The sequence below is a fragment of the Talpa occidentalis genome, unplaced genomic scaffold (assembly GCF_014898055.3).
Source record: "Talpa occidentalis isolate TD23 unplaced genomic scaffold, MPIMG_talOcc4v2.1 talOcc4.7, whole genome shotgun sequence".
NCBI classification, from domain to species: Eukaryota; Metazoa; Chordata; class Mammalia; order Eulipotyphla; family Talpidae; genus Talpa; species Talpa occidentalis.
In genome coordinates, this window is record NW_023605083.1 from 105,890,435 (window position 1) to 106,134,227 (window position 243,793).

Genomic DNA, 243,793 nt, shown 5'->3' on the forward strand with positions numbered 1-243,793 from the left:
CACCTCTCTGGCTAGTCAAGGCAGAGTTCAGGAACACTCCAGCAAACGCCCTTGCATTCTTTGGCAATGGCTTCATGTGGCCTTTACTCTGCGCTCCTAACTCTTAGAGGAAGTTGGACCCTCACTTCTGTGGTCAGTTTCAATGTTCAATTTGACAGAGAACAGCACAGGTAGTGATTTTGTAAAGAAAGTAAATTTTATATGTCGAACACCATCTGGTGGCATTCAGGTAAAGCTGGTGCAAGATCACCTGCCCATAGCTGGCATCCTTGGCCAGCCTCACATCTAATACCTCATGGAGATGAAAACTTGACCTGCATTCTGAGCCAATCTTCCTGCTGGAGCATATGTGCTCTAAAGGAGGGGACCCTCTTTACAGCATCCTGCTCAGAGAAAAGTGGAAGGGCAACCTTGGATTAAGGTACTGCGCCCCAAATCAGCAATGCATTTGATGTACTTTCTAGACAGATTGGTGGTTCCACTTTTCTGATCCTGGTTTACCTGTATGACACCGTGTCCTTGAGCAGAAGAAAAAGGAAGGAAAGAAAGTGGAGAAGCTCTGAATTTGCAGAAGTTAACCTGACAGACTCAATACTACGTGAGAGCCATGAAGAGGAAGGCCTGCCAGTCTCTAACCCACTGACTTGGCTTCTTCCTCCTGAAAAGTGATTGCTTGCAGGAGTCAATACCTGGGGGAGGACATGGGTGGCCCAGTCCACTCTTGACTCTGCTCTGGATCTTGTGATCATACCAAGGGTCAACTTTCTCTCTTGAAACCCATTGAAAGCAGAGCAACCTCCTGGGGGTGCTGCCTCCCACAGATGAACAGAAAGAGAACCTTCATCTACCAGGGACAGAGGGGTCACTTGGGGACTAGGGACCTCTTTTGGGAGACTCCTGACAATTCCTGAGTTCTTGGGCTCTAAGGAGTTCACGGAAGATGACGAGATTTTCCATCTGCAGGATGGATGCACACCCCTTCGTTCCTCTTAGCCATCCCCAGTACACACAGCCATTTTCTGGAAGAGTTAGATCCCAAAGTAAGACCATGTCTAGGCAATCTCAGAACAGTCAGTGGCACGATCTGGGCATCTCTGCTCCGGACATACTGAATTCCTTAGTTCAACACATGGCTAAACATGAAAGGAAAAGAGTCTGCATTTTTCAGATTTTCCTCACAACCCTCAAGGCATAACGGTCCTGGAAAGAAGTCGGGCACTTGCCCTGGGGACGAGAGGAGGGGAGGGGAGGGGAGAGAGGAGAGGAGTCCAGACTGACTGGGGTGAGTCATCCTTACTCCCCCGACTGACAGGTTCCCAGCCCAGGAACTGCACGCTGGCCAGGATTCATTCCGCACACAGTACTGAGCACCGTCTATGTGCCAGGTGCTGCCCATAAAAATTCCACATAGCTTGCCAGTGAGGAAAGCGAGACTCGCGTTTCCAAGATAACACGGCAAGTGAGGCGGCTGAGCCGTTCACGTCAGCAGTCTGATTTCAGGGAGGTCATTGTAGAGACCTCGACGGTGATGCAAATGCCATCTCTACTCTCAAGGAGATGATACCTGGTGAGGAGGACCAAGAAAGAAATCAGTCATCACCTAGAGACACCGGCGCGAGAGGGGAGCGGCGGAGATCATGAGGGGACCCCGAGAGGACTTGGATGGGTGAGGGGCAAGCGGACAGCGCAGCTGGTCAAAGTCCCCCCCACCTCAGCTCATGAGGTTTGAAAGACCAGGAAGACTCCATCAGGGAAAGGAGGGGCGAGTTTCCCAGCGGAGGGAGAACAGGAGCTACAAAGACTCCGGTGAGGCACACAGCCTGGAGGAGTCTGTAAAACCATCAGTGGTTGCAACAGAGGGCCAGCCTGTTCCCCCTTTTTCCCCAAGGCAATGACTGACATGCATTTCTTTTTGTCCGTCTGTGTATTCTCCCTACCAACCTACCCATCTGTCTACCATCTATCTGTCCTATTTCCCCCAGCGCCATCCCTTGCAGCCCCCTGCCTTTTCTCCCTCCATCTTGACTTCAGAAAGCTCCGTTTGGTTATCACTGTCCACTAGTTTATAATTATTTTCTTCATCTGCTTTGTTTCCTTATGTTACCCCTCTATGTGAAATCATCCCATATTTGTCTTTATCTTTCTGACTTTCTTTGCTTTGGCTAATCCCCTTGTGGGGGGCAGGGAGGGCACGGAGCAGGTTCTCTATGACCCGAGCACACGGGGTAAGGAGGAGGGAGTCCTCGGTGGCTTTTGCAGGCTTTTATTGGGATTCACCAGATACACGGGGTGCTGGGAGGCTGGCAGACCACCCAGCCCCCAGCAAGTCTTCACTCTTTCTGGGCCCTCCAGCTTCTCTGGTGGTTCTGCTCTCTCCGTAGTTCTTTCTCGTGGTTCTCTCTGCTTCTGCTGGTGTCTTCCTGACGCCACCCTTATAAGCCCAGTCTTAGCCCAGGTGAATCCCATCTACCTATGCCCACACCCCATTCCAGGTGCCCACCATCAGGCATGCATTCAGGACCGCAGGGTTCCGTCATCTATCCTGATGGCGGGAGGGCAGAAAAGCCTGATGCTTTTTCACTTACCCTACACCCCTCAAGTTCCTTCCATTTGACTATAAATGGCAGCACTTCCTCTTTCCGTATAGCCAAATAGTATTTCATGGGATGGATACGCCATGTCTTCTCCATCCAGTCCTCTGTCCGTGGGCATGTAGTTTGTATCCTTATTATAGAAAATGCTGCACTAAGGGCCTTTTGGATCACAATGAAAGTTGGGTTTTATTCTGAAACCTACAGATTTCAGGGAAGCCCTGTGGGACTCGTTTTTAAAGAATTTACATCTAATAAGAAAAAAAGACAACCTTATAGAAAAATGGACAAAAACTTGAACTGACACAGCACAAAGTAGATATGCGAGTGGCTCATGAAATATGAAAACAGCCTCAACTTCACAGTCATCAAGGAAATCCAATTAAAAGCAGAGGCACTAGACCTTCACTGCCGTAGTCCCTTCAGGCTGCGATAGCAAAAATAGCACAGTCCAGGTGGCCTATGAGCAACAGAAATTTATGTCTCACAGTCTGGAGGCTGGGAAGTCCCACAATCTAGACACCAATTTGGCTTTCCGGTTCACAGACTTTGCCTTCTTGCTGTAATCTCACATGGCCTCTGTCTAATCCCGGTTGGGATGGCTCGGCCAGATTTATCGCCCTCAAGCCCATCAGATTGGGCCTTAGGTTTCAGAATAGGAGTTTGCAGGGGACACAAACATGCAGACCACAGGATCCACCAAAATGGCTAAAATGAGAAAGAAAATCATGCTAAACGTGGACAAGTACTTGGACCGTCATGTTCTGTGATGGGCATGCGTATTTATCAACCCTTTAGGAAGTGGCCATTAAAGCTAAATGCAAGCATATCCTCTGACTTAGCAGCTCACTCCTGGGAAAATGCCAGTAGGATTGTGCACTCATGTTCATCAAACAGCGTTTACCAAAAGAATGTTACAGTAGACTATTAGTAATAACCTATGCTGGAAAATGACCAAAATATTCTTCACTAGTATAATGGAGAAGTAAATTGTGGTATAATCTGAATGGAATGGAGTGGAATGGAATACTACTTAGCAGTGAAAAGAAATAAGCCAATGCTAATAGCAAAAACCGGAGTGAACCTCAAAAATATATACTTAAATTAAACTTCATAAAATATGTACTTACTACAAAATATTTACTTAGTAAAAAAAAGCATTACACAGGGGTTTAATAGTCTATGATTCCATTTATATGAAATTCAAAAATAGGCAAATCTAATCTGGGTTTAAAGTATTTAAAGTACATTTGCTTTTATTGGGTGTGGGTAGGTGGGTGGGTACTGGTGGGCTGGGTAGAAACAGGAGAGGGCACTAAAGGGATTTTTGGGGTGCCAGTAATGTTTTAGGTCCTGGATACACAGGTGGGGTGACTTTGGGAAAATTCATCAATCTGTACACTTATAATTTGTGCATTTTACTGTGTGCATGTTATATTTCAGTGAAAAGGTTGCCAAAAAGTATTGTTGTGGGGATTAAATAAGAGAATGAATTAAGGAACTCAGCAGTGCCTAGCATATGACAAACACCCATTAAATATTAATTGTACAAATAGTGACCAGTGACCACATTGAGCCATAGTAAGATAATCATTTAACAGAGCTAAAAGTAAGTTTGAAAAAAAAATGGGTCACATTTAATAAGATGGCTATTGTCAAAAACAGATAAACAAAAACAGATAACAAATGTTGGCAAGAATATGGAGAAATTGGCAATTTTGTATATTGCTGATGAGAATGTAAAATGGTGCAGCCACTGTGGAAAAATGACTGGCAATTCCTCAAAAACTTAGATATGGAACTACCAGGATCCAGCAGTTCCACTCCTAATATATACTCTAAAGAACTGAACGCAGGTTCTTGAGCAGATGTTTGTACACAAAAGTTCAAAGCAACATAATACACAACAGCCGAAAGGTGGAAACAACCCTAATGTCCATCCGCAGATAAATGGACAACGTGTGGCAGATACAGACAATGGATTGTATTCAGTCTCAAGAAGGAGTGAAATACTGACGTACGCTGCCACGTGGAGGAACAACAATGTTATACTAAGTACAATGACACAAATAAAACAAATATTGTTACCAAAAATATTCTTTCTCCACTTCTCTGCAATATTATTTTTGTCATAAATTAAGTGACCTATACATGCCTGTCTGTTTCTAGACTCTTTATTGTATTGTATTGGAGTCTATCCTACCTACCTTCTCTACTCTATCCTACCCTACCCTACCTACCCTACTCTACCCTACCTAACCCTACCTTATCTTATCCTACTCCACCCTACCCTACCCTATCCTACTCACCTATCCTTGGGCCCAGCTACCACACTGCCTTAGTTACTGTAGCTTTATAATAAGGCAATTTATAGAGTGATCCTTTCAGCTCTCTTTTGCTTCAAGATTACCTCTGCTCTTCTTGGCCCTTTGCATTTCCATATGTATGTTAGATTCACACCACTTACCAATGTTCATTTAAAAATGCTGGGACTTGGACGGTGATTAGATTGACTCTATTAAAGGAAAATAGCAACCCTTCAAATTAGAAAGTATTTTATCCCTATTATAAAGATGAGAAAACTGAGGTTTAGAGAGCTTAAGTAACTTTCTCAAGGTCACTGGGTTAGGATTCAAAGTCAGTGCTGTGCCCTTCTGTATCTGACTTCAACTTATTTCATTTCTTGCAAGTATACTGGAGGATTTCTACTTCTTTTACCACATGGATATTACACTTCCGCATCCTAAGTTAGAACAGAGGTTGTGTCATCCATGTTTGTATCTGCAGAGCTCCTAAACTGTAAAGTTCTTGATAAATAAATCTTTATTATTAAAAAATAAAAGCATCTACCAGGACTCGGAGAGATGATGGGAGACTGGAGATGTTGGGTGGGAAATCTCAACAGTGATGCCCTTGGAAGAGCTGCAGGTCAGAGTGGGATGAGGCTGCAGCCCATCCCTGCTTACACGCTCTCTGCTCAAGATTCCACTCCTAGGGGGAAATATCACACCCGTCAAGCTTCGTCACCTGCCTACCTGTTGGTGAGAGGTAGGTAGGACCCACCAGGAGACACTTGGCGAAGAGTATGCTGAGGACTAAGAAATTGCTCAATAAATGTTTGCTAAGTGTTTTGTTTAAATGAATAAGTGAGTAAAGGGAGTGAGTCACTAGCTTCTGAGAACATAATCATATGCTGACAGTGAAATGCTCTTACATTTGCCCCTTCGATACAAACACCTCAATAAACAAACAAAAATAACAGCAATTAAGACAAGTTTTTGTTTTGTTACTTTTTTTTTTAAGGTTTCTTCTCTCTCTCTCTTTTTTTTTAAGATTTATTTATTTATTTATACAAGCACTGGGTACAGTCAGAAGTGCGGGAGGGAGAGAGAAAGAATTCACCAGAGCCACAGTGGGGAGCAGAGCAGGCAGAAGGACCGAAGCACACTGCTGAGGGGAGCAGCGGGCGGCAGGAGAGGTCTGCACGCCATGTGGGACCCTCCTCAGGTGGCCGGGGGAAGGTGCTGCAGAGGCTGCAGGCAGCTTCGCAACCCAGCGCTCAACCGCTGCGCCACCGGGGAGGCCCTGTTTTGTTACATTTTAAGCCCCAAGAGCCTTAGTTTTACCATAGTAAAGCAGACTGAGTATGGAATTTTGTCCCTGAAGAGGAAGGTTGCTTAGGAATTGCTGCTTGAGGTCCTCTGGGCTTCTATCCCACTTGTTCCCATTTTGATCTAACTGTCGTGACTGCATTGGGATCACAATTCCAGTGCCATATGATCAAAATTACTAGGTAAAAGGAAAGTGTGTTAAATTTGCAACACCTGCAACACTTCCCTAACAGCATCCTTGTTTCCTTTGTTGGAATTACCTCCACTATGCCAAGTATCTCTTGTGGGTCCTACCTACCTCTCACCAACAGGTAGGCAGGTGACCAAGCTTGACGGGTGTGATATTCCCCCCTTGGAGTGGAATCTTGAGCAGAGAGCGTGTAAGCAGGGATGGGCTGCAGCCCCATCCCACCCTGACCTGCAGCTCTTCCAAGGGCATCACTGTTGAGATTTCCCACCCAACATCTCCAGTCTCCCATCATCTCTCCGAGTCCTGGTAGATGCTTTTATCTTTTAATAATAAAGCCTGTTATTTATCAAGAACTTAATGGCTTACACAGATTGCTCCATCTTGTCCTCTCCCTTAAACGGCAGACTTGTCCTTGTTACCTTTCTTTTACTAGATGATAAAACTGGAGTGGAGAGATTCTGCTTTGCCCAAAGACACACAGTCAGTAATCAGAACTAGAATGTGAACCCAGAGCTCACTCCAGAAAAAGTTCCCTGTTGTAGCAGGGCTGGACACAAAATTCTTCACAAAACGTAGCAAGAAAAATGAGATACACACATAACCAACCCACTTGATTTCTTGGCTTCAGTTTCTCAACAGCGGTGCCAGGATTTCACATCCAGAGTTCCAGCAAGTTCTCCCAGCACAGTCGCTTCTGCCTAAGGGGAAATGACTGGCTCTGAGATATCTCTGGTGCAGTCAAGCAGGAGGTCATTTTCCCTTGTGGTTTCATTGATTTTATGATGAGGGAGTCTGTGATCTTACTTGGAAATATATACACTTTAAGGAGAGAAACTCAGGGGACTCAGTCGTGTCTGTAGGCCTGGGAGTAGTCCCAAGGACCTTCTTAATTTAGCGATCACTCCCCCTCCTGCGCCCACCCTCCTTCCTCTGTCAGTCTTCCTTTGCTGGGACGGGGCTGATGGGAGATGAATTTATGATACTGCAGGGCCAGCGCCCACGTGGAGGAGTAAATTAAAGTGAATGCACCTCCAGGATCAGGCAGCCTCCCTTGTCTTGGCGGCACTTCAAAGCTTCCAGAAAATTCCCCAAGGAGAACAGCCAGTCTGTGGGGCTCCCTTCAACCCTCTGATGCATTTGTGAGACACCCTATCCATGTAGTCTTGGAGTTCCGTCGGCTGTCACTCACCTGTGTCTGCATCCCTCTCCCAGTTAGCCACACCCTTAGCGGAAGGAGACACTGAGGCATGGGGGGACCATGCTTGTCAGCCCTGGAGGGACCAACCTTAACAGCCCTGGGAGCTGAACCCGCCCTCCAGATGAGGTTCTGGAGTTCCAGCTACCCACCCCACACACCTGAATGACCAGGATTGTGAATGACCAGGATTTACCAGCCCCCATTTCTAGCGCAAAGGGGGGCACTAGCTCAATACCTTTTTGGGGAGGGGAAGAAAAGGATAATTTTGTTGTCCTGGTCTTTGTGCCAATTTAAAATCCAATTTGAATTTCCAGTTTCTTTAGACCACAGAAAGGCTCACTTGGATAGTGTCCAAACTGATTCCTCAGTATCTTCCAGATATCAAAATTAAAATATGTTAGAAAAGTCACTTTACAATTTACAAAGCCCTTTTACTTAAATCCTGTCATTAATCTCTATAACAGCCTGTGAGCTGTGCTAGTTCTGTCTATCTCAGAGATGTGGAATGTGAGAAACAAAGAGGTTGGGTAATTTGCTCAGTCACACAGATCATAAGTGACAGAGCCCGGACTCTAACACAGATCCTTTCATGCTGAGACCAGTTCTTCCCATTGCAGAACATGGGGTGCATTTTGTGCCTACCTTCTCAGGAGCTATGGAGGGTCTCCTTATTATGCTTGATGCAATGGAGCAGGAAAATGAGGGTTGTCTCCATGGTACTGCCATTTCCCAAGCACCTACTACGTGCCAGATTCCATGCTGTACACTTCCCTACTTCTGGGGAAAGGTGTGCAGAGGAGCTGCAGCTTCCAGCCCAACCCTTAGGGAGTCTTCTCCACTGGCCCTAGGTAATGAATATCATCAGTTCACTATATAAGAACATTTGAAATATCCTATGTTCACGTATAAATCTGATAGAGGTTTTCCAAATTTGATAATTTAAAGTGTATGATATTATTAATAATGAGTTGTGAAGCTGCATAATAGGCTCACAATAATAACAACCTAATTTTAATCAACCATGCCAAAGGAAGACTGAACTGGAAAGTATTACAAAATCTTTGTCATTTCCTGGGACTGGCTGTGATCTATGGCCACACTGATCACTTGGGAAGCTCACTCTCAAGCCAAAAAAACACTCAACAGTATGGAGAGACCCTCCTGGTGAGAAACTGAAGCTCCTACTGTGTGAGTAGCCATGTGAGTGTGCCATCTTGAAAGTAGACCCTCCAGCCCCAGTCAAGCCTTCAGATGAATACAGCCCAACCAGCACCTTGTCTGCAATCTTGTGAGAGACTCTGAGCTGAAAGCACCCAGTGCTAAACTGCTTCTGGGTTCCTGACCTCAAATAGTGTGAGATAATACATGTTTGTTGTTTTAAGCTGCTGAGTTTTAGGGTAATTTGCTGTTATGTAGCAATAAGTAACCAATACGGGAACTGCTTGGTGTTGCTGTGATGGCGACTCAGGCCAGTTGTGTCTATAATGTTTACACAGGAGATTGGGGGGAGGGAGGTGATTGGCTCCAGGAAAGGCCATTGCCACTGGAAAAAAAATTTCAAACACATGCTTTGCCAATGGTGGATCAATAGTGTATTTCATTCTGTTTTCAATCATCCTGTCACTTACACAGAGGAACTGTGGTAGTGTAAATATTCCAATAACACGGCCTTCCCCAAAATGATCTCTTTAAATTGAGGAGCAATGTCAGAGTTAAGGGAAAAAAGATTCCCTTTTTAAATTTATCACCTATCTCATTTGACAAAGGGTATTTATAATGTTGTACCCTAACGGGACACAAACAAAAATCGGAAACAAAAGTCAAAACTGGCAGAATATGAAGAGATCTGAAGATCAAGACTAGAGCCAAGTTGGAATCTGCTATACAAGCCCCAGATTCCCCGATGATTAAAAACAAGCCCTTAGCTCTAGCTCTGAGTGCCCCAGTGGCAATACAGAACACAGACACGTGGTTAGCTGCAGATTCCCGTCGTCAAGGCCAGCTTCACTGGTCCCAGAGGACCCTCCATTCAGAAGGGCCGGAATGCTCGTGCTTGCCATTTTGAAATCCTTAGTACTTTTCTCTTTGAACTTGTATTTTGTGAGCAAAGTCTGAAGGATCAGCAGAGTGCAATGGGGGCCTCAGAGTCTCAGTCTCCTACTCCCCTGCTAAGCTCCCAAAGCATCCTGCTCTTGCCTAGTTCCCCATCCCCACTCCACTCTGAACTGCTGCCACCCTCCACTGAAGGGATGACTGGATTGCATAGGCAGAGGTTGGCCTGCAATCACTTGCGCCCGGCAGGGACCCGGGCAGAGGTCTGGCCAGGGCCGAGGTCTGGCCAGGGCCGAGGTCAGACATCCCCAGGGTGGCCTGGAGCAGGGGAGAGTGTGGTGGCCACACTGGCTGGCAACTCCAGGGCAGCTTTGGAGAGTTGGGAGGGGCCTGGCATTCATCCTTCATCCAATGCAGATCCCAGCACAGACCTTGCAATGCTTGGGGGTCACTTGCCCACCATGATTTGGGGTAGCAGTCCCTGAAAAGGGGAGGTTAACATCCTCTACCTGATCAGGGCCCCACATTTTCATATTTCCCTCAACCCACATATTATTTTGCCAGCCTTGTCCATAGTGCTTATAGGAAAACAAAAACAATCAATTCTTTGAGTTAAAGAAGTTTCTCTCTCCTCCCATTTCCTCCTTGTCAAAGGTGGGTCTGGCAGGTGCCCATCCCTTTGCAGGTCTTTCGAGCCAAGTTTGCCAGTTTTGCCAATATCAAGCAGAGTAGAAATACCCCAAGAGGAATCAGTTTCCATTTTCCTCCCTAGGAAATGATCTCTTCTGACTCTAAGCTAACACATGTGCTTACCCATCCAAAAAAAAAAAAAAAAAATCTCCAGACACTCTCTTAGGCTGACAAGTCTACTTGATTTGTCATTGGCAGTGAGGTTTGTCCAGGGTATTTTGGGTGTTTTGGTTGTCTGAGACTCAGGTGTTGCTCAGGATGTGGGCTTTCAGCTAAATGGAGATGACCCTGGGCAAATAGCACAATTGGTCACCAATCTGGATAAGTGGAAAGCTGGGAAATCCAGGTGGTATTTTATTTTTTTAAAGATTTATTTATTTATGCATACAAGAACTGGGGTATAGGCCAGAGGTGCAGGGGGTGAGAGGATTCATCAGAGACAGAGTGGGGAGCAGAACAGGCAAATTGACTGAAATACACTGCTGAGGGGAGCAGTGGGCGAGACAGGAGAGGTCTGCTGTGCCATGTGGGTCACCTCCCTGGCCGGGGATAGAACTTACACTGCAATGGCTGGCAATAGCTTAATAACGCTGAGACTTAACCCCTGTGACACCAGGGAGGCCCCTCCAGGTGGTATTTTAAATAAAAAATGAATGCTAAAATTCATCACTCACCTTCAGGATAGAATATCTTAACAAGAAAAAATCCTGTGTATTGAATCTTCAGAAAAGCCAGAGTTGGGGGTGGTGGGGAGGGGGTAGTGTAGAGGAAAGAGAAGGCAAAATTCTGTCTCTGTTTGTCCTTTTTGCTTCTGAGTTGAGTTCTATTAACAACATTTGCAAATAATAACTTACTTGGAGGACTATGCTTTTCTAGAAAGACAAAGTGAGAGCTAAGTGGTTCTGTGAGTAAACAGACCTCGCAGGGAGAAAGCTGTTCAACTTTAAACACTAGCAAGGGTCTCCCAGGGATACCTAATTCCCAGGCTTGTGCTCTCCTTGAATATGACTATCAGTCTACAAGAAACACTGGGCAAGAGAAGCCACTTTTTAATATACTTAATTCCCACTGCAGCATGGAGATGGGAACTTGACCTCAACCTACTCCAGAGTCATCTTTTCTTCCAGATCGTATCTAAATTCAGGGCCAGGAACTTAATGTAGCCCCAAGGGGCAGGGCAAGACTGGGCCAGTGGCATCTAATCATACAAAGAGCGAGCACTTACTGAGCACTTGTGCTGTGCCAGGCACCTAGCACTTTATATGTGTTCTCTCTTTTATCTTAGATCAGCACTATTTTTATCTCCATTTTACTGATGAGGCACAAAGATTACAGAGCTAGTAAGAGGCAGAGGTTTGATACCCAACAGCCTGCTCTAGAAGAGGCACACCTAACGTCATTCATTTGTTGACAAATATTGATTGATGGCCTGTGGCCACACCAACGGTGAGCAATGAACAGAGCAGACAGGAGCCCGGGCCCTCGAGGAGCCCCCTGCCTCCCTGCACCCCTCTCTCGACAATAGCCCTGAGACATGAACTCTTCACCCCTCCCATGTAGTCCTGTTAAGTGCATTTGTCTTCCAAGCTGCGTTTGTCCTTGTTCCCACTGCAGAACCCTCTTCAGACACAGCGACCCTCTCATTGCTTCCAGGAAGATGTTGGAAGATGGACATTCATTCTGTTCGGTGCACCATGCTGGCTGGCCAGGGGGAAACTGCGCGATTGCTTTTGCTTTTTTGTGCTCTTGCCATGGCAGTGCTGGGGACCCTTGGCTGGGTCTTCCCTGGCACATCCAGCAGGCACGGGAGCCATTCCCACGCTGAGTGCTGATCCCTAGAACTTGCCAGCTGGCTGGCTCAAGTGGGGCACAGGGTCTAGTGGGCCGGCGTCTACACAGACATTCTCTGAGCTTGTCCCCCCTTGTCCTCATCACTCACTGTGGACACCACAGACACTCGCTCCAGGCTCCAGGGTGGGAAGATACAGGCTACGGTGCTAAACAGAGCAGGGTTCAAGACCCACACAGCACTTGTTTATTAAGTGGGGACAGAAATACAGCGTCTGCAGGCAGTTGTGGGCATTAGAAGAACTAAAGCGTTCATGTTTCTAGCACAGAGTACAGGTGCTTATTTGCTCCCACCTTTCCAGCCCCTGCTCTGGTAGCAAACCAAAGAAATAGAAAACAGGACCCAAGGATATATAATATATATCTCCCCCCAGAATAAAGAAATCTGAGCAGAGACAAGGCAAGGGAAAGTTCATGGAGAGAGAAAGTTAGTTGGGGATATTTTACGGGCGAGGCAAGCCCAGTTTTAAAGGAGAGCCAGAAGATAGTCACACCTGGCATATTGCTCAGGGTGGAGCAGAAAGGTTCCCAATGTGCTTTTCAGAGATGCCCTCCTGCGCCACCCTCCTCACCCGCTCTGCAGAGCCACGGCACTGACACCACTGACTCTCTCTTGTGACTGTCTGGCGCCCCAACTAGAACATCTGTTCCACGAGAGCAGATGCTTCCTCTGCTTTATGTTCGGGGCTACAGCCGAGCATACGCCTGGCACGTCACCATTGCTGAGGAAGTGTGCAGTGAGTGAATCAGGAGTGACGAGTTACAAAGGTGGGAATGGAGCTGTCTTGGGAAGGAAGGCGTGATCTGGCTGGGAAGAGAGCCTGTGTACCGTGGCTGGTGCTTAGATACTTGGGGCTGAGGTTTCATCATTTCTAATGGCAGAAAGAAGCCTCTGCTGTGGAGCTGGTGCGGTCGCTTCCCCGCCCAGATGGCCCACATTCCTGACCTTTGGCCAGCTCCTTTCACGTCATATCACTGGTGAGCCTAGAGAGATAACCCCCGCCCAGCTAAGGCTTTGGGTGCTTTTAGGTGAGCCCTGTACACAAGGATCATCTGTAATCACAAGTAATTCTCAGCTGCATCCACATTGTTGACTATTGGACCAGTGAAAGCAAAGTGTGAGACCAGACCAGAACGTGGTTGAATCACCAAGCACCTTGTTTGTGTTTCAGGATGAGGTAAACGCTAGGAGCCTTCACCCATAAAAGTGTCTGCAGTATTGAAAACATACTTCATAAAAACTCCCTGGTGACCAGGAATGTACTCTTCTCATGTGGGATGTGGCTGAAAACATTTTGAACACCCAAATTACTGCGGGTTGCGTAGTTCTGCTGGTGTACAGTAGGGGGTGCCATTGGTGCAAATTCTCTCAGGTATACATTGACTCCATTGTCCTGACGCCCGTCTCACTGGGTTTTACACAGACGCTTGGCCCTGGTTGACACATGTGCGGAGAGGAACATAGCTTACTCGGAGGTTCGAAGGGTAACATTTTCCTGGTTGGCATCCCATTGTCTGTAACTAGTTCTCGTCCTCCAAGGACCTTCTCATCTTTTTTCAGCTCTCACCATAGAAGATGGGCTTTTCTCCTAAAGTGGTTATTTATGCTGTTTATCCCAAGCAACAACATTTGGTGTCCCACGAATCCCTGTGTTAAAGTAACGTCGAGCAGTCTGAAATGGGGCATGCAGTTCCCACCCACGGGCTTGAAGAAAATCAAGGCAGAGTAAGGTCAAGACAAATTCTCCCAAGAACTTGGGAGGGCTGAAAAGGCAGTTTGGAAATCTGTTCTTGGGTTTCCCTGTAAGCTATACACAGTCATTTGAGGAACAAAGTTACCCCCTGAAAATCCCAAGGAGGGGATGAGTGAGGGCTTCAGAGTGGCAGATTTGTAGAGATGGGCACTCACTCAGGGACTGGCCGGCCAGTAGGTTTGCATTTCTGAGCTTACAGAATAAGGAATGAATAAAGGGGACCCTTCTTACCCCCAGCCCTCACCCTGGCCTAAGAAACAAGTCCCCAAGTGTGGCTCAGCTTCACCAGCTCCTGCTCAGACTGTCTTGGGATGCCCAAGTCACCATGTGGGAAGTGCCAAGACTGTTGGGGACATGCAGATAGTTTGATCTTTTCCGAGTCTCAGACCTTCCCTGTCCCCGACCAGCTTAATTCTAGTTCTTGCAGCAAAGGAGGACAGTGAATTCCCAAGCAGTTGTGGAGCGCCTCGTGGCTCAAGGACTCTGAGCCCGGGCATCCAGGCTAACTGGGTAGCTTAGGGCCAAGCAAAGGGAATGCCAGGAAGTCCCTTCTGGCTCCTCACCTTCCCTCTCCACGAGTCCAGCGCAAGGAGGTGCCAGAGAGAGGCTGGGAAACAAAGGTGGCTTTCACCCAGGGCCAGCTCAGAGGGGACTGCCATGGCGGGGTCTGCAGCCCTGAAGCAGGGTGCTGTCCTGTGACTCTGAGCTCAAAAATGTGTGAAATTTCTTTTTTGCTGGGTATTCTACATCAAGCGGAACCTGTTCTCAGAGAAACATTCCATTTCACAGACCCTAATGGCTTTCCTCTGTGCCGATGCATTAATGAGGCTCCAGCTCGTTCTAATCAGAAGGAAGCCATGCAGATAATTGCCTGAATTTTTAATTCAGGGTTATGATAGGGGAATCAAAGTCACACTGCAGTTGCTGAGGCTGCCCCTAGTTCCAGGCCATTGACTTTTGCAATTTTCTTTGATTTCCCCCCTCAGTCTCTTTTCCCCACCCCCACTTCTCTCTTCTCCCTCCCCCCAACTTGATAGAGACTGACAGTTTCAGGTTGGGGTGGGGTAGAGGAATAGGGGCAGCCCTTGGGGTCTCCTGCACAGTCTTTCTTCCACCTCCTCCTCTTTTTCAATCCCCCCCTCCCGTGAAAGAGTGGGTGAGGGCTGCACCTGTCCCCCCAGGGCTGGTTCTGGGAGAGTGCCCTGCAACCAGCCTCCCCACTCGGGGTCTTTGCGTCTGTAAGCAAAGACAGGAAATTTGCCCTAGGAAAGGATCTCCCTCGGCAATTTACTTCTCATTTCATCTCAGTTCTTTAGAGCAAGGGGGAGAAATTAAGACGTGAAGGTGAAAGAAGTGACCAGAATAGCTCAGTGTCTTTCCTGCAAAGGTGATTTGCTCTAAGTGGTTGCTGGGACCAAGGGCAGATGGGAAGCTGGAGGAATCCAACCCTAAGGTCTTCCTTGAATGAACTTATCTCCTGATAACTAAATCACTGTGCAGAATTTACAGAAATCTGAGCACTTAGAGGTGATGGAAAGGCGAGTGCAGGCTGGTTTATTACATGATTACATGCCACCACCCAGCAAATGAAGGAGAACTCGAGGCTCGTACCGAAGGAGGCTCCTTGGCATTGGCTAGTTTTCTTGGAGTACCCAGGACCTTGGAGGTGATGAAGAATTTCCTAGGGTGAGAGTCAGCCTTTCTGGCTCTCCTTCAACCAAACTGGCTATTCCAGTAGACTGACTGGTCCTGCTAGGGAAGTTTCTTCTCGCAGCATCCTCCAGTGCTGGCTATAGCAACGCCAAAGACAAATGTTTACACGTCACTCAGGAGTCAGCTGAGTGATTCTCTCCCTTCCAGGTTGGACTGTTGAAGTTGGGCACCAGTCACGTGACCTTTGAGAATAGAACTTCACATCTCTAGCTCTATTAGGTTCAGGATTCTTTTAAGAGAGAAAGAAGGTATCTGTAGTCTGGTTGACTCTCTCCTAGGTGCCCAACGGCCTCATGCCATCATGCCACCAGTGCCTCTGGAAGGAGAGGGGACCATCTCTGCTTTACAGATCAGGAAATGGCTCACCAGAAAGAAAGAAAGAAAATTTGCTGCCGCCTGCACTTCACCTTCTGGTGGAAGTTATCTTCGGGATGCAGCTGAAGGATCGCCATCTTTAGAAGGCCAGATATCTCCTGCAAAGTGCATTCCAGGGACTTAGTAGCACTGCTGCTAATGCCGTCTTTCCAGCTGCAGGTTGCAGCATTCAGAAATTATAGGAGTGGTTACTTTTTTTAGCTTGGTGGAATTTGCCCTCCATATGGCTTCTATTTGCTCAATAAAATGTCGCCTCATGCTTGTATTGCACCTCTCTCCCAAGAATGCCAAAGCAACTTTAAATATACTCTACAGTCATCCAAACACTGAGGGAGAGTGTGGGGAGAAGACTAAACTCCTAGGGGAACATTCCATCTCCTGCAGACCAGTGGGCCTCACCTTAGCTCTATGGTGTTTTATGGTTGCATAAAGATGGTGTGTGCCAGGCTGTGCCATGCTGAGAGAAATGACTGAGTCCTGCCTTCCAGGAGGTCACAATTAGTGGGGTAGGTGAAGGGGTAAATACTTAGCATGTGGGGCAAGGACTGTGGCAGAGAAAAGTACAATAACAAGATGATGTGTAAACGCCCACCAAAGTCGAGAGGAACAGCAAGAGCCCTTATTCCTGAGCCCAGAAGATCCATTCAGAGACGACAGACCCTGTTCTAAACTTCTGTCTCAAGAGCCATCTTCCTCGGAGCTCCCTGGAAGCCCAGGCTGCTCCCCAAGTCCTGTGCATTCCAGCTCCAGCCCTGTGAACTTGGAGTTAATGATTAAACTGGGCGTCAGTGCCATGGCTTCCTTGGGGTGAATTGGGCTGCTCAGCCTTGGAAACTGCCAACTTCCTGGCTCTGCACCAGCCCAGGGTAGACCAGAGACAGGTCGAGCCCCCACACCTGATGCAAGTCATTTCCAAAGTCAGTTGGAGTCTCAACAACCTCCAGTCACCAAGCCTCCTGCTGCAGGCCCGGGCGCTGTGGTGCAGGAGAAAGGGGGTGACCCTGGTTCTGCTCCTAAACAGCAGGGTGACCTTGGGACAGTCTCCTTACCTTCCCTGGGATTCAAGTTCCTCATCCGTAACAAAAGAAGGTTGGCAGGTGCTGTGTGCTTCTGTGCCTCGTACAGGCTGTAACCTCTGCCTGGCACACGCGTCCTCCTTGCTCATCCTTCAGGATGCAACTAAAGGGTCAGCATCTCAGAAAGACTTCCTGACCCTCTCCCCACAGGCTGAGTTAGGCACCCCTCCATTCAGCCCCATCACGCACTGCGTTCCCTTAATCATAATACTAAGCTACTATTACTAGGACTTTGCCCTCCGCCATCTTTCCCCCAAATATAAGAACCTTAGAACACGTTGACTTGTCCCTCCCAAACCCCTACTGTGTCCTAGTAATTCAGTTTCATCTAACTGTTAAACCCACCAAAACTACTCTTTCAGAACATTTTACAGATGAAGTGGTCTGCTCACATACATCCTTTTTTTTTTTTTTTCATTTTTGCTCATATGGCTCTACTAGACTGTGAAGTTCTTGAAGACTCAAGTTGTAGTTTAACTATTTTTGTATTTTAAACACACATATTTTATAATCTCTTTCAGAGTGATCTACTACCTGCAGATTTGTGGATGCTACCATCTCTCCTACCTCTCCCTGGTGAGGATTCATTTCCTAGCATAGTTTGTTACTTTCTGTTGTGTGTTCTCCTTTTTTGTTCTTGAAATGGAAACAACTTAAAGCCCCAATTTGAAGAATATTACAAGAACTAAAACACTTGCTTTTTTAAAGCAAGTTTTGTTTTTAAAGATTTATTTTTTTATGCATACAAGAGCTGGGGGACAGGCCAGAGGTGTGGGGGTGAGAGGATTCACCAGAGACAGAGTGGGGAGCAGTACAGGCAGATCTACTGAAATACACTGCTGAGGGGAGCAGCGGGCGAGACAGGAGAGGTCTGCTGTGCCATGTGGGTCACCTCCCTGGTCGGGGATTGAACTCTCACTGCAGTGGCTGCAGATTGCTTCATAGTGCTGATGCTTAACCCCTTGCGCTACCAGGCAGGCTCCCTAACATACTGTTTTTTAAAAGAACTTTACAAATAACTGTTCTGTGCTTTGTAATTTATTCCCAATAATGTTAACAGTCAAATGGCAAGATACTTGGCTGCTAAATTCTTCTTCAGAGGCATTAAGATGCCCAAGGCTATTGAAGGAGACTGAAGTGGGGTCCTCAGAAAATTCCCATTCATGTCTGAGCCATCTAAGGAAATGCTTTCTAGAATCTGCCTTTCCAGAATGAAAGCAGGATAATAATGCCATGTTGTACGAGTTTGTTCCTATAGCCTTGAAATGGCCCCAAGAGCTGTGTTCTGCGGTCCCAGAGTGCACTAGCCTTGCCCATGCAAACCCTCACGGTTTGGTTCAATTCTGCACATGTTTCTGGAGCTCTTGTTCTGGCCCCTGTGCTGGGTCACACCCTGGGACACAGATAGGCACAGGATGAGACCCCCCACTCTTCTGACAGTCTGGATGATCTCAAATGTGGGAGGGAAATAGGAAGTTTTCTGTGATGTTTTTCAAAATTCATTTCCCTTCATTCACCTATTTCAAATCTCTCACATCCCTCCTAAATAATTCTCTAGTACCACTGCAACTTTTGGGGCCCATATTTCATGGGTTTGTAGCATGTGGGGTGTCTCAACCAGTCCCTCCACATGAGATTCACTTTCCCTTTGGGACCTTAAACCATAGAAAAGGAGCTTTAAAATAGCCCCCTGCAGGGCAGTCATATCCCTCCCTCTCTAGAGACTAACTCCAACAACCATTTTTCTGAGTCAAACTGTAACTAATACAAGGCAAACTATAATAAGGCAACCTCAGACATGTTTGCCACAGGTCCAGGGACCCCATCCTATCATGCACCCCAAATACTGCTGCAGATTTGGTGCCAAAATTAGACCAGGTCATTTAATTAGGTTACATTGGCCCAGACATCAGGCTCTCTGATCCCTCCAAGCCCACCTACTTTTGATAAGTGGTTCGAGAGAGGCCACGAATGCCTGAACTCTTGGCATGGTGTGGGGAGAAGGGGAAATTGTGATGCTAAGGGCCAACTTGTCCTACTAAGAGCTGATGTTGTTCTAGAGAGTCCCTTCACTTTTCTGCTCTGACTCATGAGTCTGTCAGTCTTTTTCTTAAAGAGGGGAAAGGTTTGCTCCAGTAATAATTTCATCTACATTTAATTATATCGCCCTGGGCATTTTTCTTTTCCTGGCAATGAATGTGGCCTATAAACAGTGTCTCAGGCCCTCAGGCGGTAGTCATTTCCTGTAGGAGAAACTCAGATGGAGTCCTCTGAGCCAGCTCAAAGCTGTGTGGGTACAGAGAGTCTGCACTCCTGCTCAGGAGCACGGGCACCCCAAATCTGACATGGGTTCTCCAAATGGCTCTTTGAAATGGGTTGGGAAAGAAAGCAAAATGGAGGAGGAACTTCTTTGAAGGGGTCAAGCAAATTTTGTTACCAAGATAGGTGCAAAAAACCCAGCTCTCCAATATGTAATCCTTTCTTTCCTAAAGATTAATAGGGGAAAGCAGCTAAACTGAACAGAGTGCCACAAAGTCCACAGGCCCCAAGTGCATGGCCAGAGCCAGAGCACAGGGCAAGGCTCTAGCAGCCTGACATTAGCACAGGGTGGGGTGAGTGGTGTGGGGTGGGAATGGGCATTCTCAGAGGCTCATGGAATTTTAGTGAGGGCAGGATCTGAGCAGTTGCCTAAATCGACCCCTTTGCCTACAAATTGGGAAACCAAGACCCAGAGAGGGACAGGGAGGCCCCAAGTTGCTATGTTAACACCTTCAGGGTATTTTAAATGCATTGATTAAAATATAGGGATACATTCTTTTATTAAAACCCCCTTGTCCTTGGGCCTCCCTGGTGGTGCAGGTGTTTGAGTACAGCACTGTGAAGCTATCAGCAGCCTCTACAGTGCCGGTTTGATCCCAGCCGGCCGGCGAGGGTCACATATGGCACTGCAGACCTCTCCTGTCTCACCTGCTGCTCCCCTCAGCAGTGTATTTCATCAGTCTGCCTGTTCTGTTCCCCACTCTGTCTCTGGTGAATCCTCTCACCCTTCTGCGCATGTGGTCTGTACCCCAGTTCTTGTATAAATAAATAAATAGATCTTTAAAAAAAAAAAAAAGAAGCTTGTAATACAGTATTAATTAAAAAAAAAAAAACACCCTTGTCCTATTGTCACAGAGAACTTCAGAATTGATTAATGAAAGCCAAAAAGTTGTAAAACATTCCACCCCCCCCTCCCCTCACTGTCAGGAGTCCCTGGATTCACTTGGGGGAAATGCATCAAAGTCATGAGAAGTGTAACCATGTAAGTCAGCAGTAGGTAAACTACAACCTGCTGCCCACAAGTTGAAAACGGTTTGCACATTTTTGAACTGTTGGGGAAAAACACACGCATGAAAAATGACATTTCCTAACAGAGGTAAATTACATGAAATTCAAAGTTGAGTGTCCATAAAGAAACCTTCACCTGTTCACATATTAACTGGGGGGGGGGGGGGCTTTGCCCTAAAAATGGCAGGGACCGGGAGGCAGACAGATTATGGTCAGACATGGTCAAATCAAAAATATTTGCCATCTCACTCTTTACAGGAAGAATTTGCCAACCCTTTGTGCTGCAAATGGAGACTTGGAGCAGGGCTTTGAAAGTGCTCCCAGGCTTGCCATCTGAAGGTAAAGACCTCCCAAGGGGGGCATGTCACTCTCTGGAAGCTCACAGAGCACTGTGTAACTCTGTCCTGTGTCTTCCCCACAACCCCACAAACTATGTTAGCCCTGAGGGTCCTTCATGAGAGCCCTCCCCATGTCCTTTTGAGACCATTTCAGTTTCGGGCAGTGTCACCTACACCTACAATCTGAGGGCCTTTATCTACTATAGGGTATCAGAAATCAAGGATCTGTGCTTTGATCTAAGATCTATTGTCAGTGTCAGAAAATAGATGGAATGAGGTTTCTCTTTTTTTTTTTTTAAAGATTTTTATTTTTATTAATACAAGAACTGGGGCACAGGCCAGAGGCATAGGAGGGTGAGAGGATTCACCAGAGACAGAGCGGGGAGTAGATCATACAGATGGACCAAAAACACTGCTGAGGGAAGCAGCAGGTGAGGCAGGAGAGGTCTGCAGCACCATGTGGGTATCTCCCTGGCTGGCCGGGAATTGAATCCGCGCTACAGAGGCTGTGGACAGCTTCACAGCACTGCACTTAACCTGCTGCACCGCCGGGGAGGCCCAGGTTTCTCTTTAAAATCACCAAAATTTCCTCCTCTATATCCTGGTTCTGAATCCCTTAGGAAGCCCTGGACACAGCTACCACCAAGCCTCTTTGGACTTCAAACTGCACTTAGCACATTGTATTGCAATTAACATATTGCTTCGGATGTGGTTATTTGTAGATCTGTCACCAGTAAGATAGGGACATGACTGTGTGTCTCTGGGTGTCCCAGAACTGATAGCACACCTGAACATGGCAGATGAATTCATTTGCTAGATTTTCTGTAACAAAATAACAGAGACTGGGTGGCTTAAGCAGCTAAAGTTTATTTATTCACAGTTTGAGAGGCTGGAAGTCCAAGAGCAAGGTGTGGGCAGGTTAGATTTCTCCTGTGCTATAGAGCTCTGTTGCACCATGTGCTCACACAGCCTTTCTCTGTCGTGTATATAGTTCCTCTTCTTGCAAGGACATCAGTCACACTGAAATAGGGCACTATAATTATAACTTCATTTAACCTCAGTGACCACTTGAAAGATATCTATCTCGGGGAGTTAGAGTTTTCATACATGAACCCAACGTATGAACACAATTCAGACCATAACACTGGATGCCTAATAATTTTTCTTTTTTTTTTCTTCCTTTTTTTTTCAATTGGAGAGAAGGAAGGGAAAAAAATGGAAAGAAGAAAAGATGGATCTGTGCACTAAAATATTTACAAATGGGAGCACATAACACAAATATAACTGCTATAATCTCACGCAGTAGCATAAATCATCCCCCTCTCAAACTCCTTCTCATCCTGAAACTAACTCACAAGACTCTAAACACCAATTTTGTTGAGTTTCGTGTGCTGAACAAGAGAAATGAGGCTTTGTTATTCTGGTTTCCCCAGAATTTGCATTGAACTCAAAGCAAAAGGCATAACCTCTAGCCCTATCCACTTATTTTTGAACTTAGGACAATAAGAAATATGTTTTCCATCATAACCTGGTTTTCCTTCACCAAACAAAGATATTATTGCAATAAATTCTGGTCCATATAGTTTGTTTTTTTTTTTTAAATAGCAATTTCTGTTTGTAAACCCATAAATTGTCAATGACTCACCGTTGGGTCAAGACCCAAAGTTTGAAAATCATTGCTATTTCCCTGAAAAAGGAAAGCAGAAAATGGTTCCTTCTCTTTGACCCTGCAGTTATTAACCTTCCATATAACACAACATTTTACATGAAAGTTCTGTGCACATTGCCCATTTGATTTACAACAATCCTGAGAGGTGCATTTTGTGAATGAAGAGACTGAGGGTTAGAAATATTAACAAATTATGCCCAAGGTCGTTCAGCCACTGTTCTGCTGGAACTCAGAGCTACTTCATATATCATGCTGATTCATTTTGTATTTGTCAAAAAAAAGGAAGAAACGTCACCCCATTTTTGTATTCACATATTTAGTGTTGTAATTGATCAGTTCTTATCTTACTTCCTAATACTAAAAGTTTTAAGCTATTGGGTAATTTGACTCCTGGTTAGACTAAAGTGGTTTCAAAATTTTTAGAAAACCTGAGAAACTATTTTTTTCTGATCATAAAAAATTGAAATAAAATATATAAAATTTTAGAACATACAGACAAGTTGAAAAAATAAACTCACCCAAAATCTGAACATCAAGAGAAAAAAATTAAGTACTTTGGATATTTCCTCTCATATTTTTTTAATACACAGCAATGTTTTCATTACTTAACTGATACCACACTTGGTTTCTATCACTGAACATTATCCCACAAGTCTTTTTTTCATGTTATTTCAAACCCTCATATTTTTAATAGTCACCAAAACATTGCACCACGATTTACTTAACTATTCCCCACTATTGGACACTTGTTTTTTTTCCAGTGTTCATCTTTGAAAATTAAACTTCAAGGGGAAAAAATTGACTTATGTACTTTGTAATGCCCAAATGTTTTTCCTGGATCCATTCCAACATTCACTGAATCTTTTTTGGAGATGAGAATCTAACAGAGATCTCCATTGTTACCTAGTCCAACATGTTGAACTTAAAAAGATGTGGATTCCTGCAGGCGTGCCTACTGGGGCTGTGGGATAATATAGGTAATAGGTAAATGGCAGACAGGGCTGAGACAAGGAAAGTTTGCCCTTGACCTTGGGAAATCAGCCTGTCTTCATGCTTAGAAATGAAATGATAATTTAAGGAGGCTCTGGCCCAAGGACTGTATGCCCTTCAGTCATCAGTAGTAACACCACCACCAAGGCAGGAAGTCTCCATGGAAGGAGGCATCAGAATTTGGGGAAAGGGAAAGGATTTGCCCCTAATTACACTGTGAAATAATGAGAGAACAGACCCTGGGCCTGGAGCAAGCAATTCTCTACTAAGTGCTCTCTCCACCCCACCGAGGAGTGGGGAACCGTACTTCACAGGCACAAACAAACAAAAAAATATCATAGCACTGAACTTCACACCCTCCAAACAGGAAGCTAGTACTTTTGCCCTGAGGTTTACTATGTGGTTTAAGTGGAATGCAAGAACCAGCAAAACAATCCCTTCTATGTATTATAAAAATCAAGACTAAATGAGTAAAGGAACTTGTTTTTAAGAGTTGAATGAACCCCCAAGAAAGGAATTAGAGATCCAGTGATTTAAAAGAGAGCTAAGCATAAAAGCAAAACTTAAGCAGAAACTCTCTTTCAGGCTTTAAAGCAGAAATACATCCGGGAAGAATCACATTTTAATATCAAATTGTGATCCCTGCTGGAGCATATGCTTTAACAAACACCCATATGGCAACATCTGCCTTTCCTTGGTCTGGACCTATGCCCAGCCTGGTTTCCATTACCTCCATGCCTGCTTGTGAATTCCTGGCTTCCAACATCAAAATGCCACTAACTGCTACATTTTTGTTCCTAAAGGAGTTGCCTATTGCTGAATTGCATCGCTATCGTTATTAGCCCCATAACTTCTTTTGCTGCTAGCTTTGGCTCTGACATTGGTTACATTAACAACTGCATGCATGATATCAGCTTGCTAGAAGACAGATTGGCAATGCATACCAGAAGCCACAAAATTGTCTATAATCTTGGGCTAAATAACCTCAATCCCGAGAGTCTTCCCTAGAGCCTTCTCTATGAATTGCTCCCGTTTGTGGAGGAATCCTCGGACAGGTCCTGATTGGCCTCCAAACCTCACAGCAACACTGCCAACAGAGCGGAAGGTGAGGCCCAGCCACTGGACACTGAATCGAGGTCACATAGTAAGTGGCAGAAAGAAAGCCAGTGACCTCCAGGATCACTTGCGGCCAAGACCCTGGAGTCATAAGTCTCCGAAATGGGCTTCATGATAACCACAAAGACAAACCAGGGAGAAGAGCCTTCCTAAGAAACACTCAGGGAAAAGAGAAGGACTCCAAACTGAACCAACCCCATCATTTTAACTTTCTTTAAAATGTGTGTAAAAGCAAAGCAGTCACAGAAGAAAATAGTTGGGCTAATCTTTGGAGGGTGGAATGAGCAGGTGCTTTATCTTTTTAATATTTCTTTAAATGATGCTGGGCCTCCCCTGGTGGCGCAGCAGTTGAACGCTGGGCTGCGTAGCTGCCTCTGCAGTGCTGGTTCCATCCCCGGCCTCCGGGGAGGGTCCCACATGGCGCGCAGACCTCTCCTGCTGCCCGTTGCTCCCCTCAGCAGTGTATTTCATCAGTCTGCCTGTTCTGTTCCCTGCTCTGGCTCTGGTGAATTCTCTCACCCTCCCGCGCTTCTGACTGTACCCAGTGCTTGTATAAATAAATAAATAAATCTTTAAAAAAAAAAAAAAAAAAAAAAGAAATGATGTTATTGATGCTATACGGATATCTTAAGAGAGAGTCTTAAAAAATACAGCTGACTTGGGCCTCATAAATGCATATGGGTGCTCTCCTCCACCCATTCTCTCTCTGCCCGTGATGCACACACACACCTTGGAGTTAACACTCCACCCCCCACTTCTCTCTCGGTTTCGTGATGCTGCATTTGCTAAAACCACAACTTCCCCCTTGGGGATTGCAGAGCACTCAGGAGGGAATCACCCGCAGATCTTTTTCCGTAGAGGTGAGAGGACATTGGAATATGACATCACTATTCAAATGGCGAAGGAGAGAGGGGGAGCACCAAACAATTCACATGCCAAGGAGAAAACCAGTGGGCTTTTATGGCTCTGTTTATGGGAAGTGCCTCACCGGCTGAAAGGTCAGGAGTTGACGCGTCCAATAGCACTGGAGCATTACATGAAATTGCAAAAATAGAACCTTATAAAAATTCATAAGCCCATGACTTGACTTATAGGTTAAGGGTAGGGTAACCAGGATTTTGCCATGTATGGGGCAAAAAGGGGAGCATAGCAGTTGCATCCGGAGCACCTACAATGTCCTCAGCACCGTTCTCAGCCCTTCCAGTGAAAGAATGCTGACAGCTGACTTCCATTGAGTGCTTACTGTATTCTCTTTGTGGGACTCATATCTGGTTAATATCCCAAATCCTATGGTAGATACTATTGGCTAATTTTCTATTTTACAGATGAGGTAATTGAGGTTTAAAAAAAGTTAAGAATAACCTGCCCCCTGAAATTCAAGCCCAGGGCTGCTCGACACCAGCTCTCTCTGCAGCACTACACTGTCCAAGATTCTAGATCCTTCCCTAGTAATGACCATGTGGCAAGACCACTGCCTCCTTTATATTGAGGATGCTTCCCTTCCTTTTGGTCACAGAAAATGCTATATCAGAGCCTCACGTAGGTGCTAGACCTGAATGAAGGTTCCCTGGGATTCCTGCCTTTTCAGTAAAAGAAAGGCAGTGTGCCCTCCAATGGAACAATATGGATGCAGATTTGGGCCCTTACTTCCACATTCATCACATGAGTAACCAAATGTCTCAGAGCCTCACTTTTCTCCTCTGAAATTGGGACCAACCTTCAGGGGAGGAAGGTTAGAGTCCAGCACAGTGCCTGGCATATAGTGGAAGTGTTTTCACTGGCTGACTGATGTGTCCCCTGTGGATTCTAGCAGAGCCTCTAATCTCCAGGTCTCCCCTTGCTCAATGAAACAGCTGTGAAAGAACAGTCAGTCAGTGCCCTCAGTGGCAAGGCACTGATTACCTGGCATCCTCAGCCTACTACCTTTGGCCATTTCCATCCCTTTCACATTGAGACTGCCAAGCTTTGCCTGACTCACCCAGTGGGATTTTTGTCTCCTTTGATGGGCATTCTCTCCCTTTCATCTATTCATTCCTCAATCTCTTTAAGGCATTTCCCCTAGTCTTCATTGTGGTTCATCATTGATGTCCTTGTTCTACCTCACTTTCCAGACTCTCCAGAGGCAGCATATTTTGCCTGTCTACACTGCTCTTTGCATACCCCCTTTTTGCACACAGATAATTCACTGGGTTGCATTTTTCAAGAATAGTCACCCTCTTATCACCCAGAGCCTGGGCTCTATACCTAGCATATAGTAGGTGACCTAGAAACAAATGTGCGTTAAGGGATGAGTGAACAAATGAATGAATGAATGATGAACAAGTCCTTTATGTGGCCTGGTGGAGAGCAAGTCGTCCTACAGAGGATTGCAGAGAGGAGAAGTCATCTGCGGGAGAAGATTAACCAGATAGAAAATGTTAGGTTCCCTGTAAGTCAGTACATTATTTGCCGCTTCTCTTCCATGTTTCCTGTACTTCCCCCACTTTAATCCTCAGAAGAGCCCTACACTTGCAAGTGGAAACCCCTTGTACAGATTGGACTAACTTGTTTGCTTACCCAGCTAGATGGAGAGTCTAATGCGAGTCTCCATGTCCAAAGTCAATGTCACTTCCTTGCCCAGGGAGACCATTTAGCACATGGCAGAAAATCTGGCTTCTTCTCCTAACTACCCTCTTATGAATATGTGGGAATGCTGACAATTCAGGGGACTCTCCAAGGCCTAATTATCTGTAAAACAGGGATAATAATATTTACTACTTCAAAGGTTATTGTGAACATTAAATGAAACAATATAAGTAAAATACCATGAGCCAAGCACCTGAATAAGTCGTTGATAGTAACAATAGCAGCAGCAACAACAGCAATAGAAGAGTTGTGGTGTGCTGTGGTGTTGATAGTGGTAGCAGCGGTGCTGGTGGTAGCAGTAGTAGTAATAGCAGCAGTAGCAGCAGCCACTGTAAAATAGGAGTTGTGGCGGGGGGAGCGGTGGTAGACTTAGCAGTAGCGATAGCGATACTTTTAGCAGCAGTAGTAGTTGGTGGTGGTGGTAGAATAGTCGGTGGTGGTAGTAGCCATGACAGTAGCATTTAATTTTAATGTACCCAGAAGCCATGGTAGTAATTTGAGGCGGCCAGATGGGCACATTAATGTGAGAAGCTTCACATTAAATTGAGAAGCTGCGTGAGCCCAGGACTGGGAGAGGGTGGAGTTGAAGCCCAGCACTGTAGGTCAGGGCCCCAATTGTCCTTCAAGCCCCATCACAGAACAGGAGAGCTGGAATTGATTTGGTGGGGAGCTGCAACGTGGGGCATTGATTGGGCACCCACCGTGTCTGAACTACCCCTCTGGGTACTCAGAGTGCCCCGAGGAACCCAGGAGACTCCTGGTAAGCATTAGAAATGACTTATCCCTAGCATTTAAGACAGACTTTAAGAGAGCAAGGTTAAACAGGAAATAAGGAAGGGCATGGGCAAAGTGGGAGCTGAGCAAGAGGGGGTGACCGGGGCCAGCAGTTCTCGGTGTGTTCCACCTGACTGGTAACCTGACTGGTAACGTTGGGACAAGGTTCACTTGGGCCCCTGACTCCTGCTGTGGTGGAAGTAAGGGCGCCGCAGATTACAAGCAGTTCCCTTTTCTTTCTTAGTCATCGGGACCTCATTGTGTGATGGATACCCCCTGAGAATCACTGGGCTGGCCCAGAAGTGGACGGGAGGATGAGGCACGTCACAAGGGTCTCGGAGTCATATCGAAAGGAAACACATGCAGGCAGAGACCTGGGGTGAGGCAGGAGGCCAGACATGGTCTGCGGGTTTCAACACTCAGAACGTGCCTTTGGAGGAAGGCGGATCTGGGTTCAAATTCTGGTTCTATGCTAGATGTGACCTCAGAAAGGGGATAACATCAGCACCTGCCTGCTAGACTTGCTGTGCAGATTGAATCAGATCATATCTATGTGCCTTTTAGTAACTACTGTAACTGCTCAAAAAAACTACTGCCGTTATTATTATTATTGTATCATTATGATTACATCGGCACATTAATGAAAAGGGATTGCTTCTAGATCTACTCCCAGTGTTACACAATCTTACATGGGAACTGCTTTGTATTAAGCTCAATTTTTTAAATAGATTTATTTATGCATACAAGAGCTGGGGTATAGGCCAGAGGTGCAGGGGTGAGAGGACTCACCAGAGACAGATTAGGGGGCAGAACAGGCAGATCTACTGAAATACACTGCTGAGGGGAGCAGCAGGCAAGTCAGGAGCGGTCTGCTGCGCCCTGTAGGGTCACCTCCCTGGCCGGGGATCGAACTCGTGCTGCAGAGGCTGCGGATCGCTTCATAGTGCTATGCTTAACCACTTGCGCCACCAGGGAGGCCCTGGTGATGTTCTTTTTCCCTATCACCATCCTTTGTGTCCCCGTGTCCCTTGCCCTGTTCCCTCCCACTTCACCTCAGAGCCCTCAGGATGTTTGTGGATGTTCATTAGGTTTTTGTTTTTTTTTTTAAGTATTTCACATTGTCAAATTATACCTCTTATGGGAGTTTCCAGTATTTGTTTTTGTAATTCTGACTTGCACTGCTGCACATCATTCTCTCAAGCTCCCCCCATTTTTGTTGAAAGTGGCTTCATTTCATCCTTTCTGGTGGCTGTATAATACTTCATGACAGTTTGCTTGATCTGTGTAATCTGGAGTAGAACTGACTTCCCAGTGAGATTTCCAGGCCCCAAGGGTGAGTCTGCAGAAGACTGTCACAAAATTCCAAGTGTAAGTCTGACAGAGAGTAGTGGGGCGATCAGTCAACCCATCCATTGGTCTACTGTGTAACTGGTAACTTACAGGTTGTCCAGTGTGGCACCTGATGAGGTGACTCAGCACTCCTTGAGCATCTGCTGTATGCCAGAACACTGTCCACTTGGGGAGGCTGCCCTGGCGTCCCTCTTTCCTCATTGCCAAGCTATGGCTCAGGAGGAATCCATTGTACCTTTTCCCCGGCTCTGACCAAAGTGACCCCACTCCTGGACAGAAACGGTGACATGGAACAGAAGGGACAGTACAAGAAATTAACTTGGTTGAGTGAATTTAGGCATTTCAAGTTCACAAGACCATTTCCTCAGGGACTAGACGAAATTGAGGTATAAGCTACTTTGACACTGAAGGAAAGGAAAACAGAAAGAACTGAAAGTCCTTCTTTTAGACTTGAGAGAACCTGAAGGGGTGATGGTCCACTTTTAATATCTTCTCTGGCACCCTAAGTCTTCCTTGGCCTCATTGCTCTTTCTGCCTTACTGAGTTCTGTCTCCTCATTTAGAAAATGAAGCTTTGAGACCAGCAGGTCACTGAGGTTATTTGAGGACCCTGGACATAGCTCCATGGAGACTCAAGGTGGGAGAATTCTAGCTCATTCCAGTCGCTGACTCCCCATGCAGTCAGGGTCAGAGTCATTATCCTTCCTACACCTCAGTTTCCTCGTGCACAGATGACCTCTAAGGACCATTCAGCTGGGCAGCTGATGCCACTGCTGAAGCCCTCCCATCTCTGCCCGCCCTGCCCTCACCTCTGATTCAACACTGGAGGGGGCTTGAGGAATAGGTGAGATTCACTTCTTTTCCTTTCTCTCAATGGTGGGCCACTTTCATGATGATGTCTGCCTCCAGAGACAGTCTGGGACAGCTCAGGACACCTCAGGAGGCAAACTTGGATGCCCTTGACAGGAGGGGTAGGGTTGATGGGGCTGCTGTTGTCCTTGGGAAACCATGGCCCCTCTCCACATGGCCATGTCCTCACAAAATGGGAATTTTTTCAATCAGCAGTGTTACCCCTAGAGAAATTTTGAGTGGCAATGCTATCATTAAATATCTCAAGCACAAAGTTTAGCAAATGACTCCTTTTTGACAGATTACAAGAGGAATAACCTTGCCTCTCTCCTCCTGCGCACCCTCTCTTCAACCAGAAACATAAAGACACTGAGAGGGCATTTACCCACTTTAGAGAGGGGAAAAAATAGAGGCGCTCACTTGGGCTTTCTCCGGTGCCCTGATTCACCCTCATTTCATTGCTGGCTGAACATGCCCCGTTCAACCAGACAGATTTGAATAATTGATATTCAATAAACTGAGTAGTTGACCTTCAGGGACTGAGTGACTCCTCAGACCAAGAGAGCTGCCCATGAAGGCAGCGCCCTGGGGTAGGGCCCAGGGCAACCCCAAGTCACTGTCCCTCAGAAGAGCTAGCAAGCTCCTCAGCTCAGAGCTACATCCGGTGAAGAGGCACTGGTGAGTTTCGTACATTTAAAAAGGAAAAACAAAAGACCAAATGCTCTTGGAACCCAGTAAGTCCCAGGCAGTGTTCTAGGTACTGGGGCTATAGGGATGAATGAATCAGATTGCTACCACAAAAAAAGAATCCCTGCCTTCGTAAACTTACATCAAGTTGAGGAAACAGTAAATAAATATAATTAATTGGTTCAACCCATGCCAGATGGTGATACTTTGAAAAAGAAAAAGGCAAATGTTAGGAGACTAGAGGTTATCAAATAAGGAGTGGGTTACATTTTAATGAAGTCGGTGGGGAAATCCTCACTGAGAAGATGGAGAAGTAGAGACTGGAGGGAGACAAAGAGTAGACTGTGCAGTCATCTGGGGAGTAGTATCCCAGGGCATGGAAATAGCAAGCGGAAAAGCCCTGAGGCAGGTGTGTCTAGCATGTTCCAGAACAACAAGTGGTGGGATTTGGGGTTTGTTCTGAAGGAAGGTCTGCCAGGATTTGCTTAGGGGTTAGATACAAGTGAAAGAAAAGGTTGAGCCCAGTTGTAGGGCATGAAAGATGGAGCTGGGTAGAAAGATGGAGCTGCCATTGATGGAACTGGGGGAGATTGCAGAAAAAAAGCCGGTTTGAGGAAAGAAATAGGAAGCTGTGTGTAAAACAAAGTGTGCAGGGGGTACATATGTCAGGTTTGCCCCAGCTGCAGGAATTCAAAAAATCTTCCTAAAGCCAGTGAGCTAGAGCACGCTGCACAGGCAGGAAGGCGAGGTGGGCGAAGTCCTGGTTTTTGAGTCAGAACACCCAGCTTCGAGTTCCACATTGAAGCTCTCTGTGCTGCCATCTCTTCTTCAAAATCTGGATGAATATATGTGCTTTGGAAGATGCAAAACATTACGCCAGAGGCAGAGGGACAGTGAGGGGAGACCAGACTCTGGAACTGAAAAAGAGCTAGGTTTAGAGTCTCTAGTTAGTGACAGTTTGGTTTTTTTTAATGCATACAAGAACTGGGGTGCAGGCCAGAGGTGCAGCGGGGGTGGGGAGGGGTGACAGGATTCACCAGAGACAGAAGAGGGAACAAAACAGGCGGATTGACTGAAATACTCTGCTGAGGGGAGCCACAGGCAGTCAGGGGAGGTCTGCTGCACCATATGGATCAGCAGGGATAGCTTCAGAGTCCAGCTCTTAACCCCTTGCGCCACTAGGGAATAGCTTCATAGTGCTGAGACTTAACCCTTTGTGCCACCAGGGAGGCCCAGTTTTTTAACCCATTAAAAGTTTTGGTTTCCTTGTGTGTAAAATGAGATGACACTGCCTGCCTTGCAAGAGCAACATGCGGATTTCTGAGATAAAGTTTTTAAAGCATCCAGCAGAGAGCTTTCCCATAGTAGGCTATGCATATTTTATGGCTATTTCACATGGCAAAGTAACTGTTATTAAGACATATTGATTTTGTGCTAGCCTGTACAAAAATTCAGGGTGGCCACAAAGTGTGGAAATACAATATTATTTCCGCATGCATTGTAATGTAACTTCAATGAATGATTTGTCATGTATTTGACTGTGTGTGGCGGCCCTGTATCTACTGTGTAAGGTTTTGCACTTCCAGGAGACTGCTCGGAGCTGAGAAATAGACACAGAGGTTCATAACAATTAATATCCCATCTGACTTTCTTAACACAAGGGGCTTCATCTATTTTTCTTTATTTCTTCCACTGCTTCCCTGGTTCAATGACTAAACCGAAGAGGTATACTTAATAGACAGGCGAGCTCAAGGAAGAGAATGTAAGAGATCATTTTGCTCAATCATCTCCTTTTAAAACTAGCAAAACCAGAGAGGACCAGTGACTTGCTGGTGTGACCCAGCAAGGGAGTAGCAGGTCTGGAGCTGGTGTTCAGCATTCCTGAAGTGTAAGCCCCTGATTTCTCACTGTCCTTCTCATAAATGTGGAATGAATGAAATCTGTACTGGTGCAATCAGGATCCATTCATTGACTTGCACCCAGGAAAACAAAGATTCAGAGGGCTTCCTGGTAGTGACAGGCTAGAGCAGGGGTTCTGGAATGGTCCTTTGAGCCTCTTGGATTTCTCTGGGGCCTGCAGTGTTTACACTGGTCTAGACATTTTCCACCAAACGTTCTGGCAAATATTTGAAGGCCTTGATACAATGCCACACAAATAGCCATATCTAAAGCTCTCCCAAGTAAACAGCCTGAAGCCCTTAGTCAGCAGCGATCAGAGGGGAAAAACCAAAACCAAAACTTGGCTCCTCTAAACAGTTTTTACAAAGTAAACCTCAAAGACCACCTAAAAGGTGACACATTTTTGTTGTGGTTAAAGTCAGAATTGTTACTTGTAATAGTCATTGAAAGCTAGGAGTGAAATATCTCTCTCTCTCTCTCTCTCTCTCTCTCCATCTCTCTCGCTTGCTCGCTCACTCTCTCTCTAGAAGTGAAATCTGTGTGTGTGTGTGTGTGTGTGTGTGTGTGTGTGTGTGTGTGTGTGTGTTTTAACAGCTTTTCTATGATGCAGAAGAAATTCCCTATGATAGCAAATGTTGTTTTAAAACAATAACTTTTAAAGTCCAAAAAATCATAAGCCTCTTGTTCTGTCCCAAGTGTTACATGTGCAACATTTCGATAAGCCCTTTACCTCACCGAGACAGGGGAAATACTTCAGAATTTGATTAAATGGCAAAATAGGGCCTCCCAGGTGGTGCAAGGGGTTAAGACACAACCTATGAAGCTGTCCACAGCCACTGCAGCAGGAGTTCAATCCCCGGCCAGGGTGCTACCCACATGGCACAGCAGACCTCTCCTGTCTCACCCGCTGCTCCCCTCAGCAGTGTATTTCAGTAGATCCACCTGTTCTGTTCCCCACTCTGTCTCTCTGGTGAATCCTCTCACCCTCTCCCCCAGCACCTCTGGCCTACACCCCAGTTCTGCATGCATGCATAAATAAAAATAAATATTTTTTTTAAAAAAAGAAATAATGGATAGAATTTCAGGATTAAAGACAGCCTAAAAGACCACAGGATCTTAATGGAGAGCCCTGAATGTTTACTCTCACTCCTAATATTTGATTAGTAGTAATCCATAAGCCATAAAAAGGACCACACTATAAAAATGTTTGAAACCTTTTTTCACCTACTATAATAAGATATCTTTAAGTAGATAAGGATTAAAAAGTATCAGCAGCAGTTGAGATCAAGAAAATGTGCGCTTTCTCATTTTGCTTTTATTTTTTACTAATTTTAAAAATTGTACTAATTTTTATATAGCACCTCCTGGAAGGTCCTCCCTCAGTCCCTTGCTGCAAACTTCCTTAAGCCCTGATGGCTCAAAGGGCCCAGGTTATGGGGGAAATGTTTGGAGAACAGTCAGCCCTGGCTGTAGGCTTCCTGTGTGCCAAGACTCTGCCTCTCTTCTTTTTATTAAGGCTCAGTAAAGACAGTGTACATACACACTTTCAGATGAGGAAATGCAATCTAGAGAGGTGAAGTCATCAGAGTATGGGTACAGTCAGTAAGGGATGGAATTGAAATTCATACCCAGCAATGATCTAGCAGACCAGGTAAAGGAGGAGTCAGAGTGCACAGTGGTTTTTGCAGGTTTTTTATTGGGGTTCACCAGGCATATGGCAGGCAGGGGTGCTGGGGGGCCGGGAGGCTGGCAGTGCTCCCAGCCCCCAGCAAATCCTCATTCTCTCTGGGCTCTCCGGTGATCTCTACTTCTGCTTTTCTGCTTCTCTGCTTCTCTCTCAGCTTCTCTTTCGGCTTCTGCTGGCGTTCCTATGACGCCACCCTTAAAAGCCCAGTCTTAGCCTTGGTGAATCCCATCTACCTATGCCCACACCCTATTCCAGGTGTCCGCCATCAGGCATGCATTCAGGACCGCAAAGATCCATCATCTATCCTGATGGCGAGAGGGCAGGAAAGCCTGACATTTTTCCTTACCCTACAGCACCCCCATACACATCTGTGTAAGCACACATGAAGGAAACCCATCAACTGAATAACAATGACTTAGAGAAAGAGAGGGCATTGGGGGTTGGGAAGCAGGTAACAAGAAGGGTGAGACTTTTTAGTTTATACAGTATTGATTGTTTGAATTTTGGCAATGCCTGTTGGGGGGAATTAATTGTGATAAAATACACATAACGTAAAATTTATCATCTTAACCATTTTTAAGGACCGTTCCAGTAGTCTCCTATATGTTCAAACTAGTGCAACTATCACCACCATCCATCCCCAGAGCTTTTTTCATCTTGCAAAACAAACTGCACCCACTAGCCCATATTTCTCATTGTTTTTTCCCCCAGCCCCTGGCAATCATCATTCTACTTTCTGTCCCTATGATCTTGATTGTTCTCAGTATCTCATAAGTGGAATCACACAGTATTTCTCCTTTTGTGAATGGTTTATTTCATTTAGCAAAATGTCCTCAAGTCTCACCCATGTAGTAATACACATCAGAATTTCCTTCCTTTTTCAAGGCTGCATAATACTCCTTTGTGTGTACAGAGCACATTTTGTTTACCTTTTAATCCTCTGACGGACTATTGAGTTACTCCCACCTTTTGTCTGTTGTAAATAATGCTGCTATGAACATGGATATACTAATATCTAAGATTCTTAGGTATGTACCCAGAGGTGGAATTATTGGGTCATATGGTGATGTTTATTAGTTTTGCAATTTAAAAAAACGCAAGTCTTTTCTTTTTGAAGAGACTGTCCATGTAGATTTTAAAAAATACATCTATTTACTAATGAGACATGGAAGATGATGAGAATGATGGACTTTAGAGTTGGTGTGGCTGTCATGGGCTCTGGGAGAACCTGGCAGGCTGTGTGAGAATGGGGTGCCTTTCCAGTTTTCCACTCCACCCCACCCATGCTCACCATCACGACAGTCTTCTGGGAGGTACTCACACTACCTAAACTAAAGGAATGGCGTTATCGGAGCATCTAGGTAAGTGATAACTCTCCCCCAAGGAAACAAAAGGACTGCAAGGAGGCAATGCCCAGTGACAATGGAGGACAGGTCTTGGCCTCCTGCTCACTGCCTGTGTGACCCTGGGCACGTCACTGCTAGGGTCTCAGGCTCCTTAGTTACATGAAGAATCTACCCACCCTGTATTGTCACAGAATTATTGTGAAAATTCACCATTCATTCATTCATTTATTCATCTATTTAGTGAATATTGTGTGCCTCCTGGCCCAGGGCTAGAGCAAATTCAAAATAAGAACATTCTTCAATAAACAAGGTTTGTGTTTTCTTTTTATACGGTAATTTTGTAATCTTTTATTTTGTGTTCTTTGATTAATTCTTCACGGAAGCACCTTACCTGGTTCCTTGTTTTTTAAAGCAAGTGCTGAAAAAAATAAATAAGTGCCCAGCTTCTCTAAGAGTTTTGAACGTGACTTTCTTCTGAGGGCTGTGGAGATCCGCTGATGGTCTCCCTTGCCCTGTGGGGAAGAACTTCTGGGTCAGGAATTTCTGGGAAACTCTGCATTCCTCTGCTCTCTGAAGAAACTGGCAGCTCTTCTAATCCATAATGGTCATCTCCAGCTGCAAGGAGGAGTTAATGAGGTGTGCAGGACAGCAATGGGAAAAGGTCAGCCCTGCCTCACTCCCAGCACCACTGCTAAGCAGGGCCCGTGGAGGGGAGCCAGGCCTTGGTAAGAGAGATGGGCCAGAAAACAATATCCACTTCATTATCTGGTGATTCCAAATGTGGAAAGGGGCCAAGGTCCAACCCACAGACTGTGACAGAACATTCTTAGAATGCTGTGAGGTCTGAGCAAAGGCCAGGCAGAGAACGTATCTGTGCTGCCTCTGACAAGTGCATCCTGGGGTGTCTCTCTTTCTCCCTTTCCTTCTTTCATTTTTCCCCTTCTTTCCCTCCCTTTTTATTTCTCTCCTTTTAAAATTATATTTACCTTACATATTTTTCTCTTTATCTTCCTTTTCTTCTTCTTTTCTTTCTCTCATCCTATAGTGCCAATGAACTTTCTTTTTTATTACCAAATCTTAAAAATTTCCTGAGAGACAGATATCTGATGACCCCAGCCAGCTTTTTCCCACTTGTCCAAAAATAAAATGAAATTGAGTGTTTTCATGCATTAGAATAGGGGTCCCAAAATGGGGTTCACAAGGTGACACATTGTGGGCACAGGATGAAAGTAGTAGGTCTTATTTTTATATTTATGTGACTCTGTGGCCTTCTTAGCTTCATGTTTGCTTTCTAATAAGCACAAAATGTTAGTAAAGCAGCACATGTAGTAGATTAATCAATAAATACAAATAATGGGATTAGGGTGCACAGTTGTTTTTTTTTTAACTAAGAGAAATAAACAGGAAAAATATTTTTAAATTGCTGCTTTAAAGAAAAGCTCCTTAAAAACTGGCGAAAGCTTTCTTCATCTTATTGCAGCCTTTGACTGTACTCAGAGGGGATTTCTAGACACACTTTGGGCTGAGCTGTAAGGAGGGCTGCACCCCAATACCCCAAGAAGTGCTGACACACTATGAAACTGAGCCCAGCTTGATTCTTCAGCTCTGTGTCACTTACTTGAAAAGTCTCCTCTGCACACGCTCCATAGGCCCATCAGCCTTCACTTATAAAACAGAAATTCCTGGATGGAATGATTAAGAATCCAAGATGGAGCCTACAAAGCATTAAGCCCCAAGCACACCCAGACACTGCCAGCTCTCCCCTAGGACCACAAACCACCCTCCATTGAGAATCACTGAACTCAATCTGGGTTAGGTGGGTTCCCTAAAGGAACTATTTCAGAAGTTTAGGGTGTTGTGTTAGGGGGAGTTATTAGAAAGGACAGAACTCACCAGGAAAGCGTCCTGCAGCTCATAACTTTTCAACCCAAGCTTCAGGGAACTTCAGAATATGGTGTGGTGGGAAGGAGCCCTTCCAGGTGCAGGAAATGGCAGGCAAGAAGGTGCAGAAGTAGAAATTAGCTCGGTGCTGCAGAGCCAGCCAGGGAGAAAGGCTTGAGGGGATGCTGGGGTGGGGTGCGGGGGTAGCTCATAGGCTACTAAGATCACTTTTGAATTTTTCCTTTGCTTGACTGTCTTGCAGGAAGTTGCTGAACTTCTAGGCCTCCTCTTTTATGCCGGGTCATGCCATAATCCTCCTGCGGCCCTGGGGGAAGGATGCCAAGAGGTACCCATGGCCGCCTTTGGGGAGGCTCCTGTGGTGACCTTCGTGTGTGCCCTGGTTTCCACCCCGGTGCACCTGCCCTTAGTGCAGGACTTCACTCACTCTGCCCAAGGGGAACACGGGCTCTCTGTAGGGCGTCCCTCGGAGAGCTCTCTGGGCCACTTCCTCTCTGGTGGGCCACTGGGGCGGTCATCATCCTCGCAGCTAAGACGCCCATGCTATGATGACAGCCTCTTTTCTAAAAACTTTACATTTTGACTCATTGACTCTTTACAACTTCCCTGCTAGGTGATGCTACTTCTCTCCCCATTTTAAAGGCGGGAACACTGAGGCACAGAGAAGTTTAGTAAAGTGCCCTTGAGGAGACTCCGGCAATTTGAGTCCAGAGTCTTCATATTTAGCTACTTCACTCAATTTTCTTACCTGTAAAATAGAGATAGTGAGAATAAGCTGGGAGGATTATGAAGATTAAATGCAATAATAGTGTAAATCATTGTAAATAATGGCGTGTGTGTGCCATTATTCATTGTTTTTTTAAGAAAGAATGCTTATAACAACAGTGATAGTGCTATTTATTGAATGTCTGCATCACTGTGCTAAATGATTTACACTATTATCTCATTTAGTCTTCATAATCCTTCCATCTTATTCTCACTATCTCCATTTTACAGGTAAGAAAATTGAGTGAGGGGCCTCCCTGGTGGTGCAGGGGTTGAAGACACAGCACTATCAAGCTATGAGCAGCCAATGCAATATGGGTTCAATCCCCGGCCAGGGCAGTGACCCACATGGCGCAGCAGGCCTCTCCTGACTCATCCACTGCTCCCTTCAGCAGTGTATTTCAGTAGATCTGCCTGTTCTGCTCCCCACTCTGTCTCTGGTGAATCCTCTCACCCTCCCACACCTCTGGCCTACACGCCAGTTCTTGTATGCATAAATAAATAAATCTTTAAAAAGAAAGAAAGAAAATTGAGTGAAAAGGTTAAATATGAGGACCCTGGAATCAAACTGGCAGGATTCAGATTTTGTTTTTTTTTGTTTTTTTTTGTTTTTAATAGAGGCATGCTTTATTCATTTATTTATTTATTTGTTTGTTTGTTTTGTTGATACGTGCACTGGGTACAGTCAGAAGTGCGCGAGGGTGAGAGAATTCACCAGAGCCAGAGTGGGGAGCAGAGCAGGCAGAAGGACCGAAGTACACTGCTGAGGGGAGCAGCGGGCGGCAGGAGAGGTCTGCGCGCCATGTGGGACCCTCCTCCGGTGGCCGGGGAGCAGCCGGGGATAGAACCGGCACCGCAGAGGCCGCGGGCAGCTTCGCAACCCAACGCTCAACCGCTGCGCCACTGGGGAGGCCCAGGATTCAGATTTTGGATTCACAATCCACTAACTGTGTACCCAGGGGCAATTTACTAAACTCCTCTGTGCTTTTGAAAACTTTCAGAGCTGCCCAAGGAGATAAAGTCAGACTCCCAGGCCTGGCATTCATTTTGGGCTCATGAGCAGCCCTGTCCTTGCTTGCTGGCATCGCCACATAGCAATGCATTCAATCTCAACTCAATGCCAGCTATAACATGCTCCTTGCAACTCAAGCTCCTCAGCATCAGTTGAAAAAACTAGAAGCAGGACTGCTACCTACTGTCTCTTGGGGCTATTATGAGGAGTGAATGAGATGCTCTGTGTATAACCGCCAGCACAGAGCTTATTGTAAAGCCTGCACTGCTCTGTCTTGTAGTGGAAGTCAGTGTGTACAGGTCTGTCTTTCTCACTAAAGACCAAGTCCTTTAGAGCACGAATTGAATCATGTTCATCCCAGCAGTGCTGGACACCACCACAGTGCCCAGCACACAGCTCAGTAAAAATCGGTATGACTCAGAAGCCCTACACGGCTCTTTACCCCCAGACCTGGGGCCAGGCCTGTGTCTAGGCCTGTGGTTTGCCCCTGGTGTGAAGCTGAGGGTCACACTCAGGCCCAAGGTGATGTCATGGCCATGGCTCCTGACCACATGTAGCCAGGCAGAGCAGCGGCAGGGCTTTGGTCCAGAGCAGGTCCACTGTGGTCCTGTTCTCCACCTGGCAATAGGATGGGAGGGGAGGAGACGGAGGAGGAGGAAGCACAGCAGGACACCCAGTGGGTGGTGGCTCCTGACTCAGGCTGGACCCTGTGCCTTCCCTGGGACCTGTCAGCTCTCTGTCACTCCAGGAGTGATGTGGGGGTGTCTTGTGGTGTCTTCTTCTGGATTGTGCCTGTCCCTGGGCTGCACCTTGTGTTAATTTTGTCAACACTGCAGATGGTGGTTTGGGCACATTTGGGAGGGGGATTGATTTCTCATCTCTGATTCTCAGTTTCCTCATCTTTGTAATGTGAATAGTAATGCTTGCCATGCCTACTTTGTCGGATGATTTTGAAGAACAAATGATGAAGGAAGTTCTTTGCACACCATAAAACACTGAACAAATATTATAGTTCTTTATATGCCAGATAGCTCCTTAGATGGGAAAGACTTTGATCTTAATTGTTTGTGGGTCTTTGGACAAATCTTACCCTTTTGGAGCCTCCATTTCCTCATCATTAAAGAGGGGCATGTTGCCAGCTGCACAGGTTTGTGAGAGGATTCAAGCAGAGAGCATAACAAGGATACCTCATTAATACTTATTTGAATATTAATCACAAAACAGATTCCAACAATTTTTCATAAAGATTACTGTGTTGTGTTCTCAAACCATGGTCTGACCCATATCATTTATTCAGCAAGCATTTATGGAGCACCCGCTGTGTGCTGGGTTGTAGCAGAAGAAAGAGAAATAGATTATCACCCCAGGGTGAAGGCTCTGTATTCTAGGTGTAGTATTTATTAGTTTAATATCATACTAGGTCACTAGTTTTTAATTTAACATTTTACAAGCTACTGAGAACACCCTATTTCTAAAAATGACCCAGCAGAAGGATATGGGTTGTTGAATCAAAATGAGAGGAATCTCTTCTACCCTCAGGTGTTTCCTTGACAAAGATCATCTGATAACAGCATGTTTGCAAACTAAAAGCACAGAACTGGAAGGGATTTCTGGAAAGGAAACTCACAGGGTTGGCGTTGGTGGGATTTGAGAGCTTCCTCTAGTCATTTGTTACTACCTCCCTGCTCTCTCCAAAGAACTGCACACACAGTAAGTAGGCACTTGCTAGTGTCTGGCAGTGAACTTCTATCAGAAGCTGCATCTAGGAGAGAGGGAGGGGTGGAGGGAGCCCTTGAGCCACGTGGTATGATTGAGAAAGCACTTGACTTGAAACCCAGCCCTGCTTGGGCCAGTCCCCATACACGTTTTTCTGTGTTATCTAATTTAATTCTTCTAATAACCCTATGAGGTGTACATTCCATTATTATCACCACTTACATATGGTGATAATATAAAGACTCAAAGAAATTAAGTAACTTGCCCAAAGTCACACCCACATGTGCCCAGAAGGAACCAGGATGTCCTAGTATATGGCGTTAGATCTCTGGGGAACAGTCATTTCTCCTCTCTGATTCTGCTTTCTCATCCCAAAGATGAAGTGAGATGCTTCTAAATATCTCTTTCCTATCTATGGATTTCTACCTGTCTCAATGCTCTATCCAAAAGTTGACAAACTGGCCCATGGGACAAATCCTCCTGGTCCATTGATTCATAAGGAGAGCTTTATTAGAACACAGGTGCACATATTTATTTATGTATTGTTCATAAGAGTAGAGTTGAATAGTTGTGACAGAGATTATATGGCCTACAGAATCTAATGGATTTATTATCTGACTCTTTCTAGAAAAAGTTTGTCAACCCCTGGAACATCCCAGGCGAAGAGAAAAGAATCTGGAGGGCCACACTTCGACTGTACACCGTTGTGGGAGGTAAGGAGGTGACTTATACTGTTTACATTTTGTACTTTGGAGTTGTTTATTTAATTTACTTTTAACTAAGTGAAAACTTACAGCATCATGCACATATATGTCCATCATTCTGATCAAGACACAGACCTCACTAGCACCCCAGAAAGCTCCTTCATTACCCACCCCTGTGTTGTACCCCCCAAAAGTAACCTCAGTTTCAAACTCTATCACCATGGATTCCTTTTTCCAACTTTTTAGCTTCATATAAATGAAATCACACAGTGTATACCCTTTCATGTGTGCAAAAGATATTTATTTTTATTTATTTTTTTTAATTCTTTTTTTTTTAAAGATTTATTTATTTATTTATACAAGTACTGGGTACAGTCAGAAGAGCGGGAGGGTGAGAGAATTCACCAGAGCCAGAGCAGGGAGCAGAGCAGGCAGAAGGACTGAAGTACACTGCTGAGGGGAGCAGCGGGCGGCAGGAGAGGTCTGCGCGCCATGTGGGACCCTTCTCCGGTGGCCAGGGAGTAGCTGGGGATCGAACCAGCGCTGCAGAAGCCGCGGGCAGCTTCGCAACCCAGCACTCAACCGCTGCGCCACCGGGGAGGCCCAAGATATTTATTTTTAAACTACAATTTCATTGCCAACAACTTGGAAGATAAAGAATAAGGACAAATAAGGAAACAAAAACTATTCTTAATGTCATCATCCAGAGATGATTACTTGTTTGTTTATTCTACAAGTATTTTATTAAGCATCTGGGACAGGCAGATCCCAGGCATTGAAGAGTAAAACATAAGGCAGTCCCTGTCCTCCTGGAACTTAGTGTCTGAAATATTTTTTCATGGGATAGTCAGAAGTTCCATGGCCTGCACCATACAAAGGCCAGGCCTGCATTCTCAGACCATCTGTCCAAAGGCTGATGGACACCCTAGTAATTCAGGACCACTTGGAAACTTCAAATCACAGAAAAGTTAAGAAACAAATGGTTGCCCAAACCAATGAGCCATTTTTCAAAAGTGGAATCAGAGACCCAGAAATGGTGTTTACCAAAGCAGTTGAGGAGGTGAAGAATCATCCAGAAACTCATCCAATACATAAACTAGAACCTCAGTCTCCTAACCCCACAGTTTAGAATATTCCCTGGGCTATAATGCTGCTCTCTAACAATAAGGTCCCCAACCTCCTCAGACCAGATGGGGAAGCATTTATATTTTAACCTAGAGGTGACTTTATTTTCAGACCTTCTAGAGACTCTCCCAAATCAATGGGAAAGCCTTGGAGAGTGAGACAACAGAGGACAGAGAATACCAGACTCTCCCTCCTATAGCCATGGGATGTAGGGAGAAGGCGGAGTATAAAAAAGCAGGAAAAAAGTATCACTTATGCTGCAGAATCACAGGAGAGTTGAGTCCACAGGAACCCCATTTGCCATTCTGTGAAATTTCCATGATGTGTAGAAAATCTTTGCAGAGTGATGGATTGGATTTTAAAGTATCTTATACCGAGGACTGCATTTCCCATAGAAAATCTTGGAATTTGACCTGTAAATTTATCTTGAATAGAGAATCTAATGTGGTCTCTTCAAATTCAGTAATTCTTAACAAAAAAATAATCTGGGAATACAAGAACCCAAAGAGGTCAGCTGTCTCACTCATTTATATGTCTGGATGCACTCCTTTTTTCTAAACATGTGACAGACTAAGACATTCCAGGAACCTGCAGTTACTAACTCATTTAATCTTCACAAAAACACAATAGAAAATTATCATTTTCCACTTATGGAAACTGAGAATCAGAAAGATTATATCACATGGTGGAGCTGTACAGCTGGTTAAACAGTTCCCAGACCCAGCATTAGGTCTCCGGTATCTGCTGTCTATTCTCTGCTGTGTTATCTGCCACTTATCCCTCGTAGACCACCTCTTCGGTGTCCCATCTCCAAAAGCAGTAAGAGCTGCAGCCTTCTGCTTTCATCCTGAAGCCCTGCTCAAAAATCCTAGACCCCAGTTTCATCCACTAACTTACTCCACTGACTCCACCCGTAAAATGTCCCATGTCTTATTTTTCTATCTATGAAATGGGGCTACTGTGTTATTCCATCACCACTTTATTTGTTATGTGTAAAGCATAAACAAAGCATATGTCAACTGTAGTCTTGCTTTCTCTATTTGGGGAAAGTTTAACCACAGTGTCTTATGAGATAACTCATTTAGTTAGAATTTATGACCCAAATCCTGAAGGACTGTCTGTGGGATACTTACACTTTTCTTTTTAAATTTCCATATGAAGGGCTAGGAATTGAATCTGTTAACAGATCTCTAGTCGAAAGAACTCAGTGGCACCTGTATTACCCCAAGTGGCATGGACAGGGTGGATCTAGGCAGGATTACAGGAAGTTGCTGGATATAAATATCCACATTACCTGGAAGTCAGGTCTGAACACTCACAGGAAGTTTCTCTCCACCCTATAGAAAATTAGGGTTGGCTGGGTTGGGGGGAGAATGAGTTTGCTGACACTGAGTTTTGAAAGATAAAAAAGTTGTAGAGTCGTACTGGCCACGCAGTCATTGGAACTACAAATCAAAGCTTTGTTATTAAAAGGGAAGTGATTGCTGGTTTTTTAATGGGCTTTCCCAGTTAAACACAGAAACCAATCTTCATTACACTTGACTGCTTCTATCCTGACAGCAAGGGAGAGTCAGAGAGAAAGAGACTGTTCTCCAGGGACATTTACTGTGAACACTTCATTATCCTGGTTGAGGGGAGCTGGGTAAGCAGAGAATGTTCTCCTACTGGCTGAATTGTAAGGCACAGGACCTGCCATATGACACAACAAATAATAAGGTGAAATGAAGGCTCTTGTTTCCATGAAGATATTACCCCTTGCTCTGGGGAAGAGAGGCTGAGAAATATAGGTAAGACCCTTCCCCAGAGCAACCTGCACATAACCCCCCACCCCTTCTTTCTGGTTCCCAGCACAGGTGACCCAGGTATCTGTAGCAGACCCTATATTCTGAAGAGGCAGCCTAGCTCCTTGGCAGCCTGGGATCAGTCACATCTGGAATTTCACCCTTATATATCTAGAAGTGATCCTGAACCAAGCCAATGAGAGCTGCTGACTCTTCTTCCCCCGGCTGAAATTCTCTTCCTGAACCTAACCCCACCTTCATCCTAATGGACTTTTAAAGGTGGGAGAAACAGAATTTGTTCAGAAGCTTCTTTGCAAATTCTCTGCTGATTCTAAATTTTTTAAAAAATGATCGATTTTTTAAAAAAGATTTATTTATTTTTATACAAGAACTGGGGTAAAGGTCAGAGGCGCAGGAGGGTGAGAGGATTCACCAGAGACAGAGCGGGGAACAGAACAGGCAGACAGACCAAAGGCACTGCTGAGGGGAGCAGTGGGCAAGGCAGGAGAGGTCTGTCGTGCCATGTGGGAATCTCTCTGGCCGGCTGGGAATCGAACCCATGCTACAGAGGCTGCAGACAGCCTCACAGCACTGCATGCGCTCAAGCCACTGCGCCACAGGGGAGGCCCCTGATTCTAAATTTTTGGTCCTAATCTCCCAACCCCTAGATTCCCAGCAGGGAATCTAGCTGAGTCTGAGAACCCTAAGTCCCCTGAGGAGCTACAATTAACTACTAGGAACTGGCTCCCTGCCTTCCCAGACTGAAAATTGTGCACACTATTATTCATCCCAGGGGTTTCTCCAAGGTGGTATCATTCAGTATGTATACTCCTCCCTGCCCCCCCACTCCCCTACATTGTAAGCTTTGGTCTGTCACAGATGAGGAAACTGAGGCTTAGAAGGGGCTCACAGTGACCTCTATTCCAGGAGCTATGGATCTGTGGGCGTTTTAGGACTAAAACGCCCCTTGCCCTGTTCTTCTGCAGGTTAGGTACAGCCTATAGGTCTGGGTGCACCCATGTCGCCTTCCTCCCTTCCCCAGGCACCCTGGGAAGATGAGGTTGAAATTCCAACAGTGCTGAAAGGTTCCCGGGTTTCTTGCTAGTGGAGGCTCGAGTGCAAAAAAACGAAAAACAAAAAACAAAAAACAAAAAAAAAACCCTCTCTTTCCTTCAGCGACTGTGTGGGTACCTTGTCAACTTAGAGTTGCAGACAGCCACTGACGCTGGTGACCTCACACCGCAAAGCGCAGACCCTAGACCCAGGAACCTTTGAACCCTGGAGCTGCAAAAACTCCAGAAATCAGTGGAGCCAGGACACGATACTGTCCATCCAGCTGCAGGCCAAAGCTTGGCTTTCAGTACTAGGAAGGAGGCCCTGCCATTCTAGCTTTTACCCCAAAGCCCAGCACTTTGATATTTCGGGCTTAAGCAGGCAGATACCGCCAGGGGCCCAGCTCGAGTGTTGTTTGGCCTGGCTGGGTGCTGTGCCCCCGACTGCTGGGGGAGCTCAAAGTTGGCTACTCCCTCCTCTGCCCATAAATTATTCGGTGCCTCCTTCCTGCTCGCCTGCACTATCGGGACAGCAGTTGTGCAAATCCCAAACACCAGACCTGGCAGCGAAGGCCCAGGGTCTGCGGAGCGGAAACCCAGGTAGAACTAAGTGGAGGTCCAGCAATCCTCCACACTCCTCCTAACACCCCCTGCTTCACCCAGATCTCAGCGCCCGTCCCAAGCGGTCCTCCGCCCGGTGGCTCCCTGGATCCACTACCTGCGTGGGGTGGGAGAGGCTCTAATCTTCTTGTCTTCCGCGTCCAAGAATACCTCAACTTCCTGCCGCTCTCACCTGAGCCCCCAGGCGCAGTTTCTTCTTTCCAGACTAAAGCCCGACTGCCGCTGGTGGAAAAGCTCCTGAGCCTTCCATTCTGGGCTACAAGCTACTTGCTTAACAAGTCCAAAGGTCAGCTAAAGTTTGCCTGATCAACAGAACCTGTAAGAGGTCTTCAGACCCCCAGCACGGGCACGATGGACCCTGGCAAGCCCTGCTCCCGCCGGGTCTCCAGCTCCGGGTCTGCCCCTCTGGCGCTCGCTCTCTCGGTTCCCCCCCGCCCCCCCCCTCGACTATTTGCATCTTGCGGAAAGCCCGGCCTCCCCACTAATTTGCATATCTTATATGGCCTAATGGTGGCGATCATGGCAAGTTAGAAGTTTTCTGGCTCCTCTCGGAGGAGACTCCGGGACCCCGGGGAGTAACAGGTGTCTGGAGGCTGAAGGGTGGAGGGCTTCCTGGACTTGGGGGTTCACTTGTGAAACTCCCTTCCACCCTCCTCTCGGGCACCCACCCACCCCTCATCCCCTTCTCTTTCTGTCCTTGGAAAATGGTGTCGAAGCTTACGTCGCTCCAGCAAGAACTCCTGAGCGCCCTGCTGAACTCCGGGGTCACCAAGGAGGTGCTGGTCCAGGCCTTGGAGGAGTTGCTGCCCTCCCCGAGTTTCGGGGTGAAGCTGGAGACATTGCCCCTATCTCCCGGGAACGGGGCCGAGCCGGACACCAAGCCGGTCTTCCATACTCTCACCAACGGCCACGCCAAGGGCCGCTTGTCGGGGGACGAGGGCTCTGAGGACGGTGATGACTATGACACCCCTCCCATCCTCAAGGAGCTGCAGGCGCTCAACACTGAGGAGGCGGCGGAGCAGCGGGCGGAGGTGGAGCGGATGCTCAGGTAGGCTAGGGTTGAGGTTGGGAGGAAGAGCCGAGTTCCCCGAGCCCCGGGCCCGGTGCCTGAGTCACCCAGCGCGGGGCCCCTCTCGCCAAGCCTCTTCCCCACCCGAGTGCCCCGGGGCGCGCTGCGCTGCGCTCCCGACACCTGGACCCCTCCCAACCCCTCCACGGGACGGGTCCGCAGCCCTGAGGCTTCATCACCCCCAGCCCAGCCCAGCCCAGCGCCCCAGGACCTAGGGGCCCTGCCACCCCAGCTGGGGCTCGGCCTGGAAGAACGCAAGCTGCGGAGGCCTTTTCCTAGAGGTGTCCCCGCGCGCCTGAAGGTGGGGGTGGGTGCGGGGAAACAGCAGCGGGTCCCCCGCGGCCGAGGCTGCGGCCCACGCCCGCCCCAGGCCGCGCTGGCCTTTCTCGCTGGCTCCGCCTCTCCGGTCCCGGGAAGCGCAGGCCGACCTCGGACACCGCGTCCTGCAGCTTGTTTTTTCCCTTGCCGAGGGGCTGTCGGCACCGCGGCAGGGCGCCTTGGAGGGGGCGAGTCCCCGGTGGGCACTCCCATCTGCAGCGCCCTCGCCAGACCCCAGGATCTTCCAGAGTCGCCAGAGCGGATTAGATTTAAAAGGGGACACTTGGCATGTTGTAGGGTCAGGGACCCGCGCCCGGCAAAAGAAACCACAGAATTAAGCCAGCGAGAGCCCCGCGCGGCTAAGACCCCCAGCTGGCCGGGCTTGGGCGCCATCCCAGCGAGGAGGGTGTTCCCGGATCTGGCCGGCGCCCCCCGGCCGGCCCCCGGGAGCTCAGCGGGCTGCGAGCCGTCCAGCTCCGGCCCGGGATCCCTCGCCGGGCCTCCCCGGCCGGCCTGAGGCTTTGACAGCTAGTTACTAATTATCCCAGGACCCGAGCGCTTCCCTCAGGCCGCACGTCCCTCGCGGCCATTCAGCTTTAGGGCCGAGCCCCCGGCGTGGCCCCCGACCCCTCAGCGCCGCGGTTTCCAGGCTGGAGCCTGCACCTGGGCGCCCCGGGCCTCGGGCAGCCTGGGTCGGAGCTCGCGGGGGCAGTTGGGGACGGGATTTGACCTTGCATTTGAATGTCCCGTCTGGGGGCCCCGCAGGCTCACCCGCTACCGCAGACAATAAGGGGGACTTCTAGATTTTGCCCCCAAAAGTATTTTACTAGAATTCTTAGGTTTGAGGCTCTTCCCCCTCCGTTTCCCGGGGTGCCAGAGGCTTCTCCCCGGCTGGGGTGAGGGCGCAGGCAGGCGCGAGGGCTGGGAAGAGCCGCGGCCGGGGACCCGGGGCAGCCTGCAGTGGGGCCGGGAGGACAGACCGAGCTCCGCCGCCGGTGCCCGGGCCCGCGGGGCCTAGGCCCTCCCGCCGGGCGCTGGGGGACCCGGGCGCCCGAGGCCGCGAGAGGCTCCCCTCCGCAGCCGGCCCCGCGCTCGGCGGGACGCGTCCGAGTTGTAACATAAACTGCAGCACGTGGAGTTAGGGTGTTATTAATTTATTTCTATAAATCATCAACAGAAAGATACACAAAGAGCCGTGATTAGGTTGAAAAGAGAGGCGGGTTATTCATTGGTGAAGTTGTAAACGCGGCTTAGAGAGGGAAGGAAATCAAAACGGGCGCGGGGCTGCTTGCAGGTCCCAGAACGCGCTCAGGGCACCGACGGGCGCTCCCCGGCCAAGCCCCCCCACGCCCCCCACCCCAACCCCCCCCACCCCCCGGGGCGGCCGCGAGCCCTGGCGCCTGGCCGGAGCTGCAGCCGCGCCGAGCGCCCGCAGAGGCCCGGCCCGCGGGGAGCCCGGGGCGCACAACCCCGACCCCAGCCGCGCGCGGAGGGAGGCCCGGGGCCCTGACAACCCTCCCTGGGGTGCGGACTCAAGACAGCCCGAGGTTTTTCTCTGTTTTCCAAGCTGGTGCTGCCTTCTTGCCTCCCACCTTCGAGAGCGGTCAGACTTTATTAAAGTAATTTTTCAAGAAATTTTACCAGCGGCTCCCAGGTCACAGCACAGTCGGTTTCTGAGCGCCAGACACACTCCCTCCCCCTTTGGCCCACCCTGATCCCTAAGGCGGAAAGAACAGAACGAGAAAAGATCCTTTTTGGAGCGCCTGGACGCTCTGTAAAGCTCCTCGAAGAGGGAAGGCCAGAAGGAAGGTCGGGCGCTGCGCCTCGCAGGTCCGGCTCCCGGCGGGTGCCCGCGCTGCTGGCCGGCCTGGAAGCGGGCGAGCCGGCGGGGCTGGAGAAGCTGACCGCTCCCCTAAAGGAGTCGGGAATGTTCTTAAAGATCGGGCGGCGAACTGTATGGCAGGTCTTTTCTGCTCGGGGCAGAAAAGTCGTTGTTTGGAAAGGCGCGTGCGGGGCCGACGGTGCCGGCGCGGCCGTGGACACCTGTGCGCAGAGCCCCGCGCCGCGCGCTTCTCGGGATAGATCCGGGGTTCGGCCGGCCCGGGAACCCCTGTGAGGGCCTGTGTTTCCGAATTAAATCGACGCAACCAATCCTCGGGTTCTTCCCCGTGAATACGCGTGGATTCTGGGGTCAGAGTGCTGTAAAGGTTAAACTACGCCATCTTACCCCAACTCCAGCGCGCTGAAAGGTTGGCTCTCGTTTATTGGGTTTTCCTGGTTGGTTTGTTTGTTTTAACTTTCCCAATTGTTGTGTTAATTCACTTTTTCCACGGAACCATTCGCCCTTATACTATTTCGCGAGGTTTCTTAGATACACAAATGGACACCGGTAAAAAGCTTTTGAACAGGACAAAAATGGTCAAAGAATATGTTAAACAATATTAACTTTTAAAGTGCAATTTTTTTCTAACTTTCGAAACTATCCTTCCTATCTGTTCAAAGTGTTTTTCCACCCTAAAGATGTCTGTGGAAATATGCTCCAGGAATGAGCTTTTAAATGATTTCTCGTGTTTACACGGATATGTGCAAAATGTTACATTATTTTTTCTCTCACTGAAGGTGAAGTCTCCATGTTTGAAACGGTAACACGTTTTCTCATTTTTGTTCTTGTTACAAAGAGCAAAAACGTGTTTTTAGAAGTATCTTTATAAATAATTGAGAAGTTCGTTAACTTATATACAGTTCATCTGAAAAGTTTGTATTTCTCAAAACCATCTCTATCAGAACCTGTGCTCTTGTAAATTTAATATCAAAGGCTTGCTAAAATAATCAGTATGGAATGCAAAATATCTCAGTTTAGTTGCTGGATGTTTTAATACATTAAGCAAAATTAATTCTATGTCATTTGTTATGGGCACCACCTAGAAATAAATTGGTTATTTCACTTGTAACACTGTACCTGTTTTGACCTCTGCTTGGCACCACTTTTTATTGTTTCACATGAAACTAATTTTTCCTTTCATGTTTTTCATGTTTAGTCAGAACTGATGCTGTTCTATTAAACTAAATAGATAGCTGCATTAAGCAAATAACATGTGTATATGGATTGCTTCTTTAATACTTTGTTCTGCTCTGTGCTTTGCTTTCTTAATTTCTTATTTTAAATGATATCTCCCACTTTTAAGTCACCTGTTCCATAAGCAAGAAAAGATACTGGCAAGGTTGAAAACATTTTAAATAAATAAAATTAAAAGGCACTAATACATTTCTCAGAAGAAACCTTTGCAGCCCTGTGTTTACCAAAAAATGAAAAATATGGCCATATTCTTATTCCAAGATTGAAACTTATGAAAAACATTCCCTTCCAGATACTCTTACCCTATCAAAGGAGAAATGTAAGGAAACAAGAAAACAAGACATTTGAGATTGCTAATATCTTACTCAGAAGTTGAAATTACTTGTCCCCACTAGGTTTTATTTGGGAGGTGGAGCTATGGAAGGTTTTTTTTTTTCTTTAGCTTTTCTTGCTTCACCTCAGTGAAGAGATTCTTCAGTCCCAGGGAGGAATATCTTTGTATTTCTTAAAAACTTTTTAAAAGTCTGGAATGCATTTAACATTTGGCTAAGAAATGCACCTTGCTTCTCAGGAGGTGGACACCTATGTTTTACCCCTATTTCATAAGACAAAAAACTTTTCCATTCAAAAGGAAAATAATGAGTAAGGGATTTAGGAATTTAGGAACCAAAGTTACTCCCATCACTTTGGGATCAGCCATCTCAGAGCTTCTCCACTTCCCAGTGGGTCTGTGGTCTTCTAAGTATTTCACGTTGCAGGGAAATGAAGGAAAGCAAAATAAAACAAGCATTTTCTTTTTGCTTAATAAGAGAGGGTGTTGGTAGTGTTTTCTCACTCCTGAAGATGGAAAGTGATCTTTGTCCTCCTGATAGCAGCAGCACGGATGAAGTGTGCTACCTAGAAGCTTTCATCATGAGACTCTTTTATTTAGGTTCTATCTTGGCCCCACATCTCTCTCAAGGATATAACTTAGACAGGTAGAGAACCAGGTGAAAATCAAAGTTTTGCAGTGTTTAGGTAAAACCCTAGAAAGTATTCCCCTCCCCACATCTTCCCCCAGCATCTTAACCATTTGCTTACCCTTCCAGTGAGGACCCTTGGAGGGCTGCCAAAATGATCAAGGGCTACATGCAGCAGCACAACATCCCCCAGCGGGAGGTGGTCGATGTCACTGGTCTGAACCAGTCCCATCTCTCCCAGCACCTCAACAAGGGCACCCCTATGAAGACCCAGAAGCGCGCTGCCCTGTACACCTGGTACGTCCGAAAGCAACGAGAGATCCTCCGACGTAAGTGTTTTAATCCCACCTCTGCCTCCACCTGGAGTCAGTGACTTTGCCCTGACTCTAAGCCCTGTGGGCTGCCTTGATGAAAGTTTCCCTTTCATCAAGAAGGCCCACTCATCACTCAGCACATATAAGGAAGCTGGCATATGGATTTGGTCTTCCCAGTTGCTATACAATGAATTGGCTTATATCATTTTCTTCTCTCACAGTCCCTTCCGCCCAGCCAGTTGCTTTGACAAGCCCTTCAGTGTATATACTGTACTTTGAATTCCTTCGTTCCCATTTCCAAGGGACACCAAATAGGTAACTGTGGAGTATCTTCCCTGAAGTAGGCCAACCAGCCCCCATTGGTGCAGGACCACAGATCAGAGTTTCCAAGGAAGATATTGTGTAGACCAATAATATTGCTCATTATTACTGGTCTTTTCCTTCCTTCTGCAAAGAGTGTTTTTAAAAAGAGGTGTGTGTGTATAGAGATATATTTAGAACTGGACCCTCTTCTTTGGGAGAGTGGGAAGTAGAATTGAATTATGGAGCAATTTAAGGTACTGACTCACATTTACCCAAATTGATAGAACTTGAGGTCCTCAGCTGGTGACCCTGTCTAATGAAGGAGCTGCTTCTGGCTAAGGCAAGACACAGTACAAGTGTCTGCCTTCGGAACTCTGAACAGTCGATTCTTGTCATCCCCACTCCCGTGCTCAAATTGCCCTCTGTCCCAAGATGTCTCCTCTTCAATAATACTGAGAAATTTTTGTTTTGAAGCCTTGGGAAGCTTGAACGCCATTTGATTGACCAGAGTATGAATGATATACTGATTTTATTTTAGGGAAGTATAGTTTCATGCCATACTTTATTTCAACCTGGCCCTTTTCCTAGGAAAGTTTTACCTCAGTTTTCACATACTATCCTCTGGGCATGGGCTTCTCTGTCCTTATCAAGATGTTAGTTTCCATCACTTTCTGGGTTGGGCTTTTTCCCTCTCTTTGGATGACCACTTTTCAAAATCACTCTTGTTTTCTGCCACACGCTGGTCCAAAGTGATTGTTTAAGTATTTATTGTCTCAATGTCCATGGGCTGGAAAGGTCTTGATGATGGAAGGAAAGGTTTTAGGCATTTATCTCACAGGGTGGGCGGTTGCTGTTTGTTGGAAGCATTAAATGGGCAGATTAGATGAAGCAAAGTGAGAGCTCTTTACTGTTTAGGGGAAGAGGCCCCTTTTAAACTCTGAGTGGATCTACCATCCCTGGTGAGTAGGTCTTTAAGAATTTGTGTTTCTGATATGAAGCAACTCCTTGTAATTCCTGTAAAGTCCAAGAAAATTCTCAGGGTCACAGTCTCCAGAGACCAGAGAATCCTTGGGACCTGCCGTTACTCTACATCAACCCTCCTGTCATATTTCCAGTTTGAGCTGCCATTTTTGTTCAGTGGGAGTCCCCTGAGAATGGAAAGGGAGGCAGGAAAGGCCAACTGGAAGCGTCTAAAGAGACAGAAGTCCCAGAAAGTATTTCAGGATGCCTGAGAAGGGACGTTTTACAAAAATTTATGACGGTCTCTAAAAGGGCTTTTAAAATCATTATTGTAATTATTGTTTTAAAGTGACATGAGGGACTTGAGCATAAAGTTCAAGAAACATTCCTTCATTATATAAATATATGTACCAAGCACTGAGCTGGACTGGGATATTTTCTGCAGGAACTTTCAACCTAATGAGGAAGATGACATATTTGAGTAACTAATGACAGACGCTTTCTAAGAGGTGTAAAGTTATACACAAGGGCAGCAGAGGAATCACTAAATTGCCTGAAGACATCAGGGAGAGCTTCTTAGAGGAGATGACATTTGAACCATTTGTGGAAGGATGAATAGAAGACACAAACATGGGATAAAAATTAGGAAGTGAGTTGAATAAAAGAGGGACACAAGTGAATGGCATGGATGGGAGAAGAAATGGGCAAAATAAAAAAAAAAGACACATGATTACAACTTTTTCTTGTAAACTGTTTCTTGAAAAACATAATAAATGGTTATATTCGTGGGCCCATCTATACACATAGACTCTCCTTGTACAAGCTTATTCCCAAGCTTATAACGAGGCTGCTTGAAGCCAGCTTCTCCAAGTTAATTTTTATGGGCAACATACATCTCCTAAGCCCCCAACCCCCGCATCTAAAGAAAAGTACAAGTGAGTTGGTAATGACTAGAGGACATGGGGCGTCAAGTTCTTCAAAATGTGAGAGAGGCTCACGCCAAGACCTGAGGTGGGTCGAATATGGATGTTTCTGAGTGCTTGAGGTGATTTAGCTCAGCAACCCCAGGCAGACTGAACACCATGCAGGTGGCTACCTCCTCAGAGCAAAGCTGACAGGCAGAGGCCACCCCCACATGCTGGGGACCATCGAGCGTGTCTCATATCCACCATGGTGTCAGGCAACAGGGGTCAATTTTGTTTTCTCAACCTAAGTCAGATTTGAAGGTTTTGTGGATATATTGTTTGGGTTTCATTTTTAGTAAAAGGAGCTACATAGGGTGCTGGTGAAGAAGCTTAGCCTCTCTAGACCGGGTTCACATCCCAACTCCTGCCCAAGTCCACGCGATTCTGAGCGAGTCACTTAACCAGTATGAACTTCAGTTTCTTCATCTGTCACAGGGAGACAACCATACTTCTGTCACGGAGAGGTTGTGAAAATTAATGAAGGGATATAGTCAGAGGTCTTTCAAAGATACCTCACCATAGAAATGGCTCAGTAAATGCTCATTACTGTCATATCTATTCATATCAAATATAGAACTTCCAATTCATCCTGCATCCTTGGGGTTATCCACACTGGCTTTGGCTGCAATTTATGTTGATGCCACAGAGCAAAAAGGAGACACTGAGGCAGACCCTCCTCCCTCTGCCCACCACCGAGCAGGGAACTTTTTCCTCCCCCTCCTCCTAAAATAACTGCATTTAGATTGTGATTCTGAAGAACTGATAATATGGAGGGGATGAAAGTATATTTTGAAAAGTATAATCACATTGAGAGACAGGGCAATGAAGTGTCTTAGCTGGGGCCCCTTCATTAACCCACTGAGTTGGTGCCTTCCTGCCAGTAAACTTGTCAGAAACTGCTCCAGCTATCTAGAGGAGAATTGTGGTGAATGACTGCACACAAAGCCCTAAGAATCACCCCAAGTAGGTGGGGCCCAAACCAAAAACTCCACTGATAAGTTCAGTCCATCCACCAGGGAGGCCAGACCAGACGTTGGCTTGGCCAATCAGCAGCTGGCTAAACAAAATTCAACACAACCTGAGTAGGGCCAGGTTGAGCAGGAACCACTGCCTCTCCTGACGGGCCAAGATGCAAATGGATCCTGAGATCAATAGTAAGTTCCCCCGTTGCTGGAGGTGGACAAATTAAAGGACCATAGTAGGGGGTACGGTAGAGGGATTCCAGCAATTAGTAGTGGTCTGACTTTGAACCTTGAGGATTTTTGGATCCAGTTGTTTCTGAGACCACAGAAATGACTCCAGGAACCAGAAAAGAAAAACATCAAGGTTATGTGTCCTTGCCCCACAGAGTGCTTGGCCTCTATGCTTAGTCATCTGTAAAATGGAATTAATCGCCCCCAATGAACCCTGCTTCCTGCATATGTGAGGAAAAGAACAGCGCAGCTCTCTTCTTCCATAAGTAAATATCAAATCCTATTTAAATCATATAAGCTAAAGATCATCACTGGGCCCAGCTGCCATCTTTATTTCAAAAATTTACCAAAAATGCGGGTAAATGTATTGCCCGGATCCTGGAAAGTGAACAGACAGGGAGCATAGTCCCATCCATGTTTATCTTTCTTCAATTCATTAAACGTTCTTGCTAGGAAGAATTTAGTCTTTTGCACTGGCTACCTCTCAAATATGTGGACAGGTCTATAAGACTTTTCATCTTGAACTGTTTCCCTCATAAATGGACTCCTGGACACATATCACACACACACACACACACACACAAACACACAGACACAATCACCTTGAAATTACCTGCACTCTAAAAATAGCTTCTTCTCTTTCTAATGCAGAGTTCCAGTTATTTTTAATTGCAAAGCAGTGGTCAAAGGTTTTGGTTTGGGTTTTTCTAAATGCATGGCATTATAATGTAGAGATCTCATAATATATGTGGAGAGAGGAGAGCCAGGAGACGTATTTTCAGTTCTGAATATTTTGTCTCAGTGCAGATTGTACCTTTGAGCAGTTTTCCCCCAGACCTGAGACTTGGTTGAGTTCATCTACTTGACATCAAAACAGGCGTTCAGGATTCAGAGGGTTGCTTCATGTCTGAGGACCAGTGAGCCAATGGAAAAAAATAATAATAAATTGCCTTTAAAACAATGGTTGGCCGGGCCTCCCAGGTGGCGCAGTGGTTGAGCGCTGGGTTGCGAAGCTGCCCGCAGCCTCTGCAGCGCCGGTTCGATCCACGGCTGCTCCCCGGCCACCAGAGGAGGGTCCCGCATGGCGCGCAGACCTCTCCTGCCGCCCGCTGCTCCCCTCAGCAGTGTACTTCGGTCCTTCTGCCTGCTCTGCTCCCTGCTCTGGTTCTGGTGAATTCTCTCACCCTCTCGCATTTCTGACTGTACCCAGTGCTTGTATAAATAAATAAATAAATCTTAAAAAAAAAAAAAAAAAAAAAAAAACAATGGTTGGCCATGTTTGAGCTCCTTCGAAGAAAGGAAAGGGGTGGCTTTTGTGGTATGTACTGAGGTGGGCAGTGAGGGGCCTGTCCTGAGGTCTCCCCTCTGCATCCCCACACGCAAAATGGTAGATTGTGAAGCTTAAGGGAGAAGAATAAAGGTGTTTTTGTCCATCTGTCTGTCCGTCCGTCTGTCTGTCTGTCTGCCAAGTGAAGGCTCCAGACCCTATCAAATCTACTCCTTTCTCTTTTCAGAATTCAACCAGACAGTCCAGAGTTCTGGAAATATGACAGACAAAAGCAGTCAGGATCAGCTGCTGTTTCTCTTTCCAGAGTTCAATCAACAGAGCCAGGGGCCTGGGCAGTCCGATGACGCCTGCTCTGAGCCTACCAACAAGAAGATGCGTCGCAACCGGTTCAAATGGGGGCCCGCATCCCAGCAAATCTTGTACCAGGCCTACGACCGGCAAAAGAACCCCAGCAAGGAAGAGAGGGAGGCCTTAGTGGAGGAGTGCAACAGGTAACACCACCAGATGTCCACTCAAGCAGGCAGGCAAGCACGTGGACCCAAGATCCAGCCCCTCAGGCCTGGTTATCCACATAAGTGTGGCTAAATCAGAGCTTCCCAAAGTGTCTCACAGAACCTTAATTTCAAGTCATTGATAAATAAGTTTAAGAAACATCATATGCATTTGTCCTCATAGGGAGTCATGACATACTTGAAGATGCTAAAGGTTCTGAGAAGTTCTGCAGTGGAGAAAACCACATAGCTTTGTTGAACTGATTGTTAACTATGGAATCTTTTTCTAGGGAGCACTTATTAACACCCCTGTGAACTATTGTGATTCCAGGGAAGATACCCTGGAGAACATTTGTCTAAAATATGGTGTGAGTAAAGTGAGAATCGTGTTTCACCTCCATACAGTCCAAGGACAAGCTATTCCTTAGGCACAGTCTGGCTGTGGCCTGGGCCAAGTGTTGTTTACACTCCCTGGTCCAAAAGCAAACTTGGTGGAAGAGCAAGAATTGGTGGAATCTGCATAGTCTACTCTGCCTACACTAATTAGAGCTCTTTTTGCATCTTAACAACTATATGTAATTTTATAGAAAGCTACTAGAAATCCTTAGGGTATCTTCTTGCTTCATTCCCATCCCATTCTCCCTGACTCCACTACTAACTTTCTACAATAGCTGCTCTTTGCTCTGATGCAGACCTGAGGGCCTTCTCTCTGTTGCTGGCTGGACTGGCTTTGGCAGTGGAAGGCTGGGAGGTGGGGAGGCAAAATGATCAACCTACACAAGTCACGGCATCTTCAGGCCACACTCTGTCCAGTGACAAGGAGCCCAGTGCTAAGACTGTCTTTCACGCCTGGAATTGGGCTTGATTGGCAATGATAAAGCTAGAGACTAGTCATCTCGGCGTGCCCTCCTTTGTACCTCACCCAGCCTGCCCTTTAGAGAGGACTCCTATGTTACAAATAAGGAGTTTGGCTTCCCTGACTCTTTTGGGGTGTCCAAACCCCAAAAGAACAGAAGTCCTTTCAGCGTGACTTGAAGAGATTCACACAGAGCCACAAAGGACTTTGTCTTTTAAAGAATAACAACATAAGGAGGTATCAGAAGGCCCAGTTTGGACTTTGTCCCCAAATTATCTACCCTTCATCTCCCACTTGCTCTTTTCTCACCACGAGCCATACCAGGACCTAAGCCCTGGCTTGCAGGAAGCAGCTTGCCCTGTGCCTGTGTTCAGGCCCTACTCCAGTCTTCTCTTCCATCATCACTGGCTAGCTTTTCTCAAGACAGGCTCTTTCCCAGGCTCCCCTCTGTCCTTGGCCTCTCCATGCTCCTAGCCAAGTCCACTGTGATGGGACCAAGCACTGCAAGCCTCCCCGCCTGCCCTCACTCACCATCTCCCCTCTGTCTATCCGCAGGGCAGAATGTCTACAGAGAGGTGTCTCCCCCTCCAAAGCCCACGGCCTGGGCTCCAATCTGGTCACTGAGGTTCGTGTCTACAACTGGTTCGCAAACCGCAGGAAGGAGGAGGCATTCAGGCAGAAGCTGGCCATGGATGCCTATAGCTCCACACAGACGCACAACCTGAACCCCCTGCTCTCCCACAGCTCCCCCCACCACCAGCCCAGCACCTCTCCTCCAAACAAGCTCTCAGGTAAGCAGGGCCTGGGCTGCACCGCCTCAGCTACCCAGCCCTTCTGCTTCTCCCCACGGGTCTCACCTTGCTCAGGATTTTTTCAGAAGAAGAAAGGCTTTGGAATGATCCTAGGGCTGGTCACTTTTGGTTACCAGAATAATCTTGTGAAAATAGTGTGTGCCTATAATCAGGTCTCCTCTAACTTCTTGCTCGGCCTACAGAGTCCTTGCCTCATTCTTCCCTAGTCTCCTTTCTTCTCCCTTAGTGGCTGCTGACTTAGCTCGTCAGTGCTGCCATCAGATTGGCCAGAGAAGGCTGCCTCATTGGTATGCCAGGCCGAGGGTGTGCTTGCTCTGTCCCTGGCCATACCCCACCCCAGGACTTTGGCCAGCGCAACAGGAGGAGCCCAGGGGTCTCAGGGAAGGGCTGCTCTGCTTGTTGGCTTCTGTGCTCCTCCAGGTGTAGTGCACAGTCAGTCATCCGAAATTTTTGCAGCACAGAGTTGGCCTGGATCAACTGAGTATCTACTGTGTGCTGTGGTGCACCGGGCCCGGACCCAGACTAGGATGCTCCCACAGTGGGGTGTGGATTTGTCAGGACAGAATCCTACATCTTCACGTGTGAAAGTAGCCTCTGTGCTGAGCACTGTGTCAGGGAGAGATGGTGAGCGCTTCTCCAGGGGCTTAGTTCTCCAGGAAAGCTGGCTTGCCAGAATGGGTATGCTTATTGAGGTGGCTCTGGTGTCTATCTAGACAAAGTGTGGCCTAGTGTCCTGCCTGCTCTAGGAAAAGACTTGCAAAAGGAGAGCTGAGCCCTCTTTCTAGCTGTGGGTGGGTGGTGGTTCTGAAACTGTCCCTTCTCTCCATTGCTGGTTGCAATGGGAGAGGCCTGAGATCTGCAGACTTAAATGCTGGCAGGGATGGTCTCTGAGCCACCAGCTGGGTGGGATGCAAGCTTTGGCTCCCCGCTGTGCCCTCTCATAGCCTGAGCTACTTGAGGTGTCTGGGAGCCTGACACTGTCCAACATGAAGCCTGGGCCAGGACTGGAGCTTCTTTGTTCCTGCAGAAGGGGTGGGTTCAGCCACATGGGGAGAAAGTTTGGGTACTTTGGAGAGGCAGAGAAGCCCCCAGAAGAATAGTGGCCTGATTGCAGAATAGCTTGGCTTACAAAACTCAAAGCAGGGCTTGGAGGGCAGTGGCAAGCGGCAAGCAGCCAGCTCTGCACAGGACTGGAACACATGCCTCCCGCCCGCAGTGATCCATGGAGCTGGAGCTGGAGCTGCGGGGGGTGTGGCTGGGGCAAGAGGCATTATGGAGAAGACAATGGCTATTGTGCGGGGACCTGTGATCTCCACACCAAAGTCAGGGAGCCTGCAAGCCAAACAAAGGCCCAGCAGCTTTCTGACAAGCTGGGGTTGTGGTGAGGTCACCACGGGGTCGTTAGCTTAGGCTTTCTGACTGCAGGCACAGAGCTGGGACCAGAGGGATGGGAGCAGGTACCGTGACCTGGCAGGGTAGATGGGAAACACAGTCAGGAGACCCCTCTAATCAGAGGCTGAGAAGCCATGGTCCCCTGGAAGCAGGCTCTCCCGGGTACCCCGAAAGTCTGGGCCTCCTTCAAAATCATGCAGTGTTAGACCTGGCAGGGGCTTCATAGCAGGAAACAGACTGAGAAAGAGGTAGTGAGTTGCCAGTTACTCAGTGCTGTAGGAGCAGAAGAGGAACTAGAAGCCAGCCTGCTGGTCCCCACTGTGCACTCACTTTCCTGCAGCGCAGTGTGCATAAAGTGGGTGCCACATTCCAGCATGGTGCTGGTGATGAGTAAGACATCCTGCCTGCCCTTAGAAGAACCTCTCAGGCTGAGCTGGGGAGACAGGCCTGTTCCCTACTGCTCTCCAAACACAGGCATCTCAGCCAGGAAGACTGGCAGTGCTTTTTTTTTTTTTTTTTTCCTAAAGATTTTTATTTTATTTTTATGTATACAAGAGCTGGGGTTCAGGCCATAGATGCAGGGGGTGAGAGGATTCACCAGCGACAGAGCGGGGAGCAGAACAGGCAGGCTGACTGAAATACACTGCTGAGGGGGGAGCAGCAGGTGAGCAGGAGAGGCCTGCTTCACCATGTGGGCTGCTCCCTGGCCGCCGGGCATGGTCATGGAACTTGTGCTGCAGAGGCTACAGATTGCTTCATAGTCAGTGCTTGACCCCTTGCGCCACCAGGGAGGCCAGGACTGGCAGTGCTTTAGACATACATCTTTCCCTCGATCCCTCTTCCTGGAGAGGAGGGCACCCCTTCTTCACATCACACTTCTGTGGAGATCCCAGAACCAGCTGGGGATCAAGTTTATTTTGGGGGTGCTTTGTGCATCTCTCTAGAGAGGGGCTGCTATTTATGGAGCAATAATATGGGATACTGCATACTTTCAGTGGCTGGCTGTCCCCTCTGCCTTAATTTTCACTCAGGGTTCATCAAAATTGATCTTCTCCATGCCCAAGGCTGGCTTCTCTGGACTGACTTTGCATTGTGATTCTAACCAGCCAAGATAATTCCCCATGACTAGACACATGGTCAATCACATAAACTCTCTGAATCTGAGAAATGGATGTGAAATGGAGAAATAGTACCTACCTCAAGGGCGTGTGTGAGAATTTATTGAATGTGTAAACATTGTCTTTCCCAAAAAACACAACTAGCATCATTACTCTTACGGAGGGCTCAACAAGTGGCAGTGGGAAAAATGAGGGGCAGCAGAAACCTGTTTTCTGCATATACATTTCACATGCTGGGGCCTGATTCTTAAGAAGCAGTGAGATGTGTCCCGGCCCTCACGCTGGAAGCAGAGGCAGCCAAGGGGTGGTACCTGGGGCGCAGGATGCTGGGAGCAGACCTCCTCACAGGGTGGGTACATCTGAGCCATGCCCCAGGCTTAAACAGATAGCAGCTGGCACCTGAGGGTGTGGGAAGGCTTTGGTCTGCAGGGCTAACAGCCCATTCCCCTGTGGTCTTCACAACCAGTGTCATCTCTAACTAAGCCCAAAAGGTAACTGGGTACAGAATAGAAAAAGGGCTCTGTGGTGGGAGAAGAAGGTGGCCTGCAGAGTCAGCAGGAGGACCCTCTAAGGCTGAGCTGGGGAAACAAGGCCCAGTCCCCGCCCCCACCCACCGTTCCTCCATCCTCTCCAGACACCAGCCTCTGAGCCTGGACTGGCAGTGCCTGAGATGCACATCTTTCCCTTGAACCCGCTTCCAGGAGAGGAGAGCATCCCTTCTTGAAGCAGCCCCTTTGCTCCCAGCCACACTCAGGGAGTTGTGGCCCACTTGCCCAGGATGACCACAGTGTGACCCTGGTCCTGGAATGTCCGGCACAATAGGAGTGGCAGGAGGAGCACTCTGCCTCTGTCAGCGGCTGATTGGTTACAAGGTGCCCTACAAACACACTGTCAGCAGAATCAGCTGTTTTCAGCGTTGCCCCTCGGCTTTACAATCACACGCCAGCATGCAGCCCGGGGTTGTCATGGCTTTGTCTCCCTTATGCATGCTTAATTGACAATTAAGTTGGGGCTTTGAACCAGCCTGGCTGCCGCTGATGGGCCTTCATCTTTCCAGTGAGTGTCACAGGGGCACCCTTTGTTTGCTCTTCTCGGGGGCCTGAAGTTACTGTAGCAGGCTGCAGGCAGCCATTTATCTTCCGCCTGGAAGGCCTTTATCTGCACCCCCTCACCCCATTCCAGCTCTCGCCAGCAGGAGCTGTCCCTGGTTATAGGCCCTGTGTCAGCCCATTCTGAGGCCATTGAGCAGGCCCCGAGTGATGAGCTCTACCTCCATTCTGGAGCAGAATCAAGAGAAAGGCCCCCAAAAGGTCAGAGAGCAGGTCTATGGTAAGGAAGCAGACAGGTTGGAGACTGGTGCTCATATTGATCAGCTCGAGGAGGAGGAGGAAGTTGGCATGGGATGGAAGCCAGGCTAGCCTCGGCCCAGGCCCTGCAACCTGTGATGTGTGGTGGCCTTGCTCACTGTACCCTTAGCTCCAGTCTGCAGCCAACTCACCTGGCACCTTGTGAGGACAGCGAGGGAGGGGCAGGCGATCTTCAGCGACTTCAGTCACCCCACACTCTTGTCCTCACGCTTGTATTACATTCTGAGAAGGAAGTGGGGGCTCGTGCTCCTGGAAAGAAAGTGAGGCACAGAGGAAAGAAGAGGCCCTCCCAGGACAACCTCTGGATGTCCTGAACTGCAGCCTCTTTATCTAAGAAGAAACATTTATTTCCGTGGCTGCTGACTCCTCCCTGCCTTTGAAGCCCATCCCCCCACTCTCCCAGCCCACTGGACTTGATTGCCCTGAGGTCCCATCAGAGTTTGAAAACAGAGAATCCTGCCTCCCACCTCCCCATCACCCTCTTCCATATCGCCCACTGAGTCCTCTGCAGGAATCCAACCTTGGATCTTACTTAGACAAACCAAACTCTGGGCCAGGGTGTCTGTGAGGCTGCTCTTGTTTTCTGGCTGCCCAAGTCTGTAGGACCCATGGAAACTGTTCGGTGGCAGGGCTGTGACTATGGGCAAATGATCCTGAGAGCTGGTGTCGCTGGAGCACTTCCTAGGAAGTGGGCTCTGGGCTGAGCACCTAGAGGCATCATCTTGGACACAACAGCTTTGTAGGGGAGACACCACCTGTGCTGTTACACCCATTTTACAGTCAAGAAAAGTGAGACGTTTTGATTGTAAGAATTTGCCCAAGTGCATGTAATTAGTGAGTGGCAGGGGCAGCTTCTGCAGTCTTACACTCGGTCTCTGTCTCTCTGCTTTATGCAGATGCTACCACTTCAGGCATTAAAACACACACACACACACAAACACACACCCTCCCCATTGCTTCTTCTTGTCCTGTTCTTACTGTTCCCTTCTGAGTGACCAAGGAGCTTTGGGAGACCCCTGCCAAGGCAATGGGGCAAGGGTGGGGGTCCAACTGGTTTACTCTCCCCCCAACTATTGTTCCTGACCAAGGTGGATTCTCTGCCTGCCCAGGGAAGAAATCAAAGCCCCCTCTTTCATGACCCCATCCCCATCTGGGTGGGGATTTGAACTGCCCTTGCATCTGTACTGTCTGGGGCACTAAATGCCTTAACAGCTTAATGGGACTTCTGAGACAGTGCAGGCACCTCAGTTCACCTCTGGGGCTCCAACCCCCACCCCACCCCCGGCAGACAAGGGGAGGGGGTTTATGAGGGCAGTTGTAAAAATATTCATCTTCGAAGCAAAGGTCCTCACAGTAAATAAGCCCAATTGTCCCTAAGTAGCAGATTATTTCAGTTCAGGAGAGAAACAGTCCTGCCTTGAAACAGCCGCTCATATAGGAAACACTGCTGCACTGGCTTGGAGTTCAACGTTGGAGATGGGGCTAATGCTCTCCTTTATCTGACTGTCATTTTGTCTATTGAATTTGAAGGTCATTTTATCTTGCGGGTACCACCCCATCGGCTGCCACTAGATTGGGAAAGACAATCAGGATATTAATGAGATTAAGAGGCCGATCTTCAAAGCATTCTGCTGGTAGCCACCCCCTGATAGTGGACCAGCCCTGGTCTGCATACAAAGCACCTGACTGTTGGGCTGGTAGGGCGCTGAGCCCCTGTACAAAGGGGCCTAGGAGATACTGGAGTCCTATCACTGTAGGCAACTCTGTTGGCTAAGCCTAATCCCCCTGAAGGATCCTTAGAGGATTCAAGGACTCTGCTGCCTCCAGTTGGTTCTGAGCAGGAAGGAAGCTGCCTGCAAGCTCATAACCTAACCCAGCAAGTTTAGGAAGAAGTGCTCTTGGCAAGCTATTTGTTGAAGATAGTTTGATGGGAACTGACAGGAACTTAGGAAAAATTAAGTACCAAAGGCACACAGAGAGGCAGAGATCTGTATAAGGGTCTTTGAAGAGAAATAGATGGATATCTACAGATGTAGATACACACAGATAAACATATGCACACACACATATGTATGAAACATAACCCAAAAATAAATCAAATGAAGCAATTGTGGTTATCCCTAATTGTTCATAAGAACTCTAGTATAGGGATTGGAAAACTTTTTCTGTAATGAATTAGATGGTAAATATTTTAACCTTTTCAAGCCATACTGCCTGGGTCACAACTATTCAACTCTGTAGAGCAAAAGCAGTCATGGGCCATCAGTAAATAAATGAACGTGGCTGACTTCCATTAAAATTTTATTTATGGAGACTAAAGTTTGAACTTCAATTTTCACGTATCACAAAATATTCCTGTTTTGATTTTTTTTTTTAAAAATGGTTAAAATATAAAAACCATTCTGAGCTTGTAAGATGGTCTGGGTTCCAGTTTGCTGACCCCCTACTCTTGTCATTTGAGACCCCTGCTCTTAAACTTTGGCTCACTTTAGACTCACCTGGGGAACTTGTAAAAATCCCAAAGTCCCAGCTGCACTACACATCTCAGAATTGCAAGGGGAGGGGGTGGGGGGTAGGGAATGGCACGCAGGAACATAGACATTAATAAATAGTTTTGAACTGATCCCAATGGGCAGCCAAGTAGGAGAACCAGCTCTAAGACAGAGTTTCTCAAATGGTAATGTGCTTGCTAATCACCTGGGGATGTATTAAAATGCAGATTCTGATTCAGTTAGTTTGAGCGAGGACTGAGTTTGCATTTTAAACAAGTTTCCAGGTGCTATTGAGAAGATGAAGGTCCAGAGAGAGTTACTCAATAAGCAATAAGCAACAAATTTTTCTTTGTCTCCCAACCTGCCTTTGCTCCACCATCACCAATCTTGTCTTTTAACATTACACTGAAGATATTCTAGAGAACTGCTCTTATAAATCCTGTGGATGCAGCAGCAAAGTCATGGGCTGTGGAGGTAGTCCTGAATTTCTGCTCAACTTAGCCACTTATTGGCTGTGTGCCCCTGGGCAAGACTCTCAGATTTCTTGGCCTGTTTCTCAAGGCATAAAATGGGGGTGCCCCACTCCTGCAGGTGCTGAAAGCCACATGTATAGAAAGCATTGTGGATGTAACAGGTTCTCATAAGTGGGGGCTATTGCCATCCCTCACAGTCATTTTTCGTTTGTGTTTTCTCTTTCCCTGTGTCCTTTTTGGAAGTTTTTTCAATCCTGGATTCTAAATAATTTGAGTATTTCCAACTAGATACTTCTATTAGTGTTTGCAATAGACTCAGGCTGGTTTCTCACAGTGTGAGGGATGGGAGGCCATTGCTTTCTTCCAAGAAACTGCTGTGTGACACCCATAAGGCATTTTCAGGACCATATCCAGGACCATGGGGCTTTTAGCACAAATACACTAAACAGTGAGAGAAAGCTAAGGAACACCATGGATTGGGGTGGGGGTATGGGAGTTCCTGATCATGTGGCAGGTCAGGTTCATAAGATGACCCTGCATTTCCTATACCTAATAGGATATTTTTCTTCTTTAATTAAAGGAGGCCTGATACCATGTTTGCTGGTAATTAACCTCATAGCCTGCCAGTTGGGGGGTGGGGGTGGAGCTTTCCTGGGGAAGCCATGTCTGAGAAGCTTAAATGGTCTTTATTCTTAGAAGGGTAACTCCCCCAAACTTTCCGCAAAAGAGCATAAGAAGTGGAGAATGGTTGGATGCAACCACTGCAGTGAGCACAGGCATCCTTGGAAGCCCCCCAGGGCGGATTTTTGGAAATACGCTTCCCTCAAACTCTGAGCATGTGTCTATTCAAGACACCTTCCCATTACCCTCTGCTCCCACTTCAGCAGCCCCCAGAAAGACACACCTGTGTGTGTCCAGTCACTGAGGCATTGACCAATGAGTCTTAGTCTCTCTAATGCTTTCAGCAAATCAAGAGCCCAGTTTCTCAGAACTTGTTTTCTGCATGTTCTTACCAAGTTGGAGGATTTCCTGCAGGTGACCTTTGGCATTGATTGTGTTTCCCAAGGGAAGTCTACATCTCCCCAGGCGGACTGGTGACGGGCCTCTGGTCAGGACCACACTCGGAGGGATATGCTGGGTAGCGAGGTGTAGCACCCAAAACAGGCTTGAACTTGAGCTGTGTTTATCTCACTGGCTGTGTGGCCTCAAACAAGTTTCCTAGCCTCTTGGAGAGCCTCAGTTTCTTCATCTTTAAAATAGGGATCATAAAACCGATTCCCTCCGGGCTATTGTGAGGCTTAAATCTGATAAAACACACCCAGTGCCAACCAAGCCCAGTGCCTACAAGGAAGGTGTTAGTAGGTGACTCAGGGAGCCTCTGGGCATTTAAAGAGAGGAATGGATCTCCTTGGGTTCTTGAGATGGGTGTGGTTTTGCATTTTTACCCTGGAAGAGTTTTCCTTTTCATGAACCCTGCTCGTCATCTGAGACTTCAGAAATACTGAAACCCAAGTAAATGGCAAGATCCATAGTTCTCAAAACTCCTTCCCAGGCTTTTAAAAGGCAGCCTTATTAAAAAGACCAATCCATACTGGGGTGGGGGGGCGGCAAGGGAGTCAGGAACAGGAAGTTTCAACAACTCCCTGAAAGATACGGATATACAGTCAGGGCTGGGCATCACCAAGCTACTTGGAGGAGGTTCTGAAGAGGTTCATGATCATCCTATTGGCCCCTTGCTGAATGAGGAGAGAGAGGCCACTGGAGTGAGGAGTCCTGGACTAGGATTAAGAAAACTGATCCACCGTTGAGCCAGGGTAACCTTGGGTGAATCAAAACTTCTTGGGGATTCTGGTAAATGGGGGTATTGGCCCTTCCGGATCAGACAGGCTATGATTTGGAGATTGTATATGGTATGGAGTTCGAGGATCGGGGACTCTGCTGCATGCAGAGAGAGTTTATCTTGTCACACTTCATTCTTGAGCTCATCCTCTGTCTCACTCCTTCCTGTGTTCCTCACTCCCTCTCTCCTTCACTCTGTTTCAGGAACTGTGTGTTGTTAGAAGGCTTCCACCTTTATTAGGGACCGTTAGAGATTTACAACATCAGCAGATTGGGTGGGACCAGTCACAATAAACAGATTTATAATGGGTATAAAGGAGACACCTATAACTGCTGGAGGTTAACACTTTCAGGGCCTTTGAGTGGCAGAATGCCTGCCCTCAGCTCCTGCCCTCCCCACAGCAGGGTGCTTCTTCCTGGTGGGCACCTGTTGGACTGGCTTAGCAATGAAGCCCCATGAGCTCTTGTTTGGCAAGGGTGGAAAACCTCCAAACAGCGTCTCCCATTTGTGTAACATCAGCTTACACAATAGGCACAAAATAGGTGCTCCGTTCCCTTTTATAGATGGATACTGAAATGAGGCTTGCCTTTCTTCTTGAGAACCCTACAGCCAGGTGAAGGGGTTGCCTCACTACCTGTCAAAGAAAAAGAAATGGATCAAGGATGTTTTGTTCTCACCATGAAGAATGTAGTCCCCAGAGTCTCTTACAAGTCTTGCTCACTATGTATATTTTCCGAGTAGTAGAATTGTGGGTTGTACTGACATCTGAGCTCAAGATGTCTTCCTTCCTCACTGTGTCTTCAGTCCACAGCCCTGGTTTGAACACATAGTAAGTACTCCAGATAGTTGTGGTTGAAGATATCATCTACTGTAGAGGGCCTCCTGCCCAAGAGCTTCCTGTATGAATCCCCTGTTACTCAACTAGAGTTAAACTGAACATTGAATTAGCTTCATTCTACATAACATATGTACATTAGTTCAAGCATGTTTCCCTTTTCTAGAAACAATGTCATTCAGTTCCACTTCCATTAATACTGATTAACTAAGGTATACTTGTATGCATACATGCACACATACACACACAACCTCAACATGAAATACTACCAGGAAGTTTTCAAAGAACATATTATTCCTTTTCCCTAACATTCTGCTATAGAGTTTAGTTCAATCTACTAGTTTAGTTACTCTTCCTTAATTTCTTTTTATTTATATACTTATTTATAAAAAAAATGTGGTGTAGGCCAGAGGTGTGGGGGTGAGAGGATTCAGAGACAGAGTGGGGAGCAGAGCAGAAGGATTGACTGATATATACTGCTGAGGGGAGCAGCGGGCGAGACAGGAGAGGTCTGCTGCTCCATATGTGGCTTGGTTGCCTGGCCGAGGATCAAACTCAGGCCATAACCCTGTGATAGCGCTGAGACTTAACCCCTAGGCCACCAGGGAGGCCCCCACCTCTTCCTTAATTTCAATGGAGCAAACTGAGATCTAGAAAAGGGGTTAGATTTACTACAGATCAGCTCTGGGCAACCACTTCTCCAGGGATGTACCCTGAGCACTTGGCCAGGGCTCCCATCAGTGGAAGTCAGTAACCGCCACATTCCAGGGTCCCAGTGCCCCAACACCTGCTACTGCCTAGGCCCAGTGTCCTCGAGCCTGTTGGGGATCAGCAGCTATCTGTCATGCTTATGGTGATGATGGTGATGATGATAATGAGCTGCCTGCAGAATGGTGACGAAGAGGCCGGGGTCTGGCCAGGCAAACTCCCATAATGAGGCAGTTCTGACACTTGCCAGATCTCAAAGGATCTTCTCCCTGGGTAGCACTCCCCTGTAGGGTCCTGCTTATGAATAGGATGCAGTGAAAAACCTTTCTTTTCCAAGGCAATTTTATTAGCCCTTCAGTCACAATACAGATGTCTGTTTATAGGACCTTACTTTTGTGTGGACACCCAGTGACTCCGTCTGCTGATGACTTTATAGCCTTCCCATTGCCCGGGCCCACTAGGAGCATCATCATTCTCTGCGTCTGCCAAGCCTAGGGGCCTTTGTTACAGCCGTATTACCCTCCCCGCAAAGTCAGCCTCTCAAAAAGAGACCCCAGGAGCCAGACTGCAGCGGGGCTCTGTCTGTCTCCACAGCCTTCAGGCCTAACGATGGCCACCTTTAACCCTTCTTAGTTTCCCCCTAGTTTTCTTTGGAGGAAAAAAAGCATATGTTACTCATGTTGCCACAGTAAGTCCCATTCATTGTGCCTCCTTACTCCAAAATCGACCCAATGTGCTCAAAATGGCTAAGTCTAAACTTGGCATTCCCACCTGCAATGCCAAACCTTTAGAAAGAGCCTGTACTAATGGAAGCACCCCCACCCCCTTCCCACCTTAAAGCACCCTAGGTAATGGGGTTTATGCATAGGCCTATGGAAGTAGGGAACAGGTAGGCTCCGCACAGACATTCCATTGGCCATTTTGCTCTAAAAACACACTGTCCAAGATCTCAGGTGTGAAGAGGAAGTACCCACTGCATCCTCCTTACTCCTCAGGGCACTCACCTCTTGCTTTCAAATATGAAATTGCCTAAATCTGTCAGTACTCTCTTCATTTAGTTATATTTTAATCTCTTCCCTCTCCTCTCTTATTCCCTCTTCTTCCTCCTAATCTTCTTACCTCTGAGAAACCAGGAGATTTAGTGGATAAATGCTCATCACTGTCACTTCCCCACCACTCAGCAGACTAAGGGTGAAAGGGGGATAGAGCCCTTCATAGAGTTGCAGTATAGGTCATTCATCATTGAATCACTCAACAAATATTTATTGAGCACTTAGCATGGGTTAGCTCTCTGCAAGATGCTGAGAACACATAAGGTCCTGCCCTCACTCGGCTTACATTTTTGGGAAAGATGCAACCAAGAAATCAGCAAGAGAGCAAAGTCACTTCAAAATATTAGTGGGTCCCCATGAGAGGGTCAGCCTATCTGGGGTGCACCTGGGGTTTATGGGAAAGAGGGAGAAAAGTCAGTTTCAAAATACCACTGACCTGCTGGGAGACCCTTAGCAAGAGGTCATGAAAATCACCTCCTCCTCTTTGAACCTCAGCTTTCTGTTCTGTCAAATGAGTGTCTGTAACAGAGAGAAGCAAATAGTGTAAAATACTCACACGTGTGAGGACTCACGTTCTCTAGCCCCAGCCTGATTTCATTCAGCTGCTGCAGTCGCCACCAGGCTGAAGCGTTCAGACCAGACCACACATATGTGCCTGCTGACGCTGGCTCTCCGGTAAGGACCCGGCCTGGTGGCTGCGGTGGGTCTGGTGGGAGGACAGTGGAGTTTCTGTTACCTTTCTACCTCCCAATATGTGCAGTTTTCTCAGGTACACCATTCACTTTAGCTTCTGTTCTCAGTTGAGATGATTTTGAGAGAAGACTTTTTCCCTTTTCTTGGCTACATTTGCTTTGATTTTTAAAGAAAACCAGTTTGTGGGCTTCCCTTAAGTATCACTCCACTTTTACTCCTTGAGTTCAAGAATGTTTACCGTCCCTGCAGGCCTGTCTGTGTTTCTCCTCTTATGAATTGAGCTCCCAACTAAGCCAGTTTAGGTAGAAAGGATCTGGAATTGAAAGCAGCCCCATGTTTAAATTGCTTTCATCTTGCACCAGCTTTTCCCTCCCAGGCTTTCAGATTTTTAATCAAAACTCTTTGCAAACATTAATCTTTATCCCCAGACAGAAGGCAATATTAATAAGTATTCCTGCATTACCAGCAAGGACACCTAGCAGCCGTGCTCACTCATTTGATAGCTCTCATTTCTGGACTTCCCAATTTCAAGCTGGGGAAATTGTTCATATTCTTTTATCCCAGATGAAGGTCTCAGAGGCTCCCCAGACAGAACCATTTATGTCTCTGCCTCTTAAGAAAGTAACAACTCTTTGGGAAAAGGGGGAATGAATTTCTCGGGGAGCAGTATGGGCACATCAAGACTGGCCTAATTCCTCCCAGTCTCCTCCCAACCCCGTATTTTGGCTTCATTGGAAAGGCAGTTCTGTCAACCCATAATTGATGGCAGGGTTGTTTCCTTTTGGAAGAGCTTTCTCCTTCGCACGCTCCCTCCTGTCTGAGTTTAAATTCCCAGTTTCCAGACTCAACAGGGTTGGGCTGAGCTCTGCATGAGGTTAGGAACACAGGGGAAGAATGTGTGTGACAGAGCCCTGGCTGGTTGAGTAATGTTTACTCTGTTGGTGGCGGGGACACTCACTCCTGCTGGCAGAAGTCCACCAGCCAGAAGAACATTCCTGCATTATCAGGGATGGGAGATTGGCTTTGAAATGTCAAGGGTGAAAGGCATCCCACCAGATTCTGGGGGCAGCTCACAGCCCCCGGTGAAAGGAACCCCCAGGCTTAAGTGTCAAAGGCCATGGGGAGGCAAGCTTGCCCAGGAGGCCCCTACTCCCTTTTCTGTTCTTACTAAGAGTGATTCCGGGCACGCCTTCCAGGCAGACATTGTTCATCTGTTTCTCCAGCATTTTCTCTCCCAGGAAAAACCTGTGCTTCTCTAACATTCATTATTCTGGCTTCTGAGGAAGGGAGATTTGTATGCCCATTTTACAGATAAAAATGCAAAGGCTCAGGGGCCTTCCTGGTGGTGCAGGTGGTTGAGCACAGCGCTGTGAAGCTGTCCACAGCCTCTGCAGTGCTAGTTTGATCCCCGCCAGCCATAGAGCCAACCCACATGGTGCGGCAGACCTCTCCTGTCTCACCCGCTGCTCCCCTCAGTAGTGTATTTCTTCAGTCAGCCTGCCTTTTCTGTTCCCCGCTCTGTCTCTGGTGAATCCTCTCATCCTCCTGCATATCTGGCCTGTATCCCAGTTCTTATATAAATATTTTTAAAAAAAAAAAAAATGCCAAGGCTCAAAAATTGGTCCAGAATCATCAGAGTCAAGACAGACAGAGAGTATTGGTGGGAAGTGTCCAGATGCTGGTGCCCTGTTGATCTCTGGAATTGTAGAATTAGGGTCTCAGCTGTTTCTTGAAATTCTTTGCAAGCTGGGCTAGATATACGCAGGCCCCTGGGAGCTGTAGTTTTCAAGAACTTCTCAGTGGTACATTTTTGAAAGCTAAGAACCTAATAATATATACAGCAAAGCTTTACATCTGTTAGATGGCTAGGAAATATATAAATACTGTATAATGATAAATATAGTACAAAAAGTCTTGAAGTTCAACTATAGATTTGGACAACAGAAGAGTTGCAGCTTGGGAATTACTGTGAAGTGGTGGACGGGTGGTTATCTGAATAAGGACGGAAAGTTGTAAGTCCATATGTGCACAAATGTGGTTTATAGCACACACAGTGAACTGAGATAGCTGGTGTGTGTGTGTGCGCGCGTGCGCGCACTACACGTACATACCAGCGTGTTTAGCATATTCCTAACTGGATGCAGATTTATGAATTCATGTTATGTTTCTGAAATGTGAAATTCATATTGCGCTCAAATTATTCCTTAATATGTCCATAGAGGGCCTCCCCGGTGGCGCAGCGGTTGAGCGCTGGGTTGCGAAGCTGCCCGCGGCCTCTGCAGCGCCGGTTCGATCCCCGGCTGCTCCCCGGCCACTGGAGGAGGGTCCCACATGGCGCGCAGACCTCTCCTGCCGCCCGCTGCTCCCCTCAGCAGTGTACTTCGGTCCTTCTGCCTGCTCTGCTCCCCACTCTGGCTCTGGTGAATTCTCTCACCCTCCCGCGCTTCTGACTGTACCCAGTGCATGTATAAACAAAAACAAACAAATAAATAATAAAAAAAAAATATGTCCATAGAATTAGAACAGATTTCTATTGTTAATACAAGTATTACCACAGAATTAACTGTATTTTTTCCTTCTGCCAAAAATGGTCTTCCCTTGTCCTGGGACATGGACACTCAAAGCCACAGAGGGCTTATCACTATTCTGTAAATATTCACAGTTCCAGGCACTCTGCTAGGCTCTGAGGTTGAAACAATTAGGTAAAAGTCACTCCTATCTTTAGATGGAGAGAAATAAACATATCAGCAAGCATTTTGGTATGGCAGGTTCTCAAATAACATCATTTCACTCAATGTCATTCTGTATAACACTGATGAGAAAAGAAAAGTCAATTCTGCCTGCGCTGCTGTCTGTGTGGAGTTGCATGTTCTCCCCATTCTGCGTGGGTTTTCTCTAAGGACTCCAGTTTTCTCCAAAGATGGGCACATTAGGTTCATTAGGGTGTCTAAAAGTCTCCATCTAAGTGAGAGTGGGTGTGCGCGGGTGGCACCCTGCTTTAGAAGAACATCCTGTCCAGGATGAATTCCCACCTGGTACCCTGAGCTGCCTGGAGAGGCCACCATTTGTTCTGAACTGGAACAATTAATTAATGGATGCCTACACAGGATTGGTTAGCATTAGACACGTTTGGGGTCTTAATTTAAAAGTTTGGTGATGGTTTGTGACCAAAACTATGCTGTTTCAGAACTTAACTCTTGTTTATATCAAGTGGCCTATGGTAAATTGGCTTCATGTTACTTAAAGTCACAGTTTCCAAGAACCTCTCAACCTTTCTACTGCATGTACATTACAAAAGATGGAACAGATAACTACCAGGATAAGTCAAGGAGAGCTTCACAGAAGAGGTGACATTTAGCCTCTGAAAGATTGTGACATGGAAGAGCATTCCAGGCAGAGTTTGGAACAGTACAAGCAAAGGCAAAGAGGCAGGAGATGGCAGAGGGTGAGGTATGAGGACCAGCAATGCTCCGACATGGCTGGAGGGTGGGATGTGGGAAGATTCTGCCCAAGAGGCAGGCTGGATTCACCAAGGTATGATGTCACTGGCCAGAGTTAGGGATCAGGATTTGCTATCAGAAGGTAGTGAAGAGTCATCATAGATTTCCAGACAAGGCAGTGACATGTGTGATTTTGTTTTAGAAAGAAATCCCAAGCTGCCGTAGGAAGGGTGCCCTGACATGGTAGTGATACTGGGAAGCAGGGTATGGAGTTGCTGGCTTCCTGGAGCCATAAACTGCTTTTGTATTTTGATACTTTTGACCTGTCATATTAGGTAGAAACCAAATTAATTTGCCTCTGTCCCTGTGCTTTTGAGAACTGGGAAATAGCTCACCATCCATGATGCTTAGGTCTGGGAACAGGTAAAAGTATACAACCACCTCACCAGCACCTGGGAGGTGTTTTCAGATTCCAACTGGGATCCTTTTCACTGTTGGACACACTCGCTGTGGTTTATAGGGTCATGATGGGGGTATGGCCAATTAATGACTTGAGCCAGGAAGGGAGTGGAGGTGCATGGCCACTGTCTGGCATTGTCCTTTGTTCTACGGGACCTGTCATTTCTTCTGCACCTGTTAACCTGATATATTTAACCAGTGTTAAATCAGAGCCCTTGTTATATATTCATTTTTGAATCTTGTGAAATTCTTAACCCAGGTCTCTAGCACAGTGCCTGGCACATGATAGGTCCTCATAAAGTTTTGTGAACTCAGCTTTCCTAAAAATGTCTTTTAGACAAAGTCAATCCCAATGCTGCAAAAACTGATGTATCCTGATCAACTGTCATGTGTCAGTTGATGTGGGTCCTTTCACACTGTGGGTCCTTTCACACTGATTATTAACTCAGTTCCTCCTGAAGAAAAGAATAAGAGGGCAGGGGCCAGACTCCCTCCCAGTCTTTTTCAATGACCTAAGGGTATATATTGTTAGCAATAAAGAAACTGAGGCTCAGGGAGCTTAAGTAACTTCCCCAAGGTCACATAGCTAGTCCTGGTAGAGCTAGATTTAAACTCAGGTTGCCTGGCTCCAGAGCCTACTTTACTTTCGCTCTCATTTCAAGCGCTCTTCTGAGTTTGTGAAATACACAAGGACCCGGCCTCACCTTCCTCTATCAAGAACTCCTATTTCCGGTGTATTGCCAGCAGGTACCTTGTGATATACCCTTCACCTCCACATCCCCTTTTAAGGCAGCTGGCTGATTGCAGCCACAGGGTCCAGAGTGATTGCCAAGTTCCTGGTGAGAGGAGCATCAGCAGGAAAGGCTACAGGTGAATCTGGGGCCGATGAGTGGCCTCATGCCCAGCTCCCACCACACTCTGCAGCAATAATCACCCCTCCCCATGGCAGGGAGTCTGGCTTAGAGAGGAGGAAGCTGGAGCTCACCCAATATGTGAATAGCAGAGCTAAGATCAAAACAGCGATCCTCTCATTCCCAGGCACTATGGTACCCACCCCCCCTTACTCAAAGGATTTTTAGGAGTGTGGCAAGAGCTCTAGGTCCAGCTGTCTTTAAAAAGAGCAGTTCCACATTCTGTTTCTCATATAGTGACATTCTGCACAGGGGAAAACAAGGTTTGAAATCCATGGCAGCCTTGGGCTATGCTGCCTGTACCCTAACAAATGACTCTTGGCTCTCTCCTTCCAGGCTGCCATGTAAAGAAGGCTTTTGTTTCCTGAGGATATCCTTGGTTAATTATTTTAAAATAAATAATTATGTGGCCTGTGGCAGGGGAGAAGGCTCCCCATGACCCATATTTGATCACCAGAGGGCTGGCCCTCTACCTGCAGCCAAATTAAATAGGCTAAAACCAGAGTCTGTTTGACTTGAGACTAAATCGATGATGGGGACAGGCTGGGAGTGAAAACATACCTGACTCCCAGCATTATCACCACTCTCTCAGGAGCAGAGCATCTTGGGGAGGTAAATAGCTGATCAGAGAGTCAGAGAAAGCAGGAGGAAAACAGGGTGAAGTCCAGTTCCTCCTAAAGGAAAGAATAAGAGGGCCGGGGCTAGCACCCCCACTCCCCCAACTCCAGGTTGCTTCCAAAGCAAAGTATCGCTGTTTCTGTCAGAGTAGGATTCTTTGGAAACTATTTTCCACAGAAAGTTAATTTCATTCAGTACTTAGAATCTACCCTCAATTGTCTAGAATTTGAATTTTAGGGCAAATATTTGGGGTGCATCCCTACATGGTTCCCTCCTTTTCCGTAGTTGCCATTTATTTGGCATAATGCTATAAGCCTCATAGATGTTATCTCAAATCCCAAAACAGCCTTGTTAAGGAAGAATTCTCTTTGTATTTTGAGAGAGAACTAAGGGACAGCATGAGAGTAATTTTCCCAAGGTCACACATCCATTAAAAGCAAAGTTAGGATTTGAATCTGAGTTTGTCTAGCTCCAGAGCCCATAATCTTCCAGCTGCCCCTCTTTGTTAGAAAAGTCCTTTACCTGATTTGAAATTTGCCTCTGTCTTTTCCACTTGGACTCAGGTCTGCCTTCAGAACACACTATTTCAGATCTCTTTCTCCTCTGTAAAAACTCTGCAAGGCTGTTGGATGGGTCCTGCTGTGAACCCAGTGACAAACTTAAGCGGGAAATAAAAAACACCTAATTTAGCCAAAAGGTACAAAGTTGAGCGTGGTAAGCGGGAGAGTCAGGGGGCTGCAGGTGTGCAAAAGGTCTAGTAAGGGGGTGTCAGTTTGGGGTGCATCCAACCACTTCAGACAAGTTGCTCTTAAAGATTAGAACCCTGCTTTCGCATTTGTTTGTTTTCGCCACAGTCCTCTTAAGCTCTAGGTCATATCAGCTTTGGGTAATGTCCTTCAGAGAATCCAAGGAAAACTCTCCTCTCAGCGAGCTTGGTCTTGGTCAATTGGAGGCTGCCTAGCTGGCCCTGGGGGGGCCCTGGCTGCCCTACAGGAAGGTGGGACTCTGGTTGAGGCAGAAGGCAGGGCAGAGGGAAACAAATCCATGGTAGAGTCATGTTCATCTTGGGAAACTGGCAAAAGGAGAAGGGCACTCGCATAGTTGGCCCACGTCCTCAGATGATCCTGTGCGTAAGGCACTTGGTCTCCTTCCCGTTGTAGTAATAAGGTCCCCAAATCTTTTTGTCACTTCCAAAGCAAAAACCAAGAACACTGTCTTTCTTAGCTTTGATCTTTGGGTGAGGCACCCCAGCTACCCCCAACCTTGTCCTTCACTAGCTCATGAGCACACCAGGCAGGACTTGGCCTCTGCAAACTGGGCTCAGAGTCTTCATCTTCCTTGAGCTTCCTTCAGTTACCTGACCTCTGCCCAACACTTACCCTCTGCTGAGCAGACACCTCCATTTTGGTTCCTAAGCAAAAGGGAAGGTCAGAGCAGTGAGGCTTAAACATGCTTGGTTCTCCCGTCCCTTGCAGACCAAACTGCAGTGACTTACTGAGCATCCATATCCTGCCTGTGTGTGCTATCTGCCCCATCTCCCAGCAGATGCGTCCTCCCCTATGCCCTAGAAACCAAATGGGAGAATGTGCGTTCCAGAGTCAAAGCCTCCCAGCTGCAGCCCCATCTCTGTCCTTTCTGTCTGTGGCCCCCGGGCCTCTTGGGCTCAGCCAAGATGGTGGTGCATGGAGACAGATGCATTTTGCTATGTTCTTAACAAGGGTCACTGACAAGACCTCTTTGTAAAATGGATCAACTCATAAAAGCCAAGAGATGCCAGGGAAACATTTCTAGAAGGCATTTTTACAATAAAATATTCCAGCCAGAAAGAGAAGACCCTAAATCCTGAAAAGACAATGCTGAAGCAACAATCAGCCAAATACATTCATTGACAAAGATGTGTTGAGTGGCTATGAAATGCGAAGGTGCTGGGACACAGCAGTGAACAAAACAAAATGGATAAAAATGTCTTGCCCTCTTGGAGTTTACATTCCAGAATTCAAATAGAGGTCATGCCATCGTCCCCTAGAGAAAGCTGATATTTCTCATGGCTAGCCAGGAGGAGAAGGCAACTTTGTCTTTTTATCATTCATCCTTAAAAAAATGGGGAGCTGAGTTAGTATTCATGGACCCTGGTGACATTAATGTTCCCTATTGGGTCCGCCTTGTTTTGCAGGAGTGCGCTACAACCAGCAGGGAAACAATGAAGTCACTTCCTCCTCAACAATCAGTCACCACGGCAACAGCGCCATGGTGACCAGCCAGTCCGTTTTACAGCAAGTCTCTCCAGCCAGCCTGGACCCGGGCCACAATCTCCTCTCACCTGATGGTAAAATGGTGAGTACACCTGGGCCATTGTAGCTCTGGAGCTGATAAGATAAGAGGCAAAACAAACACAACTTCTCACAAGGCCTGCCTCAAACAATGAACCATTGTAACCCCACGGGGGGGAAAATGGGGGCTGTCCAGAGTTGGAAGCGAGAACGGGTAACCCAGCCTTTGGCGGGAGGAAGAGGTGTTCAGTTTGAACCCAGCCAATAAATCTGACAGAGCTCTGCTCTCATTTTATTGATTGAATGCCTCATAAAGGAGCAAGCGGGTGGGACACTATTTGTTTTGGGGCTGCCAATGACATCTGTGTTGATAAAATGTTTATTCCCCCCATCCCAAGGCCTCCAAAGCCAGTTTTTTAACCCAGAAAGCTCCTCACTTTGAAACAAACCTCCTCTTTCTCTTTACCACCCCCTTGGTTCTGACAAGGAGAGTCATTCAGTCAGGATTTAGCTGACGGCAGGTGGTGGTGGGGAGAGGCTTCTTGACTTGGGGATTTGAAGGACACTGGCTGGCATGCGGGTGAAGATTGCAGCAGGTAGGGTGGGGCCAAGCCTACGAGCTGAGTAAGAGACACCGACTTTGAAGTTGTAAAGACTGGGGTTCAAATCCCAGTTTTCATGCTTAATGACTGTAGCCTTGGGCAGGTTACTGAACTTCTCTAGGTCTCTCTTGTCTATAAAATGGAGGTAATAACCAGAGGGTTGTTGGGGGAACAAATGTGATAGCACATGAAATACTCAGCACAGTGCTCCAACAATATTCAGTAAATGACACTGGGGTGGTTGTTATGTTTATATCAGTGTTATTCTCTTTAAGTGAAATTTCCCTATGCATCCCCACAGCCCACACCCAGATGTAAGGTTAGCATACTTGGTGAAGAATAGGCTATTTGAATTTGAAGTTCAAGGTTCTAGTCCCTAGAGAGCGCTTATGACAGAGCACAAGCATTACAACACTAGGGAGGGTAGGGAATGGAAAACTTTATTCTTTGGGTCATGCTTTGTTTCCGGGGAGGGAGGAGCTGCAGGTTCCCGGCTTCCACGTTCAGTGTAGAGCTGCACACAGTCCCTCAAGGTGTCTGACATGAGGGCAGGTAGGGGCCCTGGGTGGGGGCAGGAGACAGGAAGCAGATGCCATTTTAGACCTTGATATGTGTGTTGTGTAGGCAACACAGGAATGGCGAGTCACAGGTGATTGAATCCCCAACTCCCTGGAGGAAAAACAAAGTGTGGTTTCTGAAGGGAGAGCTGGCCCGCCACCTCTAGTGTCTAGAGACTGGAGCTACTCTTCCTGGTGGTGGTTACTAGAAACGACAATGGAACGCACTCCCGTGGGAGTCACTTGGAAGCCCCCTTACCTTCCTCTCACCCCTTAAACTTCTTTGTGCAGAACTATTTGTCTTAGTTACCTTGTGAGAGACACAGACAAGTCTCCAAAGGCATTTTGAGACCCAGGCAAGGTAGGGGAAAGAATTGCCCAGACTTCCTGGAGAAGGGGGCCTTCTGGCAGACATCGTGACTTCTTGATGTGAATGAAACCTTCCAAGTCTCTGCTCCTGTTGCCTGAAGGTCCTTAGGCCTTCCCTTGAAGAGCCCGCCCTCTTCCTAAGAGGCAAAAGCACCCTCACCCAGGCTGCTCAAAGGCAACATGAAGACACGCTCTTCCTTCCTGTTCTGCTCAGCCATGCCCTAATGGGCAGTATATCATTGGATTGATGATTGACCAAGACAGTATACCTCAACGTAAGCAAACACCTGGAAGCTTGTTTGCAGGGACCAGGTTTTCACCAGTTTCCAACACCCTGGCTCATATGTTATGTCACTAAAACTGGATGCCCAAATTCAAGAGTCTGTTTTCTGTTAATATATAACAAGTCCATCACAGATCTTGGTCCACCAAGGCGAGAATAGAATATGGCTAAAAATAATGCAGGCAAGGGAATCAGTGTGTCCAAATCCTGCCTCTATTATTTATCAGTAGTAGGATGGACATTATTTAAGTTTAGTTTCCTCAATATAAAGTGGGGGATAGTGATGCCTCTGTCATAGGGTTGGTGGGAGTGTCGCCGATAGCTCTGCTGCTCTTTGGCAAAGCCCTCTACTTGGAATGATACTGTCTGTGTGCTGACTTTCAGTAGGTCATGCATTTGAAATCTCCCCTGGTTTATAAGTAATGCTGATTCACTTGACTTTTCTGTTGCACTATCCATCCCTCACCCTCTGCCCAAATAGCACACGTCGGCAAAGAACTGGTCAAGTTTAGGGTTGTGTGTGTTGGACCTTGTTTTTCCTTTGTTTTTGTAAAAGCACATACTGGATACCTTCATAATAGCAGAGCAATATGACCTAACAGACCTAGGCACATAAATCACTTACTTTGATGAAAAGAACTGCAAATGACAGAATTGACATAATGCAAACTCTCCAAATTATTATGTGAGGCTCTTGCCTGACATCCTTGGCAACTCCCTGGCTTCTATTACTTCTAGAGACAAAAAGACGATAATGGTTGCATTTTAGAGCAGAAAGGAACTTGGCCAAGATTACCCAAACAGAATAAATGGATGGGATTTAAAATCCAGCAAAACTGGGTTGAATTCTGCCTCTTCTCATGCTAGTCAGGTGACGCAGAGCTAGCTCTTTAACTCTTCTGAGGACCCGTTTCTTAATCTGTGACATAAGGACAATAATAATAATCCCTTCCCTGTATGTGTCCTTATCTGCTGAGGACAATGGTGAAAGTAATTTACATCCTCAAGTCATACACGTTGGAACTGTTTTTTCATTGGCATTCGTATTGTTTCTTATTCACCTTCAAAGCCTAACACTGAGATAGCAGAGATTACTGTCACTTCACTGACTTACTCCAAAGGACTACATTACCCAAGGGATTCAGTCCAAAGGCAGGTTACTGATTTTTTTTTTTTTTTTATGACTCTGACATTTTGAAAAACAAGTCCAGCAAACAGGCTGGTTCTCTCTTGTTTGATGTGGTCAGAATTCCTTCGTGGTCACATGATCCCTCAGTCATTTCTTGATGCTCATTTTAAAAACACAAACAAACCTGTTTGGTTTTTTTTTTTTCTTTCTTTTTCAATTTAACCTTGCAAGCTATGGGGTTGACCAGAAGGGCAGGAGGGGAGCTAGTGTGAGACCAACAATCTGAGGTACTCTTGGTCATGAGAGATAGAGGAGGGAAACTGGGCAACTCAGACATCTCTGTATGCGTCCTAACCCTAAACCAGCTCTCAGTGTTCCTGATGCCACCAAGACTATCTGGATTAGCTTGTAGTGAAGGGAGATGTCCTTTCCTAATAATTAAAAAAAAAAATTAAGTTATAGTCGGTGAACATGAAAAAAAATGAGTGTGTGAAAACTGATCACTCCCTTATATCTGGGGAAACATTGAATGCTTTTCTGATAACATTGAAATCAAGGCAAGCCCATCTATTACAGCTGTTATTGTTTAATGCTAACCAGAAGGTACTGACCAATACAAAATGGTATGTAGACATATATTAGTAGCAGCAAGGAAAGGGTCCTATTAACATAACCTGCCATTATGCACTTGGGAAAATGGAGAAAATCAACAAGGAAGACACACTATTAGGAATAAATAAAAGGGTTCAATTCTCAATAACAGGATTCAAAGTAACCATAAACTAAATACATAAAACTTGGTAGCTTTCTCTTATTCATCTATTATTAAAATATGGTCAAATAAAATGGGTGTGGGTACCTAGAGTCCAAGACTTTGTTTAGCAACTTCATCATTATAGCATCAGCTCCTTGGAAAAAAAAAAATTTAATGATAGTGGAGATTTGGAAAAAGTAGAAGAGTCCAATCATAGCTGATCTCTCCCAACTTCTGAACAGTTCGGGGGAAGTCCTCCATAAAAAAGAACTTGAGTTTTAGAGTCAGACAAAAGTGGGCTTGAATACCAAAGGTACCATTTACTATTTCAGTCAATGTACATGCCTATTGTGAGTCTCCATTTTCTCATCAGTGAAATGGCAATGGCAAAAGTATCCACCTCCAGGGAATATAGCAAAGCTTGTGAGTTAATATGTGAGCAGTGCTGAGTGGAGCCTGGAGTCGGTAAGCATGTCCCTGCACTCCGGCCTGGTCCCTAATCCGCTCTCATTAGGGAAACCCAGAGTACTTCTTCGGTTGCTATTTTGAGCAGGCATCTGTCTTTAGCACTGCACCAATAATGTAGGAGACTTAGAGCAGAGTAAAAGATACATCCAGTTAATATATATGTGGGCAGAAGAATCTCTGAGTTAGGTTAGTAAACCAATGACAGTTAACCATGAGGGCAGGTGTCACTGGCTATGTTACTTACTGTTTTATCCTCAACACCTAAACCAGTGCTGTTCCATACAATAGGTGCTTAATAATTGCTGTTCAGTGAATGAATGAATGATGAATGAATGAATAAGTGAATTGGTCATGTCAAGGAATTGCTAAGTCATTTCATTTTGGACATTGCATTTTACGGTTTCAATGCCACTCATGCTGTGCCTGTGTTTTCTCTCCAGCAGATCTCAGTCTCAGGAGGAGGTCTGCCCCCTGTCAGCACCTTGACGAATATCCACAGCCTTTCCCACCACAATCCCCAGCAATCGCAAAACCTCATCATGACCCCCCTCTCTGGTGTCATGGCCATTGCACAAAGTAAGCCCTGCTCTTGGTCAGAAAACTAGGGGTGGGAGTAGGGAGGGGGGAGGCTAGGAGAAGGGAGGGAGAGAGAATAGGAAGAGAGTCAACCTGATGAAAAAGGAGTCAAGACCCCCTTCCCACTCATCCACGATGTACACGTTTGCTTCAACCTGTTTAGTACCCACATATGCATACACTTAGAGTGGGAAGAACGCCAGAAAACTGAGTTGAGAGTGTTCTGACCTTATGGAGTATCAGCAGTGCCTTCACAAAATTTGGATTGTTTCATGTGAAACAAGAGACAGTTATGGGGAGGATTTGATCTAGGTCACAGAATGCCAGCCATATAACCTCTTTATAAGGTTCAGTTTCCTCATCTGTACAATGGGTTGCCAAGGAAATCAGATGACAACCTATTGGCATGCTTGTAAATCTGTAAAGCGTGAGTATATGTACTACCATAGCTCATACTTTTGTCTGCTATCCATTCCTGTCACTCAATATCTGCATGAGAATGTTTCTCTGTGTTGATGAAGATGGAACTTCCTTTTAAATGGGGAATTTTGTGGGGTGATACAGGACCTCCTGGGCCAGTGGTGACAACCCACTGAGCAGGAGCTCCAGGGAAATTGTCAGCAGCTCTGAGACCTGACAGTTTTAGGAGAAATAGGTAGTTAAGCCCATGCATACTGGCAGGAAGATAGAGCCATTCCTTCAAGGACCAGAAGGCCCATATTCCACAGCCAGCCTGTACCCTAACACAGATAGGCCACTTGGGGCCACAGGAAGGCTGAGGCAGGCTATGTCTGTGGATGCCTCTCTTAGAATTTCAATGTTGGTGAGTATCCAGTGTGTTTTCAGCTTTATCACAACTCAGGCGAAGGCATCGTTTCTAAGAAAGATCATCGTGACCCTGGGAAGCATTCATGAGAGGCAGTGGTAGAGATCCTAGGTGGGCAGGCTGCTCACCTGTGGGGCAGGGTATTGCCCTGCTGCCCTGTGTCCCTCCTTGGGTCCAATGTCCAAGCCAACTGTCTCTTTTTGTTCTGTTCCTGCCTTTTTATTTCCTTCCTCCTCTCTCCCTAAATCAGATCCAGCCCAGGGTAGAAACACAGACTACATCTGAAGAGAATGATTATGAGCTCTTTGAAGGCAGAACAAGGTCTTGTACCCTTGGGAGGTACATGTTTATTGAATGAGTGTGTGGCTCTCTATCCTTAACTGTGGGGAAGTTAGTATACTCCGTATTTATTTCCACAGAGGGCAAAGGAATGGCAAAGGCAGAAGACTCATAAAAGAAGAACTTATTCTCAATTTACTGTATTTTTCATTGGGCCCTTTCCAGGAATATGCTAACCATGCCACTACCACGTACTGGATGGAGAATGAGAAAGAGCACTGAAAACAAACTTGTTTGCCTTCTAGAAAATTTGATGTAAAGGGCCATGGGTGAAATAGCCTACTTCTTTATTTTACAACCAAAACGATATATAAACTCACTCACCTCCATTCTACTCACTTCTAAATTGATGCACACAGTTGTCAATTCTCTTAGGCACTCTTTTCCCTGGGGATATTACATATTTTTTAATTTTGCTCTTTCTAACCTCCTCCACCCATCCGTCTGTGCCTTCTCACAATAATTTTAACCTCCTCTGACTGCAATACCAGAGTGTATCTTGCCCTTAGGGGTGTCTGTGTGTGTGTGTCTGTGCGCACACACATGTACGCACACACGTACACACATACACATATACTTGGAATGGGAAGAACACCAGAAAACTGAGTTGAGTGTGTTCTGACCTTATGGAATATCAGCAGTGCCTGCAGGATCCTTATTTAAATAGACAGCTCATGTCCTGTTGAGAACACGATCCCCCTCAGGTCTGCAGAGGCCCATGGTGAATGTGATAATGAATGACCTGGCAGCTGATTGGACCGCTGACTGTACTAGACAACATGCTGCTTAAGTAGGAGCCTGGGTCCAGGAACCAGGGGCCAGGAGTCACACTCCATTGGGAGCTAGAATGACATCAGTAGCTCTCAATCCTAGAATTGAGGCACAGGATCACAGGCTATGTTGAAAATAAGATTCCTGGGCCTCACCTCTGAAGGTTCTGACTCATTAAGTCTTGGGTGGGACCTAGGAATGTATATTTCTTAAAGAGCTCCCCCGGATAATTCTAAAGCGCAGGCAGGTTTCAGAACTATGCCCTCTAATGTCATCCACTCTAGACAGGAAAATTTGCTTTTCTAGATAGAGCAGTTTCCCAAGAAGAGCAGTTGCAAGAGGCTTCTGGGAAAACAGCAAATGCATGGGTCATCTCAGGGGACTAAGACCCTAAGAAGGCGATAGGAGGAGGCAGGATATCTGGTATGCGGTAAGATGGGAAATTGGAGATAGTGCTATTCTGAGGGTTATCAGGGGACCCCACCTTCAAGCCCCCTTAAGAGAACCAGGAGTGACTTATCCCCCCTCTATATTTCTAGGGATGGGTCTTGCCTTTTAGCTTTGCAATAATAGTATCAACTAAAGCTCTGGGTAGGTAATTGTGGAGATATTTGTGCTGTCTCCCTGGAGGACTTCCCATGAATTTCCTTACAAAACTCCTTTCCGGCCTCCCTGGTGGTGCCAGGGCTTAAAGACACAGCACTATCAAACTATCACCAGCCACTGCAAGAATTCCATCCCCAATCAGGGAGCTGACCCACATGGCGCAGCAGACCTCTCCTATCTCATCTGCTGCTCCCCTCAGCAGTGTATTTCAGTCAGTCTGCCTGTTCTGTTCCCCACTCTGTCTCTGGTGAATCCTCTCATCCCCCACACCTCTGACCTGTACCCCAGTTCTTGTATGCATAAGTATATAAAAAACAAACCTTTAAAAAAAAAACACAACTCCTCTCTATTTCTCTGCATTTGCCTAAATGAGCCCTTTTTCTGAATTCCCTTCATCCTATTCTTCCCCTCACTTGTTTACAAGCTAGGTCAGAGGAGCATGGGTGGCTCCAGGGAAGGCTTGGATGTCTTCCGTGATGCTCTTGTCCCCACTCCCACTCTGTTCAGCTGTCTTCCCCAAAGTCCTGCCCAGGGAGCAGCTGAAAGGCAAGCAGCAGCCACCCAAACTTGGCAGCTCTGACCCCCAGTTCCAAAGGGCCCTCAGGAAATAGACATGATACAGAATCACAGAGAACCTCATGGCAAGACCTACTATAACTGCCAGCATTTTTCTGAGTGCTTCCTCCTTCCTCCTTCTACTACCTGGTCCTTCTGATGCAGCAAGTTCTGTGCTCACAGAGAAGATAAGTCTTCTTCGTAAGCTGGCTGAGTTGCAGTCTTTCTGGTCCCCTCTACCACAATCAGGAGAATGGGCACCTCGGCGCTCTCAGGGTCTTTGCACAGGCTGCCTAACGAAGGCCTTCAGACTTCATGCTCCCAGGACTGTGCAGGTGGTTTTGTTGTGTATCAATTGTGGGTTCCTGTATGCTCCTGCCCTCTTCTGGACAGATGGATCTGAGCACTGATGCATACCTTGGAGTGGACACTTAACCTGAGGGCACAGAGCAAGCCTGCCTGAGTCAGGCAGGTAGAGCCAGCTTTGTAGGACCCTTGCAAGCTCAAGGGAGCTAAGTCTGGGAGACTCTGGAATGACTTGGGGAGACTCAGGCCTCAGTGAGATCCATTTTAAAACAGGTCTCCATCCATAATTCACTGTGGAATTTGGGCAAATCACTCTCTTCAAACCTCAGTTTCTTTGTCTAACAAATGGGTCTATAAAATCATTCCCCTCCTTCCCCGCTCCCACCCATGCAATCTCTTCTTTAACAGGTTCAGCCCACTTTCTAGCATACAGCATTCTGGATGAGTGTCCCCATCCATCTACCTCTCCTCATCCCTGAAGCCATCTCTCATCTTTTCTTCTTGCTCCCGCAGGCCTCAACACCTCCCAAGCGCAGAGCGTCCCTGTCATCAACAGCGTGACTGGCAGCCTGGCAGCCCTTCAGCCTGTCCAGTTCTCCCAGCAGCTGCACAGCCCTCACCAGCAGCCCCTCATGCAGCAGAGCCCAGGCAGCCACATGGCCCAGCCGCCCTTCATGGCCACTGTGACTCAGCTGCAGAACTCCCATAGTAAGGACACAGCATGTGGGGGAGGGAGACCTGAGCATGCGCCATCAGCAGCCAGCCAATTCCCTCTCTGGGTCTGAACTTTCTTGCAAGTTTATTGGTGTGGTCCCTCTCCCCCTCCTATTATCAACCCAGTCAGTGTCTCAAGCAAGACTCTTGCCCTTTCTAGTCCTCTTCTCTACCCCCCAGATTCCTGGGGGGGGGGAAGGGGGAAGGTTTGAAGAGGACACTTGAGCCTACTGTAAAGGTGAGGTGGAGCTAGAGAGCCAGGGGTAGCTTATATGGAACACATGCCACCAGTTCCCCGTCTGCCCCCCACCCCCCAAGAAGTCACTAGTCAACCATAGCACCTTTCCCCCTTCAGCCTCAAAATTCCAAGCAGCTATTACCAAGTGATCAGAGTTGGCATATCATTTACATCCTTTTGCATTTGCAAATAGACAAATCTTCCAGTGTCCCCAAGGCCCTCCAATTTACATACCCCAGAGATATCTAATGAAAAAAACAAGAACCCTGGAAAACACTACCTGCACACCATCATGGACAAGGAATATTGGCATTTCTGCCCTCACACAGAGGCTAGTTCCTATATCCAATTTCTACACCTACCCATGTCTACCTTCAGCCACTTATTTCCCAATAACCCCCTTCCCCTCCATCTCCGTGCCCCTCCTAATCCTGAGCCCCAGGCCTCCAGTTCTCTGGCCATGTTAGGATAGAGGCCCTGGCTATGTGTGTTTGGGGAGTAACCATAAAAAGGATGACCTTCTTGCTTCAGGCATGGTCCCAGAGGAATGCCAGAGAAGTCTCTGGAATAGTGCTCGTCTCGAAGTTTGACAGACCTAGATTTAACTCTTGGCTCTGAGTCTTAACAGCTATTGGTAAATTACTTCGCTACTCTGAGTCTCCATTTCTTCATCTATAAAATGGAAATATGTGTGTAGAGTGCTATTGGAGATGAAATCAAAATAGTGAAGAGCTATTAACATAAGCGTAGAGTTACAGAGGGCCTCCCCAGTGGCGCAGCGGTTGAGCGCTGGGTTGCAAAGCTGCCCACAGCCTCTGCAGCACCGGTTCGATCCCCGGCTGCTCCCCGGCCACTGGAGGAGGGTCCCACATGGCGCGCAGACCTCTCCTGCCGCCCGCTGCTCAGCAGTGTACTTCTGTCCTTCTGCCTGCTCTGCTCCCCGTTCTGGCTCTGGTGAATTCTCTTACCCCCCCCCCCCGTGCTTCTGACTGTACCCAGTGCTTGTGTAAATAATAAATAAATAAATCTTAAAAAAAAAAAGCGTAGAGTTACAGAGACGCAAGTGATTCTTTAGTAAGGGAGTGCTTATTAGGAGGAGGCAGGAGCTGGGAAGAAGATTTTAGCTTCTCCCCAGTTGCCACAGGCAGAGAGAAGGGTCTGAAAGGAGAACAGCCAAGTTCAGCCTTCTCTACTCAGGCTCATTCTCCCTGCAGGCCTGTGGAGCTGGTTTCTAAGCACCATCTCACATTCCAATCACATTTTCATGGCATCTGAAAAATTTGACACAGCCTATAGCAGTCTGTGACCACATATGCCCCAATCCCCTTCTTCCCAGAACCTGACAATATGCTCCCCACTTGCCCCTCCCCCAACCTGGGCAGGTTTCCTCATTGGCCAGCCTGGTGGAACAGTGGTCAGCAGTGGTCAGCAAGTCATCACCAGTGACCTGTGGACTGGCTGGACACAAAGGGATTGCCCAAGGGACCCCAACCCAGGAAATAACCAGCCTTGCAGCATGGGAAGGGCAAGCGGAAGCGACAGGCAGTCACCTTCACCCCCACTCCCGACCAGGGGACCAGGCTGGTCCCTCCGTCGTGGTCAAACAGCAACACTCTTTCATTAATAGGTCATGTGACCTAAAATGTACTTGAATCTTATGAGTAACTGGCCCAAGCAAAAGGTTCTAGACTCAGTGGACAAGTACTAGAAAAAAACTAAAAAAAATTGCTCCTGGAGGGTTTATGTGAATCTGGTCTCCCTTTGTCTATCATCCTTCATATTTCTGTGATGTCATAAGTATGATGTCTTTTTAGCACAAACCAGAACAGTCCAGAATTAGATAATTAACTACACCCACGTCTGATTGCAACTTCTAATCAATCGACAATGGCCGCATGGGAGCTGGCGCTTGAGTCATGGCAGGCGTGGTGAGCAGGTGCTGGCCAGCTCCCTCATGCTTGCCAGCTGCTTAGAACTTTTTTGTGACTTAAGATCTCAGATGCACCATATATGCACTTGTTGATGCCCAGACTTTATTAGAAGTGGTGGAACAGAGTGTAGTGTCCGCCACCACAGCGCCGTACTCGTCTGTTTATTCTTTGGTACAAGTGCTTCAAATATGACCTCTAACCCCAACAGATGCTATTCCCATTTGACAAGTGAGGAGACAAGATTGAGTAACTTAAGGAGTCAGGATTTAGCATGGCCATTCCCTTACCAAATCACACTGCCTTCCCTAATACTACCACCATCCCTTTTATTAGCTCAGGGAAGCAGGTGCAGTGGGGTGGGGCGGGCAGTCTGTAGCTATGCTTCTGCCTATGTGACCTAACCTTGATTTTGTCTTCACTCTCTCTCCCCAGTGTACACACACAAGCAGGAACCCCCCCAGTATTCCCACACCTCCCGGTTCCCATCTGCCATGGTGGTCACGGACAGCAGCATCAGCACATTGACCAACATGCCTTCCAGTAAACAGGTAACGCCAGCAAGAAGGGGTGGGGGGAGCAGCCTTGGCTGATGCTAGGCAGGATGTGGTGCTTGAATCATGGCACAGTCTGATCCATCTGAGGCTTCCTGTCCCTAGCTGAAGGAATCCCTGAGGTCACAGGGAAATGAGCCATAGGTTAAAGAGTCTTGTTGCTCCCCCAGCTCTCCCGACAAGCATATTAAGTAAGGACTGAAGTTTGCTAAGTTGCTGAAATACACAGAGCCTCTAGGTATTGAGATTGAGTGTTCCCCAATGAATTTATGCGTGATCCAAGGAAGGCCCAGGAAGTCAGACCTGCCGTGGAGTTTCATGCTTTCTTAGAGGCATTCCTGAGACTTTTCTGTAAGTTAATCACTGGAGAAAGTTAGTTGTAAGTCAGGGTCCTGAGATTGATTCCCCCAGTCCGGGACTGTACAGGACCCAGAGTGCTGTTAGCACCAGATACTGGCTCAATTGTATCAACCCATGGGGACTTCCCACTAGGCAGTGTGGTCTTTGCAGGGACCTGCATTCAGTTGGTATTTTATGGAGAAATTTAGAATCAACTTCCCAGTGCACTGAAAGTGGGGAATCCAGAGGCTGAGTCACTATCTCAGTTGATGACTAATTCCCACTTCCAGCAGCGAGGCTCTCCGCTGCAACTTGGACAGCTGGACGGCAAAGGGACACCCAGAGTTAGAAAACAGGACAAGGTGTCTGAATACAAATGGCAATTCCAGAGTAACACAATAGAACCTTTTAGTAGCTAGGGTCTGTGCAGTGTGGGAACTATTTGACCTTTATTGATTACTAGATAAGTAGGTGACAACCTTGAACTTCAAGTTGGAGGCTCTCAGTCGGGCTGGGTCTGGTAGGTCTGTTTTTCATCTGAACCCTGCAAATCACACCTCATGCACTGCCTTGTGCTCCTGAGCAGGTTCGTTCAGAGGCTAGGGGTTCTTCTCCTTCCCTTTGCCTGCACCTCCTCCTGACCCTGCAGTGTTGTAGAGCAGGTAGATTCTAGTCCTGGTTTTTTTCCATTTGCTAGGTGACTTGATCTCCCTAAGCCTTCTTTTCTTCACCTTTAAGATGAATGTCATACTTGTTCTGAGGATTCGATGCGGTGTCATGTAGACTAAGTGCCTGGCACACTGTGGGCACTGACACACACATTACCTAGGCAGCCAGACTCTGCAGATGGGGGTGGAGGGAGAGGTGTGTGGGACCGGCTTAGCCACTCTTCTCTCACCCAATGGAAGATGAAAGGACACCCCCATCGCCCTGCCCTTCGACTCCCATGTGATTTCCCACTCTTTGTAGTGAGCAGGGAAAACATTTCTCTGTGCTCACAAATCTCAATCAGGGGGGCAGCCAGGCGCAGCAGCCCTCCTTGGGAATACCTTCCCCTTTGAAAGGTTTATCAATCCATCTGCCGCTTGGTCAGCCCTAGACAGGACTGTGATTAATTATTCCTGTCTTTCCCAAGTTGACTTTGATGCTTGCTTGTTGAAACAAGTCCTCTGAATTCAGGAAATGGTCTCTTAATCAAAATACTTCAAGATGCTCTGTGAGACACTGCACTGGCCCCAGATGGCATCTCCCCTCCACTGGACAGAGTGGCCAGCCGACCTTGAGCTGTATGAATCGCCCTCTAGAGCTACCTCAAAGTTGTCTCCATGCCCCCAAACACTTCAGGGTTTGATAATTTTTGAGATGATGAGGATGACAATTATACTTAGGAAGGATAAACTATTCATGGAACTTTACAGTTTATATGTCTCATGATTTTCATGTTATTGAAACCTCCTCGGAAGTTCAAAGAAATTAGCTGAGGCTCAGAGTGACTTGTCCCAGGACACAGTGATAATAAACTCCAGAGCTGGACTCCAAATTCTGGTCATTGATTCAAATCCTGGACTCCTTCCCCTTAAACCTTCCAGCCCTCATCGTTAAGATGTCCATTACAGTCACTGTTCTTGTGTCTTTAAGAGTCAGGAACAAGGGTCAAAATGAAACCACATACTATAAGCCAATCGGGAAACTTTCTTCCCACAAACTGAAGGAGAAGAGGGAATGAGAAAGGCAGACTGAATTAAAATGAGGGTAAAGTGCTGCCTCCTCACCGCAGAGCAACCCACAGTGAAGAAAACATGTACAAACTCTGTTCTCCCAGGCCAAAGGAGCAGAACCGTGTTCTGAAAGACACCTGGTGGCAATTCTGCTTTTTCTTTGTGTTCAAGTTTTATCTTCTGAAAGGCATTTCGAGACCATGGCTAGGAATCAGGGGGCATGGATGTGAAGAAAAGGGGCTTCCTTAGACATACTGGGGGAGCGGCTAGAATGAACAACTACTTCAACACCCCGGAGCAGGCTGCTTAGACCGCCCTGCGCTGATGTGCGTGTTGGAGAGAGTCTTTAGTGCACACGGCACTGACTGCTTATCAAAGGGACACGTACTGGGTGGTGCTAGAAGCCAGTGGGCTAGTGGGGTGCTAGGAAAAGCCCCAGACCTGCAGGAATCCAGGCCCATCACCTCTGGGCCATTAATTCACCTCCGTGTGGCTCAGTTTCTTCATCTATAAACAGGAAAAGCTCCACCCCTACTTTCCAGAATATTCAAAGGGCCTATGGAGTGTGGTTCATAGTCCATGGCTGCCCCTCCCTGCTCCTCCTCCTTTCTGTGATCCTTTAGGAGATCCTTTTCATCAGCCCCTTCAACACTGAACCATTGCTTAGTCTACATGTGGTCAAAGGAGATGTGACAAAATTTCTTAAGATTAGGTCTCTCAAGGGTACCCCACTTCTTGGACCTGGGCTTCAGATTCCTCTTTCCTTTCTGCTGATATGTAGATATCCTCTTACCAACCGCCAGGAAAAAAGAAAATAGTTCAGGAATCTCTCAAAGCACCCAAGCTCTTTGTGCTTAGGTGAATACCTGGGCTGTAGTAGATGTTCAGGTAATACAAATGAAGGGGGAAGGAAGGGAAAGTAGGGAAAGAGGGAAGGAAAGAGGGAATGAATTCAGAACTGGCATTTTTGAGTGCCTCCTATTTGCCAAGCTCTGGGTGCTTTTCCATCTTACCTTTCCTTGATAACCCCCTTCACCCAGATATGCCTGATTTACATAGCAAAAAAATTGAAGTTCAGAGATGAGGAGGGATCTGGTCAAGTTCAAACAGATGATAAAGCTTGACTTCCAGACCAAATCCATAAGCAACACTCACTTTCTAATATCCATTGTTAAGCACTCATAATAATGACTCAAAGTCATGCAGCTGGAAGGTTAGAGCCAGGATTTGAACTTGTATCCATCTGGTCCCAGTATTTTCCCTTGTCAAGACAGGCTCCAGGGCTTTGGGGATCATGTTGTAGAAACCTCAGGCTGGGAATTTCTCCCCCCAGGAATCCCTCTGCAGCTATTGCCATCTGTCCTTTCTGGAGCTTCTGCCTCCCCTCATTCTCAACCTTTGTGTGCTGGAGGGCGGAGTGGGTCTGTGCTGCGCTCCTGCAAAACAATGCCCCGCCCGTCTGGAGACCAGACTGCAACAAGCATTGACCTCAGTTAGAACAAGTGTGGGCAGGCTGTGAGCCGACTCCTGTTTCCACAACTTCTCTGCCCACTGCTCCACTTCCCAGTTTATGGAGAGGTCAGGAGAGGGCCCCCAGAGCAGTCCCTGGGCAGGGGTGCTGACAAGGAAGAAGTTAGCCTCCACATAGATCTGCTGCAGCTGTTTTCCACACATACCCCCACCTTCTCGCCTGGTGATGAGGCAGTATAGTTTGATGACTAAGAGCATCCACTTGGGAATTAGGTAGATCAGGGTACAAATTCTACCACTTTCTACCTCTGTGACCTCATGGGAGAGTTTTAGTTTCTTTAAGCTTCAGTTTCTATACCTGCTTTCATGGGACCATTGGACAGACTTTGTGCTATAAGATTTGTGAAACACTTAGCTCAGTGCTTGGCCCAAAGAAAACACCTAGGCCATGGCAGCCAGGTCAAACTTCCCACACTTCCCCTGTTGGCAGCCCTGAGTGTGTTTAGAGCTTGGGGTGGAAGGTTTTAAATGGCAAAGGGAATAGAAGACAGAGTAAGTGATTTTACATGGTGATAAAGAACATAAGCTCTTCTGTCGTAAGACCCTGGGCAAGTTACTTATAATCTCCCTAGGCCTCAGACCCTTGTAAAAATTGGAATTACAGTCATTGCTTTTAATGCATAGAGCTATAATCTAACCTAATAATAAAGTGAGTTATCTATGCTCACTGTCTTGCTTCTTCACCCCTAACTTTCTCCTGAGACCACTCCAGCCTGGCTCTGGCCCTCACCCTCCACTAAGACCTTCCTTGTCCAGCTCACTACCACCTCTCCAGTGCCAAGTCCAGTGATCACTTCTCATTCTCTGTCTCTGCACAGTCAATTACTCTCTCCTTTTTTTACTTGGGTTTTAGGACATGACCCATTCTGGGGCTCTTCTATGGAACTGGCCACTCCTCATTTCCTTGGCTAAAAACTCATCTTTCTGATTCACTTGTTGGGGGCCCCGGGCTCATTCTTTGACCGTTTGCATGCGCATTCCTGGATGATAATCTCCAATCCCTTGACTGTGGCTCAAGTGTACACACTAGCAGAACCTACCATTCTGTCTCCAGTGCAGTGCTCCCGAGTGCATATTCACATATCCTGTGCATCGCTGGCATGTCCAGATATAAGCCTCATATATCTGATAGGCCTCTCAAATGGAACAGGCCTAAAATAGGCACTCTTCATTTTGCCCCCATTTCTTCCTACCCAAATTGCTTCCTCCTTGGATTTTTCCATTTCCAAAGATGATATCAATTCAGATGAGATACCGGAGAGTATCAACCCTTAACTCCTCTCTATGCCCCTCATCCAGTCCACCAATAAAACTCTGCTAGAGATCCCTTAAAGTACAACCTAAATCTGACCACTGCTCACTGACCCATCAATCCAGCCTCTTTCCCCCTCGACCCCCATCTCTTACTGCTCTCCTCGCTCCCCACTCGCTTCCCCATGTTGGTTAGTAAGGTCTGTTCACACAACACTGCCAAAACTCTCCAACAGTTTCCCATGGCAACCAAAGTGCAGTGGAGACTCCCAGGCCCCAGTGCCATCGGATCTCTGTTGGCCATGCCATTCCTCCTCACTCAACTGCAGTCAAACCAGACCTGAAGTAATCCTGTCGCAGACTTCTACACTCATGCTTTCTGCTGCCTGGACACCCTTTAATGCACATCTTTACGAGATGCTCCCCATTCATCAGCTCACATGTCCCCAGGTGTAGCGGATCACCTCTTGGGCCTATTCCCCAAAATGATTTCCTCTTCCCTTGATTCACCCTCACTTCTTACTGTGCTTATTTTTCTAGAGTATTTGTCTCCACCTAAAATTTTATTAAACATATGTATATTTCTTTTGTACTTGTTAAATTTCAAAACCCTCACTAGAATGTAAAGTCTGTATAGTTTATAGGGTAGGCAGGGTCTTGTTGACAGCTGCAATCCCAGTGCCTAAAAAAGTACTGAGCATGTAGAAGGTATCCAAAACCATGTTAAAGAACTGAATAGTCACCTCCCTGAAAAGGTGCGTGTAAGAATTCATTGCAGTGATTTGTGTAAAGCCCTTACTTAGCATGGTGCCCAGCACACAGTAGGCCCTTGATAAATGTTAACTGTTACCATTATGTAAAAAATCCTCTTAGAATGAGGATATCCTTAACAATTGCCCCAGCTACCACACCTTTCAGACAGAGGGCTTCTGGGCTCTCCCAGACTCTACCGGCATGGCCCCCATGCGCCTTGGGTGTGCTGGCCTCAGTTCTAAGGAACCACAGTGCAATCCTTATCAGATGTTTGTGTTTAGACTCTGAAGGGGGCAAATAACTCTAGTTCCTTTGACAACATTTAGGGCTCTGCCACCATTTTATTATGTGAGCAAACATTTGATAGCTGGGAAGCCCATCCCTAATGACAGGTCATAGAATCTTGCTGGCGTCTCCTTATCTGCCCTTCTTGTTTGCTCTTCTATTGAAACCTGCAAGGTCACAAGCCATTTTCTCTCTCCTTCACCTGAAATCTGAAAATTGGAAAAAGGCTGATAGTGGGAAGTAAAGAGACTTGAGAGTGGGGGTGGGTGGAGGGAGGAAGAAGAGGCAAAAGGGTATCAGAGGACCCTGACCAGGCCCTCAAGAATGTGAAGGGGCTGGAAGCCTGACTCCTCACATGAGTGCACAGCTCAGTCGCCCTCTGCAGAGCACTCAAGAGCAGCATGGGTGAGGCCCCCATGCCTCACGGGGTTAATAAGAACAGTCCCACCAAGCACCATAGCGAGTGTTTCATGAGTATCACTCATCAGATGCCTCAACAACCTTTGTTTGACAGGTGAAGAAACTGAGGCACATGGAGAGTCATTTGACCAATAGCACAAAACTCGTAAAAGGCCCTTAGTTCAGAGCATTCTAGAGAGAACACTTGCTGGCGGACACCCAGGACTGTGTTGAGTCTCTAGCTCCACACTCTCCTAGCTCTGAAACCTTTGGCAGTTCACTTGCTGGCAGATACCCAGGATGCTTTCTACATGCTGTACTTTTTTAGGCACTGGGATTGCAGCTGTCAACCAGACTTTGCCTACCCTATAAACTATAAAGACTTTACATTCTCGTGAGGGTTTTGAACATTTAACATTGGTCTAATCTGTAAAATGGGCAAAATGGCAGCCTTCTGTAGGGTTATGGCTGGGAGCACTGGTTCACGAGTATGCAGCCAGGGGATAATGGAGCACTAGCAGGAGTGCACGTATGCTCATGCGATTGAGAGAAAGTCAGGAGAATCAGCCACTAAACCAAAAGGTAGAACCTTCTTAGATACCAACAGAAGTGAAAAGGGAAGATGGACACGGAGGAAAGCAAAAAGGGGTGCAGGGACTTCCTGGAAGGAAAAAGGAGAGTAATGATATTCTACGATAGTAGAAATGAACCAGGCCCAGGGCTCTAGAGTGGGGATTGCCCCAGGGTGGGTGGGGTCCTCCTTGCACAAGTTTCTCCATTCTGGGGTTTCCTTCCCTTGTCCCACCCAGAAGTCTGGCATCAGAGACCTTCAGTTCTTGGATCCTCTCTCTGGTCCTCCGAGTCTCTTGTCCTGCTTTGCTATTTCCCTCACTCCTTCCCTGATGGGTATTTGGAGGAAGTGGTGGTCCTCTTGTTCCCGATGGCCTGTTACCCAAAGTAGATCAGCAGCGCTGGCACAACCTGGAGGCTGATTGTAAATACTGACTCTTAGCTCCACCACAAGCCCACTGAGTCAGATCTAACAGGATCCTCTGGCACCTGCAGGTCTATTAAAGTTTGTGAAGCGGTGACCCCTGCTCTTAGAGGTCTCAGGAAGATACCCCCACTACCACGAGAGGCAAGAACTTCTCAGACAGCTGAGCTCATGATAAATACCACTCTCACAGAAAGAGGAGCCCAACTTCAGGATAAGAGTTGTCACTATCTCAAGGACTACAGCCACTGCCTTTTCTCTTCTGAAGGGGTGCAACAGCCAGTTCCCAGCTTTTGCTAAAGGGCATGCTTCAGGACAGATGCTGCAGGACAGAGAGGCATTAGGCCCCTGACCCTCCACCCAGAGCTCTTTACAGGCCGCGTTGGGTGTCAGCACCCCTGAAGAAGCCAAACTAATGGCCCATGTCCCTGACAAATGCACACAGCTGAGCTCTCTCTCCTCTCTCTCTGCAGTGTCCTCTCCAAGCCTGGTGATGCCCACACCTCACTTACTTTGTGCACAGCAACAAGGACCCAATTTTCCACACCATCACCCTCCAAGCAGTTGTCACGGAAAAGCCTGGTGACCCTAAAGCACCTGCGAGAGGTCCCTGCTTCCTGACATCCTGCTGGTGCCTGGGACAGCCCACTCTCGCCCTCGGGAGGCACAGACCAAAGCCCAGCTTCCCCGCCCTGCAGTATTGTCACGATGCCTCTCCCAAGACGACAAGGACTCCTGTCTGCCCTCGAGATGGGAGACAAGAAACCATGGAAGAGGAAGAGAGAAAGCTGTATTGTGGACATGATGCTCCTTCATCGAACAAACTGATGTGAAAACTTGAATCTGTTACTGAAATGAAGAGAGGAGGACACGTGCGTTGAACTGAGCCAAACACACTGTAAATATCAGCAACTCCTCCCCCATCCCAAATGATCCTGAGTTTTCTTTTAAAGAAGTCAATTTGTCCAATGGGTGTAAACTATAAACTACTGTAATTAAGTGCAATTTCCTCCCCCTCCCCTCTGCCCTGTATATAATACTAAAGTGCCTATTAGTTTTCTTTGTAAAGGTCAGAGTTGAATTTTCAGTGATTTGCCCTCTTTTTCTTCCCCCATGGAGAAATAACCTATGCCGGGGGTGAGGCTCCTTGCCCCTTGCTCAGTCCTGGCCATACGCAGGGACTGGATCTTTTGGACCAACTGCCAGCCAGCTCTACTCTCCTGATATTAAGACACACCTGCAAGTGCTGAATATAGTGTCAGAATAACATCCTCACTTCTGGTAGGGCTAAGGGTTCAGCCAGAACATCCCCCAGAAACCCCAAGGCAGGGAAACTGACTAATAGCACAAGAAAAAGTTGCCCTTTCAGAAAACCTCCCATTAAAACAATTTATTTTATCACTGCCCAGAGTCTCATAAATCTGTCTCTGACACTTCCCCTGCCTCGGGCCAACAAGAACCCCTGGCCCCCGACTCCTCGGAATTTTCCACTCACTCCACTGGGCCCACTGCCGCCTTGCCCCAGTGTCTTCGTGCCAACTTTACTGCTAAGGTAAGAAGAATCAATTTCCCCAGCCCAATGCCATATGGAGGGCATCTGGCAGAGCAGGAGTCAACACATTTTTCTTCCTGCAACGCACAGGAGCAAAGTGACAGACAATTCTTGGCGATGCGGTCTTAGGAACAGGTTAGAAGCAGGAAGAATGCTAGTAGCCTTTCAGCCTTATTTTAAACATTGATTCCAGCTTTCCCTTCCATCCTCTCTCCCTTCTGTAGGGCTGCTAGACACCATTGATGGGCTCTTCTGGGCCCTTCCTTCTGCCCCAGTGCCAGTCTCTGGAGGGATACTAATGGACACTTGTGGTTGAACACTCCACCAGCAGGGACTTTGCCACAAGTTACCCAGTGTTGATCCCAGGAAGAAGGAGGATAGACCCGTCCTCTTTACTGTCTCTCTCTCTCTCTCTCTCTTTTAAGTATAATTGCCCTAGATCATTATGCACAACATAATGATTCGATATTTGTATATGTGAAATGATTGCCTCAATAAGTCCAGTTCGTATTCATTACCACCACATAGTCACAAAAATCTACTCTCTTTGCAGCTTTCAAATATACACTACAGTGTTACTGACTGTAGTCATGTGGTGTGCGTGACATCCAACAACTTTCTTTTTTATAGTGGTAGTTTGGACTTCTAACTCCCTTCTCCCATTTCACCCCCCGCCCTCACCTCCTCTTTTGTGCAAGAGAGTCCTAGTGGAATGTGGTGTTTTGCTTCTAGACAGAGCATTTCTCAGGCAAAGTGCAAACAAGGGAGTTGTGCTAACTAGGCCCTGAGAACGGGTTTTTCAAAATCGCAGTGTCATAGAACCGTGTTTCTCAATCAGGGGAGAATCAGTGGGGGAGGTTTACTGAGTACCCACTTTGTGTAAGGCAGGGATGGATGAATATAGAAATTCTGGTCTCCCTTGTTTCCTCTCACCCCTGGACGATGTAATTTGGACTGACTGAAGTGATCAAAACTCATGGTCGTGCTGAGAAGAGCTGGGGCCAAGGCCAAGCATCATGTGTTGCAAGAGTCCAAGAGAGCCTTGCACTCATTGACATGTCCTACTGGATAGCTCCTGTGAGTTCTAGGAAGGCGAAGGGCCTCAAGGAGACCCTCTATCTGGACTCAAGTTGTTTTGGAGCACAAGTATCTCCATTTGATAGATTTCAAATTTTACAACAAGTTATTGTTACAAGAACCCTGAGAACTCAGAAGGTCTTATTATTCAAGTGGCCATTTCCACAGAGGTAAAAGTAGAGGGGAGTGAGGATGGGCCAGGGAAGTCTCCAGAGACTTTTCCTGAACCAAATTCTATGGGAATCAAGACAAGTAGAAGGTGACACTGGCAATTGGGATCTGCCAAAAAGGTTAACACCTCCCTTCCAACTCAGACAGGGAGCAGGAGGCCCACTGTCTATGGGCCCAACTGGTAAATAAATAAATACCTCCCTCCTTATGGACCAATATTTTTCAGGGTTTCTCTTTATATCCTGAGCCTAGACTAGAAGCTTCCATTTTTACCACAGTCTGTTGTTATTTTCTAAGATAAGCCATGGGGAAGGCAGATTTCATTTTAACATCCTTGGATAAGAAATGAAATATTTCTCCCAAAGGCATAGATAACTGGAGTGTTAGCGGCTACATTCAGGTGGATAAGAACACAATGCAGACAGTCAGGGAGTCTGAGATCTCGGTCCACAGTTGGGGGCAGCTCTTTGATATTCTTTTTGGTGCCAGAATGCCCTGATTAGAATCTGCAACCCCACCACTTAACCCTGTCCTTATTGTCCCACATGAAGTTGGGTGATAATAACAGTGCTTACTGCCTAAGATTGTTTAAGGAGTGAATGAGTTGACACAGTGAAATGCTTAGAAGTGTGACTGGTACACTGTGAGTAGAGGGCTAGGGTTCTCTCATCCCTAAGGGTGACTTCTCACCTGGGCTTGGCTGCTATTTCTACATAACTTCAGAAATTTGGTACTTGGTAAAGAGAACTGCTAATGATGGGTCAGATAAGTATGTTCATTTCTATATTACATGGTAAATCAAGCAGTGAGCCAAGCATCAGTCAGAAAAAGGAGTTCTCGGGCCTCCCCAGTGGCGCAGCGGTTGAGTGCTGGGTTGCGAAGCTGCCCGCAGCCTCTGCAGCCGGTTCAATCCCCAGCTGCTCCCTGGCCCTGGAGGAGGGTCCCACAAGGCACGCAGACCTCTCCTGCCGCCCCCTACTCCCCTCAGCAGTGTACTTCGGTCCTTCTGCCTGCTCTGCTCCCTGCTCTGGCTCTGGTGAATTCTCTCACCCTCCCGCGCTCTGACTGTACCCAGTGCTTGTATAAATAAATAAAAATAAATCTTTAAAAAAAAAGAAAAAGGAGTTCTCAGGAGAGGAAAAAGGCTTGACTGGGTGGAAAGGAGAAAGTAAAAAGTTGAAGGGCCAGAGAAAGCAGGAGGGTGGGAGGGGGTCGTGGAACAGAGCACAGGGGGCGAGGAAGAAGACTGTGGGTCAGGAAGAGGCAGGAGGGAACTTTTTCCCAAGGGAACTATCAGTGCTGATATATGTCCTTTGAATTAAGAATTAAATAAGCACCATTGAGATCTGCAAGTGAGAGATTACCACTTATGAGTGCACAGCCATACATGAAACATCCATGTTTTTTGTCCATCAGACACATCCTGATCACATCAAGCAAGCTGACTGTGTATGAGAAATTGCAACCAGCTAAACCAAAGGGCAGTAAAACCTCCCCCCTGCCGCCCCCCTCCACACACACGTTCTCTCTCTCAGAGGTCATTTCAGCGGCTAGGCAAATACTAGATTGTCAGCCAAGATTTATAACATGACCGTGTTTTATAAATGAATCCTTTGGGTATGTGGGACTTCACATACGCCTGCACGATGCTTTCTTTCCTGGGTGTATGTACAGCAGCAGGTGTAAGTATATGGAGGAAATGCTTTCTTAGGAAGAAAGAACAGAGCAAACACGGGGGCAACATCAAAAGCAGGAATCTTCAAAGTGGGTTTCATGGGGTCTGCCTGTGTATGTTTATGCCAAACCTGCACACAACACGCATACAAGATTTTTTTTTTTTTGGTATTTCTACCTATTTAATTTTCTCACTAGTACATGCTGTTATATTCCCCAAAGGTGTGTCTCTTTCCTGTGCCCTATAGTCCAGATATCCTTAATCAACCAATCATATTGAATTACTCCCAAGTATGAAAGGGATAAAAACACAAAGCTCTTTTTTTTTTTAAGACAAAACAATTCCCTTTATAAGGAAAGCATGCCTGTTCATCTGAGCTATTATAAGGCTTTCTGTGTCTCCCTTTGCTTTAAGAAACTTCTGGTCCTAAATAATGTTTCCCTTTTGTTTGTGCAAGAAATATTTACTGACACCTGCTGTGGGCCAGGTAGCATTGTTCTAGACACTAAAGATAGATCAGTGAGTCAAATAGATTTAAAAAAAAAGATTTATTTATGCATACAAGAGCTGAGGTATAGGCCAGAGGTGGGGTTGGGGGGCAGGGAGAATATTCACCAGAGACAGAGTAGGGAGCAGAACAAGCCCTGGCAGGGGATCGAATTCTTGCTGCAGTGGCTGGCAATAGCTTCCTAGTGCTGAGATTTAACCCCTTGTGCCATCAGGGAGGCCTGAGTCAAACAGATTTAAAAAAAAATCCTTGCCCTCATTAAGTTTATATCCTAGTGGGAGAGACAGGCAGTAAACGTGTGTGTGTGTGTGTGTGTGTGTGTGTGTACCTATCTGCACATCCATATCAGGTGATTTAGAAAATCTATGAAAAACAGCAGGGAAGCTGGAGTAGTCCAACAGTAAGAGGGACAGTCTGGCCAGCAGGTGTGCAGAGTGCTGGAGCGTGATGACAAATGACACAGGTCTTGTCATCATGTGTAAGGACTGTGTAAAGACTTTTGGCTTTTATTCTGAGGGCTCAGGGAGGCATCCAAAAGTTATGAGCAGATTAGGGACACGTTCTGACTTACATCTTGAAAGGATCCCTCTGGCTGCTGAGTTGTAGGGAGGCACCAATAATGACAGCAAAGAGACCCTGGGAAGCCATTGCCACTATCCAAACCTGAGACTGGGAGAGGGGAGTGGGAGGGAGGTGCCAAGAGATGGTCTGAAGATGGGTGCAATTTTGAAGGTAGAGGAATTGACGCATCCGGGATTGCCTGATGGTTTAGCTATGGGGTGTGAGAAAATGAGGCATCAGACATGACTCCGAGTTTCGGGCCCTAAACAAAGTAGGGAATCACAACTGGCGTTTCAGAAAAAGAAAACTGTGCTGTCCGAGCTCAGACTCTGTCTTGATGTTTTATAAAGTTGCACGTTAGAAAGCATCTTGGTAGGATGTGTTGCTGTGAAGTCTGCTCTTATCGGTGCTTCCCTAATGTGATGTCAGTGCTCCCCAGATGGCAGCAACATGACATTCAGTCATTCATCCAACAAATGTTTGAGTGCTTACTACATGCTATGCACTCTTCAAGGCATGGAGAGAAAGGCAGTTAAAAAATGTCATTTTTCCCGTAACATTCAGCGAGGAGGCCAACAACAATAACTAAATAAAATTACAATATGCCAAGTAGTCAGAGATACTAGAACCTAAAAAGAACAACAAAGCAGAGAAAGAGAGTAGGGGAAGGTGGGATTCATCTTTTTTTTTTTTGAGGGGAAGGTTGCTATCTATGTCCTTACTTCCCAAGGCAGTTTTGCTTTGGGGCATCCTGAAAAATAAGTCACCTGAGTCTATATTCCTAATCACCCACACCGGTGGGTGTGGTGTATTTTCATTGCTGCCTCCTCCTCTGAAGACCACTTGTTTCCTGTAACCAGTGAAACAAATCATCTCAGACTTGGTGGCTTAAACACCAGGAATGTATTCTCACAGTCCTAGAGGCTGGAAGTCCAAGATCAGTGTCATGAGGCCCAAACCAAGGCGTGAACAGGGCTATATGTGATCTGGAGGCTCTAGGGGAAAATCTGTTCCAGTCCCTGCCTCCATGGTCTCTAAGCCTTCTCTTTGTGTCAAGTCTTCTTCCTCTAATTCATAAAGATGCATGTGATGGCATTTTAGGGCCCAACTAGGTTGTCAGGTATATAATCTTCCTTAATCATATTTGCAAAGACTCTTTTCCTCTTAAGGTAACATTTGCAGCATCCAGGGATTAAGACCTGATATGTTTGGGGTCATAATGCAGAGAGATTTTGCCACAAGCCCAGAAAAGAGAACTTAAAATAACCATTTATTTTGTACATCTTTTTCAAAGACAGTTCATCATTATTTTGGTAAAACAGGTTGCCTTGCCCAGGAAACATGGATGGTAATGAGGAAGATGCTTGTTTCTTAATCTTGATGAAATCTACCCTGGACAGGAGCCACACTTGCAGAGTTTGAATCAATAAGTAAATGAAAAACTTAAACATGTTATTCATGGTTGTATCATAGAAGTGAAACAACAGGCTGCCAATGTAGTCAGGGTTAACCATTCATCCACCCCTTTGTTCAACTATTAAATATTTACTGCTGCCGTTCAGAGTTGTGGTCAAGAGATCTGGCTAGAGGTGTCAGGCAAATCTGTTTTCAAATCCTGCCTCTGCCATATACTAGCTGTGTGATCTTGGGGAGGTTCCTTAACCTCTCTGATCTAATTCCTTAAGAAAATGGGCTTATAATTGGAATTAGATTTGATGTTAGATGGATAAAACCCTTTGCCTGGTACTTTTAAAAGTGCCAAATAAATGTTAGTTATTAGCACCTAGTCCTTCTGGGACTACAACATGAGACAGTATGAATGGCCTATCCCTACATCACTGAATGTCTTTCCCCAACGAGAATGTAAGCCCTGCAAGAACAGGGACTGTTTGTTCCCAGTCTCTGATACCTGGCACATATTAGAGGCTCTCAGAAAATGTTTTTGGAGTGAATGAATGTGTGTATGTGTGTCATGGAGTTTGCTAGTTTTATGTCTGCAAAATACATACCTACCACTACTCTCTGGGTCCTCCCAGACTTTAAAAGAAGGAGCAAGTCACTGTTACTACTTTCATAAATGGGGATAAGGAGGAAGAGATAAAAATAGAGAGCCTAGATAATGCCCTTGTGGCTAGTGTAGAACTGGGGTTAAACCAACTTGAGCCAATTTGACTTCCAAGTTGGCACTTGAAAGGAAAACCAGCAGCAACAGCAAGCTACTTCCATCTGGAAACAGTCTCTATACCCCATCTGTGGTTGTTGGTAAAATAGGTTGCAAATTTGTTTGCAAGACTAGAAAGCAAACTTCTAAAAGGCAGAAATACTAGGTTATATCTCTCTTTACCCAAGTCTTCATTCCTTGAACTGTGTTCTTTTTTTTTTTTTTTTTAAGATTTATTTATTTATACAAACACTGGGTACAGTCAGAAGTGCGGGAGGGCGGGAGGGTGAGAGAATTCACCAGAGCCAGAATGGGGAACAGAACAGGCAGACCAACGAAATACACTGCTGAGGGGAGCAGTGGGTACGGCAGGAGAGGTCTGCTTGCCATTTGGGACCCTTTCCGGTGGCCGGGGATCGAACCAGTGCTGCAGAGGCTGCGGGTAGCTTCACAGCCCAGTGCTCAACTGCTGTGCCACCAGGTAAGGCCCCCTTGAACTGTATTCTTTGCACATTTTCATTAAGCAAAGCTTCTAAGTGTGGAGGAAAAACACATATTAGATGCCCATTCACTCATTCATCCAACCCTCTATAGTACACTGACTTTGAACCCACTGTGATGGGTTCATGAGCCCCAAGATGCCCTAACAGAGTCTCCAGCCTGGCTGGGGAAACATAAATTAGCAATGCAGTGTATAGGTGTTAGAAGGTGGAGGAAATTCTCTTTGGGTAGAAATAAGAGATGGTTCCTTGGAAGACACTTGAACTGTGGTCTGAAGAATGAGTGACAGTTCACCAGTCAGATGGGGTGTGAAGAAGAGATTCCAGCTTGAAGGGCCACTGAATCCAAGGTAAAATCTTCTCTCTTTTGAGTGCCTGAGACCCCTGCCTGAACTTCACTTGCCCTGGCTCCGTAAATCATGATGTGACATCATGAAATATGTTCTCCAGGCTGCAGGGTCCTCAGGTCAAGGTAATGGGTCACTAGCCAGGCAGTGCCTACGAGGAGTGAACCAGGGCCCCAGAGGTAAGGCATGAGGTAAAGACGAGCAGAGGTAAGGCAGAGGTAAAGCATGTGATGTTTACATTCAGAAACTGCAGAGCCACCAGCTTGTTAAGTGTCATTACGTCTGCAGGTGGAGAGTAATTTTCCTGTTACCCAAGGACTCCTGATCAGATCCTGATTGGTTTGGGCGGAATTGTTTTATGACCCAGAGCTGGGCAGCAATAGATAGGCGATGTGGTTTGCTGGGAAAAAGTTTATAAGGCAGGAAATTGCTTCACTGGGCACAACCATTCATAAGAAACACCTCTGGGAAAAGGAGGCCAGGCTGCTAGCAAATCTAACCCTGGCCATTTGTTTACATCAGCAACAACCCGTGCTCCGGGTTACACAATGTGGCAGCGTCACTTTGAGTGGGGGATCTTTGCACCTTGGAAGAATAAACACATTCCTCACTCGCAGTGGAGTTAGCAGACTCACAGGCTTTTCAGGGACTCTCTTGGAGACTTAATGTCATAAGAAGGTGACTCTAAACATGATCAGCTGTATAGTTTGATTTCCTCCAACTTCAGGTGAAGTTGCCTTTCAGTAGCACGACAGGCTTAGGGCAGAGATTCCCCAAAGGTAAAGGGTGGGAAAGAGTGACAATCCTTTGTCAGGAGGTTGCCAAAGCCACTTTAAGTTTAAGAACATTCTGGTCACTGGTTTGGGGTCATTGGCTAGCCTTTGGGGAGGAGGAGACAGGGATGTGGGTTGTTTGGACATGTTCCAAAGCCCACATTTCTATTGTCTAAGACAGCTGAGAGCTGCGTTCTGGGGCCCAGGGCTTCTAGCACAAGAGCCTCAGGTCTGCACATAACACTGAGCATGCAGGGAAGGGGAAGTAGCCTAAGCCTCCAGAAGCATGGGGTCTCTCTGATGACTTAATGACTGGAGATCCTCCAGGCCAGCTCTGTCTGGTAGAATCAAGAGTCATGCCTGAACCCCACTCCCTGCCCCCCACCCTTTGAAATCCCCACCTCACTCCTGACCTGGGCAGGTGAACTTCAACAGCCCACTTCACCACTAAGGTCTCAAGTTCTGTGTCTGTGAAGGTGGGGAGAATCAGGCCACTTAACTTCACTGCTCTAACATGAAGATTAAATAAATTCATGAATACTCTTGAGTATATTTGCACAGTTAGGGTTAGGTGTATTTGGGACAGTTGGGTAAGTAGGGGGAACTTGGAGGTAAATTTCATTTTAAGCTTTTTTACCTTCATGTGAGAAACTTAAGACAATTCATAGTCACCCAGGACTTAGTCTAGGACCTACTAATTATTTGTGTGCTTAGCTATTAGGCAGAACATTCAAGAGCAGAAGCAGGCAGAGGTGAAAGGCCCTGGGCTTACCCCAGCTGAAACCATTGGTTTAATTCTCTATCTCAATTGCCAGTTCTCTAGGGACCCAAACCATGTCACTCTTCTTCACCATTGTTTCTCCAGTACCTCATACAGTACCTGGGACCCAGAAGGTCCTCTCTAACCTACTATCTTATCAAATGAATAGGCAAATGCATGAACACAATAATGAATGAATGAGTGGACTGTGCTTCTTTTAAAATGTGAAAACCATGGATATAGTGAATTTAGAACAGATTGTGGACTTCAGATCACCTAACTTCTACCTTATCAGATTAAGCAGGCAGCCTTGATTCCTCGTTTCCTTGTACAGATGGAGCAGTCGTGTTGGCAAAGCAAGGAGGGGTATGGCACTAAAGTTCACCATGTCAGTTGCAAGGCCAGTTTCTGACCAAAGACACTTTAGGTAATTAGTTCATTAAGTACCCACTTTAGTTATTGTTTTCAATCCACCAGGATCTCATGCTTGCTGCTGCCCCAACCCTTCTCACATTCTGTGAAAGACATTGCAGAAAGATCTAGAGCCATTGCCTTTGACATTAGGGGAATAGGGTTACTGACTGTAACCCGACTAGCTGCACCAAGACAAGCCCCTAGTGTGTTTCCCTGTGGTCAGACTGGAGAAGTGTGTGGCCAGGGAAGCACAGAATAGCCCCAAGAGTGTTTTGGGATCAAGGGTATGGGTCATGCAAGTGTGCTAGAAGCTCAGTTTAGGGTGAAACATGCGTGTAAACCTGATATCCTAAAAGGCATGTTTCTCAAATTGGAGTTCAGGGCAGTGAGCCAGGAGGTACAAAAACCTGCAGGAAAAAGTAGTTCATCTTCTTGCATTTTCTTCAGAGATAAGTAATTTTAATTTCATTTTTACATAGAAGCAAAGTTGCTGGATAGTGGCAGAAAAATACTAAATGTACATGCATTTTAAAGATAAAATATAGTGCTTCAAAGAAACATCTAGTTTGCAGTGATCTAAACCCCCAGGCACCGTGAGAAATGTGAATTCTGTCTCTCTCACTGGTGGCCTTTTACTGGCTTAACAGGACCAGACAGAAGGTGCCACCCATTGACAGTGCCCCCACTGGCCACACCTGCTGCTGGACCCCTACTCCATGCAGTGAGGCACCCCCCCCCCTTATGAGACAGTGGCACTGGTGCAACAACAGCCCCTCTTATCATCAGGGCTCACTTAGCACCCCAACAGGTCAACTTGCTGCCCTGCTCTGCTCCCCATCTGAGAGGAGGATTTATATCTCCTTATTATCGCCTCTCTCCCCGATGGCCCTCACAGTGATCAGCACAGAGGAGGTTTCAGAAACACGTTGAGATGACCCGGACTCCAGATAGATGCTTCCACCTCCTCCCTCCTGGGGCAGCAGCAGCTTTGACCTCAAATTTGTGGGAAGCCCAAAACAAATAGCATGGGGCACAGCTAACAGGTGTGGCTCTAGTTGGGACCCGATGGGGCAAGTTTCCCTTCCTTTGTTTCCAGGGCTAAAGGGTTGAGAAATTCTTTCTTTTTACTCTTACATCTTTGAGACAAGGATACTGAAATCACGCAGGGTAAAAAGGCAGACATGCAGAGAGTTGGTGAGTCAACAGCTTGATTGACTCTGGAATAGACTGACATCTATGACCAGCGGGTATCTGGGTCTGAGGGTAGCTGCACTAAATTTACTCACTGACAAAGTTGGGTTGCCAAAGCAGATTCCCTGGGATCCCCAGCCCCAGCACCCTCCCCTGACCTCCAGCTGGGTGACCTGACTCCAGCCTGAGCCCCTGAGAGTAGGAATGGCATTAATTTTTTTTTTTTTTGTGGGACCCTCGCCAGTGGCCGGGGAATGAACTGGCGCTGCAGAGGCTACGGGCAGCCTCGCAGCCCAGCGCTCAACCGCTGCGCCACCAGGGGAGGCCCCCAGCATTAAGTTAATTTTTGTACCTCCTACTGCTCAGCGAAGTCCCTGCACGTGAGACCCCCCCCACCTCAGTAAACATTTGCAGGTGATGAATATGACTGCACTCGCCTCTGTCATCCAGCCAGTACTTACGGTCTGTGTCGTCACTGGGCAGTAATACATGAGAAGACACATACCTGTTTCTTCAGTGGTACGTAAGAAGAAACAGTCTCTTCCCTCAAGGGACTCATAACTATGCAGGGAATTCTAATGTAGAAAATAACCCCCGAAAAAGCCATCTAAGTAGAGGCAGCACCAGGGCCCTCCCAGACAATGCAGGTGCTGTCTGCTCCCCAGCTGGGGCCCTCCATAGCTAAAGTGAGGACTTCTAAAGCCATTGAGATGGGCTCGGCCTCCCACAGCTGAGGTCCTGGAGACCAAAGGGAGGGTCACATTTGAAGGGGGGGCCTTCACGATCACAGGAATGCCCAGAGTGGGTGGGCTGGAGGGTGACCTCCCCATCACCCTGTAGGAAAGTGAGGCCCAGCTCACACCTGTTGAGACAGGTAGCTCCCATTTGCACATTGTCCCTTGTTTGCAGAGGAGGAGCAGGGAACTCAGGGGAGCAAGAGGGGCTGGGTCACAACCAGGTGAGCCTCCTTTCCATGGCACCACAAGCATTAGCGCAGAGATAGGGCCGTCTTGGCAGGATTTATAACTCCAGATTTCAAGGTCTTATCACAAACAAGCTCTTTGTCCATCGCAACATGCCAGGGGCATGGGGAGAGGGTAGGCAGGGACAGACCAGAAAGCAGTGTTGGGGGTGGAGAATCTAGTAGAAATGTTCCCATGTGATTGTGGCAATGTAGCATATAGGGGAGGTAATGGGGGTAGGTAAGTTGGAGAAGGGGAGAGAGAGAGAGAGAGAGAGAGAAAGACAGAGAGAGAAGCAGAGTTAGCCATGGCTGTGGCCCAGGCTGAGAGTTAACAAACATGCTTTGGAATATAATAAAATACTGGGACATGTCCGTGAACCAGGCCAGTAGGAGTGTTGTCTTATCCAGGCTTCTGCTCTCTAGAAGTTTCTCTCCCACCCCCAGGTTTCCTCACCCAGTGCATGTTATTGCTGGGGGTATGGTGAAGGGGGTGGGAAGTGGGGATGGGTAGTGTCTCTGGTTCCTAATTTGGCAACAAAGCAGAGCTGCCCCAGGGGAAGGCACATTCCCTACCTGTGCTGCTTTGGATAGGAGGCAGGGAGGCATTTGGAGGAGGGGAAAGGGAAGAAGAGACTCTTAAATGGGACCCTCAGGTCTGTGGACTGACAGCCTTTAGACACCTCTTTCCCTCTTCAAGTCTTCCCTTGATGTTCATTCCTACCTGACACCCCCTGAATAAAAGCTGTTCCCAAGGGAAGCAGCACACTCTGAAATTTGCCCTGAAGCATACCCCCACAGATCATCTGAAAGGGAGGGGACTAAGTGCTTCCTCCCATCACAGGCCTGTCACTGGCTCTTCTGGACTCAGGCCTGGGCTGCATTCTTTTTTTTTTTTTTTTTTGGTGGGACCCTTGCAGGCGGCCGGGGAACGAACCAGCGCTGCAGAGGCTGCGGGCAGCCTCGCAGTCCAGCGCTCAACCGCTGCGCCACTGGGGAGGCCCAGCCTGGGATGCATCCTACTCCCAGGCAGGACAACAGGCTCTACAGAAATTGGAAAAGATGTCACTTGAAGGACCCCAAAAGGTGCCTCCCTCCTGCTTCTTCTCCTGAGACATCAAACATGGTAGGCCTGGGTGGGCGGGTGAAGTTAACAAACACAGCCAGGCTTGGGGGGAGGCTTATAGGCCTCTCCTTCAGACTCCCAACTCCAGCCTGAGCAAATCTGCCCTGGGACTTCAAAGCCAGCTGCTTGTTTGCCTGGCCACGGGGCAACAACAATGCTTTCCCTTTTGACCTAAGAAAGCATCCCTGGCATGGTTACTGGAGGAGCTGGCTTAGGCTCCAAACTAGATCACTGAACCCTACTTAGCAGCTGTGAGGTGGCCCTTCCTGACAGCCCGCCCAGCCTGCCCAAGACCAGACCTGACAGGAACCGTGTCCCCAGGCTGCTGGACACCCCTCTAGAAAGTTGGAGAAGGCAGGCTCCACCCCATCCCAGCAGGGCACAACTGGCCGCAGCAAGGTAGTAGGGAATGGAAACCACAACACCAGGAATCTGCTGCTACCCGTTGTTTCCAGGGACTTGTATCACGCAAGTGGGAGTGTGAAGTGCGTGCTTGTCTGTGTCGTGTCCATAGGCCCTCTGCACCCGTGTGGTGATCCCAGAGAAACTGTGCTCTTGACTCACACTCTGAAAACAAATATTTAGCTTCCTTTTTTTTTCACTGAAGTCACATTAGTTTATAGCTTCATTTAGGTTTCAGATATACAGACTTATTTATCAATATCTATTCAATATATAAACTACATTATGTTGTCACTAAAAGTCAAGTTTTCATCCATTATCATACAACACACATTTACGCCTTTGTCCAATTTTCCCACCTGCCTGCCTGCCCCTTCCCTTCTGGGGAACCATGATTCTGCTCTCGTAGTCTAAGAGTTTATTTTTGCTTTGTTTGTGTATGCATATTTTTTCTTCATCTACCACATGTGAGCAGAGTCATATGGTTTTTGTCTTTCTCCATTTGACTTATTCCACTTAGCAGAAGACCTTCTAGATTCATTCATGTTGTTGCAAAGGGCAGAATTTCATCATTTTTTTCTTTGTAGCTGAATAATATTCCATTGTGTATATACACCACACCTTCTTATGTCCTTCGTAAGCCCCATTGCATTTACTTATGAAATACACACAGAGCAGTTCAGAGAAAATATTCCTTCAGGTGCCTATACCACCCACATTTAATAAAAGCTAACATTTTGTTGATGCCATCTTGATCACTGACTGTCGATGGAGTACCCCACTCTTAAATATGAGTAAACTTCCAGGATCACCAGACTCCTAAGGAAGCAAGCAAGTAGCAAAAAGCCACTTGGAGAAAATAGACAGGGGGATAGGAGAGCCATGTGCATAGATGATTATGTCTCTTTTTTATTTTCATATTTTTATTTGTTCCAAAGTCCATCTGCAGTGGTACCAGAGTGGTAATCTGCTTCAGAACTCTAGGGAGAACTAGGCAAACTGGTTCTGTTAAATGACACAAAACTGAAAATGCACTGAATTCAGGCCCTCTCTTGGTCAACTTCCATCTGATCCATGAACCTCCCTTACAACATTCCTGACAAAGGGTAACCAGTCTTACATCTGCAACGATAACAATAGCAATAACAACAACAATAACTAAGCTTTACTGAGTGTTTACTATGTGCCTGGGTTTCAAGCCCTTTGCCTATATCATCACAAGTCAGGTCACGGCAAATTTGGACTGTTCTGTCTGTAGAAAGTTCAGAGAGGACTCCCAAACTTCCCTCCTGATACACCTTGGAGGTCTATTAGCTGAGGGGGAATGAGGATTTCCATCGTGGAATGGGTTACCATGGAGATTATGGGAAGACAGGACTGGTGTTCAAGTATTACATGTTTATTGTCATATGGACTGTCTATTCTGGGCTCTAAAGCAGTAAGGTTAGGAATAGTTAACATTTATTTAAACACATGCTTACTTTACATGCACTTATCTCACTGAATCTACATAAAACTTTTTTTTAACAGATGAGCAAATTGATGCTTTGAAAGATTAAGTAACTATTTTAAGGTTATAGAGCTAGGAGTAACATTCGAAGCCAGGCAGTCTGACCCAGAGGATAAGCTGTCAACACCACCAGTCTGCACAGGTTTCAGAGTTAGTATGTTTCTGAAAAATCACTGGGAAAATCTCCAAACTGAGAGTGAGAAGATCTAAGCTCTGTTCCCTCTTCTGCGACTTACTTTGTGAGTTTGAGCAAACTACTTTCCTCATTTTCTTAAATAGGAAGCTGGAGAGCTAGGCTAGATGATCCCTAAAGCCTAGGTCTCACTTTGATAATTTATGTTCCAAGTTCACGGTATCTATCTATAATCTTTTCCCATATGGGACATGCCCAGCATAACATTTCTTGGGGCATCCAGTTAACACATGGAGATGATGATGATGACGATGGTTACGATGATGAAGAAGAAATGTAGTCATGCAGAAGTGAATGAATGAAGTGGAATCTTTGGCTTTTTTTTTTTTTTTTTTTTTTTTTGTGGCAGAAGGCTGTCCTGGTCACATGTTCCTGGAGTAAGAAAGGGTTCTCATCTCACTTTTCAGTTTCAGTTGCTTTTTAACAGTTGGCCTCAAGTCTCCCAAAATAAATAAATAAAGCCGCTTCAACCCCAGGGTTTCCTCTCAAGGCTCAGCTGTAGGCTAGAAGCAGAAAGTGAATATGCACAGAGTGGCCAATTAGTTTGCTGAGTGCCCTCATGACCTCTTACCCCTGCTGGGCCACCCCATCCATTAGCTGTCCTCTTCCCCCTCCACCCTCCTCTTGCTCAGTTTGAATCCTTGTCCCACCATTCTCTTAAACATACCCAGGCATTCAGCCAGCGGCTTCCACTTTCTGTTCTTTTGTCTCCTCCCTCTGTTGCCCTTGTTGCTAACCTGGTCACCACTCCTTGACCCTAGGCTGGGTCCTTGCTCTTCCTGGGGATTGGGGAGGGGAAGTATTCCAAGGTAGGACTTGCTGGGAAGAAGAAGGCAAACTCTTGCTTTTCCTTTCTGCTTGGGTGTCATTCTACAAGCTTAAGTTTTGATCCTTCTCCTCCTTGGAAGTCCCTGTAAAGCTTTCTCTGGGATGATGCTTTCTTTCAAAGGCAAATGTTTTGAAATGCCCTGTGGGATAAGGTAGGTTCCTTTGAGATGTTGGCTATTTTCTGAGGTTGGAACTGTTGATTAAAAGGAGAAAGGTAGTTCAGGATTATGGGTATGTAAGCAACTATAAAAATACAAAGCAGGGACCTCCCTGGTGGCACAGGCAGGTGAGCATCGCACTGTGAAGCTGTCCGCAGCCTCTGCATTGTGGGTTGGATCCCAGCTGGCCAGGGAGAAACCCACATGGTGTGGCAGACCTCTCCTGTCTCACCCACTGCTCCCCTTAGCAGTGTATTTCATCAGTCTGCCTGTTCTGTTCCCCGCTCTGTCTCTGGTGAAACCTCTCGCCCTCCCGCACATCTGGCCTGTACCCCAGATCTTGTATAAATAAATAAATCTTTAAATAAACAAATAAATAAATAAATATACAAAGCAATCATCAAAAAGGATAATTAACAAATTCATTTTACTGCTCTTGAAAAAAAGCCCTCTAGGTGTGGATTCCATCTGCTAGCTCTTTAGAATTCAGCTCAAAGAGCAAAGAGCAAAGGGGCTGGTCGTGAGTTTGTTGGAAAAGGACAAACACTTGGGAGGCAGATCCATGGGATTTAGCCTCTGTCCTGCCACTGGCCTGGTAATAATAGAGGCTACTGTTTTCTGAGTACATCCTATATGCCAAGCACTTAGATACGTCATCTGATTTAATCCTCATAATAAGAGTTAGATAGATATTATCAATTATCGTCTCCATTTTACTTAAAAAAATGAAAATTAAAAAGAAAACTATTTGCTCGGGGTTATAAAAACAGTATATGGTAGAATAGGAACATGAATGAGGTACATGTGATTCCAGAATTCTTAAATGTAAGTTCCATATTTCCTGCAAGTTATAATATACCTAAGTTATTTAATTTTTATGAGCTTTAGTTTCTTCACCTGTAAAACAATCAATGTAAAGCACCTAGTAGCAATGACTAACCACTCCCGAATGTTTACTACCCTTCAGGTATTTTTTTAAAATTAATTTATTTATACAAGCACTGGTGGTACAGTCAGAAGCACGAGAGGGTGAGAGAATTCACCAGAGCCAGAGCAGGGAACAGAACAGGCAGACTGACAAAATACATTGCTGAGAGGAGCAGCAGGCACAGCAGGAGAGGTCTGCGCACCATGTGGAACACTCCCCAGGGGCAGTGGCCAGGGATCCAACCGGTGCTGCAGCGGCTGCAGGCAGCTTCGCAGCCCAGCACTCAACCGCTGCACCACCGGGGAGGACCCCTCTAGGTATTTCTCTAAATGCTGACATACCTTCTCTCATTTCATCCCTATGAAGTTCTACTACGTAGAAACTATTTTTTGTCCCCATTTTATAGAGGAGGAAACTGAAGTTTAGAGGGGTTAAGAAATTAATCCAGATCACATAGGGCTAACAGGTGATGGAGCTAGGATTCTAATTAGATATGTTTGACCCCAGAGTCCATGCTTTTTTCATTTCCCACTCCATGATAATTGCCACAAAAAATCTACTGGGCGGGGTGGAGGGGCGTGAGGGAGCATGCCTCTGTGGTGGCACAGGGGTTAAGTCTTAGTGCTATCAAGTTATCACCAGCCACTGCAATGTGGATTCGATCCCCTGCCAGGGAGCCAACCCACTAGACACAGCACACCTGCTCCTTGCTCCCCTCAGCAGTGTATTTCAATGGATCCACCTGTTCTGCTCCCCACTCTGTCTCTGGTGTGTCCTCTCCCCCCCCCACACACACACACATGCCTCTGGCCTACACCCCAGTTCTTTTATGCATAAATAAATAAAATAAATCTTTTTAAAAATTTACTGGGAAAGATACTTATCTACACAAAGAAAGGTTTAGAGGAATGTCGGGAAGGAAGAAACTAGCTCCTATGAAGGGTTACAGGGACAGCTTTATGGAGAACACGGAGGAGAGGCACATAAATAGTAATGGCAGGCGCCTTATGTGATCATCTTGGCTTTCCATTCCTCCTCCCCTCCCCCTCCCTTCTCTAATATTACCTTTAGAATAATGCATTGCATGCAGTAGGCATTTGCTTTAGGGAAATTTTCTAAATGAGCAAGTGAATGATACCTCAGGGAGCATTTGGTGGAGTGTAAATGGCCTTGCTGGCTTGGAGGACACTGAAGCCCTTCAGCTGAAAGAAACTGCTCCCTCTTGAATTTCTCCCTGCAGCTCCTCTGACAAGCCCACAGGCTAAGAGATAGGGGGCCACTGTACCAGAGATGATTTATGGTTCTTTGTTATACAAGTCCTTTCACATTCCTCCCCATCCTCTTTTTGCTGCCAATTCATTATGATATTTAAATGAACCTTTGGATAGTGAACTGTGGTTCACAGCCTGAAAGACAATAGTTTAGGGCACCTGAACAACAATAGATTGGGTATTCAGACCCATAAAAAGACCACTTATCTGTCAGGATTATCTGAAAGTTCCCTGCTTTTCCTAAAAACCCAGAGAAATGCTTTCATTTCTACCTGAGGGAATTCCAGGCACTCAGCCTGAACTGTGAGAGGAAGGGGCCAAATTGAACTTGGGAGGTGCTGCTTGGGAATTTCTCCATCATTAAAATAACAGAGGCCCCAAGGAAGATAGGACCACAGTAGAATAGCTTTGTAAAGATGTGTCAGGCGTGTTTTATTGAATGCTCTGGAACCTCAGCTTTGCTGGGCCAGTCCGCCATAACATGTTGATGGCCAAGTGAAATGACATACTCTTGGTTCTTCATGGTATGAACAGAAGCTGAAGTTAAATGAGTCAAAGTATACCCTTCGTTTAGGATGCAGGAGTAAAGCAGGAGTTGCATTTCCCCCAATCTGTTTTGAAGTCTATTTCAATCATATCACTCACTGAATATTATATACTGGCATAGCTTGACTACATCAGCAGAGCTGACAAATACTTGGGCAAAAATCACATACATGAACTAGAATACAAAGAAGTGAGCATGTTTGATTTTATTTGTTATAGATCACCACCTTATTGTGAAGAAAAACTATGACTGTTAGATACTAGCATGCCATACATTTTTTTACATGAAAAAAATTTTATAACCCAGATGAGTAGAGGATGCCTTCTAATATCCAATGCATGAAGCTAAATAAACTCATTGTCTCTCTCTGTGCCTCACTTTCCCATGGCATACAACCAGGAGATGAGTGTTTTGCTTCCTATTCTCCCAAAACATAGAAATTCAAAATGCAATGTGAATGGCAGAGAGATATTTTAAAAATAATGTGTTCAAAAATGTTGGTCATATCTCTTAATTTCAATGAAACACATCATGTTATAAGTGCACCGAGGACTCTCACATAACAGTCATTTGTAAAATAATCAAACCCCTTGTATATATACTAGTTTAGAAAATTCAAAAATTGAAGTACTGCATTTGCTTAAAAGAGGGGTTCAATCTTTCAAAATTCCTGAGTTTGCCCTATGCACTTGGTGATATATTTTCATTATATAAATTATCAGCTGATAATATATATCATTCACTGTCCTGCTTCCTACCTTAAGTGTAAGCCTTTACATTTAGCTTACATGATGTTGGCATTTTATTGTTCATCCTGGATGATTCTGTTTTGTTGTCTGCAAAATTAAAATTCAAAAACAATCAGACAAAACAAACTTAAAAACATACATTTAAAAGATAGGCGTTTAATAATATTGATTGTACCATTTGTTAGCATTAACACTGATAAGGTAATATCAGATATGACCATCTGATTTTGATTTTTCCCTAAGAATTTTGTACCCAAAACTAATGAACAATTCTGTTAGACCCACAGTTCTCAACATGTGCCCCAAAGCACCTCAGCGTGCCACAGCAACAAGCCCTGAGGCAACATAGAATATTTTAAATATTCAAGGCAACACACTGATACTCTACATCTATTGGAAATCGTATGACTTCTTTTTTTTTTCAAGATTTATTTTATTTATTTATGTTTACAAGACTGGGGTGTAGACCAGAGGTTCGGGGGGTGGCATGGTAAGAGGATTCACCAGAGACAGAGTGAGGAGCAGAACAGGTGGATTGACTGAAATCCACTGCTGACGGGAGCAGCGGGTGAGACAAGAGAGGCCTGCTGTGCCATGTGGGTCAGCTACCTGGCCAGGGATTGAACTTGTGATGCAGTGGCTGTTGATAGCTTCATAGTTCAGAGACTTAACCTCTTGTACCACCAGGGAGGCCCAGAAATCATATGACTTCTTAGTACAAGATTGATTAAGTTCCAAAATTAAACCATCATTTTCTTGTAGAGCTGGGTTTCTCTGCAGTAGCTATGACAATAGCGAAATACTTCAGGTCAAGCCAGAAATGCTGATAAACAGCCTACTGCACACAAGCCGTCCCCTCCCTATCAAAGAAAGAGTACCCAGACCTAACTGTTAGTAATGCTGAAGCTAAGAGACTCCCTAACATTTAGCAGGTCCTAGAATAATAGTCTTTTGTTCAGCTCTGTTTTGTTCTAACATTGATGAGAAAAAGCAATAGGTGGGACCTCTGTCTAGATGGGCCCCATGTTGTCCCCACATTCCTCCTACTTCCCAAAGATGTGCACTTAAGGTTCATGGGCATGTCTCAGTTGCCCCAGCTGAGGGATTACGGGTGTGTATATGGCCACTCTGTGATGCAAGGGCATCCCAGCCAGGGAGGGGTCTTGCCTAGACTCTGGGCACGTGGGACCCTACCCTGGAATAAGTGGGTTGGAAAATGAATACAAATGATAGTTTATATGAAAGGTGTTTGGGGTCTTTATTTAGATGTTTGATTATATTTTTGTGACCAGAAATATGCAGCAGGGACTAAACTCTTGTTTATATCAATTAGCCCCTGCTCAAAGTGGTTTTGTTATTCGTCATTTCACTTAAAGTCACAGTATCCACAAATCCAAAAACATGAAGTGAGGACTTACTGGAGTGGTTTTTAAATGGGCAGGCATCAGACCCTCCTGGAGATCTTGTGAGTTATTTGTTAGAATACCAGAGTTTCTGCTGTGTGGACTTGGGGAAGGATGGAAGAATTTGCATTCCTGTCAGGTTAACAAGAGAGGTTGGTGTGACCGGTCCAAGGATCACATGTGAGAATGGCTGTTCTTGGGCCTTCTCTGAAGAATCACTTGGAAGCTCTAAACTATACTAATGTCAGCCCCATCCCTGGAGGTCACAACTGGAGAGAGGTGAGGAGTATCAGAAATTGTCCAGGTGGGTAGAGTGTCAGCAAGGCTGATAGCAAGAAAAAGGAAAAAAAAATAGCATAAATAAACATCAGTATGGAATAGAATTGAGTATGGCAGTGTTCAATCTGAGCTCAAGGTTTGAGAAACTGTGTAGCATCCAACAGGCTCATATATCCCATTACCAAGTGCTGGAAATTATTTTAAAATAAGAAAAATTTTCTGTTAATTTATATGGATTCTATTATCAAATGGCCACAATTATCAAATTGTGAAGTCATAAATATGTGCTAAGATAGTTGTATATGGAAACTTAATAAGTAGAATTATTGGGTATTTCCTTTAAAAATATTTTATTTATTTATTCATTTATTTATTTAATACATACAAAAGCTGAGTACAGGCCAGAGGTGTGGGGAATGAGAGGATTCACCACGGGAGTAGAACAGGCAGATTGACTGAAATACACTGCTAAGGGGAGCAGTGGGTGAGACAGGAGAGGTCTGCAGCGCCATGTGTGTCCACTCCCTGGCTAGGGATAGAGCTCATGCCACAGTGGATGTGGGTAGCTTGATAGCACTGAGACGTTAACCCCTGTGCCACCAGGGAGGCCCTATTGGGTGTTTATTTTTAACTGAGTAGCCATGAAAAAATTGCTAAGACGCTAAGAGCACAGTTCATCAGGAACATTTGGGAGAGTTGTTTTCTCAATTGTCAACTGAATCTAATAATAGTATATACCACATAGGGTTACATATAAAATGAGTTAATACAGAAACAAATATCTGTCAACTGTCTTTACCTAAGACAGTTCTTGTCAATGATCTTATTCTTTTGTGATATAAAAAACAATTTTAGAATGCCTGTGCATCAGTAACATTAATACTTTATAACTATCATCATAATCATTGGTTTCTATTTAAACTTGTCATCGGGGAAAAAAACAGAAATGATCTCATTTCTGTATTTTTTTATTTCTATTATTTTTTGTTCTTCTGGGATTTAATTCTTCATCCAACAGTGTGTGTGTGTACGTGTGTACAACTAGAAACACAGAATTTGTCTCTGATACTTCATAGGGAGTTTTTAAAAGTTTCTGTCAAAAATTTTTCCAATCAGTTTACAGTTTTCCCAAAACAAAATATTGTTAAAATTTTATTCAAAGAAATACTTAATATTAAGTTTTGTCCTTCTACTCCTCCTCAAATATGGTTTTTTATAAGCTCATCTGCTATAGTGGCAGGCAGAATTGAACTTGCTATACGGTGATTAGAAGCTTTGTCTTGCTGTAGCTTAATAAATTCCTCAGATGCTTTAATTTCTTTTAAACTTTTAATTTTGATACAATTTCAGACTTACAGAATAAAAATGGGCCAAAAGTGACACATTGGAAGTTTTAAAGATACCTAATAAGGTTATAATATAGAGATTTAAAGTAGGGATTTAAATATGAAGATTAATGTAGCGATTTAAGGATCGTGTTTATTACCTATTTGTTCACATAGGTGTTTTTCTTTAAGATTTTTTTTGAGTTGCCAGACTTTGTATGTCTTTCAATTATATCTTAACGTATGTGTTCTGGTGATTATACCAAATGAGTGAAAATATTCATCCTGAGTAGTATTCAGTTTTGTTCTTAATTTAAGTATGTACTGAATTATGTACTTGATTAAATTTAGCTTCAAGAGTAATGATGTACAAAAACAATAGAGGGGGGAAAATCCCTCAGATCAAGAAAAAAAAAAAACAACTGTGTTTCAGAATAGACCACATTCTGCCTATGGGAATGACCAGAAACAATATTTTTATATCTCTAAGGAGGAGGTATTTTCTCCCAGCAGAGTTGCGGGGCTAAAGTCGCTGGAAACATGATAGATATAGTGAAAGGAGCTGGTTTGCTGGTCTGACAGCGCTAGTTAATTATACTGTAAATCATGCAAACACTGACATGCAACAAAAGCTTCTCCAGACATCATCTCTGCTTCACTAAAAGAATAGTCCTTTAAAAAATATGCAGGCTAGTAACTGATAATTATTTTAAGCAGAGAATATACAAGATGCTGACTTGAACCCCTCAAGATACAGAAAAGTTTTATGGCTTTGAAGTCTGTAAGGTGTTTTCTTAATGCTTTATAAATATAATTTGACACTCTTGATTAGGCATTCCTAGAGTAAGGGCAACTGACTCCCATCCCTACAGTCTATACTCAGGATAATAACATTCTTCTGATGTTTTATTATTTGGGTCTTTCCTTTGGGAGGTTTTCTTTATATAGATCAATTCTATTTATCGGATTCACTAATGATTCTCTACCCCTTACAAAGATAAATGTTTCATTTGGAAGCCTTTGTGGGATTTGGGCTTTTCACAGATGGAGATCAAAGATAGAAATTAGTCCTGTGCTTCTTTGCTGACCAATAATGTCAACAAATCCTCCCTTGTGCCTTTGTCTTTTCTACTGTAAAATGAAAAGAATCTCTCTGTGGTGTAAATAGTAATATTTTACCACATTTGCTTCACCATTTATACTTTATTTCATTAAATCAGTGTCTGGGTTTTCTCCATTGTAAATTTGCTAGTTTTCATTTTGTGATTAGTAAATACCTTGTGATTATGTAAATTTCCTCTTTTTCACCTGTACTGAAGAGTTGTATGAAGAGGCTTCAGATTTGTAAGAGAGTGCCTCACTAGGTCTCCTTAAGTATGGTATTATTTAAAGTACCTCATACCAAACAAATCTGTACCCGGAATAAGCTATGTTTCATTCATTACTGCTTTAATCTTGCTCTCAATGATGTGAAGTCATGCAATCTTAAAGAGCTTAAGGTTTGGAATCACAGATTGGGTCCACAATGCAACATGGCTTATTACTACCTCTGTGACTTGAGAGTCAAGCTCCTTGATGTCTTTGAGTTTCTTCCTCAGATAAATGAGAATAATATCCGTTTCATAGGGTTGTTTGTGATGGTTCAATGATCTCATATAATATATAAGTAACCAGAATTATTGATCTATGTGACACATAGTAGACACTAATAGGTAGCTACTAATAAACAATAATGAGGATAATATTTTGGTTAGTTTTGAACCCTGATGAAACTTAATTTTTGGATGGAGATTTTCTGCCATATTGGTACCGACAACTGCTAATCCATTCTTAGGTCAGAGCCAATTTAAAAACAGAAAAACATGTCTTCCCCTGTAAGTTCTCCCCAGAAAGTTGAACCATGGGCTCTATGGATTTATAGTTCATTCCAGCTCTTTCCTTCAGTGTGGACTGTCCACTTAAAGGCTAGTGAGATGATTCCAGAGCTCTTGATTCTGACAAGACTGGAGTGCCACCATGAGGTGAGCTTTGGTCCTGGGTATATTTACTTGAATTCTGTCCTGATTACAAGAATATTTGAGTAGTCAAGTTCATACTGCATTATACCTGAAAAATGCATTCTCTTGACTCTTGCTGGCAAAACACAATGTACAAAGGTATAAGAATTCAGATTCTTTAAGTACTTGACTTGAATTTCTAAGTACTAGAGTACTAGTGAATTTGAAATTGAAAACTTAGCCTCAGAGAAAGTGAGATTTTTGTCTACATGTGAATGGCTGCTGGGTAGCCAGTCAGCTGCTCCTCAAATTATATATTTTAATCAAGTCCTTGAAGCTGTAGTCCAGAAGTTTGTAGCTCCCTTTGCAAAGAAACAATAATTTCTCATTTCAAATGACCATCAGAGACTCCACACTGTCATCCACAGAAATCTCAAACTCATAAACATAGCCCTCCAGTATTCCCCATTTCCTTGAATAGAGCCACACTCACCTGCTCAACTAAGTTTGAGATCTGGGAGTTATCTTGGGTTTCTCCTGCTCCCTGTCTTCCAGCATCCAATCACTAAGGAAGTTTCATCAACTTAATGCCATTGAGATTTGTTCCTTTCTCCTCTTTTGTTACTGCCTTTTTACCTCACTGGACTACCACTGCAATATTCTTCTGATTTCCTTGATTCTAGACTTGCTTCCCTTCCATGTTGCTAGAGTGATCTTTTAAAATTAAAAACTGTTTATAGGATTGACTTTATATCCTTTAATGACTCTCAGTGCTACAAGATCAAATCCAAACTCTTTGTCCTGAAATCATCTGGTTCCTTATCTTCCTGTCAAGGACCACCACTTGCTGTATCATTTCAGTGTTGTTGAACCACTAGTAGACCCCCAAACACAACAAGCTGTTTTCATCAGTGCTTGTGTTTGTTACTACTATTCCCTTTATTTAGAATACTTTCCTTGTCTAATTGTCATCATTCTTTTTTTTAAGGCTGTGCAAGTTTTTTCTCCTCTATAAACCTTCTCTAACTTTCCACAAAGCCCACCCTTTCCTGCCACCACAGAAAGACTACTCCTATAACTTATACTATCGTGCCTAGAGAATTTATTGTTCTGTCAAAACAACTTTCTATCCTTAGCAGACTTTAAGCTACTTGAGAGCAAAGTTTGTGTTGCATCAGTCTCTGCATCCCTAAACACTAGCCCGTGCCAAGCACATTGTAAAAACAAAATTCAACAAAATTTGTTGAATGATAAGCAGGAAGTGGAGATGAAAAAGATTTTAGGGCATGGAGTGATCACTTTGTTCATAACAAGTTATCCCAGAAGCTCCCACTGCAGTGTTGGACAGACTTTGTGTTCTCACTCTCCACGCTTGAGAAACCATGTGTGTCTACCACTCAGACCATACTCGTTTTTGGAGAAATTCCAGTTATACAAAACCGTGGTTCAATTTCCTCACCCCTTTTAGTGACGATACTTTCAAGTTGTTTTGTTTTGTATTTTTCCCAAGAGGAAATGGTCCCTTAGTGAGTCAGTTGGACATTGTCAAGGTAGAAAATGGTATAAGTCCAACCATTTCCATTTGACTTCACTTTTTCAATCAAAATTCACTACAAAGCACCAAGCAAAAACATAGGTCCTTTCCTAAATCCATAAGGCTGGCAGTATCAGGATCTTTGCCTACCTTATTTCACTTCATTAATTCAATAAGAATTGTTGGCCACTTATGAAAGAAACTCTATGATAGGCAAACATAATATGAAGATAAATGAGAGGCAAGTCAAACCATCAAAATTTCAGTCTGGTATGGAACCATACTCAAATGCAACAGGAATAGAGCTAAAATAGAGATATTTGTAAAGTGGCATAAGAACTCAAAGAAAGAAGATGGATGTATCATGAAGGGAAGGTTTGGGGTAAACTTCAGAGGAAAGGACATATTAACAGAGTTTTTAAAAATATAAGGAGTTTTCTAGGAAGGAAAAAGAGAGAGGACACTCCAAGAAAAAAAGAAAAATATAATGACACAGAATTGAGGCTACTTGAGGGGAAAGGAGTGGGCTAGAAACAAAGGAGGGAGAGGCCCAATGGTATGGTAAGGGTGTATGGGCGCTTTTGTGGGGCTTGTGGTGTGGTGATTTACATCTGAGGAGGTGTGAGCCTATTCCCCTAAAGCATATATAGTATTGTAAACCAATAACTGTAAACCTCAATAAGAAAAAATGAACTGAAAATAAATGGTGCTGGGAAAACTGGGTCGCTACATGCAAAAGAATGAAGCTTGACCACTACCTCACACCATACACAAAAATCAACTCAAAATGGATTAAAGAACTAGACATAAGACCTGAAACCATAAAATACATAGAAGGAAATATAGGCGAAACACTACGGGATTTGCACATCAAAGACATCTTTACAGACACATCACCCAAAGCAGTGATAGTGAAGAGAAAGATAAACAGCTGGGACTACATCAAATTAAAGAGCTTCTGCACAGCAAAAGAGACAATAACAAAAACAAAGAGAAACCCCACCAACTGGGAGAACATTTTTGCACCCAACACTAATGATAAAGGACTGATCACAAAAATCTGCAAAGAGCTGATGAGACTCAGCAACAACAAAGAAAATAATCCAGTCAAAAAATGGGCAGAAGAGCTAAAAAGAAACTTCTCTGAAGAGGAAATGCAAATGGCCAACAGACATATGAAAAAATGTTCAACATCACTTGTAATCAGGGAAATGCAAATCAAAACTACCATGAGATACCATCTCACACCAGTGAGAATGGCACATATTAAAAAAACTAGCAACAACAAATGTTGGCGAGGATGTGGAGAAAAAGGAACTCTTGTGCACTGTTGGTGGGAGTGCAAACTGGTCCAACCACTATGGAGAGCTGTGTGGAGATTTCTGGACCTACTAAACATAGAGCTTCCATATGATCCAGCAATTCCACTCCTAGGTATTTACCCAAAGGACACAGAAACATCAATTCCAAAGAGCACCTGCACTCCTATGTTTATAGCAGCACTGTTTACAATAGCTAAGCTTTGGAAACAACCCAAATGCCCAAAAATAGATGACTGGATCAAGAAGATGTGGTACATATATACCATGGAATATTACTCAGCATTCAAAAAAGATAAACACATGCAATTTGCAGCAACATGGATGGCACTGGAAGGGATCATGCTCAGCGAAATAAGCCAAAAAGAAAAAGAAAAATACCGGATGGTCTCACTCATAGCAGGAATCTAGAAAACTTAAATAAGGGACCAGGAAAATGAATATAAGAAAGTGAAAATCAAAATCAACAAAAAACTATGAACCAGAGACACTTTTTGGGGGTGGGGGGCGGGAGGGGAAGGATTGGGGTCAGAATGGGGCGTTTGCAATTGTATGGGGGAATATAAAAATAAAATTTAATATTTAAAAAAAAAAAAAAAAAAAAAAAAAGAAAAAATGAACTGAAAAAGGAGAGAAAAATATGTACAGAGGTTCAGAGTTAGAAGATGCAAAGTTGAAATAAGATGACAAAACTAAGGCTTAAATGGCATAAGTAACTTGTACAAGGTCACTCAGTTGGCAAGTAGTAAGACTGGAAGTTGAACCCAAGTTGAAATTATTTATAGGAGTGGGTCATATTTCTTGAAAGTGTTGAGAATCACTTCTTGGCCAAGTTATAGCAATTTAATCTCAGCATTCAATAAACAAAGGGACATCCTGAGAGATGTTTAAGCAGAAAAGCAACATGGCCTCACTTAGGCTTTAGAAAGACAGTTTTGGCAGTAATTTTTAATTCCAACTGCAATTAAAATCACTGGAAAAACTTTCAAAAATTACAACTCAGGAAGCTACTTAGGAACAATTAAATAAGAATTTCTGGAGGTGGGGCCTCCCCGGTGGCGCAGTGGTTGAGCGCTGGGTTGCGAAGATGCCCGCAGCCTCTGCAGCACCGGCTCAATCCCCCGCTGCTCCCCGGCCACTGGAGGAGGGTCCCACATGGCATGCAGACCTCTCCTGTCGCCCGCTGCTCCCCTCAGCAGTGTACTTCAGTCTGCCTGCTCTGCTCCCCGCTCTGGCTCTGGTGAATTCTCTCACCCTCCCGCGCTTCTGACTGTACCCAGTGCTTGTATAAATAAATAAAAATAAATCTTTAAAAAAAAAAAAAAAGAATTTCTGGAGGTGGGCCCTATTTTTCTTTGTCTTGTTTTTCAAGTTCTTCGGGGAATTTTAATGCACCATCAGGGTAAAGAATTACTGCTATAGGAGAATAGACTGAAAGATGAAAAAGAACAGTTATTAAGCAGATTATATTAGCTTTATGTATAATATAGACTATACTATAATCTACAGGCAATGAGTCCCCAGTTAAAGTTGCCAAGTTTCTTGGAAACTATGACTCTAAGCCAAATGACATAAGGAAACCAGTTTTACCATAGGTTAGTGATATAAACAAGTCTTGAGTTCCTATGGCTTATTTCTGGTCACAGAAACATCACCAAACTTCTAAATAAAGACCCAAAACACTTCAACTGTTAAATAATAATTTGTATGCATTCATTCATTTATTTTCCATCCCGCCTATTATAGTTCAGGGTGGAGGGTGGTTTATCCTAGCAGCTCAGGCTGCAAGGTGGGAGCCAACCCTGCACAGGAAGTCAGTCCATCAGAGGGCGCTCGCGCACTAAATCTAAAAAAAAAATTATAACAAAATGCCCCCCCCCCCCCGTGGCGCAGCGATTAAGCGCTGAGGTGCGAAGCTGCCCGCAGCCTCTGCAGCATGGGTGGTTCGATCCCTGGACATGGGTGAGGGTCCCACATGGTGGGCAGACCTCTCTTGCTGCGCCTGCTGCTCCCCTCAGCAGTGTATTTTGTCAGTCGGCCTGTTCTGTTCTCCGCTCTGGCTATGGTGAATTCTCTCACCCTCCCGCGCTTCTGACAGTACCCAGTGCTTGTATAAATAAATAAATAAATCTAAAAAAAAATATAACAAAATGAAACTGAATGAAATGGTTATTCAAGGACCATATGTTAGGATTGTAATCCTGGCATATCTCAAGCATTTTGAGCCCCATACAATGAGTGATTGTATTACCCACAGCCTTCAAAGTAGATATTATAATCCTATACTCTCTTTTTCACTAATGAGTAAGAGGCAGATCAGGAAAATAACCCATCCAAGATCAACAAATTATAAGCTGATACAATTGCATTCAAGTATCTTTCTGACCCCTCAAATTCATGTTCTTTCTACTATACACCACTGACTGTGAGCCTCATTTAATCCTCAGACAAACCCTAAAGTAGGTATCATGGTCCTCCTCTTGAACAAATTAGTTCTAAAGAGGTTAATTTGACCTGATCCCAGCTAATATGTGTGGAGGCTGGGAAGGATTTAAAATCAGAGCTATTTAAGTTACAAGTACATGCTTAAACACAATTTAAACTCTAACTGCATGCTTACAAAAGAAAATATATGACATATGTAATACTCAATACAATTCTTCCCTCTGAAAGAAGGGAAGAAAGTTGAATTATTAATATAATGCACAGTATTTTTCTTCATAGAAAGAGCCATGCCCAGATCTTAGAAAGACTGCCTCCTTTTAGCTCAAAAATGACTTCATCTGAATGAACCTGACTAGTAGACTTAAAAGTAGTTACCCCTCTCTTTCTCCGTCAGTTACGCTGCTAACATTGTTCCACATCACTTTTTGCTTTTGTTAATTTGTTAACAATGTCTTCTGTGTCCCCCTAAAATGTAGGTTTTCTGAGCAGAGCAATCTTGTGGTGTTGTTCAGTTAAGTAGTCCTAAAAATATAGAACAAGGTCTGACATGAGAATCTTCATAAATACTTTTAAAAATTTTTTATTTTATATATTTTTTACATCATTTTTCATTTTTGCACAATGTATGCATTTTCATCTTGGTTAAATTCCCCATACAATTCCCACCCCCCCTATTTTGACTCTAATCCCTCCTCCCCTCCCTCCCAGTGTGTCTCTAGTTTATAGTTGCTTGTTGATTTTGATTTTTACTTTATTATAATTAGTCTTTTTCCTGGTCCCTTATTTAAGTTTTCTAGATTCCTGCTATGAGTGAGACCATCCGGTATTTTTTCTTTTTCTTTCCGGCTTATTTCGCTGAGTTTGATCCCTTCCAGCTCCATCCATGTTGCTGCAAATTGCATGAGTTTATCTTTTTTGATTGCTGAGTAATATTCCCATAAATACTTTTTTACAGAGCACAATGAACGACACATTACAGAAAGAAGACACCGCCTACTCTCTCAGCCGCCCGGCTCCACCCCCTTACGTCACTTCCGCCCACGGTCTCGCCTCCGGCTTCTGCGGAGTAACTTTTCTGCGCAGGCGCCATGAGACCGCGACGCTTTCTGGGTAAAAATGGATGCCCACGATCTGTTTCGCCGGCTCGGCGCGGGAGCCAAGTTCGATGTGAGGCGATTCTCAGCGGACGCAGCCCGATTCCAGGTGCTGTATGTTGGGGTAGAAGCCAGAGTAGCCCAGAAGGAGCAGATGTCCGAGAGTGGGTGCGGGGGAGGTGGCATTCGCAGACCCCGAGGCCTGCCTGAGGAGCATCTTCCCCCCTCTGATGTTCATAAGACCCGCGCATCTACCCGGCCTGGTTCCTCCTGAATGAACGCTTTCCCATCCTTTTGTAGACCTTGTTGGGCACGGCACGGAAACGCCCCCCTCCCACACTCTTTTTTTTTTAGATTATTCAAAGCACAGTTGGAATCGTTTCAAAAGTAACTCTGCCCCCTCACCCTCTCGAAACTGGGAAAAAGGAATCTTGAAAACAAAACCCTAAATGAAGAGAAGATTCTTTACTGTGGTACCCCCCGGTCTGGCTCGGCATGCTTGTAGCTCGAGTGGGTGAGGTTCTTATTCCTGCAACCTACCACGTGTTAAGTAACCAATGAGGATTACTGATCTGAATGATCAGATGGGAGAAATCAGTTGGGGCACAGTTGTTGAAAATCTTAAATGTGAACCTTACTATCGGGACTAGGGAGTCTGTGTGTGTTTCTTCTTTCTCTTAATGGCAGTTAGTGTAGTTTAGAGTTTGAACTGTGGAGCTGGATTATTCGGGTCCAAAGCGCTGGTCAGCCAGTTACTGGTTTTTAAGAACTTGGTAAAGTTACTTAACCCGCCTCGGTTTTCTCATCTGTAATACTGCTGTTTGCGGCCTAGAGTTGTTGAAGGATGAAATAATTTGATAGGTAATAAACATGCTTAGAAATCTGCCTGACAGCCTTATAAGTATTAAACTGATAAGCATACCTAAGTGTTAGTTTTGTTGTTGTTACTGTATGTTTTATGAGATGAAGAAGGGTCTATTCTTGGATTCCATTTGCTCAGATACCCTGGTTAGGTCAACAAATATATGGGAAAGGGTAAGAAAGATGTGCCCATGTTTTTACTGTCAATGCTGCTTGTGTGAAAGCAATGCCGGCCTGTCAGTAGATTTAATCTAAAAATTTTGGGGTTTTAGGTAGGAAAAAGAAAGTATGATTATGATTCTTCAGAGGTGCTTCAGGGACTGGACTTTTTTGGAACCAAGAACTCCGTCCCAGGTGAGGCTGGAGCATCAGGAACTAATGAGGAGTTCCATGGTGAAGAGAAAAAAGAAGAGTGCCTAGCTGAAAGGAAGAGAGAACAGAGGAAAAAGAGGAAAAAGATGACTTCAGGTTAGTGCTTGATTTCTGTTTTTTCTCTTTATTAAATTTTTTCAGTTACAAAATAATAAAAACGCAGGGTTACATGTCAGAAAGTACCAGGCATTTGTCAATTGATAGCAGTCAGGTCATTTTTTCCCAGGTATTAGTTATTACAGAGACTGCTACAGTATGGATACATGTCTTTAGGTACAGGTGCTGTTATTTCTGTAATTTGTACGCCAAAAGTGGAATCACTGGATGAGAAAACATACACATTCTTTGAACACAGACTGAAAAAGTGCTTCCCATACCCTCATCAGTGCTGAAAACTATTAGTGCTAAATTTTTTGATGATTTAATGAATGAAACTAGATTTTGTTTATATTATCTTGATGTTGAGCCTCTCTTAATGTGCTCTACTGGGTATTTACTTTTCAAATTTTGTGAATTGTCTGGTCTTACTCTTGCCTATTTCTTTTTTAAGGTTTATTTATTTATGCATACAAGAGCTGGGGTACAGGCCAGAGGTGCACGGGGTGAAAGGATTCACCAGAGACAGAGCAGGGAGCAGAACAGTCAGATCTATTGAAACACACTGCTGAGGGGAGCAGCGGGCAAGTCAGGAGAGGTCTGCTGCGCCTTGTGGGTTGCTCCCTGGCTGGCTGGGGATCGAACTCATGCTGCAGAGGCTGCGATAGCTTCACGGTGCTGTGCTTAACTCCTTGTGCCACCAGGGAGGCCCTTGCCTATTTTTGACAAGGTATTTCCTTTTGTGCTATAGGAATATTTGTCTTCTTTTTAATTGTATCTGTTTACTTTCCTAGTCATTTAGCTTTTTTTAATAAAGCAAATGCACACGGTATTTAAAAGTGGCACAATGGTGAAAAGTAAATTCTCTTCCCACTCTTTTATCTCTCGTCCCCTTCTTCAAAGGCAACTAACTACTATTAATCAATTAAAATATTTTTGTAGAGATATTCTATTCATATGTATTTATACCACCCTTAGAAAAGATGAATGATGATAAACTTATATGCTATCCTGTTTTGTTCTATTAATGCCAACTGTCTCATAAAAAGAACATAATTTTTTAAAAATCATTTGTATTTTCATATGTATATATTTGGGTCTATATCTCGGTTCAGTGCTATTTCTTTGTTTTATATTTTTGTATCCTACACCAAAACCAGCTTATTTTAATTACATTGGCTTTATAATATCTATTGCATCATAAAATCTGATAGTGATGTGACATGCCATGTTTACAGAGTTGGACAAGGAATATTTTCTGCCTAAATTCCAGCAGGCTATATTTTTTTTTTTTAAGAAATTGACAAAGGAGGTCATATAACCAAAGCAATTTTTTAAAAGATGAACAGAGTTTAAGGACTTACACTATCTGATTTAAAGATTTACTAAAAACTATAGTAATCAAGATATTTTGAGCTTTTAAAAACTATATATAAATGGATCAGTGGAACAGAATAGTGTGTCATAGATCCATACATACATGGTCAATTAATTTTCTACAAAGGTGCCAAATGGATTATTCGACAAATTATGCTAAGTCCATTAGGAAAAAAATGAAAGTCATCCCTTAACTCCATAAATAAGAATTAACTTAATATGACTCAGACTGAAATGTAAAATCTAAAACTAAAACTTCTAGAAGAAAACATAGGGAAAAAAATCTTTGCAACTTTGATTAACTGGAGTTAATCAAAATTGAAACTCTTAGCTCTTTGAAAAATAGCATTAAGAAAATAAATGGGCAAGCTACAGACACAGAAAAAAATACTTGGCAATACATATATCAGACAAGGAACTGGTATACACTTTACCCCCCCCCCCAAAAAAAATACACACACACAGCAGTAAGCATACAATAGATATTTCACATCATTAGTCACCTGGTATGTTACAACCACAACACAGTGCTACTACATGCCCATTAGAATGACTAAAATTTATAAGATTAACCATGCCTATTGTATGAATGTACAGAAATAAGTTCTCATACACTATTAATAAAATGGTACAAAACCCTGATTAGATTTGGGGACTTTTGAAAAAAGTTAACTTGCACTTACCATGTGACCCACCTATTCCACTCCTGGAATTTACTCAAGAGAAAGGAAAACCTGTGTCCTCACAGAATTTACATAAGTATTTGTAAATAACCAAAAACTGGAAATGACCCAGATGTCCTTTAAAAGGTGAAGGAAGAGAAATTGTATATCCATACAATGGAATGCTACCTATTAATAAGAACTGTTTATACATACTACAGTAAGAATGAAATCTCACAATCTAACTATCTTGAATGAAAGAAGCCAGACTAATATGTACTACGTGGTTCCTTTTATATAAAATTTGTGAAAGAAAAAAAAACCTAATCTATGCCAGAAAACATACTGGTGGTTGCCTAGTGATGGAGCAGTGCAATTCAAGATTTCACAAGGAAGTTTTGGGAAAGTGATGGAAATAAGATTAAATGTGGTGATTGTCTAACAGGTGTATACAATATCAAAGCTCCTCAAATTGTATTCTTTATATGTGATTTATTATATGTCAATTATGCCTCAGTGAAAAAAACTAAAATTCCAGTAGAAGTAGTTTTTGCTCATTAATTTTACAGATTTTTAGGTTATTCTTACATATTTGTTTTCCCCTATAAATTTTATAGTCAACTAGTCCAGTTATCAAAATAATCCTCTCATTACTTTTTATTGAACTAGTGTTATTTATAGCCTTACTGAGAATTACTATCTCAAATGTTGAGAAGTCCTTAAGCATTGTGTTCATTCCTATTATAAGATGTTATAAGTAACATCTATTCATTCCTATTATGTTAAAAGATGTTATGTTCCTATTATGTTAATTCCTATTATGTTAAAAGATGTTATAAGTAACATCTTTTTTTTCCCATCAAGTTTAATTTCTAGGTTGTTGTTTGGATATAGAAGAGATGGCTGCCTTGTTGAAACTTCCTACTGTCTCAGTAGTTTTCAGTAATTCCTTGTTGCTTTGAAGTATATAGTCATCAGCTACATTTTACGCAGTTGAAATACGAAAAGGAGAGAATGAGCTTCAGAGCTCTGAATTTACCATCTCAAAATTGGCCTCTCCTTTCCATTTTTAATACCTTCTATTGCTTTTTTAAAATCCATTTGCATAAATCAAAAAAGATAGAAACTTATACCATTAGCAGTAACATGGATGGAGCTGGAAGGGATTATGCTCAGTGAAATAAGTCAGAAGGGAAAAGAAAAACATTGAATGGTTTCACTTATAAGAGGAACATAGAGAAACCATACAAGGGATCACAAGAAAATAAAAATGAAAGTATCAGGCAAATTATAAATTGGAGACATTCAGCAGGGGCAAGGGAGGGGGAGGGAGAGGGATCAAAACAGGAGGGAAGAGCACAAGAGTCTTAGTGACAGTTCACAGATGTCTTGGTGATAGTAATTTTATGGGGACAACACCTGAGAGGAGAAATCAAACATGTACAAAAGTGAACAACGGGGTCCTCCCTGGTAGCACAAGGGGTTAAGTCTCAGCACTATCAAGCTATCAGCAGCCACTGCAGCATTAGTTCTATCCCCTGGAAAGGTGCTAAACCACATGGGGCAGCAGACCTCTCCTGTCTCTCCCAATGCTCCCCTCAGCAGTGTATTTTAGTAGATCCTCCTGTTCTGCTTCCCACACTGTCTCTGGTGTATCCTCTCACCCCCTGTACCTCTGGCCTACATGTGTATTTATGCATACTTCTTGTATGCATAAATAAAAATAAATTTTTCCCAAAAAAGGAACAACTATGTAAAAATATATAAATAAAAATGAAAAAAATAATAAAATCTAGTTGCATAAGCTAGTATGCTTCTTTTTGTTTAGTGTCAAGATCAGGCCTGTTTGCTACACCTGTTTGCTACACTTAAAATCTTTCCATTTTTTTGGACCTACCCGGTGGTGCAGCAGTTGAGCGCTGGGTTGCGAAGCTGCCTGAAGCCGCTGCAGCGTCAGTTCGATCCCTGGCTGCTGGGCGAGGGTCCCACATGGCACACAGACCTCTCCTGCTGTGCCCATTGCTCCCCTCAGCAGTGTACTTCGTCAGTCTGCCTGCTCTGCTCCCCGCTCTGGCTCTGGTGAATCCTCTCACGCTCCCGCGCTTCTGACTGTACCCAGTGCTTGTATAAATAAATAAATAAATAAATCTTTAAAAATAAAATAAAATCTTTCAATTTTTTTAAACATATTTTAGAAATTATTTCTCAAGAAGAAGGTTCTACTATACAATGGATATCATCTGTAGAAGCCAAAATTGAAGATAAAAAAGTTAAAAAAGAAAATAAACTAACTTCAGGAAAATTGGAGCATCTCAGAAAGGAAAAGGTTAGAAAATGGCTCAGCCCTCAGTTGATTTTCTGACCTCTGGTGACTTTTTCACTGTCTTTCAGTTATTTGGTGGGTTAAAGTGAATATGGTTTTGTGAAGGTAGAAGATTATTAAATTTTACTGTAGTGAAAACTGAAAGCAAAGTAGTTATTTGTGCTGTGGCTGAAAATTTTGAATTTTAAAATTCTCAAAAATATATGCATTGTGCTTGACCTCTTCAAGTTTCAATATTGAGTGTAGAATTGAGGTTTTAAAATTTCTTATCCCCTTTCATAAACATAAAATTTGATCCCTTTTTCCTGTTGTTGAGCTCACTGGTTTGTAAGAATGTCCTCTGACAGGGATTTGAGAGTTGGAATTCTTAAGAAAAGTATTTGTATAATGTGGGACTAGGGGGAGTAGAATACAGAAGAAACAACAAATATCCCAGTGTCATTTCTCCTATACACCTTACGTGTTGCACTTGGAGAGACATGTTCAGCTCACTTCAGTAACTAGAGGTCAGGAGTTGCTGTCTCTGGATCATAGTATGGGGACACAAATCAGTACCAGTTGACTGTTTTTGGTACTCAGTTTTTTTTTTTTTAATCATCCAAAAAATGGTGGATGTAATGCCTACCTTCTAAAATTTTATATAAGATTATAATTTTGGCAGTAACACATTAATATGAATACACATTATGTATGGTATTGACACATCAGTGTGAAGAAAGCATGAATAGATACAGCTTTCATTGTTCTGTCTTTTGTCTGTGAAAGGTCATGAAGTGTACTCAATATCTCTACCTATTAGGGCTTGGAATTTAACTAAAAAGTTTCCCATGCTGCTAAAGCCTACCTTAAAAACTGTTATAGTTGTTTCACAACATTTGTGTCATCTCCATGATGAGCGCTTTATATTTTACTTTTCAGATAAACTTCCTCCGGAATAAACATAAAATTCACATCCAAGGAACTGATCTTCCTGACCCAATTGCTACTTTTCAGCAACTTGACCAGGAATATAAAATCAATTCTAAACTGCTTCAGAATATTCTAGATGCAGGCTTTCAGATACCTACCCCAATCCAAATGCAAGCCATTCCAGTTATGCTCCATGTGAGTGTGAAGTGCTCTATTTATTTTCTCCTTGTCTTTGAAATCTTTCTACCTTACCTCCCCCCTTGTTGATATTATTCCCTTACTTTTAAAGTCCCTCTCAAATGCCTTACTTTAATCACTATTTCTCACCCTAATTCTCTTTTAGGGTCGGGAACTTCTGGCTTCTGCTCCTACTGGATCTGGAAAGACTTTGGCTTTTAGCATTCCTATTTTAATGCAGCTGAAACAACCAACAAATAAAGGCTTTAGGGCCCTGATTATATCACCAACGCGAGAACTTGCCAATCAGGTAGGAGTTACACCTTTGGAAAAGGATGTGCTTGGTATTTGCTTCAACTAATTTTCTTACTTGAAGGTGATAAAAGGGCCTCCCTGGTGGCACAGGCGGTTGAGCGCCGCACTGTGAAGCTGTCCACAGCTTCTGCAGCACAGATTTGATCCCAGCCGGCTGGTGAGAATCCCACAGGGTGCAGCAGACCTCTCCTGTCTCGCCTGCTGCTCCCCTCAACAGTGTATTTCTTCAGTCTGCCTGTTCTGTTCCCTGCTCTGTTTCTGGTTAATCCTCTCACCCTCCCGCGCATCTGGCCTGTACCCCAATTCTTGCATAAAAATAAGTAAATCTTTAAAAAAAAAAATCTAAAAAAAAAATGAAGTTGATTAAAAAAGTTTCAGAAAGCATAAGGCCTGTGTCTTTAGTTATAGTCAGGAATTCTATACAGAGTACTTTGCTTTGTCTCTCAGTGCATATGGACAAGTCTTTAATCCTTTCTATACTGTTTTAAAATGTGTTTGTTTTTAATACTTTATACTTCTTTAGTAAATGCTCTTAGATCCTTAAAGCTGTAAAGCCATTATAATAATATACTCTAAAATTAATTTTTCTCATCTAGAAAAAAAGAAATGTCAGTTTTTGATAAAGTATAGCTTTATCATGATCTGCTCCACACCTCCCAATGTACTTAATAGAGAATACATGCCAAGTGTGAAAAAGTTTTGCAGTAGTATTCTAAAAGCAATAGTTAGCTCACCTGAATGTACTGTTATAATGTCATATAAAACAAAAATGTATTTATTAGTATTTGCTAAAAGAATGAATACTGGGCCTCCCTGGTGGCACAAGGGGTTAAGCACTGCACTGTGAAGCAATCTGTAGCCTCTGCAGCACGAGTTCGATCCCTGGCCGGCCAGGGAGAAACCCACATGGTGCAGCAGACCTCTCCTGACTCGCCTGCTGTTCCCCTTAGACGTGTACTTTGGTCAGTCTGCCTGTTCTGTTCCCCACTCTGTCTCTGGTGAATCCTCTCACACACCCCCCACCCCCCGTCTCTGGCCTGTACCCCAGCTCTTGTATGCATAAATAAATAAATCTTTAAAAAAATAATAAAAATAAAAGAATGAATACAATTTACTAAGAGAATGAATACAATCACATTAAGAAATAAAAATAAAATTAGAATAATAAATAGATTGGAAGACTTGGTTTTCTCTCTTAGAACTCGTTTACTGAATCTAAATGGGCATTGATGTTCCAAAATGCTAAGATTCCAGGTTAATCTGTAGATTAATCTGGATATTCAGATATTCATGGCAATGGAGTAATTTATTAATAATATAAAAGAGACTGCATCTTATCCAAGTGTAGTTCATGTTTTTATTCTTTTCCATTTTTAGATTCACCGAGAATTAGTAAAAATCTCTGAGGGAACAGGATTCAGGATACACATGATCCACAAAGCAGCAGTGGCAGCCAAGAAATTTGGACCTAAATCATCTAAGAAGTTTGGTAAGGGATTCATGTTTGAAATACAGACCATATAAGGGATCTGAAAATTACAAATATCTTAATTATCACTTAAGGGTTCTTAAAGTGTAGTTATGCAAATAGTTAGATTTTCACAGATGCTAAAGAAGATTCCCCTCCCCACTCTCACCCGGTAGGTACATAAATATAGCATATGCCAGTGGTTCTCAGCCTGAAGCAGTTTTGTCCCACACCCCTACCGCATCCTCCATCCCAGGGCATTTGAAAGTATTTGGAAACCTTTTTTAAGCCATCACAACTGGGGAGGGGTACTACTGATCTGTAGTGGGAAGAGGGCAGGGATGCTATTCAGTATCCTACAGTGCGCTGTACCATCCACAACAACCAAGAGTGAGCTGGACCAAAATGTCAGTAGTGCTAAGGTTGAGAACTCCTACTTTATACTACTGATTTTTAATCTACCATGAACATACTCTGCAGTTAAGAATGGCTACATCCCTGACTTTATATCAGCCAGAGAACCTGCTTTTTTATCTGTCTTTTATCTTAAGCTCTGAGTAGAACTTTATTTAAAGACAAGATTGAAAAACAAACATGTTTGAAAATCAAATTGCTGGATTACAGTGTTCTTGCCTCTTAGAAACTGAGAAGATAAATGAAATATAATAAAGGGAGAGTAAGGATGTAGTGTTTTGTGCTATGGTAGCTTAACCCTTTGCACTCCACTGTCCCCTCTCAGGGGACATTGGTAGCCAATGTCCAGAATGGTTCGGAGTGCAAAGGGTTAAAAAAATGTTTATTCGCTTAATAAGGAAGAACTTTTGTGTTTTTGGATGTAGTGATTATGACCATTCTCCTCTCCCAACTTCAGATTATTAGCTGACATGCAGGAGGATTGATTCTCTAGTTTAAGAGGGATGATTCTGCCTTTTGCTATTTTTACCATTTCTTTTTCTTATAGATATTCTTGTGACTACTCCAAATCGACTAATCTACTTATTAAAGCAAGATCCTCCGGGAATAGACTTAACAAGGTACAAATGATATTTTAGTATCTCTTATATTGTTTTTCATTTTAGTTAATTATAATTTGAACTCAGTTGTTTGTATTATTGCCCTTTGGATCTTTCTTACAACTTTCAGTCAGTTTGACATGCTAAAGTCACAGAAAAGTAATTCACCCATGGTCTGGGAGAAAGTTACAGATTTTGCTAGGAAGGTAGCACAGAATTCCTCTAGATGTTTAGGCATCTTTTAGCAATGTTGATGGAGTTGTTAAGGTCAATGTGAAGCTCTGCTATTGCTAATGGAATCTCTTACCCTTGAGGCTAATGGAATAGAACATTTATGTTTATCTTGCTTTTACCTTTTTTCTGTTTATTTTTTCTGGTTTAAGTGAGTCTGAGAAGTAGCATCAAGGTTTGACAACTTTGTGTCCCCACAGTTCAATGAAGAATTTTGGATCTTCCATTTCAGTCAATACCCATGAGTTGTTTTGTTATTTCTTAGTGTTGAATGGCTGGTAGTTGATGAATCAGACAAACTGTTTGAAGATGGCAAAACTGGGTTCAGAGACCAGCTGGCTTCCATTTTCCTAGCCTGCACATCCCACAAGGTCAAAAGAGCTATGTTCAGTGCAACTTTTGCATATGATGTTGAGCAGTGGTGCAAACTTAATCTGGACAATGTCATTACTGTATCTATTGGAGCAAGGTAATTGTTCTTACATATTATCCCCAGTTTTTCTTTTTAATTATGAGTTTTTTTCATGTATGTGTATAAAATATTTTTTGACTTGAGGAAATAGGTTGTTTGACACTGAAGAATATTTTAATGAAAGAAATGTATCCTTTAAAGTGATTAGAATAATCCAGAGGGAGATACTCATTTTGCCCTTTAATATTCCTATCATCATACTTTTAGTTAATTTTCCCATCCACAGTGCATGCTATGAGTTCTGTAGTCACCCAAAGGATTGAGTTTCTTAGATCCTAGGTAGAATCACAGGAAGAAGCTAATGTTACTGAGCTACTTGATTTATAATTCCTTTTAAAAAACAAGTTTTTGGGCCTCCCTGGTGGTGCAAAGGGTTAAGACGCAGCCTGTGAAGCTGTCTACAGCCTCTGTAGCACAAAGTCGATCCCTAGCCGGCCAGGGAGCAACCCACATGGCACAGCATACCTCTCCTGGCTCACCCACTGCTCCTCTTAGCAGTGTACTTCGGTTGATCTGCCTGTTCTGTTCCCTGCTCTGTCTATGGTGAATCCTCTCACCCCCGACTCCCTCCCGACACCTCTGGTCTGTACCCCAGCTCTCGTATGCATAAATAAAATAAATCTTTAAAAAATATGAAATAAAAAACAAATTTTCCAGAGCATCCTGGAATTGAGCTAAATGAATGCTCAATAAAAGAAAAGATTTTTAGGAAATTACAGTATTGCTATTTGATGGAATATTCTGCAACTCATGAAATAAGTGTGAAGACTATAGCTGTAAGAATAAGTGCTTGTAATAACACGTTAAGTAAAAAAGTAAACAATTCCTTGCCTACTTTAAGATTTATTTATTTATTTATACAAGCACTGGGTACAGTCAGAAGAGCAGGAGGTGAGAGAATTCACCAGAGACAGCGGGGAACAGAACAGGCAGACTGACAAAATACACTCCTGAGGGAAGCAGCGGGCGGAATGAGAGGTCTGCACGCCATGTGGGACCCTCACCAGTGACTGGGAATCGAACCAGCGCTGCAGAGGCTGCAGGCAGCTTCGCACCCCAGCGCTCAACCACTGCGCCACCGGGGGAGGCCCTCCTTGCCTACTTTAAACTTAAAATTTCTCTGTATAAAAAGGAAATAGAACAAATTTGCCAGGCAAGAGACAACAGAATAAATGACACAGTATAACATACTGCAACACCTTATAGAATATTAATAAAGCCTTAAAATACCTCACCCCTAACTTCTGCCTATATAGCAGCCTTTGCTAATCATTTAAGAAAAAAGTTTCAGCCATATTGTAATAGCAACTTTAAAAATACTTTCAATATTTAACCTAACAATTTTAATTTCAGAATTTTTTAAAGACATGAAAATATATGACTAGTATACAATAGAATGTCTATTCTAAAATAGAGCTTGGGCAGTTTTCATTTTTAAAATACCTTTTTCAAATTTTCTTGAGATAATTTAGAATAAAACATTTAAAATAACTTTTTCTTCAATTTAAAATATTAGTAATTCAATGGAAAAGTAAACTGTTAGAATGGGAGGACAACAAAAAGTAGCTCTTGCAAATGACAAAGTATGTTTTCTTTTCAGAAACTCTGCTGTAGAGACTGTAGAACAAGAACTTCTCTTTGTTGGGTCTGAGACAGGAAAACTTCTGGCTATGAGAGAACTTGTGAAAAAGGTATATTTGTGTTATATTCTTGAATTTTGATAAACTTCACCAAACTTTATATTACTGATGAGAGATTGAGCAGTATTCCTGCATAATATTTAATAACTGAGTGGTAAAATGTTAAGAAGCACATTGAGCCGATTGTCATCCCAAGTGGAGAGGCTTACCTCTTAGGATATGGTTAAGTTTTTGGTTCCCTGCTCAGGAATAGACCTACCTGATACCTGAAAGCATACCTTTTTCATAAATACATATGTACTCCTTTACCCCCAATCCCCCCATCTATCTCTAGGTTTCTGATAGAACTAGTACATTGTAGAATATGTAGGACACTGAGTGGTGTTTTCTGTTTTTATCCCTTCAGTAAATACTGAGTCGAAATCATAGTTAAAAAATTTTCAGGGCAGGGGTTAATAAAAGAAATACAAATCCTAAATCCTCCTCCTGGAATTTAGTCTTTTTTAGAGGATGAAATCAGTACACTTGTGTAAGATAGTTTGTGACAAAGTGCCATAAAGTGCATTTTTTCCTGAAGCACCTAGACAGTCATAAAGGTACCATCAGGGTGAGTTGAATTGGTTAGGGAAGGTCATATAAAGCAAATGCTGCTACTCTGGACATTCATTTGTGGACTACGGTGGAGAGCAAGAGTAATGATGAGTGGAGGAGCAGCAGAGTAAAGTCTAAGATGTGGGAGATAACACTGTGTTTGCCATGAAAGGCAAAGAATTCATGGTAAGAATTAAGATCAATTGTGTCCACTCGACATTTTTGAAGAATATAACCACATTAAAGGAAAATTCGTTAAACACTATGTAAGATGGATTGTAATGGAAAGAGACTAAAAATCAGGAAACCACTTAGCAGACTGCTGAACTAGACTGGTCAGAGATGATAAGGAAGAAAGAAATGAGGTGACAGTCTAAGTGGTAAAGCACTAGTAGTTGGGGATTGAAAGGGAAAGGTGTTGCAAGTACTTTGTGACTACAGAAGAGGTTAAGAACATGGATGCTAGAGCCAACTACCTGGATTGGAAGTTGAGCTTTAAGCAAATTAACTTCCCATTTTCAGTTTCCTCATCTGTAAACTGGGAATAATAGTTTCTCAATATTATTTTAGTATTAATGAGTTCCTATAAATATAGCGCTTATAATAGTGCCTGGCAATCCAGAATAATAAATGCTTTATGTGTTTATTAATAATCTTTTTTTTTCCCTCCCTACCCCTATTAATAGTCTTAGGGTATTATTTTACACCAAGAAATTTAAGATTTTTCACAGACACTGGAGATTATACACCAGGGATTTGTAATTATATGAATTTTGAGAGGTCTGTGAGCCCTCTAGAATTACACGTTAGTATTTTTATGTGTGTGGTTGCTGTTAGTTTCATCACTTACATTAGATTCTGAAAGTGTGTATGTATCAAAATCAAAATATTAATCATAGTGTAGACAGTTGATAATTCAGGAAGCTGGTTTGGGAGCAGGGCACGTTGATGATAAGATTGTAAAAATCATCTGCTTAGGACTACGGTAACTCATAACTGAAATTTTATTTAATAAGATTAAGATTATGTTGATAGAACTGAGAACAAAGGACTAAGATGAGGTGGGGGAGGGTCCACAATTAGGATAAACAATGAATTAAAAAGACAATTATTGCATCTTAGAATAAAAAAATTCTGAGGCACCAAACCCAAAAGGTGATAGTTGTAAGGAGTGAGCATCTATTATTGGAGAAAGGAAAAGGAGGTGGGATTAATTAGTCTAGATTAGCAGAATTAGCAAAATGGAAATTACAGTTCAAGTTGAGTAGAGAATGGATAGTGAGGAAGATGGAAGCAGATTGAGACCCCAGGGTCTAAGAAATTTGGCAATGGAAAGCACACTAAATTGAATTGGCTTTTTAATGAGCTAAAATCATGAAATGTTGATTGTATTCTTGATTATAGATTATGTGTGTTGATATTTTTGCCTTCTTTCTTTCAGGGTTTCACTCCACCTGTTCTTGTTTTTGTTCAGTCCATTGAGAGAGCTAAAGAACTTTTTCGTGAGCTTATATACGAAGGTATTAATGTAGATGTTATTCATGCAGACAGAACACAGCAACAGGTAAGGTCAAATGTAGCATTTCAAAATAATACCTAGACTGAAAAATAGTATTAAATTTATGAAATACTTGTTTTCCATTCTTAGAGTGGTACTAAAACATTTATGTTCTTTTAACCAGAGAGACAACACAGTCCATAGCTTCAGAGCAGGAAAAATCTGGGTTCTTATTTGCACAGCATTGCTAGCCAGAGGGATTGATTTTAAAGGCGTTAACTTGGTGATCAACTATGATTTTCCAACCAGCTCAGTGGAATATATCCACCGGATAGGTAAGTTGTCTCTCCTCTCTCCCTTCCCACTAGGCTCCCACTTGTTGTAATAGCCCCTCTAACTGTTCCTTTCAATGATGCTCAGGTTTTAGTGCTGTGAAAAATCCAGTGACTTTTATATGTGAATCTTGTTTTTTATGATCTGGTTTCTCTTAGGTAGAACTGGAAGAGCAGGGCATAAAGGAAAAGCTGTTACATTTTTCACTGAAGATGATAAACCATTATTAAGAAGGTAAATTAGGAAAAACAACTTGATTTTAAGCTGGCAAAAATTGCTTTATTCTTATACGTATACACAATTAACAGAAAATGAGAACAGGAAAAATGACCAGAGGGCCTTTGTTTTTGCCTTTTCATTATTAGAAATACTCATAATGGTATGTTTATTATTTTACTTCAGACTCATAAGATTCTCTCAATAGCTGTTAGTATTACTCACAGTGTAAGAATAAGGTGTCTGGATTAGCGAATACTTTAAAGTTAACTCCTGAGTCTCTTCGGTTCATTCAGAATTCTCTCTTATCCTGGTGCATCCTTCCCATTATTTTTAGGACAGATACAGTTTTATATTTAATCCTAGGAAAAATTATTAGTAATACACTCCACTGTTAACTCACTCGTAGCCCTTGAGCAATCTGATATATTTTCAGTCTTAATTTAACCTATCATCATAGATTTTCATTTAGAAACTTGAGTTTCCTGCATTTTGACTGTCTACAGTAGGCTTTTAGCCTTAAGATAATTGACAGTGCTTCATATTTCTAATAGATGAAATTGAGTTATGACTGAAGATAGTTTGTTCTTAGTTCTATTTATCAGTTTTGGTAAAGATTTTGACCTTTTCCTTCTGAGCCATGGCTTTGTCAGCCTTGGTTTCACCTTGAGTGACTTTCATAGATGTAGGGAAACATATTCCAAACGTTTATATTCCTATAAAGGTGTGCTCACTAACTCAAGCATATGAGTAGGATGACCCTCAGATCAGTGTAGCTGCACCTTTTCTATCTGGGAAACAGGGTTAATGTCACTGTGAGAATTAAAAGGTTTAAGACCATGCCAAGCCCATAGTATTAAGCTTAAAATATTTATTTAAGCTTGAATCTGCTAGGAAAAATTACTAGTAACACACTCATCCAAGATTGGTTCAATAACTTTTGCGTTACTCATTAATGTTGAGTAGAAATAACTACTGTCTAAAATTATTCATCAGTGCAGATGCTGGTGTAGCAGATTTAATAATCCAATGTGATTGTATCTGATGATAATTGATAATATATCAGAACACTACTGGATTACATTCTTGTTTGAATGACTTTAGCTTCTCTTACATTGTGTTGTCTTTAAGTACATACATATCAGTTTGACAAGATACAAATTTATGCTTATGGGCACCTTTTTCCAGCGTTGCCAATGTTATACAACAGGCCGGATGTCCAGTACCAGAATACATCAAAGGTTTTCAAAAACTACTAAGGTACAATCTTGAATTTACCTAAAGTTTTTCTCTTTGCTTAGACATTCTTGCTCTCACATTCTTACACATTATAGTTCTAATATGACTATTTTCCTTTTAAATATTTGTGTATATTCTTTCCTTGTCACTTTCTTCATCCTTGAAATTGTAAGTATTCAGATTTTTAAGTGTTCATTGATTAGTAAAATGCTTAGAATTTATTTTAGTTTATAAAACTGATAAAAGAAACAACAAAAACCAAAAAAGAATTGATTAGCGAAAATCGAACTCTAATGCTTGTTGGCACAGGATATATGGTTGACATAGGAAATATTTTAATCATAGTCCTTTTTGAAAAGCTGATTCAATTTATTATCTGGGTTACCTCTCTAAATGCTATCAGGTAATTTGTTACATTAAAGTGGACAAAGTGTCGCTGGAAACCAAAAGTGTATTAAAAAATGAATTTTGTGATCAAGGATCAAACTAGTTTGAATTCTTTTAAATTAAGTGACAGTTCTTCTTATTTTGTCATTTTTAGCAAACAAAAGAAAAAGATGATTAAGAAGCCATTGGAAAGGGAGAGCATTAGTACAACACCAAAATATTTCTTAGAAAAAGCTAAGGATAAAAGGTAAGTATATAGTAAGAAATGTCACTGCTTGATTCTGTCATATTGTTATAGTAGGCATTATTTTTCCTTAAGATAAAATTTTCTAAGTAGAATTAACAGGTCAATAGTCCAATATGGAATGTAATAAAAGTAGGGCCTCCCCGGTGGCGCAGCAGGTTGAGCGTTGTGCTGTGAAGCTGTCAGCAGCTTCTGCAGCGCGGGTTTGATTCCCAGCCAGCCAGGAAGAAACCCACATGGCGCGGCAGACCGCTCTTGTTGCGCCTGCTGCTCCCTTCAGCAGTGTCTTTAGTCCGTCTCCCTGTTCTGCTCCCCACTCTGTCTCTGGTGAATTCTCTCACCCTCCCACGCCTCTGACTGTACCCCAGTTCTTATATAAATTATCTTTAAAAAAAAAAAAGAATTTAATAAAACTAATATATCTTAGGGCCTCCCCTGGTGGCGCAGCAGTTGGGCACTGGGCTGCGAGGCTGCCCGCAGCCTCTGCAGCGCCAGTTCGTTCCCCGGCCGCTGGCAAGGGTCCCACAAAAAAAAAAAAAAAAAAAGTAATATATCTTAGGTTGCCTATGAATTGGGAACTTGATGATTTGATCAACTTGATGGAATTTTTCTGTATCTGTATATTGATGATCTGGTTTTTCCCATCTGTGAAAATACAAGTTCAATTCACCATGAATTAGAATTACACTGCCCCTCAGCAATACATGGCCTACATTAGGACATAATTATTTCCCTCCACTACACTAGGTTCATCTTGTAGTGCCTGAACTGAGGTCCATGTGGCAACAGGATGCACAATTCTTGGACTTTGGACAAAGCACTTCCCAATAATTATGTAAATGATACATAATTTGAGTAAATGACACAAAATGAGTGGCTCTGCCACTCAGGGTAGGTTGAAGATTAAATGACTTAATGTACATCTGAGAACTTTGTATAGCTATAACATATTGCAAACATTATTTTCTCAAAATGTTTTTTCCTTTTCCTGTATTAACATTTAGTTGACGGCATTCATTTACCAAACTCTAAAATCAGACTCTCAAGAGTTCATGTCAAATTTCTGTTACTAGTATATAGTGATTAACAAGTCACTTAACCACTCTACCTCATTTTCCTCATCTGTAAAATGAGGATAATAGAATCTTCTTTATAAATTAGGGAAGTTACCCAAAGCACTTACAATAATATCTAGCACTTCATATTAATCAATATGAAGTTATTATTAGATCAGGATCAGAAACTGTCCTTTATACCATGTTATAGTGTCATTTGTTGTGATTTTTTTTCATTACTAAGGTGATTATAATTTTCTAAAGGACATAGACTATGTCTAATGCATCTTTGTGTTTCTAGACTGCATATATGTTATTATACAGTAGGTTTCACTAATATTAAACTGGTCATTTTGGAAAGTATGTATATGTATTAATTTATTTTTAAAGTTTTTTTTTTTTTTTAATTATGCTTAGAAGAACTGGGTACGTGTAGGCCACATGTGTGGGGAGTGAGAGGATTCACCAGAGACAGTGGAGAGCAGAACAGGTGGATCTACTGAAATACACTGCTGAGGGAAGCCGCAGGCAAGACAGGAGAAGTCTGCTGCACCATGTGGGTAGCTCCATGGCTGAGGATCGAACTCAGGCCACAGCAGTGATGGTGTGATAGCACTGAGACTTAACCCCTATGCCACCAGGGAGGCCCCAGTATGTAGATTTAGAATTTCTATTCAACTGTCCTTATTTTCCTTGTCACAGGAAAAACATCACTGATCAGAACAGCAAGAAGAAAGTAACTCTTGAAGATAAAAATTAAAACAGATACTTTAAAAGACTGTCTAAGAAATACAATTTTATGATTCCAGTATGAATATTGTTTTCATGGAAAACTTCAAGTAATATAATCGCCTATACCAGTCATTTGAAGTCAACTACAAACAAGAACACTGGACTAGTGAGAAATGATCCTAAACTCTCAATGCATTATGTCAGATATCAAATTGTAGGTGACTTTTACATGATGATACAGTGGAAATAACACTCATTGACACTTCTGTTGTTTGAATCCAGAGAGATACTTCTTACAGAAGAACAAAAGCTTTTGCTAAAAGTAACACCCAAATGTGGTGAACTCTTAAGGATTTTTCTTTCAAGTGTGAAGGAAGGTGTGATGTAGGTATGCTATGGGGAGGCAACCTGGAACCAAGTTTCAAAGTAAAGACTTAAGATTAAATTTCCCTTCCCACCTCCACATTTTTGGGGGGAAGACGGACAAAGAGCAACAGCACAGGCTATTAAGAAGAGACCTACTGCTCTCTTAATTCTAACAATTCTTAGTTTGTTCATAGGCTTTTGTGGCATAAGCTACAACAAAGAGATCTGTCTTCTGTGACTAATTTAAGTTTCTTAAAATATTTAATTAGTTGGCCTATTAAATATCCTTATCTCTCACTGGTAAGCTCATACCTTACGTATCATAATATTGCGTCTACAAGATTATGGTCAGTCTTCCCCTTTCTTTTTCCATCATTTAGCTGTGCTCTTCCCTGTCTTTTTCCATTCAAGAAGACTTGCTTGAAAAATAATACACATTTTATCGTGATAAGGAAGAGTGTTCCTGTTAATTTGATACACCTCTGGTTTCATTCTTTTACAGCTTATCTTTCCTGAGGCTTTATGGCCCTTCACCCATTTAGTAAGAAGGTCACTGGCAAAGGTAAAGAACTATACAGTGATGGAGATAACTTGTTAGATTTTTCTCAGTTGTTAGTGTTGTAGAATAGTATAAAAAAAAAATCAGCTTTATACATGTAAGGTACTTATATTGGCACCTGGCATCAATTGTAGTTATCAGTAGCAATGCAATACTATAGTATAACCTTTTCTCAGCAGCGTTTCAATTGAACTTATTTCCTTTAATCTCAGCCTTTTATTCTACAGTCAGGACATGCAGGCTTCAACATAAATATTTTAGATAGGACAAAAATTGTTCAGAATTTATGTAAATGCAATAAGGTGCAAGAAATACTTATGTTCTGGAGGTAGGTGTATTCAAGGGTCATTCATTTGTCATCTGTATGGTTTTGAATAAGTCCTTTAATTTATCAGAGCTTCAGTTTTTTCATATATGAAACGGCGTAATAGCAAGTGTGTCTCAAGCTTAGAAGTTGTAGCACTGTGCCTGACAGGTCACAAATTCACAATAAATGTTTCTTCACCAAGCATATTTTTGGTTAGGAATACAAAGCTTGATGACAGTCCTTGCTCTTACAATGCAGATGTAAGGTAATAAATGATAAATGTAGTTGTGGGACTAAAGAACAAGTAGTGTGGCAAATGCTATGTTAGGCATAAGACCTCTGATGCTGAAGCATCACAGGAGGGCAGCTAATCCACACTAGAGAGCTCATGGAAGGATGACATCGTGAGCTGAGTCTTCAGACGTGGGACTACAGGCCAGAGTTCACAGTATTCCAGGGAGAAACAGTTTCTGGCCAGTGCTTCGTGCCCAATAAAAGGTAACTATTACAAAATGTGTCCCTGTAAAAGCCCTGAGGCAGGAATGAGAAAACTAGTTATAATTAATCTATTACTAGCTAATAAGCAAACTCGTGGGCTTGAAAAAGTTTATATTCTATTTACATACTTTACTGACAATATCTGAATTAGGGAACAAAGCGCAGTAGAATATGCCCATATAGATTCCAGGTTGTCGTGTTTTGCTGCTGCTTGGGTGTAGTAGGGATAATTGATTGGGGTGGCCACGACAGAACCAAGCACACCAGTAATGCACTTGGGAGATTTTATAAATGGACTGGGCTTCCATTTACTAAATGTAAATATCTTAACTTTAGGGGTGGGTACCTAAGGAAGCTGCGGAGTTATGGGGGTGAAGGGGAGTGGAGAGAAGTGATCACTAACCAGTGCTGTGAAGATAACAAAGAAGCTTCCGGGATCCAAGCTAGCCTTTGTGTGTAAAGAGTAACAGTAACACCCACGTACCCTCCAGTTAAAAAGTATTTCCATCAATCGTTTTTCAAACGAAGGCCTGACTGCGCCCTGCCACTCACCGCCAGCTGGGTACTCACGAGGGCCTGGCCAGGAAGTGAACCAGCTCCCTGGGGCCGGGCCCAGGCCGCAGAACAAGTGCACCTGGGGAGCGCCGGCGGCGGTCGGGTCACGTGGCCAGGGCCGCACCGCCCCCGAGCGCGGGGTCACGTGAGAGCACCGCCCCGCTCCGTCTGGGCCCGCGGCGAGGTGGAGCCTGGCGTTTGCCCCGGAAGTGGCTGTCCTCGGCTGACAGCTGCTTGTAAGGGGGCGGCCGCGCCTGCAGGCCCAGGGCAAGATGGCGCTGCGACCGGGAGCGGGAGCCGCCGGCGGCGGGGCCGCGGGAGCAGGTGCGGGGGCCGCCGGGGGAGGCAGGTGAGTGTGCGGAGGGGCCCGGGCTGGGTGGGCCCGCGGTCCCGCCGACGCTGGACTGGCCGAGGCAGCGGCTGGGGTGTTTGGCGGTTATGGCGGTTTTCTCCCGCTGCAACCCCTTTCTCTTTAGAACTGGGTTATGGAAGATGGGTCACCCCCGGGGGACTCGGCCGGAGGGGGCGGGTGGAGCCTGCGCGCCCGACTCCTGGGGCCCCGCGCTGGGGCACGGGCTGCTGGAGCTAAGTGGGGCGCGAACGCGCGCCTTTGAGCCCGGAGAAGGTGAGGGTCGGCTCGGCGGGAAGGAGGAACCCCGACGCCTCGCCTCTGGTCCTGGCTGGCTCTGAGGCGGCCAGAGACTTCCCCTGCCCAGGGCTTGTCGGGCTTGACCCAGGGAATTGTCTGGAAGGCTCTGAAAAATCTGGGCGCGGACCTGGACAACTGGTTCCAGGAGAGATGTTCCAGTGTTTGTATTGTCTGTCTTTTCCTCATTGGAAGTGTCCAGACTTTTCTTATTTCCTAAATACTTGAGAAACCGCAGGAAAATCTTCAGACCTTTGAATGGGTAAATTGGAACTCTTGTAGATGTAACTCTGAAGGCTTGTCTCTTTATTGAACATCAAAAATTAGCAGTTACGCAGTTAGTACGACCTAGCTTCAGACTTGGTGACTTAGCCCTCCGACATATTTCAGCTAACCATTGCCTGTGGCTCTCATACCTGAAACGGTAAGGGATATAAACATTTGCAAGTTGACAAGCTCGTTACTGACGGAAATGTTTTGTTCCAGGACGTCTTTACCCACTTCTGTAATGCCCTAGTGTGGTTTTGTGGCCAACACATACTGCATACACATTTGGAGATAAAATTAGCTTTTTGTCTTCAGCATCCTAAATTATTTTTAGAAAGCCAGGTGTTAGGTTTTTGCTATGCAGTGTTATAATTTTGGAGTTATGAACACTAGAGAAATGTAAAGTCTTTACAGTTATCACCTGCAGGTGCTTTATATACTAGGGAAAAGGCATTGGCTCTTTAATAACCACCTGTGTGCAACCCCATTTTTCATTTCCTCTACACATCTTTGACTTTAGATATAAAACTTTGGGTTTTTGTTTTCTAATTACTGATATTTTACACTTTTCCATGAGTATTTGGTAAATCATTTTCTGGCTGGAGAATAAAAATATGTAATCTCTGTTTCTCTCCCTTTTCTATGTGTGATGATGGTTTCAAACATGTTCTTGAGTGAATTTAATTTGACCAAACATAGGATCAATCAAAGTACTAAGTCCTGGGAAAATAAAATCTTAAAAGAATTTGGCATTCTAGGCTTTGTTTTTTGTGGGTTCCCCCCCCCCCTTTTCGGGGCGGAGCACATCAAGGGAGGACCACAGCTGCAGAAAATTGAGTGGCTCCTATCCCTTAGTGTATTTTAATATCATTGTACCATAAGCTCACATTTTTTTATAAGTGTGGCCTGACTTGTGATTAGAATGATTGATTTTAAAATCTCTTTCCTCTGTAAATGTAGTAATTTCCACATTCCAAGATTTTAGAGGCTATATGGGAAGAAAATGGTTCAAGTGACTTACCTTGAAAATGTATGGTAAATAGGGCCTCCCAGGTGGCGCAGCGGTTGAGCGCTGGGTTGCGAAGCTGCCCGCGGCCCGGCCACCGGAGGAGGGTCCCACATGGCGCGCAGACCTCTCCTGCCGCCCGCTGCTCCCCTCAGCAGTGTACTTCGGTCCTTCTGCCTGCTCTGCTCCCCGCTCTGGCTCTGGTGAATTCTCTTGCCCTCCTGGCTTCTGACTGTACCCAGTGCATGTATAAACCAAACAAACAAACAAACAAACAAATAGATAAATAAGACATGCCTCTAGAAAATTAAAAAAAAAAAAAAAAAAAAGAAAATGTATGGTAAATACATTAAATATGTTGGGAACTTTCTGAGGCTGAGAAACTATGCTCAGCAAAGACTATTACTGTTTTTAGAAAACTCTGATGTATGAGGGTTGAGTTAGTTTATCAGGAAACTAACATGGTAAACTAAGTAAGTCTATTTTAGGGAAAAAAGAACCAGGCAACCTGTAGGGTAAGGAAAAAATGTCAGGCTTTTCTGTCCTCCTCCCATCAGGATAGATGATGGATCCTTGTGGTCCTGAATGCATGCCTGATGGCGGGCACCTGGTGTAGGGTGTGGGCATAGGTAGATGGGATTCACCTGGGTTGAGACTGGGCTTTTAAGGGTGGCGTCACGGGGACGCCAGTAGAAACCAAGAGAGAAGCAGAGAACCCCGGAGAGCCCAGAATGAAGACTTGCTGGGGGCTGGGAGGCCTGCCAGCCTCCCGGCCCCCCAGCACCCCTGCCGGCCATATGCCTGGTGAACCCCAATAAAAGCCTGCAAAAACCACTGAGGACTCTGCCTCCTTTACCTGGTCTGCATGGGATCAGAAACCTGCTCAGGGGCCATTCCTGCCCTCTACACAACCTCACTCAGCATTTACTGAAGAACACCCTTGAGCTATTACCCTATTTCTTAGATACTTGTTTCTCTTGTAAGGGGCTAAGCAAAAAACAATGGGATTTTCTAGTTTTGTTAATATGTTGGCCTACTTTGATGAGTATCTTGAGTGGGCTACTTTTGAATCAGTGGTAGAGCTATTTAAGGGGTAAAATTTACTCAAGAGATGAGAAGTATTAATTTTATTTTTAAGATCAAGTATGGTAGGAAAAAAAGATGAAAGATTTTGATCAGCCTGTATTCTGGGATATTATTTGTGTGCTTTGTCTATTTTTTCCTGCTCTTGTAGAAATTCCTAAGGATTTTTCATCTTCCTCTGCTTCTAGCCCATAATATTAAAAAAATTCTGCAATATTTTTGGCTTCAGCTACACTGGAGGCAAAAAAGGTATTTTAGCTGGGCCTCATTTAAAAAAAGAGAATGGGGTCAAGAGATTGTCTTAGAGGTGGGAAGGCCTAGGGACTAGCAGATGGGCCTGGGGGACTGTGGCACGGAGTGGGCGAGAAGAGTTTTGTGAGATAAAGGAAAAGAATGTTGTGCTAAACCTGGAGAAAGCCTTGAATTTGAGTATAAGGGAAAGAAATTCAGTTTAAGTAGAAATTAGTGCACAGTTTTAACCCCAGGCGTGACCTCAGCAAATGGTCCTTTAGGCAGATGCGCCTCACCTGTGTACACAACATGCTTTAGAAGCCATAGAGTGTGGAGGAGGAGAGAGCCATTAAGCTCTGTAGGAGTCCAGGCCTGAGAAATTAAAACTAATCTAGGTTAGTAGCAAAAGGGAAGGGAAGGATGAACTAAACTAAAAGGGAAGGATGAACTAAATAGGTATGTGATAAGCAGAGCTCACAATTCTGCTTTCTGCTTTCACACTAGCACATATGTGATAAATAGTGGTTTTACCTTTGAAATTAAATTGTTGGTCACTTTGCTGCAGTTTTTTGCCAAAATTTTGCTGCTTTCAATGTAGCTTGAATCCACAAATATTTGCAGACTGTTTTTTTGTAACTATGTGTTAGAAGCAGAGCAAGGTGAAAAGCCCTTAAGGAGTTTATGAAAGAGCAGGGGGAAAAAAAGACAAAGCACACAAATGATAATATCCCAGTCAGATACAGACTGAGCAATATCTTTCTTTCTTTCTTTCTTTCTTTTTTTTTTTTTTTGCCAAACCTTTTAGCTGCTTGTCTAGCCAGTCTTTAAGCATGTTGCTAGTCACGTAAACATTGCAAAGAATTGGATGAATGGTTTACACAGATCATTGATTATTTGCTAAATTATTATTGGAGTGAGTCATGTTTGTGAATTTAGTATTTATGTTTTTGAAATAACCTTTATATTACCTGTTCTTATCTGTTTTGTTGTCTAAAGTGGGACCTCAGTTAACTTGTGGTTCTGTGTTGTCATTTGACATTGGAGAAACTACACAGGCTGGTGAATGACACAGCTTAGAACTTCACAGTAATATTACAGTTACTGGGCTGGAAAAAAGAAAATGTAACTCAAATTTCCAGATTTTACTTAACCACTATGTCATATAGTGATTGTAATCTTTAAGACTGATTGTGAAAAGTCTCTACAGGTTGATTACCTTAAATGCCTTGCCCCTAATTTATAAATCTTAACGTGTGAATAACCTTTTAAAGAGAGGACTACCAAATTTCAGCTTACAACATTTTTTTCAGTTCACACATGACTTAGCTAATACGTCTAGTTTCTAGTTCACAAAAGCTATTCACTGTGCAACCCTCTCTGGGTGCAGGCCTGCTTGTCAGCAGTAGTATCTGCTGGTGGTTCAGGTTCTTTATAAGGCTATAAATAACATAACCAGGGAGATGTCCAACTAGAACTTTATAAGCAACCTGACAAAATTTGTGGAAATTTTAAAATATTTTAGAACTGAAAGATTCTAAAGTTTGGGTTTTGGTCTTTCTCCTAGAAAGGGGATAGTGTATGTGATAGAAAAATATTAAAAAAAAAATTTTGCCACAAAATACCTGGATTTTACTAGACTCTCTAACCCCCTTCAGATCCTGACTCTCATATTAAGAGACTTTCCCACTCTTTTTCTTCTTTCATTTGACCTTTTTCTTTCCTTCCAGTATCAGAGGAAGAAGACCCTCTTCCTTTTCAAAGCTGATCCCTTTTGCTACTTTGCTTTGTAAAATTGATTCCTTCAAAAATCTTGTTTTATCAATCACTGAATGTATCTTTTATATCTTAAATACTTCTCTATAGGCCCTTTACTCTTCCTCTGTGGAAACTGTTGACTCAGAGATCACCATTTTAAAAAACAATGATCTTTATTAATCATTTTGATCCGTTTATCGCATTAGATGCTAGTAACTGCTTTCTTCTTCCTGAAATGTGCATCCTCAGTAACTGTCGGTTACAACCAGTTCTTGGTTATCAGTGATCATTCCCTAGTCAGTATTTACCGTAAGACTTTTCTAAGGTTGTCCTTGTTGTCTTCTCACTATATATGTACATTACCTTAATGTATTACCTACAGCCAGAGCTTAGTTTGTTGTTGTTTTTTTGCCTTTATTTAGAAAAGCCTTGCTAGATAAATCTGTATCTTCCTTCTGAGCTTAAGTTAATCTAGTTGCCTGCCAAATTGCTTCTCGTGGACACACTCCTGTACCTTTCTCCCCAAACCTACTCATGTTGGTTTCCTTTTCAGTAAACAACATCTTCATTCTTGCAGTTGCTCAGGCTCAAAATCTCAGTATCCTCTTCAAATGTGCTTTTTTCACTACTAGTCCCCCCTCCTAGCAGTTTGCCAGGCTCTGTTGAAATCTTCCTTTTAAGCATCTTTCATTTACTTACCCCTCCTTTTCCAGTCCCAGTACTCTGGTTATGGCCCTTTTCATCTCTTAAGATTATTGTGCTTAGTTAGTTCTGTTTGTTTGTTTGTTTGTTTGTTTTTAAGATTTATTTATTTATTTATACATGCACTGGGTACAGTCAGAAGCGCGGGAGGGTGAGAGAATTCACCAGAGCCAGAGCGGGAAGCAGAGTAGGCAGAAGGACCGAAGTACACTGCTGAGGGGAGCAGCGGGTGGCAGGAGAGATCTGCACGCCATGTGGGACCCTCCTCCAATGGCCGGGGTGCAGTCGGGGATTGAACTGGTGCTACAGAGGCTGCGGGCAGCTTCGCAACCCAGCGCTCAACCGCTGCGCCACCAAGGAGGCCCTAGTTCTGTTTATTTCAGTGTTTTCTGCCACCCCCTATTACCATAGAAACCTAAAGCCCATTTCTGATCATTTCCCTTTTTTCTACATTAGGGAAATTTAAATGCAAACTGCAATAAGATACCACTTCACACCCATTGGAATAACTATCATTAAAAAAAAAAACAAAACAGAAAATAAGGTGTTGGGAAGGATGTGGAGAAATTGGAATCTCTTGTGTATTGCTGGTGGGAATATAAAATGGTGTAATGGCTTTGGAAAACACTTGGGTGGTTTCTCAAAAAGTAAAGGTAGGATTACTATATGGCCCGGCAATTCCACTCAGATACTTCTATACTAGTGTTAATAGCAGCATTATTTACAATAGCCAAGAGGTAGAAGTAAGCCAGCTCCATCAATAGGTGAATAAACAAAAGGTGGTATGTAAATACAATTGAGCTCTGGGCTGCAAAGCTGCTCTGCAGCACCGGTTTGATCCCTGGCTGCCTGTGAGGGTCCCACATGGCGCACAGACCTCTCCTGCCGTGCGCCAACTGCTCCCCTCAGCGGTGTACTTCATCAGTCTGCCTGTTCTGCTCCCTGCTCTGGCTCTGGTGAATTCTCTCACCCTCCCGTGCTTCTGACTGTACCCAGTGCTTGTATAAATAAATAAATAAATCTTTTAAAAGAACCAAACAACAACAAAAAAAAACGGTATGCTTAGAGAAATAAATCAGATACAGAAGGTCAAATATTATGATTTCACTTAATATGAGGGTACCTAGAATCGACAAATTCACAGAGACAAAAAGTAGAATAGTGGTTACCAGGGATTGCTTGGGGGTTGGGAAGAAGTAATAGCTGATTACTGTTTAATGAGTGCAGAGTTTCTATTGGGGATGATGGAAAACATTCTGGAAATGGGTAATTGTGATGATTATACTGCATTGTGAATTTACTTAATGCCACTGGACTATGTACTTTAAAGTGGTAAAATGTTATGAGTATTTTACCACCATTAGTAAAAATCCTCTCACAACTTCATATAATATTCAGAAAAATTAACCATTTTAAAGGCCCTCTATAATCGCCTTACTTTTCTAATCCTATATCTTACGTTAAACCTTAAGTCATTTTTCTGAACGCACAGCTCTGCCCTCAGAGCTTTCACTCAAGCTAGTCTGCGTGTCTATCTTGAAGATTCAGGTCAAAAGATAAATTCGACAAGCTTCCTAAGATGTAACCCATCAAGTTACTCTTTCTCTCTCTTCTCTTCTCTGTTAGTGTTTTGAACCTTGTATCCTGTGTTAAGGTTATTTGCTTGCATCAGTGTCTTCAAAGAGATTGCAAACTCATTCAGTCCTTTCATGGAGTAGGCATTTAATAAATGTCCATGGAATTGAATCTAATCTCACCCTCATTGTATGGATGAGGAAACTGGAAACCAAGGAAGCCATCCTGGAACTATTTTCAGTGTTTTCTGTCTTTAGTTCAGAAATCTCCCCACACTAACATGTTGACTGTCATGCCTTTCATGGACCTTCAGTCTGTGTTGGTGTTGCACAAGTCAGGATCACACTGCAGAACAAGCTGCACTTCTTGATTCACCAAAAATGTGCATATTTTACTTGAAATCTTTGTACATAGGAAGATCCTAATATATTTTTGTTTTGCTTTTCAGCTTCATGTTTCCTGTTGCAGGTGGAATTAGACCCCCTCAAGGTATGTGAAGGCTTAAGTTTTGCACTGTTATTTTTCACTGTTATGTGTCTGAATTTGGAGATTATGTGGACAAATTTGAAGTACTATGGCTGTCAAATAGAGCAAAATTTTCCTGTAGTCTTGAGCCAATATTACAGCTATTCTCAAAATTTCTCAGAAGTCATAAAATTTGAGGAATAATAGGATCACCCTTCAATTCTCCCATACATACTTAAATACCTTGTTTAAATGTTTGCAGATTATTTAACCTCAGAGATGAAGAAGGCTTTCAGGACAAGAATATTAAAGAACAAGTGACAGCAATGAAATAAACTGTAGTTCTCTAAATGGCATGTTTCTCCTATGTAGATTCTTTGTCCTCCTGCTAGATTGTTAGCTACCTAAGTCAGGGGCCATGTCTGCCTTACACTTATCAGTATTTCCAGCACCAGGCATGCTGATAGAACATAGTAGGTTCTTTATAGATGTTTGCTGAATAAGTAAATGATTCTCTTGAGTTATTTTGTGCTACTGCATTTTCTCTTTATGAATTTGGTCTTCATCTAATCATGTACAATACAGATCACATATTCTGATTCAGTTTAAAATCTTTAGGTCTCAGTTTTATTCCTACAAATTTCTCTACTATGTATAGCCCTCCTCTCAATTCTAACTGTGTCTTCAAGGAAACAGTAATGAAGGGAAATAATCTGGATGCTGTGCCACTGGCCACAACATAGAAGGCAGACTGTGTCCACCCTTCTCTTGGCTCGTAGTGCTCACTTCTCCCACTCTGATGTGCCTCTCCCCTCCACATACCACGCTGCTTCTGAAAACTTGCCCTTCTCACAAAGTCAGTGTTGATGGTGTGGCAGACATGCTAGAGAAACAGGCACTCGCAAGTCACCAGTAGAAATGAAAGATAAAAGACCGGCACAGTAGCAGGTGGTCAGTGGCTCCTAGTGACTCTATCTCCATTTATAATCAGTGATGGAGGTCCAGTTTCAGTTAAAATTTTCCAAGGGTCAGTCGTATTCTTTTCATGGTGCTCATGTTTATTCATTATTTAAGCTACCCTTAATTAGATGTGTCCAAGATGTAGATCAGATGGTTTGAGATCTTTGTTCTTTAGGAAGGCATTACCTAGTTATGTGTTCATTATCGTGGCTCATTTTCCATTTTTATAAACTTTCAAGTAAAAAATCTACATATGGAGTAGTGAAGGAACAGGACAAAAAGCCACAAAGGTGGTCTGATACTTTTTTCTTCTGAATTCTAATTTTGTCTGTTCACATTAAGTATGTTTGGGTAGACTTTTATCATTTCAAGACTTTAAATGAGGCATAAATGATTGCGGAAGGCATATTTAAGAAACTGACAGCAGGAATGGCCAAATACCTGAGTTACTTATTCAGTAACTAAATGAAATTAGTTAAAATAAATAAACTTTGGGTGTAAAGGGGGAAGGGGAAGAACATTTTACTATGGTTATATTCAATTTGTGTGTCCTAATTCACCACCACAGCTCAATACCTTTGTATTGTGTTCTGTCTGGAATACTCCTCCCAAATTACTCCCCCATTTCAAGTCCTTTTTGAAATGCCAGCCAAGTGAGGAAACCTTTTCTCACTGTGATATAATGTTCCCTTTCCCTGACTCTCCCTGTCCTCCCTTACCCACTATTTTTTTCCTCTTATCACCCCCGATATATGCTTATTTTACTTACTTCCTCCAATTGCAGTGTAAGCTCCATGAGAATACAGACGTGGTTTTGTTCACTGCTGTGTCCCTGACATGCAGTAGGCCCTCAAAAACTTGAATAAATGATTGAATGAATAAATGAATAGCTTGCCGCTGATAAATGTTAGCTACAAGTGTGGATGGCCATGTTTCTGAAATTAAGTTATGTATAAGTAGCCTTCAAGATTCAACAGAAGCCAAAAGATAGACGTGGTTTGCTTTACCAGACCTGTGATTTTTTTTTAATCAAATTTGATTAAAAATTCCTTATAGTAGAACCAACACAGATGTAAAATGTTAAAATGCAAAACAGAATGAAATTTGTGTTCAGACTATATAGGAGTTTTGTTTTAGACACATAAACACACACACACACAAAGAATCGTGAACTGTGCCTAATATAGAGTAGTTTTTATTAAATCTCCAAAGACATGTATCTTTATTCTTCTTTGCTTTTGGAAAACTTTATTGGAAAAGTTTGGGAGATGCTAGTCTAAAGCATACTTTCATGATCGTTTCTGTGCCATTGCTTTACATAATTTGCATGCTAGAGACTGTTTTGTGACAAATGTTTTAACTGTTCTCATAAGGAAAGAGAAAAGGAATAGGCTATCTTTGAATATATTAGGTTTTAAACAGTTTTACTTAAGAAACTGAGGCACAAGTTGCTCAAAGTCCCAAAGCTACTAGTAAGTGGTATTTCTGTTACCTAGAGTCCATGCTTAACCACTGTTGTATTAGTTATCTGCTGCTGCATAAACAATAGCCCAAAACATTTGAGAGAGAGAGAGAGAGAGAGAGAGTGAGTGTGTGTGTGTGTGTTTGTTTAAGAATCTCAGAGTGACTTCACTGAGTGGTTTTGACTGAAAGCCAGAGAGATTGCAGTCAAAATGTCAACCAGGCTGCAGTCATCTGGAGATTTGATGGGACTGAAAGATCTGTTTCCATGGCTCACTCATATAGATGGCAGATTTGTGCTGCTGTTTGGCAAGAGGCCTCTATTCCTTGCCACATGAATTCTCCATTGGACTACTTGAGTATTCTCATGATGTGGCAGGGGCTTTTACCAGAGATCTTAGAGAACAGGGAGGAAGAAGCACTTGTTTCTAAGTACCCTTGGAAGAGAAACACTGTCCTTTCTACCATATCCCACTGGTCATGCTGGTCAGCCATGTGTGGTATTAGAGGCAAAGGTTGCTGAGACCAAATAGCATAATTCAGTCATGTTGTTAATATTTTAAAGGGTGAACAAAAATTCTGTAGAGCAGATACTATTACCTTCACTTTGCAGGTGAAGTTTTTTGACTTGCCCAGTATTATCCAGCAAAGATGATAGAGTTGGAATTCATACTCAACTCTCTCAAACCTGTTCTTTCTCCATTATATTGTGCTACTCAGAAAACAAGTCCTTTAGGTACAGGTGATTTTTAAGAAAATAAACATTAATATGTGTTGACTTTAATGATATCTATCTTTTTCAGCAGGCCTGCTGCCAATGCAGCAACAAGGATTTCCTATGGTCTCTGTCATGCAGCCTAATATGCAAGGCATGATGGGAATGAATTACACCTCTCAAATGTCCCAAGGACCTATTGCTATGCAGGTACTTGTCTCTTTAGCCAATAATTTGCAAAGTTGATGTTTGTTGTTAATGTGTCTACATTTTAAGAACACACATTAGAAGCTTCATGTTATTTTTATTTTTTGAGATTTTTATTTTTATTTATTCATATAAGAACTGGAGTGTAAGCCAGAGGTGCAGGGGTAAGAGGATTCACCAGAGTGGGGAGCAGAACAGGTGGATCTACTGAAATACACTGCTGAGGGTAGCAGCCAGTGAGACCGGAGAGCTCTGCTGCACCATGTGGGTCAGCTCCCTGGGCAGGGATTCAACTCATGCACAGTGATTGGCAGTAGCTTGATAGCATTGACTTTAACCCCTGCATCACCAAGTAGGCTCCATATTATTTTTTTTAAAAAGTATAGTTGGGCCTCTCTGATGGCACAAGTGGTTAAGACACAACCTGTGAAGCTGTCTGCAGCCTCTGCAGTGCGAGTTCGATCCCTGGCCAGCCAGGGAGCAGCCCATGTGGGGGAGCAGCCCATGTGGCGCAGCAGACCTCCTGGCCCACCCACTCCTTCCCTCAGCAATGTACTCCAGTCAGTCTGCCTGTTCTGTTCCCCACTCTGTCTCTGGTGAATCCTCTCACCCCCGACACCTCTGGCCTGTACCCCAGCTTTTATATGCATAAATAAATAAATCTTTAAAAAAATTAATTTTTAAAAAAAGTATATTCTGCATCTTAGTTGACTTCCTTCAAAATAAATACTATGTTCATAAGTATGAAAAAAAAAAAGAAAATCATTAAGGAAAATCCACCGACTTCTTTTGACTACTGGCTTAAGAATTTTAGAATGAAATTTTGGAAAATTCAGGGACCTGATGCTATGAACTAGAACTGTTAGAAGAGTTAGCACTGTTAGGAAATTGGAAGGCTCCAAGACTTCTTTATATCATGGAATTATCTCACTTAATCCCCATAGCAACTTTTTAAGAAGATGGTATCTCTGCTAAGGCTTATGAGGATGCTCACAGGGAATAGTAAGCCAGGATTTGAACCTAAGTCAGTATGTCCATACTTAATAATATGTCCATATTGTACATATTATACATTTGAATTCTACCAATGTTAGGGAATAGTTTTGAATAGTTTTGAATTGTTTCAAGCTGTGATACGACACAATCAGGTTTGTATTTCAGAAAGATCTGACTGCTGATTGGAGAATGAGTGGAGGAAGAGGGGAAAGCAACAGTGGTTGTCAGGAGCATCATTTAAAGGCTGTTGAGATGTTGGCATAAATCAAGGTTATAGAAAGGGATGTTTTTAAAGACTTCCTATTAAGGAAGTAAAATCATTAGGACTTACTGAGTAATTGGATGTTGGAAACAGAGTCCTGCAGACCTAGTGCGCTTCATGGTGACCAACGCAAGAAAAATTACTTTGGGCTGGTCAACCACGGGTGAAGCTTGGAAACCACGTTGGGCGCCAGCTGTTATAGGGCAGCCCCGATATTGAACGGGTTGCCTGGCTGTGGGTCCTCACCTGTGCGCTTAAGGGACTTATTAATACTCCACTACAGGCATACACAAAAGGTTAATAAAAGGTTTATTTACAAGGGAAAAGAAAATAAGGAAAATGTACAACTCAGGGAGAAAATAGGAAAATAAAGTCTTTAATGCGTCCTACCTGATCTGCCGACCTGGAAACCCAAAGGCACTCTGAGAGCTGGCCGGACACTGCGAGCTGGCGGAGAGCCAAAATGGGGGACTCCCCTCCAAAGCCCACATGTCTGGCTTTATACCAACCTGGCTGCTTAACCCCACCCTCAGGTCCCAGCCACCTTCCCTTTGGTGGTGATGGGATTTGGAGTTCCCAGTGTCTTTGGCTTTCGCCTGGGTTGGGGGTGGAGTCCACAAAGCCTATATGGAATTAACTTTAGGACATCCTTTTCCCCCTAACAATTGGAGAAGGTGGTATCAAATTGAAGGTGCTATCACGGTTTCTATATGAACTGCTAACTGGTGGTATCATTTATTAACTACAAAAACACTGGAGGAGATTGATGGTACTTATTGTTGACTTTGACAAAACCCATGAAATATTCAAGTGGATGTGTCCAGAGATAATTTAATAAACTGACTTGTAACTCTGGGTTGAAAATTAGTGACTTGGGAATTATCCGCATGCCTTAGGGATAAAATAGAATATCCAGGAATACTACAGATGGAGAAAATAGACCAGGATAGAACCTTTAGGATTTTAACTTTTAAATTCAAGAAAATGAGTTGTCAAAGGAGACTGAAGAAGAGCAGCCACAGAAGTAGGGGAGAAAGTTAAAGAACAAAGCAAAGATTTTTGGGGTCACACAAAATCCCAATTTGTCACTTACCTGTAGAATAGGATGGAATAATAATACCTTGACAGTGTGTTTGTAGAAATGGTTGAATGAAAAAATAATTTAAAGCACTTGGAATTGTACCTAGCACTAAGCAAGCAGTGACAAATACTTTTTGTATTAAAGTTAAAATCAGTAACAATCTTTCAAGTGGCATGACATTATTTTGTGTTCTGTCTTTAATAGTCATCTGACTCTTAATGTTTCCATGCTTTCACTGGCTCCAAGTTCCCATTCTAGACAGAATATACTTTCCTGAATAATAATAATAACCATAGTAATAATAACCACCATTAGTTCCTTACATTTGCTATATTCACTGTGTACATTGTATCGCTTGTTATTATACAGAAATTCTGGAAGATAGGTAATATTTGGGAGTCAGTGCTCTGTTCAAGGCAATCAATTCATTTCAGAGCAAAGATTTACACCAAAACTATCTTATATTTCAGACCGTGAATTCTGTTTCCCAAATGGCAGTTATTTGAGTGTAATCTTCATGATTTTTACCATGTAGTATTAACTTTTTTTTTTTTTTTTTGTGGGACCCTTGCCAGAGGCCAGGGAATGAACCGGCACTGTAGAGGCTGCGGGCAGCCTCGCAGCCCAGCGCTCAACCGCTGCTCCACCAGGGGAGGCCCATTATTAACATTTTTAATTAAGTTTTTAACAAATTCTAACGGGAATCTTTATATTGTTAAAGTAAATAGAAAATCTTATTTTGTTATAAATGCAGGGTAAAAAGATATGACAAAACACCCCAAAGGCTTGAAAATATAATTATTGAAATTTATAAACCTCCTGTTTACTTTCTCTTTGTTTAAAAAAAAAAAAAGAGGAAATAAGTACAATTTACCTGCAAAAGTGGGTCCTCCGTGGTGGCACATGGGTTAGTCTCAGCACTATCAAGCTATTGCCAGCCTCTGCAGCATGAGTTCGATTCCCAGCCAGGAAGCTAACCCACATGGCGCAGCCGACCTCTCCTGACTCACCCGCTGCTCTCCTCAGCAGTGTATTTCAGTCAGTCCGCCTGTTCTGTTCCCAACTTTGTCATTGGTGAATCCTCTCACACACACACACACACATATTCCCCCCCCCCACACCTCTGGCCTGTACCCCAGTTCTCGTGTGCATAAATAAATAAAAATCTAAAAAAAAAGAGTATGTATGCATAGAGACTAAGAGCAAATAAGGCAAAAATGTTGATATATTGTTTTTTTAATATAGTGTTCTTCCAGATTTTCATTAAGTTTTAAATTACAAAAGGATTAGATCAAAAAAAAAAAGTAACACTTAAAGCAAGACATAAAGAGGAATCTGAATGAGAGTTGAGGAGAATTAAAGAGGATTTTCCCAGTGCCATGCAGAACTTGTGTCCCTGTTTTAGTCATCTGTGACGACAGATGGGAAATATAGATCAAAGCAAATATTCTATAGTGTTTTTTTAGAATTGGTGAATAAAATTGGTAGTATCATGATTTATTTATTTGAAGGATACATTTTTAGATAAAATGCAAAGATAAAAGTAAGTTTTGGTTATCACGTAAGTCTCCATTACACAAAACTAAAAAGAAAACACTCAAGACCTATAATATTAACAGTTTTTATTCTGAAATATTTCAGGCATTTAGGCAAGAATTGAATACATGATGAACAATATATGATAAGTGCATAGCTTTATCAAAACATTTTTAGTTAAGCTTTTTATGGTAAGTGTTTATTTACATGCAATTGAAGAAAATCATGCAGAGAGATTCTTTACCCAGTTCCCCCAGTGGTGACAATTTGCAGGCAATAGTGTATATCACAACCAGAATATTAACACTGATTAGCACAGATTTACTTCTATCACTTCAAGGATCTCCTCATGTTGCCATTTTATAGCCATATTCATCTTCTCTCCCTCAACCCTTGGCAACTGCTACTGTGTTCCCATTTTTATAACTTTATAATTTCAAGAATGTTCTCTAATTCAATCAACCTTGGGGAGTTGGCTTTTTCTTTCAGCATAATACCCTTGAGATTCATCCAGGTGGTTGCATGTATTAGTAATTATTCTTTTTTTCCTCAGATTTTATTGGCTTAGCAGTTGTTCACATAACTATATAAATTGAGGAGTACAACTTCACACCTCCAGAAGGGTACATGCTTCACTCACCCTCTACCTGTCACCTCCCTCTGATAATCACTGTATTTGTCAGAGACTAAGAATTTTTTTGCCAGTTTGTTTTCTTTGGTAATTTGTATTCTGCAAATGAGTGAAACCACTTGGCAACTGTCTTTTGCTTTCTCACCTCAATATTTATTCATTTTGTCCCAAAGGGCCCTATTTCATCTTTTTTAAAGTAGCTGAGTAGTATTTCATTGAGCATACATTCCACAATTTTTTAATCCAGTCATCTATCTTTGGACATTTGCATTGATTCCAAGTCTTATTTATTGTAAATAATGCTATGAAAATAGGATGCATAAATCTTTTTGTATTAGTGTTCTCATATTCTTTGGGTAGATTCCTATGGGTAGTATTGTTGGATCATATGGTTATTTCCATTTTTAATATTTTTGAGAACTCTCCAAACCGTTTTCTGTAGAATTCAAATTTGAAACAACATCCTAATGACATTTTTAAAGAAAATAAAGAAGTTATAATATGGAACTGCAAAAGACTCCAAATAGACAAAACAATTCTCCAAAGAGAAAGGAGAAAAACTGAAGTATCACATTCCCTAACTTCAGACTATACAACAAAGTGATGGTAATCAGAACAGTAAGATAGGGAATTATGCTGTAACTCAAGCAAAACAGTAGCTCAAGGAGCGATTCCTGATATAAAGTCAGATGCAGGGCCTCCCCGGTGGCGCAGCGGTTGAGCGCTGGGTTGCGAAGCTGCCCGCGGCCTCTGCGACGCCGGTTCGATCCCCAGGCTGCTCCCCGGCCACCAGAGGAGGGTCCCACATGGCGCGCAGACCTCTCCTGCCGCCCGCTGCTCCCCTCAGCGGTGTGCTTCGGTCCTTCTGCCTGCTCTGCTCCCCGCTCTGGCTCTGGTGAATTCTCTCGCCCTCCCGCGCTTCTGACTGTACCCAGTGCATGTATGAACAAAACAAACAAACAAACAAATAAATAAATAAATAAACATGCCTCTATAAAAAAAAAAAAAAAAAGTCAGATGCAGGGGGAAGTGAAGAACAAAAAGAATTATACACGTGGGCATATCTAATGAATACTGTATAAAATAATAACTATTTTTTTAATATTCAGAAAAATTAAAATACATGTAATAGTAGTATAGAACTTGGAGGAATCTGCATTCTGTGAAAAAGATATTGCTAACATTAGATTTTGATGTGTGAATGCATGTTGTAATTTCAGGGACAACCTTGGTAGGACATTTAAACCCTTTGTAAACAGATAGAGATAAAAAAATAGAATGAGGGGGAAAAAAAACAAAAAGGCGAGGGCAAGTAGGAAAGAAAATGAAATGTAGAGAAAATGGAACAAATCACAATATAAGATAGTTCTAAATCCAAATATGTTCATAATTACATTAAATGTTAATGGTTTAAATGATCCATTAAATAAAAAAGTCTAGGTAGTTGATGCTTATAAAACACACTTTTAAGAGCCTCCCCTGGTGGCGCAGCGGTTGAACTCTGGGCTGTAAAGCTGCCCACAGCCTCTGCAGTGCCAGTTCAATCCCCAGCCTCCAGCGAGGGACCCACATGGTGTGCAGACCTCTCCTGCCATGCCCGCTGCTCCCCTCAGCAGTGTATTTCATCAGTCTGCCTGTTCTGTTCCCTGCTCTGGCGCTGGTGAATTCTCTTACCCTCCTGTGCTTCTGACTGTACCCAGTGTTAGTATAAATAAATAAATAAATAAATAAATAAATAAATAAATAAATAAATAAAAATAAGTGCATAAAGCTTTAAAAAATAAATAAAGCACACTTTTAAAACATAAGGATACAGGAAAGTTAAAAGAATGAAAAAAATACTAAACAACCAAATGAAAAACATACTGTAGCTACAGGAAAATTAGACAAAATAGTCTTTAAGGTAAAAAAAACTTTAAAAACCTAATGGCAAAGTAGGTCTTCCATTAATAACCTATATAAGATAGAAATTGCCAGAACAACAAAGAGAAACAGCAAATCCACAATAAATAAAGATACAGGTTTCAGCAATCTTCTTAACATACTTGACTAATAAATACTAAGCACTGTTTCCCCCAATTGCAAAATACACTTTCTTTTTAAGCGAGCATTTAGAGATGATCCAATTATTGGTGCTGATAGATTGAGGGAATGGCTATGGTGATGGTGAGAAGGTCAAAGACCTGAAAGGCCAAAGGTTTTGATGAATCATCCATGTGAGTATTGATGTCACCAAAGCAGTTTAACATTAGAATGGTAGATAGCAAGTTCTGGAGGCTTTGGTTGAGGGTGAGTAGCTGATATGAGTAGGATAGGATAGTAAATGATGAAGCCTGATGGTGAGAAATTAAAATGTATTCAAGTTTTTGAAGGAAGAGGGGGATGAACAGGTTAGAAGAAGCAAGAAGGACTATTCATCTACAGGAAAGCAGTGATCTCCAAATTAGAAGGTTTTAGGTGACAACCGATTTCAATTAGGGAACAGAAGGGGGAACATTTCAAGGAGCAGGTTGAAAAGAAGTTTTCATTCAATAAAAATTGGTAACTATCATTATCATCATCATTAATACTAGATTTTGTGATTAGATCTTATGTTACACTATTCTTCCAAACACTTCAGTGAACTTCCTTTTGTTGTACTGATAAATATTTTATTAATTTCTATAAAAGTTTGGATACCTGGCCTGTGATGAAACTCAAAATATTCAGTATCCTGTCATACATTCTAGAAAACAGGTTTAATTTCATTTGTGGAATATCTACCATATGCCATTGCCAAAAATATAACATCTATGATAGAATACCTCTTCTCAAAGAATGTGGACTAGAGCATGCTTTCGTGCATAGGGAGATGAAAGACTTTAGACACACACACACCCTTTCAGACTCTAAGATGGTGAAAGAAATGGAAGGGGCAAATTATTAAGGGAAACTTTCCATTTTTAGCTTGTCCTTTGAACTTTTCACTTAAGAACATTTATATAGTTCATTCATAAAAATGATTTAGAAGGACTTTACCGAAGTTAGGGTTTTTCCTGATAATAAATCAAGGAGAAATTATTTTTTTAAGACTTTGTCTATTTTTTCCAGGCAGGGATACCGATGGGACCCATGCCAGCCGCAGGAATGCCTTACCTAGGACAAGCACCGTTCCTCGGAATGCGTCCTGCTGGCCCACAGTACACTCCAGACATGCAGAAGCAGTTTGCTGAAGAGCAGCAGTAAGAGATGTGCTGGGTGCAAGGATAACAAAGACACATGACAGCAGTCATTTAAAAAGTTGTCAAATATTCTCTCATGGAGAGTTGAAGCCAAAACAGTCTCGTTGTCTTTAAAACTCTTTAAAATACTTTTAAGTTTAAAGCCAGAGAGGACCTTTAGCAATTTCCTGGTTTAATCCTCTTATTTTACCTAAATCATGTTTGAAATTAATATTGTGAAGAAACAGAATTGTCATAAGAACATGAAATTTAATATTGGAAGTTTTTAGTTCTAAAAATGCTAGATGATGTGGCTGAAATTGTTAGTAGAAATAGCAGTATAACACAGTTGATAATTCCTGAAACTGGTTCTTTACTAGATTTTTTTCCTTCAGAAAACGATTTGAACAGCAACAAAAGCTCTTAGAAGAAGAAAGAAAACGACGTCAGTTTGAGGAGCAGAAGCAAAAGCTCAGGCTGTTGAGTAGTGTGAAACCCAAGGTAATATAATTCACTACCCTCCCCACAACACACACATGTTGTAGGTACTCTTCTCACGTGTTCAGTGGGCTTTGTCACTGAGACACCAGCCAAGCTGAGGCTGGGGTTGATTGCTTTCATTTTGGTATATTTAAGTCCTAAAATAAAGGATTTTTCTTTTTCTATGGAGACATTCTATTATTGAGGGGAATGGGTTATCAACCTTTTAACTACAGTTGTAATTATAATCTTTTCTTGGAAAATATTAGTACAGGATACTTAATATCTGACAGCTGTATCCTAAAATATTTATAAATGGGACATTCACTATTTTTATCTATGCTGTAGAATATCATATTATACCTTTGCTTTATATACTTAAGTTTTCTGACTTGGAGAATTCATTATCAGAAGTATGTGGTAAAAATATTGGACATTAAAAAAAAGCACAGAAATATCCATGCATTTATTGTTTTCTAGGCAGGAGAGAAGAGTAGAGATGATGCTTTGGAAGCCATAAAAGGAAACTTAGATGGATTTTCCAGAGATGCTAAGATGCATCCCACTCCAGTATCACTCCCGAAGAAACCAGGTAGTTTTTTTTTGTTTGTTTGTTTTTTGTTTTGTTTTGTTTTGTTTTTAAGATTTATTTATAAAAGCACTGGGTACAGTCAGAAGCACGGGAGGGTGAGAGAATTCACCAGAGCCAGAGCGGGGAACAGAACAGGCAGACCAAAGTACACTGCTGAGGGGAGCAGCAGGTGGCAGGAGAGGTCTGTTGCACCATGTGGGACCCTTGCTGGCAGCCGGGGATCGAACCGGCACTGCAGAGGCTGTGGGCGGCTTGGCAGACCAGCGCTCAACCGATGCACCACTGAAGGAGGCCCAGAAACCAGGTAGTTTAAATTAAAACTTCTTTCGTTGGAAGATGACAAAGTCCCTGTTTAGTTGACCATTTTGTGTGCATAAACAGTGAGTTCTTTCTTCAAGTTAGGTGCGAATTTATAGAGAATTAAGAGCTTCTGGTTTGGACAACTACTAGAGACGGGGGAAAAACTTTGTGTCCTAAATAATGTCTATATGACAACTTTGCTTAAAACTTCTATATAGGGCCTCCCCCGTGGCGCAGCGGTTGAGCACTGGGTTGCAAAGCTGCCCGCAGCCTCTGCAGCGCCGGCTGGTTCGATCCCCGGCTGCTCCCCGGCCGCTCCCTGGCCACCGGAGGAGGGTCCCACATGGCGCGCAGAACTCTCCTGCCGCCCGCTGCTCCCCTCAGCAGTGCACTTCGGTCCTTCTGCCTGCTCTGCTCCCCGCTCTGGTGAATTCTCTCACCCTCCCACGCTTCTGACTGTACCCAGTGCTTGTATGTATAAGTAAATAAATAAATCAAAAAAATAAAATAAATTGAAAAATGTTTAAAAAAAAAAAACTTCTATATAAACGGCTATGTTAACATTAGTAAAATCCATTTGCTAAAAGAAAATGTAAGAAAGGAGTCTACTATTTCATTTTCATTGCTTAAAAATAATTTAACTTTTTACAAGCTAGTTTGCTTTTTATTCAATATGGTTAAACTTGTGAATTCTTAAAATAATGCTTTTTTTTTTAAAGATTTATTTATTCATATAAGAGCTGGGGTACAGGCCAGAGGTATGGGGGTGAGAAGATTCATCAGAGACAGTGGGGAACAGAACAGGCAAATTGACTGAAATACGCTGTCGAGGGGAGCAGCGGGTGAATCAGGAGAGGTCTGCTGCACCATGTGGGTGGCTCCCTGGTCAGGGATCGAACTCGTGCTGTAGTGGCTGCGGATAGCTTCATAGGTTGAGTCTTAACCCCTTGCGCCTCCAGGGATGCCCAAAATAATGCTTTTTTTTAGTCATGAGCTTTATAATGCTCCTTATGATACTTTAGCTTCTTTGAAATATTTCTTTGTAGTTTTGTTATCATTTATCTTTAAATAACAAAGAAAATGTCTAAATGCACTGTAATGGGATATTTTGGGGTTTTGTTGTTTTGAACAGGTAGCAGTTGAAATGATTCTTAATTGTTAATATATACTTTTTAAAATTTTTGATATTTTCAGCTAATTCCAAGAATAACATGCCATTATTAGGTAAACAGTTTTTATATAACCAAGAAAATTCTATTTTCTGCTGGTACATATTGCATTGATAAATTTTATCTTAACTCTTGCATGATAGTACTCTTCACAGGTAAAATGTCAGGGGAAAACAACCCGAGATTGGCACAGCATCCTGTTCTTGGCTTTCTGGGAAAGCTTTGACTTCATCCTGTTAATTTTACTTGATAGGCTGTATACTCAGGTATCATTCCAAAAGATGCCTCAAGGTAAACTACATGCCAAGTTTTAACTTTAGAAAGGAAAAACTTACCTAAACGTGAAAATTATAAACTAGAGTAATGTAAGAATAGTCCTTGGAAGTTAATACTAAAAGCTGGACCCAGCTTGGGTCTTAGAAAAAGAAGCTTAGAGTGGAATGGTCTTTGTCATCTTAAATATTCCTAGTATGTTAAATAGCCGTTTGGACAACCAGGTGTGATTCAGCAAACTGACTAGTAAATAATAAGTTGGTATTTTCATGTTCAAATAGTCTTAGCACTTATGCAATTAGTTATTTCCAGTTAATCACTTCATGTTCATCCAGAAAAATATTTTGCTGAAGTAAGCCCACGGATTTCCAGAGCCTCTCCAGTTAGAGTCTTACTGTAGGCCTAAAATATGTAAAAAGAATTTCCAAGGTTTTTACCACCAAAAATCTCTTTTAATTTCCCCCCATATATTATATATATATTAAAATACAAGTTTATTTTCATGTAATTTTTGGACTTAATCATATGTATATAGCTGCAAGGGTTTGTAAACCAATTTTTTTACCACATTGAATTAACATAATTCTAGTCAAATGCAAAGAAGCTGGTTTAGCCTTTTTGCTAGTAAATAGTCAGGGTCCATTTAAAAAGCATTCCTATAGCTCTCAGTTTTCTAATAATACTCTTTTCTACCAGTACTAGTCTGAGAATCCAAATGAGAACTTTAAATCCAGATACTCTGAGGGACCATTATTGAGAGGGATGGAATTCAATATAGACAACTTTTTTCATTTTTAAATAAAATTAAGGCATTAATTTTGCATTTTCACTTTGTATATTTCATAGAACTTTCAGTGATTCCAGGTTTTATTTCATGGATCCAAAACATAAGTATATGGTACTTAATCTCATTTTTCAAATGAGAGCTTTTTTATTTGACTTTTATTTTTTGAAGGCCACTGACTTTGACTTAATAAACTTTACAAGGACAGTGACTAGTCTGCCAAAAAAGGAGCAGCATGGCATAAAACAGATCAAAGGTGAGGGTGAGGTGAGGTAGGGCCCAGGATTCCACTCAGCAGAGCTGGTAGTAGTGGTTGACATGAAACTGGGGGCTAGAAGGGAGATGCATGCAAGAGTGAGAATCCAAAAAAGTTAAAACAGTGAGGGAAGAAAACTCCCCAAAGACCCTTGAGTACATGGAAGTGAGTAAAATAGTAGTCTTGTCCTTTGTAAAGGACAGAGGAGTCCCCACTCAGCTGCAAGCTTTGGAGGCTCAGTGCTAGAGCTGGGAATTAGGGAGCCCCCAGAGGGCTTCCCAAGAAGGCATCTCACCACTCTTAAAAACACCAGAAGCAGTCCAGGGACTGCTTGGTGTTGGTATTTTATGAGTCCTTCAGCCATTTGCAGAACATGTCCTCATCTTTCTCACCATAGAGGTCTTGTCAAAGCCCCTTCCCTACAGGCTCTGAAAGGCTCCCCATTGGCTTTTTCTCCAAGGGCTCTGCCTCAATGTCTCTGTCTTTGGGCTGATGGTCATCTTGCTCAGGCTTAAACAGTAACTCAGTTTGCTGTGAAGGCTTCTGTCACCTACCTGCTCCCACCAGTACCTGAGACCCTGTTTTATTTTATTTGATTGTTTAAAAGATTTATTTATTTATTTATACAAGAACTGGGGTACAGGCCAGATGTGCAGGAGCGTGAGAGGATTCACCAGAGACAGAGCGGGGAATAGAACAGGCAGACAGATGAAATACACTGCTGAGGGGAGCAGCGGGCGAGACAGGAGATGTCTGCTATGCCATGTGGGATGCTGGCCAGCCAGCCAGGATTGAACCAGTGCTGCAGCGGCTGCGGACAGCTTCACAGCACTGAGCTCAACCACCTGCGCCACCAGGGGAGGCCCCTGAGGCCCTGTTTTAAAAAAAGACTGCTTCTTGTGACATTAGACTTGTTAAATATTAAAGCAATTCAAATAGTTAATACTGCAAAGAAGCAACAATAATAGTATTATTGAGTCTTGTATTAAATATTGCCCCTGTAGAGAAGATGTATTACATCAGTGATGTTTTTATCCTTTAGAATAAGCTCTTCTAACCATAGTCCTTGGTCAAGTTTACTTTGACTGTTACTTGACTTAGCCCTTTATGGTCTTTCAATTTTGATTTATTTCACAAGGAAAATATCACCTTGGTAATGTGTTTAATGGTCTTTCATAGTTTTGATATCTCGTGGTAACTTTACTGAAATATGATTAATACAACATGTATGGATCAGGCATGATATATAAAAAATTCCAAGTGTGTGTCATGTATTTTTTCTTACTGACATGATGAAACTTAATCATTTCTCTGTACAAACTTTATTCAGCAGCATATAGGTGAGTTTTCTTATATCTTCTATATATTGACTTGAGAGAATATTAACCAGAAAATGGATTATTTGGGTTTCAAAAGTAATCACCACTTTGATGTGAATTATTAGTAATCTCAAAAAAAATTAGTACTGGCCTTATAAACAAGGAAAGAAATTTTAATTTTTACATTTTTCCTGCTTTTGAACCAAATGTTTAAAAAAAACTTAATTTATTTTATACAAGAACAGGGGTACAGGCCAGATGCGTGGGAGGGTGAGAGGATTCACCAGAGACAGAGCGGGGAACAAAACAGGTAGACCAATGAAATATACTGCTGAGGGGAGCAGCGGGCGCAACATGAGAGGTCTGCCGAACCATGTGAGACCCCCACTGGCTGGCCGGGATCAAACCCGCACTGCAGAGGCTGCAGACAGCTTCACAGCGCGGCGCTCAACCGCCAGTGCCACCAGGGGAGGCCCTTAAAAAAACTTTTTAAGACAAAAAATTATGAGTAGACACCAGAGTGTTTTGCATTCTTTGTATAATTCCACTTGACTGTGTTGTTACATGTTATTTCTTGTTCGCCTCCACTACTCATGTTTCAGTACGTTCTTTTGGAATTGTACTACATCTTAATTTCTTTTTCTTTGTTGATTTTCATTTCTCTGTGTTTCATTGCCATTTTCCATTTTGCAGATTATCCCACATCATCTCATTCTACTAAAATTGTCTCCCCATCACCTGCCTTTCTTGGTGAAGAAGAATTCAGTGACTTTATGCAGGGACCTGTTGAAGTTCCCACATGTGGGCCTTCCACTTCCCAGCCTTTTCAGTCTTTCCATGCCACCACCCCACTTGGCCAGTTGCATACACAGAAGGCTGGAGCACAGCCTCTCCCTCCAGGTCAGCTTCCAGTGCCTTTCACCTTACATGGTCTCCCTGGGCAAATTCCTTATTTCTCTACTACTTTAGCTTCACGCACTTTGTACAGAAAACAGGTAACTCCTAGAATGTCAATGAAAATATTCTTAAGATAATCTTGGATATTTTATTTCTCTTATGGAAATAAAATAATTAGGTTGGCAAAGAAACATGTACCTGAGTGAATGAGTACTGTTGAAATTCACCAAAGTAAGTCTGAATTTTTAAATTTTTTGCTCCTAATTAGGAGTACTATAAACCCTCTAGAACTCTAAAAACAACTGATTTTTAATGATTTTGCTCATTTAGGAGTATCACAGATATCATTTCTTTAAAGGTAATGAGCCAGGGAAGAGTGCTTTAGACTCTAGCTGGTTTAGTGAGAGAGCCATGGGATTAAAAATCCAGATTCTCCACTTAACTATCAGTTTATCCTTAAGTCTTCAAACATTTCTGTTCTTCAATTTTATCACTTGTGAAATAATGGAGGGGTGGCAGTTATACACTTCTTGAGAAGAATAAGATGAGAGGAATCTTAACACATGCTTTGCCCACACTTTCTCAAGAAATTTCCCTGCAGAAACAGACCCAGAGATGATGTTACTGGCAGAGGTCTCCGCCCTCACCTCCCCCCTCCCAGGAGTTGGTAAAAGTGTCCCCATCTTGTATAGCTGGCCAGATTTCTAAGGTGTACTTTCTCTCTCTACCCATTCTACCTACTGGCTCATAGAATTCTTGGGAATCAAAGTAGATAATGTGTAAGTCCTGTATAAGTACTTAGTGATTGAATTATCGGAATTTACATGTGGTAGCGTCTTCCCTTTTAAATCTCGGGGTGGGAATGAGTGATTGAAAAGATTACAAAGTTACATACAAATAATCCTTCATGCTGTTTGTTTAGGCCCTTCCTTGGAAGAGAAACTCCTAATATCTTGTGATATAAGTACATCTGGGCAGGAACAAATTAAATTAAATACTTCTGAAGTTGGGCATAAAGGCCTAGACCCAGGTTCCAGTAAGAACCATCCCAGTTTAACAGCCAGTATCGGTGGTGCTGTAGATGGACGTGTAAGTGGTACCACTACTGCAGAGGCAGAAAAGACTTCAAATCAAAACCCGTCCATTGAAGAGAGTGGTGAGCTCACGAAATACTAAGCAAAAAGTTCACTTAACCAATTGTTGCTCAGTTGCTAACACCTTAAGTATTAATCTTAAAATGAATGCTGCTTGATTTTGCTAATCAAAATTTTTCTAAAAATATTTTAATACATTCTTTTCTCCAATTAACTGATGATTTTGCTCTGAATTCTTTCAATACACTTAATTCCTTTTTTAAATAATTATTTTGATAACCAGCTTTTTAATCAGAATCATTCCTGATTTAAAATTTCTTTCCCTCATATTTTATAAAACTTTTTTTCCCCTCTTATACTTTCTGTGCTACTATAAAGGTTGAAAAGTTAAAATTTACCCAGAAAAGTCACCAATGAGAATATAGTTTTGTTTCTTTGAAGAAGATTGTAACATCACTGCCTAAAAGATCCAAATTTTTGTAAACTCAGCTTGCAGAGATGAATTAGAATGTGGGTACCTAAAGAGGCAAACTTTTGGAGGATATTTAACTATACAAAATAAAAGCCAGAATCCTGTATGTCTTAGGCAGCACTGTCATACTGAGGTAAAAAAAGAAAATCAGGTGTAACAAAAAAACATTAAAAGCTGCAAATAAATTTTGGGTAACTAAGGTTTTTTACATATCTAATTTTTAAACCACCATCTAGCCTCTAGCCTGTTTTTTCCTTTTATTTGTAATGCATGGGAAATGGTGCAAGCCACATACAACTCAAAATACTGACTTGGCACATCTTTTTTTTTAAGTCTGCTGCTTAGTACATAGTTGATTGTATAAGAGTTGTTTAGAAACCAAATATCTCAGTTGTATTGGTGACTTTTTTTTGTCTTCTGCCAATGGTCTTACTTTGTAATGATTCACTATGATGTCTGCATGGACCCTTATGAACATCAGGTAATGTCCTTGTCTTCTAGGTGTGGGAGTGTTTCCCCCACAGGATTCTGTTCAACCCAGAATGCCTCCTTGGATTTACAATGAGAGTTTGGTTCCAGGTAAAAAAACCTTCTTTATTCAGGATTCCTATCTGGATATTTTGCTTTAAATGTTGTAAATATAACTAAATATTTACTCTTGTGGTTTCAAATATGTAGAGGGGACTATGACTTTTTTTTTCTGAAAGTGTACAGAAAATTAAATATATCCCATGTTTCTTAGAATTGCTTCATATATGAAATAACTAAATGCAGGAGAAATATTTTTCTTTGAAAAAGAATTCTTTTAAGATTTTTATTTTTGTGTAGAAGAACTGGAGTGTAGGACAGAGGTGCAGGGGATGAGAGGATTCACCAGAGACAGGGTGGGGAGCAGAACAGGTGGATCTACTGTAATACACTGCTGAGGGGAGCAGCGGATGAGACAGCAGAGGTCTGCTGTGCCATGTGGGTTAGCTCCCTGACTGGGGATCAAACTTGTATCACTAGGGAGGCCAGGAGAAATGGTTTGCTTTAATGTTTTATTGACTTCATGTACTTTCTTTTTTTTTTTTTTTTTTTTAAAGATTTATTTATACAAGCACTGGGTACAGTCAGAAGCAAGGGAGGGTGAGAGAATTCACCAGAGCCAGAGCAGGGAACAGAACAAGCAGACTGACGAAATACACTGCTGAGGGGAGCAGCAGGCACGGCAGGAGAGGTCTGCACGCCATGTGGGATCCTCGCCAGCCCATGTACTTTATTTCTAAAAACTTATATTTGTCCTGTTTTAAAAGACATTATGGGTATTTCATAGATTATTAATAGCTTTAGCCCAAATATCCATCTTACCAAGAGTAGTACTAATACATTCATTATAATTTTCTGAACGCCTTAAAAATTATATTTTTATGAATACTCTAACTTTGTTACATGAATACTATATGATGTAAAAGTCTAAGTGACATCTTTACATTGGAAGGTGATGTTTACTTTTTTTTAATGCACATTATTACTAAGATGCACATTCATAGCAGTATTCAGTTGACTCGAGGAAATGATCTGTGAGCCATGGTTTATGCATGATTGCAATAGCATATGCTAATTAATCTTAATAAAATGTAATGTGTTTATGGTACTTTGCCAACCCCTTGAAAACTTTCATCAGATCTTTAATTTTCTAGGTTGATCAAAAACTAAAATTATTACATACTTGATTAAAACTTATGCAGAATTCCTGTGGCTCAACTGTTTCTTTGGATGAAACCAGTAATGTCTACTGGTTTCAATTTCCAGTTGGAACTAATTTCCAATATGGTACTTTACTTATTCTGAAAATAATAGGTCTCTTCCAACTGCCATTAGACCGTTTGTATCTTTTCCTCTTTCTGTCTGTCTTTAAGCCAAATAAGCAAAATTTAGATCATCTTATATTTTGGAGTTTTAGCTGTTTTCTGCCAGCTTGTATATCTTTCTTCTTCCTCCTTCCTAGCATTTGTGCACACACAATTTCCTAGCCTAAGTGTGTATTTGTATGGCTGTAATCCATATTTAAATTCTACAAACTTGTAATCCATATTTAAATTCTACATGTAAACGCTAATTGTTGCTACTGTCTTCTACTGAATTGAGTTTCTTTTACCTTTAGCCCAAATATCCATCTTTAAAACAAAGCTTCAACCTCTCTTTTAATTGTTCGCTGGGTGTTTCCACTTGATAATCCCTATAGCAGTTCAAACCCTGATGTGGTTCCAGTTGTACTAAAGCACCTTGATTTAAATTATTCTTACAACAATAACAGCAAAAAGCTCTATCATTTGTTAACTTTTGTCATCTGATCTTTCCTGTATTAGATGCCTATAAGAAAATTTTAGAAACCACAATGACTCCAACTGGAATAGATACTGCTAAACTTTATCCCATTCTGATGTCATCTGGACTTCCCAGGGAAACTCTTGGACAAATATGGGCCTTAGCTAATCGAACCACACCTGGCAAGCTTACTAAAGAAGAACTTTACACCGTTCTCGCCATGATAGCAATAACACAGGTATACAGTGTTTCTTAATTTAAATTACTAACTTTCAATGTAAGTTAAAGGAGTAGGAATCCTTTTTTACAACCTAGAACTCCTTGTGCAATACGTTTCATTATTTGTTTAATTCAGTAATAATTAAATTTATTATTAATAATTGTTAATTTCTTATTGAGATACAGTACTTCAAAAGATACCCTTTATATGATAAACATATTAGCAAAATAATCCTGTATTTGAAGATTTTTATTATTATTATACAAGAACTGGGGTACAGGCCAGATGCGTGGGAAGGTGCGAGAAGTCACCAAAGACAGAGCGGGGAATAGAACAGGCAGACTGATGAAATACATTGCTGAGGGGAGCAGCAGGCATGACAGGAGAGGTCTGCCACGCCATGTGGGACCCTCGCCTGCCAGCCGGAACCAAACCAACGTGCAAAGGCTGTGGACCACTTCACAGTGCGGTGTTCAACCACCTGCACCACCAGGGGAGGCCCACGATTTTTTTTTTTTTTTTTTTTTAAGATTTATTTATACAAGCACTGGGTACAGTCAGAAGCGCTGGAGGGTGAGAGAATTCACCAGAGCCAGAGCGGGTTGCAGAACAGGTAGACTGATGAAATACGCTGCTGAGGGGAGCAGCAAGCACGGCAAGAGAGGTCTGCGTGCCATGTGGGACCCTCACCGGCCGGCCGGGGATTGAACTGGCACTGCAGAGGCTGTGGACAGCTACGCAGCCCTGTGCTCAACCGCTGGGCCACCGAGGAGGCCCCCAAGATTTTTAAAGATTTATTTATACAAGAACTGGGGTACAGGCAGGAGGCGTGGGAGGGTGAGTGAATTCACCATAGAGCCGGGAGCAGAACAGGCAGAGGAACCACTGCTGAGGGTAGCAGCAGGCGAGACAGGAGAGGTCTGCTGCGCCATGTGGGTATCTCCCTGGCCTGCCAGGAATTGAACCCACGCTGCAGAGGCTGAGGACAGCTTCACAGTGCTGCGCTCAACCCGCTGCACCACCAGGGAGGCCCTGAAGATTTTTTTTTAATTCATTAACATTCAGGTTCTTTCTGAACCTGAAAGGTAGTAATAGATGAAAAATTGATTTTTCTGTCCTTTGAAGTCCTTGTTTAAAATTACTTTGGTACAGTGTATTATCAGATAGTTCTTTTCCTCATATTAAAAAATAAGTGATTTGATTTTAGTGACTTACCCAAAACTGAAAATGGTGGTACTGATAGGTGTTAGCCATTTCTTTGCTAGCCATTAGGTTTGCGTTAACCTTGTACTTGCTTGTATCAAATTCATGAGTTTTAGAATAGTGAAAGTAAAAAGTTACCAGGGCTACAGGTTTTACAATCAAGTCTCTTTGCCAGATTTAGATTGCATTTGCTTTACAGTCCTCTAAAATATTTCCTTTACTCTCCTGTTCTTTCTAGAGGGGTGTTCCTGCCTTGGGTCCTGATGCTTTAAACCAGTTCCCAGCAGCTCCTGTTCCAACTCTAAGTGGCTTTCCTATGACTTTGCCTTCTGCTGTGAGTCAGCCAACTGGAATGCCTCAAGGCCCTGCAGGTTCCTTGCCCCTCAACCTCGGACAGTCAGTTATGAGCATTAACCATGTTGGACCAGTGGGGGGAGCTGCAGCCCAGGCTTCCAGTGGCTTTATGCCAACTTACCCTGCAAATCAGGTAAATGGAAAAATCGTGCACATTCCAAATTCCAAATAATCTGTGAAAGTGAATCTAGGCAGCATTTTTCCCAAGGATGCATAGAGAATATTGCTGGATTATGATGGACAACTGAAAGTGAATATTAAGCAGTATTAAAGAAATACAAATTCAATTTTTCAGCATGAAGATATTTTTTAAACCTCAAGATACTTGAATTTTGGGTGAAAATGTACAGTTCTTTATAGCATACACATTTTAAACATCAAGCCTAATAAAGCTAATTAAATTCTTAGGCTGTGTGTTTTGAGGAAACTGCTAAATCTGAAAATTAAGTTTTTATTTTTCACTTCTCAGATTAGCGAAATAGTTTTAAGGGCATAATAGTTAACTGTCAATGAAAATGAAATAGGCCATAGTTTTATTGGTACAACTTTTTTGGAAGGCAGGTTTGGAATAGCTATGGAGATCAGTAAACCACTAAGGATCTCTACAGAAATAAAAACTCGTTAGTCAAGATATGAAAGGATATCTTGTTTATTAGAGTAAAAAATTAGATATAGATAAATGTCCATCAGAAAAGTTAAGTAAATTATTATTTATACACTGATAAACTATTTAATCATTAAAATGAATGAGATAACTCTACATGTAATGCATGGAAGAGTTCTGTGTTTTAAAATTACATTTTTTAAGTGTAGAACAAGTGGTAGAAGCTATTTTCTATGAATAAATGAACTGTTAATACTTGAAGAGCATGATATTAAGGGGTCATTATTCACTGCTTGCTTATACATGTCTGTAATGAGTATAACCAATAAGTTGGTATCATTTTGTAATTTCCAAACGTGTATAAAATGATTTTTAAAATGGCAGGTTTTCATAATCTATATGATTCAGCTGCTTAAAAATTGTATGTATTATCCCTTTAGTCTTTTACCGTGTGTGAGAGTATCTGAAAACACAAAACAGGATTCTGCCTTAAGGGTTATATCCAAAGGCTGGTAGTCTACATTTTTTTAGCTTTACCCAAGTGCGGAGATTTAAAAGGCAGTTTTTAATATCGACAGTTGGAGATTTGTTATTATTAAAATAATAATTTTATCAGCTTGATGCTTTCTATTTAAATGTCCTCTATAAATCTAGGCTGTAAAACCAGAAGAAGATGACTTCCAGGATTTTCAAGATGCTTCTAAATCAGGATCCCTTGATGACTCATTCAGTGATTTCCAAGAGTTGCCTTCTTCTTCAAAAACAAATAATTCCCTACAAGGAAACAGGTAGAAAAAAGCTGATTATCATTAACACACTATTTAATAACTGAGAATGAGGTGTCCTCAGTGAGAAGCCTGTATATAAGTGAATTGACTCCTTACTCTCAAGCTTTCTTGGATTATTCCCTCATTATTCATATTTTTCCTCTTTGAAGTTCTCTCCTTGTTCCCACCTTCTGCCATTTCTTACTGGTCCACACCTGCTTGCCTTTTTTTTTTTTTTTTTGTCCTAATTCTGACTTATTTTAGCTGAGTAACCTGTGCAGTGATTTCGTGTTCTTATAATAGATCCAGGTCTTCCACTGTTGAAAACCATTTTGGCAGGGGTAGGTAATTTGATATTTTTGTAATGCACCATTGACTTCCCATAGAAATCATATTTCAGAAACCTCACTGTGATTATTCATGTCTCATTTGAGATTAGTAGCTTTTAGACCTTCAGATTTATTTGTTTGTATTGAAATGTATAAACACTTCTCTAGTGTTTTATGTGCTAGCTTGACTGTAGGTACAATAACTGATTTGGTATGTCGTCAACACCTTTTCACCTCATTTTTTTCATAAATATTTAAATACTTTTCCACAGAGCGAAACACACCAGACTTTCAGTAAGCAACAAGAATTTCTTTCGTTTTATTTTTGGCGCTTGTTTTTGACAATACATATTCCATTGCTCTTGTTTTCTGTAGTACAATTTCATTCATCACTTACATGTTAACCAATTTATTGTTTCTTAGTTAATACTTCCTGCAGTACTATAACAAGAACTAGGGGATAGACACTATATAAAATTACAAGTTAGGGAAAGATATTATTCTGATTTTAAGAATACATCAGTAAATGTATTCTTTCTCTTTTTTTTTTAAAGATTTATTTTTTTATTTATACAAGAACTGGGGTATAGGCCAGAGGCGTGGGAGGGTGAGAGGATTCACCAGAGACAGAGCGGAGAGCAGAACAGGCAGATGGACCAAAGACACTGCTGAGGGGAGCAGTGGGTGAGACAGGAGAGATCTGCCACGCCATGTGGGAATCTCCCCAGCCAGCCGGAAATCGAACCTGCGCTGCAGAGGCTGTGAACAGCTTCACAGCGCTGTGTTCAACCTGCTGCGCCACTGGGGAGGCCCAGTAAATGTATTCTTAATGATATATAATGACACATAGAAGAAAGATATGATGGAAGTGACTGTAAAGTATTGAGATTTCTAAGCCCTCTATACCAGTATGTGTATTATTGACCAGGTAGACACATTTCTTTCTCAAATCTTTTCTCTAGAACAAAATTTATATGTTCTTCTGCTATCTAAATATCCCTCTCTGAATGACCCAAAGCATCTCAAATATACTTGCATGAAATTAAATTGTTGTTCTATGTAAAGCTAAAATAAAAGTGATTAAATCATTCCCTTCCTTGGTGAATGTCAGTATATCCAGTCATCAAATCAGAAGCTTTTCTTTTTGGCTTGGGCTCCCTTCTCTCTCCTTTACACTGTCAACTGGGTCATCTCTGCTTGCTCCTTCCTGCCTACTCTCTCAATTCTCTCCTTTTTCACTGCTTATACTACAACTGATTGTGTTCTTTCACGTTTGTGGCCTTTTACATTGTTTTCTTCAATCTGAAATTCTATAGTTAATTCTAGTACAATTTCAAAAATCACTTTAATACAGGAAGTTTTTACTAACCTCAAACTACCAGTTCCCACTTCCAAGATGAGTGTAGGGTCTCTCCTCTCAACTATAAGAGTATTATGGATACTTGCATCCTAACTGATAATTGCTGGCTAACCTCACTATTTCCCTGATGAAGACAATCTTTCATGTCTATAGATGTAGTGCTTAGCCCTTGAGGTGTAATTAATACAAGTTTGTTGGAAGAAAATACAGGCACACCTTGGAGAAACTATGGGTTCATTTCCAGGTCACTACAATAAAGTATCTCAGTAAAGTTAGTCATACCAATTTTTGGTTTCTGCTGCATATGAAAGTTATGTTTGCACTGTACTGTAGTCTATTAAATGTGCTATAGCGTGTCTAAAAATGTGCATATCTTAATTAAATGTGACAAAGTGAGCCCCTGCTTTTGGAAAAATAGTGCTAGTAGACTTGCTCAATGCAGGATTGCCATAAACTTCAATTTGTAAAAATCAATGTCTGTGAAGTGCGGTTAAAGCAAAGCACAATAAAACAAGGTATGTTTGTATTGTAGTGTGCAAGTTAAATGTTAAATTTATCAAATCGGTGGTTCATTCCTCTAGGGAAAAAACTTCTCTTGGTAGATGAAATTATAATTTAGGCATAGGAAGTTTTAAGATGGTAGCCAAATGTGAGATATGTGGGGTATTAAGTTTTATGTGTCATTATCGCCACATAATAATTTTACTTTCATGGACAGCCATATTTTGTAGATTTTTCCTTTTCATTTCTGACGTGACTACTTCATGTTTTCCATACCTAAAAACATTTTGCTCATGTCTAAAAATCCATCCTCATTGTTCATTGACTCACTCAGAAACAATTATTTAGATTGGAAGTAGGCATCAGAAATACAGAAGCAAAAAATAGTTCCTGTTCTAAGGAAGCTTAGTTTTTCTGGGTGTGTATATTCTCTCATAAAACTCTCTTAGAATTAATTGATAACCTTAACTATTTGTGTGTATGTGTATACAGTGAATTCCCTAGTTTATGAGAGCTGTATTCCAGATTGTGACTTTATTTTAAAAGAATATTTGTTAAATCATGATATGAGTAGCTAAGCTTAGATGAGGCCACTTTGGGCTGTAAATTTTAAGCAGAAAATAAGCATTGTCAAAGAAAATGAAAAGGTAGTTAAGTTATTAAAAATAGACTGGGGTGGGGAGTATTGTTAGTCTGTGAAAAAAATGACCTTAGTTCAGGGTAAGATGCCTTAGGATTTGTGGCATAATCTGTAAAACATTTTAGAAATAAGAGGTAACCTAATAGTGATGCTTGCTGCTTTGTGGGATAAATTCAGCTGCCATGGTAATCTTTTGTAAGATGAGGGGTTTCCTGGGTTTAGAGTTATAGACACTAAAAAGTTTATGTCTGAGTAATTGGTTGGACTCAGTGTTAAACTGGTGTCAAAATCAAAGGAGAAAGAGCACATAAAGCTGCTGCTGTGGCAGCATGAAAGGGACCTGGCGAGCAACACTTTCATTCACTTACCAGTTCAGAGAGCCGTGTGCCAGGCTCTGGGGAGCTAGAGTGGCAAACCAAGCTGACATGGAGCACTAAGGAGAGAATAGTGCAGAGGTTGAAAGGCTAGGATGTAGCGAGTTGGCTTGGCTAATTGATTTTGCTTTTCAAATGTGTGTGTTTAACAGGGTAAAAACAATCTACCGTAGCCACGTGGCATGATTGTGAAACACAAATGGGTTCACTAGGGAAAGTGAGAAACACTTTTTTGGGTGACCAAATTCTCTAAAGTCTTACCTTTCAATAGAATGCAAGTTCTTAAGTTATAAAACGATATGCCTCTCTCCCTTGTGTACCTTTCATTAATGTTATAGAGTAGAATTAACTTTTCATGTGTGGAACAGGTAATAATTACTGTATGTAACTGGCATAGACACCTTTCTGGTGATTACAGTCTTTTTTAATAATTGCCTAGAAAGAGCGGAAATGAATTATTCATTTGTAATGTGTTTAAAATTGTGGTCTGAGTCGTAGCTTTCTTTGAACAGAATTTTATTTTGTTGACTTCTGTCAACAGTGTTTCATTACCCTGAAGATCCTCCATTTTCCCCAATTTTGTAAAACTGTAAAATTAATAATATTCAATTAAGTGCCACATTTAGTAGATTTGCCAATAAAATTGGTGGGTTGTGAAAAATAAATACATCATTCAACTTGGTGTTTTTCCCCCCAGGGCATTAATTATCTTTATTACTATGTACCAGTGTAACATTTTGTAAAATGAGTTGTACTTTAATTACTTAGGGAACTTGAAAAAAATCTACCTATAATGTATGGACCATGACCTGTTTGTCAAGATGAAAATAAGTAGCAGCTGTTTGTTAGTGAGGAGAAATTATAATATTTGATAGCACTAAGTCCTAAAGCATTGTGGACCTTCATTAGCATACCTGTGTAAGAGCTGGAATTTTTACCTTGCTTGTAGGCCACTGATAAGAAGATTTAAATGACTGTGGAAAGATTTTTGCTCCAGGGCAAAGAACTCTATAGAAATCCATTTATATATCTTGCGTGTGTGTGTTATTGAATGGCACTAGCTGGTAGTGGAATGTAGTCATTCATATGTAAAGGCTGTTCTTCCTGGGAACTGCCTGGGTCTGATAAGGCTGGGGGCGGTGGGGAGTAGGATAGGAAGCAGTGCTTTTATAGTATGTGTTTAAGCTGTCTAAGAATTACCCACATAGATACAACTCATTACATTATTTTTCCATCCAGTGAGAAATATGTCTGCAGGCAAAAGTACCTTTATCTAATTTTGAAGTGATTGTTGTTTTGCTACAAAGATAGCTTTTGGAGCCGCTGATGTGATCCTTGTAAAAATGCAAATTGTATTAACTCTACTGTTGCTTATCAGATGTGGGAATTTCTCTTAGTAAACAATGTAATATGATCAAAAGAATAATTTACATTTTAACTTGAACATTTCATAAATAGATTTTTATCTTATCTATTCTACCTCAGCATTCCAAACCCATTTTAGAGAATAATTTATAGTAAGGCTAACATAATTTAACTCAGAGATATTTGGAGCAGTTCCCTTTTGCAGTTTTGTGGACCTTAAGTTAAAATTGCAGGTCATACAACGATATAAAAATACATAAATTAAAAAAAAAATTGGAGGTCATCATTCCATAATCTATTTCCAGTGACATTCCAGTGGTTACTATGGCTTAAAGAGATGATTAGATGATCAGCATGGATCTGACCCCTCTTCAGATAATCAAGAAAAGAATTATTGCTTGGGGGTTATTTTATTTATTTTCCAAGAAAAAGGACTGTGTTTGTGTTTTCTATATATCTTCTAGCTTTTAAAGCGGAGAGCCATGAGTTTTAACTTGGTACTTGTTTGCCATTTTATTCTAAGTTACTACCTGAAAAGGAAGGATTCAATGTTCTAGTCATTAAGGGATATTTCATTTCCCCTTTCAGTGCCCCTTCTTTGTTGATGCCACTTCCTGGAACTAAAGCATCAACTTCAATGGATAAATATGCTGTGTTTAAAGGAATTGCAGCTGAAAAATCCTCCGAAAACAGTGTTCCAGTTGGAGGTAAAAACAGTTTGTAAATTCATAATGTAAATCTTTATTTTTATTAGTGACCATTCATGGTAAATGTGTAAAATGCTTGTACTGCCATTAAGTGTGTTTGGTGAAACCCATCTTCCTTGAGTTGTGATCTCAAGGTCCCTCACTTTAAACATCTGTCTTTTCATCATAGAGCCTGGTGATAAATATAGTGCTTTCAGAGAACTTGAACAGACAGCAGAGAGTAAATCTTTAGGTAAGTTTTTTTATAAGCTATTTTAATTTTTAAACAGGTTTTTCATGGTTCTTTCAGTGACACACCACAACTTTTTAAAAAAATTAGCTTATTGGCACTAGAAATTATAAGGAGGCAAATACAGTTCAACTAATGGGAATTATTTTCTAAAATTTAGGGCAAACCCCAAATCGATGCAGTTTCCTCTGTAAATAAGTTACATACCCTTTCACTGGAAGCCTTCAAATCAAATGGGATTCTTGTATGTCAAATGGACGGGGGTGGGGTGGGGGCGCTGCGTGGCAGGGATGGGCTCTGACTACTATTGTTATTTTCATGTACCACAAGATGCCATCTTGAACTGCTGGCAGTACAGGGTACTCTGGACCATGCAAAGTGCAGCAACCAGTCTTTTACTTTCCAAGATTTCAAAATTTATTTTCATCTAATAAGATAATAGAGGTTTATGTTAAAATGATAATTCAAGAGTAATATATATATAAAGACTGAAAGTTACATCTGTGGTTAAATCCCTCTGTAAACATGATGCAGAGTTCAGATGTGAAATTTTGTCCTTCACTGTTTAGCTGTGTGTCCTCTAAGATTTGTATACTCTAGTGAGGTTTTCTTTCTGGGTACAGTACTACATTCTGCCTTTGTTTACTGAATGCTTAACTGTGGAACATCGTCAACAGTCTTTTGTTCTTACCCTTCTGCCCCAGGAGCTGGAAAGTTATAGAAAAGCTAAAATAGAAAGTATCTGTTTATCCACCTCTAAAAAAAGGAAAACCACATTTCCTAAGATTATTCTGTGCCTTACAGCAATATGGTTCTAAAAATGCTTCCTTATGTTTCATTCAAGCCTTTAGAGTATAATAACTGTTTCTTCTTTAGTGCTCGTATTATGCACTAGGAGTACAAGGATAAACCCTAGAGGAACTTTTGGCTTAAGTTGTCATTTCTGAAATTTGTCATTGCTGGCAATGCTCTTATCAACACTTGGGGTGAGACAAATGTGGAGTAAAGGGCATGGTTTGATATCAGGGTTCTTTGTGTAGTGTGGTATTAGTGATCATATGTTATGCATGTTATTCCTGGGAAAAACAATGGTGCCACCAAAATGTCAGTATCTTGGTCCTGCTTTTATAGTACTTTATTAACAGAACCCCAGACTGGATGTCATTTTTGTTTGCTTGCTTTCTTTCCTATCTTAACTTTATTTGACTCTTAAGACCTTCCAAATAGAAATAAAAGGTTTGCTCATTTTAGGATAATGTAGTCTACTCTTATTAAAAATACATAGACCTGGGCCTCCCTGGTGCCGCAGGTGGTTGAGCACCATGCTTTGGAGCTGTCTGCAGCCTCTTCAGCGAGGATTCAATCCTGGCCAGCCAGCGAGAATCCCACATGGCGAAGCAGACCTCTCCTGTCTCACCTGCTGCTCAGCAGTATAAAAAAAAAAAAACATAGACCTGGGCCTCCCTGGTGGTGTAGGCAGTTGAGTGCCGCACTGTGAAGCTGTCCGCAGCCTCTGCAGCACGGGTTCGATCCCGGCCAGCCAGGGACAATCCCACATGGCGAGGCAGACCTCTCCTTGCGTCTGCTGTTCCCCTCAGCAGTGCTTTTGTTCCATCTGCCTGTTCTGCTCCCCACTCTGTCTCTGGTGAATCCTCTCACCCTCCCAACCTTCTGGCCTGTACCCCAGCTCTTATATAAATAAAATAATAATATTTATACAAATTAGTAAGGAGAATGGAACAGGAAGGGAGCAGGATGTCTATGATAAGCTAAGGACTAAAGAGGTTTCATAACAATTTCAAATAAAACCCATATGAGTAGTAAAAAAAAAAAAAAGCAGTGATTGGAGAGGGAATCATGTGAGGATTCAGAACTGAAAATCTCACGAAATCATACCCTTAAAATAATACCTTCTGACAGGTTTTCAGGGGCTACAATGAATCCACTAGCCAAGAAACTTTGCTTTTCAACTTGTAAAACCCACCCATTTTTATTTCTCTTTAACCCTTTCACCCAGCTTACATTTCTGATGGACAAGTTTACAAATTATCAGTAAGTTTAGTTTGCTATGGTGAATGTGATTTCTTTTTAAAAATAAAAAAGTGAAATGTCAATTTCACAGATAATTCAAAGCAGCTCATCAAAAATTTGGTTTGTGCTAAAACTGGCTGCTTATTACCTTTTCTGCTTACAGAAATAGTGGAAATATAGTCATTGATACACTTGCTTTAAATTCTAGGGTGATTTTTAAGAGTTTTACATCTGCTTCTCCTGTCATTTTGTGAAATTGACTTTAGTTTTATTGGTGGCATGTCTTTAAAAAACATTAAATACAAGGATTCTGAATGCTGGACCTCTTTCTAAAATTTCCCTAATATTAATCGATTTTCCTATGTTGGTAAATTGGTTAAATATCTAAGATCAGGAGGAAAAATCAATGTCTGTTGTTTTCTGTGCTTTTTCACTTGATAAATCAAATATGTATCATTATATAAGCATAATGTATTTAAAGCCTACATTTTAATGTCAGTTTTAAGAATTGGATTTTGGCTTTAAACATGTGTTTATAGTTTGTATAAATTTGTGGTTCATTTTTAGGGAAAATTAGAATTTTAAAAAGTGGGCAGGGAAATTAAAGCTTGTATTTTATGAGTATCAGTGGCACTTGTATTTTTACAATGTTAGGTTTATTGTTTTCTCTCATTATTGAGCATAGGCTCCTGGATTTTGTGGAAGATTTATTTTTAATTTTACTGTTTTACTTTAACTCGTGCATTTTTGGGTCATATCCTTATGCATTAGTAAATCTATAGTAGAACATAATCAGTCAAAGGAAATTAATTTTATGTTATGCTTATTAAGTATGAATTAAAATAATGAATAATTGAAACCTACCAATAAGTCTAAATTTTATTGTGTCCACTCCCTTTCTGTTTCTATTTAAATGAGGGACTATGAGGACTAAGAAAATAACCATGTAGATCTTAATGGCCAGTATAACATATATGCTCTCTCTATGTTAAAGACAATGAATCTGTATCATTAACATGATCTATATTTTTGTCTCCAACATCATGAGTCAAGAATCTGATTCTGCATTTATCCCAGTATCTGAAACAAATTAAAAACAAGGTTTTTTTTCCGTTGAGGTAGCATTGATTTATGACATTATATATGATTCAGAGGCATAGGATCTCACCTCCTCAGCTGCATGTCCTCACCCCACACTTACCACCATTGCACCCATAACCCTCCACCATAGCCTATTGTGCCCCACTGCCCGGCTTGTAGCCTGGATTCCCGAGTTCCAGAGTTTGTTAGTGGTTTTGTTTTAACGGCCCTTTGTTTTGTTTCTCTGCACTCCACCTACAAATGAAACCATCCAGTATTTTTCTTTTTCCTTGATTTATTTTGCCTAGCATTGTCCCCTCCAGTTCCATCCATGTTGTTGCAAATGTCAAGAGTTCATCATTCTTTACAGCTGAGTAGTATTCCTCTGTGTATGTGCATGCGTGTGTGTGTGTATATGTCTACATATGTTATATGCACATTTTTCTAATTGGCTCCTCTATCCTTGGGTCCTTTAGCTTGTTTCCATAGCTTGGCAATTGTAAATAGGCAGCAGTGAAAATAAGAATGCATATATCCCTTCAAATTAGTGTTTTTGCTTTCTTCATGTAGCATTCTAGGAGTAGAATTGCTGGATCGTATAGTAGATCTATTTTTATTATTTTGAGAAACCTTTATACCGGCTGGACCATCCTACCTTCCCACCAGCAGTGTACAAGGATTCCTTTTTTTTCTAATATCCTCGCCAACAATTGTTTCTGGTCTGGAAGGCCTTTTTTATGGTATTCTATGGACGACCTTCAGACACCATTAGAAAACTGATCATCTGCATCCTAACTTAATGATAACATTACTATAATAATAAAGAATAAAAACCCTGTTAGGACTCATAGGTCCAGATTTTTATCAATGTCTTAACTGAGTCTATTAAATTATTTATGAGAAATACATTAGTATCTTTTCTCTAAAACATAACAAATATTTCTTATAAGAATTCTTTCAATAACCCCATTCTTGGGATAGCACATTTTAAACCAAAGTCTAAATCAAAGCTTTTAAAATTTTAAATAATAGTTCTTATTTATTCAAATCCATTTGAATTTTAATAAATAAAAACCAACTGGGGAGAAACTGCTTCAAAGTGTACCCTTAGCCACATGCTTTGCAAATAGTACTTGAGCAAGACCACTTGGTATCTAACGATATGCTTAAAATGCTTCCTTATGCAGTGTTGTATGTTGTAAATAGCAGTCTTTCATAATACTTTGTTGGTACCTGTGCTTTTTTCCCTAATTGATCACCATGTAAAACATTTTATTGTTAAAGGGTTACTATTTTAATATGGCAACCTTCAGCACCTTCTTATTCCATTTGTTTTTGTTTTTGTTTTTTTAAGATTTATTTAAGCCTACAAGAACTGGGGTACAGGCCAGAGGTGTGTGGGGTGAGAGGATTCACCAGAGACAGAGTAGGGAACAGAACAGGCAGACTGACTGAAATACACTGCTGAGGGGAACAGCGGGTGAGACAGGAGAGGTCTGCTGTGCCATGTGGGTATCTCCCTGGCTGGCTGGACATCAAACTTGTGCTGTGGAGGCTGCGGATAGCTTCATAGTGCTGTCCTTAACCACTTGTGCCACCAGGGAGGCCCCTTATTCGTTGTTTCTTAGCTGGCTGGCTATAGCAAGAAAAAGTCACAAGGGCAGTGTTTTTGGCCACCTGAAGGACCTGGCACTTTCAGGGACATACCACACTAAAGGACATACACTAAAGTGAGCAAATGCAAATGGTACTGTTAGGTGCTCTCAGTTTAATTTTTATTTACTTCTTGATATCACTAGCTTTTTTTAATGTGAAAGCAAATATTTTTCAAAGGGGTATCTGATAAGGTTTAAACAGTGATCAGGCCAGTTAAGGAAAAAGTTCATAAGATTATCCTTGTAATTTTATGTATTATGAACTGTATTATGTGGTTTTCAGTTTAATCTTCCTATTTATTTGTTTATTTTTCTCTCAGGAGAAAACTTTGCAGAATTCAGATCTGCAGGAACAGATGATGGTTTCACTGATTTTAAAACCGCCGACAGTGTATCACCAGTAGAGCCACCAACAAGAGACAAAACGTTCCCAGCAGCCTTCCCCTCAGGAACTGTACAGCAGAAACAACAAGCACAAGTGAAAAATCCTCTGAACTTAGCAGATCTAGATATGTTTTCCTCAGTTAATTGCAGCAGTGAGAAACCATTATCTGTTTCGACCACATTTAGTACATCAAAACCTGTTTCCACACGACCACAACCAGCAGGATCTGCAACAACTATGACAGCATCAGTGTCAGTTAAAACTTCTAGTTTGGCTGATGATTTTGGAGAATTCAACCTTTTTGGGGAATATTCTAGTCCAGCCTCTGCTAGTGAACAGGATGACTTTGCAGATTTTATAGCTTTCAGTAATAGCTCTATTTCATGTGAGCAAAAGGCAGATGACAAATATGATGCCCTTAAAGAGGAAGCAAGTCCTGTTCCTTTAACCAGTAGCTCGAGCAGCACAGTGAAGAGTGGACAAAACTCAGTTGCCATGTCTACCAAATATGATGTCTTCAAACAGCTTTCGCTGGAAGGATCAGGACTAGGTGTTGAAGAACTGAAAGATAGCACCCCTTCAGGAAAAAGTGATGATGATTTTGCTGACTTCCACTCCAATAAATTTTCTTCCATGAACTCTGACAAATCCTTGGGAGAGAAAGCAGTGGCTTTCAGACACACCAAAGAAGACTCTGCTTCGGTGAAGTCCTTGGACCTTCCTTCCATTGGTGGCAGCAGTGTTGGCAAGGAGGACTCTGAAGATGCACTCTCTGTTCAGTTTGACATGAAATTGGCTGATGTGGGAGGAGATCTTAAGCATGTCATGTCTGATAGCTCTTTGGATTTACCAACAGTTAGTGGCCAGCATCCTCCTGCTGCAGGTGAGGAATTGGTGAGATTGCTCTGGTGATGATGATGTAGATTTCAAAGCTGGTTCTGTGGGTGTTGATTTACAACACAGTAAGTCGTTGGCCCTTAACCTTTTTGAATTTCTGATATATGAACCTCTTCATTGCCAGTCCCTTTAACGTTTAACGTCCTGGGTGTTCAATTTGATTCTGTGGAGACTTGGATATATGGTTACCGTGAATACAATGGAACTTAAATTGGTAGCTAAAGTATTTTTATTTTTGAACTCTTAACACTGATTTGGTGTTAGAGGCACATAAAATCTACTGCTAAACGAACCCCACATTGACAGAAATTGCATAGACTTTTGCAGTATTCGTAACGTTCCTTCGTTCCTGGGAGTGAGAGCAGAGTGTTGCCCTCTCCTTTTCTCCTCTTGGGTATATTTGGCTGCTGCCAATATAGTATTGCCTTCAGTTTACAGAAACTGGCTTTGGTTAGGCCAAGAAACTGAAAATGTCCAGCCACTTAGTCTGCCATTTTCCATGTCCTTGCAAGAGAAGAAGAGGGAACGGGACTTCTGTATCGGTGCCCTCTCAGCCAGGGTCTGGCAAGGAGGAGAGTGTGAGTTGTTAGTGGATTCCAGGTACAGATTTCAGTCTTAACTCTATTACCAGAAGTATTGTAGCAAATCTGTAGTTGGTAGAATAGGGTAACTACTAACTTTCTCATAAAATGTTTGAAAATATCTCATAAAGGAGCCCTGTTTAAATTATGTATGGATTTATGTGAAGCAGTTTATTTCCCAAGTCCAACTTCCCGTCATAAAAAGTAGATTCCCAAGTGTCCTAGTTTTTATTTTTTGTTGTTTTTTTGATATGTATATAGAAAGATAAACCTATTTTGTGGCCTTTAACAACGAGAAATATCTCAGTATTACTGTATTCTAGAAAATGTATTATGCCTACGAAGTGTTTGTTGTTTTCTAATAAGAGAGGGACACATAAGACACTTCCAAGTTTACAAATCAGGCAGAAGTTAAAACGTATTAAGGCTTTTGCATATATCAGATTGATAAGTCAGAAAACAAAATTGCATCCATCCTTTGGCTGTTGCAGAGTTGGAGGTATTCTTAAATAGGCTGCTGAGGCGGATCACATTTGCAGACACTTAGCTTGAGAAGGCCCTGTCCTAACACAGTGGGCATCCACAGGTGCCTGGGCCCTGATGCTTTCCTTTCTTTTTTGTACTTTTCCTCAGATGTTTTTCTACCTTTTTTTCCTGCCATTTTTGTGAGAGTGATTTTAGTCCTTTTTTGTGTGTGAGCTGTTTGAGCCACAGCAGTTGGTTGCAAAGTGCTCCATTTTCTGAACAAAATTTTGATTTTGATTTAAAACTCTCATAACATGTGTTCTAGACTTTTGGACTCTGAAGTTATTAATTAGAAGCTATTTTTCTGAAAGTGAATCTATATTCTTTCACAGTGCCAAGCTAGATGTCTTTATGAGTCTAATCCAGGTTTGAGATGTCTTTTTTTTATTTTATTTGGGGAGGGGAGGTTAGTTTTTTGACTCAGCTTATTCTGACTAACCTGTTAAAATGATCTCCTGTGCTCATGTTCTTTTTATGTATGTTTGGAACAGTCCCAGCTTAGAACCTGTAATGTTCAAGGCAAGTCTCTTCAGTGTGAGGATACTCTTAAAAGCAGATTGTTTCCTCCTTTGATCTGTAAACCTTCTGTCAGAAAGGAGCAGTATCCCTTTAGAGCGGTTGTTTAAAGGGGTTGATGTCTGACCAATGAGCTACATTGCTTTTGAGCAAATATATTGTAAGGGTAAATGGTAGGGACTTCTTCAACACAATTTGGTTTTATTTGTCCTGGTGTTGACACAGTATCTCTTGCTCTCTTAGTCTGAGGGTTAAAGGTACTTCTTATTGGAGACATAGTGGACTGATGAAGAAAGAGTAAAACCTAGTAGATTGCTATCTCTGGACCTTAATCCTATTTGGAAACCCTAACTTAACTCTGAAGGGGATACTGTCTCTTTTAACTCTTGCTATAATTCTTTGTATGGAAGGTAGATAATAATAATAACATTGCGCCTAACTCCTCTGCACATTATTATATTTAACCCTTTGAGCACTTGCTGCATTAATTTCAACTAGGCTGCTTTTGTCCCCCCTCTCAATTTATCTCTGCACTGAATCATCATGATGTGCAGTCGTTAAGATCATTGGTTTTGTTGGCAGCAAGTGCTTACCCTCATTTGGGACACTCAAAGAGTCAGCGAGACTTCTCTAGCCAGCTACCTACTGACCTGTAAAGTAGCTCTTCTAAGACATTGAAAAATCTTTGTATTTTATCAATGCCTTTTTTGGGGGGCTGCTTTTCTGATGTCTTTTTTTTTTTTCCAATTTAGACATTTTCTGTGTGAATGTGCCTTTTTGATCTTGCTTTGGTATATTCCTCTGCAAATACTGATCTGCATGCTTATTCTGATTACTTCTTTTTCAGCTCTTCTGTACCACTCTCTTTTGTGATCTGTAAGTCCTATGTTAATAAATAATTCTTTGGCCTATTTTGAAAGTGTGGGGATGTGTGTAATTTGTACTTTTTCAGGTTATACCTATTCCACGTCAAGTTTAAAGCAGTAGCATTTCCTGAAAGAAGAGGGTTTTTTCCCATTTTGTTTCCTCAAACAGCTTTCTACTAAGACAGTATTGGTACATTTTAACTTTTTCCTTTCATAATTCCATTGATATGAATTCATAATTTGTCGTTGAATTAAACATAACTTTAAAAAAAATGTAAATCTTATGCTACTTAAAGCATAGTATACATGAGAACATTTTCCCCAGTTCCTTCTAGTAGAACCTGTCTGCATTTTGTAAAGAGAGGGATAAGGTAAGGAAGATGACCTAAGTTGAGCGTCGGAGAAAGAGAGGCACACATCTGTTAATAACTGGCTTTAAAATAAATCATCAAATAATATTGAGATGCACTTCTAGCCATATAATTGTAAACTGAATTTAAATTGATCATCTCTTTAATGGAAAGGCTTCAGTGTTAATATCAGGAAGTCTTCAGGACTGAATTTGATTTGAGTTGAAATTGGGCACTCCATCCTCTAAATTATAAAGTACATTATCTTTCCAGTTTCAGAATTTATTATGAAGCCTCCTTCAGTCATACAGTCCATAAATCAACTTCTTTAAATGACTAGAGGATGTCTCAGAGAAAATAAGCTTTAGACCATTAAACTAATAAGCTTTAAAACTCATTTAACTTTTTTAACTCATTTAAACCAATAAGCTTTAAACCATTGCTTTTTAAAAAACAGTTCTAGAAGGACGCACGAAAATTGGCTTTGACGTATGCCAAATTTAGGAAAGTTTTTTTCTGTTGTAGAATATAATAATAGTTAAAAACTGAGAATGGTATTGTTTTTTATCAGAAACCCAAGACCAATAAAATCCTTTGGGACAAAAGAGTTATTTCGATGTTTTTAAATTTGTTTTTTTATATTTTGAGGCTTTAATTCATTGTTCTTTTTCAAAATTTGAGGAAGAGAGGAAATTAAACCGTGGAAGATGAGGATTTTATTTTAAATAGGATTCCTGAGAGCTCACTGATAATATCTGAAATATGCCATTTGAGAAAAAGAGTTGCATATTGAGGTTTAGATTAACTCTAAGAAAAGCTGAGCCTGCCGTTCAAAATACCGTCTTTTCCAGAGCATCATGCACTTTTGAAAGTTGAATGCTTGGTTTCGAAAATCTCGTTTAAATGCATTATGTTTTCATTACAATGTTTGCTGCTAAGAAATTTGGAAGAAAGATCTATAAGACATGTACAAGAACGTGTAAGGCTAACCGTGTGGTGGCTTTGGCTAAGGAATTCCTTTATCAGCAGAATTATCTAATGCTTAACTGGTCCTTGCCGGAACTATATTATTTCAGCTCAGTTCTGCATTTACTTGAGCAAGCTGCAGAAAATATCTGAATACAACTGTGTGTAAAACATAATTGCATTCACAAGTTGAGCAGTTGTTCAGTGTGACTTTACTTTTAGGGAAGTAGTTTTAATAATAATATAAACTTGTGACACATACTTAAAGAACTCTATGCTATAGGTTAAAACAAAGGGAAAAAACAGTTTCGTTTACTGCCAATGCTAAGTAAGATACAGCTAGCGCTTGACTTCATACGTAAGTGCCTGAGAAATTACACAAATGTATTTACATTCTACAATCACTTTATTGTTCACAGTAAAATCTCTGCTGATTTTTTTAAAGTAGCAAATGATTATGAGGGGGACACACAATCTCAAAAGAAGCTGGTTTGTGCTAAAATGACTCAAAGAATCAAATGATTTTTAAGAGTTGCTTCTAGCTCTTAGTTCTAATATCAATAGACTGCTTTTGGTAAGGTGTTTGGGGAAGTGATGCCAGAGCAGCTTTGAGAGCACAGCAGAGTCATAAGCACAGAAGGGTCTTCCGAGTGCTGCCCCCTTCTTTGCGTGACCAAGAGACCCCCATTGTAATTGCCCTCCTCTGTGCTCCTTTGGTGTTTTGTTGTTGTTGCTTTTTAATGAGATTTTTTAAATGACCACAAGTAGTCCCGCTGACACCATTCCTTGGCCTTCCAGTCTCCTCTGACTTAAAATATTCACAGGATTGTCACTTTTCTTTATTGAACTTAAAGCACTGTATAGAAACCCAAAGATGCTTACAGGTAGTGTGGATATAATTAAAGCCTTAGATTTTGGAGTCAGTACAAATGAAAATGGGAGGTTTCTATACAGATTAGAAAACATCAGAAGGCATCGTACAACCTGTCATGCTCACACTGATCACTTTCATTCCTGTTTTCCTCCACAGCGCCTATCAAGGTGTTTGAGACTCACAGGACTCAACCTGAGACCAGGATTTCTAGTTAGTCAATGTTGTGAATATGACTGATTTCTGAAGGTAGAGTAGAGCCAGTGATGGAAAAAAGTTGAAAAGTGTATTTTTGGTAAATGAAGTTTGGGTTAAATCAGTACTTGGAAACAAAGAGATTTCCTTAGTTCAACGAACATTTTTATTGATATGTAAGACACTAGAAATATTGGAATTTGAATATGTTTCTCTTTTTTCCTTTTCCCAAAAGCCAGTGACTCTTGATCACCTAGGTATATGCTGAGGGCTTTAGAAAGTGTCCAGGGAATCAGCATGGCCTTCTGTATCCTGGAGTGGCAGCTCACATTCTTTGTTCCAAGAAACACCTTGTTTTTGTGTACAACATCCATTCAGAAGGGATTTGAATAGAGGTTATGGGAGAGACTGATAGGGTTACTTGCCAACATAAGCAGGAAACCCATGTCTTGATTTGAAATCCATGATGGAAACCAGATTGTATAGTTTATTCCTTTGGCCTCTTTAATAGCACATTGTTGGTTGCAAACAAATACTTGTATTAAAGCACACAATTTGGCATATGATCTGTGTGCAGTTGCTGTTCAAGCCAGCACAGCGTACAAGCTCTCCGGCAGGGTTGGAGGAAATACAGTAGTGGTAATTCTTTGTTCATTTTGTTGCTCCCATTCTCGATTTTTCTTTTTCTTTCACAATTTTCAGAATTCAGCTATCAAAGTGAAAACCCGTCTGTAGTAACTTTCAGTGATCACAAAATAAAATGTGGGCTATTCCATATTATTCCTGCCGGGACTTCCATCACTTATGTTGTAGGTCTTACAGGATCTTGAATATTTTTAAGATCATCATACAGTAATGCATTTAATTTGCCCAGAAAGCACACCTCTGTTAACATGGGAAATAAGGTGTTTTCTCATTTAACCTACCCTCAGGGAACTGATTTACTATATTTTTCTTAGAAAATGACTTATTAGTACTCACCATGCCAGGAAATACTACTCTCTTTATTTTGCTTATAAATGCTAAGGTTTAGAATGCAGTGTTCTCACATCCTTGTGTGATATCAGCTTTAGTACTTATGTGTTCAAATGAACTGTTTTTTTAGTAAATGTTTTTAACTATCGCTGCCAATCAATAAGCAAAGTAAAGTGTAAAAATTAACCTTGAGGCTTGATTTTAGTATATCTTGAATAGTTACTCTTTTTAATAGGTATGATTTATTTTAAGTCTTTCATTCTTTCAGTCTCTGGTCATTTCTGTGAGTTGTTTCGAAAGGCAAAATGCTAGGCTTATCATTTTTAGTAAAAAATAAAATTTGTTGGAGACTTATAGTGTTATAGAAATACTTAAAATCTCTTCAGCTAAGGTGATCCCTTATTGCTTAGAATGCCTTTTACCTGATTATATTGCAATCAGTTCTGTTTTTAAAAATTCTTTTTGTCTTTGTGCACAAGGGGCCTTTTTATTGCCATAGCAACTTGGTTGTGATGTTTGAACTAAAGCTTAACTTTTCGTTAGATTTATCTTTGGTCTCTAGGAAAATTGCTACCCTTTTAGTAGATGACATTCTGGAAGTAGTTTGTGATACAGCTTCCCCAAAAAAGCTTTCTGTAGGATCACATAAAAAAAATCCATGTTGTAAAACATCCTTCTGAATGCATATAACCCTTGAAGACTAGTCTTGTGTTTAACTGAAATTTCACCTCCTTTTTAGTCTTTTAGTCAAGGCACCTTAAGACCCCTTTAAATAGTGGGGAAAACAAAACACTATTACTAGAGACTAAGGAAGGGTTTTGCCTAAAGCCTGGTTTCGTCCATTCTAAACTTACACTTTTTTTTGCCTGCATCTTTTCCCCCCTCCTCTTTAATGAGCTGAATTGAAGGGGGTACCATTTAAATTACAGAATTTTAAAATACAGTGTTGTTCTGTGAAAGAGATGTACTCTTGCCAAGTTGGCTTTTTTTTTTTTTTTTTTTTTTTTTTGGGGTATATCCGGATTTTCCATTTTTGTTATTTAGTCCCTTTTCCTAATAGGATTGAAGAGGGAGAGAGAGATTTAGGATATACTCTTAGAAGAACTATGGGAAAGTTTAACTCTGAAAACAATTCTCAGAGAAAGAGAAAAAACAACCTAGAGTTGGTTCATTTGTTGACTTAGGTATGAAAATCTGGGTCACAAACATTTTGAGCATTTTTCTTATAAACCATGTTTGTGGTTGTCATAGAGGAGACTTGCGTACAGTCTCATACAGTGACTGAAATGAAATTCAACACAAGTTTGCAGGCTGAAAGCACAGGGGAGCTGAAAGGATACTTCTCTATACCTATATAATCCAGCCTCCACTAGTGCTGCTTCTTGAAAATGGGCAAGAAACTTGTTCCCTAGTAAGACCACTAAAATGATGAGTTGACTTTGCACTTTCCCTGTGAGGTAATTCCATTTTAGGCCTCAAAGCAGCAACTAAATGTCAAATTTAGCTGGTAGCAACTATGTTCATGCTCAGCAGAGGCTAAGCCAGGCAGTGCACACTCATTATCAGGTCATTGTCACAGCACAGCCCTTCCAAGTACAAGGTCTCCTCCTTTACAGATAAGCCGACTGAGGCTAAAAGATGTTCAGTAACTTGTGGCAGAGCTGGGAGTTGAACCCAGGTCTAAATTAAAAAACGTAACCTCATTTCTGCTCTTCTATGCTACCTCTGAAGTTATTTAAACATACATTAAGAATGCTTTGTAAAATGGACCTTCTACCCCAGCATTTTTTCCTTTTTCTTCTTTCTTTTTTTTTTTTTTTAAGATTTATTTGTGCATACCAGAGCTGGGGTACAGGCCAGAGATACAGGGAGTGAGAGGATTCACCAGAGACAGCATAGGGAACAGAACAGGCAGATTGACCCAAGTACACTGCTGAGGGGAAGCAATGGACGAGTCAGGAGAGGTCTGCTGCGCCATGTGGGTTGCTCCCTGGCAGGCTAGGGATCGAACTCATGCTGCAAAGGCTGCGGATTGCTTCATAGTGCGGTGCTTACCCCCTTGCACACCAGGGAGGCCCTCTCTTTTGTTTGTTTTTTTAAATGAGGGACTGACACCTAGAGGAAAAGCAAGAACCCAACAGGATCCAGACCTATGGTTCTGTTTTTTTAGGGGCTAAAAGTAAATTAGATTGATCTTTCTTTCCTCATACGTCACAGCAATATGATGTCTATATGACCAAAATAACAACTAGGTAAGTAATTACTTACTTAATTAAAATCTCATGTTTGGCCTTTTTGAAGACAAAAGCTCCTTATAATTGATTAAAAAATGATGTTATTTTCACTTTAGTTTTGAGAAATTGTCAATTTTTTTTGTCATGTATGTTTCATATGATGTTTTAAAGGAACATTTTCCAACAAAGTCAAGGCAGAAGAAACCTGTTTTAGGTAGGAAATATTTAAGTACTTTTTTAAGTTTATAAGTGAACAGTTAAATAACCCTAATCTTATATCAAGAATATATATATTGGTAGATGAACCTTCTATCTTTTTTTAGTAAATTTTATATCCAAAGATTCTTTCTAATGAAACATAAATGTCAACTCAAGTATGATGTGGGTTTTTAAAGATCAGATTTTATAGTCCAACTTTAATTTTAGTACAAACTCTAAATTTAGTTAACTCCATCATAACATAAAACTGGTCAAATATGCTAGACATTTGCAGAGTTTAGGGCACTTTGCCTGAATTGTGAACTCGCCTCTAATTGTAGGGTCTTATTTCCCTTTCAGATATAGAGGACTTAAAGTATGCTGCTTTTGGAACCTACAGTAGCAATTTTGCAGTGAGCACACTTACAAGCTATGACTGGTCAGACAGGGACGATGCGTCTCAGGGCAGAAAACTCTCTCCATTTGTCCTCTCAGCAGGAAGCGGATCCTCCTCAGCTGCTTCAGTTCTTCAAAAGAAAGAGACTTCATTTGGCAGTTCTGAAAACATCACCATGACATCTCTCTCCAAGGTAACAACTTTTGCCATCGAAGATGTGCTTCCAGAGGCTGCCTTTCCAGCATTTGCCAATTTTAAAGATGCGACTCCTCAGACCACTGAGCAAAAGGAATGTGAAAGCAGGGACAGTAGAGATTTCACAAGGCAGGACTTGCCTGCTGCTGAACAGAATCAAGAAGCTGTGTGTCCAAGCCCAGCTTCCAGCAGCGCTTCCTATGATACCCCCAAAGAATGTTCAGATGACTTTGGAGAGTTTCAAAGTGAAAAGCCCAAAATCAGCAAATTTGACTTTTTAGTGGCCAATTCACAAAGCAAAATGAAATCCAGTGAAGAAATGATCAGAAGTGAGCTGGCAACTTTTGACCTTTCTGTCCAAGGTGAGTAGCTTTCAACGTAGATTTTGCTGTCAGTTTGTTCACTGAGATGTTCCTTTTTAAGAATAAAAAGTTGGTCCCTGGTTTAGAAGGAAGTAGCTTTTCTGATATCTGGAATTACTGTCTGTTACAGATAGCTATAAGAAAGGTTTCCCTGAGACTGAACTGAAATTAAGCCTCTCTCAGATAACTGCGTGGGGGCTAAAAACAAGCATGGCACACGATCTGTTCATTAGCTTGTTTGGTTAGAGGTGCATTGTGTTAAAAGAGCTGGGGAAATGGACTTGATCCATTTGTAGGCAAGTCAGCTTTGCTTGTGTTCCTTGGCTGCACACTGTTTCTTTTAATCCAAACATTGCGACGGGGTAACTGGATCTAGACCCAGTCTGCAGACCTGTTTTAATTGACCCACCAAAAAAAAGCTTTCTAATATGTGAAGCAACTGCCAATACGTAAAAGTCATGAGATTTCATGTTCTGGGTTTCCAGTTTTTTTGAAAAGTCATATCTGGCTACAGTAGGCCTGAATTCTTGGCAATCAGCTGGAGCTGAGTAGCAGTACATTGAGTGTGCTCGCCCCAAGGTCACAGTCTCCCCATCTTCCTTTCTCCAACTGACCTCCAACTGCCTGTTGTCTGAAGACATTTGAGTTTGCCCCTTCTGTTTTAATCCCGTCCTAATAGAGGAATCACTGGCTGCTTTTAGATTCAGGGAGTATGTAGAAGCTCAGTGCAAATCTATAAAACCTAGAAAAACAGTGCAACTTTTCTGCATTGATATTGAGAAGGGCATTTTTGTCCTCTAGACTCCAGTGATTCTGGATGTAGAATTATAAGAGAATGTGACCGGAGAAGAGAATTGGAGAAAATTACAGGCAGGGAAACCAAGCAGGAAAGAACAGTTGAAAGGGTTTCGCATGTGGCTTTCTAAACAGGATGGGTGAGGATCCTGCTTATGGCCGCCTCATGACATAAACATAAAGAAGAGGGTCACGTTAGCAAGGAAGAGCCTCTCCTTGAACTAAGCTGAGTAATCAAAACCTTTGGTTGTGCCATCCTTTTCTCCCAGGATCACACAAGAGGAGTTTGAGCCTTGGTGATAAAGAAATAAGCCGTTCTTCCCCTTCGCCTGCTTTGGAGCAACCTTTCAGAGACCGTTCCAACACTCTTAGTGAGAAGCCGGCTCTGCCTGTCATCCGTGACAAGTACAAAGATCTGACCGGAGAGGTGGAGGTGAGTGGGGTGCTTTTCCACAGGAGGCAAGTAAAAGACCAGCTGAGCACTGAGGGTCTCATGGCAAAATGTTTGCAGTTTTCACGTGAGCAGCAGGAAATCACAAGGCACCAGGCATAAAATAAGCAGTTAAAATGAGAGAATGGTGATACTAACCCTGGATGAAAATACCTCGCAGATGTGTCACCCACTAAAAGTGGTTCACGGGACTTCACGAGGATTGAGGGAGTGCTTTGAAGAATTCTTTTTGAGCACTTAGACCTTGTCATCTTAGTGAATGTGAAAGTATCACAGTAGAGAAGAGGCGGGCAGTGTTCTGGATCTCACTGCTCGCTACATCCTCGTCCATGCTTGCTTCCTGCTACAGCCATGCTGAACCTCCCTCTCACCCTTTCCTCATCATGCACGTACACACACGACATCAGACCTGCCGGGCGAGAGATAGGCTTTGGTACCAGCTCTTGTGCTAGACACCTGGGTGGGGAGAATCGTTGCTGAAATTCTTACCGTTGCAGAACAAATGAGGCAACATTTGCAGAGAGAAGCAGCTACAAAACATTTCCCTTGGGTTCACAAGTCATGAGCTTGAGAGTTGTACCTGTTACTGATTTTTTTTTTTTTTTTTAGATTTATTTTTTTATTTATACAAGCAGTGGGTACAGTCAGAAGCGCGGGAGGGTGAGAGAATTCACCAGAGCCAGAGCGGGGAGCAGAGCAGGCAGAAGGACCGAAGTACACTGCTGAGGGCAGCAGATGGGCGGCAGGAGAGGTCTGCGCGCCATGTGGGACCCTCCTCTGGTGGCCGGGGAGCAGCCGGGGATCGAACCGGCGCTGCAGAGGCTGCGGGCAGCTTCGCAACCCAGAGCTCAACCGCTGTGCCACCGGGGAGGCCCCCTGTTACTGATTTTAATAATCACTTAGTGGGATCAAACGATGAACTATGTTTGAACTAGAGTGATCTTGATGAAAGGGAAAGTCTTCCGGTGCTCTTCAAATTGACAGAAGTCATTAGTACAGGATTCCCAGCCTGCCTGATTAACCCAGTTCTTTTTATAAAATTCACAGGAGAATGAGAGATACGCATATGAGTGGCAGAGATGTCTGAGAAGTGCCCTAGAAGTGAGTATGCTTAGTGTACGAGTTTTCTTGGGTCATTTTGCCGCCGCCTTGGTTCATTTTAATGGACAGAGGCAGGGTTGAGCACCCCATCTTTAAGGTTTTGTGCAAAATGAAGCTTTCTAGAGAGTGACCATCTGAAGTGAGGCATCTGTCACATTTATGATGGCCAACGCTGGCTCCCATGTCAGCTGTGCCCTTGCCTATCACTGTGTTTAAGGTAGAACAAAATGATATGAGTAACTCTGCCTAAATTAAAATGATATTCAAGCTCAAGAGCCTCTGTCTTTTCCAAAGAAATGGAGAATTCCTTCTTCAAGGTTAAAACTAAATTCTCAGGCTTGTTTCAGCATAATCATGTACAGACATCAGTCGGTCATGTTTTTTCACACCTAACTTTCCTGTTGGGTTTTCTAATAGTAAATTGATTTGCAATGACTTTTCTTGATTATATAAGGTGATGTGATTTCATTTCTTATAGGTCATTAAGAAGGCAAATGACACCTTAAATGGAATTAGCAGTAGTTCCGTTTGCACAGAAGTAATTCAGTCAGCTCAAGGCATGGAATATTTATTAGGTATGTTCTTTTATGTATCACTTATTCACAATCACGGCACTGCTGTATTCTCGCTTTTCCCTTTTGTTAAGTATTTTAATCTTAATCTCTCAAGATACATATGACTAAGTAGCATCTGCGTTTGTAGATAAGACACTAAAGTCACAGACAGTGACAACTATTTGATTTAAGATCTTCGTTACTAAGTTTCCCAGTTGTTATTGTACATATACTAACAAAATGTAAAATTACATTTGTGGTACTAGTTTATCAAAGAGTCTGAACTAATGGCATCACAGATTTCCTTAACTTCCTGGCCACCTTCAGCTGTTACTCCAACTTGAAACCTCGGTCTGTCTAATTCAGTGTTGGCTTCCCTCCCTTGGCTCAAGGGTGGCCCAAGTCAAAGCCATGTGCTTGCTCAGCTCTTTGCTCAAATGTCACCATCTAAAATGAGGCCTCCTCTTGCCTCCCTAGTGGACAAGGGGTAGACCTATGGGGCCTCTCTGGTGGCGCAAGGGGTTAAGCACCTCACTGTGAAGCAAACTGCAGCCTCGGCAGCACGAGTTCGATCCCCGACCAGCTAGGGAGCAACCCACATGGCGCAGCAGACCTCTCCTGACTTACCTGCTGCTCCCCTCAGCAGTGTATTTCACTCACTCTGCCTGTTCTGCTCCCCACTCTGTCTCTGGTGAATCCTCTCACCACCACCCCCACCTCTGGCCTGTACCCCAGTTCTTGTATGCATAAATAAATATTTAAAAAATAAATAATATGAGGCCTCCTTTGGCCTGCCTTTATCAAGATTGTATCCTTTCTCTCCTGCTACTTCATTTCCCTTTACCAGCTTGATTTTTCTCCCTAGTCTTATCACCTTTACTATTTTGTTTTCATTTAATCTCTTCTCCCTCCACTAGGGAGAAGAAGGGGTCAAGGATTTTCGTCTTTTTGTTCACTTTTGAGTCTAGACTAATGCCTGGCATGTTGTAGTCACTCAGATTTATTCGCTGAATGAGCAGTTAGTGAGGGGGTGTGCTCTCAGTGTTAATTCTGCCACGTCTCTCTGGTTCCTCTCTCTTGCTCACACAGACACAGTCCTGCCACATAAACAGATGGTCACCAGGTAATGGGGTGCCTCTTTCCTTTCTAGTAGGTTTCCTCACTTCACTTATGGTGAGCAGTAATTCCTGCCCTTTGCCTGGGAAGGGAGAGGAAAGCCACAGTACTGTTATACATGAGGCTAACATGTGCCTCTCTAAAGACCCCCAGGACACCCCTCCCCCATTCCTCTCCTGAGGAGGTAGGGGATGTGTCTGTAACTATCTTCAGAAAATGAAAGATACTTGGCATCTTGCTTGAAGAGTTCAGCCACAATTTACAGATTACAGGAAAAGAACTTCCCTATGTGCTAGTAAGTGTATAAAAGGTACACAAAGAGACATGAAGTCACACTTTGTAAATCCTTGGACATTCAGAAGAATGAGATACTCTTCATTACTTCATGATGATACTGACGTTCAGTTTATTTTAAACTTAATGTTCCCATTTTCAGTCTGTTTAATGGAATTGCCCAAATTCAAACAGAGGGGCTCATAGATAAGCCAGAAAACAACAAACAGCTGGTACTTGTATAAACCCTACTCTTCTACAGGCGCTGTTCTAAGCTTTTTACAGTAGTAACCCCTTTAATCCTATCAGCTGTCTTTTGAGGAGGTGCTGTTATTATTCCAATTTGACAGATGAGGAAACTGAGGCACAAAGAGGTTACATGACTTGGCCAAGGTTATACAGCTAGTAAGTGGCAGAGCTGGGATTTGAACCCAAGCAGTGTAGCTCTAGAGTCTCTGTTTTGTTGGGTTTTTTAAAGGTTTATTTTTATTTATGCATATAAGAACCAGGGTACAGGCCAGAAGTGTGGGGAGTGAGAGGATTCACCAGAGACAGTGGGGAGCAGAACAGACAGGTACACTGAAATACACTGCCGAAGGGAGCAGCAGGCGAGACATTAATGGTCGTCTGCGCCACTTGTGGGTTTGCCCTCTGGCCGGGGATCGAACTCAGCCCGCAGTGGCTGGCGATAGCTTGATAGCACTGAGACTTTAACCCCTATGCCACCAGGAAGGCCCCTAGGGTCTGTGTGTTTATATCAGTGAGTTATATGGTGGCATTAAGAGATGGATTGGGGGCCTCCCCAGTGGCACAGCAGTTGAGCGCTGGGTTGTGAAGCTGCCCGCAGCCTCTGCAGTGCCGGTTCGATCCCCAGCTGCTCCCTGGTCACTGGAGGAGGGTCCCACGTGGCACGCAGACCTCTCTTGTCGCGCCCACTGCTCCCCTCAGCAGTGTACTTCGATCCTTCTGCCTGCTCTGCTCCCCGCTGTGGCTCTGGTGAATTCTCTCACCCTCCCGCGCTTCTGACTGTGCCCAGTGCTTGTATGGATAAATAAATAATTTTTTTTTTTTTTTTTTAGAAAATTAAAAAAAAAAAAAGATGGATTGGGGCCTCCCCTGGTGGTTGAGCGCTGGGCTGTGAAGCTGTCCGCAGCCTCTGCAGCGCTGGTTCGATCCCCGGCCGCCAGCGAGGGTCCCACAGGGTGCGCAGACCTCTCCTGTCGCGCCCGCTGCTCCCCTCAGCAGTGTATTTCGTCAGTCTGCTTGTTCTGTTCCCCACTCTGTCTCTGGTGAATTCTCTCACCCTCCTGTGCTTCTGACTGTACCCAGTACTTGTATAAGTAAATAATTTTTAAAAAAAAAAAGATGAGTTGGTCCCAAGGAATGGTAAGTTCCCCTCTGTCCAGATGTAGTCCTTAGTTCCAACTAAGATATCACCAAGTAGTAATCTCTTGTCTTGGTCATCATCCTCTGTACTTCTAGCACCTAACTCTCTGCTCTCTCACTCTGCCAGGTGTTGTTGAGGTGTACAGAGTAACTAAACGTGTGGAGCTTGGAATAAAAGCTACTGCAGTGTGCAGTGAGAAACTCCAGCAGTTGCTAAAGGACATCGATAAAGTGTGGAATAACCTAATAGGCTTCATGTCACTCGCCACGCTCACGGTAAGTGCATTACATTTCAGCATTTGCTTTCCTTCCCACCAACCTAAGTAGTGAGGCTGGGTGTGTAGCCCTATAATGGCACTTAAGGAAGGATGCAGGTGCCGACTGTGTCATGTTAGGTTACAGGGAGGCTTCCTGATAGCACCCAGGCCCACTGCACCTAAATAAAATAAGAATATAGGAAAACATCCATTCTTCTGTCTGCATCCTTCCTAATCACATATGCATGTTTTACAAAGCATTGTTTGAGTTCTTCCCTTTGCACTTCTAATTATGTCCCTATGTGTGTCTTTTTAAAAAGCTATATGCTGTGTCTTGCTGCTATCATATGGCTTAACCTTTTTACATTTTTAGGTTTTGGGGTTATTTTAATTTTTTCCCTAGCATAAATCTACTCTGTCTTTATCTTTAAATAAGATATTTCTACTTTTTTTTTTCCCTCCATTTGGACTTAGAGATCAGCATATTTGTTTATATGTATATACATGTAGCACTATAGCTATTGCTTCATCTATTATGTGGCATTCCAGAGAGTTGGGATAGTAATATACAAATTCAGATTTCTTTACATTGTATTCTAGCTTTCTTTGCCAGTTCCTTAACACATATGTAATGATTCCCTAAGATGTTCTTACATTTCTTTCATTTCATAGAGGCTGTGCAGTATTGCACATGTTAATTTATTTCTATTTCCTTTATGTGTAAACCGATCCATCTGTCTCTTTTGATCATTTGACCATTTATGCAATGAAATATGGTCATAGGCCTTACAGATTTCATATTTATATTAGATTTATACCCACATGCACATGCTAGTAAGCTATGGCAATTATTTTCTTCCTCTTCTATTACTTCCCCTTTTTTATATTTCATTGGGCAAAACTATTTTATTTTTATATATTCATACCTATTCAGTTTGTCTCTGATAACTATCCTTTCTTTCACAATAGTCAGAAATTTATCTTCCTTCCGCAGCTGGAGTAAATGCGCTATTCCATTTTCCATTCCCTCCCCTCTGACTGCATGACCTGTCTGAGTGATCACAGCCACGGGGCAGGAGTCGGTTCTCGGTGTTGTGCTGCCAGCCCAGTGCATGCCAGCCATCTCGGCAACATGTGCTAAGCAGCAGATCCTCTCACTGTTGTTATGTTGCTGCTAGTTTGTAATAGTTACTTCTTTAAAACTTTAAATGATTTCCCAAATCTCTCTTTTCTTCCCTCAGACCATTTTTCAATTTATAACTTAAAATTTTACATTGTAAGGTAATTACATTTTTTTTTAATAGAGGCATGTTTTATGTATTTATTTATTTGTTTGTTTTTTGTTTATACATGCACTGGGTACAGTCAGAAGCGTGGGAGGGTGAGAGAATTCAGAGCCAGAGCGGGGAGCAGAGCAGGCAGAAGTACTGAAGCACACTACTGAGGGGAGCAGCGGGCAGCAGGAGAGGTCTGCGCGCCATGTGGGACCCTCCTCTGGTGGCCGGGGAGCAGCCGGGGATCGAACCAGTGCCGCAGAGGCTGTGGGCAGCTTCGCAACCCAGCACTCAACCGCTGCACCACCGGGGAGGCCCAGTAATTACATTTTTAAAGACTGCTCTGGCCAACACAGTAAGCGAGAAAGTACAAATATTCAAAAAGAAGAGAAAAATTACATTTTTGTGATACAAAATAATTCCAGCAGGGCCTCCCTGGTGGTTCAGGGGGGTAAGCACCGCACTATGAATCAATCCGCAGCCTCTGCAGCATGAGTTCAATCCCCGGCTGGTCAGGGAGCAACCCACATGGCGAGGCAGACTTCTCCTGACTCGCCCACTGCTCCCCTCAGCAGTGTATTTCAGTCAGTCTGCCTGTTCTGTTCCCCACTCTGTCTCTGGTGGATCCTCTCACCCCTGGCACCTCTGGCCTGTACCCCAGCTCTTGTATACATACATAAATAAATGTTTAAAAAATAATTATAATTCCAGCAATCTGAACTCAAGCAGTTAAATTTATTGAACTGGACAAAAATTCATAGCATTCTTACGTATTATCAATGGCTAGAAAATATAATAAAAAAGGAAACTCTTGGGGCCTCCCCAGTGGCGCAGTGGTTGAGCACTGGGTTGCGAAGCTGCCCGTGGCCTCTGCGGCACCGGTTCGATCCCCGGCTGCTCCCCGGCTGCTCCCCGGCTGCTCCCCGGCCACCGGCGGAGAGTCCCACATGGCGCGCAGACCTCTCCTGCCGCCCGCTGCTCCCCTCAGCAGTGTACTTCGGTCCTTCTGCCTGCTCTGCTCCCCGCTCTGGCTCTGGTGAATTCTCTCACCCTCCCGTGCTTCTGACTGTACCCAGTGCATGTATAAACAAAAAAACAAACAAACAAATAAATAAAACATGCCTCTATTTAAAAAAATAAAAATTAAAAAAAAAATAAATTAAAAAAAAAAGGAAACTCTTTTTTAAAGATTTATTTATTTTTATACAAGAACTGGGGTACAGGCCACATGCACGGGAGGGTGAGAGGATTCACCAGAGACAGAGCGGGAACAGAACAGGCAGACTGGTGAAATACACTGCTGAGGGGAGCAGCGGGTGCAACAGGAGAGGTCTGCTCACCATGTGGGACCCTCGATGGCCGGCCGGGATCGAACCAGCGCTGCAGAGGCTGCAGACAGCTTCACAGCACGGCACTCAACCGCCTGTGCCATCAGGAGAGGCTCCCACCCAAAAAAGGAAACTCCGCCCCCCCAAAAAAAAATATTTATTTATTTATTTATTTATACAAGCACTGGGTACAGTCAGAAGTGCAGGAGGGTGAAAGAATTCACCAGAGCCGGAGCGGGGAGCAGAGCAGGCAGAAGGACCGAAGTACACTGCTGAGGGGAGCAGCGGGCGGCAGGAGAGGTCTGCGCGCCATGTGGGACCCACTTCCAGTGGCCGGGGAGCAGCCAGGGATCGAACCAGGGCTGCAGAGGCTGCAGGCAGCTTCACAACCCAGCGCTCAACCGCTGCGCCACCGGGGAGGCCCAAAAGGAAACCTTTTTTAAGGTGTAAAACCATTCAGGTCCTTATCACTTCTGACCACATAGCAAGGATGACTGGTTTTTGTTGTTGTTTTTTTTTTAATTCCCTGTCGATCTGTTCTGCAATGCCACGACTGGACATTTCTTTCCAAAGAGCAAATCTAATCATGTCATTTAAAATCCTGCGCTAGGCTCTCACCGTCTTCAGGATCCAGTTCAGTCAGACTCCTCAGCTCAGTGTATAAGATCTTTTCATCACTTGAAATCCACTGGCCTCCCTCACTCTGTTAGATGGCTTTTCCTCTGGATTCTGCATTCTGGTGGTGGGCTATACTCCCCACAGAAGTCCTTCCAGGAGTCCCTCGCCCTGATAGAATCCCTTCCTTTGCATATCCAAGGCACGTCTCTCTCTCAAGTAGCATTTACATGTTTGTTGGGAATTGTGCGTCTACTTTTTTGCCCACTAGCTTGTCAGCCCCTTAAAAGCAGGACTATGTCCTTATTTCTCTGTGTTCTAATAGTGTTTGTTGGAACTTTCTGCTCTGTTTTACAGGTCTCCCTCACTATCCAGAAGTGGACTTTCCTATTTGGTATGATTTGAAGTGTTGTTTTTGAGTCTGGGAATGCCACTAGCACCCATTTATATGGAAAAATTTTTGAGTATTCCCCCCCCCCCAAAAAAAAAAAACACCACCAAATCATACCAAATAGGAACATTCTACTTTCAGATGGTGGGGAAACCTGTATACTTTTGAACCTTCCAGTTTTTTTCCAAACTGAATATGCAGTATTTGTATACCTCATAATTTAAATAACTACTTTAAAGTTTTAAAATAAACGAGTAAGGAAGATTGGAACGAAGGGAACAGGAAAGTAGGGGAGATAAAATAAGCCAGGAATGACGTTAAATATAGAAAAACGTGTGCTTTTTAAAGTGCTTGCATTGGCTGGTGGTGGGCTATACAGCTGACTTGACTCTTTCTGGGATTCTATATAAAGACAACCTGTCCGTTCCATGATTCACTGTGCCCGTGACGTAAAGCTAAACCCACCACCCTCCTACCTCAGGGGAGGCATAATTATTCCTGGTACCAGTATCAGAGCGCACATTCTTCTGTGGAATCTCAGAGAGAGGAAACTGATGTAACCTACATTACCTTCAGAAATACCCTTTGAGTAAATAAAGCAACAGGTTTCAGTGAGTAGTTTCTTAGGAAATCTCTCCCTGTAGGCCAAATGGCATGACTCCAAGCACAAATGAGTGAAAGTCATTCTGAGTGTGGAAAAAATAGAATAAGTGGTAAACTAGGGGAAAATGGAAGTGCATACTGATGGGAGACTTGTCTTTGCTCTACAAAGAAAACATACACATCAGTGAGAAATGTGCCAACATTGCCATAAAAGCGGAACAAAATCACAAAGTGATTTGTAAAGGAGGCACAGCTAATCAGGAAATCATAATTCAAATTAAAACTGTTACTACAGGATTGGAAGGAAATATGCCAGAATGGTTATAGGGCTGTGTTTGGGTGATGAAACCCAGCCAGTATTTTTGTAGTGTTCCTGAGCTTCAGCCACTAGTGGAGCGCTTGGCTAGAGATGGAGACGCAGGTGCCGGGGGCTGCCAGTTGGGTCACAGCTGTCACCACAGATCATTGCGTTACCTTTGCGTCATTGGCAGCACCCTTCATCAGAGCCTCTCTGCTGTCTTACAAAGATCTTACCTCAAAATCTGTGTGTTCCATGTTTTTATAGCAACAAGATATTAAGACCACGCATGAGACCAGAGAGCAGTGTGGCCGGGTCCCTCCTGTCTCACCTCCCTTCTGCTCCCTACTCTCGTGCTGAAATGAGCCAGATTAAGTCTGAATAATCATCCCCATGAGCCAATTTTCAGTGAGTGCTTACCACATGCTAGACCCTATTTTTAACTCTTTGTATAGATTTAATTTAATAGTCACAAAGATTTTGAGGATAGCTACTTCTGTCTGCCCCACTTTTACAGATGGAAAAAACTGAAGTACAGAGACTGGATTCCTATACTCTCACCTCCTTGAAATGGGCAAGCTGGGTGGGTAAAACCAGAGAAATGCAGAAGCCTTTTGGGGTGTTGTTTAGTATCAAGAGATGAAGCACCAGGAGTCTTCCTGGCAGCAATTGATTGAAGTCAAGGTCTTAACATTGTTTCCTCTACGTGTATCCTAGGACTGTGATAGCTTAAAGCTTCCCAGTCTCCACTTAAGCTTCAAGGGTCTTTGTTTCGGTGGCAGTCAGTTGCTCATTGTAGTTACACTTTGAAAGCTAGATTTCTACATAAACTGTTAAATAGGCCACCCCTCTTTTTCTTCTGGTACTGTTAGAAAAAGATGGCTATGATCGCAGGCATTTTTCTTTGTCATGAACTCTTCGAAGAAAAGATAACACAAAAGAGCAAACACATTAACTGGCCCATTTTGTGTTAGTTTTTTGGTGTGTTTTTTTGTTTTTGTTTTTTTTTTTAAGATTTTATTTATTTATTTACACAAGAGCCGGGGTACAGGCCTGATACGCAGGAGGGTGAGAGGATTGACCAGAGACAGAGCGGGACCAGAACAGGCAGACTGACGAAACACACTGCTGAGGGGAGCAGCGGGCGAGACAAGGAGAGGTCTGCCACGCCATGCGGGACCCTCCCTGGCCAGCCAGGATGGAACCGGCGCTGCAAAGGCTGCGGACAGCTTCACAGCACGGCGCTCAACTGCCTGTGCCACCAGGGGAGGCCCTGTGTTAGTTTTAATGTGTGATAATTGTGGAGAAGCCTGGCCTGTTTGCTGTCTGTTTCCGAGGTAGCTACTAATAACAGGAGAGGGGACGCCTCTTACCACCCTGTGCTGCTTCTCATACTTTGCAGCTCCTGCCATGCTGCAGCGGCTCCTGAGAAAGTCTTGCCTTCTGCTCTCTACTCTCTGCCCGCCTGCCAGCCTTTCTTCTCTTTTTTCACTAAAATCTGTACATAGTAAAATACAAAACTTTTAGTTATACCACTCACAGTGAGTTTCGTTAGTTTTATCATTCAGTGGGTTTTAACAAACGCATGCTCCATACCACCCAGGCCACTCTCAGGAATAGGATGGGCCACCATTCCACAAAGTCATCCCCCATTCTGATTTTTTACACCAATGCCAATGATTAGTTTTGTCTGGAATTTTTTAAAGGAAGCCAGGGAATTTGACTTTGTAATTTCAAAGAAAGCCTGTTCGTTTTGGTTACCCCTCTAAGCGGGAGTTCACATGCAATTCTAATTCCTCAGGGTGGCAAAATGTGAGGTAAGTGGAACACTGACCAGACATCGTGCTGCTGTCTAGTTCTCACTGGGCCCACTCCATGTCTAGCTGCTGGAGAGTGGTTTTTCCTGGCGTCTCTTTAGATGCTTGACCAGGATGAGAAGATTAATTAGTTTGCAGCTAGGCACCAAAGGAGTGCACTGCAGGCTGCATGTGAACGCTACTGCGTATTCGTGTCTCTAGTGGCCTACGCTTTTCCAGTCAACTGTTTTTTCCACCAGGTTAGCTGTGACAAAAACAATCGTTCTCGCTCAGATATTTTTTCGGATTATACTTGTCATTTCCTCCTGATAACTGGTTGCTCCTTGATCTATAAAACTTAGTTGAATGCGCCACTACATGAAGAATGGCATACATTCCACAGCAGTGTAAGGTGTACCTTGTCCTGGAGCTTTTACTCTGAAAATACATGCATAAATGTAAGTGACTTGCAAACCAGCATCTGTGTAGTTCAGTTCAGTTGCAACAAAGATACATAAACTTCAAGGATTCTAGATTAGAGGCTCAGAGCAGAGCAATCATTACTCTAGAGAGAGACGCGATAAGGCGGCAGTGGAATTTTAGCACTTTATGCCACTGGTTCATTTTAGTAGAACTTTTAAGTTTATTAATGAGTCCGGTTGCTGCAATCTCCTTATTACTGCTTATTTTGCATCTGGAACCTGCCAGGCATTGTGCTATATGCTTTATATTCATTCTCATTTAATCCTGGTGACAGTCCCATGAAGTCAGTAGTGTAAAATCCCCATTTTTGCAGGCGAAGAAACAAGTCTTGGACTTGAATGTGCATCAGTGTAAAAATCCATTCTCCCTATTGTGTTAGTCCCAGCTTCCAAGATGCTAAAAAAAACTTGTTCCTTCACATGAAGACTCCATGAAGCTACTCTCATGAAAGGGTGGCTCCATCACTCTTCTGCAGTGAAGAGGTCCCAGAATGTTGGTGCTGTGTTGCAGTGGTGATGGTAGGGCTCTGGAAAGCAGAGTGTGGTCTTAAACTCCAAATTGTTGCTCCCTCACATATTTTTTTTTTTAAAGATTTATTTATTGATTTGTACAAGCACTGGGTACAGTCAGAAGCGCGGGAGGGTGAGAGAATTCACCAGAGCCAGAGCAGGGAACAGAGCAGGCAGAAGGACCGAAGTACACTGCTGAGGGGAGCAGCGGGCGGCAGGAGAGGTCTGCATGCCATGTGGAACCCTCGCCCAGTGGCTGGGGATCAAACCGGCGCTGCAGAGGCTGCAGGCAGCTTCGCAGCCCAGCGCTCAACCGCTGCACCACCGGGGAGGCCCCCCTCATATATATTTTTTAAGCTGAATTTGATACTAGCAAAGTTTAAAATTCCCTTTCCCTTTAATACTTCCCTTTTTCCATGGACTAAAACTCCCTCTGGTGGCATCAGCTTATCTCCTTTGTGCACAGGCTATGAGGAACTGGCTTTTGTTAAGAGGTGAAAGTCATCTGTTTTAGTGAGATGAGATGTATGTAATGGTTAGTCCCTGAGTGAGCTGTTATGAAGGTTGTATCTCATGGATATGGGTAGGTTTGGAACAAGATTCATTCCTAGAAAACAAAACTAATCCATTTTGCCGTGTGAAACCTACAAAAAAACAAAGGACTGTTTATTCTCCTGATCTCTAGTCAATTGAAAATCACACTGGCTCATACAGGCTCTGTGATTCTGCTTTTATAATGTAAATTATTTTATACGTCCCTCCAATGTGAAATAAGCAGTGAATTTCAGAGTACTTTCCATTGCTGTGGCACATCAGGAGAATGGTTTAATTTTAATAGAAATAATATTTTTGTTATCTTGCCAGCATCCCAGTGTTTTAGAGACAGAATCATCATGTCTCTGCATGGCTGTCCTCAGTTGACAGAATGTGGATGTGGCAGACTGAGTAACGTCTGCCCCCAAAGGTGCCCATGTCCTGATCCCTGGACCCTGTGAATTTGTTACCTTACATGGAAAAAGGGCCTCTGCATACTAAGGGTCTTTAGAGGGTAAACTTTTGCAGGACTATCCAGGTGGACCCAGTGTCATCACAGGACCCATCAGGGGAGGGCATGAGAGTGAGAACAAGTGACGAGATGGTGGAAGCAGAGAGAAAGGTTGGCAGATGCTATGCTATTGACTTGGAAGATGGGACCAAGATCCAGGGAATGTGTAGGCAATCTCTAGAAACTAGAAAAAGCAAAGAAATAGATTCTCCCCTAGAATTTCCAGAAGGAATGCAGTGCTGCCAACCAATTTTAGACTTCTGACCTCCAGAACTATAAGAGAATTGATGTTATTTTAAGCCGCCAAATTTGTACTGATTCGTGACTGTAGTATTACTGTGCCGTGCCAGAATCAAAAGTTTGGAATTGCTTGTGGACCCTGTGTCTGGATCACTCTTTAGAGAATATCAGTAAAATGAGGCAAGGTTATGCTGCAGTGACTCACATACATCGTAGCAACGTAAAACAACAAAGATTTATTTCTTGCTCCTGCCTCATGTCCATCTGGTGTTGGAGGGCCTCTGTGCCATGTCCTTCTCGCTCAGAGACCTAGGTTGGCAGCTTCCACCCCCTGGAGCATGGCTGGTCGGCGCGGGATGTTCAGAGAAACATGACAGATAGCATTTGATCTTAAAGGCTTCCTTCCAAAAGTGACATAGATGACTTAGGCTCACAGTTTATTGGTCGTGACAAGGTCCTAGTATGCCTCACTTAGGAGAGAGAAGGTTCCTCCTACCATTGATCTGGAAGGAGAAAGAATACTGATTAAGAATGGTAATTACCAAACTCTTCTTCCTTAATAATTATTTTCTTGGACATCATTTTAGCAGTTTATTATTTGCTAAAGATTCAGGATTCTATATCCAAGTGTGACTCGGACTCATCAGTGTGTGCAGGTCATGTGTGACAGAATTTGTTTTTTTAACCTTTACTAACTGCGTGAAATTCTTGCCAATTGAAGTAGATGGCATTCGATTTAAGGTGGCCTGTAGAGGGCATCCCCTCTTGTAGAATTGCAGCCGTTGGTGGGCGTCACCCTGTTGCAGTGTGATAAGGCGGCTTGTCGGTGTGCGTTTCTAAAGGTCAGTTTTATCATTTGAAGAATTTGCCCACAGGGTAATTTATCGAAAGCTGTGTGAGTACCACTGGAGATTACAGTATAACCTTTTCATTTGCTTCCCTCCTGCCTTTAGTAAACATATTAAAGGGTCTTTATTTGACTGATTTCAAGATTCCAAATTTTCCCAGATTCTAACTATTTCTCAGATGATCTGTATTCATTATTTTGAGAAATAGCTATAAGGCAGGTTATGGAAGTGACACTATGATTTTAACCTCTTCAGAAAGCTTGTTAAATTTTGTCAGTTGATAATTGTGATAAATCTGAGTATTTTATCCTTTCCAGATAACCATTCTCTCTCTCTCTCTTCCTCTCTCTCTCCCCCCCTCTTCTCTCTCCTCTCCCCCCCCCCAACTAAGGGAAATAGGTAGGCAAGTAAAATTGTGACCATTTTACGGATGACAGAATTGGACAGCAAACAAATGATAGCACCCACTGCTGCTATGTTTGACCAAAGTTGCCATGGTTTGCACTAAAAAAGAAAAGAAAAAGCATCCTCTGGCTTCACTAAAGCCTTGTAGGTTTACCTCATGTACGTGATGGAAAACTTCACCTCCCCTTTCTTTGAAAGCTATGTGCCCTCTCTCCCTAGGTGCTCTCGGAGGGGGTTCAGTTCAGGCTTGTTCAAGTAGGTGGTGAAGCTAGTACATTATTTCAAATTAGAAAGGAACGGCATCACATACAGCCTACACATTTTTTTAGGGCAAAGCCATTTCTTTTCCTTAGGAAAGAATAAAATTTTGTAAACACAAAGCACTGTAGTAGCCCCTCAGTGGTTCCACTTAAATTAACTGTAGAAAATGCAGCTACTGCTCTTTGCCTTCAGTCGGCCACCCAGGATCCTGCTGTTGCCATCAGCTACCTCCCCACCCGGTGTTACCAGTATTGCAAAAGAAGCTGCACCCAAAGGTTCGCTTCTGCTGAGGTGTCCCTGATGCTAAGATCAGAGTCTTTGACCTGAGGCAGAAAAAGGCAAAAGTGGGTGAGTTCCCACTCTGGCCACATGGTGTCAGATAAATATGGGCACCTCTCCTCCGAAGCCCTGGAGGCTGCCCGTGTTTGTGCCAACAAGTACATGGTGAGAAGCTGCCGCAGAGATGGCTTCCACATCCGAATGCAGCGCCACCCTTCCACGTCACCTGCAGCAGCAGAATGTCGTCCGATGCTGGGGCTGACAGGGTCCAGTCAGGGGTGAAGGTGCCTCTGGAAAGCCCCAGGACAAAGTGGCCAGGTCCACATTGGCCAAGCCATCATGTCCATCAGCATCAGGCTGCAGAACAAGGAGTATGTGACTGAGGCCCTATGTAGTCCAAGTTCAAGTTCCCTGGCAGCCAGAAAATCCACATCTCCAAGAAGTAGGGCTTCGTCAAGTTTAATGCAGATGAGTTTGAAGACATGGTAGTTGGAAAGCAGCTCATCCCACATGGCAGTGGGGTCAGATACATCCCGCATCACAGCCCCCTGTACAGACGGTGGGCCCTGCAGTCACGAGAAAAGAGATGCCCACCCCATACCCTTTCGTCTCACACGTAAAAGTCCATACCTTATCCAAAAAAAAGGGGAAAAAAATGTAGCTAGCTATTATTTTGGCAGAACTTTGCCATCATCCTAGGTGACCTCAGTATCCATAAGGCAAAGTGCACCAGGCTCCCAGGTTCTTGACCTCCTGGACTCTTACCTCCATTTTACGTAGTCACTCACTTGCACTGGGCTGTGTCATCACATCCAGCTGTAGTGCCTTTGCAATCTTAAATTCAGACTTCTTACTTACCTTTTGAGCCCAAAGCAGTAGCCCTTCAACTTTCTCACACTTGCTTGTGCTGCTCCTGGTTTTGTTTTTGTTTTTTTTTTTTGGGGGGGGGGAGGGTGGGGAGGTTGGTTTCCAAGGTAACTGCCTTTTGCTGTCTTCTTATCAACTCCCTTCTTCACTTTCTTTCCCACTTGCTTCGTCCTTAGTAGAACGCAGCAGGTGCTCAGAAAATGTTTGGGAAATTGAATAATTGTATTGATGGTTATTAATGAACTCAATTTGCCACTGGGCCTTCTGAAGATAAATGACGAGGGAATTGAGCCAATAGCATTTGGAACTACTGTGTCCTTACCCATGTGTCTTGTCCTCACAGCCTGATGAAAATTCACTGGACTTTTCTTCTTGTATGCTACGACCTGGGATTAAAAATGCTCAGGAACTTGCTTGTGGGGTTTGCCTCTTAAATGTGGACTCCAGGAGCCGGGTAAGTCCCAAGCCTGTCCCCTGCAGATGGCAAAGCACTTCCCTAACATGGCCCGGAGGACAGCCCTGTCTAGCCCACTTCACTGCAAGGTCTGTGACCAGGGGTGGGGATTTCATCAAGTCCTGAAATCTGACCGCAGAACAGACACATCCTTTCACAAGGGCAGTGGGGGAAGCTGGTGAGGGAGTGGACGCACGTCTTCCCTTTCCAACTAACACGCTGCTTGCATTGTGCCTGCAGCACCCCGAGCCCAGTGGGGTGGTAGAGAAAAGGTGAAACCTGTAAGGATTTGTTTGGCGGCAGGAGGCCCTGTTCCGGGAAATTTTGTTGACCTTTGATTTCAACGTTATTTCAGAAAGAAGAGAAGCCTGCAGAAGAACATCCTAAAAAAGTATGAACCAGTTACATATTTTTCCTAGCGCCTCCATCTTAATTTTGAGTGTAGAAGGCAAATCAGATGATTCCACTGTCATCTTGACCTGTTCCAATCATGAATCTCTTTACCGAGTCATTTTTGTTCCCATAACGTTTGATTTGATCAGCTAACGTGTCTGTCTGGATCCACTTCTGTCTTGTTTGCATGCTTGTACTTCACAGTTGGCTTCTGATAATGTGGTTTTTTCTCTCTGCCATGAGCATGGTAGCAGAATGAGCAATTCTAGGAGGCTGGAAGTTGTAGTGACACAGAGTAAGATCAAAGAGCCTCGGGAATTTGACTTATCAGACTAAAACAAATTGTTTAGGTTTTAGAGGGTTTTTTGTTTTGTTTAATTGTATGTGGTGCTTTAGACAACACCCCAGGAGATAGTTGAGGTTAGGACTAGCTGGCTGTATTTACCTATAACCATCACGCACCTGGAAATAATTTTTATGTGTTTAGTATCTTTTTACAAACTATTCCTGTTTGAATCTTTTAAAATATGTCAAATCACTTAACTCCCGGTGGTCCAAGGCCCTAAGTGATTTTAATCTCTTGTTTTCTAACTTCCTTGTAATTTTCTTTCATAATTGGACTATAATCAGGCACAGAAAAGTAGGGGATTACAGGTTGCAGTGAAATGCCAGCCTTAGAGGAAGAGCTTCCCTTCCGCACAATGGGGGATAAATTTTACCCATGGCCCTTGGCTATCTCCATTGCCCCGAAGACTGCCTTTTCTGTGATTTGGCCTTGCTTTTGTTGAAACTGGATTTAGTAGTAAAGATTTGTTTATTCCTTATTTAGCAGCAAAAAACTTTCACTTGAATTCCTGTAGCCACCTGCTCAGCTTTTGTGTGTTTGCCAGTTTGACCTCAGCCTCTGTGCCCCGGAGAGGTCTACGTGCTGGTTGCTGGGCAGCTCTTAAGCAGCAGCTAGACTTGCCCTGTTTGTCTGTTTATTTCCGGCAGGCATTCAACTCAGAGACAGACAGTTTCAAGCTGGCATATGGAGGACACCAGTACCACGCCAGCTGTGCCAACTTCTGGATCAACTGTGTTGAACCAAAACCACCTGGCCTCATCCTGCCTGATTTGCTCTGAAAAGCTCCTCTATGAAGTGGACCAGCCGAGTTGGGGTTTTTTCTGTCACACCCCCTGGGGTGAGAGGAACTAATGAACAGAACGTTTATGAATCTATATAAAGAATTCCCCCAAGAGGTTGGGGAACCAAAGCTGTGCAAGTTCCTAGTCATTCCTCCGGATGGCTTCCGTCCCCTGGCTCCCACTGCTGGCACTTGGGGCTGAGGTAAAATCGCCCTCCCTGAGCTGTGGCGCCAGACGTTTGCTAACTTATCTCTCGTTCTCGTAAGATGTTTTAATATATGGACCATACTTTAAGGAATATTTGCTGCTGCAGTATTAAAACTGTGAAGAATTGACATTTGGTGAAAATAAATTGTTGTAGGACTGGAATCGACAATGTTTCAAGCCAGTGTTTACTTATATCTAGAACCTTATTGTCCTGTAAAGTAGAATGCATTTATCCACATTTAGACTGAGAGCTGGAATGAATAAAAAGGGGAAATTGTGATTTAACTGATGGTCTTTTTATAGAAAAAATTCTCGTCATCTCCATTGGACAATGGCAGGTAAGTGAGGGCAGGTTTGTCAACTTTTCTGCCAAACCTGAACCAGTTCTCTACTCCTTTTGTTCATTTCTAAAACTGCCAACATTCAAGATTTTTTTTGTCAAAAGGTGCCCGGACTTTTTGCAGTGGAGGAAAATGTCCTCTTTGCCAGAGGCCCAAATCTTGTATACCAGGATGAAAATCCTTCCTCTGAGACATCACTGAAAACCTTGTTTGGCTTCTCACAAGAATATGAACACAGTAATTTTTTCAGACAAGATTTGGAAAGGCAGGTGAATGAAATCTCTCTGTGATACCTTCTCCAGATTTCCAAATCAAACTGCTTAGGGGCCAGTACTGCCTGACTTGCCGTGTATGTATGAGAGATCTGAAAATTAGTTCAGGATTAGCAAGAGTTGTTTCTGGCCTAGTGAGGAAAATAGTAAGATACACAGAGCAGAGAGACATGACTTAAAAGCAAAGGAAGAAATATGTTCAAAAACAGCTCTTTTAGAAGACAGCCTGTGCTCTGGTGTAGGGAATTTTCTTTGCCACTTTAACTGCTTAAAATCAGAAAGGGAAAAAGAAGTGGTTAAGGACTATGTTATTTCTCCAAGTTATAACTGTACTTTAGGAAGAGATTTGAATCTTGTATGTTTCACTTTATATGACTTAACGTCCTCTGACCTAGACTTAGTACTTAATGGAAAAGTTGGTTTGGGTTATAGAATTGCTTATTTACATAACTTATTTTCCCTTCTCAGGATAAAACTTGAGAGAATTTTATTTTGTTACATCTTACACCTTTTACCTCCATCTTCAAGAAAGGTGTAGAACATTTTCATTACACAGCTATTGATGAGACTTCTGCTATACCTTGTGTGCATCAGAATGCAGAGCATTGTTGATGAGGTAAATGATTTTATTAGCTCCAAACACCACCTCCAGCTACTAGTGACTGGGACAGCTGTCTCCGAAATGTTACCTTCAGAGCCTCTGCCCTCCACAGTGCTAGTGGGGAGTTAGTAACAATCCACACAAGGGAGCCAGGCCAGTCTCCAGCAGGCTCTTCCCGAAGCCTGTGTGCCACTTCAGCCTGAGCAGCGCCTTGGGTTTCAACGTGGCATTTTAAAAAGTATGCTCACCTGCTAACTCGATTGATTTCCTTTCCTAGGTATATTCCAGAATACCTCAGATAAAATTCTGGCATAATTACTGCTGACTTTACCGAGCAAGATAGATTTAGTCACTCCTTGGAAGGCTTAAGAGGAAAATACAGCAACCAACAAAAAGCCTTTGCTATGAAAAGTATTCACTACTTTTTAGTATCTGTTAAACGGGGTAAGTGTTTTATTAGATGTCACCAGTAAGGACTTGGAGAGTGTGGAATACCATTGCATTGATTTCTTCTTTAATGCAGGTTTATTAAAATGACTCAACATTGCATTCAGCTTCACCTCAGCTCTTGATAGTCAAGAGCCCAGTGTCCTTGGAAACAGTAACCAAGGTTACTGATTTCCATACTGTGTATTGTGCAGGCAGCTTCACCCCCACTGCTTGAGTGGCAATTAATAAGCACTTTTCTTTTTCGGTATTCTATTTTACCTTTAAAATTGTTGTGGCTTACTGTATAATTTTTGTCTGGACATGCTTGAGGTAGGAAAGGTACAAGGTATGTTACCCGTTGTTTTTTTTTTTTTTCCTATAACTAGTTAGCACTCCAGATAGGCTTTGAATTATGAGTATTTGGTGTGTGCATATATATTTTACTTGTTTGTTTCAAGATGCCTTTTCTTTCTTTTAATGACTAAGGTGTCCTTAAGCTTTGACAAAACTATATGGCCTTAATGATAAATATTTCTAGTGCTTGGGGGTCACTACAAAAATCCCCCACACACACCAAGGTCACACACCTTCCTTTGTGACCAGCTAGTAAATTCTCTTGACATTTAAATTAGTAAAAGGTCAAGTCCAGGCTTCCCAAGTGTTAGGTATGCTCTTATTTACATCCCAGTAGTGATGTCTGCCAGGATTTTTACAGGCAATTTTCCTTAATTAGCCAGAACTTGTCATCACGTGTGTTCTAACTATAGTAGCATGATGTTTCTTTCTTATCCAGAGACAACCAGTTAGTTTACCTTCATGCTAAAGACACTGAGTCTCCTTGGGTTGTGCTTTTGTTCTGTTATTTTTGATCACGCGCTAATGTAGTATTTATGGGTTCTTCTGATTCTCATTTCCCTGTCTAGACAGTGGTGCACAATCCTAAAAGCAGGTGAATGTTAGAGAAAAAGACAAGGTAGAATTTAAGTGGAAAGTACTGCCTCAGTCCGTATCTGAAGATATGGTTTATATAAACAGGCAGCCACTGGCAGCATATTTATGGCCTCTTGACAAAATAGACTCAAAAAATCTAGAAAATTCTTGCACGGATAAGCAAGCTACAACCTACCCAGACAGACGAAGTGACGCAGTATGGTGATGGTGGCTCCCCTAAAAGAAAGCAGCAGCCTGGTAACTCGCCCTGGTTTCCCAGCAGAGTGGAGTCAGAAAAGAGCTAATTAAACTTGTAAGTCCCAGGTGAGTTGTGTTGTCAGCTGTATTAGGAGCCATGAATGGGGGTGACGTTTCCATGTTTCAACAGAGGCGGCCATTGTTATTGCTTATCTATTGTACTGAGGTTTGGTTAGGGCATTTTGTGTGTGTGTGAATAGTCAACCAAAGGCACACCTTTTGTAAAAACCAATTTCTTTGCTGGAGAACTTGCTTTGGTGCATTCCACTTACCAAGAGACAGGTAAAAACACAGCACATTTCATCAGAATGTATACTCTATGCTGTTTTCCACTGGTCCAGCATTGTGACATTAATATCTGCCTATCTGCAAGCGGGTGAGATGTTAACACGATTCAGCTGGGATGTCTATTTTTGGTAGTGTTCACAGCTGTCACAGGAGCCATATTTTAACACAATTATTGGAGGGCATCTTCTGTCAGTACACACACACACACACACCCTTAAATTCTTACTAGTAAAAGTTCTAGTATGTTAAGCAGATATCTATTTATTAAAAATAATGCTAATATAGGAATCCTGGGGCACAATGATCCCAAGAGGGTTTTTGCAGATTTCATTATAATTACTCAACAGCTAAATAATTTTTTTTTTAACTTACAGTGTCACTAAATAATAGAAGAAAAGGAAAAGAGTAGGGCGAATCCAATAGAGACTGGAGCTGGTGTCCTTCCCTAAGCCATTGCTTGGTGGGCAGCCCTGGACAAAGCTGGTCTCTAAAGGGTTGACAGGGCCCAAAGTGATTTTTGCACTGAGCTCCTCTTGCCCCTGCCATGAAGCCAAAAGGCATGGGTTTCAGAATGGAGCAGAACCAAACAGTTTATTAAACTGTTCAAAGTGTTAAAAATGATTAAAAGCCAGTTAAAGAGTTTCATAAATGCTATTCCAAAACGTTAGTTTTAAAAATGTTACTAGCAATGTATGCTTTCCCCTTATGTTCCTCCCCTCTTAAAATAAACTTGAACACCCAGTGTAAAAAACACTTCAGGAAGAACCAAAAGTCAACTATTTGAAAAGAAAGGTGTGTAGCAGATGCTGGTACTGCTCAAGGGGCTGCTGATGCAGGCTGTGGTGGCATTAAATCCCCCAGTAAGGCATCAGGTGTCGGGACTCTTTCTCATAAACGTCTGGAACTATGCCATAAGGTGTCTGTACCATCTTAACTGTCGACTTCCCAAAAAGCTGGCGCTCATAGTCTATCAGCTGCCTCCAGAAGCCTACGTTGGGCCTGATGACAGGCCTCCGGGCTTTCACCCAGTTGTATGCCTCCAGCAGGCACACATTATGGAACTTCATCAGGTAAGCGATGCAGAGAGTAGCCGAGCGGCTCACCCCTGCAGCACAGTGCACCAGGGTGGCCCCATGCTTCCTGCTCACACTATGGATCTTGTCAGCCACGGTGTCAAAGTACAGTCCAATGGGGGCATGAGGCATGTCGGCCAGAGGCACTTTAACATATTCAAATTGGGGCCAGTTGAAATTGGGGATCTCAATGGTAGCATTAACGATGCAGGTGATCCCACGCGCCTGGAGGAGGTGCCGGTTGGAGGCCACACTGCCTCTGCCCAAGAAGAGAGAGGAGGTGATTTGAGCAATGCCTCCTATGTCTCCCTCGGAAATCATCCGAGGGGCCATGAGAGTCCGCGGCAGCGTGCTGTGACCTCTGGAGCTCATGAAGACGCCGGCAGTCACACTTGCATCCTCGGCAGCAAGACCACAGCGTTCTGTTTTCCTCTACCAAGGAATTCAAAATCACAATCGCCTTCCTGCAAAATACAGGTATAGGTCAGAACTTTAAATGCTATTGATTCGGCACAGCCTCCTGTTTGTGGGAGAGGGAAGTGAAAGGATTGGGAACAGCTGTTTTCTGTAATAGAGTGGATTTGTTCAAGGACGCAGACAAATTATTTTCTACTGGTTAACAGGAAAAGTAGTCTAAGATACGGAAAATAATGTAAAGCTCAGCTCCCTGGTGATTATTAAAAAGAAAAAAGCACTAAATGAAGTAGGCATCCTCTTTTAGGGGAAGTGTAAAGCTGGAAACATGCCCAGCCATGGTGGGGTCCCTGGCTTTTACCGAAGGGCTCCCCCTGTAGCCGCCGCCGCCTTATAGTTCTTGCCTCCCTCCACATCACTAAGTTTTCCTAAACCCAATTCTAGATGTAGAAATGTTAGATGATATCACCTTAGGTAAAACTGTCTTTATGGACTAAAAAGGTACTGAATTGGACCAGTTAAAGAAAAGTAGGATAGGTGGTCCTCAATTCTATTCAAAAAAATAAAACTACCTACTTTTATTATATTCATGACATCTGAATGCTCTGGGTTATCTTGTACGTGGCATTTCCTTGGAAATAACCCCAGGCAATTTGAAGTCCACAGTCAATTCTACTTCCAAGACGAATCCCACTCGCTTCAGATGGGTACTAGAATTACAACTAATGAGTTTAATATTTGAAGATCTGTACTCTCTGGGGGCGGTGTGTATTGTCAAAGACATTCAATGGTGTATGTCTACACTAGTCCTCACACCACAAAAATCGCACTGCTTTTGTGGTCTGCTTGCTGGGGCCTGAGCTTGTCTACACCCCGGGTACCAAGCGGATGGCCAACGTGATTTTTAATCAGATGAGACCATCTCCACATAGAGAGGCAGTGCAGGGGCTACTCACTTTGAGAAGTCTGGTGTTCTCTGGAGTCCTGGTCTAGGTGTAGAAAGTCCTGAGTGGGAGGGAGTGCTGATCTCAGTGGGTTCGAATCAGATCTGCAGGAAAACAAGGGGGCAAGATTGTAACCAAGAAGTCCAAAAAAACTCCTTCTGGGTTTTTACTATTAAATTGGGTTTGACCGGAATAAATTTAGAAGTAGAAGCCATACTAAATGCTTCTAGAGACTGTGCCAGTGAGAAATAACCCAAGTCTCAGCTTTTCATTAGTGACACATAACCTACAGTGAGACAAATAGGTTTTGATAACAAGAAAATTTTAAAGATTCAGCTTAGAACACACTGATGAAACTGTAAGGCCTGCAAGAGCTGCAAATCAAGCTAGAGTCTTCCTGTGCCTTCAGCACCCCCGCCCCGGCCAGCGCGCGGGAGACCGAGCTGGACACCACAGTGCACACAGCAGCTCCGTGAGACGCGTGGAGACGGCGCTGCAGGCGTAGCCGCGGCCATAAGCACCGACACAGGAGGTGCTGGCTGACAGCACCCTAGCCCAGGTTGGTCTTTATTCATTTATACAACACTGATGAGCACCCACAAGTGTTCCTCCCTCCCTGTCCCTTTGTCTTTCCCAGGTAACCATCACGTTTAAATTTAAAAAATGTTTAGTTCTGTTCAGATATAACTCGATGAGATTTGACTGTGTGTACTTGACACAACACCATGACCTCAAAATAACATCACCCCCAAAATTTTTTTCATTTTTATAATCCATTCCTCCTTTGCTAGCCCCATTCCCAGCAAGCACTGAGCTGTGAGGCTGCGGCTTACATGTATGGCCTCTTACAGGAGGGACAGGCTCGGGGTGGGGAGTCGGTCAAGGCTGGCTTCTGCTCAGCACACTGTTCTCATGTTCCTTTCTCTATGCTCCCTGGTGCGCCGCTGTTTCTAGCCTTAGGCTATCACAAGTGGAGGCGCAGTAAACATCAATGTATAGGTCTTTAAAAAAAAAATACTTGTTTTTGCATAGAAGAACTGGGGTATAGGCCAGAGGTGCAGGGGGTGAGAAGATTCACCAGAGACAGAGTGGGGAACAGAACAGGCAGTCTGACGGAAATACACTGCTGAGGGGAGCAGCGGGCCAGACAGGAGAGGGCTGCTGCGCCATGTGGGTCAGCTCCCTGGCCGGGGATCAAACTCGGGCCGTCAAGGTGGTAGTGCTGAGACTTAACCCCCAGGCCTCCAGGGAGCCCTTACCCCCCATGTATAGGTCTTTATGTAGACATGTGCCTGCCTGTCTCTTAGTGAAATACCTAGGCGTGGAAGGGCTGGGTCATATGTATGACACGTGCATATTTAACCTTTGAAAATATTGATAGCTTTGCAATTCAATGGGTCTCAAACTTGAGTGTGCAGAGTAAGCTGGAGGACTTGTTAAAACGCAGATGGCTGAGTCCCACCGCAGAGTTTTTTTTTTTTTTTTTTTTTTTTTGGTTCATGGGATTTTTATTTCGAGAAGTACTGTTCACATGATAAATGTACGGCACGGGGTTGGTGAGGGTAACAAAGGAACTGGAAGGGATTTAGAAGATAAAGAATGTCTGATGAGATGCTCCTCCTCCACTGTGGTCTCTACTGCATTCTTATTACCCCAGCACCAGCTCCACCACGTCTGTTCTTAATCCTAATGTAAGACCTTGCCAATAAAGGTACTTTCTGTATGTGAAGTCAGCTTGTGCCATGTCTTCCCCAGTGCAGTCAGGCATCCCATTTTTCATCTGAGGGCCTGGCCTCTATGACGTAGCCCGTGGTAGGTGCCCGGCCGGCGTTGCCCTTTGTCCACTGCAGGGTCAGTTCAGAGGCAGATTTGGTGACCAGGACATCTCTAGGGGAGCCTGGAGAACCGCGCGAGGGACGGGCTTGTAGCTTTCCTCCCCGCGAGAACGCGGTTCCCTCGACGCCGGCGGTGAACGCTCGCAGAACGCGCTAAAGCCCGGCGCGCACGGATGAACGACCCGGGCGGCCCCGGCGCCGAGCCCCCCCGGCGGGTCGTCCGCGGGCCCCACCGCAGAGTTTTTGATTCAGTAGTTCTGAGGTGGGGCTCAAGAACCACCAAAAATATGGATGCTGGAGTGTGAGATACCCAGATCTCTGCCTTCAAGAGTGGGGCACACAAGAGTGATTGGTGCTGACAAATCACAAGCCCCTTCCCAGAAACTGCCCTTGTCTTTGGGGAGCCAAGTCCTCACCCGGGGATACACTGCTCTTTGAAGACCCAGGGCTGATGAGTGGTCAATGCGAGAGGGGGACACAGATATAGGTGAAATCACATCAGGAGGAAGAACAAGGAAATAGGAATATGTGTTTTAGATATAAATGGAAATGGGCAGAACTTTCGTGTGAGAACATTCCGTCCTACAGCAAAGCAGTCTCGTGCCACTTCCAAGTCTTTTCCTGGCAGAATCCTAATGGTGTAAAAAGCAAAGTCACAGTGGTAATAAATACAAAATTAGCTTTCAAAATGCTGATAACTCCCTCTTCAATGTGGAAAATCTGAAAGATGCTAATCAAATTTCCAACCAGGTTATCTAGTTACCATCTAATTAAGAGAATCTTGACCTGCGGGCCTCCCAATCAATCATTCTGCTTGGGAAGCTACCCACCCTCAGACGAGAATGGCCAGGCTCACTTGCATTTTCAGCAAACACATCTTCATCAAGGGCTAAGGGTAAGTAATGGGCCCTCCAAGCCCCACTTATTTTGTTAACTCTTACTTGTTGAGCAGAGAGAAAACAGACTGAGAGTCCTCAAGGCAGAATCCAAGTGAGAGAGACATCATGCTCTCTCCCTCCTGCTCTTGTCAGCCTGGTGCCAACAAATCTGGCTTAAAATGCCAAAGCCAGGTCCAGGGTTTAGAAAAACAAATTCTGCCAGGAGCAATCAGGGCACGGTATGGATGGTCCTCTGACAAGCAGTCCTGACCCCTATCACAGATCAGAAAATACAAGGTTCAGAAAGGATGAGATGATTTCAACGTGGAGCGGACAGGAACAAAACGAGGAAAAGATCCAAGTGTCCAGGTGCCTAGCTTGAGCCCACACACTGCTTCTGTGTGACTGGGGAGTGGCCATGGTCTCATGACCTGCCTTACAAGCACTGCACCACCCGCAGCCAGCACCTTTGATGCATGTAAGGAGTCCTGGCTCTAAGAATTTGTTTAAATGCTACTTACAGAAGCAAAGACTGAATAAGCCCAGTTGGGCTGAGCTGCTCTAGTTTCTCCTGTTGTCCAGAACAGGAAAATATTGCCACAGGCTCCTACACTCAGGATGCAGAAAGCCCCCCCACAGCAGGGAGAACTCTGAAAGAAGAAGTCCCAACAAGAAGCCCAATTTGAAGTCCAGTTCAAAAATGAACAGATTCTGATCATAAAGATGAATCTAGATTTAGTAGCTGTGTACTGGGAGACAGAAAGGAACTCGCTTAGGGAGTGGATGAACGAGGGTAAGGTGCAGTCTCACTAGATGTGCACACTGGTGTGGGATGAGGATGCTGGAGGGAGCTCTGGGGAAGGGACCGCCCATGTCGCTGTCCATGGTGTTCAACTCCACCCTCACAAGCCAGGCTAGCAGCTGTATTTACTTCCTGGCAGGAATGTTGCCAGGTGAAGGCAAAAAGGAAGAGCTGTGCAAAAACCAAGTGGGGGGGGGGGGGGGGCGGGAAGGAGAGAGCGCGCGCGCGTGTGTGTTTGGGGGTGGGAGGGGGAAAGAGTTGTGTTTTTTTAAAACAAATTATAAAACATTTTGTCAGATGAATGTTAATCTCTGAATAAGCACAAAGTGCTAAACAAAATGCAGAATTAGTGTCTGCCCAGGAAGCCTGTAATCTCAATAAAGCATGTTATTAACAACTGACTACTGCCTGCCCTGGACAGCTTCAGACTCAAAGCAGGCCCAGAACTGGACCTCTGAACCGGCTGTGACGTGGAATCAGTCAATAAGGAGCATCCATCCCAGTGCCACAGAGGCTGCCTTTTTTTTTTTTAAATCATGACAACCACTAGAAACAGCACTTAAAGATCTGAAATTCTATCTGCTTTTTCTCATGTCAGAGATGACCGTAAAATGAGCCAACAAGTATTTTTAGCTTCAGAAATTTCAGTGTTGGGCCTCCCCTGGTGGCGCAGCGGTTGAGCGCTGGGCTGCGAGGCTGCCTGGAGCCTCTGCAGCGCTGGTTCGTTCCCCAGCCACTGGTGAGGGTCCCACAAAAAAAAAAAAAAAAGTATTTCAGTATCGTATACTGGAGGCCACACTGTCATTTTTCATACACAAGAAACCTATGTAATCACCTTCCATTAAAACTTTCAGTCACCCTTTTAAAAATAGAATTTTTGCCTGCATTGCCATAAACATTTTTCTCAATTTTCATTATTAAATCAAATCTGTTCCATTGGGAGAAAATGTTGAAATAGTCCTACAAGTAAAAAAAAAATCTGTGGTAATCTTTTATTAAGGAAAAATAACTTTCTGATAGAATATTAAGTTATATTCATGTTAAAGTAAAATGAAACAAAAATTCAAATTGTTTGCTAGAACACCTCCACATCTTACTATCTGAAGGAGTTTTTCCACTATATATATAAATTGCTGGGATGAGCATCAATACACACAAAGCTCAAGACCGCCTCCCATCTGGTTTGGCCACAAGTAACTAGCACAACTGCTGACCACCAACCTAGTAACTGACTGATCTTAACCAAGGTTGATCTTTTCAAAATACTAGCAGCTGCTGGATGGAGTGTGCCATGCCCCAAAGGAGACAGCAGTCCACTTAATAAGGGGAAGAGAAAGAAGCATGCCCGGTAGTGACACAGGTGCACACACTAAATTTAGTTCCACATGATCAATTCATATTCCCATCAGTATAGGAGAGACTCAGTAGCTAGCTATAAAAGGTAATAAAGGTAAGTACTTACTTAAGTACCACGGAGTAATCTCTGGAACTAAATTACCTCTGGAACTAAATTTCTGAATTTGGTCCTCACCCACCGCAGTGTTTAAATTACCGCTCATTCACACAACACTAAGTTCGTGCAGTGTTCAGCAGCACCCTCAGGATCATTAGGGACCGAATGTGTCAGAATGCATTTACCAAAGATAACTACAATGATAGCTCCCGGCCCACATGACCACCTTAGGATGTGACCTTTACTCTCCTCCTTGTGAACCTGCAAAAGCCCTTGAGACAAACTCAAAAGACTGTATCATAAACATTCACACTTTTCTATCTTGTTCTCAGGAGCTGCTCCGGAACCCAGGAAGCCCGAGAGTCACCACGTGGCAAGGTCACATAGTGAGGTCCAGCAGCAGCAGCCCAGCTAGCTATAAAAATCCAGCTGATGTCCAGGATTAACCATTAAATGTATAAGTAAAACCATTTCAATATGCTTCTAGCAGTCAAGTCACCCCAGGCTCTGTGAAGCACAGAGAAGTCCCGCTATGTTAAGTCCAAATTCCTAACCTACAAGAATGTGAGCAAAATAAAAAGTTTTTGCAACACTGAGTTTTGGAATGGTGTGCTAAGCAGCAATAGCAACTGGAACAGAATGTAAAGTTAACCTAAGACATAACCCTGTGCTAGGATCTTACTTAGAGCGATGATACAAGATCCACATGTAAAAATACCTGAACCACAATGAGAGAGACTAACATTAAGCACACCAAATGAGTAGTCCAAAGGACAGGTGCCATAGCAGTGCCGAGAAGGCGCAGGGTCAAAACAAAGTAAAACAGTCTCTGTGTGTCTTGGCGAGGTGTCTTACAGATTATATTACCATGTTTTTTTTTTCCTCCAGCCCATATAAAATGTCTTTCAAGAGCCTATGGAATATGACTCTGTTTAACGAGATCCCAGGTGACCCGCATGCACACTGAAGTGTAAGAAGCACTGCCCTCATTAATCTGCCTCATTTTGTCCCACTGGATTTGCTAAAGCAAACTCCAGGGCCTGATTTGTTTAAACCACACTCAGCCTCATGCATCAGAATCATTCAGCTGTCACGGTTCCCAGGTGAGGAATCAGAGGTAAATGGAGGTTAAGAAGTTCTCTGACTACCTAGAAAATAACCCCAATGGGACCTGACCCCCTCGCTGCCATGAGTTTGTTGATTAATCAATCTGACCACAGACAGATCAACTGATCGAAAGACTACCAAAATGCACATTTCATCAAGGAAGAAAAACTACAGAGTCTGACTGTACTTTATAATCTAGACATTAATCTTTAAAAATCCAAACTATTCAATGGTATGAGATGGTCTTTGAATGTGAAAAATCTGATAAAACTTAACGGAAAAAAAAAATTCTATAATCACATTCATTTAAACTTGTTTGGGATAGGGCCTCCCCGGTGGCGCAAAAAATTCTATAATCACATTCATTTAAACTTGTTTGGGATAGGGCCTCCCCGGTGGTTGAGTGCTGGGCTGCGAAGCTGCCCGTAGCCTCTGCAGCGCCGGGTTGATCCCCGGCCGCCAGCGAGGGTCCCACATGGGGCACAGACCTCTCCTGCCGCCCGCTGCTCCCCTCAGCAGTGTACTTGGGTCCTTCTGCCTGTTCTGCTCCCCGCTCTGGCTCTGGTGAATTCTCTCACTCTCCCGCGCTTCTGACTGTACCCAGTGCTTGTATAAATAAATAAATCAATCTTTAAAAAATAAATAAACTTGTTTGGGATAACAGGAAATCAATTTGTAGTACAGCTACATAAATAGTAACATCTTCAAAGAAATAAGTGGTAAAAATTAAGTATGAATCGTTGATTCTTGGCTAAATGGTGAACTCTGATTTATACATGACAGTACTTTTGTTTTTAAAAGATTTTTTCTTTTAATTTTGTGTAGAAAAATGGGTGTAGGCCAAAGGTGCAGGGGGTGAGAAGATTCACTATAGACAGAGTGGGAAACAGGAGGCGGATCTACCAAAACACGCTGCTAAGGGGGCAGCAGGGGAGACGGGAGAGGGCTGCTGCGCCATGTGTGGTTTAGCTCCCTGCCAAGGATTGAACTCAGGCAGTCACAGTGATAATGCTGAGACATAACCCCTAGGCCACCTATATGCAGAGTATATTTTTAAAAATCACTTCAGCAATAAAACCCAAGATAAATATAATTTTGCCTCAAAATTGCCAAGGTCAATATTACCCTCTGAGATGCAGACCATGAAATCTCAGAAAATACAAGTCTCTGCATAACTAAGATCTCAGTCCTTTAGAGTTCATTAAGGAAGACAAAAAAGAATTTAGAAATTATAACATTTATAGGACAAAGCCCAACAGTTAATAGTTGATCACCCCTTGATCATCTTACCCTCTGATCTCTCACTGGATATATCAAAATCTTTAAAAAGACATAAAAATCCTTTAAAAGGAAGTGAGCCTCAATGTTCTACAAGAATTTCTTTACCATACTTCTGGACCAATCCACATTTTGATGGCTTTCTACCAAATTAACTTCTTTTATTAATATTGATACATTTCCCTTTTTTCTTTACTGAAGAAATTAAGATAGCCAGGAAAGTCTGCTGGGTGGCAGAATCTGGTGAAGTTACACACCCTTTTCATTCTAAGAGACATTGGGCCTACGGCTTTCTAAGGGCACCTGGGCTGTGTCTAGCCCCCCAACAGAGAAGGAAAGAATCAAGTTATTAGCTAAAAAGCAGTCACCTCAGACCCTGAAATTACTACTTTTTGCTCTGTCTCCTGAAAAAAAGTCTTAGAGAATTCTTTTTAGATTGTATTACTTTTTTTCACGTGCTACACGAATACAACGTCCTCTGAACCTCACCCTGCTCTCATTCAAATCAGAGATAGCAAACTATGGCTGGCAGGCCACGTTCTTATACCGCCCATGAGCAAGAATGGTTTATGCATTTTCAAATGGTTAAAAAAGACTATATTTCATGGCACATAAAAACTATTAAAATTTCAGTGTTTTTACTGGCACACAGACACACATTTGTCACACTAATTAATGGTGCCTGGTTTTATAATATGAAGGTGAGTAGTTGCAACAGAAAGTGTATGACCCATAAGCCCAAAATATTTACTAACTAGCTCTTTACAGAAAGTTTGCCAACCCCTGGTTGGAACAATTAATTACAAAGCCATCATCATAAAGTGAAAGAGTGCTTTTCCAAGTGTGGTCCTAAGGATCCCAGCCTGAGAATTCCAAGAGCTCCTGGTTAGAACGCAGATTCCTAGGTCCCACCGACATCAGAACTAATCCTAAGGATTTATATTAGCAAGTAGAAGGAATTAAAAATGGAATTATTGGGGGGGAATCCTCCCTATATGGTGGCATAGGGGTTAAAGCTCAACACTATCATGCTATCACTGTTGCAGCCTGAGTTCAATTCCCAGGCAGGAAGCTAACCCACACATGGTGCAGCAGACCTCTCCTGTCTCACCCGCTACTCCCCTCAGCAGTGTATTTCAGGAGATCCCCTTTCTGCTCCCAACTCTGTTTATGGTGGATCCTCTCACCCTGCCCCCACCTGCACCTATGGCCTATAACTCAGTTCCAGTTCTTCTATGCATAAATAAATCTTTAAAAATATATAGTATTATTAAGTTATTGTGGAAAAGATAAAAATGTGTCTACTACCATTTTCTAGGGTGATAAATGGAACAAGAAACACCATATAGGTTTAACATTTTTTGAAAGGATTATTTTCAAATAAAATATTTGGTTTAAGATACAATTCAGGGGCCTCCCTGGTGGCGCAGCAGTTGAGCGCTGGGCTGCGAAGCTGCCCGCAGCCTCTGCAGCGCCGGTTCGATCCCTGGCCCCCGGGAAGGGTCCCACATGGCACGCAGACTTCTGCCGCCCGCTGCTCCCCTCAGCAGTGTACTTTGTCAGTCTGCCTGTTCTGTTCCCTGCTCTGGCTCTGGTGAATTCTCTCACCCTCCTGCGCTTCTGACTGTAACCAGTGTTTGTATAAATAAATAAATAAAAATCTTTAAAAAAAAAAAAAGATACAATTCAGTATGAAACAAATTCAAATTTCATTTACCTTTTAGATCATCTTTAACTGAAAGTCTACACCAAGTAACTAAAACTATGAAACACTGCATACTTCTCTGTTAAAAACACATGAAAAACAATGTACAACCTTTAACCCTGAAAGAATTCCATTCCCTAAACACAGAACATATCTAGCAATGAAAATTAAAGACTATTAGAGATTTTTTGACATTCTTCAAAAATGCACTGTTTAACTCAAATATTTAAATGAGAAGAAAACCTATCAAATTCATGGGGCAGTTGTCTCAATGGTTAAAGAAGGGTCCCAAGGATGCTTCGATTTTATAATAATTTTTGTTTTTTTTTTAATTATATAAAGTGTGGCCAACAATTTTGAGGGGAGGATAAAATATTGTTGGTTTAGTTTTTCTTTTTAATTACCTATGTGTTGCAATTTCTACAAATGAAAAATATTTGTAATAGAAGAAAATTAATGATAAAAAATGGCTGCTAATCTAAGCCCCTTTTCCAGGCATTGGCCTGCACCTGGCAATGTTCTTTACAGGTGAGTCAGACTGAGTCAGTTTGGTGACAGAACTTGGCAAAGATATGAGTGTGACACATGGCTAATAGAGCAAAATTCTTAAAGATAAATCTTGATTTCAAATTTATATGTAATTCATATGCTGCCAGCAAGCTCCAGGAGTTTTTTGGGCTCTTCTCAAAAGAGAAGAGCCAATGCTTTTTGGCCAATTTTTTGGCCAGTGCTTCCTCAAAACTTCTATCAAGCTCATCTCAGGATCTCCCTCTTCTAGGTAAGGAAAGGCTGGCACTTTGCTTAGTCTCACTGCCACATCAGTGTTTCCTAGTCAATGGAAGCAACATGGTCTCACTAATGAGCTATTCCTATGTACCCATAGACTCAAAGAACTAAGGCATCCAAAAGACCTTTCATAGGTCACTGATGTCTGGGACAAAGGCAGATGTAAGCCCAGCAGTTGGTTATGAATTTCATATGCAAGGCCTGTATTCACTGAGCCCTCAAGATGGCAGGGGTAGGCAGCTGACCAAACTATATGGGAGATCAGGGCCTCCCCTGGTGGCGCAGTGGTTGAGCGCTGGGCTGCGAAGCTGCCCGCAGCCTCTGCAGAGGCGGTTCGATCCCTGGCCCTCGGAGAGGGTCCCACATGGCTCACAGACCTCTCCTGCCGCCCGCTGCTCCCCTCAGCAGTGTATTTCATCAGTCTGCCTGCTCTGCTCCCCGCTCTGGCTCTCGTGAATTCTCTCACCCTCCTGCACTTCTGCCTGTACCCAGTGCTTGTATAAATAATAAATAAATAAATGTTAAAAAAAAAAAAAAAAAAAACTATGGGAGATCATTGTCAATGTAAAAGAAAAACTGGGAAGTGGGGCAAGGCGTGCTGGGAGGGCCATGGGCCCTATGACATGACATGGCAGTCATGCCATGAGCCCCCTGACTGCCCCCCCTCCCTGCAACCTGTGGAGAAAGGAGCCCTTCCATAAATACTGCCGCTGGCAGGGTTAGCCACATGAAACGGATTTCCACCCATCACTCAGTTTAAGAGGTTCTGGCACGTTATTCTCTTCCTGTAGCTGTCTTCCTGAAAATTTCTAGTTTTTTAAATTAGGATTTATGTAAATAAAAACTGAAAATAGAGCAATTTAGCCATTTTCCAGCAATGCCTTATAGAATAAAAAAGAACCTCAAATCTTACCTTTTTTATTTTTATTTTTTTTTTTACAAAAAGCCCTCCCCCCAACCCCCCGCCGGGTTATTTTCTAAACTCACAGAATTATAGAACATTTTGCTCTAAGTATAGAAACAGACTGTTAGCAGATAATACAGGCACACAGGAAACAGTCAACAAATACCTGGATTTAATAATTTAATAACTGTCCTGAAGTGACCTCCCCATCTCGCCTTCTCTCTTACCCACCCTCTCCCTCTCACACACGCCTCTAACCAACTACAGTCACAGGCAAAACCAAACACAGGCCTTTGAAGTTCACCTGGCAACTGTCTACTCAGGAAACAGGAATTCTTTATATCAAACCCAGTTCTAAACGACCTTCCTCTGTTGAATACAAGGAAGAGTTGGGATTTTAAAGGTGATAAACAAGTTATTTAGTCCCACAACAAAGAAGCTGTGGTTCCTTTGGAATTGCCAAGGAAGGATGGGCCACAGGCTGTTCTTGCTGCCTTTCAGGGGATCCGCACATGCGCACAGCCTGTGCATACCTGACCTCTGTGTACTTTACCAAGGACTGGCCCAGGTTCCTGCACATACACACTAAACCCATCTCTGCTGCAGTGAACAATCAGGCAGGGCAAGGCCAGCATCTTCTAGCACAATGCAAGTCACCAAGTCAAGGCATCTGGTGGCCAAAGACGTCAGAGTCACTCAGGACTTTTAAGACTTCTAGGGACTAGACACTTCTTTTAAACACTATTTCCTGTAACTATTATAAATTTAAGAAAAAAGCTAGACGGAAGGATCCTATTGGGGATTTATCAACCAAACAGTGTGAAAATCTGTTTCTGGCCTCTGAATCTCTGAATGGCATGTTAGTCCAAGTCATACAACTGCACATAAACAAATACAAATAAGCAAGTACATTAAGGGCTATGCATCAGAAACCTAGGTGACATTCATTCACTCAAGAAATATCCAAACATAGTGTGGTTAAACAGCAAACACAGGGCCTCCCTGGTGGCACAAGGGGTTAAGTCTCAGCACTACCCCCCCCTCCCCCAGGGAGCTAACCCACAAGGCGCAGCAGACCTCTCCTGTCTCACCCACTGCTCCCCTCAGCAGAACAGTCAATCAGCCTGTTTTGCTTCCCACTCTGTCTCTGGTGACTCCTCTCACACACACACACACACACCCCACACACACCTCTGGCCTATACCCCAACTCTTGTATGCATAAATAAATAAATCTTTTTTAAAAAAGAAACAAAACCAGTAAACACATTATAAATGTATCATAACTGGATTGCACTGGATGATAAATTGGAGATTGATACCACCTGAAGAATGCAAATTGGCACAACCACTTTGGAAAACAGGCATCAGATAGTAAAGCTGAACATGCACACACCTGGACCCAGCTCTGTTCCTAACAGCCCCAGAACTGACACAACCCAGACGGCCATCAACAGTGGATGACTGACAGTTTGAAGCATATGCACATAAAAGTGAATCAACTAGTCACAGGCAACATGATGAGCCTATAAAAAATACAATGCTACAAGAACTTAAAAAAAATTGTGCCTGTATGATGTCAACCAAAAGAAAAAGAAGGATTTAAAGAATACCTGTACTTTGATTCCATCTGTGTAAAGGTAAAAAACAGGTAAAGTGAAACAACGTTGTTTAGAGATTTATATTTAGGGGATAAAAACCATGGAAAAGAAAGGAAGTGATTTCCATAAGCATCAGGCTAGTGACTGGCTCGGTTACCTCTGAGGTTAGGGGAGAGGGTGTCATTAGGAAAGAGTGGCAGTGCTAGAGGCCTCCCTGGTGGCCTAGGGGTTAAGTCTCAGCATTATCACCTCCAAGGCCTGAGTTAGATCCCCGGCCAGGGAGCAACCCACATAAGAAACAGCAGACCTCTCCTGTCTCACCCACTGATCCCCTCAGCACTGTATTTCAGTAGATCCACCTGTTCTGCTCCCCACTGTCTCTGGTGAATCCTCTCAACCTACACCCCAGCTCTTGTAGGCATAAATAAATCTTAAAAAAAAAAAAATTTAGGGCCTCCCCAGTGGCGCAGCAGGTTGAACGCAGCGCCGTGAAGCTATCTGTAGCCACTGCAGCATGAGTTTGATCCCCGGCCAGGGAGCTACCCACATGGCGCAGCAGACCTCTCCTGTCGCATCTGCTGCTCCCCACAGCAGTGTATTTCAGTCAATATGCCTGTTCTGCTCCCCGCTCTGTCTCTGGTGAATCCTCTCACCTCCTGTTCCTCTGGCCTGTACCCCAGCTATTGTATAAATAAAAAAATCTTTAAAAAATAATTAATAGGGAAAATTGATATAAAAAAAAAGGAGTGGCAGTGCCCTGTCAGGTGGCAACACTTGTGTTTTCCTTAAAATGTCATTAAGTTATCAAAATGTTTTATACCCTTTTGTATGATTCATTTTTTAAAAGGTCAAATGAATACAACATTGATTTTCAAGAATTCAAAATCATTACAATTCTGGGGGAGTCTTTTTTTGTTGTTGTTTTGTTTTAAAGATTTATTTATGCATACAAGAACAGGGGTGTAGGCCAGGGGGAGAGAGGGGAAGGTGAGAGGATTTACCAGAGACAGAGTGTGGAGGAGAATAGGCAGATCTTCCGAAATATACTGAGGGGAGCAGCAGTGAGCAAAAAAAGAGAGGTTTACTGTGCCATGTGGGTTAGCTCCCAGGCCAGATCAACTCATGTTGCAGTGGCTGGCGGTAGCTTGATTGTGCTGAGACTTAACCCCTTGCACCACCAGGGAGGCTTCAGGATGTTCTTTTTGAATGTCACTATTAGCCTGTCAATTCCATGAGGTCAGGGACCCTATTTGCCTTTTCCCCAGTATTCAGCACAATACCTTTCACATGGCAAAAGTCCTCATTAAAAGTTTAATATATAAGCACATAAACTCTTAATGTGAATTTTGTTTTAACTATCTCATCTCCTGAAATTACCAATTTGAACTGTGCCCACATGAACACTTCCCTTTGTCTTCACACCAGTGAAGCTTTCATAAATAACTAAAGCTACCACCTTAAATGCTCGCTCTGTAAGTTTATACCCACACTTTGTTGCTGCAGCAACTCTCCCAGCCTTTCACTACCTTTCACGCCTCCTTGTAAGTAAAGATGAATACACCCGTGGTCTTAGATTTTTCTCCTAAATGGGAAAGTTTTCAGCTGCAACTAATTAACTTTAGACTCTTAATGATTTAACTGCTTTGAAGTTGCTTAAGAAAGGGCCTTTTGCCCATTATCCTAAGAACTATTACCATACTATCAACAAAAATAAAAGTTTACAACCAGTTGTATTTAAAATGCATGCTACCTGTTCTAGACAGAAGCCAAATCTCAATGAACATTACTATTTTTATAATTTTATAATAATTTTAATGGAAAATTCACTTTGCACAAAGAGACATTTCTGAAAATGCTTTCAAAAACCTAAAAGGGTACACACAAACCAATATAGACAGACACAGTAGTTATTTTGGGGAAAGACGCGCAAAAGATTTTAACCTTACTTGTAAAGTTTTAATTTTTACACAGAGAATGATTCAAGTATTTCTTATACCAGGGAAAAGCATGCTTAACCCATTTTGCCTCATCATAAGGCAAAGGTATTCACCAAAAAGATCCCTCCCAAGAGATCATTTAAAAATGCTGAAGTTGTAAAGGATTTCCTGGGCTTATTCGCCTGCTCAGTATTTTGCAATAGGAATATGCATTTATGCCATTCTATTAAAGATTACAGAAATCAGATCTGCATTCACCAATAAGAAAGATCTCAGAAGAGAACCCACGAAAGATTTCAGATGAGAACCCACGTTCAACACTGACGTTAAGATCTGAAATGAAGGCAACTGTCTCCCATTTTATGGGGGAAAGCCAAAAATATCAAGCAACTACCTCTCCTCCCCCAAGCGTCAGAAGATGAGTCAGAGCCGGAGGCAGGAATAGGGCCCATGTGTCAAGTCGCCTATGCAGGGCTCCTTCCTACCTCCACCCCTCAGCCTGCTCTCCCCACCCAGGGCAAGTCCCTGCCCCGGCCTGTCCCTGCTGTGGATTCTCAGGTGTCTCTGGCAAAGAGGCAGAGTTATCCATTCTGGTTATTCTTTCTGGGGATGCCTCATAACCTGTGTTCCTAAGGGGAACCCGAGAATGGAGGCCTTTATGAGTCCAAACAAGTAACAATCACCAAGTGCAGCTTGTGCTTCCAGACACACTCGCAACTTTGCAAGAACTACAGCACCTTTGTTCAGGAGACACGCAGAGAGAAGCCGTGTCTAGCCCAGCATCACTTAGCTTGACAGCTGAGTCCCAGGCATGGAAATGCTGAGGGGCTGCCCAAGTCTGACTTTTCGCTGTCCTGTGCTACCTCAGGAGGCTGTTCCCACATCCCAGTCAGCTTCCCCGAGGCTGTGAGGACCTGGATCACCGGTAACTCCGGGCTCCTCTGCTCAGGCTCCCTGAAGGCGAACAGAACCAGGACTTGGCTCTCGGCCTCTGCTCTTCCATCTGTAAAATGGAACGGTAACGCTCTCCGCCTCCCTCTCTTATAAAACCACCCCGAACAGCTAGTTAACACATGCTGGGTGCCTTGCGGCCCCGCGGGGTGGCACCAGGTAGGCTTTATTTTTGTCTTTAAGTCCCTGCACAGCAGAAACTGTATTTGGGACCCACTCTTCCTTCTTCGCCTCCGGATGCCAGGAACCAGAACGCTGGCTGGCACCACGGGCAACATCCACCTCAGTAAAACAGTCACACCACCCACCCCCGCAGCCGCGGCGCGCAGCTCCCCGCGCGCGCGGGCAACTCCACTCGGGCCCGGGTCCTCCGGCGCAGCGAAAGCCACGGAGCCGAGCGCACGCCCGCCCGCCGCCGCGGAGAGACGCCGAGTTGGACACTCGGCGTTGCTCAAAGTCAAGTTGCTCCGACGGCTGCACCAGGAGCCCCGGGAAGACGCAAAAAGCCGCGGCGGGCTCTGCGCCGGAGCCGGGGGGCGCGGGGAGGCCGCGCGGGCCGGGCGCAGCGGGGTCCGGGGGGGAGCGGCGCGGCCGAGGACGCCCGAGGAGGGGCCGGGCGGCCGGGACCCGGGTCGGGCCTCGCCGGCCGAGGGGGCGCGGCAGGGGTGCGGCGGGGAGCCCGCGAGGCTGGGGGCGCGCGGTGAGGAGGGGGCGCTCCGGGGGTTCGGGCCCGCCCCGCCGCGGCCGCGAGAGCCGCCCCGGAGCAGGTGGGGGCGTCGGCACAAAGTTTCCAGGGACGGGGTCGCGCGGGGCCCGGGCCGCGCAGCCCCGCCGGCGCCCCGGAGCCCTCCGGGCGCCCCATGCCCGCCCGGCCCGCCCGGCCCGCCCCGGCCCTCCCGGCCCGCGGGTCCTCACCCGCTCCGCCGCCTCGCAGCCGGGCTCCGTCCTCCTGCGCGGCTCGCGGCTTCTGCCGGCTGGACGCCGCGCGCGCCCCTCCTTCTTCCCTCCGCCCGCGCCCGGGGCGGGCCGCGCGCACGCTCCCTGCGCCCCGCCGCCCTCTCCGGGGGGCGCGCTCCGAGGGGGGCGGGGCCGCGCGGGCGGCGCCGCGGGGGGACGCCGGCGGGGGACGCGCCCGGCTGCGCGTGCGCACTGCGCCCTCCGCCGGGCGGCCCCGCGCGCCGGGAGCCCCGGGG

General features: G+C 43.4%; 4 protein-coding genes, 1 long non-coding RNA gene and 1 pseudogene across 32 annotated transcripts; 4 read left to right on the forward strand and 2 right to left on the reverse strand.

Annotated features, from left to right (window-relative positions):
• The first annotated feature begins 46,897 nt into the window (after positions 1–46,897).
• On the forward strand, positions 46,898–129,324 carry HNF1B (HNF1 homeobox B). Of its 14 annotated transcripts, XR_008549635.1 has the most exons (11): positions 46,964–47,477; positions 51,981–52,180; positions 57,179–57,365; positions 58,777–59,012; positions 78,605–78,765; positions 83,307–83,439; positions 87,356–87,550; positions 90,158–90,273; positions 98,019–98,443; positions 98,955–99,097; positions 129,166–129,202. XR_008549635.1 is itself a non-coding variant. In XM_037491673.2 (9 exons), exons 1-9 carry the CDS (start codon positions 47,134–47,136, stop codon positions 98,037–98,039), a joined length of 1,671 nt encoding a protein of 556 aa, XP_037347570.1. In that variant the 5' UTR covers positions 46,898–47,133; the 3' UTR covers positions 98,040–98,948. The 14 variants fall into 14 exon arrangements, 12 of the variants coding, with proteins under 12 accessions (XP_037347570.1, XP_037347564.1, XP_037347565.1 ...); XR_008549636.1 differs by lacking the exon at positions 98,955–99,097 and having other exon boundaries at positions 129,166–129,189; XM_037491673.2 differs by lacking the exons at positions 98,955–99,097; positions 129,166–129,202 and having other exon boundaries at positions 46,898–47,477; positions 57,101–57,365; positions 98,019–98,948.
• Positions 63,124–78,631, reverse strand: LOC119230495 (uncharacterized). Of its 4 annotated transcripts, none has more exons than XR_008549637.1 (5): positions 76,954–78,631; positions 76,375–76,487; positions 70,747–70,829; positions 68,393–68,528; positions 63,124–63,159 (listed from the first exon to the last, which is right to left on the reverse strand). It is a non-coding gene; the product is annotated as an uncharacterized LOC119230495 (long non-coding RNA). The 4 variants fall into 4 exon arrangements; XR_005121768.2 differs by lacking the exon at positions 63,124–63,159 and adding an exon at positions 67,937–68,349 and having other exon boundaries at positions 68,437–68,528; XR_005121769.2 differs by lacking the exons at positions 63,124–63,159; positions 76,375–76,487 and adding an exon at positions 67,937–68,349 and having other exon boundaries at positions 68,437–68,528.
• DDX52 (DExD-box helicase 52) lies at positions 129,283–147,548 on the forward strand. Its single transcript, XM_037491679.2, has 15 exons — positions 129,283–129,413; positions 130,438–130,633; positions 134,868–134,998; positions 135,914–136,099; positions 136,248–136,391; positions 137,774–137,885; positions 138,826–138,898; positions 139,374–139,577; positions 141,181–141,271; positions 143,253–143,375; positions 143,494–143,644; positions 143,801–143,876; positions 145,047–145,118; positions 145,639–145,731; positions 147,486–147,548. Exons 1-15 carry the CDS (start codon positions 129,327–129,329, stop codon positions 147,541–147,543), a joined length of 1,797 nt encoding a protein of 598 aa, XP_037347576.1. The 5' UTR covers positions 129,283–129,326; the 3' UTR covers positions 147,544–147,548.
• Positions 147,549–148,428: 880 nt separating this feature from the next.
• Positions 148,429–222,722, forward strand: SYNRG (synergin gamma). Of its 11 annotated transcripts, none has more exons than XM_054689278.1 (23): positions 148,429–148,443; positions 157,514–157,554; positions 160,755–160,876; positions 168,470–168,600; positions 168,975–169,080; positions 169,540–169,651; positions 174,446–174,652; positions 175,572–175,805; positions 176,717–176,794; positions 178,567–178,763; positions 180,187–180,435; positions 181,561–181,694; positions 186,831–186,949; positions 187,119–187,181; positions 192,265–193,212; positions 201,864–202,457; positions 203,522–203,685; positions 204,751–204,804; positions 205,283–205,379; positions 208,261–208,409; positions 219,976–220,086; positions 220,442–220,477; positions 221,473–222,722. In XM_054689278.1, exons 2-23 carry the CDS (start codon positions 157,518–157,520, stop codon positions 221,602–221,604), a joined length of 4,074 nt encoding a protein of 1,357 aa, XP_054545253.1. In that variant the 5' UTR covers positions 148,429–148,443; positions 157,514–157,517; the 3' UTR covers positions 221,605–222,722. The 11 variants fall into 11 exon arrangements, with proteins under 11 accessions (XP_054545253.1, XP_037350573.1, XP_037350574.1 ...); XM_037494676.2 differs by lacking the exon at positions 148,429–148,443 and adding an exon at positions 150,058–150,149; XM_037494677.2 differs by lacking the exon at positions 148,429–148,443 and adding an exon at positions 150,058–150,149 and having other exon boundaries at positions 160,758–160,876.
• On the forward strand, positions 216,823–219,677 carry LOC119232957 (60S ribosomal protein L10-like; annotated as a pseudogene).
• Positions 222,723–225,176: 2,454 nt separating the features above from the next.
• On the reverse strand, positions 225,177–243,565 carry DUSP14 (dual specificity phosphatase 14). 2 transcript variants are annotated; one of them, XM_037494685.1, is made up of 3 exons: positions 243,516–243,565; positions 227,377–227,468; positions 225,177–226,470 (listed from the first exon to the last, which is right to left on the reverse strand). In XM_037494685.1, the coding sequence occupies exon 3, from the start codon at positions 226,376–226,378 to the stop codon at positions 225,782–225,784; it is 597 nt and encodes a 198-aa protein (XP_037350582.1). In that variant the 5' UTR covers positions 226,379–226,470; positions 227,377–227,468; positions 243,516–243,565; the 3' UTR covers positions 225,177–225,781. The 2 variants fall into 2 exon arrangements, with proteins under 2 accessions (XP_037350582.1, XP_037350583.1); XM_037494686.2 differs by lacking the exon at positions 243,516–243,565 and adding an exon at positions 242,564–242,646.
• Between the last annotated feature and the right edge of the window lie 228 nt (positions 243,566–243,793).

Excerpts from the sequence above, each read along its gene's own strand:
- HNF1B (XM_037491667.2), top strand. The coding sequence starts at position 47,134 with ATGGTGTCGAAGCTTACGTCGCTCCAGCAAGAACTCCTGAGCGCCCTG. Across the intron at positions 59,013-78,604 it reads TCCTCCAAACAAGCTCTCAG|GAGTGCGCTACAACCAGCAG; the intron begins GTAAGCAGGGCC and ends CTTGTTTTGCAG. Across the intron at positions 87,551-90,157 it reads TCAGCTGCAGAACTCCCATA|TGTACACACACAAGCAGGAA; the intron begins GTAAGGACACAG and ends CTCTCTCCCCAG.
- DDX52 (XM_037491679.2), top strand. The coding sequence starts at position 129,327 with ATGGATGCCCACGATCTGTTTCGCCGGCTCGGCGCGGGAGCCAAGTTC. Across the intron at positions 136,392-137,773 it reads CGCGAGAACTTGCCAATCAG|ATTCACCGAGAATTAGTAAA; the intron begins GTAGGAGTTACA and ends TTCCATTTTTAG. Across the intron at positions 145,119-145,638 it reads GGTTTTCAAAAACTACTAAG|CAAACAAAAGAAAAAGATGA; the intron begins GTACAATCTTGA and ends TGTCATTTTTAG.
- SYNRG (XM_037494676.2), top strand. The coding sequence starts at position 150,073 with ATGGCGCTGCGACCGGGAGCGGGAGCCGCCGGCGGCGGGGCCGCGGGA. Across the intron at positions 176,795-178,566 it reads CAATGAGAGTTTGGTTCCAG|ATGCCTATAAGAAAATTTTA; the intron begins GTAAAAAAACCT and ends TTCCTGTATTAG. Across the intron at positions 180,436-181,560 it reads CAACTTACCCTGCAAATCAG|GCTGTAAAACCAGAAGAAGA; the intron begins GTAAATGGAAAA and ends CTATAAATCTAG.
- DUSP14 (XM_037494685.1), bottom strand. The coding sequence starts at position 226,378 with ATGAGCTCCAGAGGTCACAGCACGCTGCCGCGGACTCTCATGGCCCCT.